Below are 264,455 nucleotides of genomic sequence, written 5' to 3' on the forward strand. Positions count from 1 at the left end.
TCTTTCTGCCATGGGGAGTGCGGTTTCATTACGCACACACAAAAAATGTCTAGGGGGGCTGATTTTAATTTAAACCTTTAAAGAAATGCTGTCACACAACATTTAAAGGTGGGGGGTCATTTTCGGTTTTGGCTAAGTGAACTGTGACTGTTTTGGTCCAGAATTTTCATTTTGGTGGATCCCTCGAATAAATAGAACTATTTCATTTTTAATTATCCTGAATCCTGTATTTGTAATCACAAAACTTTCTAGGCCCAGAAATCAGTGAGAGGAAAAGTAAAGGTTTTGTGTTATTTACTTTATTTTAATCTGCATATTTTATTAAAGGCCGTATTTTCTCACAGTGAAAAATGAGTGCGGCCCGCGCACGTATACAATTCTGATAAAGTGGCCCACTGCCGAAAAAACGTGGACGCCCCTGCCCTAGATGGCTGGGGACATAAGTACACAACAGGGTGATTAGGACAATCTATACACAAAGGGGAGGGGGGGTAATACACATGGGTATGGGGGGCATTACAATTAACCAGTACAAAAGGGGGGGTCAAAACACAAGGGTGGGGGGCTGGCTGGGGTCATCAAATAAATCAATAGACAGGGGTGTGTTGGGGCAAAATGCACAAAGGGGCCTGGCTGGGGGCACAGATACACAAAGGTGGCAAACACACAACAAGCAGCAATGTGGAAAGCATTTTTTTATGCTCTTAGTAGCTTATCCCATCCTGATGTGGCTGATCCTGTCCTGGTGTGTGTGTTTGGGGGTCGGTGTGGAAGAGCCTGTCCTGGTGTGTGTGTGTGTGGGTGTCAGTATGGCAGAGTCTGTCCTAGTGTGTGTGTTTGGGTGTCAGTGTGGCAGAGCCTGTCCTGGTGTGTTTGTCTGGGTGTCAGTGTGGCAGAGCCTGTCCTGGTGTGTGTTTGGCTGTCGGTGAGGCAGAGCCTGTCCTGGTGTGTGTTTGGGTGTCAGTGTGGCAGAGCATGTCCTGGTTTGTGTGTTTGGGTGTCGGTGTGGCTGAGCCTGTCCTGGTGTGTGTTTGGTTATCTGTTTCCTGGCACTTTACTTACTGTAGGGATAAATAGAACTTTGTAATTTTTATTTATCCAGAGATAAAACGCCTTGCTGAATTTCTAGTCACTTCAAAGGACAAAACTCCAGAAATCAGTGTGAGGGAAAGTGAAGGTATCGTGTTATTTACTCTATTTCAATCTGAATATATTATGAAAAAGGAAACTTAAATTGGTTCTTCAGAGTTTGTGAAACACAATTGCTGATTTCATTATAGAGGGGGCTGTACACCACACATACAGGGGGGGGGGCTATAAAGGGGACTATACACCACACATACGGGGGGGGGGGCAGCACTTCACACTTCGCCCCAGGCAGCACAATGTCTTGGGCCGGCCCTGCTGACAAGGGCCAAATTGTGATTTCTAGACAACTGGGTCAGAGCATCTCCAAAACTGCAGCTCTTGTGGGGTGCTCCCGGTCTGCAGTGGTCAGTGTCACACCAACTTGTGTAGTGCATACATGGACTTGCTACCTGGTAGAGATGGTATGGCCAATTTCAGTATGAGAGGGGTTAATTTGATTGTACAGTCATGTGGTGCTAAAAGGTCTTGTGAGATAAATTTGTCCTTTGAAGCTCGGACTCCAACCGGGGCCTTCTACGGGGTGTTAGGTCCTGCAGTGGAGCTGCTGTTTTGTCTAGGTTCAAATGTAGACGACCATATGCCTGTATCCCCTCATAGATACTGGATTCTTTGATATGCTAAGTGACCATTATCATACCTCCTTGTGTGCATACCTAGAACGGGGAAAGAGCACCCTACAAAAAGAGTACAAACATGGCGGCGCAACGTAAACGGTTTGGAAGGAATTGTGAAGTCTATGATGTTCAGTCATATGTAGCAAGTGTGACATATCTATGGACTTCACAATTTACAAGAAATTCATAAGCGCATAAATTATTACTGTGGCGAGCACAGGAGGAACGATAAAATGAAAATAAGTTATTTGGACTGATATGTTTCCACCACACAAGGGGGAGGTCACTTATGGTACACCTTCCCTCCCCTTTTACCACCTCTGGGCCGGCTTGGAAACTCGAGATGAACTGGGGAAAGAGTATAAAGTTAATGAGAAAAGATTGGTCAGTGTGCTTACTAGGGGCCAAGATCTAATTTTGAGCAAGTCGCCATCTTTCCTTGCCGGAGCCCTACGGACAGAAAAACTGTTACTTTACCATTCAAGTGAGTAGTTAGGCTTTCTGTAATTTTCTCCTTTTTATTTTATCTGTTTGGTGTAAATCTGTTTATCATCTTTTTTGTATGCACTGTGATTTTTTTTGTTCATAATAAATATTCCTTTATTAAGTTCTGCCTTTGTCTGGTAAAGACTCACGTTACCTGATTAGACCATTTTATCAGTAATTTGAAATCACATAATTTTTGTGTTAAAATATATTGTGTGGGGGTTTTTTTGTCTGATTCGTTTGGGGTACCAAGGTACCCCATTTCTAAATTGTCTTGGTGGTGGCAGCGTTATTTTGATATTTGTTATATCATTATAGTTAATTGCGGGTGGTATTAAGAGTGGATATTTATATTTTTATCACTATTTTCGGTCTAGTGCAGACAGATAGTGAATTTTAACCCTTTTACCACCAGAACCAAGTCACGCGCACGCTTGGAGTAGAGTGCGTTCGTGACAGTCAGCACCAAATATGAGTACCAGTATCAAAAGTGGTCCAAAGAAGGAAAACTGGTGAACCGGCGACAGGATCATGGGCGGCAAGGGCTCATTTATGCACATGGTGACAGAAGGCTGGCCCATGTGGTCAAATGCAACAGTTGAGCTACTGTACCTGAATTTGCTGAAAAAGTTAATGCTGGTTCTGATAGAACGTTGTCAGAACACATTGTGCATCGCAGTTTGTTGCGTATGGAAATGCCGTTTAATATAAACAATCACTTTTACAATGAATCTACCAGTGAGGCACTGCTATGATAGCTTGTACTGACAGAGGAGAGACCACGCTGTCACCAGACAGGCTTCTCTGTGTTGTTGTGTATAGTAAACACAACTTTAGCTTTACCATCACTGAGCTTTAGCATCACTGAGCTTTAGCATCACTGGACCAACTGAAGTGATCCTCTAGCACCTGTCTAGGACCAGATCTGCTAAGAGCAGGGATGAAAGACAAAAAAAAGTATCATTCAAATGGGTTTAGTCATCTTTATTATGCTGAATTACAGCAGCACTGGATATAGCATACACAAATAATAAAAATATTTTTGCTTCCACTGCCAGGTTCCCTGGGTTTCTGAAACAGTCCTGTGGTAAACCCTGGCCCACCTTGTTATCAATCCAACCATTTCTCTTGCACTCACTGGATGCTGCTGGGTTCCTGCTTGTAACCTGGTGCACTCCAAACCTGCCTTTCTTGGACTTGCTGGGTTCTGCATTTGATGGGATCCTTCCTTCTGCTCCAACTTTTGCAGCAGTTTCTTTATAACTGTCACTGCATGTGTTTGCTACTACAGCAGATAAAGGCTTTAACACCTGATATGCCAAACCATATAAAATAATGTAAATGGTTATTTCATACACTCATGGGTACACACCAGAGGTTGACAAAAACCAGCGTATATCATTATTGGCTGTGGCTTACCTGTTATGCTCCCGTGGTAATGTATGGCACATGGCAGGCTGGTGGTCAGAATCCTAACACAGCAGCCAAATGTCAGTTGACCCATCAGCTCTGCGCCCTTTACAGCCAACTGGCAACAATGTTACATTAACGTAAAGAAGTGGTTACAGAACCTCCTGCATCTGGTAAGTGTAATTAAAAATAACAATTCCAACAGAACTACAGTAAAGGTACCTTTTGAAAATTGTCCACAGCCACCAGTGTGAGTCTGTGCAGCTGCATGAACCTAACCAGTGACTGTTACAGGGTCACCGTACCCAAGGCTGGGTACCCCTGTTGGAGGACTGAGGAATCAGCAGTCAATACCCTCATACGGATAGCTCCTGCTATCCACGGATTAGTCAGACCACAATTTGTGCAGTGAAACAAGAACCACAGAACATTCAACATTCCTCTACCAGACGTTGTCAATGTACACAGAACGCAACCCCAAATCCCATCAGCTCGGGGAGTACACAGGCAATGGATAAAGTGAGGGGATTAAGGGATACAATGGTTTTTCCCCCGCCTGTGTTATCCCCCCTGTAGTGAGGGTGCCGTCTGGGAAAACAGGACTGTGCTGGCCGATTAAGAGCTCCAGACAGGTTACATGATTGTCCCTTTAAAGGGCTGGCGCTGCAGCCACATTCAGTCCGGCTATAACTTAAAAACATCCTATAAAATATTACCGGCCATGGGATCAGAGACAGGACACAGACGTGCTAAACCACACACGAATCCCCAACAAAGACCTCCAAAACACCCTCACACAATGAAACACTGTGCAAACTGCCCCCAGACAAACTGGCCCAGAGTTCCACGAAAATGTTCGTGTCTGCCCAGGGACAGGAGGTCCGGGGCAACTCCAGTTTACCTGGCCCTGTCTCACTGACACAGGGAGATCTTTAGGGAGAGGATATTCACTGTTCTTATAGAAGTGGTAGTGAGGAAACCTTCTACAAGGATTACCATGGGGTCTACTTAAGATCAGAGCACCGCACACATATTTTACACTCATTTGATCCAACTTTTTCCTTCCAAAGTGTGATATTACCATTATTATGGAAATTTACGACTTTACTTAAATTCTCAACAATATTTCAAAGTCCTGACAGCTCTGGGATCTACCCACTGAAGATTAGAGTGAGTTGCATGAGAGAGCATCTCAATATTCACTAAGGTTAACCTAACTGCCAACCCTCAGTTGCAGCTGAGATGCTGTAGAGGGTCTAATGCAGGTTGGAACATTGTTCCAGTTTTTTGGGTTTTTTTGTTTTTTTTTTATTATTATTTTTCTCTCTCTCTCTCTGGTATTATGAGGTTTAATATTTTGATATTTTTGATTTTTGTCCCAAACAGCTTTTGTGACATCATTTACATCAGGGGTAGGCACCAACATTGCTCATGTTGGACATTTACTGGGGTCTTTGGTGGACAATTTAATGATGTTCTATGGACCTTCACAAACTTTGCCACAGACACCGGTGTTGCCTATCCGTGATTTTTTTCTATGTTGGCCTAATGAATTGTATCACATTTGACTAAAGGCTATTTTTTAGAAAGGGTATTTTTTAAAATTAAAAATACCCTAAACATGCCCCTACCCAGTTTAAGGCCTGCCACCAAATATACCTCGTCTTTGTGTGCAGTACAGCAGGCAACTCAACAGTACTTTATCCCAGTCAGGGCAAACCTAAAAACAAGGGACAAATTCTCTCAATGAAGCTTATATTTAACCTCTGGCAATGACCTAAGAGGCTTGACTAACAATGCCTGCTTCATACTAAACCTAATGAAAAGGACATCTTCAAAACAAATGTATTAAAGAATGACGAGGGCAACCTACATCTATAGCCAGGCCCACGTACAATGTATTGCAGAGAAACTTTTTGTTGGGGCCATTTTGTGACCAGCTGTAGTATTGTACACATGGATCCATATTTCCTCAACTTAACACGGTGTCACCCAACCATGCCTGCTTGGCTTCCAAATCCTTTTTTCACCATTTTTTTTTTTTTACAAATTAAAAATTTTAGTTTTCCAATTAAAGATTTTACCACTCTATACCAAAACCATTAACCACTAGCTCACTCAAAGTAGTGCAATGATACAATTCAAATGGTCTTCTAAATCATATGTGTGAAGGCGCGACCTCTGTAAACTTTGCTTATGGTTGATATGGGTATAAGTTAATTTATATGCACTACTTCTCCAGGAAGGTTTTGAATAATTCTAATTTCAAGCTTTCGGTCTCAGCAGTACTCTTAACCCTTTGTGTGACATGAGCCTACACGACAACCACAGTACAAAATTAACCCCCTACAATATGCACGTGTATCCAGTTCGTCTCCATGCAGATACATAAAAGAGTATATTTGCAAGACTCGCCCGAACGTTGTCTCATATACATTACTTCTGAGTCTATACGGAACAGCTGAATACACCAATACTATAGGAAAACTATGGACGGGTAGGTTTAATCAGTGGTTTACGGTAAAAAAAAAAAAAGTTTCCGGACCAATGAAAGGGTTCGCAGCGGCCCACGTGACAGCTATTTAAATACCTCTTATGGCGAGGTGAGGGAAAAGTTTTCTTCCCGTGATCAGGATTTTATTGTGTGTCCACCATTAAAGGTAAGCAAACGACCCCCGTCCTCGTAATTCCATATATGGGTAGAATGTATAAAGGAACACGGGTTTGCCGATATCATGTGGTTCTGATCAGGAATGGGTTGCTTATGGCTTTGCCGGTATCACGTGGTTCTGACCAGGAATGGGTTCCTTATGGCTGATGTGACTTCAAGTGGAAGTTTTGCTGTGTGTGAAGGATACACTGTTACGAAGCGGCCCAGTCCTGGGATCCGCAGTGTTACTATAGCCTACGAACCTTCATCCAGAACGTGTCTGTCCCGGCCGAGGGTTCTGAGCTTTACCTTATGCCTTAACGCGCTTAATGTAGCCCGATGTTCTGGCCGTGCCCACCAAACCGGAGCGCGGACCTCCTGCTTAGACGGGCAGCGTGTTTTGGTCACGTCTGGGAAGATATAAGAACGTCGGTATTAAGATCCGCTGGTGTTACTCCTTTAGGGCAGAAAAAGAACTGCTATCATTAAAAAGATCTAACGGAAATGTATTGCTGATGCTTTTATTTATGAAACTTAATGTTTAACTTCTTGGTCCCGCTATATTCCCATAAAACAAATCCTGTCCCTGATACAGAGTAATCATTTGGTGGGCATCGTATAGATAGCCCGGCTTTTTTTTATTTTTATTTTTATACCTATACCGTAATTACTTCACTCTGGGATGCTTTTTAATCATTTACATTTTATTTATTAAGGAAATGTATACTGCTTTTGCATCCAGCAAACCCCCAGATCGGTGTAAGTGGTGTATGGGAAGCAGGATCTTGCTCAAAACATATTGTCCTGAGTGTTGACTCATTAATTAGGGATGAATAACGCCACTGAGGAGATCTTATTCAGATGGGTTACATGTTAAACTTATATATTCACGTGAAAGTAGACTTTATTTTCCATGAATTTTGTCTGTTGTATGCATTTGTACTAATTTCTGATAAGGAGTGCCCCAATAAAACAAAACATCAAACTTTTTGTAAGGATTTCTGGGAATGCTTGCCGGTTAATTAGAAGATATGTTTTCTTGGAGCTTAACAAAATGTGACTGGCCTTTTGGCAATGTTACCAGAAAATGCTAAAGTGGATACAGGTACTGCGTTTTAACCATAACCAAATTTTTGCTTACAAATCTGACCGTTGAAGCCGGTCAATGCAATTTACCCCATCAAACTATTTTCTCTGCAGCTGCACACATTGACTTGCTCCCCCCTTCCATCCAGTCAGTACATTTTCTAAGGTCTCCTCTGCAGCTCCACAGACATAGCAGGCTATAGAAGGGGGGGGGGGGGTGTTTTTTTTTTTTGTTTTTTTTTTTAAATTTTATTTATTACAACTGGTAGATAGGCCGGGGGGGGGGGTTAAGGACAGGTTGCACAAAGACCTAGGGGGAGAGTGCAGGGGGCACTGAAAACTGACGTGCAAAAGTGTACATGAAACTATCCATACATATCACTGTAAATCTGTTTGTCGCAGTTTCTATGGATTCAGAAGGCCTTCTCCAGTGTCCTTATGACAAGAATCACATGATTCGGCCGTGCAGGTTCCCTTATCACCTTGTGAAATGCAGAGAGGTGAGTGCATTTTTTTTCATTTGCAACTTTGAGTGTTTTTAGATTTGTTAAAATAGCTTTATCCAATGGCTCCAGGAACACACACTTTGGGGGCAATATATCAAGGCAAAGTTACAAGTGTCTTGCCAAGTTACAGAATATGGGCTACCAGAACACTAAGATAATGATAGCCAAATTTTAAGGCTCTGATAATGAGAAAATACCATGCTGTTCAGCCAGGCATAGGCACAGCCTAATGCCGTTGGGATGCTGGGTAAGCATTTCATAAATTCTTTGCCCACCATTCATAACCTCACTCAAACGCCATATACCAACCCTTACCCTACCACCTGAGGCACCCTCAAACATCACACACTCTCATTGTGCAGAGCCTGCTCACTGTGTGAGCTGCTGTTCTACTACCATGGGACCCAGCTTGGCACCTATTTTACAAGAGTGCCTTGGTGCAGTGCAGCCATCTCATTGGGTCCCTAGTAAGTATCATTGATTTTGTAGCTCAACTGGAGTGGTATCTGCTGGCTTAATTTGCTCTAAAATGTTAGTTCTACACTATTTTTTTTTTTTTTTTTTTTTTGTCTTCTCCAAACCCTTTAGAATAATCCTTCAGCGGCCAAGGTGACTGCAACCTGCCCATACAATGCCCGTCACAGAGTACCTAAAAAGGAGCTTCAGCTGCATATGTCAACTTGTGAAAACAGAGTTTCCCTGGACAATCTTCCTGGTACAGTATCTAACAATCATGGGTTACAATACAACATCATCTCCAAAGTAAGCTGAAGGCAGCTGCTGCTTCTGGGCATGGTGTGTAAACCTCTATTAGTAAATCACTCGTGCCTATTTCCTTCCGGTCTCCATTTTCTGGCACTCTAGCAGGTTGGTACAAACTAGGCACCAGTGTGTGATACATGTGAGTTACCATTCTTTATATACACCCCAGATATATAAACTTCTCAAAGCATGGAGAATGCGCACGGGTTCAGTACAGTTGAGTGGCTTCTTTTAAAGCGACTCTGCCCCACGGCAATCCTACAAAGAAAGTATTTGGATTAAAATAAGCAATATATCGTACCATTTCTGCACTAATTTTATCTTTGTGCTATCAGTATCTGAGGGGTATTCCTCCCAAATAAAGTCCTCATAAAAATTGGTTGCTTGCTTCAGGCCTTATGGAGAGGGAATTTAAGCAGATGTTTAGGTGGTGGTGGTTCCCTTCTATTTTGATATTTGAAGTATATTTTGGATGTGGTTCTAGAGACCTTGTTACTCTAAGGAACATCCGGTTGCTTCAACAGCCCCCCTCCTTTCTGGATCAACATTAGATATGTTTGCACAATTATACTGATCAACAAACAAAGCTAAGGGTATGTGTGGGTGTGTACCCCCCCCCCTTGCTTCTCCCAATACATCAATAGTGAGAGTGAAAATGCTACTGGATTATCATGCTTTTGTAGCTGCTAATACCCTTTAGCATTGACTGAACCTATCACAGAGGATTGCCAAATGAGGGGTTCATTTATCTTTCTCTCCCCATTAGCAATGATGCAGCCTGAGGATGCACGCTCGGCATGGCAGAGTCCTCCCTGTGAGGAAAACTGGGAAGAAGGTAATTGTTACAGTAATTGAAACTAAGTTCTGTAATTGAAACTTAGATCTGACATGGCTTATTGGTGGTGGATGCATATTCTAGTAAGGTAAACAAATTCATGTGTTGTCTCTGCCCTTTACAGAGGAGTCTTCTGAATCTAAAACACCTTTTGTCTTAAATGGGTTTGGGAATGTCCAGCCTTATGACAAGTCTGAAAATAACAGGTAAGATTTCTTTTAGAAAGGTTCAGATTGTGGTTTCCACTCTTCTGACTGAAAGGTCATTGTTAATATCTTGGCCTATAGTGGCGAGCCTTGTTTTGTCCTCTGCCAGTTTCAGTTAATGGTAGGCTGTAAGTTTATGTACAGTCTATGTACTAAGTGCATTTTAAGAGCTGGGAGAAGGTGTTCTTGGAAAGTATAGTGTTGCAGATGTGTCTTTGGGGGGGGGGGGGGCTCTGGGGATCTACACACTTGTGAAGGTAAGCAACAGTACTATGTTGTAAGTTGTATTGTATTTTTGCAGTAGACCTGAAGGTGTCCGGTCTTACAAGCCTCAATGACGTTTCAAGTGAACATGCGGTGAGTGTGAATGAGGGAGAATGCTGTGTGGTTGATAAGTTGGCTATGGGGCAAGACTTTGATATAATCATGCTATTAATATACTTTCGACGAGTGCAATAAACTCTGCCAGTTTCAGTTATGGTAGGCTGTAAGTTTATGTACAGCATCTCTGGAACAAAAATGTTGCAGTTGCTAAGCAATATACCGGAATGTTTCAGTTTTTAAAATCAATAACCACTTTCTTTGTTCCTAGGCTGTTGAAGCTCATCTGGAGCCTTATGTGGTGGACACAAACTGTTTAATATTTTAACCTAAGTTTTGAAAAACTTTTTATAATTGATCCACTTCACCTGGAAGGTTTTAAAGTGTGGTGTTTTTTGTTTTTTTTATATATATATATATATGTATATATATGTGTGTGTGTGTGTGTGAAATTATTAAATTTAGCATTTAAGACTTGATTTTGTTTGTGGTTTTTTTATATAAGCTATTAAAATTGGTGTGTGTCCCCTCAATCAAGGGAACCATTCTACTGATGTAGATTCTTTGTCACCTTTAGGATTAGAATTGCTTTTTTAAATATCCCCCTTTGTATCCACCTCACTGGTTCAGACTACACCAATTTACTTATTTGAGCTGGAGCAATGGTAGTGACAAACCAATGCTTGCTAATTCTCAGAGCCTTTTATAAATGGCATGAAAATACCATAATGGCACAGATGACTAGGTGATCCTGGCCAGTGGATGCCAAATGCAAATGTGGCTGTTACAGATTATATAGGTTTAAAGGCAAAGTTGTGAGTAACTGGTTAAAACAGGCCATCAGGTATACATAGTGTTAATCTACCATTAAGGGGAAGGATTTTAAGAGGGAGCGCTGAAAGCATTGGGGGTGGGTCACCAAGAGAGCACCCTTAATTGCTGTTGAATGCCATGTTATGTTTTATGTACTGGGTGGGGATTGGGCAGGTAGAAGAAAGCCTTGGCCCTGTTTAGTAAGTTCTCCAAACAGGAGATAGAGCTTGTCTCCGTTTGTGGAATACAGGCTTTTTAACCCAGCACAAAATTAACAAACCTAACATATGTCTGAAACCTGTATGGGAATAAATACGGCACACAGCCTAAAGAACGCCCATTATGCTTACTATTAATCCAGTAAATTACCGCACCAAACATCACAGGCTGTCAGCTGGGTACATGTGGGCATATGGTACATTTTCAAAGTTTACGTACATACACAATGCCTCAATAGAAGAAAAACTTAGTCCATGATGGTAACAGTTCCCCTTTCACCCATTAAGGACCAGGCTTTTTTTGTTTTAAAATCTTTGTACCCTTCTTGACTGAGGCTGTTAACATTTTTATGGTGGTTGTATTTAGTTATAAATTTTCTTCTCTCATTTACTGTACCCTGAAAGATGCAGTGCCAATTTTAGGACTTGCTTTTTTTATTTTTACATTTTCTTGTAACTAGAAGATTCCTTGCTATGGTGACATGGTTGGCTCCAGTACCTGGACAGACCCTCTGCAAACTCAAAGGGAAAGATCGCACTGGGCTCCTTGTTTTTTGTATTGCTGAATGCTAAATATTGAGGCATTTCAGCAACACTGACTGTGCTTAGGAGACAATCCTTGATTGCTTCTTAAACTTTTTTTGGGAGTGATCACCATACCTGGGAACTATCAAGACATCCATCCCTGGTCTTTATGCTTTCATCTATCCTCTAGCAATCACTAATGTCCGCCATATCTCCTTATCTTACAGGTAAGAATATCCCATATTTAATTTAAACCCCTCATCTCCTGCTGTTATCCCTGTTTTCCACCCGGTATGTCTGTATCCTGCCTGTCTCCATACCCTGCTGTTATCAAGGGGTTAAACAGGGTGCCCTCTAGTCTAGCTTAATTGCATTTGTTAGCCAAGGCGTGAAACATCTGCCTCCTGTATGCAATCACCTTATCTGACCACTTGTGAGGCAGCCCTATAAATTCCCAGGCCTCACTTGGAAATGTAGCTGCTGTGGCCTCTTCCCCAGTGGCCTCCTCATAAGTGGCTATTTAAGAGTTACACTGGAGTTAAATGGGAGGGGAACATACCAGGTACCACTGCAGAAAGCGGCTACAACACCATCCAAGCAGTCCTCTCCTATTGTCTCACTTCCCCTCAACCACCAACTAGATTGTAAGCTCGCAGGCAATGTTCTCTGGTGCAAAAATTTTCCCAGAGCCAATATTTTGTGCGCACAATATGCTTCTGCAAATGTTAAATTTAAATTGTTGTTCTATATTTTTGGTACAGCTCGCTCATGGTTAATGACACTACATTATCACACTATACTGCAGTATTAGTTACACAACAGTATTACTTACTGTAATGTTTTTTTTAAAGGTGAAATTCTCACTGCATAAGTAAACTATGAGCGAATCACGAGCGGAGGCTCCAGGCCGCATAAAGGATAAAAAAAAAAATTGGGAAAAACTGTTGTGCGGAGGGGCGTACCTAGAGTATTTGGCACCTGGGGCGGATCCTGTACGTGGGACCCCCACACACTTTAAAACTGCATAGCTTCTATAATAATAATATAATACAATAATGCACTATATACTAACCCAAACATTGATGTGGTGTAGGCCTACCACTTTAGTGTCTGGCCTAGTATCTCTCTATATATATATATATATATATATATATATATACACACTATATATATCTATATAGGGATGCACTGAAATGAAAGTTCTGGACCTGAAAATTTAGCATTCACTTGACTGAAACGGAAAACGACCCCTCACACCTTTAAAAACAGTCGGTGGCAAAACAGCCGCTGAGCGGCTGCGAGTGGTATTGAAAGCTGCACCGAGGCCGCCTCCTCCCGGCGTCTAATGAAGTTAAAGGGGCCAGTGTGCACACACTGCGCCGCCCAATGGCAGTGCCTCAGCTCTTCGTCCCACCCCTTTTAAGACGTGGGACGAAGAGCTGAGGCATGACCATTGGGCTGCCCTCACCAGACACCAGAAGCAGTGGTAAGTCGGGGGGTTATATGGGGGCTTAAGGCTTTTCTGGAGGCAGAGTGCCCCATTATATGCCTGATATGCCTTTTAACCCACTATATGCCACTCTGCCTCCAGAAATGCCTTTTAACCCCCTATATGCCACTCTGTCCCATGATATGGCTTTTAACCCCTATATGCCAGAGTGGCATATAGGGGTATAAGGCATATCATGGGGCAGAGTGGCATAAAGGGGAGTTAAAAGGCATATCACAGGGCACAGTGCCATATAGGAGGGTATAAGGCATATCAGGGACAGGGAGGCAGAGTGGCATATAGGGGGGTATAAGGCATTTCTGGGGGCAGAGTGGCAAGCCTGGGGACAGATTGGCAAATAAAAACAAAGAAATATTTTTCTCAATCATAGCTTTTATTAAATATGAAAAAATAGTTTACATGAATTAACAAAGAAATAAAAGTTTCTTACACGAATATCGTTAAGAATAATGCGATCACTGTTTTGTTCCACTTAATAAAATTGAACTTTTTCATCTAAAAATGTTTACAGTAGCAAATGTTTTGATTCCATTATGTCTAATGTATTTCATTTATTAGGGCCTTTTAACACTTTTGCTTTCTGGCATTTTAATACAAATAATGTGATTAAAAAGAATGTTTTATAGTTATTTGTATGGCAAATAGTGTCACTCGGTTATGTATTAGGGGTCCGTGCGGGTACAAGAGCTCGACTGCAAGAGACCATATCTGGGGCTGGTCTCCAAATGTTTCCAGGGCTGCTTTTCCTTCCCAGTCCGGCCCTGGCGGAATGCCTCAATATTGAGGTACTGCAGCGAAGAAAGCCATAATTGGTCCTTAAATGTGTATTTTTCTGTGATGTGCCTGGCAAATCATTGGTTGTTAAGGGGTTAAAAATACAGTCCATGGGACCCGATGGCATACACCCAAAGTTACTAAAAGAGCTTCGGAGTGTGTTTGCAAAACCATCGCAGACTTATATAACCAGTCACTATAGGCAGGTGTGGTACCACTTCACAAAAAAGTAGCAGGGAAGATCAGCCACCTACAAACTAGTAAACCTTATGCTGGTTGTTGGAAAATTAGTGGAAACCATGCTAGTTGTAGTTAATGGTGTATATTCAGAAGGAGGACTTGTCACTAATGGGGCTCCTCAACGATCTGTATTGGGACCCATACTTTTTAAATAAATATACTAGCGATATTACAAATGGTCTTAATGGTAAGGTATGTATTGTTGCAAAGGTCTACAACAGGGTAGACATTCCCGGTGAAACAAGCCAAATGGCATGTGATTTAAGCAAATTAGAAGAATGGTTGAGAGTGGCAGCTGTAGTTTAATGTTGATAAATGTAAAATAATGCAGCACAAGAGATTAGCGCACACCCAGCAAATGCTATATAAAAGCACCTGAGGCATAAATATTGGGGATTCCATCAAATATTGCTTACGTCAAAGTACCCCAATTTTGGTGAGTCCTATCAAATTTTTTTTGGCTCTATTGCTTATCAAGGAGCTGTAGAAGTATTATTAAACACTTATCTAAGACACCAGACAAGCCAGAAGGCTTGTTTTTCCCAAAACCACAAGGGATTCTGGGTAGGCGCATGCAAATAAGGTTAACAATTATCACCTTTGCCTCTATATCCATTTTATACATGGATCCCTTGAAAGTAATTGCCCGCTGTACAAGACAGCTTTTAGACAAAACTCGGGAAGAGGTACAATAGCCAGATCACCACTGAGACTCATGGGATGATGTGCTTCCCTTTCTGTATTTTTTTTATACTTTCAGGTTCTGATCAAACCTTAGAGTTAAGCACCCCATCTGCCCCAAACATGCTTCGTTAATGGTGTCCAGAGAACACTTTAAATTGTATGAGAGTCTCAGGCTTTTGCAAATGACCCCATTAGATATCGCCATACGTATAAGGCCATAAGAGGCTTCAGGATAGGCCGTTGGATGCCATTTGCGGCTGCCATACTTGTGCAATGACATGACTTGCTATGCTGTGTTCACATTATCGCTGCGGTTTTCTGAACTAATGGTTTGTGCATAATAGGCACCCACGTACATCACACGCGTCTAGTGTATAGCGCTACAGAATATGATGGTACTATATAAAACAATAATAATCTACATTTAGGACCTTTTGTAGGCTCAGGAGGAGGCTCTTCCCTTGCGATCCAGCAGCTGGTGACCGGCTCGTTATGCTCCCTCGCAGTCTTCGCACGCTAGGTCTCGGTATATAGCAGGCAAAGAGGGCAGACCGCACCAACAACGAAGGCTCCTTATTGCATGAGCAGCACTCCGCCAAATCCCCACAAACGGTTAAAAAAAATTCAGTAGACGCTCAGCAATAGAATAAATGAGTGCAGTTTAATTCCAAACGTTAGGTCTCTGTATATGACATAATTTCCCAGCACTCAGGCTCAATGAGTGTGCTGGGACTGAGGGAACGCTCACGGAAGGGGCTTTGCTGGCGGCTGTGCTCCCCAAGTTTTTCCCCTCGGAATGAGGTATAATATGCACCCCTTTTTTCAGGACACATGGTAAATTGTGTGTCTTATACCCAGAATTGATTCCAAATTGTAATATTATTATATGCATTATAGATAACCCATGTGTTGGGAAATGTTCTGTGAAGATGCAATAAGATTTCTATCCATAACTTTACTTCTGACCCAAACATTTACCACGTATGCGTTTGAACAAGAAGTGAATCTAGTGCAGTTTAAGACGTGGTGTTATCACAAGTAGCTGGTTGCTATGGTGATAATACTCTATTTCAAACGTTGCATAGAGTGTATATCCATACACAACTTCTGCATATTACCCGACAAACCGCGGGCCTACAGCCAAACCACAGCGCACATAGCAGTAAAAGCGGGGCTACGGTGGCTAAATGTTTAAAACCAGTGAAAATTTATATTTTATAAGCCAATAATGCTAAATGAATATATTAGTTTAATGTTTTGTTGGGTAATAAAACAACCCCATGTCTCCCACTGTCCATTTGCAGTGGTATGTCCCAGGGGACTGCCTTATCCTGAAGCCCCGCCTCCTTACAGTTTAGTTAGTCACAGCGAGGAGCAGTCTGCAGAGGAGCGGCGACGCGGGACTTTGGCGGGGCCATTAATAGTTTATGGTGGAAACAGGCGGGTATGTGGGGGCCGATTGGCTCGTGTCTACGGATAGGTGCCCTTACATAGGGAAGCATTACTGTGAGAGAGAAAGCCATTTGTTTTGGCTCGGTGTTCCATTTTAACGTGTCATGTATACGGGTGAAAAGTACGTGACGCCCGCATCTGACAGCGTGTCGTAGAGGCCTCGTAATCCCACGTTTAAGTGTGTGTTTGTGTGTGTGTGTGTGGGGCTATAAACCATGTATTTGTATGACGTAGGAAAGGCCCAGTCGGTGGTTCATTAGAAGGATAGGAAGCCGCGTGAAACGAAGTGTTCAGGTTTGGCGGGAGACATGAAGGTAGTGACACAGGGCCCTTTAATTAGGGGCCCACCATATAAAACGATGTATTAGGAACTCGGTTTATAAACCGTATATACAGTGGGCTTTCTCCACATTTTTCTTGTATGAGATTAAAAGTATTAGAAATACATTAAAAAAGTTTTTTCCCCAGGCGTTATGCCCCAGTCTACAAAACAAACCTCCCTGACTCCTTGTCATACTGCATTTTAAATGGTTCCATATTAAATTATCCTCCCAGACGCAGACTAATTAAAGTATATGTAAGAAGGGGCATAATTAGCAAACTTTTATGTGATTCACAAATAATGGATTTTTGTGGGGGATAGAAAGAAATAAATCCACCGCTAGTACCCAATGGGTTACCCCACACCCGCTTTCTTTAATGGATTAGGGCCGGGTTCCTTAACTTGTGGAGTACGAGGCGCTCTCCTGAGGACTGACTCCAGGGGAGGTGTGCATAGATTCAACTATAAACTGTTTTGTGCGAACTCATCCTGTCTAAGCCTAAACTTTGGGTGCCACCAAAAAGTTAGAACTGCCGGAGTCGGGTACCACATTTTCTATCTGCCTTTTTGATTCCTTGCTGTGTAATATAGATGGAAAAAGATAATTCTATAACGTTTACTTTTCAGATTTAGCTATGGATCACGTCATTTGCCCGTTTAATGCCGAGCACAAGATTCGAGGCACTGAATTGAGAATGCACATTATGATGTGCCAGGTACTGTTCTGCTTAACCCATTTGTACAAGTTTGTGTGTGTATATATATTGTATTTGTTTTGCGTTAGAGGCCACATACAGTTATGCTGTAGTTTTCTGTAATGTATTGCAAAATGTATTTTCCGTCAGTTATGCGTAAGGAAGAGTCATTTGACTGTGGCCAATATGTTATACAAATATTTTGTAATTAAATTGGAGCCTTATTTCTAATTTTATTTTTATATAATTCAGCACCAATAATCTTACCTGTATGAAATATATATATATATCTTTTATTTGTTGGTACATATCCATATACTTGTACGAGTTAGAGGAACAATTTGTGTTTTAAACTAGGACAAATGCTTCAAGGATATGCAGAAGCAAGTTGATCTGCCCCTCAGAAAGAAGACAAATTGGAAGCATTTTCCCATCTGTGCAAAGCGGGAAGAGCCAGACATTAAAGTTTTTGGTATGGAATTTTTTCTGTACTAGTGGAAATATTAACAGTGTGTATATACAGTACAGTAGGCAATAGCATAGATGAATGTATAATTTAGAAAATTACTTATGCTGAATAAAGACATACAAGTGCCCGTTTTATAAGTAAAAAAAAAACATCGGCATTTTGTTTCACTCTAGTACATTTCTGTTTCTGCTGTTGGAGTTGGGATAACGTTTTTCTGTCTTGCTTTGCTCACCTGCCTTGTCTACTCAAAGCGGGGAAGCATATATGTGTCTGTAGCACTCCCATTGCAGTTAATGTTGGTAGTTCTTTTTTTGCTTTTTCTTCGTCTTTCTCCCCCTGCAGATCCGCAAGATCCAGAAAGGCCTCTACAGTGCCCATATGATTCCAACCACCAGATAAGGGCTTGTCGCTTTCCTTATCACTTGATAAAGTGTAGGAAGGTTAGTTTTTGTGTGTAAGAAGTGCATTAGTGTGTTTTACTAATGGGATTCAGTAATTTTGTGGGCAGTCCAGTCTGCACATTCTTTAAGTACCAAATATTCGGGTGATGTGGAATATTTCCTGCAATAGGAAAAATGATGTGAGCTTAGGTGAAACTGAACTTTTGAAAACTACAGATTAAAATAGGATATTTGGGATGCTTGACAGTGACCAGTAACCAGTGTACAATGATGCCAAAAACTCTGCGATGCAGTCTGCAGCTTCATGCGCATAAATATAATCTTAACTGTATTACATTTATTTTATATTAGATCTGACTATTCATTATGAATTTGCTTTGTAAAAAAGGTAGATTCAGCTCTTATTACAGTCATGTTTCTATTGTCTTGTACATTAGAAGGTTCCATTACAGAGAATAGCTAGCTTTAGATCCAAGGGTGTTTGAATCTGTTTGTACTTGTGTTGCAGAGTCACCCTGATGTTGCCATGCAGCTTGCCACCTGCCCTTTCAACGCTCGCCACATGGTACCGCGAGCAGAGCTTGGCCACCATATCTCAAATTGCGATGACAAGAGCTGCATTGAACAGGATATTGGTAGGATATCTAAAGAAGGGACAGCAACAGTTCCTTTAATTTGCTGTGTTCCATGAAATGGCAATCAGTGAAGCAACGTGTTCTCTACTGGTTGTTGCGAACTGATGCTGTAGCAGCTGAGTTGAAGAATTATCACGGCCATGATCTGCCCATGCCATTGGGTGATGCTGACACCCAACACGCCACTATGTCAAAGTCACTTACTGAGTGAGATTTGGTGCTGAACCTAGTCATGAGAGAGGTGATTTATTCCATGATCACGTGTGTGTTAGTGCATGCTCTTCCAGTGCCTTTCCTAGTGGATGTGCTGATGTCCTGTACTGCTGCAGTTAGTGCTTTCTGATAGTAATGTGTAATTATCTTTCACACTTGAACAGTGAAATACTGGAGTCAAGCTATCAGACACTTTCAAATCAGTGGTCATGCCATCAGACGCTTTTTCTTTAGATTAGCAAAAGGTGCATTAGACCTGGAAATGTGATAATAATCATATAATGTTACAATTTTTAGTGGATTTTGCGGAGTTCTCACACAAATATATCTCCCTGCAAAATTAGATACGTTTATTAAACAAATTAAAGGTAAATATCCGCTCATATCTAGCAAATTACCTTTTATAACATTTCTGCATATATTACAAAATTCCACCATTGGACCAACACATTTACACTGCACATATCTCACACACACCCCTATATAATATCTTACAATATGGTGCATTTTTACTGTTGAAATTTAAAGATATAGCACCCCAAATAGCAGCGCAGTACTTGATAAATGTCATTTTTCAACATTCTACAGGGGGTTAAAAAAAATTTCCCCATTGGACCAATACAGTTACGCTGCAGATATCTCAAACACATAACCCTCTATTTCTGAGAATATGGTGCATTTTTACTGTGGAAATTTAAAGCTATAGGGCCCCAAATATCAGCCCAGTACACAGCAACCGTCATTTTTCAACATTCTACATGGGGTTAAAAAAAATTCCCCCATTGGACCAATACAGTTACACTGCAGATATCTCAAACACATGCCCCTCTATTATTTCTGAGCTTTAAATTTCCACAGTAAAAATGCACCATATTCTCAGAAATAATAGAGGGGCATGTGTTTGAGATATCTGCAGTGTAACTGTATTGGTCCAATGGGGAAATTTTTTTTTAACCCCATGTAGAATGTTGAAAAATGACGGTTGCTGTCTACTGGGCTGATATTTGGGGCCCTATAGCTTTAAACTTCCACAGTAAAAATGCACCATATTCTCAGAAATAATAGAGGGGCATGTGTTTGAGATATCTGCAGTGTAACTGTATTGGTCCAATGGGGGAATTTTTTTTAAACCCATGTAGAATGTTGAAATATGACATTGATCAAGTACTGCACTGGTAATTGGGGTGCTATATCTTTACATTTCCACAGTAAAAATGTACCATATTGTAAGATATTATATAGGGGTGTGTGTGTGTGTGAGATATGTGCAGTGTAAATGTGTTGGTCCAATGGTGGAATTTTGTAATATATGCAGAAATGTTATAAAAGGTAATTTGCTAAATATGAGCGGGTATTTACCTTTAATTTGTTTAATAAACGTATCTAATTTTGCAGGGAGATATATTTGTGTGAGAACTCTGCAAAATCCAATAAAAATTGTAACATTATATGATGATTATCACATTTCCAGGTCTAATGCACCTTTTGCTAATGTAATGAAAAAGCGTCTGATGGCATGACCACTGATTTGAAAGTGTCTGATAGCTTGACTCCAGTCAGTGAATTATGGGTGGTTTGTAACCCTGATCTAGTGAAAAACAGTTGATTTAAAGTAACATTCGTTCATTTTACTATTCAAATTCAAAGCCCTCCACAACTGCACCCCCCTATATCTCTAATAAATGCATGCAAAAACTCCCTCTTGGTTCCTTCAATGACATGCGTCTGTTTGACCATTGCTTCTTCCCTCTTCTGTGAAATTCCCCATCATGTTCCATAATTTTTTCCTTATTTTAACTTTTGTAGTTCATTTAAAACAAAAAACACCCATTCCAAGAAGCACACAACCTTCCCTCTAACACTTTCAACCAGCATGCCAAACAGTTCTCTGGATAGCCCTTGCTACAGTTAACTCCTCGCTCGAGCCGTCCTGTCTCTATTCCCCCTAAATCACCAAGTAGATTGTAAGCTTGCTAGAGCAAGGCCCTCTTCGCCTTCTGTACCAGTGTGTTCAATGTCTGTCAGTGATATTTAAATTGACCTTCTTACCTTCACTGTTCTCTATTATAATAGCCCTGCGGAATCTGCTGGCACTATATAAAGAAATGCAATGTCATATGTGATTTTGGTTTAATTTTCCCTTAACTATATCCCTACCTGGGTTTTGTCACAAAAAGTAGGCTGCTTTATTTTGTTTGCTGTAATTTTAAAGCCTTTAAAAATAATAATGAAGTAGGTAAATTAGTAAGTAGGGCTTTTGGAAATCTCAGTAAAGGAAAGTGGGCACGCTGTGTAGGCTAAATGTTTTCAATTGGGAAATATTGCTTCTTAGGTCATTGTGTATAATGTGGAATCTTCTGCCACAACTCGGTACAAGGAAGAAAATGTAAGTTCTTGGGTAGTTAGTGTGAAGATGCCTGCACTTGGTTTTTGATCCTTGTAGAGGTATTGACTTCTATAGTGGGAGAAAATTTGTTGTGTTCATTCTGCATACCCAATATGTATAAAGACTTATATAACATTTGTAGTAGTAAGAGCAGCTGTGTAGCTTTTGAAGGGAAAAATTGATTTTCTGAAAGGTTCAGGAAAATCTTGGGTTGTAAAGTTTTGAATTCAAACAAACTGTGACAGTAATGCATGGAGGGAGTAAAGCAAATGCAATGTGAATGAAGGCAAATGGCCAATATTATGCTTTCCAGTCACTTGTCTTCATTCTGAGTGCTTAAAAATTAATTCAGGCTCATTTGTTAATCTAACCATGCCTATGCTTTTTTTAAGTTGATGAGAAAACCATTTACAAAAAAGATGTGACCCCCAGTTTGTGGCATTCACCACCATGTAATGAGGATTGGGACAATGGTAAGTGCCTTAACTTATGCTTTTAAACATTGCTTTTTTAAATCTACACAAAAGTAGTTTTGTGAAGTACTTACAATCAATTACTATCTTTAATATTATCTGCAAACATATCGGTCATTTTACCCACTATATTAAATCGTGCAATCATAAACTGTATATGTCAATAACAGCTGTTGTGTCATGAAGAGCGTTCCTAACAGCCATCATTTTAAAGTTAAGCATGTTCATTTCACACAAAACACCTGTATGTGTATCAGTCTGAAACTAGAATTTATATTGTCATACTTGCTCTATGCTTGAAGCTGCAGCTGAGGTTTGATCTGAAGTTAGATCCTTCACTCTCTCATATGTAGCAAATTATTCCGATCAATCTGCGTTACTTTGTAGAATTCTTTTTCTTACAGATTTGCAGACAGATGCATCAACATTTATGTGGGGAATTCCTTCATATCCTGTCCCTAGGTAAATGCAAAGTTAACTAAATGGATAGCAATTTGTTTTTTTTCTCTAAACTCCTTTTGAAATATTGTTTTTAAATTTGTTTACTGCCTTTTGTGGTAAGAGATCCCTTAGCCTTGTAATAGTGCTTTCAGGCAAAATCAACCCATTTCCATCCAAAATGATAGCTCAATGTTTTTGGGATAATCGGTGGTGATGTGGAAAGTCCATGCCTTTTTAACGCCTTGAGGACCAGGATGTTTTTACCCTTTTGTGATCAAGGCTGTTTTAACATTTTTGCTGTGCTCGTGTTTAGCTGTGATTCCCTTCTCATCTAATGCACCCACATACATTGTTTTGTTCTCAGGACAAGCATGGCTTTCTTCAGATTACCATTGTGTTTAATCATCTAATTTACTAGAACAAATAGGAAAATTGATGAACTTTCTCACTTTTGTTCCAAAAATCATTTGCTTATAGTATAGTAGGTTGAGAAAAGACCCACTTCTAAAGTTGATCCAAAAGAAGGCAAAAAATCCCTACTTGGGACAATTACCAATTATGCCACAACAGGGAAAAAAATTCCTTCTTGCATTGCGGCAATCAGGTTACTCCCTGGATCTAATACTACTGTCCTTTTAACAGTTGTAGCCCTTTGTTAGATAATACAACATCCTTAGGCAGAGAATTCCATATTCTTATTGTTCTTACTGTGAAGAACCCTTTCCTATGCTAATGCTGAAATCTCCTTTCCTCATGTCTCAACTGATGACCCCGTGTCTTGTAGACACCTCTTGGTGAATAGATCACTAGAGAGCGGTTTATACCGACCTTGTATGGATTAGTATAATGTGATCAGATCCCCTCTTATACATCTTTTAAAGTGAAAACACGTTCAGCTTTTCTTCATAACTTACCTTTGCACTCTGGAATGCACATTCTGTCTGTAATAAACGCTAACAGCCTTACATGACCACTTGTCATGTCTCTAGTTCCTAACATCTTCTTGCTCTAAGTGAAACCTGGTTATCCCCTTCTAACCCTGCCTCTCCCGCTGCTCTCTCCTATGGTGGCCTCCACCTCACGCTCCCAGACTTAATGACAGGAAGGATGGTGGAGTAGGCTTCCTACTCTCCCCTTTTAATTTTCACCCTATTCCCTCTGCCCTCATTTGAAGTCAATGCTATCCGACTATTTCATCCCATCTCCATACTCATTGCTGTTATATATCGCCCCCTGGCCCGGCTTAACATCTTTCATGGCTTCCTCTCCTATGATGTACTACCCCTTCCACTAACCTTAACGCATCTGACTTTGCCACATTCTTCAATAACATCAGAGATGACATATCTGCACAGTCACCACCCTGCCCTCACCCTCCTTCTGACTATGCGCCCCCTTACCCACTGACCTTTTCTCCCTTCACTACATTAACTTATTTCTCTGCTGTCACTGAAGAGGATGTACATGCTCTTCTTCTTTCCTCTTGTCCAACCACATGCCCCCTTGACTCCATCTCACCCAGTCTTTCATCTAGCCTTGTCCCTACTCTAACTCATATCTTCAACCTCTCCCTCCCTACTGGATCTGCCCCATCCTCCTTCAAGCATGCTACCATTACGCCTATCTTGAAAAAGTCTTCCCTCGACCCTACTGATCTCTCCAATTACCGTCCCATCTCTCTGCTTCCTTTCACCTCCAAACTTGAAGGAATTGTTTAATTACAACTAAGTTTCTAGATTCCAACTTCCTGCTTGACCCTCTTTAATCTGGGTTTGCCTTCAACACTACTGAAACCGCCCTTACTAAAGTTACTAATAACTTACTCACTGCTAAATCTAAGGGCCACTACTCCGTGCTAATCCTACTGGACCTTTCTGCTGCTTTTGACACTGTGGACCACCCTCTTCTCCTTCAAATACTTCATGATCTTGGTCTCCATGATACTGCTCTCTCCTGGCTCACTTCCTACCTCTCTGATCGTACCTTCAGCGTCTCCCTTGGCAAACTGATCTCATCCTTTGGCTTTCAATACCACCTGTACGCTGATGACACCCAGATCTATATATCCTCCCCTGATCTCTCTCCCTGTCTTAGCTCATGTAACTAACTGGCTTGCATCTGTCTCTACCTGGATGTCTGAACGTTTCTTGAAACTCAACCTCTCCAAAACTGAACTCCTCATCTTCCCTCCCTCCAATGCTAAGATCCTCCCATCAATCTCCCTCAATGTTAATGGTGCCATCATTTCCCCATCTACTCATGCACGCTGTCTTGGTGTCACCCTTGACTCTGACCTTTCGTTCACACCCCATATTCAGTCTGTCTCTAAAAAGTGTCGTCTCCAACTTAAAAACATTGCCCGCATCCGTCCCTTCCTAACACAGCATTCCACTAAGGCTCTTGTTCATGCCCTGATTATCTCCCGTCTTGATTACTGTAACTCTGTCTTAGCCAGTCTCCCTCTTAACCGTCTCACCCCTCTACAATCCACCATGAATGCTAACGTCTCTCCCCTCTGTCAGTCTCTTCACTGGCTGCCTGTGCGCTTCAGGATTCGTCTCAAAATCCTCACTTACTTTCAAAGCCCTTCACAGCGGTTCCCCTCCCTACATCTCCTCACTCATCTCTAAATACACTCCTAACCGGTCTCTCCGCTCATCCAATGATCTCCTTCTATCCTCTCCTCTGATTTCTAGCTCTCATGCACGCTTACAAGATTTCTCAAGGGCGGCCTATCCGTCTTTCTCCGTGCCTTTATTCCTTACACTGGCACTTTTACCCTTTACCTATTGTGTAATACACCCTAAATCCCTTTTAGATTGTAAACTCGTTTGAGCAGAGCCCTCCTCACCTGTTGTCTCTGTTAGTCAACTTGTTATATTACATGCTACTTGTTATGTCCTGTCTACCCATTGTACAGCGCTATGGAATTTGATGGCGCTATATAAAACAATAAATAACTAAAATTATCCATTCCTTTACTTGACTTTGTAGCCCACCTTTGTACTTTCTCCAGCTCTTTAACATCCTTCTTAAAAATGGGTGCCCAAAATTTCACGGCATATTCTAGGTGAGGCCTCACCATTGCTTTATAAAGAGGTAAAATTATATTTTCATATCTTAATTTAATACTCCTCGTTATGCATGCCAATACCTTACTGGCTTTTGCAGCTGCTGGCTGGCACTGCACTTTGTTGCTAAGTCTATGGTCTACAATTATACCCAAGTCCTTCTCATTTTTTGCTTTTCCCAATGCCCTTAAGAGTGTAAGGTACATACTTATTTTTCCTTACACTTATCTATATTGAATCTCATCTGCCACTTACTTGCCCAGTCCCCTAGTTTATCCAAATCATTCTGAAGAGACTACATCCTGGTGAGACTTTTATAACCTTACCTAATTTTGTGTCTTCAGCAAACACAGATAAGTGACTGTCAATACCTATTTCAAGATAATAAATAAGTTAGAGAAAACTGGACCCAAGACAGAACCCTGAGGCACCCCATTTACCACATTGGTCCAGCTTGAGAATTTACCATTAACAACTCTTTGCACCCTGTCACTAAGCCAATTTCTAAGCCGAACACAGGCATTTTCTCCGACCGATTTGTCCTAGCTTATACAATAACCGCTGGTGTAGAACAGTGTCAAATGCTTTTGCAAAATCTAAATAGACAACATCTACAGCAACACCCTAATCTATACATTTACTCACAACATCATAAAATGCAAGTAAAAGCTAATGGGGAAAAAAAACTGTTTTTCCTGACTTTAGAGATACCAGATGCTTTTTCCTATTACAAAACTTTTTTTTTTCTTTCCCCAAATCTGGTAACCCTGTCCCCATTTCCATTTGGGAGATCTTTGATGCCGGATAATTAAATTTACCCTGATCAAGCCATACATTTTTGAAAATAGGTATTTCAAATGGTGGTATATAACTTTCCATGCGTTACGTCTACCACCTGCCTTTGTCAAAGTTTGTGGTAATCGTATTTTTTGTTTTGTTTTTTTCCTTTATACACATTGTACTTTAGACATGAATTTACAGTCCTTGTTAAATGTTACCGGCAAACACCCCAATATGTGTTCAGAAACATCTGAGTACAGTGATACCAACCATGCATAGGTTTGTTGGGTTGTTTGGGGGCTAAAAGGCCACAATTGGCAGGTGCACATTCAGCCCCCCCCCTTCGGTTTGCGCTAATGTCCTGTTTGGGACATCAATTTACCCCATCAAACCATGAGACACCTCGTGGGTAGTATTTTAACTTTCCATGCAAGGATTTTTTGGAAGATACAGCGCTAATTTTAGCACTTGTTCTCTTGGCAACTTTTTTTTTTTAAAAACAAAACAAAGATGCTGCCATTTTGCAAGAGGCAAAATCTCTGGAGCCGTCAGTGTGTCCTGGGGAGGGTTTTCAGTGTAGCTGAGTGCCTCGCTATCGATTGATCGTGTCCTATGCTCTAAATCAGTATATGGTGGATGTTGATGCCCTGGGGAGAGGCCACATGGGGCTCCTGCTGCAGGTTTTGGTGTTGCTGAATGCCTCAACATCAAGGCACAGTTTAAGCAAAGAAAACAATCTTCGAAAGCTTTCTAAGCTTATACGGTGACATCCCAGGCACGTCATTGGTCGTTGACTGTTTTCAATGATGTCGCTGGTACGTCATTGGTTGTTACTGGGTTAAGTAAGCAACACAACTCTGCTCACACCTCCAAAGGCTTGTTTCCAGTGCGTATGTAGAGCCATGCAAACCGCTGCCCCTTGTTACTTGACTGCTTTTATATAATAGATGTGTCTATCTTTGTCAGGGGATTGAAAAAAAAGTTTCCAGAATTTGTTTGAATAAAGTTCTTAATTTTTTTTTATCTTGCAGTTCTGGGACTTTAATGGATCCAAAATCTAGCCTGGGGTGTAATTTGCGAGCCCCCAAGTCTCTGCCATATGTGTTGCCTTGGAAAACGAGTAAGTAACAGCTACTAAATACAGTGCAATGTGATAAGTGCGCTGTAGAGGGCGCCCTCAGCATATAAACATCCTGTAACTCCTATACAGTTACAGGTTTCTGTTTTGTAACTCAAAAAACATTACATGGCAGATTTTAAAAACTTAGATATATGCTTATGTGAACAATAGGCAGGCTGTTTTGCTTTGTGCATATATATTTTCTAATGATTGCTTACGCTTGGCCTTGGCAGATTAAAACAGACTTATTTTGTCACGTGAGTAAGTATTTCTAATAGTGTTTCCTAACGTTTTGTCACTGCATGATTGATTGTGGGAACTTTTTTCTTTTTTCACCCCTTTCAAGCACCTACAGATGTAATGCATCACTGTTTGGGTCTATGACTCTCGGACAACCTATTACCTTATGGGAGAATGGTGTGTCAGGTCTTCATTCACTTGGTTAAATGACTGTAGCCACGTTTGAAACTCACTTGTACACTCTGGTAGTGTTTCATTGAAGTGCACGTGGTGATGTCATTTTTAATGTGAGCTTTTGTGCTCATATGATTGCATCTGCCTCACACAAGCCATCATTGAGTTCTCATAGCTTACTGGGGCTGTTGCCACTCTTCTGGATAAAAAGAAAAATAAGGAGGAAATGAACACACACACACACACAATTGTCATGATTATGGAAATGTTTGGATGCCCCTATAGTGTGAGATTCCTCCCATCATACTTAACAAATGCCTTGTTATGGCAGCAATGGCTTTGTCAGGTAACGGCATTATTCCCTAACAGTAGCCAACGACACTTGGTATAATGTTGAATCCACTGGAAGCTGCTGCGTAGGTCCATCTTAAGCATATTTTCGGCATTAATCTTTGTGTAAAGTGTTTAAAATGAATTGCAAAGCTAATTTGACAAAACAGATGTGTGGCTAAAAGTCTGACATCAACCAACTTTGTGATGTAGTATGTGGTTCGCTTTACCAAGTTGAAAAGCGGGGTTGAGTGCTTAATAGTAACTGATGCCATACCTTTTTATATCAATTGGTTATTGTCCAATGGTTGTAAGAAATGTGTATGTAATGGTCACAACTTCATTTATTTCTGTCATTTAAATTCACCCTTGAATGTAGTGCAATTTTGCAACAAGGAAATAGGCCACATTTTGAGTTGTGCAAGCCACGTATTGTCACAAAAATGGCCAAATGCACCTCCTTAAATACAGCACCTCTGAGGTCAGCCCAGACTAGGGTGGGCTTATATATATTATTCAATGTGGGCATTCAACTGTAGTGAGTGCTGGATCTCCTGCCTGTAAATCGCAGTGCAAATAACGTGTGCTGTGGTTCCAAATGACTCAAAACATGCCACACACAAAAAGTGGTAGTTGCCCCCACAAGAAATGATTTCTCTGTGTAAAACTTATTCGTAACAATCCACTAATGTAGGGCTGAAACAACTAATCGATAAAATCGATAATGAAAATCGTTGTCAACGATTTTCATTATCGATTAGTCAAATCGATTTTTATCGATTTTATCCTTATACAATCCGACCTCAAACAGAGATCGGATTATAACACTAGAATCCAGATCCCCCGCAACGCTGCAGGAGACCTGGATTCCCCTCACTGTCGGCCGGTCTCTCACTTCCGTCTCTCTCCCCCCTCCCATACACCCCTCTGACTCCTCCCCCTCCCATACACTGCTCTGCCTCTCTCCCGACTCCCTGGTGTTTTGTGAACCTCCGTTGCTGACAGGCACTTACGCTGAGGCTTCTATGAAGCTGCAGTGAAGGTGAGTAACGGAGGCTGTCTGTGCGATGCAGACCCCCACCGGCTGACAGAGAGGATGATCCTCTGCAGGAGACCTCGATTCTCTGTCAGCTGGTGGGGGTCTGCATCGCACAGACAGCCTCCGTTACTGTCCTTCACTTATGCTGAGGCTTCTATGAAGCTGCAGTGTAAGTGCCTGTCAGCAACGGAGGTTCACAAAATCCAGGGAGTCGGGAGAGAGGCAGAGCGGTGTATGGGAGGGGGGAGGAGTCAGATGGGTGTATGGGAGCCACCCTCCCATACACCACTCTGGCTCCTCCCCCTCCCATACGCCACTCTTGTCTTGTGAATCTCCGTTGCTGACAGGAGGCAGTGGAGTATGGGAGGGGGGAGGAGCCAGAGTGGAGTATGGGAGGGGGAGGGGGCAGAGTGGAGGGTGGGAGGGGGCAGAGTGGAGGGTGGGAGGAGGCAGAGTGGAGTATGGGAGGGTGGGAGGAGGCAGAGTGGCGTGTGGGAGGAGGCAGAGTGGAGTGTGGGAGGAGGCAGAGTGGAGTATGGGAGGGTGGGAGGAGGCAGAGTGGAGTATGGGGGGGAGGAGGCAGAGTGGAGTATGGGAGGGGGGGAGGAGGCAGAGTGGAGTATGGGTGAGTTAGGCTAGGTTTCCACTTGGGTTTTTGTCCTGCGTTTTTTTCTTGATGAAAAACGCCAAGAAAACTGCCACTGCATTTTCCTGCGTTTGGGCGTTTTTTTCTGGAGTTTTTTCTGGCGTTTCAGCCTTCCTGTGGAAATTGCTTTTTTTGACCTTAGGCAGTTTTTCCAGCCTTTACACGTTGGAATTGTCACCCAGCTAAAAGGGGTTAGCATAAATGGCAAGTATATGCCCCCTCCTGATGTCATTTCCATGGTAGAGTTCTACTTAAACGCCCCGGCGGACCCTTTTGTCACTTTTCTGTGGTTTGTAAGGCCTGCTTTATTCCGAATGTCTGCTCCTCTAGGAAGATTGGCCCCAAATGATGGTGCAAATGGTTTGCTGTTGCTTTTGGCACGCAGGATCCAGTTGATGCGTCGCGTATGTTTGTTTGTAATGGCATGTTTGTTCCAAATGGTGTAAAATTCAATATGAACTTTGTTTTGTGTGAATACTGTTTGTTTCCAGCCTATTTCTCGTAGGACACACAGATACTGGGTCCATCCTCTGCATTGTAACTGTGGAAAAAAAAACACCAAGGCAAAACCCACATGGCTTTTTAATGGCGTTTTTTCACTCCCATAGACTTCTATTGGAGAAAAACGCCAAGATTTCCTTGCAAAAAACGCCAGTGTCAACATGCTGCGATTTTTGAAAAACGCCAAAGAGGACTGAAAAAACGCCAAGTGGATATGGCATTGTGCGATTTCCTATTGAAGAACAGCTAACATCTGGCTGCAGCGTTTTTTCACAAAAAAAAAAACGCCGTGTGGCTGAATTGGTGTTTTTAGCAAAAAAAAAACCAAGTGGAAACCTAGCCTTATAGTGGTGTATGGGGGGGTATACTGAATTTCAGGGAAGCAGAATGGCATATCTGGGGGAGGCAGAGTGGTGTATGGGGGGTATAATGAATTTCAGAGTGGCATATCTGGGGGAGGCAGAGTGGTGTATGGGGGGTATAATGAATTTCAGAGTGGCATATCTGGGGGAGGCAGAGTGGTGAATCAGGGAGAATTTCAGGGTGGTGCAGGGCATTTATGGGGAGCGGAGTGGCATATAGGGAGGTATAAGGCATAAATGGGGGCGAGTGGCATATTGGAAGTTATAAGGCATATCGGGGGCATAAGATATCACTGGTGTATAAGGCATATCGGGCACAGTGGAATCTCTGGCATATAAGAAGTATAAGGCATATATGGGGCAGAGTGGCAAGCTGGGAGCAGTTTGGTAAATAAAAAAATATAAACAAGGCTTTTTTCTGTTTTTATTAAAAATGAAAAATAGTTAACATATGAATTAATATTTACTAATAACTTTGTATTAAAACCTAGTTTGAGAAACACTGTGTTTGGGTTCTTGTAAGCTACAAGCTTATGTCAGTAAAATAAGAAGGTGAATAGCGAGAGGCCATTGCAATAAAGAGATGAAAGTGTAAATTGTACGTTTTTTATTACATTATTTTAAATTAAAAAAAAATTGAATTTTTTATTCGATTAATCGGCCAACTAATCAATTATTAAAATAATTGTTAGTTGCAGCCCTAATCTAATGTTTTTTGTTTTTTTTCTTCCTTCAGAGAAAAGCACTTCGTAAGAGCATGGAGCTGTTCGTGGAGGATATCTGCTCATTCTTAAACTTTTATTTGGGTTTCTCAAGTTCGGACCGCCTGTTTTTGTTATGCATCTTGTTAACAGCCACAAGTTTGTGTTGACCCCCCTTCCTTATCTCGGAAGAATCTGTTGAGTTTCAGACATAGGACATTGCGGTGTTATTGCGTTTAAAGAAACGTGAGATGATTGGGCTACTGTATGAGCTGGACATCAGCATGGTCGCATAGCTTAGTTTAAATTCCCTTTTTCTTTATTTGGTACAATATTGATTGCGACGTGCACAGCCAGATATCAGTCTGCCACAGTTGGCTTGAATAATTGTCATTACTTTTAGTGAACTTCTTTGATTTGTGCAGCATTAAAGATACAGCAATTTAAGACAAGGTTTCCGTTTTACATCACAGTAATCGAATATTAAGGTGTTGACATTTTTCAATCTAAAACCATATTTTTAAGACATGACCCCCCCCCAAAAGCCGTCGTGGTTTAACCATTTAATTAGCTATGTTAAATTATCCTGCTTTTGTATCATATATTTAATCCTTACCGCCCTTCCATATTTTACCACAATCTTGAAAACTATGCCTGAAAATGAAAGGTAATTAAAATCCCATATCTTTGATTGCGTTCGTCAGATCACTGCAAGACACTGATCCAATAGGGAACATTTTTTTTTGTCAGTTCACATAAAAATTGAAACAAGCTCATGAATAATTTCATTTAATACCTTTGCAAGCTAAACCTTATTTTGAATAGCAAACGTCTAATATGAGGACAGTGCAGTTCATGTCATCAGTAAGTGACTTACTATCAATTCTAGGTTCACAAATGTTTTGTTTGGGGTAGCAGCATGTAACGCTGTATGTTCCATTTTGGTGTGTAGTCAAACAAAAAATAATGGCTATGTAGCATAGCAAAATTCATAGTTTCAGACAAATTTCCTCTGCAGTTGTCACAGGCCGATGACTTTACATTTTTCTTCAGTCACAGCAGAGAGAGGTTGTAGGCATTAACCCTTGTCCTAGCTTTTACTTTTTAAGACCAAGCCGGAGGCTTCGCTCTCTTATCCTACTGTTGTGCGAGTACTCAAGGCTGTAGAATGAACGATTTAGTTCAATAAATACTTTGTCCTTGCAAATCTGTTGAAATGTTATTGTGATAATGTTTGCAGTTAATAAAAAAAAATTTTGTGTGTTGATTGTGACATTTCTGCTGTAAAGTCTTCAAAAAGTAGAGCATAAGAGTGTCACGTGAGGTGTCTGTGTCTGATTAAATGTGAATATTGCTTAAGTGATTCTAGAGACCTTTTCAGATGTTCTGCCTATTCATCAAATGCTTGTTTTAATTTGCTGGGAAAGCTTGTTTACTTAGTAAAGCATGATTTTGTAGGAGTTCTGTGGTTTTAGCTGCCTGAGCTTGTGCAGCATTAAGAAGCCAACCCTAGTGAACATCCCTGTGGAAGAAACGTGTTTTGTTTCACCTATTAACCCCTTCGCGCCCGGTGAAGTACCAGGTAGGTCATGGCCAAGGAGCAATTTCACAGGCACAACACATTCAACACGATACAGGCAGCTTCAGGGCAGGAGACTTGCTTGCTACAACATTTCCCTGATGCCTAATTGCTCCATAGTTAACCCCTTCAATGGCATTTTAGGGATTAATACCTTTTTTCTACAGAGTCTGCATGGAAGAACAACAAAAAAAAGCTCCCAGCAGCCCTTTGATCACTCCTGTAGGAATGATCAGAGGCTTCTCCCCGGAGTCGCCAGTTTGGCAATTGTCCCAGCTGCTGGAGGCAGCTTCAGGGACGGGGTTAAGGTTTCTTTGCCCCAGATCGTTGATAGTAATTGCACGTACCCAGGAAAAGAAATGTACTGAAATACTGTTTGGATAGAATGGGTTTGTTAAAAATAAAAAAAATTACTGCAGTGTTTAGGACAGACTGGCACTGAAATGGTTAAATCAGGTGTTAAAACACCTCTAGTAAAATACTTTAGGATGTCAACTCACAAATATATACTTTTGTTTAGCAGCTTTTAAAAAATCTCTCGTTTGGAAGCAGCAATGCACATCCATATTTAACTCTAAGTGCCAAAATAAATGAAAATGCCAGACAGATGAGGGGTTTCCAAAAACAGGACAAATACCTAAACACACTTGGAGGTTTTTTCCAATTTCCACTGGTTATACATAGTTTTTATAGGTGAAACTGAAAATATTTTTAGATGGGTTTCATACTAAATGATGGTGTATATATTTCACAAGAAGGTCCTACTTGTGCTGAAAAAAACAATATATAATGTGTGCGAGTGCACTAAATGATTTAGTGGGCAGTCACAGCAAAAACTGCTCAGGTCGTTGAGTGCAAACATTGTAAAACAAAAAAAACCTGTTCCTGTAGGGTTTAAACTATGCATTATAAAATGCCAACTTGACCCTTTTTTGAAAGAAAATCCTAACCCTTTACACGGCTTTATAGTTTTACCGTATGGATTTTGCCGCGTGTGGTTTTTATTTTGAAACCTTACAAACATGAGAAAACAACACGTGAGTGTATCAGGTTTCTTGTATCTGGTGTAGTTGATAACAAATTAAGATCTTGTTCAGTTTAAACCCGCCTTAATCTCTGCTCAATAACCCTCTTGATTAATTGCAGGAACCTCTCTTGGTAATAAACCCTTTCCTGATTAAAACAGCCACTTAAGTGCTCCTTCTGTCCCCGAGTGATCGTTGCTTCAGGGTAGGTCTCCTAGGGTTGGTAGATGTTGAGAAATGAATGCCCCCCTTCGGACAGGCGCTCATGATATCGCTGAAACACTATCTGCAACAAAGCTATCCACCGAATCAGAGTAAAATGATCAGCGCAGCAGACTGGCTGGAAACATTTATTAATGTGTCAATGCATGTGTTAGAATATGTTCTTAAGCTACTTTAAGGAGGGATACCTTTTTTATTTATTTTTTCTTTTATCAAATAAGTTGGACTGTACAATAATACAGTAATAGTAGTTGTAATGGTTTCAAGGATGATGCTGAACGACCCTGTCCGTTGGGGCTTCGTAATAATTGGACATTGTTTGAATATATCCATATAAAAGGTAGGCCTTCTGTTATTAAAGGAAGATAACATCTACACGTGTGCTCACTGTCTATATGTGTGAATTCCAGTTCTGTCGTGATTGATAATATAGAAGGGCCCTCTGTATCTAATGTATTGGTTTGTCTTAGTCTGTCCATTCCAGTCTTGTCAGACCCCTTGAATATATGTATTGTATTAAGCGCTACGTAAACTGTTGATGCCATATAAATAAAAGATAATATAGAATGACAGCTAGGTTGAAAGTGTCAAAAAAAAATAAAAAAAAATCAAACTTATCAGGACCTGGAAGTCTATGTAGTGCTGCAGGAAATCTTCATATACATGTATGTGTATCACAAGGAGGTAATTTACAGTAATAAGAAATCCAGTTGCATAGTTACTCAAATAATGATTGCAATTATACATTCACTGGGTAAGAAGTCTGAGGTACAACAACCAGGTTTATCAGGGAAAATAAAGTGATTAACTTTCTCAAATGGAAGAACATTATTTAGCCAGACTTTTTGGGAAGAGGTTATTTGTATTATTGTTATATGCAGGCGCACACACAGGCAAGTTTCTGGTCTGTGTTTATTTTCCACTGATCTCAGTAAGAAGCCTCCTTTTCGACTCATTGTATGAACGTGGCTGAGCTTTGTAGTGCTTCTAAACAAAATACTGGGTTTGTGGGCGTCAATTCCCTTGGGTTTACAATGATTTGCACACGTATATAAATTATATATGATAGGGGTTTTTCTATGACCAGTTTTTTATTTGTATAATCTATCATTTAGTATGAAAAATATATAATAAAGAAAAAAAAATCTCACAGATTAGATGCTGGGGGGAAAACCCAATGTGTTCTGCATGAAGATGATTGGAGAGCCAAAATTCTCCTTTGCATGTCTTTTATTTTAACATTTGTGTTTGGGGCAGCAAAGGGTTTCCCTATTTTCATTTTGTATTGGGAGGGATGGGAGGTGACTGGGCCCTCTGTATGGACGAGAAGTTTCGGTGAGGATTACAGCCAAGGTTGAGTGGCGTTTGCACCAAGTGCAGTTCTGCTGGATGAGTAAATAGAAAGCCGGCAATGCTGGAGACTGCTGAGGGGGAGACTGCTGGTTGTCGCTAGACCTTTCTTCAATGCAAAGGCATCAAGATGTAATAGTATGCCCTAGTGGTTGTCTTGGCCGCTTCGTTCAGGACGGATGGTTAGGTAGACGAGTTGAACTTGATGGACTTAGTTCTTTTTTCAACCTTATGTACTACATAAGGTTACAATGCCAGGGTTAATCTTAGTTTAATAGAATAACGTAAAATGTGGTGCCACCTGTGATACGGTATAAACAAGAGAAATGCCTAGGTTGATATTTTCACAATACAAATCTAACAGGTTAGTCGGACTTCTTACTATTTTTTTTACACAAAGTTTAACTATGCACGGAAATAGCAGCGGTTAACTAGTAATGCAAATTAAAATAAGCATAATGAGAGTGCAGTCAAAAGGACTTGTGGGATGTGGCCCAGCTATGGAACTACTACACTAGATCTTTATGACACTAAACTGCAAGATCTGTTTTCTGGAAGTCCTATTTGACCGGCTGCACGCTGGTTTGCCCACTTACAATGGAATTTCCTAAATATCCCATTATGTTTCAGTGTTTCCTCTACAAAATCTACTTAATGGTGAAAAATTATGCCTTTCACAACATTAGGCTTCTAATTTATTTTTAAATGCATGTGATTGTGGTTAGTCTGTAACTAATGACCCCGTATGTGAATTATAATGCTTCTATTTTGACCCCTAAATCAAATTAGCGCTGTCGGTGCATGTGATCGTGTCCCTGAACGGGCAGCGTAACCCACATACGGTCATCGTCTGTTTCTCTGAACCCGTGTGTGGTTTTAAACCCAAATATTTTCCCTTTTCTTTTTCATAAATGGGTAATAGATATGGCATATCCCTTAGACAATTATCGATATGAAGGGGTTGGTGAAGAGTTAAGGATTTCAGTCTTATTTGTATGGAGCACACCGAGCATTCAGCTCTGAATGTATCAACAGTACGGTCGCCAAGTGAAAATAATTTTATGTAGTGGAATCAAAACAATCCTAGCTGGAATAGTAAAGGAGTATAGGGTGAGATAAGAGAAGGCAGAAGCAAAAGGAGTTTAAAATATAATAAAGGGGACGTACAAACAGAATCTAAAACATGTCAAATGTCTCTTGGACCAATATTTCCAAAAAAACCTTAAGACCAGATCTTAGGGCCACTCACAAGACATTAACCATTTGTTCTTGAGTCACTCCATTTTTGCTGTGCTTGCAGCATTCTCCTATATTTTGCTCTTCTTTTCTTGTTTTAGGTTTAAGATGCCCATGGCCTGCTGATGAGATTTATTCTTACAGCATGATGCTACGACCCCTATACTTTACTGTAGGGATGCTATGTTTTGAGGCATGGGTAGTGTTGGCTTTGTACAACACGTAATGCTGTGAGTTTGGGCCGAAAAGTTTAGTCTTTTATTTGCCTGCCTTACAAACACAACTTTGTGGCCAACTTGTTCTTACTATTGGTGAATACATCCATACATCCATACATCGTCCCCACTATTACTTACTGAAATCCAGAAGCACAATCTTCCTGAAATTTTAAACTGAAAGATTTCTCCAATATAAACAAGTTAAAGTTTTCTAATACATGCCAACATATTAGAATAACATTAATATTTTAGAGCTTCTTGATCCAAGGAGAAATCCGATTGGAGTCAAGAAGGATTTTTCCCCCTGATGGCAGAATTGGAAGTAGCTTAATTAGGGTTTTTTTGCCTTCTTTTGGATCAAGAATAGGAAGGTTAGGTAGAAGGGTTGAAATTGATGGACTTAGGTCTTTTTTGAACCTTATGAACTATATATATGGTCACTAATCATGCCAATTTGAGTTAATCGGTGCCATACACACAAAGAGTCCACTGTTGCACTAAAATCAACTGTGACTGGCCCCACTAACCAGTTGTCTTAAAATGAATTTAGGGGAATGAGTCTATTAGGAGATTCTACATAGAGAAGAAGCAGTTTGTAATTGGCATAATGTACTGCGTATTAATGGAAACATTCATCACAAATAAAAGATCTGCAGAACTTATTCCACCTATTGGTATAAAATGTCAAAGTTAACATAGTATATGGTAGACTTGGGCACCAGGGGGCTCTTCGTGTTCGTCTTCGTGCTCGCCTTCGGGGGGAAAAAAAATCTTCGGATTCCGCGAAAAAAAATCTTCGGATTCTGCGAATATTCGCCTGTTCCTGTCTTCTGTTCGGTTTTTCTTCGCTTTTTCCGGTTAAGGGGTTAATACGGGGTTAATGCGTACCACAGCAGCTCTGGCGCCGGGAGTTTAAATGTCCGTATGAGCAACTCTATTGGTCGTCAGCCCACTGCTGGCGACCAATAGGGTCGCTCGTACAGACTGTTAAACTCCTGTTGCCGTAACTTGTCTGGCAGATGCCATTGGTCTCCCTGTTCTATCCGTTAAATTTTTCTAAAGTCTATACGAGCGACTCTGTTGGTCGCTCGTACAGACTTTTAGGCTCCTGGTGGACTTGTTGGACCTTAAGGGGTTAAGGGGCCGTGCGAGTGAGCCTATTGGTCGCTTGCACGGCCCTTTAACCTACGGATTTCCGCTCCCGTTATCTAACGCAACATCGAAGGTGTTAACGGGAGCGGAAATCCATAGGTTCGCTGTCAGGGGTTACAAAGGCCGTGCGAGTGAACCTATTGGTCACCTGCAGGGTCTTCCTTTGGCATCAACCAATTGGTTGATGCCAGAGGAGGTCCCTGTAGGCGACCAATAGGCTCATTCGCACTGCTCTGTAACCCGTGACGGCGAACCTGCGGATTTCCACTTCCGTGAACTGCCGCGATGCCAAGGTAAGTTAGAAGGGGGGGAGAATGGTAGACGAAGACGATCACGAAGATCTTCGTGGTGTGTGTCTTCGTCTTCGCCTACGTTTTACCGCCGCTGTCTTCTCTTCAGCGTGTCTTCGGAACGAACACGAAAACACTCTTCGTATTCGTTTTCATGTTCGCCCGAAGAGGAATGCACAAGTCTAGTATATGAAGAGCTGGTGTTTGTTGAGAAAATAAACATACCAATGCTAAACTACACCACATGTAGACCCTGGAAACTTTTATTGGACAAGAGGTCGTAGGATACAGTTTGGTCTCCGCAGCTTCCCTACCACAGATCTTTCCATAAAAGTATAATTGGGGTTGAAGGTCAATAAGGTCCCCACCAAGGAGAGAGAGAGAGAGATGGTATGATTGAGCATCATATTTCTTCCTATGCAATGTGGCTGTAAAATGGGTTCTCTCAAAAGGGTTACACAGTTCTTGAAAATCATATCTTTGGGTTTTGGTACCTGTACAGACATGTTAATGTTTTCCCCTTCCTATAGTGCAGACCTGGGCAAAGCACGGCCCGCGGGCCACATCCGGCCCGCTGAATAGCTCGGACCGGCCCGCAAGGAGTGTCCTGGTGACTCACCAATGAGTCCGGTGTCCCCCCCCCCGCCCCGGTCACTTACCTTAAACTCCTGTGTTGGAAGCGTTTGTCTCGGGTGCCGGCGCTTTACGCTGGGCGCCGGCATATGACGTCAGACGCCGGCGATCAGCAGTGAAGCGCCGGCACCCGAGACAAACGCCTCACGCTTCCAACACAGGAGTTTAAGGTAAGTGACCGGGGCGGGGGGGGAGATCCTGAGAAGGGGGGGTTAGGGAGTTAGAGGGGAGATACTGAGAAGGGGGGGTTAGGGAGTTAGAGGGGAGATACTGAGAAGGGGGGTTAGGGAGGGAGGTCTTACTGTGTGTGTGTGTCTTACTGTGTTTGTGTGTGTGTGTCTTACTGTGTGTGTGTGTGTATCTTACTGTGTCTGTGTGTGTCTTACTGTGTCTGTGTGTGTCTTACTGTGTCTGTGTGTGTCTCACTGTGTCTGTGTGTGTCTTACTGTGTCTGTGTGTGTCTTACTGTGTCTGTGTGTGTCTCACTGTGTCTGTGTGTGTCTTACTGTGTCTGTGTGTGTCTCACTGTGTCTGTGTGTGTCTTACTGTGTCTGTGTGTGTCTTACTGTGTCTGTGTGTGTCTCACTGTGTCTGTGTGTATCTTACTGTGTCTGTGTGTGTCTTACTGTGTCTGTGTGTGTCTTACTGTGTCTGTGTGTGTCTTACTGTGTCTGTGTGTGTCTTACTGCGTGTGTCTTACTGTGTTCATAGCTTATTCAGTTATTGTAATAAATATTTTAGCCCATTTTTTAGCTCAAAATATTTTTTCCTTTTTTTTCTCCTCTAAAATCTAGGTGCGTCTTATCAGCAGGTGCGTCTTATAGAGCGAAAAATACGGTATGCACTCCGAAGCCTTGTTCATTTTGTTCACTTCTGTGCTGTGCTAATAGTTATTCAGGCCTTACTTATTCAAGCACCTCTACCAATGACGTAGGCTTGAATAACTTTATTAAACAGCACATAAGTTAACAAAATGGACAAGGCTTCGGAGTTTGTAGTTTGTAGAGGTCTGGCCCTCTAAAACCATTCCAATTTCTCATGTGGCCCCATGGGAAAATTAATTGCCCACCCCTGCTATAGTGTGATAGGAAATGTGGGACTGCAGTCAGACTTGAAGGGTCTGTCATGAAACTAAAATCAGATATAATTTTAGGCTGAGACAAGACACTTTTGCTGAAATTCTAAGCTCTGTATTATCTTTGTTTAATGGCAGTTTTCTTACATACAGAACACATTGAAGATGCGTCTCGATAAATTCCAATGAATCACATTACTGGTCTGTGGAAGAACTACTAAGGTTAGAATTATTACAGCTCCAATCAGCAGCTAATAGAACTGAACCTGAAAGGGTAAAACGACAAGGAAGAAAAATAAAAACAGAATTTACCCTAAAATTTCTCTTAATCCAAAACAGCCTCTGCTGTTACTAGCTGGGTCAGGCCAGAGCACGTGTCAGGGATTGACAAATGTTTGTAGAATTTAGGAGCCAGACAGAGATACTTAAGAACCTGATCTGATTTTTAAGCACTTTCATGAGTTACACACTCATAAAAGTTACCAGCAGTCATCTTTTTAGGAGCTGTAATTCCATGGTGATGCCCTAGTCTGTGGGCTTTATTCACTAAGCGATGAGTTTGCAAACATAATTAACTCTCCGACTTTACAATGAATTAGCAAGGGGAACCGTGGAGAGATCCTCCGGCAAGAAGGGCTGATATGTCACTGAATGCATATGCTTAACAGGCAAGACATTTTGAATGTCATCATTTTAACTACACGTTATGAAGAACCATCTCAGCCAGCCAACTAGAACTGTTTTTTTTTTTTTAAGAAATATATAAGAATTTTAAAAAACCTATTTTTTTAATATGATACTAGTAATAACAAAATGTTTTGCATTTTAGGATAAGATGCTAATTAGTACCCCCACAATGTCTTACAAAACAATCTGCTGTTAATATGTTACGTGAAACAAGGTGAAAAAAAAAACATAACATGCCCAATTAAAAATTCTTTATAAAAAAAAATTATTTGTACCACCTCTGCACCTTTAGCAGACTGCCTGTCCAATTTCTGCCCCTAAACACTCACCCATTCACTCTCCCGCACTCCCTTGCCTCTCTTGCAGATTTTACTGGTCTGGTCTGTATATACGCTTGCTTCTTCAAACTGCATAGTAAATGCGGCTAAATCACATGTGCCCACCTCGGCAATGTATTCTGGAGTAGGCCTAGGGCAGTAGGTCCTGTAGGGTGGCAAAAATCTCTTGGGCAATAAGACCCCATGTGGTGCTGCAATTGGACAGTTACAAGGACAACCTGCCCAACCAAGTTGGCACACCCTGCGTAGGATGCATTAAAAGGCACTGCATGCCAAGACACAGAGCACATGGATACTTTTTAATTAAATACTATTATTTCTCTGGTAATGCCAAAAACACAGAAAAGTAGGCATAACCAGACATAGTTTGTGTTGTACTTAAAAGATGGCAATTTTCTAGGCATGACTGAATGGGAATATTTACATGGGGAATGAGAAACAAAACATTGTGAAAGAAGCTAAGACTTTAAATATGATACTGGATACAAAACAGAGAGGATGGGATAGAAGTGACGGCATGCCAAACAAATACAGTAATAGTTGGAAGTAATCATCAAAAGTAGTAAAACACAGGATACATTCAAACCGGAAACATTAAAACTGCCAAAATGTCCATTACCTGGCTGAATAGTGGAGACATAGCATTTGAGGACAGATAACAACTGTTTTGCCTCTTTTTTATGTTAAAACCTTCAAAGTCTGTATCTGGTCCTTGCTCCTGTCTTATATACAGTCTTATGCCTATCCCATAAAATGTTTTAATTCCCTCACTATATTCACCTCTAATACTTCTGCTGGAAGGCTGTTCCACTTATCTACCACCCTCTCAAAATTCTTTACGTAACATCTAAGCCTCAAACTCGGTAGATTATAAAAAAAAGACTATAAAAATACAATTTAAGTGACTTTTCTGATAAAAAATTAATATCAAAAACTGAATGTTGCAATCAATGACCTAATCGAAGCAAGACAAATTATGTCTGTCTATCAGCTTCTGCATTGATTCAATGCTGGAGACTTGGATTGGATTGTTTCTTTTTGTCAAAGCTGTCAACGTGGAATGAACTCTATTCCTTGACCTCGGTTATGCAATACTTCCTGAATAAGAAAGAAAACAAAAGAAAAGGCATAGCACGCATACAGTGTATGGCCCTTTTTTATATGAAGTCCTAGTTAAATTGCCATGCATAGCTATCATTGTTTACCCCCACCCCTTACCCTACTGATATCCCTTTACTAATGGGGAAGGCGTAGGGGTACGGGTAGATGGCATTGAGGGAAGGTGGTGTCTAAATCACAAGGGCTCATCTGGCCGAAGACCAGCACCATCAGTATGTTAGATGAAAATCTTTCTGCAACAAATCTCTGGACAAATGACCTTGATCCTGAATGAGTACACTACATAATTGACAAGGAACATTCCTCAAATTCATGGGGGTATAATAAAAACCAGAGATGTCAAGCTTCAGTAGAACACAAACAATGACCATGAATGGTTAGTTCCACCAGGGGTAGTGTGTCCTTGGCAAGTCTAGACAGCCACATTATGACAGGACAATGTAGAAGTTCAGACTCAATGGTGGGTATAGCGCCACCCTATCAATATACGATCATCATTGGTCATAAAAATACATGAAGGCAAGTATTTTCACCGTATGTCTGTTTTATCATAATTTTCCATTAAAGGGAACTGTATGAGGCTCATGTGACAGTAGGCAAAATTAGAATTCAGTACTAAATGGAGTGTTGGAAACATAGCTTATCCGCCCTGTTCCCTGGCACGACATTATTCTTAGGGTGAGTCAGCATGGTGGAAACTTGTAAAGAACAAATTGTACAATATCTTTCAACAGCTGTTTGTGATCAACACTATAATCTTATATAAAAGAATGTATATTCAAAAATGTTTTTCTATTTATCACATGGGCCAGGGTTGATCATATGATAGCTGCTTCATTTCTGGACATACTATAATCATATGACTAGTATGTTGCAAATAACAAAAAGAATGCTGTCCTGTAATGTGTGATTCGTCCTAAAAGCCAATACATTCTATATCACTAATTCTGTTTATCATGACATCCAGTTATTTGTTTAATCATAATTGATTGCAAGCAATCTGCTGATGGGAGGGTATGGTGGTGTAGTAACAGCAGGAGGCTTGTGTTCGTTTTGTTCCACGCAGTACTGTCCATTAGACACGATAGCTCCATAAGGAAAACCCTTTGGGATTAGAGCAGGGAGGACATGTTGCTTAAAAGAAATCAGCATTTTTCTCCATAAGCTCACATGTAGCCAAATGTGAAAATGGATAGTGGGAAAAAACAGGTGCTATTGACCCAAATAATTAAAATCGGGGAGCTATTACCCCAAAACTACTCCTGTCAGTCTATTTCAGAATTTTGTGTATACATGGCGTCGAGTGCTAATGACCGTTTGAATGACATTCAGGGGTAACCTTTACTTTGTTGTTTTACACAAGGAGAAGCCAGGAATTCCATCAAATCTAGACTGTTTCTAGGTTTGGGCCTCACTTGTTAACCTCACCTTTTCTATAAAGTAGTTACATGACTTGGAAAACATGATTTCATTCTCTCTCCCTTGGCCCAGATTTTGTAGCTTATTTTTTTTGGCCCTCGCACAAAGTGCACCTCTGCAATGGATATTTTTTTTCCTATATTATTTATTGTGTTGTTGCGATCCCATTCCTATTTGTTCATAACCTGCACAGCATAAAAATGGTAAACAATTAGTTTTAGCTATTTAGCAGAACATACGTTTTACACAAAATGCAGGAGGCTTCCCTTCATATGTTTACGCTATTGAGAGAATGTAGGATGGCCACCGTCTGGAATGGAAAAAAGAAATGGGAAGATAAAGATGGAAAAATGTGAGAGGTCAGAGAGAAGAATCAGAATGAAAATGAGAGGGGCGGTCAGAAACAAAACGGGAATATATAAGCGAGGGCACGTATGTGTAAGAATGAGTAGGCTGCGTTTCTTTGTGCAAACATTTATCTATATGTGTGGAGAAGCGGAGTTCCTTGGACTGTCCAATTTCAAGCAACCATACCTGGGTTCCCTGGGCAAGCTATCTGGGCTAATGGCACATAGGGGTTAGCTAGCCCAGATAATATTGTGTAGGAGGGAGAGTGGGCAGGTAGTGGACACAGCTAAATGCTGCTCCCCTGTGCAGAGAGGCGAGAAGTGACCTGGAGACCCAGGGAAGCAGTGCTTTATCCAAAGACTTCAGGTCAAACCCAGAGAGTTTCTAAGCATGCAAACAATAAGTCTCTGGTGCCTTAGAAAAAGGGTGAATGCCGAATAGAAATGTTTCTAAACATTTGCTAAACAGAGGTAGTATGACAAGGGTGTGTTAAAAAAAAAGCAGGGACAACATCTGTATTCCAGTATTGGAGAAGCTGAATAAATCTTCCTCTTCTACTGCTTCCACAATGCTCTCTTAAACTTCTACCTGGTGCAATTGGCTAAAATTCACAGCCTCTGGGAAGATTAAGGTCCTTCTGCGGTGGAACACTCGTTCCAGAGTCTGGTGCTATCCTCTCACTTTCCTTTTTCTACTCTTATTACCAGCCCACAAAACCTATTAATTTTTCTGTGCTTGCGGACAGCACTAACACTTGCTGGATGTGAACACCATATTAGTTGGCTCTGAGGCATGTCTTCTGCCCCTCCACACGCATGTTCTTGGTGGACTAAGCAACAACTTACTAGGTTAGGGCAGGGGCGTACCTAGAGTATTTGGCACCTGGGGCGGATCCTGTATGTGGCACCCCCCCACACACACACACACTTTAAAACTGCATAGCGTCTATCTTTATACTGGCGCAGACACTGAAAGTGGTACAGCATTACTGTTATCACTATATACTGAGGCAGACATTGACGGTGGTACAGCAACTGTGCCGGGAAGGGCCAGCTCCCCAGTAAATCAAAATAGAAAAAGGCTCCAGGCACTCAAGGGTTCCATCAGACAGATTTATTGAAGGAAACGGACAACAACGTTTCGACCTCACAATGAGGTCTTTATCAAGTGTGTGGTCAACTTGATAAAGACCTCATTGTGAGGTCGAAACGTTGTTGTCCGTTTCCTTCAATAAATCTGTCTGATGGAAACCTTGAGTGCCTGGAGCCTTTTTCTATTTTTATATACTGAGGCAGACATTGACGGTGGTACAGCATAACACCTACCACTATATACTGAGGCAGACATTGACGGTGGTACAGCGTAATCCCTATCACTATACATTGAGCCAGACATTAACAATAGTGCAGCATAACTCCTATCACTATATACTAAGCCAAACATTGATGTGGTGTAGGCCTACCACTTCACTGTCTAGCTTAGTAGTAGGGATGCACCAAAACGAATTCTGGACCGAAACTGAAAATGCAGCATTTACCTGTCCGAAACAAAAAAGTTAAATAACAATATTAATATATATATATATATATATATATATATATACATGATTGTTAACAGCAATCACACTCCTATCATGCAAAGGCATACCCAGATTCCAGCATGTACTAGCTGACTTGGCATGATAGGAATATGATTGCTAACATTAATGCATTCTCACAAACTCATTAATTATATCCCTCATTCAGACAATTCATCCATTCTCTCACTCATTTTCACATTAATTTATTCTCTCACTCATTCTCACAATGCATTCACACATTCATTTATTCTCTCACTCATTCTCACTGTTTATTTATTCCAATATACTTTCTACCCCCCCGTCTCACTATCTACCCCCCTCCCTTCTCACTTTAACTGAATGCTTTCCTACCTTTCTTTTCTCCTTTCAGCAGTCAGCTCCTTTTCCTCTTCTTCGCTCTTCTTCTTGTTCTTCTGTTTTCTTCCGTCTTCTTCCGGTTCAGAGGGCACGGAGGGCGGTGGGCGCGGCTTCAGTGTTGTGCGCCGGGATCTGACAACAAACCCCGGCGCACAGCAGCAGTTGCCGCACACGTCGCAAGGGAGCGTTATCGGAGGGGTGCCCGGTGCCGGCAAGTTGGCACCCCCATGATGAGCGGCACCCGGTGCGGACCGCCCCCCCTGCCCTCCGCTAGGTACGCTACTGGGTTAGGGTTCATGATCCGTTGACTGGTACCTCCCCAACTATGTCAGCCATCCCCACTACGAGAAATGAAATGTGGTCTTCCAACCCCTTCCCTAATAAATCAAAAGACTGTAAGCTTGCAAGCAGGGCCCTCTCCACCTAATGTATTGGTTTGTCTTAGTCTGTCAATCCTTGTCTTGTCATACCCCTTGAATATATGTATTGTATTAAGTGCTGTGTATATAAGTAAAAGATAATAATAATAATAATAATAATAAAAGAAACTCCTCAGGGCCCACCACACTGCAAGAACCTGTGTTAGTGTTAACCCCCTGCATTAACTATTAATTCCGTTATTATCCTTCTAATGAGCTGAGATTCCGGCACCTTTTATGTCCGTGTGTGTCGCAAGAGCAGAGTTTCTATTTGAACTAACTAAAATATAGTAATATAAATGTTTTGAACCCACAAGCAGTCAATTCGGAAAAGGAAGAGGGAATCAAAACTTTGGGCTGTAATATGGACAATTTATAGGTTTGGACAAGTGCTTCTCCCCGTGGGAAGAATTGCCTTCCAATTCTGGTTTGCGATGTCTATTACATTTTTTTTAATGATTAACTAGGAATGATAGAAACATCCCCAGCATTGCCAAGATAGTTTGCAATCTGTAAGATTGTTTTTCGTTTATCCTTGTTTGGTTCAGGGGATTACTAAGTGTGGAAGTTACCAGTCATGGTGCCAAATTTGTCTTGAGATTGCTAGGATATGTACAAACACAGCAGATAATTTCCTGGATCAGTGATTTAAAAACAAACCCGTAGGTAGATGATCAGATAAAGAGCCATAGTCCTTCCATCTCATATATGGTATAAAAAGGAATTTCCTGTTTCCATGAGATCCATCGTAAACATCACAAACAACATACCAACCTGCTGGTTCCATGGAGTCAAATATAAACTCCCCAGCCGGTGGATCTGTTATGTAGACAAGTTACAGGCTTTCATGATGCCTGCATTCATAGAGACGTACTGGGTTTGCTTTCATTGACGTCTGGATGCTGCAGTACTATTTTTCATGGAAATAGGACATATAAAAACTGTTATGGTTGTGTAAATCATCATCTTTTCTACTGTTCCCTAAATAAACATAGTGGTTTAACTAACTTTTGGAACAAGTAGTTGACAATAATCTCCTAGAAAATCTGTATTGGTAATAAAGTGGAAACAATACAGCTTATTCTGGAAATTGTTTGCATTGCTGTTTGTATTCAATGCTTTCTTATCAGGAAAACAGCAGTAGAAACAGCTTTATCTCGACCATTATCTCAGTAAAAACAATTTTTGTAAATAATGACCCTGAATCCCCCCCCACACTAAATTCAAAAAGCTCCGATAGGACCTTGCCTGTCTCTATGCCTCTACAAAACCTTCCATCAAGGACATTTATCAAGGTTTCAGAAAAAAACCATTCTATACTGTCAGTCTTCAAACAATTGTAATCCAAGCCAAGTACGCCAATAATATTTGATGTATATATGTGGTCTGGGGAGGTCTGGGTTCTGTGTTTCATCTCACAGACATGCTGTTCTTTGGTCGGGGACGCTGTCTATTTAAGGACAGATAATACTACAGTTTGGCTGGTTTCATTGCTGGAATGCTGAGTAAAACATTACATCATGATTCCCACATAAACAGAAGAGGTGACAAAGGAGGCCTATAATTCTAAGATCACTTCATCACAGGCCTTAATGCTAAAATGATGTCTATCTTCTCAGCAGGATAAAGTTAATGTATGTGACATTGTACGGAACTGTCCCAACCAGGAGGTCGTGACATGATGTTTTGCAGGTCTCTACCATTTCAGGACAATATCTCTGTGCTTTTTGTAGTCAGAAGGCAAATCAGTACATTGTGTTGCAATTAGGGTCACCAGGGTGTTCCTTTTAACACAGTTAAAATGAAAACTTATATGGAAATGCATTTTTGGGGTATTTTTTGTTTTATATTAGGTGTTGTTTAAATCGGGTTAGGAATCAAAAACATAGAAAAGCAATGCACTGTTCAATTATGAGTGAGTTATTAGGACTCGGCACAATGTAATATTAGTGGGACTTTTTGCACCTGACAAATCGTTTTTTTAACAGATGTCATCTCAGGGATTTGCCAAGTGGCTGGAATTTGATCAACTTAACCCATTATTTTAAAGGTTAAGTTGATAGTAGTTGACACTCTGGCTGGCTTTAATGGGAGGTCTCCAGCATTGCTGTCTCCTCATGCAGAGTCACAACGTACCAGTGCTGGTACATTGAAAAGAATACAGGGAGCAGACAGCCTCTGTTCTGCCAGCAGACAGATACAGTGTAACTGGCAAAATAGCTTTGTAACAATTTACCTCCAACAACGTCCCACTGCGCTGCGCCCCAGGGTCCTTGCAACGCTCTTGCTACCCCATGCAGCATACAGCGATCTGCCACATGCAGGAAACTCTCCAGGATCCTCATATACCCCAGAATGACCCCGTGTGACCTGGAATTGCCTTGTTTTCAGGCTTAAGGCCTATATTAACTCAAGACCTGCACTATACCCATGGTTGGTGTAGCATCACTACATTGTTCCTGAGTGACAAAGCTTGCCTTCATTTCTGATCTACGGATTTGATTACCCCTGGTCTTGAACTGGCTACATTTGACACCACTTTATCTTCTGGCCACCTCCACCAGACTGTTACAAGCTTGCAGCACAGTATGAAAATACTAACACAGGGCATCGGGGAAGCAGCTCTTTCCCTGGAGACATCTGATGATACCTAGCAAGGTCCCAGGTATGAAGACAAGGTCGTGGATCAAATAAGGTTTGATGTCTTTTAGCAGGGAGAAAAAACAGCCTATGCAATAAACAGACCAAATGACTGGGAATCAAGACTTTTCATTAGCACATACTGCAGTACTGATATATGAAAAAGTAATGGCTTGATGTGACTTTATTTTCTTATTTATTGGACTTCTAACATAAGGTGCAGATTTTTCACAGCTCAAGATAACATTTGAAGTAGGCGGGTCACAAAATACTATCAATATTTCACCTGCAAGCCCAAGTTATTAGAGATTTCGAAAGTTCTGCAGACTCAACGGCAATAATTTGCAGTTCTGTTCACATCTGATGGTTTTGTTAACGTGCCTGGTGTTTGATCTGCTGGAGCCTGCATGCTGTCCTATATAACAGTGCTCTCCATATTAGGAGGAATGTTCTGTGCTGCCCCGACACCTTATATGGTTCTTGTAAGGAAGACTCCTAAACCATCAGTCGTCCCGTGGCTGACTCATAGCAATAATGCTTTGCCAAAACCTAGGCAAGTTCTGTACGCTGGATGACAAGACTTCTATTAAATCGTAATATAAACATTTCATATATCTTCGTCTTCTTTCTACAGTTTATAAACCAATGCATATTCTGATTTTGTTGACATATGCCGGAGATCACTTGCACTTAAAATAGATTGGGCAAATGGAATAAGTTCCCTTACATAGCACTATACAGGGGACCTTACAGATAACCCTGTTGGCAATCAATGCGCCAGATTGCAAAAAGACCTTAAATATTCTCATTATGATGTGCACCTGAACTATTACCTATTAGAAACGTGGTGAGGTTTTCTCCGGCCATTCTAGGCTTTGTTTCTTTTGTTTTCTTACATTTCCAGCAGACAGGACTGGTGTATAATAACATGTAAAAAAACTGAATATAAGTTTGAGTTTATTACCATGAGTAAGCACAGTATGTGATGTCTTTTTTTAAATCTGACTGAATTCTATAATAATCTGCTCATATTTTCATTTTATATGTAAATTATGGAATAGCCTTTTATTTAATTCTGGCACATCCAACTATAAACGCAAACTCTTTTGAAGTTAAGAAAACCTGATTAGATAACCCACCTCGATTACACTAGGCATTGCACCATTATGAGTAGGTACTGTACTGTTTTCTCACTTGCAGGGACTAATCTTGATATCCTGCACATATTATTATTATGATTATTATGTTGTCAGCAAAATATTTGCTTATTTATTCCCATTTTGTTTTATTTGTTGTGTACCATTTTTGTAATTCATATACTCTTTGTTATTACTGTAAAAACATAAAAATGCATTTTCCTGCTTTGTTTTGTTTAGGGACAATTATTTAAATCCAGTTGCGAGAATCTTTAAACCATTTATAACAATAAAAAGTTACCCGTGTAATGACTCAATGTAGTGAGTTTCACCTCACTATATGTTATGAAGGACTAGTGAGCTGTAAGAAGCGGGCCCTGACTAATGCATATTTAAATTAATGAGATAACATGAGTATTAATTCTTCATTATACACCAACTCAGGCCTTCTTACAGGATAAGCTCATAATCGCCTCCATAACTCTCAGTGAAGTCAAGGAGTTGAAATGTTTATCTCTCCTGCAATCTTCTCGCTACCATCAATTTCTAGTAGTCATCTGCTTCCTACCTCATCAAAAAGTGTGGTTTAACACATGATTCATGTCCTTTTTCATCAAAACCCCCTTTTGACCTAATTCACCTTTTTTTAGCCAGTCCAATCAGATTTAACAGGTTTGTGCAATATTTTTATTTACTGAAATAAATATTTAGCTGAAATATGTGAGTTTCAAAGCAACTTATATACAGTATATAAGCAATAGTAATTCACTGAGAATGCAGAACTATTCAATTGCAAGGTCATTTGAGGTTTTACTCAGTCAACCCTGGTGTAAAATGTTCCATTACTTTACCTTGGGTAATTAGACCATGATTATACACGTCCCTTTGCTAAATGAACCCCAGCCGTTATCTTCTAGACAGTACATAACTACATAGTTTGTATATTCAATCCTGCCTGTGATTTGGGTCTCTAGACTGCTTGGCATAATGACAAGAACATGATGTAATGACGTCAGGCTGAGTAATATATATAGCATTACATAGGAAACACCTAATGTGCCAAAAATCTAAATGCGCATTGCTCTGTAAACTTCATCTGAAGTTGTGGGTTCAAAATATATTTTAGACTAGAAGCACTACACTGATGTGCCAACAACTCTACACGTGTGTTGCTCTATGAACTCCATCTGGATTGTGAGTTCACATCACTCATAATTTACAATCCTAAAATGACACACCAAAACAAATGTTTGCCAGACAAGGAGATACGATCCCAGTATATGCAGGCATACCCCACATTAACGTACACAATGGGGTACAGAACACGTATCTAAAACAAAAAATGCCATTCCACCCACAAAATGGTCAAAAAGACGCTTGAAAGATGAACTGCTGTCATGTCTGTTCTTGTGAATGAGGGCTATGGTTGTGCTGCAACTATGTTCTTAGTTTACTCATGAGTGTCCTTAACAGGAATGTCCTTAAATCGAGGTATGCCTGTATGTTTAAATGTTTATGGTGCACTATAATTGATCGAGGTGGTTCAGTAAAAAGTATGCTTGTGTAAGGCACGTACCGCCCGGCGTACGGTACGTGCCATTCAAGGTCCGGGACTTACCTCCCGTGGCAGACCGCGTCTGCTCGTGACAGGCTCCCGGTCCCTGTCGCCGGCTCGGGCAGTCTGTTCTTCACTCCCCGCGTCCACGCGGGGAGCTGGGGAACACGCCGGCGACGCGGCTCTGGTCCCCACGGAGGGGGCGGCGCTCCAGCACGCCGCTCTAAGTTCCTCTCCTCCTGCTAACAGTATGCAGGGGGGAGGGGGAGGAGTGGAGAGAGAGGCTTCCCCTGGAGGGGCGGCACCTCTGGTGCCGTCTCACAGGAGAGAGAGGGTTGGGGGCGGAACCGAGGGCGGAGATCCAGACGTGATGTCAGATGCCACGTCTGGGATCTCAATAAAACCCTCAAGCTCCCTTATGTCGGCGCTCAGATATTCTGAGACGCTCTGTGCCCTACACAGCGTCTCCTGTACTGTGCTCCTTTACCCATTTGTCTCCTGATTTGATCTGTGACCTGACCCTTGCCTGTGACCTGTTTACGCTACTTTGCTGCCTAGACCTGACCCTGGCCTGTTACCTGTCTATGCTATTTTGAGTACTGCCTCTACCTGAGTTTTCTACTGCGTCCTATCTCTACTACTCTGGACTATTCCGGTTACCTCCAGTAGTCCTGCATTCTGGGCTCCTTCTACCCTGCTAACACAGACACTTGCTGGTGTCTGACATAATATCTGAGCCATACATGGAGTCCGCGGGGCTAGCTGAGGCCATGACGTCTATGTCTCACCAGATAACCTCCCTTAACCGCTCTGTGGGGGAACTTCAAGCGGAAGTAGCTGATCTCCGGTCTCAGCTACAGGAATTTCGATCCGGACGCCTAGCTCCTGGAGGGGTTTTGGACCCGGAACCTCAGATAGCTATGCCTGATAAATTTTCCGGAGAGAGGTCCCAATTCCGGACTTTTCTTACAGCTTGCCAGGTGATGTTTACACTGAAACCCCGCACCTTTGCCTCAGACCGTGCGAGGGTACACACAGTAATTTCATTACTAGCAGGCGAACCACAGCAGTGGGCCCATCACCTCCTCCGCACTAATGACTCGGTCACTGACTCCTGGTCCACATTCCAGTCAGCTTTAATCAAGGTCTATGATGATCCACTAGGAGCAGCTACTGCCCAGAAAACACTGCGCCACCTCAGGCAAGGTAGGCGACCAGTGGAAGAGTATGTTACCGACTTCCGTCAAGCTGCGGTTGATTCTATGTGGAATGAGGCAGCCCTCCTTGATCAATTCCGTTTAGGTCTTTCGGACCCTTTGAAAGATGAACTGGCACGCGTTGGGATACCTACCTCCCTGGAGGTACTTATAGACTTGGTGATTCAGATTGATCGCCGATTACGTGAACGTAGACAGGAGCGTACCTTGGAATCCAGCCCTCCGAGGGGTCGGCTCTATCAGGCTCCTGCTCCAGCTCCAGCCCCTACTCCTGCGGTTGTCCGATCTCCTCAGATCTTTTCTCCCTCCATGGAGGAACCAATGCAGATAGGCCTCTTTCGGGGACCACTTTCAGCCGTGGAGCATTCCAGAAGAAGGACATTGAATCTCTGCCTTTACTGCGGCAAGGCTGGCCATATGCTCCGCGAGTGCCCTGTAAGACCCTCTAAGTTGGGAGGTAAGCTGTTTACGATGCATTCCACAGAAAGACCCACCGTGTTTCGTTCTGCTCCTCACTTATCCGTCTCTCTCATTCTACAGTGGACTGAGGGTTCCGTCACCACGTCGGCCATGGTGGACTCCGGTGCCAGCGGGAACTTCATGGATTCAGCATTTGCTTCCGTGCATCGTATACCTCGTCTCACCAAGTCCAAAGCTCTGCATATTCACCTGGTCGATGGTAATCCTCTAGCCTCTGGTCCTGTTACTCAAGAGACCACTCACCTTACTCTTTGCCTGGGAACCCGTCATCATGAACTTCTTCAATTTGATTTAGTCCAGTCCCCCTTGTTTCCTGTTATCCTCGGTTTACCTTGGTTAAGACGGCATAACCCCTGTATAAATTGGGAGAAGGGAACACTCTCCTTCTCCTCCATCCATTGCAGAACTACTTGTTTATGTCAACGCACTCCTCCACATGGAAAGTTGCTTTCTCTGGAGTCACAACCTGTCAACAAGATAACGCCGGGTATCCCTTCCAACTACTATACCTTTGCCGATGTTTTTGAAAAGAAGGGTGCAGACAAACTCCCGCCTCATCGCAGTTATGACTGTCCTATTGACTTGCTTCCTGGTGCTCCCATTCCGTACGGACGTATTTATCATCTCTCGGGTCCTGAACTCAAGATTTTAAAAGACTATATTGATAATGCTCTTAATAAAGGGTTTATAAGACCTTCTACTTCTCCGGCCGGTGCAGGCATGTTCTTCGTGGGAAAGAAAGATGGGGGACTGCGTCCTTGTATAGACTATCGTGCTCTTAATGACATTACACTTAAAAACCGTTATCCGTTGCCCTTGATACCCGAACTTTTAGATCGTCTTAGCTCGGCCCATATTTATACCAAGCTTGATCTACGTGGGGCATACAATTTGGTACGAATAAGAAAAGGAGACGAGTGGAAGACGGCCTTTCGGACACGGTACGGACATTTTGAGTACACTGTGATGCCGTTTGGTTTATGCAACGCCCCAGCAACCTTTCAACATTTCTTGAATAATGTATTCCGGGACTATTTGGATGTCTTCGTTGTAATTTATTTGGATGACATATTGATATATTCAGTAACCCTGAAAGAGCATCGAGAACATGTACGCAAGGTTCTCGTCCGTCTACGTGAAAATAATCTTTATGCTAAATTGGAGAAATGCGCATTTGAGACTGACACAGTGGAGTTCCTCGGGTACCTTGTAACCCCCCAAGGGATTCAGATGGATAACAAGAAAGTTCAAGCCATCACCTCCTGGTCTTGCCCTACCAATAAAAGAGAGGTCCAACGTTTTATAGGCTTCGCTAATTTCTATCGAAGATTCATTCGTGATTTCTCTAAAGTAATACAGCCTCTTACACTTTTGACCAAGAAGGAGGGTAGGTTCGCCTGGACTCCTCCCGCTCAAGTGGCCTTTGATCGTCTCAAGGGCCTCTTTACCTCAGCCCCTATCCTTGCTTTCCCTGATCCCTCCAAACCTTATATTTTGGAAGTAGACGCTTCTGACTCTGCGATAGGGGCTATACTGTCTCAAAGAGATGGCCCTCAGAACATGGTACACCCAGTTGCTTTTTTCTCTAAGAGACTGACTCCTCCCGAGAGGAATTATGATGTCGGTGACCGCGAATTACTTGCCCTAAAATCTGCCCTTGACGAATGGAGACATCATTTAGAAGGTGCTACTCATCCTGTACTGGTGTACACTGACCATCGTAACCTGGAGTATCTCCGCACAGCTAAAAGGCTAAAACCTCGCCAGGCTCGTTGGGCCTTGTTTTTTAGTCGATTTGATCTTAACATTACATACCGTCCGGGATCCAAGAATGGCAAAGCGGATGCCCTGTCACGTATGACTGAAAGATTTGAGAGTACTCCAGACATTGATGAGACCATCTTACACAAGGGTCATTTTCTAGCATCCTTCCCGTCTATGTGGGATATACTTCGTTACCATAGCACCTCTAAGAGATTTACTGCCCCTCGTTTCTGTACTCGTAAGGAGGGGTTGCTGTACTTCCGCGACAAGATTTTCGTTCCACCTCCTGTATGACAGGAGGTAATCCGTCTTCACCACTCTACATTGGCTGCAGGACACGGAGGTTCACGTAAAACGATGGAGTTAATCCAACGTCTCTTTTGGTGGCCGGCTATGCGCAAAGAGATCCTCGCCTACGTTTCAGTGTGCCAAGTGTGTGCTACTTCTAAGACCTCACGCCAACGACCTGCCGGATTTCTTCAACCACTACCAGTACCTGAACAACCATGGACTGATATTTCAATGGATTTTATTGTAGACTTACCTGATTCACATGGTTACACAACTATCTTGGTAGTGGTGGATCGGTTCACCAAGATGGCCCACTTCTTACCAGCCAAAGGTCTACCCAATTCCTCTGAAACAGCCACTTTATTTCTCAAAGAGATCTTCCGTCTTCATGGCTTACCCCGCTCAATCACCACTGACCGTGGAACACAGTTCACCTCTCGTTTCTGGCGTGCCTTCTGCAAGGGACTACAGATACAGCCCAACTATTTCATCCTCAGAGCAACGGGCAGACTGAACGAGTTAATCAGATACTCGAACAATACCTACGTTGCTACATAACTTACCTTCAAGATGACTGGATCCAATTATTGCCAACAGCCGAATATGCCTATAATAACCAAACACAAAGAACTATTGGCTGTTCCCCTTTTTTCGCCAACTTTGGGTATCACCCTGCTTCCCTGCCAGCTGTGCCTATATCCGATTCTGTGCCTGAAGCTGCAACGAGACTTCAGCATCTCATCCAGTCCTTTAATACCATACGAACCAACATCCTTAAAGCCCAAGAGTCCTACAAGAACTATGCCGATCGCCTTCGTTCTCCAACCCCGTGTTACCAAAGAGGAGACAAAGTATGGCTCTCCACTACACATCTCCGTCTATCCTGTCCCTCGAAGAAACTTGGCCCTCGCTTTATTGGTCCGTTTTCCGTCATTGAGATGGTTGGTGTCGCTGCAGTCCGTCTCCAGTTACCCAACAAATATCGTATCCACCCTGTTTTTCACGTTTCCCTTGTGAAACCCTGGAGACCCTCGTCAGATCCTCCTCCTCCACCTCCTGTGCAGATTGCAGGAGAGAATGAATACGAGGTTCAGCACATTCTTGATTCCCGCATAAAGAACGGCCGGTTAGAATATTTCATACATTGGAAGGGTTATGGGGTGACGGATCGTTCCTGGGAACCCATTAGTAATATTCATGCGCCTGTTAAACTCCGTGCATTTCACCGTAACCACCCTGATCGCCCCAAACTTGAACGCCCCCGGAGGGGTCGTCTAGGGGGGGGGGGTTCTGTAAGGCACGTACCGCCCGGCGTACGGTACGTGCCATTCAAGGTCCGGGACTTACCTCCCGTGGCAGACCGCGTCTGCTCGTGACAGGCTCCCGGTCCCTGTCGCCGGCTCGGGCAGTCTGTTCTTCACTCCCCGCGTCCACGCGGGGAGCTGGGGAACACGCCGGCGACGCGGCTCTGGTCCCCACGGAGGGGGCGGCGCTCCAGCACGCCGCTCTAAGTTCCTCTCCTCCTGCTAACAGTATGCAGGGGGGAGGGGGAGGAGTGGAGAGAGAGGCTTCCCCTGGAGGGGCGGCACCTCCACAGGAGAGAGAGGGTTGGGGGCGGAACCGAGGGCGGAGATCCAGACGTGACGTCAGACGCCACGTCTGGGATCTCAATAAAACCCTCAAGCTCCCTTATGTCGGCGCTCAGATATTCTGAGACGCTCTGTGCCCTACACAGCGTCTCCTGTACTGTGCTCCTTTACCCATTTGTCTCCTGATTTGATCTGTGACCTGACCCTTGCCTGTGACCTGTTTACGCTACTTTGCCGCCTGGACCTGACCCTTGCCTGTGACCTGTTTACGCTACTTTGCTGCCTAGACCTGACCCTGGCCTGTTACCTGTCTATGCTATTTTGAGTACTGCCTCTACCTGAGTTTTCTACTGCGTCCTATCTCTACTACTCTGGACTATTCCGGTTACCTCCAGTAGTCCTGCATTCTGGGCTCCTTCTACCCTGCTAACACAGACACTTGCTGGTGTCTGACAGCTTGTTCTGGGCCATATCCAGGCATAAAGTTGAATTTTTCACATGGGGTGGTTCTTTGGCCTACTACTTGCCCTACTTGTCGTATTCTTTCTATTTGGGACAGTAAATGACAGTGTTCCCACACTGTATTCCAATGGGGAGGTTCACTCATAAACCAAAACAAAGTTTATTTATGCACTAAGCTTTGGGTGCCAGGGTCATTTTGTAACATAAAAAAATAGTATGAGGACAGAAAATATAATTAAATCATAATTCATAATTCTCTTTAAAGAAACCCATTGAATGTAAGATAAGTGTTATGGCGCCTGCTTTGCATGTAAGCAGCATAGGTATTACGCTTTATGATTAAATGGATTTGGCTTTTACCTGGCTATGGTGGCTGTGTTCAGAACTGCTCTTCCTGGTGTCATCATTACTTTTATGTACCCATGAAGAGTTCTGCAACTGAAATCAAATATGGTTCAGCACTCCAGAAAGAGCCATAAATTATTGTCCTCTGCTGGTGCTCCTCTGACATTTTTACTAGATCATCGAAGGTTTTAATGTCAAAATCTTATCTGGATCTTGTAAATTTCTTATCAACCAATAAACTGACAATTTGCTTTACCCTAATGTATATCTTGTTTGAAAGTATTATTGTTCTGTCATCAGTGAGTTTTATGGAGTCCAGCCAGATACCAGTCTATGTTTTAATTAGTTGTCAACATTACTGATTTGAGTCATTATGTCTGACTTTCCAACAATTAAAAGTCACTATCCCTGCGATCAGAATGGAGCTGCAGTTGAAAAAGGTTCTTACCTGTATGGATGTGGATACCAGACACTCTCATCATATCTGTTTATGTTCCAAGACTGAAGCGAATAAAAGTAGCTTCAGGGAACTACGTATATCACAGACAAGGAAGCATATGTCTCCAGCCTAAAGCACATATATATATGTACATAAAAACTTTGTACTAAAATATCATTAACTGCATTAACTGGTACAGCTCAATAAATGGTTTTTCTTTCTTTTTTTTTCATAACAAAATTCTTAAATTCCGGGTATTAGAATTATCTGTGCATCCAAAAAGCAGAATTTATAGAAACCAAGGTGTGAGTACAGGGTTGTACATTAGAAGAATGTGTCTCCCCTTCCAAACACTCTTGGGGGGCCATAAAACCAAAGAGAGACCTGCTATTTATATGCTAGCGGCATCTCTGCAGTGGTAGAGGGGGTGAGATGACTGGATAGGATACTACTGGGGTCAGGAGTCATAATGAGGTTCTTAAGCAGGGGCGGACTGGGCCGGGGGGCAGGGGGGCAATTGCCCCCCAGGCCGCCCTAAATCCGGGCCGGTGGGCCGGACGGACGAGCATTCAATGCGGCTGCGGCCGCAAAGTTAAAAACTAAGCGGCCGCGAGCAGGATTGAATGCGGCCGTCATGCGTACCTGGCGTGGGGGGGAGGGGGGCGGTCCGCCCCGGCTGCCGCTCATCTGAGGGGTGCCACCATGCCGGCACGCCTTCAGAAACGATGCGCGCGGCACAACATTGAAGCCACGCCCACCGTCTTCCGCGCTCAGTGCACCGGAAGGACAGGAAGAAGAAGAAGAGGAGTAGGAGGAAAAGTGAGAGTGAAAGAAGAAAAGGTAGGAAAGAGTGGATTAGTAAGTGTGTGAGAGTGATGGGTGTTATGCTGAATGTAAGTGTGTGAGAGTGATGGGTGTTATGCTGAATGTAAGTGTGTGAGAGTTATGGGTGTTATGCTGAATGTAAGTGTGTGAGAGTGATGGGTGTTATGCTGAATGTAAGTGTGTGAGAGTGATGGGTGTTATGCTGAATGTAAGTGTGTGAGAGTGATGGGTGTTATGCTGAATGTTTGTGAATGAGGGTTTCAGATAGCATGGATGTGTAAGTGTTGGGGGATAGCTTGGCATAGGGAGTCCGTAATCACATTCCTTTCATGCCCAGATTCCAGCATGTAGTGGCTGCCTAGGCATGATAGGAGTGTGATTGCTGTTATAAATTCTTTTTTGGTCCAACTTCGGTGTGTTAACACTTTTATTGGACAGAATAATTCAATGACAGTATTAATATATATATATATAATTGCAAACAGCAATCACACTCCTATCATGCTAAGTCAGCCAGCACATGCTAGAACCTGGGCATGATAGGATTGTGATTGTTGTTATATATATGTGTGTTTGTGTGTATATATATGTTAATATTGTTGTTGATTTTTTTGTCTAATTTTGGTGTTACTTTTAATAAAGTATTTTAAAGTTTTTTTTTGGTTTTTTTTTCAGTTTTGGCCAAGTGAATGCTGAATTTTTAGTTTCAGTCCAGAATTTTCATTTCGTTGCATCCCTACTATATACTATGCCAGTCACTAAAGTGGTAAGCCTACACCACATCAATGTTTGGCTTAGTATATAGTGATAGGGGTTGTCAGTGTCTGGCTCAATGTATAGGCACACATTGACGGTGGTACCGCATAATCCCTAAGTATATAATGATAACAAATATGCTGTACCCCTGTCAATGTTTGCCTAACCATAGAAACTATGCAGTTTTAAAGTGTGTGTGTGTGTGGGGGGGGTGCCACATACAGGGTCTGCCACAGGTGCCAAATACTCTCGGTACCCCCCTGCTTCATGCGGCTGTCAGACCCAATGGCCATGCCTCAGCTCCTCTTCCCACGTCTTAAAAGTGGTGGGATGAAGAGCTGAGGCATGCGGTGCGTGCACGCCGGCCACTTTAATTTCATTAGGCGCTGGTGGAGCCGCTTTGATGGTGCAACGGGCCAGTTGACTAGACTTGCCCCCCAGGCCTTAGGCTGCCAGCCCTCCCCTGTTCTTAAGTGCTTCAAGTTGCCTTCCAAACAAGGGCTACTTCACTGGGCTAATCTGATTTGTGCAACTCAGGGGGTTAATAGGACTTGTAGGGTGTGACTCCCTAAAGCTTTGTAAACCACTATGTCAAGTATAACACACATGGGGTTCTGTATAAAGAGCAGTGGCTTAGTTTATTATAGTACTAATGACTTTTTAGCATATCACAGGCAAATCATAAGGCAAGATTCTGTATTTTATATTTTTAGTAACCAAGCCATCAGAAGAACATATGCAACTTTGTTTCTTCATAGACCTCTACCAATACAAATATTAACCCCTTAAGGACAATTGAAAACAATACATTTTGAGCCCGTACATGTACAGGCTTTGTCATTAAGGGGTTAAAAGTCTTGTCTATTTTGTGGAAAACACTATAGGATAATTTAAGGGTATCAGGGGTATATGGGGAAAATAAGCAGCTGTTAAAGGCCACTGTGGTGCTTTGGGGGGATTCTATACTGTATGTCTGTTACCCCAGACATTAAATAAACCATAAAGAATTGATTATTTGGCCAGGTAATGTGCTTCTTTAAACATCCACCTGAGAAACTAGACAAACACACAGATCATGGTTGCTTTAAATAAATTTTGGCCTTCTAGAGCAGACAGCAGCCCGGAACAGGTCTGTTTATCTAGAATGTCTTGTATATAAACGGATCTACATCTGTTCTGGCTCTGTGTGTGCGGGTCTCTTTGGCCCTGTTCAAACTGACATCTGTTACACTACATTAACAGAGTTACAACATTCCTTGAAAGCCGTGACCACCTGCAAGTTAGGCATCAACTGGGTTCCTTTTATTTCCTGCCTGCCTGCATAAGGGAACTTAAAAGCAGCTTTTAAATTAAAGTTCTTTATTAAGGCACTAGAAATTCTGTTGAAATCTTTGATCAATGTATGCTAGGTACAAATACTGGAAAAAATGGCTACCAAAGATAATATTTAGTTCAATGCTCCTGTATTTATTTTTCCACCAGTTTTAAAGTCTTTATCTTCTGTATTAGATTGACTCTGGTCATCTGGGTTTTTATACATAAGAATAAGAACCTCCGGGTCCCCTAGTTAGGCAAGGTGCCCATCTTCCGGCTATGGTAGTCTACATAGTGCAGCTACTGCTATTCGATCAGCGATAGTGACAAAAATTAGTTGATAAACGTATACCAAAACCAGCATTAGAATACATTTATATGCTCTATAATATTTTAATCTTGGAAAATATAGTATTCAAATGTTTTTGGCCAAATGTAGCAAGGTACCCACTTTCAGCAAATGCAAGTTTGTGAACATATTTTTACTTTTGGGGTGCACAATTTTGTTTTGCATAACATTGTTTTAGAAATGGGGAGATTAATTTAAAATAACTTAATTTTATCTGAAAAGTACCTGTGCACATATTTTCTGCAATCTGATTGCATGCATGCTAAATATTACAGGAATTATACAGTGATGTATTTAACCCCTTAAGGACAATGGGCGGTCCCTAAACCCATTAAAAACAATGCATTTTGAGCCTGTACATGTACGGGCTTTGTCATTAAGGGGTTAATACATGTGGCTAATACACAGTATAAATTGAGATGGTAGGACTCATTACGCTAGCAAAAAAAAAACACTCCTGGGAATATTTAATACACAGGAATTAGCATCATACTCACATCCTCTGTAAAAGGCACATTGTTGTAGGAAACCTTTTCAGTGCTATGTTTTGTACAAGCAGTTTAATTTCTAGGGATTATGTCCATTTTCATTTGTTTACACATGACTAAAAAATTACATTATACTGACAAAAAATCTTTATTTCATTTCTTGGCCCATATGACATTAGATAAGCTTGATCAAGCTCAAAAAAGATATAGAGCTTCACCATGTTAGCCTTAGAAAGAGAGAGAGCAAACTTGGTAAAGACGAGACCTTTATTATCGAACTGACATATACAGGTAATATTATATAGGTATAATATGTCTGATTAAGAGACCAAATAGTCTCAAAATCTTGTAATCCATTATATGTCAGCCAATAAAGTTATCATCTTTACCAAATGTGATTTTTCTATTGAGCTAGATTTCTTTAACATCGATCGTCAAAGTTATTTAATTTCCATCTTTGGAAGTTGATATGTCGGCAGGGCCGGCCGAAGACTTAACGCCGCCTGGGGCGAAGTTTAAAATGCCGCCCCACGCCGACGCCGGGGGGGGGGGCGGCATTATCTACCCCCCCCGGTACTTACTCTTAAACAGTCCTGCGGCGAGTCTCCCTGTGCTGCCACGGTGCCGGCTTGTAATACTGAGCGCCGGAAATTCGCGTCACTTACGGCGCTCTGCATTACAAGCCGGCACCGAGACCGAACAGGTAAACTCGCCGCAGAGGAGAGAGGGGCGCCGAGCGGGTAAGCGAAAACCACTCGGTGCCCCTCTCTCTCTCCTCCGCTTCAAAAAAAACAAAAAAAAAACGCCCTTCTGAAGTGCCGCCTGGGGCAATTGCCCCAGTCGGCCCCATTGTAGGGCCGGCCCTGTATGTCGGCTCCCAGTATTCCTGACTCGCTCTCCCACTTATTCCCTGTTTTTTGTTCATGACAGACAGTACCTTGTAAACAGCCAAGGAACATTTTACCATAACACAGTGTTTCTTGGCTCAAGGGAATTACCTATTATGTACAAGAGTCTCTAGAGCTCCAGCAGTAGGTTACTTATGAAGTATCGAGGTAGCCTTTATTCGAAGCTTGGCAGATGGGCCTTCTCCATATTAATCATGCCAGTGTTTGTGCAGATGACTATCGCTTTGATGATGTATTAACTAGAGTCTCTGTGTAATCCAGCTTACTTTATCATTGAAGTATTCTTTCACCCTCCTCTGCAAACTTCTCTCTTAGAAACATAGAAACATAAACTTGACAGCAGATAAGAGCCATTCTGCCTCTTTAATCTGCCTATTTTTTCTGATGTAAAGACTCAAATTTTAATCAGTCTGTGGCCTTGTCTTACATGTTTAGATTCCATCACTGAACCCTATTCCACTTCTGTTGGGAGGCTGTTCCATTTATCTACAACCCTCTAAGTGAAGTAAAACGGCCATACATAAACTGACAACCTGGTCTTCAAGAAATAGTTTCAAAAGGTTATCCAGTTCTTAGCCTTGTGACTGAAAGGAGCAGGTGGGTGGGTAGATATACAAAAGATAAAGTAAATATTGATATTTTTCAATCTTTTAAAATGTAGCACATCAGTTTTTTTTTCTTATTGCCTATTCGGGATTCTTATTTAGAAGATATTTAAAGTTTCAGCATCACTTCAGGGGAAATTTAATGAATAATATTTGTGTTTTGTACCTACTAATGACCGCGTATTTTAATAGAATAAACATACTTCCCCGAAGTCAGTAGCGTACCTAGCGGGGGGTGGGGGGGCGGTCCGCACCGGGTGCCGCTCATCAGGGGGGTGCCAACTTGCCGGCACCCGGCACCCCTCCAGAGACGGACAGTAATGTCCGCCGCTGGAGGAGCAGGCTCGCAAGGGAGCGGTATCGGAGGTCTTTAGCAGACCTCCGGCTCCCTTGAGTGATTTTAAGCCGGGTTCAACCCTTGAACGTCAGATCCCGGCGCACAACACTGAAGCCGCGCCCACTGCCGTCCGTGCCCTCTGACCCGGAAGAAGACAGAAGAACTGAAGAAGAGGAGCGAAGAGGAGGAAAAGAAGCTGTAAGGAGAAAAGAGGAAAGGTAGGAAAGCATTCAGTGAGTGAGAGTTGATTGGTATGTGTGTGGATTGGTATATGTGTGGATTGGTATATATGTGTATTGGTGTATATGTGTGGATTGGTGTATATGTGTGGATTGGTATATGTGTGGATTGGTATATGTGTGGATTGGTATATGTGTGGATTGGTATGTGTGGATTAGTATATGTCTGGATTGGTATATGTCTGGATTGGTATGTGTGTGGATTGGTATGCGTGTGGGTTGGTATGCGTGTGGATTGGTATATGTGTGGATTGGTATGTGTGGATTGGTGTGTGTGTGTGTGCATTGGTGTGTGTGTGTGGATTGGTATATGTGCGGATTGGTAAATGTGCGGATTGGTAAGTGTGTGAGAGTGATGGGTGTTATGCTGTACCATTTCCAATGTTTTTTTCATTATATAATTATGCTCTAGTACATCATAACTCCCATCACTCTATACTGTTCCATACAGTGGCAGAGCTGGGAGACAGAGGCCTTGCACCCCCACCGCAGGACTCCTGAAAGGTAAGTGAACTTCAAAGTGGGAGAGGGTAGATAGTTAGGAGGGGGTAGATAGGGAGAAGGGAGTGAGACGGGGGGATAGGGGGTAGATAGGGAGAAGGGGTAGGTAGGACAAAAGGGAGTGAGAAGGGGTAGATAGGGCAATCATACTCCTATCATGCCAAGTCTGCGAGTACATCCTGGAATCTGGGTATGCCTGGGCATGATAGAAATGTGATTGCTGTTAACAATCATATATATATCTATATATATATATATATAAAACACTTTCAAAAAGATGGTCAGCACTCCAGGTCTTTAAATTGACAATTTCATTTTATTCAAAGTCAAGTCGACGTTTCAGTCATTACTGACTTTCATCAGTAATGAAAGTCAGTAATGACTGAAACGTCGACTTGACTTTGAATAAAATGAAATTGTCAATTTAAAGACCTGGAGTGCTGACCATCTTTTTGAAAGTGTTTTGTATGGAAACTGCTGGTTACTAGCACCGGGCTTGGAATATTTGGAATGGTGTGCAATGGACTCTGTGAGTAAATGGATATATATATATATATATATATATATATATATATATTGTTATTTAATTGTCTTGTCCTATTTTGGTGTGTTACTTACTTGAAATAAAAGTGTTAGATTTTTTTTATGGTGTGGGGGGGCCCATATTCGGTTTCGGCCAGGTAAATGCTGCATTTTCGGTTTCAGTCCAGAATTCGTTTCGGTGCATCCCTACTACTAATGATGTGGTAGGCCTACACCACATCAATGTTTGGCTTAGTATATAGTGATAGGAGTTATGCTGCACTATTGTCAATGTCTGGCTCAATGTATAGTGATAGGGATTACACTGTACCACCGTCAATGTGTGCCTCAGTATATAGTGATAGGTGTTATGTTGTACCACCGTCATTGTCTGCCTCAGTATATAGTGGTAGGTGTTATGCTGTACAACCGTCAATGTCTGCCTCAGTATATAGTGATAGGTGTTATGCTGTACCACCGTCAATTTCTGCCTCAGTATATAGTGATAAGTCTTATGCTGTACCACCGTCAATGTCTGCCTCAGTATATAATGATAACAGTAAGTGTTATGCTGTACCACCTTCAGTGTCTGCGCCGGTATATAACGGTAGAAGCTATGCAGTTTTAAAGTGTGTGGGGGGGGTGCCACATACAGGATCCGCCCCAGGTGCCAAATACTCTAGGTACGCCCCTGCCCGAAGTTCCCCTAAAAGCACATAATTCTGAGAATGTTAATGCCAAAAAATGTTGTATTCAATTACTTTTCTGAATATTTTTAGAATTAATATGAAAACACATTGTTATTCCATACACAACTTTAACCAAACTGGAAACCAATGCTTTACTATAAGCAACTTTAAGCAAAATGTTGCTGGGAAGCTGGGGGTTCATTTCTAACACAAGAGTTTTATGTAAAGAGAATTCGACACATTTATTCCTACTAATTTCTATAATGATGTTTACATCTTACAATGTGCAATGTACATGTATGAGAAATATGCCTTGCGTGTATGGCAGCAGCCGTCTTAACTCAGCGCTCATAGGATTATGCCACTTACTTGGAGCTGAGCCGTAGAAATAGGTTTGAGTAAAGAAAAGGGAATTCAGGATAATGGAAGAAAATCGATATATAGCCATTTGCTATTGATTGTTATCTACCTGGGCATTCTAAATATGTTTTATTTGTGTACCTGGGAACCTGCCAGGTTTCACCTGGAATCTCTGGATGAAGTACTGCTTCCCCAGAGTTTATATTCCTGGGTAGCAATGTTTAGTGGTGCCCACTCCTGTCGACTGTCTGCCCACTACCCACTCCCTAACTGGGCTAGACCCACCTCCAACCCTGCATCCTTATCAATGCCACACTTCCATGGTGGGCAACACTGGGGAGCTCCAAGTCACACCAAGACTTGCCATCTGGCACACTGGGCAAATGTCAGACGGGCTGCTAGCCAACAGAGCCACAGATTTGCGTGAGGATAAAAACGTAGTGTAAGAACATGCATATCCAGCCGTCGGCCGCACCTACGTCATCAGGTGTGTAACAACTGAATAGGTCTTCCTTCCCAATTATATGTTATCAGCTATCAGTGTGGCCCTTATAATCTGCTCAGGCTGCCTATAAGATAGCAGAACCTCTGAACTGTTACATCAATACCTGTTTTTACAAAGTTACGTGTCTGTTTTCTTTGGATCTCTACTTTTGTTCTTAATCCTGACCTCTGAGTAACATCTATTAATCTCTCATGATGACCCCTGAACTCATTCCTAATAAACCTGTGCTATGTATAACCCATTTCCTGGACACCGCAGAGCAGTTCTCCATGTTATTTCCTGTTCCTCTAATCCTGCCTGTATTCATTTATACCTACACACTAATTGCATTTTAACGCAAAGAAACTTCACTTCCTGTTTTGGGAACTACTGCCTTCTCTCGTGTCACATCAACCTTTTTGTTTCATTAGTTCTGTTAATTCTTCTAAAGCGATGCCATTTAAACATCAAATTGCCTTTTTAATACTTTTAGACAGACTGTAACATCTAATATGTAATAATTAATTAAGCAGACTTCTGCATACATACAAAATAATACTTTCATGTAATATTACTGACTTAAATATTACATTTATCCCATTGTGTCATTATGAATTAGATTGTATCTTGTATATATTATTTTGGTTACTTAATCTCAAAGGATATACCATAATCAATTGTTGCTTTATGAAACATGATTTTACCTTACACATAGCTCTTCACCCGATGAAGCCTAAACTATGATGAGGAAACATACGTCAGGTCATTTTAATGTAGCCTGGCTCTTTCCTGTGGATCGACAAAGAGATTGCCAAGTATCAATGAAGTATTAGGGTAGTAGGACAGCAGCTTCTCAGATACCTCTGTGAGGAAAGTTTGAGTTTAGGTCCTTTCCTTACCAATCTCTCCGCCATCTAACAAGCTGCCGATACATATGAGTTTCAAATATATGAGTTTTCCAAGTATCAACTTCTAGGACTTCCCAGTAGATATATTGTTTTTTAGAAAACAAGAATAAAGGTTATGTTTTCAAATATATGTTCATTTAGGTGTTTTTTTCAGATATTAGATCCCTCTCTGTGTTAGTCTTGCTAGTGATCAGGCTTAGGCATAATGTTGTTTGCATTGCTACCTCTTACAAAGATAGAGTTTAACTTCAGATAAGAACTATTTGGCCCCTCTGGTCAGTCATTGGTCTTGTCTTAGATTCAGGATAGTTTTATGCCTATCCCATATTGTTTAAATTCCTTTGCTGCTTTAGCCTCTACTACTTCTGATAGGAGGCATTTACCTACCACCATTGCAGTAAAGTAAAACTACTTTATCCCCATGTCATGTTAAATGGATAGATTTAAAAAGTTATTTTCTTGTACATTTACAAGCGTCCGCAGGCTTAAATGTATTTAATAAATCTTATACAAATTTCAACGGCCGAGATGCCGTGAGACAGCAGTGTGCATTCCTATGATTAAGCACCTGGGGATTCTCTCCTTTGAATTTAGGGCTGATATTCATACATCCCAGACAGTACTATAAAAGGCAGCGAGTGGGGCCGGCGGTGGGTGCAGACTTCTTCCTATGACGCAGAAAGAATCAACTATATCTCGTAGAATTTTGTGCACCATAATTAGAATTCAAACGGTTTTAAATGATAATACTTTTGGAGTAGCTGGCACATCAACGAATGGGGAACAGATATTTCAAACCGTTACCCTTGGCTTGCTGCCTATGAGGTGAAAACAGCAGGGGGGGCTGCACCACTTTAAAATACAGTTTATCTCCTAGGGAGATGAAGAATGTTTTGTTCTTTTCATCTGTTCTTCAAATGCGCACCTCTGAAAGGCCTTAAAACAATATATTATGTAATATGGTTAGATCATTTGGACATGGCACTAGTAAAAAAAATCTGTTTAAGAATGTTCCATCAACTGAAATAATTTTACTGCTATATTAACTGCTTTTTGAGAGTAGCTTTTAGACATGTGCAAATGGGCCAAAAAGAATTTGGACAGATTTTTCAGTTTGTCCTTGGCCCATTTGTTTTCGAGCAAAGATTTTCGTTCCCTGCCCATTCAATTTGGGTACAAAATTTGCCCACATTCACTCTCACATGCTCTGTAAATGTTTCCCTACCCTCTCTGCCGTCCACTTCTTCAATCTTCTATATTCTCCCTTCACTTCTCGTTCAATCCTTAATATTCTTTCTTTGGTCGCATCTCCGCAGACATAACCCAGCAACTTCCGCTAAAATGGTGAGCTGAGCACAATATGGCGGCTCTTGCAGTGACGTCCTCTGCCCAATTGGAGGATCAGGAGAGGGAGTCACCTCAAGCGCCACCAATATGGCAGCGCTGCAATGATCTCACCGAAATTCTTAAAGAGGCCGGTCTGATTTGGACCAATCCAAGAAGGCAGCAGGGGTCATGTAACAGGACGTTATGTGACCCATAGTAGAAGTAAGGCCGCATGCAGAGTGTGTGTACGAGCAGCTAGAAAGAAGGCTCTGAGAAAGTAAGGGAGTTAGGGAAGGAGTATGTATGTGTGTGTATGTATGTTACTATGTATGTGTGTAAGTGTGTGTGTTAGCATGAGTGTGTATATGTGTTAGATGAAGTATGTGTGTGTGTTATAGTGTGCATTAGAGTGAGAGTGAGTATATGTAAGTGTAAGAATGTGTGTAAATACGTGTTCCAGTGTTTATGTTAATTACTGGAGGAACAAGGGGGCCATTTGGCTTTGCCCGCCCAACCAGGCACCCTCCACCCAGGATTGGAAGGTGCCAAAGCTCCTCTGGTAGTAACTCTTCAATGTGTTAACAAACTTACTCTGTTCTAATGGAAACCTTGACTTATCATTATCTAAAGATACACTTAATTGAGTCACCTGTATTCAACCAGGGACGTCAACCATGAGATTCTGCCCATTCACCCTGAAGATGGGGCAAAATCCCCGGGTGAGGAAACTCAGGGTTAAACCTATAGAGTTCCAATGTACAGACATAACAATTTGGATTTACAGAGATGGATGTGGTATAGACGTGCGCCGATATGGAAAAAATTAGAGAGAGAGAGAGAAAAAAGGCATAAAAAGCAGCTATGATCACCAGAGGGAGTTGTTCCCATTACACTCAAGAGAAATGCAGGAATGGAGTACTACTGGTAAAAGCACTTAAAAGGGAAAGAAGGTGATACTGCTATACAATGGAGTTAGGTAGGTGCAATATAAGGGCGATTTAATCTAATAATAAATATACAAGACAGTGTTAAAATCTAGGGAGCCCTAGTGCGACCCAGGAACCCTGATGCGTTTCACCATCAGGCTTCCTCAGAGGGTCCCAGCTCGCAGAGTACAATATTGGTGTGTGAAGGTTAGTAATGGTAAAGAGAGAGCATATGTGCCAAAAAAACAATGTATGTGCTGGATTTTGTTATAATGGACGGGCTTCCTGTATAGGACTGAGCGTGTCTGGATGCCAACGCAAATATGCCAAACTTGGGGAGAGCAGTGTAGACAGCTGTATTGAACAGAGCTTGTTCAGTGGATTTACAGAAACAACGAGTAAGAAGGTCTCTGTTCAAAGGCACAAAACTACTTTAAATTATTAAGTTTCTTATAAAGTGTAAAAACCTCTAGTTTACCAGACAATCACAAATAAGAGCTCTTTAGGATACTTAATAAATTACTAATACCCACCTCAGCATGTATGACATAATGTAATTTTTAAAGTTGATGCCATTAGTGACTTGATATACCCCCTCTTGTCCTGGCAATTGTCACCAACGCACCCTTCGCTATGGGTGGAACCATTCTGTAAATTATTGTATGCCCAGTCACTTGAACTCGTAGAAATACATTGAGAGCGTGTGTATCGGTGTCAGTGCAAAGGCCAGCTGGCATGAACCTGTTAAAGGGTTTTGAAACCTGAGAAAAAAAATCGACAAGAATTCAGAGAAGCCAAGGGTACAAGCACAACTATTACAAGACTTGTACTTCTTTGGAGCTAAAGATGTAAATAGATAAGCTATACCTATCCTGTTGTGCCAACAGTAAATATATATATATATATATATATAGCAGGATGATCTATGGAGGAGGCAACATGACAAAGGCCCTCCCTCTTCCAAGACTCCACCAAGCAGAACGATTGGGCCTGCAACGCACAATTGTCCTCCCAACATGGCCTGTTGTCTTCATGCATACATAAAATGACACAGGGCTGTTTGGCTAAGGGTAATGGGTTCTAGCTACCTATCAGCTACGCCTAGAGATTTCTACTGCAAAACTAATTCTGTCCCTTTAAAAGTAAACCAGACAGTCTCTTGGAACCTGCAGCTCATTAGAGCCTTGAGTCGCCCCATATTTCTCTTAACTGTATATTCTGTGTAGAATCATCAAAGTAAAGAATATCTCTCAGAACTATCTCCTGGTTTGGCACAATCTGTGTTCTACGGTAAGCTTGTTATTACATGCTTGTTAAATGCGTGCTATAAATCTAAATGCTTGTTGATATATCTATGTGGATGACCTTAGTTCCAACATCTCTTTGGTATATCTCAACAGAATGAGTACAAGGTCACACACCTCTCTCTCACTTAAATATTAGCTTACATATAGTTTTTATGTCTATGCCGTAACCAGGCCCGGACTGGCCATCGGGCACACCGGGCGTTTGCCCGGTGGGCCGGGCCACGGCAGGGCCGCATTGACTTAGGGGCTGTCAAAAACATCGGGGTTTTTTTAACTTTATTTAACATCCTCCATGTTAAATAAAGTTTTTTTTAACTTTATTTTACATGGAGGATGTTAAATAAAGTTGAAAAAAACCCCCGATGTTTTAATTTAAACCCTGTGCGGCCGCAAACCCCTAAGGCCCGCCCTGGTGGGGGCTTCCCGGCCCCTTAGAGCAGGACCGGCCTTTGGGGTGTGCGACCGCACAGGGCGTCACACTCTAGGGGGCGGTCCGCACCGGGTGCCGCTCATCAGGGGGTGCCGACTTGCGGCACCCGGCACCCCTCCAGAGACGGACAGTAATGTCCGCCGCTGGAGGAGCAGGCTCGCAAGGGAGCGGTATCGGAGGTCTTTAACAGACCTCCGGTTCCCTTGAGTGATTTTAAGCCGGGTTCAACCCGGCTTAAAATCACTCAAGGGAGCCGGAGGTCTGCTAAAGACCTCCGATACCGCTCCCTTGTGATCCGCGCGGCAACAGCTGCTGTGCGCCGGGGTTTGTTGTTAGATCCCGGCGCACAACACTGAAGCCGCGCCCACCACTGTCCGTGCCCTCTGAACCGGAAGAAGACAGAGAAGACAGAAGAACTGGCGAAGAGGAGGAAAAGGAGCTGTAAGGAGAAAAGAGGAAAGGTAGGAAAATATTCAGTGAGAGTGGATTAGTATATATGTGTGGATTGGTATATATGTGTGGATTGGTATATACATGTGGATTGGTATATACGTGTGGATTGGTATATACGTGTGGATTGGTATATACGTGTGGATTGGTGTATACGTGTGGATTGGTATATAGGTGTGGATTGGTAAGTGTGTGAGAGTGATGGGTGTTATGCTGTACCATTTCCAATGTCTTTTTCATGATCTAATTATGCTCTAAAAGTACATCATAACTCCCATCACTCTATACTGTTCCATACAGTGGCAGAGCTGGGAGGCAGAGGCCTTGCACCCTCACCGCAGGACTCCTGAAAGGTAAGTGAACTTCAAAGAGGGAGAGGGTAGATAGTTAGGAGGGGGTAGATAGGGAGAAGGGCGTGAGACGGGGGAAAGGGGGTAGATAGGGGGAAAGGGGGTAGATAGGGGAGAAGGGAGTGAGAAGGGGTAGATGGGGCAGAAGGGAGTGAGAAGGGGTAGATAGGGCAATCATACTCCTATCATGCCAAGTCTGCGAGTACATCCTGGAATCTGGGTATGCCTGGGCATGATAGGAATGTGATTGCTGTTAACAATCATATATATACATATAATATTGTTTTTTAATTGTTTTGTCCTATTTTGGTGTGTTACTTACTTAAAATAAAAGGGTTTTTTTTATGGTGTGGGGAGGTCATATTCGGTTTCGGACAGGTAAATGCTGCATTTTCGGTTTCAGTCCAGAATTCGTTTCGGTGCATCCCTACTACTAAGCCAGACAATGAAGTGGTAGGCCTACACCACAGCAATGTTTGGCGTAGTATATAGTGATTGGGGTTATGCTGCACTATTGTCAATGTCTGGCTCAATGTATAGTGATAGGGATTACGCTGTACCACTGTCAATGTGTGCCTCAGTATATAGTGATAGGTGTTATGCTGTACCACCGTCATTGTCTGCCTCAGTATATAGTGGTAGGTGTTATGCTGTACCACCGTCAATTTCTGCCTCAGTATATAGTGATAAGTATTATGCTGTACCACCGTCAATGTCTGCCTCAGTATATAATGATAACAGTGAGAAGAGGCAGAGGTGGTAGATAGTGATACAGGGGGATAGATAGTGAGAAAGGGGAGTTTTGTTACAAGTTTTTATTCCTTTCTTTTTTTGGGATGGGGGGGCACCAGAGGAGTAGTCCGCACAGGGCGCCAGAACACCTAAGGCCGGCTCTGCCTTAGAGTGGCGGACCCGGTTGCAGTTGCGGCGGGCTTAAGGGGCTCTGCCTTAATGCGGCCATATAGGCCCAGTCAGTCCGGTCCTGACTGGGCCTATTTTAAGGTAGGAGCCTGGAGCTGCAGCTCCATCAGCCCCTAAGTCAATCCTGCCCTGCCACAGGCGCGGTCGCAGTTGCTGCTTGCTCTGGCAACAAGGTAAATAGGGTGAGGGAAGGGGCTGCAGTGAGAAGGGGCAGAGGGGGGTTAGGTAGTGAGAAAGGGGGAGAGGGGATAGATAGAGGCGGTACATATTGAGAAGTGGGGAAGGGGGTTACATAGTGAAAAGGGGGAACATAGTGAGAAGGGGCAGATAAGATGATGAGAGGGGGTAGTGTGAATGCGTATGAGAATGAATAAATGTGTGGATGCATTGTGTGAATGCGTATGACAATTAATGAATTCATGTGTGGATGAATTGCTTGAATGATTTGTGAGACTGCATTAATGAATGTGTTAATGATTTGTGTGAATGATTAAATGCAAAGATGGTACATGAAGGGTGGGCTTTAACAATAAATAAATAAATAAATATGGGCTGCTCAGGCTTAAATGCCCGGGCCTATTTTTTGTCCCAGTCCGGGCCTGGCCGTAACATGGTGCTGCTAACAATTGTACCTAAGTCGGTGTCAATGTTTATCTTTGTTATGTTAGTAGGCAGAATTCCTGCTCCAGAAGCCCTGCTGATACGCTTAAATTTCCAGATGACCTGCACAGTGACCTGATTTACCTCCTTCATAAACAGAGTTTTTAAAAAAGTGAGCAAATCAAACTTTTGCTATGTTTCCAGAAACAATACATTTTACTGATTCTATATATTTTCCCTGCTTTTTCCTAGAGGGTATTTTTAATAACATAAAATATCAATGACCTATAAAGTATTTATTACAAAATGTCTGCTAGTTATGAACAACCCAACAGTTCTAGACAACTGTTTTAGAAATATTAAAGTTACACTCCTACCATCGTATGCATTTTATTTGCCCCCCCTCACCAGCTTTTTCATGTGATACACTTATTGCCAATCAGCTTCATGGCTCGTGCCATGCAGAAGGTGCCCCGTTGATTTCATTGAGAGTGCTTTCCTGCCATTGACTGGCTGGTTTAAGCACCTATGGATTTACAATTAGAAAAATAAAATCTCATATTTACAGAATAAGTTTATGAATACATTTCCTGCTGTTTCTATACATATTACTGTGACTTTTAGGGCTGTAGAACACTAATTCCCAGCAAAAATTCTGAGCTCCTAGAAAACAATAGGCACCAGGGGAGGAAAGAGTGACAGTGGGATTGAGATCCCAAAGAGGGACTGTCTATCCTATATATAAATTTGCATCACAGGAGTCCAATGTGTTTTGCTCAATCCTCACTGTGAACTGATTGGGTGGGCAATCAACTGAGACTGATTTTTGGAAGATAGCAGCATTGTTTCGTCTGAGTATTAGCTATGCTAAACACTAAGGTTAGACCGCAAAGGTTATATAAATGGGAAGGGCATCTTCATACTATACTCTTTGGTAAAACATAGTAACACTACTGTCAATTAAGAATTTAATGGGAATGTATATAAAACCTCAGAAAAATCTACAAATAGATAGCAAAACTGAGCATACACATAGGAGAGCTGATTGGATGACTGAGTTCACAGATAACAGAAATAACTCCTTGGAATGTCTTCCTGTTTTATGTAATATAATCTATTGTGATGGTTTTCGGGGGATGGGTCATGAGTAAATGTGATAAAAATGAATGTATACAATTTCTCATTCTTAGGTGGCAAAAACTCACATAAAAGACATCAATAAATATTTATAGTGCAAGGCATTGCAACGGAAAACACAAAAAATAGTAAAACCTGCATTTTTGAAATTATGTATTCTAGCACAGGGTGTTATTCACGTTGCGTGAACTGTGGTGAGCTACGAGATTTCATCTTACTAACTTACCTATACATTATGAGCATATCTAGGAACTTCTCAGGTTAGGTGAGTGGCTTCACAAGGGAGCAGATCTAGCCATGTGTGTACGTGGGCCTGCTGGATGTAGCCTCAGACAGATCTTAAGTGGACAGGGAATGGAATGGGAAGTGGTCAGGGATGTGCCTGGCCAAACACTGCTCCCCTTTATGAAGAAAAAGGAAACTGGGCCAGATAACTAGGAGAGCATTGATTATTATGAAGGTGCAAACTCAATCAGTGGCATATTCATTTTGGACACTGTCCTAGACCTTACTCAGGGCAGAGCCTCCAGCCCCACAGCCTGTAGGCCTTCACCTTTACTGCTGAGCATCAGAATAGCCAGCTGCACCCAAGGAGTTCCCAGCTATGCCCATGATGTCACTAGATTGGTGTCCTTTCCCCTTTGCATTTTGTGCAGGCAGTCCAATTAGTTTCATACTCTGAGATAGAAAATTCTGTAGAAAGAATTTGTGTTTTGTAAAAACCCAAGTTCCAGCAGCAGTCACACTTATAGAAACATTGGCACCTGGTGTTTGTATGGGACATATAAACCACTACAATCATAGCTGGGCTTAAAATGAAATACATATGAACAATGCACATTGGACATAAAACTGGTGCAAACTATTATCAGAACGCAGTAGATCGGTTTTATCTTAATACAACACATTTTATATATTCTAACAACATTTGGGGCTATGCTATATTATATATCTTCTGTCATTTATTAAAAGAAAGGTACTAAGGGCCCAGGTGAGTAATAGAACCAAAACCTGCTCTCTCTTCTAAGAAAAAAGCAATGTTCTTTGATATTCAACAGAACATCAATATGATCCTAATTGCTTTACACCACATCTGAGAACCCATCATGTAAGACCTCATGTTTCAAACTCATTACATTAAGGTGGTTCACATAGGAAGGTAATTACAGGATGAAAGCAATGCTTTATGTTCATTACATCCCACTATAATTATAGGCTGCATGTACAAAGGTACTGTTTACCACGTGTATGCCAGTTATCCACTGTTAAAAAGGATTATTGAGTGCCCTCTTTATCATCAGCAATTAAAGAGTATCTAAAGGGTGGATGGCCTCAATCTACCCTCTCCTCTGTAATTATTAGTACATTATAATTTCAATGTCCTTGCGTGTGGCTTTTCCCCCTGTGATCCAAATCAGTGGCCATTCAGGAGGTAATTACCATGTTAGTCATAGGTTAAACGTTCCTTAGCTTTAATACATCTACAGTACCTTAATATTTCTATCCAGTCCAGCATAGGCAGAGCCAAGAGAGTGCTACATTTTATCATGGGCTTTCATTTTATTTAATGAAGTTATAAGGCTTAAAGGGACAGTTTACTCTGTAGTAGAAGCTGGAGCTGTACTCCTCCTGTGTAGTTCAAAAACCTGAAATAAATTGGATGGCTTCTCCACGCGAGCAAAGACCCCCATCCATAGAGTACATCAAGCCAGGGCTGGAGCTGGCTGGCAGTAAGAATATCAAGTTCAGGGATAGGCAAAGTGTTTGTACAAAGACACCAGAGTCCATGGCAAGGTTTGTGAAGGTCCATAGAACATCATTAAGTTATCCATCACAGATCAATGTTGTAGCCTTTCCCTGATCATATGTGTTCGCCCAGTGGTGGGTAAAGGGCCCAATACATATGAAAGTTAAAGGGGCATGTAATGTTACATTACATACAGTATTACATTACCATAGCATGACCTAACACAAGGTGACTGTCAAAGATACAGAAGTACATAAAATATAAAATCAAGTAATATCAAAATTAATAAGAAGTGTGGTATGTATTTTTGTTCAAGTGTATAGACAGAACTTTGTAGGCTTTAGAAAGTATATATTTGTTATATATATATGGTTTTGCCTGAGAATCATTTAATGTCAAATGTTAAGGAGAAGTGTGTTATTGTAGATTTTCCTTTTTGACTCAACTCTTGGGTGACACAACTATGATTCATGCAAATGATGCTTCATTTCAAGAAGACATATTTTCCAGAAGTTCCCTGTATAAGCGGATTGGTTGAAATCAAGAGGTGCTAACCAAGTGTTAATGGGATTTCCAATGATCTATTTCTGGAATCTGCTACAGAACTAAAGTGTCAAGTTCCTCTGTTTTGAATATATTAACTGATTTTTGACAGTAGCGGTTGTGTATATAATTGATGTGTATATTAAATAATCTGAGAAATGACCAAATGTATCGGTTTGTCTTAGTCTGTCAATTCTTGTCTTGTCATATCCCTTGAATTTATGTATTGTATTAAGCGCTGCGTAAACTGTTGGCGCTATATAAATAAAAGATAATAATAATAATAATAATAATAATAATATATAAAATATGACTCTTTGAAATAATACAGCTTTGTTCGAGATCATTAGGTCAACCAAAACGTAATTTCAAAATGCCATACTCAATGTCCTCCTTAGTTGTAGCAAAAATATGCTTAAATGAATATCCCCATAATTATAGTTGACTATATAAGAACATTTACCAGTAGAATTAACAGTTCTACTTCTTTAAAGTTACCATAGCATGTTTCTTACTAGAATTTTTGTCATTTTTCCACACCCGCAGGAAATTAAAACCAACAAAGCCTCCACACTGTCTGGTTTTACATAAACGTACATACCCCTGCTTATAACTGCCGAGTGCCTTAAAAAAAGAAACACGATTCATAAAGTAAAGGAAATAATACGGTTAAGGAATGGAATTGGGGAGAAAGGTGAGAGAAATTGAGGGAACACTTGAACTGAATCAGTAAAAAAGGTGGGAAGAGACAAATACGCTTCCAGCACATGAAAAAAGTTGGGGGGAGTGGAGTGGCTGGGAGAAAGATCAAATTACTTTACACATCCAGTCATCTTGAGACATATGTATTATTATTATTTATTGTTTTATATAGCGCTATCAAATTCCGTAGCGCTGTACAATGGGTAGACAGGAAATAACAAGTAGTATGTAACATAACAAATTGACTTACAGAGACAACAGGTGAGGAGGGCCCTGCTCAAACGAGCTTAAGTACATACATTGAATTACATTATATTGATGCCCACTGCTTCAATGCAAGATAGCCACATCATGATTTGAGTTCTGTACTCCAAAAACACAGCTCAGGATTGAATATTTTGCTTAGTGGGTGTCATTGGGAGATCATCTAACTGGTCCATGGTGACCACTTCCTTCAAAAGGACAGCTATTCATAATTCTTGCCCAGGGTAACAGTGAGGCATCTTTACAGGGCAGTGCCCAAAAATAGGGACCGTCCTGCTTAAAACTGGATACCTGGAAGTTAAAGGCATGAGAAATAGAGAGAAATGGGGCAGGGAGAAAAATATGGGAATTCGGCACTCCAAGCAAGTATTGTGAATAGCTTGCCTTTAACCAGAAGGTTTTCTGCTGTACCCCTAACAATATGCCCCTTCACCTACCTGGAGCTACTGCCCCATGAATACCTGAGTAGGGCCATGCAGTCCCAAAGTTACCACATTAATACCTGGCTCATTGCTGGGTAGCTTCTAAATTTCCATTCTAAATAATAAAAAACACCCAGTCAGTTACCCTGGCTATACCAAACCACAATGCATTTAAAAGCTAGCTCTTTTCTGCCAGAGACCAAGCATGCATGGTGTATTAGGGGGCCTGGGGTAATATCCAGAGCTAGCGGGACAGAGAGTGTAGAGATCATATGATCAGATGATCACTCACACTCTCTTCCTGCATGCTATGTCTGACTGATCCAGAATGCAGGAAGTGACATCACATCCACTTCCCACATGCTGGATGTGTCTACACACAGCACAGAGGAAGAGAGACACACCACTGCAGGTGAGTGATGTGGGCAAGGGCACAGGTAGGCTGTCTGGGGGGTGAAGATGGCACAGGCAGGCTGTTTGGTGCCACTGACGAGCATTTTGGTGGCAAAGGTTAAAACAAAGCCTTTCCAATAGATTATTGCTCTGAGCTGTGCCTTTGCCGCTTTTGCCTAAGGTTCCAGAGCAGAGCCCCGTCCTACCTCTATTCTTTTTATCTTAATTACTTGATGTCCTAACCTACATCACATTTGATCTGACTTCTCTTTCTACACATGTAAACGTGTAGATGTCCATGCTTAAATTGTACTGCTGATAACACAACTTTGAGATACATGTATATGTCTATTGTACTGTGCTTGTACTGTTCAGACTGGTAGCCCGGGTGAAATTCCAATGACAGGCGTCTATTCAAAATGTATAAAGGTCTGGAAGATAGTGTTCAGATGAATTTATATGATGGAATGTTCCATTTCAGAAATGTGTTGCCAAGTAATTGTGATTTGCTATAATTAAACCTAAAAAAGAACATTTGTGGGAATTTAGAAAAAAAGGATTATTTGGAAAAATGCAGTAGAAAAACCAAGCAAGCAGATGGCTTCTTCATTAAAAAAATATTTATATGTTCAGTGATTATGAAGGCATTCGTGGGACCCTTGTTATACTGTTACAAATACAGGGGACAAATACAGTGTTTAACAAACAATTTTTAACCCCTTAAGGACAATGGGCGGTCCCTAAACCCATTGAAAACAATGCATTTTGAGCCCGTACATGCACGGGCTTTGTCATTAAGGGGTTAAATAACATTAGCACATGTTAAAACATACTGGTACAGAAGGGGAAGAGGGCTTGATGGTCATAAGACGTTGCAGTGATGATAGTTTATTAGCTACTACTGATGATCTGGATATGAGCTGAACATCATTTTTAATTTGAACATAAAAGGTCTCATAAACTAGAAGGCCCACAGACTAAATGTAAAGCATTGCTAAATGTATCCCGAGTAATAGAAGACAGTCCCAATATGTGTCAGAGGCTTAGTGATTCATCAGCTCCTTCTGCATCATTGTTGTGCAATGTCTCCTCAGCTGTAGAAGAGTTAAATAGGTAACACTGATTCGTTCAGTCAGCTGTCTGCTTCCCCGGCCACACTTTCTCTCCCTAACCTTTACCCCTTCGCTTTGGAATGTCATATTTGGTTTCTGAGGGATTATTTCCAAATACGGGGAGAAGTAAAACACTATAAGCTTGAGAAACTTGTTTAGATTTCGGTTGAACCGAATATACGAGCGCAAATGAGTCGCTGAAAGCCCATTACGCTCAAATTGTGCATGCAAGACGTCAAGCAGAAACCCGGGCAATTAGAGAAAGACATATTATAAGATTTTTGTTAAATTATGTTTTTTTTCCCCTAAGAATAATAAATCCAGTATTAGATGGCTGAGGTGGCTTTAGTCGATATTATTAAATAATGATAATGATAATTTCGATTTATTTGCTTAACATGCAGGGGGAATTAAAGAATTTTCAAAACAGCCGCATTGCATGTCAGAAAGGAGTTACAGCTTTATTTCACTATCCAGCAGGGTATTCTGGGGAAATGTCCCACACTCCAGCTGTGTGGGTTGGATCCAGCAGCTGGCCCTAAATCTTCGCTTTCTGTTCCAACCTGATGGATGGAGAAAGGATGCATATTTTTCCCATTAGGCCAAAGGTCTCTCTGGTTTGAGACAATAACCTCACTCATTTTTGAGTTTCAGTGAAATGGGATAGTGACAAAAATCCATAATGTCACTTCATTTTATGGCTTTGGTGGACTTTAGGAATTTGACCTTTAGAGATAAAGTCACTCTAGGGGTTACACCTGGGGCACACAACTACTAAAAACAAACAAAATGCATTTATTTTCATTGGGAACATGCGTCATGGGAAACAGAGAGCTTCAAAAGCATATATGTATGTGTTACAAAGCATTTGTCCAATAAAGCAGGACTATTTAGGTGCACAAATATAACGTACACAATATACAAATATATACTGGAACAGATAAAGCTTTTAACAGCAGCAAAAATAATAAAAAATAATGTTAGTATAATAAACTCGCTAAGAATATCTCTCACTTAAACTTATGTTTACCCGTGTATATAGGCAACTCTAAAAGTCTAGACTGTCATTTCATGTCCGCAGCAGCTTGACTCCTATAGATAAGCAGCTCAGCATGTTTGCCAAAACCACATACGCAATTTACAATCCACACGATATTTATTTTGTGAGAATCCTTTTGGTATTTGTGTAATCTGAATTTCCTAACATTTGTAATTGTAATCCACCCTTTACTTCAAAACAGCATCAATTCTTCTAGGCCCACTTGCACAAAGTCAGGGATTTTGCAGGCATAAAGTTAGGTGTATGATTTAACAATTATACCAAACAGGTGCTAATGATCATCAATTTAATAAGTAGGTTTAAACAAAATTACCTTAAACAGTAACAGGTATGTAGAAGGAATAAAACTGGGCGAGGAACAGCCAAACTCTCTAACAAGGTAAGGTTGTTTAACACAGTTTAATGTCAAAAGTCATCCACCTTGGCAAGACTGAGCGCAGCAACAAGACACAAGGTAGTTATACTGCATCAACACGGTCTCTCCCAGTCAGATATTTCAAGGCAGACAGGGGTTTCCAGATGTTCTGTCCAAGGTCTTCTGAAGAAGCACAAAGAAATGAGCAATAACGAGGACCATAGACACAGTGGTCGGCCAAGGAAAGTTGAAAGATATATCATGCTTACTTCCATTTGCCATGTACCCTGTATTCTAAAACAGCTGTCCTGATTGGCAATACCCACTTCTCTTAACTATTGAGAAATGATTTAGGTAAAAAGAGATGAGACAGTGTGAATAAAATGAATGATCATTTGCAAAACCACTAGACAATCACAGAAGCAAGCAGGGTGTTGGGGCAAATGGCATCACATCCCAACACTTAGCTGAAAGGACAGCAGTCTATAGGGGATAGAGTGGTGGCTAGAGACGCAGGTCTTTGGCAGCACGGAAGGTAAATACGTCATTGAAGTGATTGATAACAAGAAGCAGGAAAGTTTTCCCCTCAAAAATGTTTGCATGCATCTGTAATGATTAATCTTGAGTAAACATGTAGCGAAGCTGCTTGTTTCAATACTCTCTGGTGTGTAATGCAAGTGCTTTATAGCACAGGGGCATGGTCAGCGGCAGTTTGTTAATGGTAAAAGTAGCAGATGCCCTAGGGTGCCTCCATGAGGCTCCATATGACTGTCACACAATACTCATAAGTGGAGGCTGGAAGTGGCTTTTTTTTGTTGAAAAGCAGCCAATCTAGGCTGTGCTGTCAAGAGACCCAACAAACCGAAATAAAAATAAAACAGACATTTATTAGTAATTATGTCATGTTAATATTCCATTTATTTTGTCAATGTAGTTTAATTAATCTTAGATTCCCAGTAAATATTCAGTGAACACAAAAACAAACACAGAAGCTTAGACATAATTATATAAATAGTCTCCTTCTATATCCTCTGCATGCTTATTACCAGTCCCCTGTAACCATCTGTTTTCATTCCCACATAACCAGCACTGGTTCTAGGGACACTATCTCCCTTATCACTGATCTGCAGGCCACACTAAGTGATTTTCTTATTGTTTCTGTTAGCAGTTGTTGAACAAACTGTTTGTTGTTTCTGAAGGGCATTTGTATACAATAGTTTGTCATGTAGAGTTGTCACAAACCTTACCTTTTGCCATTAAGTATATAAGATAAACCTATAAAAATAGCCATAGATTGACCATTGAGAACACGGGGTAAATGTCCAGTGGGCTGATGTGCCACGGCACCTCGCACCTACTTTTATTGTATGTAACCACGCTGTACAAGTGTAGGGTGCACCAACACACACTTGTGATTGATAATTTTACTGCTCCAGTCTGGTATTGCATACAAACCTATAATGGCGTTTACAAATTAAAGTAGCAGTATCTTATCTACTTGTCTCAGAGGTACGCACCAACATTGGTCATGGTGGATGTTTACTGTGGTCTGTGATGGACAACTTAATGATGTTCAATGCACCTTCAAAGAACTTGCCACAGACCCCGGTGTCTTTTTACAAACACTTTGCCTATCTATGACTTGTCCATCTGCAAGGTGTAAGCTTATCACAGTGTTCTACCGCCCTACATAATAGTGTAAAATAAACAATAGTCCTGGATGAAGAAATTCAGTCATCTTGGAAAGAAAAAATTCTCAAGAGAAAACCATGTTCCCGTGTCTGAATTTTTCACCAATGATAATTCCAGGTACATGGCATTTACACACACATAACATTGTGTGCTGTATGACATCGGTGTGGAAGCTGCCTTATTGCTTTCACATCGACCCTTGCCAATACTTAATGGGAGTAACTATGGAAACATTCAAAAAAGCGTGGTTTTCAAGTTAACTCCTCCAAAGGAACTTTTGTATTATTTCCCCATGTTCTAATAAACAACAGAAATGTATAAACTTATGTAAATAAATAAAACACATTATTCTTCTCCTAAATACCTTAGTTACATAAGTCAATAGGTGACACAGTCACATCAAAGTCCCCCTCCCTAGCCATATCTTGAACATTACCCCCTAAAATAAATTTGACTTTTTGGGAAGTATGGAGCTATAAATGCCAGATCGCCTTTATAGCAAACTATAGCTGAGTTGTGGTCTATTATTTCAATTTATTATTAAAACAATAATTTTTTTATAGGATTCTATTGTTTGTACATGCAACATTATGATAAACACTGTGTCTTTCCAGTTGGCTGCTTTCGGCTTTTCTTGTAACACAATTCAGTGGATTGGCAAATATATTTCAAAAGGATTTTATCCCTGCTTTGGAAAACATTGTAGTGGTTAATAAATATTTGTAAAGGCAATTAAACCCCATCACTCAAAGTTATATCGTATCTTTAAGGAACCAGCTCCTGCATTACTGAATTCCTGTTATTTCGCATCTGTACCCAAGTGATGACTGGAGATATGTAAAGTAGAAGATAGTAGGGACACAGATATATATATAGAGGTAATATGAGTAAATCTGTCACAGACTTCCAGCTGGCAGATTCATGGCAAGGACGCACTTCTGGGCGCGTGGCTTTTATATTAGAGCTCCAGATGCAATCATTAACACGTCTTGACATATTTATTGATATCTTTTAGTAAATTTAAATATTGGTTCAGTCTTCTGCTTGAGGTTAAAGGTTTTATAATCAAAAGACAACTCTTACAGTTTCCTGGCACTTTTGAGCTTAAGGTAATAATTTTCAGCCTTTGAGAGCTATTTTGACATAAGAACTTTTTGTCCTGTATTTCAAAGCATTGGTGACACCCAAATATGATTTACTGACATCTTTAAGTGGCGCTGTCACAAAAAAAAAACATTAAATGATTGCACATAAACTGTCTATGCTGGGCTAATGTGCTGTGGAAAGTTTTTAATATTTCCATTCACCATACACACCATCTACCAATATTACCATATTACCAATATGCATTGGCTTCATTCTCCTGGTCCCTTTGCATGTGTTAAGCTCATGGCCCTATGTTCCTTCTGTAACAATATGTCTTATGTTTCTTTATGCAAGTCTTAATATGAATGTACAATCAGGACCCTCCAGACAAAACAGCTGCCCCTTGAATGGTCTCCTTATATTTTCAGAAGCATACACAATAGGTTGGATACGGAATCCAAAATATACAGTCAGCAGACTGAATTCTTATCATTTGAAATGTTTACGACCTTTTTTATTTTCTGAGAAGTAGAATACAGAGGAACATAAAAGGCAAGCCCTAGGAACTATGTTTCACTATGTCATCAAGGAAGAGGATGTTTGACACCCTCTGTGACTAAGCTATGACCCAGACATACAACCTTTGGCACTTTTTATTCTTTGAAACACTTTTAACTTTTTGGTTTACTATCAGTAGTTATATGTCCTCTAAAGCCTTTGCAAATTTAAGCATCAGCTTTGAGTGTGGAATTTTATTATCTGCAATATATTTTATTTACACTAATTATTAGCGCTGATATTGCTGATACACTGTGTATTGTATGAATACATCCCACTTAATGTAGGGAATGAGTGAAGTGGCGCATCCCAACCGTATCTGTGTCTAATCACAATCAAAAATTGTTTACATTGATTTATTAATCTTCTTTCAACAATGGATATCCAGATTTCCTGCTGTGTAGTCATCTGTCTCACTGCCCCCCCCCCCCCAGTTGCGTTGGACTTTATTTCATAACCTTGAACATTTCAGATGTCCACATCGGAACACTTGTGTTGGGTTGTGTGTCTAGAGTCGGGCAAGTGGGCACAAGCTGAGAGTGAGCCGGTCCACCTTCCCATCTTACCTCAATATCCATCTCAAGGTACTTAGCTGCAGGGTGTCACAGGGGGGGCCACGTGGATGCTGCAATGCAAAAGTACAGACCACCGCTGATTTTACAGCTCCCTGTTCGCCACAGCCTGCAAAACAAGACAAAACAAGACAAACCAAGACACTTTGGAGGTATGATGTTCTATCATATCTGGAAATCTTGGTGTGTTTATAGCCCTCAAGGTTTTTCTGTTATTTTATATACAGTAACTAGACTCACTTAGACAAAACCTTAATGGTACAGGGCCGTCTTTGAGCAGTGTCTATATGGCAGTCATTATCACATTTAGTGATGATGCATTGTCTCGACAGAAGTGCAACTTTGGAATTCTGTGGCCTGTTTCCATTTATAATGATCATTGCACATCTGCAATAAGGGGATGTAAGATAATATATACACTCGCATTACTCATTTTGTTTCCTATGTGTGTATAGGAAGAAAATGGTTGAGTAATGTATGATTATCGTTTTCCATTGTAAAATGATTTCATTTGTGTGCGTTAAGCAGGGTTCAGAATTCTGACTTTTATAAGTCCTCCTTTGGAACAGTAGGTGGGGATTGGCCCATCTGGACAAACACTAGACTCCTATGCTCAGAGCCGGCCTTAGGCGTTGTGGCGCCCTGTGCGGACTACTCCTCTGGCGCCCCCCTCTCTGCCCCTTCAAACTACCCGCCCTCTCTGCCCCTTCAAACTAACCCCCCTCTCTGCCCCTTCAAACTACCCCTCCCCTCTACCCCTTCAAACTACCTCTCCCCTCTGCCCCTTCAAACTACCCCCCCTGCCCATTCAAACTACCCCCCCTCTGCCCCTTCAAACTACCCCCCCTCTGCCCCTTCAAACTACACCCCCCCTCTGCCCCTTAAAACGACACCCCCCCTGCCCCTTCAAACTACACCCCCCCTCTGCCCCTTCAAACTACACCCCCCATCTGCCCCTTCAAACTACACCCCCCCCTCTGCCCCTTCAAACTACACCCCCCCTCTGCCCCTTCAAACTACACCCCCCCTCTTCAAACTACACCCCCCCCCCCACTTACCTTGTTGCCGGAGTCCTGCGGTGAGAGCGGGAGGCATCCGTCTTCTCGCTCTGCCGGCATTTTATGTTGAGCGCCGGAATAGTCCGGCGCTCAACATGAGATGCCGGCACCGCGATGGAGTCACGGAGAGTAAGGGGCGCCGAGCGGTTGCTGAGAACTTCACGAGCAACCGCTCGGCGCCCCTGACCGGGACTTAGATTAAAGCATCGTTTTGTTTTTTTTTAAACTTTATTTAACATGAATGATGTTAAATAAAGTTTAACAAAAAACAAAACGATGCTTTAATCTAAGTCCCGGTCAGGCGCCCCTAAGGCCGGCCCTGCCTATGCAAGAGCCAGGATAGTGGATTGCTGTGTGAAATTCACTAGTGTGTATGGTGTGGTAAAGTTTCTTTGCTCCTGAGGATATAGATCTGGGAATTTTATAGTGTTAAAAAGATTGTGCTTCTCCACTTCCTCAAGTGAACATTGCACTGAACCGCATGACCTGCTGTCATTCTGTTCTCTTTCCACTTCAAGATCAGTCCAACTTGGAGTCCCCAACATATTGTACTAATATGACATTAAACACTGAAAGTGGGTGCGTTGTACAAATATACCTTCCCAGCACAAGTGTCCAATGGAACTAATAGATAATGCAGAGTACTAGAATTCTTTAGTTTATCGTAAATAATGTATGAATCCTCTCTAAAAATGACGTGACTTTTGAATCCTGAAAAATGAGCCCTTGGGCAAAAGGTGTACTATACGTGAAAGAGCTGTTTATCTGTGGGCAGCAGAGGATTCCTCCGTGTCGGTCACGAATTGGGGGGAATGAGGTCTTCTCTAAAATATGCTATGTATATTGCTGCTAGATTAACCTTCCTTCCACATCAATGCTTGTAGCACTGGCTTCTTCTCTCAGACGCAAATGCCCTAGACCTTTGAATACATCATTGGCAAAGCACCTGTTTAGAAAATTGTATCAGACACTTCCATGACCTTCCTCAGCCCATTTCTATTAGAAATAATATCCTACAGCCATGACCTCATCCTTCTCAAACCAGATCTCCTTAGTTGTCTGGCTCAGCTTTACTTTCCTTCCTTTCTACCTTGTAACTTGGCAAAAAATGCTGTATTTCCTTCAACATGATGCCAAAGTATGTTGCTCATCCTATCTCTATATTTTTATTCCAAAAATGTTCTTTGCTATATTTTATCTCAGTTTAGTGGGTCACCCAAGAAATTGCCAATATATGTGTGAGTGTAGAGGTGTCATTTAAGTGTATGACCTTCATGGGTAGCTACACTAACTACAAAGTGCTCCCTAATCTATCGTGTACATCATGCTGTTCATTTACTTGTGCATGTCTTGTAATGTTCTAATGTCTACTGAAACAATTACAAATGCTGATACTTGGCAATCACATTGTTGCACTAACCCCCCACTTCCTTGTTGTATCATTGCATTTAAGCTAGTATTCCACCAGTTACATGTATATTGTGCATCACAGAATTTCATCCACAAATATATTATTGAGATTAGTCAGTATGGACATATCATAAAGACAGCAAACATTCACTTTGGTAGGACATGCTCAGGGTTTACCCAAGTTATGTAGACATTAAACAACTGGTCAAAAGGAAGCACGAGAGACATTTGTAAATAAATTACACAGGATGCTCAGTGCAATCATAGGATGAAGGGGCAGAGCTGCGAGTATTTACAGGGGATGGGATAAAGGCATGTTCAATTGAGGAATAAAAGCTACTGGTTTGTAGACATGATAAAGGTAGACAAGTATAAAAGTTATGTGCCAGATAATGCTGAATTACCATACATGGAGTAGAGGAGTAGAGACAATCGAGACACCTAAGGTCCCAAAAGCTTTACATCTTTCTCTACATTGCCCAAAAAAGTATCAACTTCAACTAAAGACTCTATCCATAAAATATCCATCACAATATTATAGCCAATATAACAGAGAAAGAAGGAACAAAAAGTAGACAGTTGTACGTTAAGATTTACAAGTACGGCTGAGATTAGATTATTATTCCACGAAAAATCGGAAATATTAGTGGTATTTCTGCTACGAGTTTTGTCTAGAGCCTATCAATGTGTCCAAGCATGAGGGATATTATTAGTATTCCTTGCGTTGCCAATGGCAGAGAATTAGGGAACATATTTAATCATTCACTTAACTGTGCATAATTCTTATTATAATTAAAATATGCTTTAAAACTGAAATGAAATTAAATCTACAAAATGTTCTTGTGTTTACATTCTCTCTCTCTCTCTCTCTCTATGTTTTTTCCAACATTTACCTGAACTCAATGTTCCAGCAGATTATGCAGCACTATTACAGAAGTGAGTGAAAAGTAACAATAATATTGGAATTTGGAAATAACATTAACAAAAAGAAGGGCCTGCTCTTGTGAGCTTACAATCGATTAACGCCTGTTTACATGGTGCTGTACAGTAGCAAGGAAATCCTTCAGTAGGATCTATCTATCTCCACACCTAGATTTCAACATCTGAACAATGCAAGAACACAAAACGCGTCAGGTGTTTTATTCTTGATGGCTTTGTACTGTTTTTTTGCATTCAATGTTTGCAGCTATTGAGTCTGCACAGACATGGGGTTACTAGAGGAAGGGGTACGTTTTTTATCATGCATGTTCATAAGTATCTAGAGGTTCCTTTTAATTTACAATTGGTAAGTCATTAGAACAGACTGCAAGAGGCAAAACCTTTTCAAACTATGTGGGTCACTCATGCCCTAAACAGCTTGCTATGTGTTTAGCAGGGTAAATCTTTCATTGGGTATATTTAATATATTATTCTACCTCAATGTCCTTCAAATGTACTCCTGATCCAAGGGTACCATGCGTGTTTCTGCTAGATCTTCCTTTCATCAGTACCCAAATATCTGTAGCTTCATCTTCTATATTCCATCCTCTTTCAACATCACAAACCCCTACTTCACACATAATTCTTCCTATCTGTTTTCTGATATAGTTTTATCCCCTGTGACTCCCTGTATGACACAGGTCCCTTAAACTGCATGGAAAAACATAAATTAAAATGTCCCATTTTTATAACCAGATGTATATGTGAAATGAGGAGACACGTATGGTACTAGGTAAGGAGACCAAAGGTCTTACTCTCTTGGATGCTATACACATGACTCAGAATGGAAGCTCTGGGTGGCAGCACTAGGATAATATGTGCAGAACAGGTGACATAAAAGCAGTTCTCAGAACCTGAAATAACAGCAGCAAAGAAACACAATTTATTTAGGGTGTCCACACTGTTATTCGCCGTGTCCAAGGTGCCCATTTACTGGGTATACACATAAGGAGTTAACTTAGCTTGAGACGTGCGCAGTAGGTCAACTAGAGAACATTGAAGAGCAGAGGGAAGGGGTGTGTTGTGTGTTAGGGGTTTAAATAATTCCCCACCCTATGACTGTGTCTGGAAACTATTGCTAAATATGAGGCTTTAAAACAGAACATGACTCCCCTGGAGAGAACGCCAGAACAGCACTCACGCAGGATGTGTTGCGTTCTTAACTATTTTACAGCAGTGCGCTTAAGATTCCTACCTACATTTGTATGGTTAAATGGTTAACAATTGGACAATAGCAATGCAATAGAGGATTCAACTAAAACAAATACTTTTTATGTTTATGGCGAATTATCAAGTGCTGTTTTTTTTAGAGGCTTAGCTTCATGGACATTCACAAGGGAGCTTCTCAACTGTTTTGGTGATCGGTGTGTTCTTTGGGATCCTCTGTATTTTTCTGGCTCTGTTGGCTAAGACTTGTGCAAATACAATACTACAAAAGTCAATGTGGTCCTTGGTCCTCCAGGTGGACAATAATGTCATAGTTTAGCAGATTTTTTTTTAATCAAAATCCTGGAACTTGTTTATGCAAATATATGAGTAACATCAGGGCACAATGTGCACACATGGATATGATATGCTCTTATGTCACAGTGACATTGCTTAATGTAATGGAAACAGTGGGCAACTATTTAAATATGTATTTTTTCTCAAATTCCATCACATCTATGTATTTTTAAATATACAATTTTGGTGGAGATTTTCATAGTGTAATTGATTATGGTAGATACAATTTATGTTATTTAGCCCTTAGATTGCCAGCTACTCTATATACAGTGTATGGTAGCTGGCAAGCTGGGCTGACAGATGACGTAGAGTTGTTAAAGGGAATATCTCATGTCCCTGACACCCCATCTAAAGCAGAATGCATATTAAAGTGAAGGTTCAACGTGCAAGTTACCATTTAAGAAGTCACAATATGGGGAATCATGGTTATGCAGAAGTAAACCACCCCGGTTAAAGAATCTATGGAAAAATGAGTCCACATTGAGTTGATTTAAGTACTTATTTTTTCCTTGCATTTATGATTTCTAGGTCCTTCAAGGGGAATCCAGCCCATACTTTTATATTCTTTAGTTATTGTCCTATGATTGTAATAAATATATATGAAATATAAAAGTTTCACAAATAGTATTTATTTCTACATTTCATAGGATTACTCAATTTATGACCCTTTGCTTATTTGTGAAGCGTATCCTTGTGATTAGAACACAGTACCAATTATGTCACACATGATGAAGCCTGCAATGTAATCTCATACATATTTGTGCCACAAATGACGCCATGTATTGTGAACAAGAAGCATTTGTAAGTTACATTGTGTTTTGAATTTCTGTGATTATCAAAGCAAATAAAGACTGTTTTACTGATTCCTTAAACAAAATAATTTAGGCAATACTGTGAAAAGTGTACATTATTATCATCATCATCATCATCATCATCATTATACTTTATTCATATAGCACCAACAATTTACGCAGCCTTTCTTACAATACATATATTCTAGGTGCATGGCAAAGCTAGAATTGACTAAGGCATATCAATACATTAGTTCTGAGGCTTACTATCTAGAGAATACTTTGTATACTTAAATGCTTAAGGACGGATCTCCTACAATATACACTCTGCCTTTAAGAAACAAGCAGGCCGTTTTTCTTTGACAGAGAAAATGATGCAGTAGCCTTAAGAATGTAAGGGCGGAATTACTACACAATTTATAGGAAATCACCATTAGATTCCAACGTCTCATTTTCTTCCGGCCAGGAACTAAATTTCCCAATTACGTACAAGAAAAAAAACGCTTGAAAATGAGTATACTCATATAATGTTATCTACACTAAACATAAAAGTGATGCTTCAGTCATCATATGCACAGCTCTAAATGAATGTCCCCACCAGTGGAAATGCATGGAGGGAGTTTCCTCTCCCAAGGTCCTTGGTTCTTAAGAGATGCATTTAGTTGAATGTATCTCCTGCTTACCTGTGCGCATGCACGGTATATTCACCCCCAGCCAGTTCCAGTGCCCGCTGTCGTAAGTGGGCAGACCTGCTGATGTTGGTAGGCGGTCCCACTGATGACGGTGGGCGGTCCCACCGACATCAATGACCGCCCCCGCTCCTGTGACCCAGTGGATTCGGGTGTTGACACAGAGTGTCACAAATTGTTACCATTAATGCATACCTCCCAGCTGCCTGTAGTAAACAGAACAGTCATGTTTTTCATTGAAAGGAACCAATTACTGGTTATAATATACACCCCACACACGGTAGGGTACCTGTTTATACGTGCTGGTCAGCAATATGTAATAAATTATATGTGTCCCGGAAAAGATGGTTATCATGACTCTATTGTGGGTTGGTTTTTGCGGCGACTAATATACCCAATAGTGAAGAACTGAGTTGGAATTCCCATCTCCCTCTTGCCGCAGGTCTGCACATGTTGAATCTTAGTGCACCAGGTTATGACTTCATAATTTAGTACCCTAAAGTTTAGGTACAGTTAAGCAAACAAAAATGGCCACATTCTTGTTCATACTCTTTAAAACCATTTAACTTACCCTTCTCTGTAAAACATTCAATCAAAAATTTAACCTACTGAGTTTTGGAACAAAAACTCATCCCTTTTCAACCTCCATTTATATGGGAAAACACATTTACTCTTATATCACACATCGTCATACCTCTACCAATCAACACTAAACTTTGTATACACAACACAAAGTCAGGCTGATTGCTTTCCAAGTTGAGACATATTCCATTGGCTGGACATGAAAGCGCATCATTAATGGTAAAACCTCTGACATCACAACAATCCCTCTGTTGTGGCAAACTACACATGTGAGATTATTTCTCAATCCGCTGTTTATGCTCTGTACCTGGCAAGCAGTGTGAGATTATAAAGGCTTCCTTGCTGGCTTGACAAGCATTAGTGTAAAACATCTTCAGTAACAGATAGTTCTGCAATGCACTGCTCATTAAAAGGACACTTATCTACAGATATATAAGAGACTTGTTGCCGCTCTGTGTCTGTAATGCTGATGTCACAGCCTTACGAATACAGAACAGGGATCAGTACAGCGATTGCAGACCTGGATCTCACTGTGTGCTTCCTCCTCTTGGGCTCTTCCAGCAACACTTAACGTATCACCCCATTTAACTTTAACCATAGCTGGAGACTATAGAGCACAAAGCTTATATTTGTTTTGTGTTGAGGTCGTGGGTCAAGGTCCTTCATTCAGAAATATATGGTGACTCAAACAAGATCATATTGCTATATAAAATTATATATATATATATATATATATATATATATATAACAAACAGGGTTGGGGGGGGAGAGTATTCCCATCTGACGTGCCATTTGGTCCAGGGTCAACCCCTGTAACTCCAGAAAACTCCTTGGCCATTAAGGAATTTATCAACTAAAGCAGCAGGGAAATATTTTAGTAAATCTGCATAAATTCTCTGCATGTATTCTGCTTAATAGTTGAGCTACTATAACTACCTCTTGTCTACGGGGTAGTTCATTAGTGAGCCCTTGAAGTTCATTAGGTCTCCTGGCAGGGAAGCTTGCAGTGTGTCGAGTACAAGCAGGTCTTTGTATGTGATGGGTATTGAGCTAGCGATTAAACAGCTTGAAATAATGGGATGATCAGCTTAGCTTTGAAGCCTCTCTTTATGTATAATTAACTCGCAGCACCTTTTGTCACTTTGTCATCTTTTCATTAACATTCTTCATGTAAACCGCATTGGTAGCCATGATTTCCCTGCAATCCATGAATGAAGGGTCACCCCTGTAGTCACTTTGTGCTTAATTCATCACAGAGTCTAAGTGGCACACTGACGATTGATTCATTAAACAGTGCATTAGCACAGATAAAAGTAGTCTAAAATGTGCGGTGCCAGCACATTAACCTGGCTTAAACCTGCTGGCTGACCAAATCAGCCATTATTTCCAGGACACACATTTAAGATGTTGCTGACCAGCACATTTATAGTGAAACTCAGTTACTAAGTTATGTGCAGCTCAGCAACACGAGAAATGTTTATGTGACCTGGAAATAATGGCTGATGTGGTCACCCTAACGTCTCCTGTTCAAAACCATTTCCTTTGGTGAAGTGCCTTTGATATCACATACTCTTAGGTGTCCTGCAAAAGGGATAACCAACACTTGGTAAGTACCATATTTGCTCAATTATAAGATGACCCTGATTATAAGATGACCCCCCAAAATTTGAATATTAATTTAGGAACAAAAAGAAAAAGCCTGAATATAAGACTACCCTATAGGAAAAAAGTTTCCCTAGTAAATATTAATTCTTATATGCCACTCTGCCTCTAGAAAATCATTATATCCCCCCCGGCCACTGTTACTTACCCCCCGACTTACCGATGCACCCCTAGACTTGTCCACTGTGCTTCAGACTTCCTTGTGTCTAGTGGGGTAGCCGGTTGAGGTCTGTGCATGCACACCGGGGTCTGAACAGACCTGTGGTCAAAGTCTGTATATCAAATATGCAGGTCAGTGGCTAGTCAGAGGAGATCTCCCTAATAGCTCCATGATGCCAACTACCCACAAAAGTGGGGGCAGCTAAGCAGGATAGAGCTAAAAACAGGACACGTTATTGGATTTAGGAAGATTGTTCTTAAATAATAATTCTCTAAAAAATAAATTCTCTAAATATCTGTTTGCTAAATAACGCATACAATCCTCTATACCAGCTTGTCATCAATACTAGTAAAATACTAGTAAAGAATTCCTGGGAGAGACGCTAAAACAAACGCGTGGGTTTTTTATAACCTAAGTACCAAAGTATTTTTGTCATTTTCTGTCAAATCAAGGATTCCCCTTTTCCTTATTTGATGAACATGCACAAATTATACATCATTTTGCAGGAGGGCCTGCTATTAAAACTATATAAACATATTTCTATTTTTAAAATAGTGGAAGGGCTAAAGGGCACTTTAAAATATTTTTATTATATATATTTTATTATTTTTTTTTTTTTTTGCACTGCAGCATGGCTTTAGATCCCTTTAGGAATGAAAGGATTAAAAAGCTACCGTCATTCTTGATTCCTTTTTTTTTTTTTTTTTTTTGTAAATAATATTTTCCAGAATTTTTTTCTGTACACAGATGCAGTACACCATATACAGTGGTGAACATTCGTTACACTAATAGTTCTTTCTGCAAATTCTTAAATACACAAATGAAACCAGAATTCTGGAATACGTCGTGCCCATCTTACAGTACAGTTTCTGGGGCTCATAAGTTTATAAATAAGCAGATATAAACTGTGTTCTACTTACATAAATTCCATGGCAAGCGCCGATGCACAGTCTAAAACATTCAAGGCATTCTAAATATTTAATGTGGCATAAAAAACAAAACCATCTAAAATTCCATTTGAAGGGGAACAAACCCAATTTTTTGGTACAATTTCATAAACAATATTACATATTTTTCATTTTTTTTCTTTAAAGCTGAGTTTTCATTAAATATGGGACCTCCGGCTACTGTACATATGCTTTAACTCTTTGATCTGCCACAGCGTGCTTGACTTCAGACCACAGACTACTGGTGAAAATTACTCAATGAACATATGGAGTATTTTGAGTATTTGGACCAGCCCTAAAGAAGAGCGGTTCTCTAGTAACGTTCTGTCGAATGCCACTGGCTTATCAGAACCCCAACGCAGTGGCTCTGGTCCACTCTTTATTACATTTCTACATCTAACACCTAGGGATCCTTTCTCTAGTATTCAACTGATTAACAATTCTGCCTCAGATGGAGGCTACATCCCTGAAAAACAGCATCCCTACTTGCAGCCTCGCCGGATGAATAATCACAATTAACAAACGTTATGCATGCCGGGGTAGGGTGGAGAGGGGGTTTGCATATGTCTAAATCCAGAAAAAAAGTAGCACCAGTTCTCTCTGTCTGTGTATATTTTCACCTCCTTCCATTCATACATACTATAAATACACAAATTGTAATAATATATAGAGTGACTTGCCAACTGATGAGTGACCAGATGGGGAGACTTCGGACATATGTGCCCAATGGTGTAACACAAATAGGTCACGTTTGGTGCCATCAGACACACAGCCTGATGGCTCCAAAGCATACCTGGGAACTCTCAGGGTGAAGTGCCGCTTCTGTGGGTCTCTGTGTCAGTACAGGGAAACTCCGCGTCACATCTTGCAGTATTCAGCTTCAGAATGTCTCAAGGACGCTATGAAGGTCAGAGCTGCAACAGTCAAGCTCTCGCTACACTGACATTAAATTTGCCCCCCAAAAAACCCTAACATCCCATTGTCATAGTGTTTACTACCAAACCCATTAAGCTATAACAATTAAAATACTACCCTATAAGGTACTATGTAAAGGGATGGATGTGGCCCTCTGAGAAACATATAAAATATATGTATGTGGGGTATGTCTGTAACCAAGGGAATTTGCGGAACATAAATTCCGTTGTTGTTTAGCAGGGGCACCTAAAGTGAAAAAATCCCCAGCAATGTGTTTATATTGTCCCTAAAATACTTGTATTTGGTAATCATATGCCCAATTTGAAGCCTGGCTCTTCCATTCTTTGAATTAGTTTTGTTACTTGTCTCGGAACCATTTCCAGTTCCATGATGTCTTTATGGTGACCAAAATTGTATTGTATACTCAATGTGTGGTCCAACCAAAGATATTTAAAGTATCCCGTTCTCATCCGGTTCTCATTCCCCTTTTTATATGGGACAGCAACTTAGTTTTGCAACAACTGCCTGAGGTCTCACACTGCTGAAAAGTCTGTTATTGCATTACCCTATATCATATATCTATATGCATACTAATGCATTCAGTGCCATTCATTTTTTGTCCAACTGAATGTTTTCTTCATAGCAACCCTGTGCATTATAACTTTCAACCAATTCTCTGAACAAGTACAAATCCTTTCCCCCAATCCTTTGTGTCTTAATGTACCGTATTTGCTCGATTATAAGACGAGGTTTTTTTCAGAGCAAATGCTCTGAAAAATACCCCTCGTCTTCTAATCGGGGTCGTCTTCTAATCAGACCTCAAATAGAGTCTGATTAGGAGACTAAGATCCAGATCCCCCGCACCGCTGCAGGGGACCTGGATCCTCCTGTCTCACCCCCCCCCCATCATACACACTTACCGGTGCTTCCTGCTGTATTGCCGGGGCAGCGGGTTGACGTCTACGCGATCCGCGTAGACAACGTCCGCTGCAGCCGGAAGGAGGTGTGGCTAGCAGCGGGGGTTGTCTGCGTCCGTCGCGTAGACCTTCCCCGACTGTCAGAGATCTCTGATCTCTGACAGCCGGGGAAAGTATACGCGACGGACGCATACAAACCCCCGCTGCCAACTCCACCTCCTTCCGGCTGCAGCAGAAGGCGACGTCAACCCGCTGCCCCGGCTGGAAGCACCGGTAAGAGAGGGCTGAGAGGGGAGAGAGGGGAGAGAGGAGAGAGGAGAGGGGAGGGGAGGGGGGGTAGAGAGAGTGTGTGTGTGTGTGTTAGTTAAATGGGGGCATAGGGCATTTCTGGAGTGGCGTTAAGGGGGCATTTAATAGAGCACTCTGCCTCCTGAAATGCCTTATACCTCCCTATATGCCACTCTGCCCCATAATATGCCTTTTAACCCCCTAAATGCCAGAGTGGCATATAGGGGTATAAGGCATTTCTGGAGGCAGAGTGCTCTATACAATGCCTTCTAACTCCCTTAATGCCACTCTGCCTCCTGAAATGCCTTATACCTCCCTATATGCCACTCTGCCCCATAATATGCATTTTAACCCCCTAAATGCCAGAATGGGATATAGGGGTATAAGGCATTTCTGGAGGCAGAGTGGCACATAGGGGGTCAAAAGGCATACCATGGGGCACAGTGGCATATAGAGGGTTAAAAGGCATATCATGGGCCACAGTGCCATATTGGTGTGGCAAGCCTGGGGGCAGATGTGCGTAACTGGGGGACAGGCTGGAAAATACAAGAAATAAAAACAAAAAAAATATTTTTCTCAATCATAGCTTTTATTAAAAAAAATAGTTTACATGAATTAACATTTACTGGTAAAACTTTTTTCCTTTAGGGTCGTCTTATATTCAGGCTTTTTCTTTTTTCCTAAGTTAATATTCAGATTTTGGGGGGTCGTCTTATAATCAGGGTCGTCTTATAATCGAGCAAATACGGTATATTGTGATCTATTGTGTAGCATTGTGTCAAAAGCCTTTGCCAATTCCAAGTAGATCACAAGGTGCATCTCCTCAGTACACATTGCGGTTTACATTTTCACAAAATGCAGGTTAGTTTGACATGACCTGTCTTTTAGTCTTAAAACCATGTTGACTCCTACTTTTGTTGCATAGAACACTCCCAACATTTCAGATGGGTGGTATGATAAGAGATATGGAGGGTCAGTGAGGTACCAGCCTGCTGTATGGGAAAGGAACGATGACGTAATCTCATCCGGTGCTCCATTTTTATGCCGATTTTCTTCTGAATAAGCCATGACCTGATTCGGAGAAACGTATTAAGAGGCTGTGAATGTACTTATCTATTCTTTTATCTGCTGCTTTCTATTACCATATGCTGGATTCTATTACTTTGGATATTGCCATCAATGCACTTCTTATTTGACTAAGGGTGCAATAACATCTTGTGACTCCAACATTGATACGTTTCCATGTATAGTTGATCCTACACTATATGTGCACTTATACATATATATATATATATATATATATATATAAGCCAAAATGATTCTTTTGCACATATATATATATATATATATATGCAAAAGAATCCTTTTGGCTTAGAGAACAGGGTTTATTCGCTAAAGTGGGCATTGACGGGAGAATTTGCTGGAAAATTGTGGTTTCAGCTGCCTAAATTCACCAAGAATTATAAAGGATCATTCTTGGAAAATGCCTCTATAAGTAGTTAAGACTGGTGTACAGTTCAATTAAGTGGGGTGACTTTCAAGAATTCTCACTGAAGTCAGTGAGATGGAACTGCAGCTCTCCTGCCAACTCCATTTTTAGCGAATAAACCCCAGATCTTCTGAGGGCAACAGGATAATGTGGGAGAAGTGAAAACACTCGAAAATGAAACCACCCATTTAGTTTATAGTGCAGCATTTTACGATTTAAAATCAATTCAGCACACCCAGAATAACGTATACCATTATACTGTATAATTGTACAATTTAGATGCAATGCCGCTGGTATACCTACGCAGTGAATCACTTCCTTTGGCAGACAAATCTAGGAACTCGCCAAAGTGGTCTATAGGAACATGCCAAGCAGCACGGAGACATGCAATTATTATCAAACCTTTCCAAATTAGAATCTTTCATCTAACTTCCATACAATGGCAGACTGGGGGCAGGGAAATGCAAGAATCAAACATGCAGAGACTAATTGTCGCCTGCAGACATAATGATTAATGAAGTCCCTTCCTCAACTACTGAGGTCAGTAAGGCATTAAAACTCTGTAATCTAACTCCACTGCAAGCAGTGGGTAGCAAGACACGTCTGATCTCACTGGCTAGATCCCTATGAGCTGTGGCTTCAGTCCCTATTTAGTGGATACAGTGACCAAGCCTATTTAGTGGATACAGGGACAAAATATAAATAATATGGAGGTTAGGCTGTTTGGGGAGCCTCCTTAAAGGAAAGCTGAAGCCATTGCTTGTGCTTCTTAAATTGAATTACATTTCAATGTAATGTAGCAGATTAATAACGTTAACATTGACAATATACAAAAAATATAGTAACATTATCACATGTTAAGGTATAATGGTGAAGGAGAAGAAAAGGACTTTGTCTTGCCAGCTTACAGTTTTTAAGGAGGTTAAAGGGAAATGTGAAGATTTTATGTCAATCAGTACAATTGTTTTGAGCTATTTAGTATAAACGTTCACCTAATGCTAACATCATCAACAGGCTAAGGCAAAGCCAACATTATCTAATCAATTTCCTTTGCTGAAGTTTTCTCCCATCTCCTTAACACCCTTCCACTCTTAAAAAGATACCTGAACCAATCGACGACAATCAGAAACTTAACAAAGGGATAAAATAATAGGGAGGAATAGTCCTGAAGATCCTGTGAAAAGGAATTTAACCCTTTCCATCGTATAAACATACAAGCCCTAGGGCTCACCCAGGGTTACTGTCCTAACATTTATCTCAGTAAGTGTCTCTCCTGTGTTAAATGATGGGACATGACATCATATGACTTTTCTCTGGTTCACAAAACCTCTGTTGTAAATGGGCTGGAAAGGACCAACTGGCCTATTGAACAGGAGCCCAAATGCTCAATATGGCACTCTATAGAAAGACAGCAAAAGGTACTTCAAGTAATGTAACAGTTTGTGACATGTGCAGTATCAATATGTTCATTAAAATACAGAGAGACAGAGGAATGGATGTTTGTTGAACACAATGACAATTTATTTTAAGAGCAAATAACTATATGAATCAAACTTGCTAACTGATGATATGTTGAAGACTGGATGGGACACAGGTGTAGCCACCAGCATCACATCCCTTGCACTGTGGACACGCTGTTTGCCTCTCACAAGAGCAAGAGTTACTTGTGTAAATGCCACCCAAAATAGCCAAACCTCAGACAGCTAAGTTACAAACCTCATTGACCCATAACAATGCTGATCACCTTAACCAGGGGAAGGCCAGTGTAGATTGTTCTCACTGCACTGATGCATTGAACTTATCTGGAAATGTATTAAGATATAGTGGGGCAGCTCTTTCCTAATGCTAATTTTTGGTCTGCTCTAACATTTCCTGCCCAGCCTCTCTTACCTTATACAGAAGTTTATTACTGGCTACTTAGAATGCTAAAGACCAGTCCATGTACCACCATTCAGCCCTTATTTTAATACTTAATTCCAAGAGCTGTTCTTCAATTTCTCTCACTTTCCTTATACCCAATGTGACCCATTAGTAAACCACCTTCATTATAGTTCCTGTCATTTGAATTGGTCCAAAGGGGGACTCTTGTTTTAGAATGTTGTTATAGAGAAAAGTTCTAAAAGTTCGATGTTCTAATGCAACGTTTTGACATAGATGTTTATATAACTCAATGAGACATTAAGAAGAAGAATACTACACTATACTACAGAACTTCCTGATGCAGTCATACACACTAAACTCTGAGCTCCTAGGAAAGAAGAGCATAAGAAGGAGAATGGGATGGGAGTCTCAAAGACTGGCTGCCTTATCAAAGATGGACAACCAAGAGGAATGCCACTTTTATTATTACTATGAAGTCTATTAGGTTTGCGGTTATTTACTAACCCCCTTGTTTTTATCCTTCCCACCCTTCCTGTCTGTAACCTATCATTACCCCTCCTATCGACCCTGTGTTATTATCCCTACCTTATTCTCAATGCCATAATCCCTCCAATACACCCTGTTTTACATCCAAACCTTATTATGTCCTTAAGTTTCCCAGGCTCTCCATGTTGTCATCCCGTACATTTTTCTTGTGCTATTATCCATCCAATTTTGCAAGTTCCGTTCTCCACCTGTCATCCATTCCAAAAAGAATCCCTTGCATGCATTATGGGAAATTTGGCCATGAATATTGCTATCCTACCTATTCATATATTATGTTCACCCTCACTCCCTGTCATTATCCGTGTATTACCCATTTAAACATGACATCACACACCCTGTTAGATAGATATACAAGCTATTCCTTGGCACTCACAATGTCAGTCCCATGCCAGGAGAATCTCACATACCCCACTGGAAGTATCCCAGTGAGTATCCATGCCTGCTCTCAGATGAACTCAAACATATCGTAAAAGGAAGTGGTTCATTTCACGGTGAATCACTATCCCTTTTGACTTGCACTGCGGATGTTTATGTGATATGTGGGGACTAACACAATAACAAGAATTTACAGATGCTTTGGATAGACTTCTAAGGCAGTTATGAGGATTAAAGTGAGGTACATAACAAATGGGTAGTTTAGGTGGATCAAGTAATGCTAATTTGTAAGCGTTGTATGAAAATTGATGGTAATGCACAACTGTATACATCAATCATGATGATGAATGATAGGAATTGTAGTACCTGAGGGCTCATGTGAAATCTCACCATGTTTTACATATATTTTTTCAGGTCAAGTAAGGATGCAGAATAAAGTAAATCTGTATGACCAGCGCATCGGCTATCATAAACCTACCAGTAAAATGTATCCAGTAAATATACAAAGAAAAATGTAAACAAAATTATATGGTTTTATCAATATTAGAAGCTTTCTAGGAAATATTATTTAATATAATACAAATATACCTATGTAAATACATTGTTTTATAAGTATGTGATGTATGACTATGTTTCTGTGCTTTTGCTACTGTTCCAGCAATATAAACAATTGCCTGTTTCAAAACCCACCTATCAGCAGCCGCATTAACGCCTGCCATCAGAAACATCTTGATTAGGAAGTTTGGAATATGATCCGTCTCCAAGCAGAATGTCTGTGAGCTGGGAGCCCTGCAGCTGTCTGTCTCCCTGCAGCTTCCCATCTAAAACCATCCCCAAAATATCCTTTATTGCTTCAGCTGGTCTATGAGGAGAGGAGGGAGGTATATCAGAACACAAATGAAACTTTTACTACCTCATAGTAAATTACTCTATGCTCCTGGACCTTGTTTCTCTCGCTCATGGCCCACTGACACTATGAGGCTATTCACTAAGATGTCGAGTGGTCAGCCAAGGACCAACGTAAACTGACGAGATTCAACTTTAGTTTCATGCCTTCACATTAAACCATCTCAAAAACAACTAGCACATTTTCTAATATACACAGTGCTTGCTAGTGCATGCAAATGTACTTTGTGCAAGCAAGGGCATGCAAGCTGAGTTTAAACATAAATAAATAAGAATATGGTTCAGTCAAATCAAACCAGTTGGGGCCACTGGTGCATGCTCCTCCATAACCAAGGGATATTATCTCTTTTTTGTATCAGTTTTTTTTGTCAACTAAAGTGTTTTTTAATTTTAACCCCTTAATGACAAAGCCCGTACATGTACGGGCTCAAAATGCATTGTTAAAGTGAGACTCTAGTGTCCAGGAACAGGCTGCGGGTTCATGTAATACAATGTTATATGACCCCACATTTAAAGCAAGGGAGGAAGACAGTAAGATGTATAATTGTGTGTAGAGAATAAAAAATATATACAAAAGAGAGGAACGCACAACCCAAAAATCATACAAGGTATACACATTCAGACTGCTGCTAGAATAATAATGACCAATAAGTATACAAAGCAAAAATGTTTTATATATATATATATATATATATATATATATATATATATACTTCAGAGCGAAGATAGAGCCAAGTATTTTTAGCTTGACAAGTATTTCGCATGGCCAAACACATCTCCGCATGGCAATCAATGGGGTGGGAGACACCACTGTTTGTTTCTTTTTCTTTTGTATTTATTGTATTTTATGTATTTATTTATTTTCAAAGATTAAATAATACTGATGGGGAGGGATGAGGATTGCATTTGCAACTTGTAGGTTAATGAATCCAAGAGTTTCTTTTTTTTCAACTTGAATATCCTCCAGTCACATGTAAGTTGAGTGCGAACTATTGTAAGTATGATGCGACTTGGCTATAGAAAATCTGTGATGTGGACTAAAAGTGTCTATGACAAAACATAACAATCCAAGTTCCAGGGCCTGAATAACGTTCTTCTCTGGGCATATAGCAGAGGGTAAAATTATATTATCATTTTACATAAGAAAATAAACTTGGATAGAAAATGGTATGTCCTTATCTTGCATTTTAGTACTTTATATAGTTACCATGAATTCAAAGAAATCTTACCCCACCCTTTGTAACATCCTGTTTTGATTTTTGTGAGTTGCCAGGAAGCGTCACCAACAATTCCAACTACAAGAAAAACAGGGTTAAGCAGCGGTGAAAAACAGTGATGACATGTTGGATGTTACCAAGTCGGATCTTAGATATCAATTTGGAACAGACAACATGCTTTGCCTCAAGTGTTTGAGATGTTGCAGACACAATCACACATACAGTATATGGTAACGGTGGATCATACAACACACTTCTTTTGCTTCTTTATGTTTTGCAAAAATATTATATATTTTACATATTATTTTCTTTATTCTCATGGAAAAATGAACAATGCAGCAGAGTGACAAGGTGAAAAAAGATGACCACAAAATGTGCAAATCTGGGTTTGCTGTCTAATACATACAAATTGTGTTTTTTTGGGTTTGGCAATGAAAGAGTCTTCAGACTCCAGAAGCCCTTGTAGGAGTTGGCACTGATCCTAAGAAAGAAGATCAATCACATGGGAGATCCTATTCCTCTTCCACCAGTGGTGTCACACGGCAGGAATGTTATGATGTCACTGCATTACTTTACTTTCTAATAATGCAGGGGCTGCTTTTAGCCTGTTTGAATTTTTGGGGATTCCATTAACTATGTTACTACTGGAGCAGTTTCTACTGTGGTATTAAATATAATTTATTATTAATGTTATTTTTTCATCAAAATATTATATCACTGTTAAATGTATATTTATAGGTTTATGTTACGAGTAAAAGTTTAAAAAGTTTGAAAATGTATTGTAAGCCGTAAATATGCATTTGACGATGATGTAGGAAAATCAGACAACATTAAAAACATTAGAGAAAAAAGCTGTGTCAAGACCTAACAACTTGGTCTGTTTGCCAACATATCTCAAAAGAATCAGAGGTGTTTTAAGCATTTTTAACCTTATCTTCCATTTTATTCAAACCATTTATAGACAACAGTGATACAAATCACAATGAAACATATAAAACATAGAATTTAACATAGCAGATAAGAACCATTTGGCTCATCTAGTCTGCCCATGTAAAGACTCAAAAATGATTCAGTCCTTGGTCTTGTCTTAGTTTATGATAGCCTTTTGCCTCTCCCATGCATGTTTAAATTCCATTACTCTATTAGCCTCTACCACTTCTGATGGGAGGCTCTTCAATTTGTCTACCACCCCCACAGTAAAATAAGTGTACAATGAGGCCACCTTTGGACATGTTATCGGGTGGTCACCTACAACTCTACTTTGTCCTATTGGTAAGTTGCTGATTGTTGTTGATTGGTTCAAGCTGCTTTTGTAAGAGGAGAATTGAGAGAACATCAGAATAGGGAATTGATTAGATGATGCTTGTTTCATGCTACAAATCCCAACTTTACTAGGGTAAATGTTTTGAGTTAGATACATCCAAAACAATTACACTTCAAGTCAAAGACTGCAGTTCTCTTGTAAAAAGTAATACGGCAGCTGCCATTGCATCTTTCCTTGGTAGTTTAGTACTGAAGTGTGAGTCAGTTGTAGCACCTTTTTGACAGCTGTTTTGTTTTTTTGTTCTAAAGTGCATGTGTGGTCCTGCCTATAACAGCACCACAAGTAACCCCCTCCTCTTACCACTACCACCTCCTCCATAACATCTCTGGGGAGAGAAAGCCATTGAGGGGGAGTGAGAACATTCGCATTGGACAGTTAGTCAGCATTTGTCCAGACACGTGGGAATGGGACGTCTGAGACGGCTGACTCACCATGGGAATTCCTCATCCTTGATGTTAAAACAAGGAGTGTGTGATGTCATACAATAGCCATGTATATAAATATATAGAACAGTAACATTCCGTTATTACATATGGAATTCATCATTCTGCATTGCGGCAGACTATGGTAGTGCTTTGCTCTTAAATTATTACATGGAAAAAATGATATTTAAATATTTCATTTTAACCCAGTTAATTCCTGCACTCATGCAGGCATGATTATACTCTAATTCTAAGGTTTCTCTTGTAAGAAGTCACCAAATATTAAATTATTTCAAATTCTTAGGTACTTAGGTTTCTTTAAAAATGGATATTCAATGTGACATGTGATTTAAGGTAATAGGCTCCAGGTGTTAGAGAAACTGAGGGATATCACCCATTTTATCATACAGTTAGAGTGATTTTCCACTTTATTATATTTTATCTTTATCAAAGAAACATGTCTGCGGTGTCTAGGGAGGTGATAAACCTCTGGCTGTGCCTTTATCTGCAATTCTAGTTAGCTATTCCATTCTCCAGTCTGAATGGGTCAAAGTTGACGTGCTGTTAAAACTGGCAATTACATGGCCACCCGTCACTGAACAAATAGCTCTCTGGTGATTCATGAAATAACAAGATATAGAAAAGATGTGTGCCGCATGTTCTTCTTTCTGACTAAGAGCATGACTGTCTGAGCTCTACTCAGACGCGTACCTAGAACCCTCACCAAGTAACATAGGGAACATGTGCCACAGTGCTACCTTTGCCCTAAACAACTTGTGACTGCCACCTTTTCCCCAAACAGCTTAAGTGCCTTTGCCCCAAAGCAAATTATCAGTGCCATCCTAACCCCCAAACAGCATATCTGTGTAATTTTTGCCCCAAACAGCTGGTATGTGGCCTCAGCTTGTATGTGCTATAATTCCCCCTAAACAACTTGTCTGTGCCTTCTTTGCCCCTTGCCTCCCATTCCAACACATGTAAACACATGCTCACACACACACACACACACACACAATTATAGGTCCATGCTCACACACAAAATTACACATCCATGCTCTCACACACAATTACACATCCATGCTCTCACACACAATTGCACATCCATGCTCACATACATACATACATACATACATACATATATACAAACATACATACATGCCCCACGCCCGCCTTCCCTTACCTCTCCAGCAGCTTTCTCTCTGGTGGCTCACACACTGTGCACACTGCCTTGGTTTCACCACGGGGTGACGTGACATAACGTTACCCCCATACGTTCCTGTCTCCTTGTGCTGATTCAAAATAGTTTTGAAAGGGAGTGGTCCAGATCTGAAGGGCCCTTGCTAAACAATTTTGAACCAGTATGAGGACATAGGAACAAGGGGTTGTAGGGGTTGCTCCGGGCCCTCTAAAGAGATGGGCCCCATCGCAGCTGTAGTTAATCCGCTGGCTCTAATTATCTCATCTAATTCTGCAGAATTCCATCATATGCATTTGGTTATCTTCAGACCTTCAGCTATTTTCTGCGCAGGTCATGTGTTTGGCACATCTGATGCCATATATACAGTGGCGTCGCTACAGGGGGGCAAGGGGGGGCAATTGCCCCCCCTAGGTTATTCCTTGCCCCCCCTGTTGCCCCCCCGCCGAATTTGTAACCACCCAGGACAGTCCTTGACTGCTAACGACGGCATGGTGCCGTCGCTAGCAGTCCCAGTCAGGTGCTAACGACGGCACCATGCCGTCACTAGCACTATCTTACCTTGATGGAGGTCTGTGGAACTCCATCACCACCTACCCTGGCGATCTGCCCCTCACACTGAAGGGCATCACCGGGGCCACCCGATCTGCCCAGTGACGCCTCGCGCAATGACGCGATGACGTCACCGCGCAACTTTATTAACAACTGACAATTGTCAGTTAAAGAGGTATGGGGGCATGCTGCTTAGATGCCTGTATATCAGGCATCTAAGCAGCTACATACCCCCAACATATACCATTGGAAAGGTAAAAAAAAATAAAAAATATTAAGTTAAAAAAAATAAAAATGTAAAAAAAATGATTTGGGGGTCTCTAAAGGCAATTAAAAAAAAGATCAAAATTGCCTAGAGACCCCCAAATTAAATTATTTAAACATAAAGTAGTTTAACTTTAAAAAAAAAAAAAGTTTAAGTATTCTAGCTAAATGATCACTGTGGTAGCCAATGTTACCACAGCGATCATATAGCTATAAAAAGTCAAATTCCCTTTTTAAAAATGGCCGATACTAATTTTTAATCCTATGATCCCTTTGATCATGGGGTTAAATTTAGCCAACGGTAGAGGGAGGCAATTTTTGAAATCCTGATGAACTGCAAATATTATTAAAATCAGCCATTTAGCCTGTGCGGTACGTGAGTAACCATCTCATCCCTGGAGCGCCTTGCATTTTTACTGCAAAACTTATTTTTGCTGTAAAAGTGATTTTTTCTTCTCCCTTTACCATCATTTCCTTGGGATTGTAAGGGGAAAGAATGGTGTGTGCTACTTTGAGTAAATGTATGGAAAGAATGGCGTGTGCTTCTGTGAGTGAATGGAGATATGAAAGGCGTGTGAATGATCAGTAATTAGGGTTGAAGCCTTGACGTGGCATTACTGCTCACGTAGGAAGTTAAATTATGGCACAAAAAGTACACATTTGCAAAAACGACATCCCCTGGCGCATCAAATGAGGGGCTGCATGTGTTTCTAGTACAAACCTGGAGTGCGCAAGACACAAATGAACATGTCGTTATGGTTAGAAAAAACATATTTTAAAGCCAAAGCGACATATTCCATCATTATTTGTGCACTCAACTTTTGTCCTAGATATACATGTAGTCCCTCATTTGAAGCTCCAAGGGGTGTAGTTTCTTAAAATGGATGAATTGTCTGAATGAGGGAGAGCATGAGTTAATGTGATTGTGTGTATCATAGATGTATAATTGTGGAAGGGCAAAGATGGCACTAGCAGGATGTTTGAGCCTTGTGGAACAGGATGGCACAGGCCGGGTGTATATGGGACAAAGATGGCAAATCTTATGTGTGTTATCTGGGTGCTGGCCAGGTTCTATGTGGGCAGCGTGGTTGGGGGTGCAACCTGTGATCTATCCCTGTAATTTAGGGGGTTTTAAATATACCTTTAATGCCGTGTTTTTATGTGAATTCCAATTGATCTGTACTTGCAAAGCTTGGTTTGTGTGTTCTTCTGTAGATCCATATCTGCTATGTTTCCATACATTATTTATGTATACCTGCAAATACAGGGTTTGTATGTCTTGTTCAGTTGATTAATACCTGCAATGCTGTTTCCATGTATTGATTTGATTTTATACCTGCAATGCTACATTTCATATATTATTATTGTATACCTGCAAATACAGGATTTGTATGTCTGATTCTGTTTATTTGATATATACCTTCAGTGCTGAGATCACAAGTGAATTTCAATTGATCTATACATGCAAAGCTGGGTTTGTGTGTTAATGTGTTGATCTATACCTGCTATCGGCAGCAGGGTCTAATATTGATATATATATTTATATATATATATATCGGCAGCAGGGACTAATATTAGGCCTTGAAATCATTTAGTGGAAAAGTTAAGGTATTGTGTTTAAAGGATTTCAAGGATTAGTCGTACTAAATTGTGGCTTCAGGCTTCCCATGTTGAATGATCAAGTATTGTATTGTCCAATAACAAAAGTATCATTCCATAGCACATTACTTTTGGCAATATATATATATATATATATATATATATATATGTGTGTGTGTGTGTGTGTTTTTTCAGTGGTATGATTTAATGGTGGAAATTATTAATGCCCCCCCAGTTTGACTGTGGTATCTTGTGTGCCCCCCCTATATATTGTTTCTAGAGTCGCCACTGCATATATATATATATATATATATATATATATATATAATTACTGCCAGTCAGCAGCAGTGATGGCTCACCAAGCATTCCAGAGGGTGACCCCAATGATTTTAATAGTAGACTGATTCAAAATGTTGGACCATGGAGGAGGTGTTCTACTGCTGCTCTGGAACTGAAGGTTCTGCTTTAAGTAAGTGCTTATTTTTGTCTAGGTTTCATTATCAGGAAGTCTATATTTATATATATATATTTATATATTGTGACCTGAGACTATAAAACTACACAGTCTTAAGATTCAAAACACTACACAAGGTTGTATTTCTTATGAAACCGCAGTCCTCAGGTCTGGCAAACAAAACTATTTTAATAAAGAGAACAAAAGAAAAGTCTTGCTCTTTTGAGCACTAACTAACATTAACAGCCGACTATAGCCAACAAAAACAAAAGATACAAAAGCATAGACTTTTTCAGCTCAGCAGCACTTTTGGTAAACTATATACACCATCAATAACAATGCCCTGCTTTCTGTCTATATATATATATATATATATATATATATATATATATATATATATATATATATATTCTCTTAATCTATAAATACAATTGCTTAGGTTTATTTAGTGTTTAGAAGTAGGCAGTTACTTCATAACTACTGTAAGTCTAAATGTGAGTTATTTTTCAAAGTCAATTTTTTTAGTTGTATTTTAGTTGTATTTAAAAATAAATAATAATTCTGAAGACGTTTCACTTATTACGGATGAATATCTTTTTTATTGTAACAAATATAGTATGTAATCTCTGCCGATTTCCTGTAACTTGTTGGAATCATTTAAAGAAAGCATTAAAATATCCCCATATTTAATTTGAAAAACCTGCTCCGCTTACCCAAAATAAAGCAGTAACAAATATATGATAATAACTAAACTTGTAATGGACATGTGATACTACTTAAGGAAACATTGTACACGAGAGCTACATGTGTTCTAATTCTCAAACTGTAGTACATCTGAGGTAGGGCTTAATGAGATCTTAAAATAACATTTATGGATAGGGTCCATTTCATCCATTAAAAGGCACTGGAATTGCCAAGAATCTAAGCAATGTATGTATGCAAGTAAAGTGCAACTTAAAACAACAACATTTTATAAGAAATGAGGATTCTCAGACCTAGCGTTAAACGTCAATGTTGAAGGCCAAACATTGCTGAATTAATAATAGTATAATGCTGAGGAACTTATATTACCCAGTGGGGTAGGTTTTCAGTAAAAAACTGGGCACAGTGAGCCCTTCCTCAACCTAACCAGCATTTCATTATTTGCAGTGTAGTGGAGTCACCTGGGATGCACTTCTTAGAGGTCTAGTGGAGTAGCTGGGAGCTACTGTATTAGGTACTGTGGGATATTACATCTTATTATTATTATTACATTTAATATGAGTGCTAGTACAATATGGGGACATTCTCTTAAGAGGTTGAGGGGAAATGAGACAAGAGGACAAGGACTAACATTTCTTGCATGACTTGCTGTGTTGACTAGGCATCGACTTCCATTGTGTAAATGGCCTGGTTACAAGGGAAATCACTGATACGCTCAACCAGCCCATTAAGTTAACCTAAGAGCGTGATTTCTCAATAGCGATATGCCGCTGGTTATGCATCAATGGGCTATGGTCTCCCAGATCTGCCTAGATTGACTAGCCCAGAATATGCCATTGCCAATGGCTACTGTACCCATCAGCCACTACTGCCAGGGCTATTTATGATAGGTGAGGGGTGACCATAGCTATTCCACCATCTGAGAGCATGCAATTTGCCCATAAGTTTGTGATACAGCCTATCCTGCCAATAAGTGACAACAAGATGAAAAGCTTTGGCAGTTTTGTAATTCATGAAGTAACTGGTTCATTTGTGAGTTCATACTAATGTACTTCTTAAAACTTTTACAGCAGCAGTAGCTATTGGCTCAGCAAAGATGGACAGCCATGAGCCAGTACAGCGTGATGGGAACTTTGCTGCAAGTGAAATATACAAGGTTGCCGACTTTTATTAATGAGGACATGGATTGTTCTGCACTGAGGGAACCGTTATTCAAGGCACAGGTCAAACAACTCACTTGTTTAAAGGCTTCTGTGACTGTATAAATACCCATAGACATTACAAATGTACAACTATATATTGCTTATGGTGAAGATTGAAGGCCTTTTGGTCTTAATTCTAAATCACCTGTTGAAAACAGGTAGCATCATGACTGCATATAAGGACTACACTACAGCAGAGAATGAGTTTCACAATTGCTTTTTTTCTGGCTTAATTTAATAGCAAGCCGCCGCTCGTCTTTCCGGACATTACTGTAGATGTCAGGCCATAAAACATTGGCAGCTTCTGCTTCCAGCAGGTCAGAAAGAGGTGACGGCTGGGTTTTCATGCAACAAAACCCATACCTTAAAACACAAATACTCACATTTTACAGGTTTTTCTGTAGTGTCACACTAAAGTTAAGAACATTAATAACACTAACCAAGGTACAAGTTAAAGTATTTGCACTCTTATCTTTGTTTTTCTTAATGGGATTGGTAATATCTGGTACTTTTAAAAATTTCCTAGCAGGGCCCGTATTTGGATATCTTATTGTTTGGATATTAAGGAACCGGGATCACAATGACTTCTACATATCTGCCCTTGGGAATACAACTGTTGCAAATCTTTTTGATAATGAATTCAAAGTTGAAAGCATCACGTAATCTGAAGCATTACGGGGAGCCAAGTGGGTGTGGTCAAGTCATAGCTCCACCCACTCCTGTGGTTGTGGTAGTAGAAGTAGTAGTAGCAATCACAAAAAATAGATTGTGAGCATTCTAGGGGATACATAGGGAACCGGATTTATTTTACAGCCAACAATCTATTCCAAAGACAATGCAATCTGTGTGAAGAACCAATTCATGAGGTTTTCTCACTTCACCTTTAGAAGAAAAGAATACTCTGGCAAAGAAAACGTGAACAAAAAGTGCTGCAATTTTAATGCGTGTTAAGAGATGCAGCCAGTACATTACTTCAATCTCAATTTGTGGTGGGAAGGCAAGTTTGCTGTCTTTGGGAAAAATCTTTTCACAGTGCAACCTATCCGACAGCACAGGCATTCAGTTGGTTAACGTGCAGCTGAAATGATTGTCCTAAACATTTAATGCAGATCATTTTAGTTACTTTTACCATTTGGTTTGGAATTTATTGAGAAATAATGAGCTGATTTGTTAACCACTATATTATTATGATTTGATCTAAATTAGGCGTGTTTAGATGGAATCATTACATGATACAGTATAGCGGTTAAATAAAATACTCTCATTATTTTTCTATAAATTCCAAACCTTTCCTAGAAGCTTCCATATACTGTTTGTACTGTGTTTGGATTGCACACGCAGCCTATGCAGGTGATAGTATACAACATATCGCAGAATAGGCACAAGGGGTTGAATTAAATTATCATACAAGCTAAACAACCTCTAGGTAAAATATAACCTGTACTCTTATGGCATCGCTATTCTTGCTGAGTGTAATGGGAGTTCTAGTTCACAAACATTCGGCATCTTTTTTTTTTAAATACACCTACATTTGTCAGAACACCCACTCTGAGGAAGCCACATTGGGCGAAACGCGTTAGTGGACTAGTACACTATGATTATTTCTGTGTTTTCTTTCTTGCACCCTGAGAAAAGTAAGCTGACACTTGGATCCAAACAGTTGCATGAGATTACAAGGAGCCATTTCTGACCATTTATTTGTGAGTGCAACCACAAAACATAGTTTAGGACACACTCTTCAACACAGTATACACTATGATTTTTTTCTTTTTTACATATTTGAAAACCCCCATCTAAAAAATCGGATTATTATAAACTTGCTATTTACTTTTAACACTTACCGTATTTTCTTGTTCTTTTTCCAATGTTTCATACTGGGGGGGCACCTGTGACATTATAATCCATTGAGGTCCGTTGTAGCAGTGATCAGGCTTGATCTGACACTATCACTTTAACTTTTCTTGCAGCAACACTGATTGTTACAGTAGCAAACAGACATTATTGGCTTCAGATCGATCACCAGGCAAAGCTTTAGAGTTTAAGTGTAAATGCAAGGTATCGGTCTATAACAGAAGTCTTGAGTAAACTTCTACAAGGGAAGGCAGAAGAAGGGAGCAGACGGGCAGCCCCACCATGCTACAGGTTGATTTATTTAACTTGGGGACACAAAGTGCCACTACATAGGAGACATGTAAATGGTTGTCTATGTATAACGTTGGCACTCAAGTGGTTAACAGACTATATTTGCTGGGCCTATATTAGTAAAACGGATTATATGTTGGAAGATTTAGTCAGAAATATTATATCGTTATTATACTATTAGTAGTAGGAGAGTTTAACATAAAGGGTAGTTTATCAAAGGACACATATTATGGGCAACAAATAAAACTTTGTTCCATTACAACATGCTGTAGACCTTCCTCATTTTTCTACGTTGGGAGCAAAAACAATGAGTGAAACATTTCCTTTCTCTTGTTTGTGTTGGAATATCAGAGCGATTACTACAATCATACATGTTTATTTATAAGGATTAACCCTTTACCCCAAAAAGGGAGCAAAGAAATGTATAACCCAATTCTGCAGGTGATCAAGCAGCCCTTTCGGTTGGGGAATAAACTACGGACCCAACGTTCAGGTTGTATAATGGGGTGACCACACATTTTTTTCATGTTCTGACCAAATATTTCATATGTTTCTGACAGTCACATGTAAAGTGTTACCACAGTATTTGTGAAGTATAAACTCACATAAATTAATTAGCCATTCACATATGGCTGGAGTTTTCCTAATAAAAGGAATAATAATACGGTAATTATAATCTATACATTAAAGAATTAGACGCACTCTGGAATATAACATCCTTCTGTTATACAATTTATGCTTAATGCTTCATTTTTTCGGTTAGGATATAGTGAATAATATTTTATATATTATTATTATTTATTGTTTTATATAGCGCCATCAAATTCCGTAGCGCTGTACAATGGGTAGACAGGACATAACAAGTAGTATGTAACATAACAAATTGACTAACAGGACAACAGGTGAGGAGGGCCCTGCTCAAACGTGCTTACAGTACTTATATCACTCAAACCTAGTACACAGTCATTTTTTTATTTGAGGACTGTGCAGTTACACACTCTTGTCATAGTCAGTGGGCTCATGATGCTAATGTTGTGCCAAGTTCACAGCTGGTATGGTTATGAGACAATCAAGTGTGACCAGCTTTTGGTTACCAAGTACTGTTCTAGCTGACAGAGGACTCTGTGCTTGTTTGCATGTAAGTTGGCATATCATCTGCTCCGCTATTTCATGGCTATGAGGTATGTCCTGAACGCTTGTAATATAGTTGTGCCAGATATCTCCCTGTACTGTGTAAATTCACACGCAAATAACACTTTTTATTACATAGAATCGTTTGAAAAAAGGTTTTGATGCAACATCAAAACAATATGCCAATTTTAAAGGAGCACCTCAGCATTATTTTAATCTAAAATGCATATTAGAGTCAGTAGTAGACTTCATTCTCATTGAACACCTTCCAACTGCCTCTACTAATAGCATTTGTCTGTACACTTCTTCCACAAGGTTAGTAGAACTAGAACAGTGATGGCGAACATTTTTGGGCCTTAGTATCCAATTTTCATCTTTTGATTTACCTCTTTATTTTGTTACTATCCCTCATCTTTGTCATTATCGACCTCACCTCTTTCTCCCCATCTCTTACCTCAGATGAATCAATAGCACCCTTCGCGAGGCCACACTCCCTTTTTTTGGGTTGATTTAAAAAATGAACCGGTCAAATGAGCATATGCATATTATAAAAGTTGCGTTAACATGATCAGAATGATACATCATTATAAAGTGACACAAATTGCAGAAAGGCATGAGCTGATGGTAAAACTGTTGCCTTGCCAAAAGGCAAAGACTGTGAGCCAAAGCCAAACTGCCACAAACTCCCCCACTTGCATCTACACAGACTTCAAGTATCCTGCAGACAAGTCCAGCTCTGTTTGTACAGCCCAACAAGCTGAGCTCAGGGTTTGGCGCAGCTTCAGTTTAGCTCATTCCATACCAACTCTTCCATCTGTAGTTGTAGGAAGTTTTCACATGTCAGATCTCCAACTATGCATTACGAAGGGTCAACTCTGGTGAGTGTCTCCTGAATAAAGTACAGAATTGTTTCTCTATGATGCATAATTAATGAGGTGAGATGGCATTTCATATATTTTTCCCATCTAATTTTGCAACACCAGCTTGGCCCTTCTGGCTGCATGAGCTCATTGGAGTTCCCCCCTATAATGCACAGTTGCATCAGTGAGCTAAATGTCTCAGCTTCCCTCAACCTTAAATGGTTTAATGAAATATTTAATACATTTTATGTAGCAAAATCTTGGCATCATGGTAGCTTTTAGGACCTGGAATTACCAACCATAACTGAGGTTTGTGGGTCACAGCAGAAGTGTCTTAACTATTCACTGTAAATATCATCCATTATATAAATCCTGGGAAGGCCACGGCCCTCTGGTGTCTGTGACCCCGCATCCCACAGAGAATGCCAAAAGACTCAGGCCGGCTAAATTGCTAAATGTTCAGCATTAATTGCAAAAAACTCAATGGGTTATAATCAGAGACTCTTGTGCTCGGAGAATCTAATTGAGTATTCATTGCGTCATGCTCAGAGATTCTTGCTGGCAAGTTGCCAGCTTATACTTTGAAATGTCTCCTGGATATACACTGAATTCTGCTCAGAGCCTCTATCTAGGACCTCACTAGATACTAAATGGTACCTCACCAGATTAAGACTCTAGCTGGGGATTTGTCTGGTTGAACTTGAATAGTAAATCTGGAAAGTAACTAGGTTGTACTTGGAGCATTTAGCAGAGAATGTGACTGGTTGTATTTAAAGATTTTAACTTCGAAATGCTTCATGGTACTTAGAGACTCTAGATCGGAACTCGCTAGATTATACAGAGAGACTCTAGCTGGGAACCCACCTGGTTGTATTCAGAAAGCTTAGCTAGGATTTTTTTGTGTCGATCACAAATAATGTTTCTGGAAATCTATCAACAATGGGGGCTTTGCATACCTTTGATTTTTTTTAATACACCACAAAGGTACCTGCGTTAACTTTCTATTTTAACCCTCCTGATCCTTTTGTTGCCTTAACCAAGGCCATCTTTAAATCAGGACCAGACCGTTTGAGTGACTTTCTCAACCACCTCTGCATTTCTTACTCAGCCTTCCAAATAAAGCCGTTAGGTCCATGATATGGCTGCCCTCACTTCCAGGGGCTGGCATAAAAACAAGAGAAGGGGGATAATGTTCAGAATTACAAATAATTTACAAGCAAGTATTCCAAGAGCCTTATTAAAAGTACCTTTCAAAGACTCTGCGTGCCTGTACACCCTATTCTTATACTTGTATTTCTGACCACTTTGCCTTGTAAAAAAAATCTAAAATATTTTACTTCTTTCTTTTTGCTACATTTCTCTGCCTGGACATATCTATTACCGCTCTCTAAACGCATAAACCATTTCAAATCAATTAACAGGTTTAGCGAGAACTTTCTGTATTATATATATATACATGTATATATATATGTGACCCATGGCCAGCTGCTGTAGGTCCAAAATCTGCAACTATGTATTATTTTCACTACGGATGTGGCTGCCGCTGTTGAAATACAGTAACAGCTGCATTGAGAATGGTTACATATGTTAATAACAGCATTTCATTTGTGGATTGAAGACTAATTGCTCTGAGCCCTGGATCTGAAAAGAAATCAAAAACATATCTTTTTTTATCAATTAAGATGGAGTATTTATTTCTTCGTTATGCCTTTTCTCTGTAATTGTGAATGAAAAGTCACAGGCATCCAGGCTGCTCTCCACCAGTTATTTCTCTTTTCCTTTCCAGATACATTAAATATCCAGTAAACCTTAAAAATAACCTATACATTGTTTATTGAAGAAAGCGTTTTTAAGATGTCTCAAGGGTAAAAAGGTTAAATTATTTTAGCTGTCTCGCTAACACTCGGTGCTTTTAGTATAAAAATATCAGTGAACAGAATCACATCAGAGCATTTTTCTCCCTGATTTGTTGAAAGTTGATCAGATGATGACTAGAAGCTCCAATGTGATCTTAAAAGCAAGTTTTTTTTTGTTTTATAAGTAATTAAAACATATTCCATTATAAGGACGCCTGGACTGACCATAAAATGCAGCTTGCGGCAACACACATTCAGCCCTCTGCCACACCTGCGTCATCAGGTGGCTACTGGCCTTAAAGTGCCAGGGCTGCCTTACGATCACCAGTCTGACCTTGAATAGGCAGTAAAAGACGGCATATAACATTGACGAAGAACAGTTCAATGACACAAAATTTATAATTAATTTGATATTTCTGAGAGTTTGGAAGGGAAATATACTTTATAGGTAAAAATAATAAATCTCAAAAATGTTTAGTTATATATTTGTGATGAACACAGGACCATGATTTCCACAATGCCAACACATTACATACAATGCAAAGGTATTAAAACAGCTAAGAAATGTGTGCCAAGGCCTATTACTATGTACGGTTAAACCCTTAGTAAACAAACTGCCATGTTCTTAAAATTGGCATTCCCACAAAGCACAGTTACATTAGCAGTCATGGTTATAGTATATTATTATTATAGTATGGTATAGACTCAGTGAGTGTCATGTCTGCTATTAGCTGCATTATTTTATTTCGCACACTTCAACATTTTAATTGTGACTATATATCATAATTTTTTTTAAATTGTTACAAAATGCACGAATGGTTAATATGAAGCTTGCTAAACAAGATTGGTCTCATTAGCTGTAAGAGGGGCACAACATCTGTGCTTCAGATGTATGCAGACTCTTATTACCCCTTTATTATATCACTTTACAGCCAAGAAAAACAAAATGTCAGTCACCAGTGTACATGAACCTGATAGACATAACATTATACCTCCCAACATTTCAAACAGCCAAAGAGGGGACGGTCAGGAATTTACCAAGGCTTTCTTTACTTATTAATAGCTGGTAAGAAAAACAATAAAGGATGCTTCACACAACAACTCTGGTTGTTGAATTTGGCTTCTAAAGAAGGACATATCACAGAATGTATTAAATATATAACACTTGAAATCAAAACAGTGCTTAAAATTCCGTAACATTTCATGAAATATCTTGCATGCCCAAAAGGGCTATTCTGTTGATCTTGACTGTGATTGCTATATATTAAAACTTTGCCCTGTTTATAATTTTGGCCTAAAGGGGTTAATGTAGGATGAACAATTTTAGTGCAAAAGTGATGGAAATAGAGCAATTCCTGTCTTTTGCCCCTTAGCATCAGAATTGTTGTTTAAATGTTATACCCATGGTTGGCACAGTTTGGGGATTCCCATCTTAAGCACAATTGATGAAAAAATTTACTCGTAAACACAAGGAACATAATACTTATGATCACAGGTTTGTTAATGAAGAAGGAGATACATTAAAGTGTTAGAAGCTTAAGGGTAATCTGTGCCTCAACACTTCCATGCGCTCCGAGGGGGCCCCTTATACCAATGGTGGCCCTAAAAAACTGCTTAATATCTATAGTACAGTCTTAATGAAGAGCAACCTTTATGGAGTGATCAGCAAGAACATTCCAATGGTGTTAGTTCCACATCTAGCAACTAGCCCAAAAATGTTATTAATAACTATAAGCACAATGTAAATTGTTACTATTACTGGGCAGAACATTATACTGAGATTATAGTCTTTGAAGGTTAGGAAACTATTGAAATACATGATATAATACAAGTAAATAATCTTCATCAGGAATCTGTATATTGCAAAGTGTGAGTGAAGCCACATCCAAGCGGAGTGAAGCTTAGGCTGCTGCGGAATGATAATTATGAGTTTGTCTCTGATGGGTCTAAAATTGTTGTGGCCTCCTGCTGTCCAAATCTCCTCCAAATCTATTGGATCTGCCACATGAGCATCAATAAAGGGAAGCGAGTGGATGAAAGCCAATATTTTTAATTGAGTATGTAAGTAATTAATGCTTAATGATGTATCTTAAATCTGCGTGATTATTACACTTCACCTACCTTAAGTACATTAGTACTCACCTACCCATAAACTTGTCCTGAAGGCCTGGAAGAACATTATACCTATTACACCATATGCAACATAGTAATGTAAGCATGTAAATATGGATGCTGCAAGTGAAGTCCAGGGTCCCATAAGCAAGCCAAGGATTGCCATAAATCCAGCAAATGGGGCTTTTTTCGGTAGTACAGTATGCAGCTTTGCGTATAGGGTGTCTGGTGTCTACGCACGCCCGAGTGCGTTTGGGGAAAGGCAACAAAATTATTGGCCCTTTGGTAAGAGGAGGCCAAGCACCAGACAGGTAATGTTAGCACAAATCAGTTATTGATAAATATATAGGCTGTTTATATGCAAAGTTTGTTAATGTAAAGATCTTATAGGTGACAGGGATATAACTAGGTTTGATTTCATCTCCTCTTTCCTGTGTGTTATCGAAGCATATAAAGATTGAAAAGGCCATAAACATTTTTTATTCCAAAGCTCAATTTTACCATTTCAAAGATTACATGAATTTCTGCTTAGGTCAAACCAAGGCCAGGGTTTAATAAGTGGAAATGCAAAACTGAATCATCTCAACAGAACATATTTAATCCAGACTGCAAAGTGCAATTCATGGAGTTCATTTGACTCTGGCGCATGTTTAAAAGGAAATTATCCCTGTAAACAAATTATACCGGTCTTAGATTCCTTATGTATTGAGGCTAAACCATGATGCTCGCTAAGCAGTAGAAAATACATTAGCTCACAACATTAAAATGTTTTAACAAGAACTTTTATGGGGAATCACTCAAGGTGCCCTCTATTCTTATGTTGTGACTATTTTGTTGACTATTTTATATTGTACCCAGATATTATTTTGTAACTTAATTTAGGTCTGTGAATTGTTCCTTATAGCCCTAAATTGCTTCCTGTAGCTTGTCTGCCCCCATCCACATTACCCCAGGCTATGTGTGGTAGGCTTAGTTGCTCTCTTTGTGGCCATACATCACAACCAAGCCAACGGGGGTAGAAAATTAACAGAGAACAATGGCACTTTTGCCTTCTTATTCCTTTGTGTCCCGGATAATTGTGTCTTCTTTAAAAGTTGCAAAGAAGAAACAAGTGATCACCACTATTGCCGTTACACTACTATGATCTGGCAGATTGATTTGGTCCATAGTGGTCATACAATAACACTAAATAAAACAAAGGGTAATAACCATCCCAACAGTCTGGCTCTAAGAAAAAGATATTGTATGCTAATTCTTGAGCTTTGCTCTATCCCAAGAGAGGATGATTGTTTTGTAGGTCAGATAATAATGCCGGTTAGGAAACCAGGAAAGGTTTTCATGTACAAAACAGCAGTTAGAAGTTGGACCAGAGTTCCAGTTTTGGGAACATGGTAAATGTCAGCATTCTTTTAGAAACCTTCAGAGAAGGTAATGTGACAGCTCATTTGGGCATATGAGAAGATGTTTATTTTCAGTGTGTAAAGACATACACGGTACTGTATTTCGTCATGTTTAATCATGGAACGATGAGTACTGTAAGTTACAAAGCTTAATTGATTAAAATAATTAATTTATTAAAATATGTAGTGTTTGCAATTGTTTTGGTGATGTTTGACTAGACAATAAAGGTCTTGCTACGTGGTAGCTCGACAAATGTAATCAAACTAATTAATTACCTGTCCTGAATTCCCTTCCTTCACCCAGCACAGACTGAGTACCATGCAGGAGCCTGACTTAAAGCCCTGTCAGGCCTAGGGTCGGCCCAGGACTGTCTCTAAGACAGTCCAGAATTTAAAAAAAGCATGTATAGATACTGGCATGTTTAAAACACACATGGGCTGCTGTTACATGCTATGTGACTAACTGTAATTGTAACATTGGTGTAATGTTATGTTGATATTCTTAATTATATTAATTAATAACAAGCCATATTAGAAGCAAGTCTTGTATTTGCCGCCTCAGTCCTTGTAAATATAAAAAGAAGATGCTGAAATTTACATTCCAAGAACAGACATGAGTTTAGATATGCAAATTGTTAAATAAACAAAACAGTGTTAAGTATTAAACAAATGGTGGCAAAGGAGTCTCATAAGCAGTTCAAAGAGTTCATGAAAGCATCGGTATATGTCAAGCAAGCAATGAACGGGTCAATGATCCCGTCATGACATTAAAACACACTCTTACAACCTATAAATGAATAAATGACCACCAGGAGATTGTTATAATACTTCCTAAGAATTGGAAATCAGCTTGGACGTTTCCCTCTTGAAACATGAGAGATCACGCTGTCTAGTAACAGCCTGGACTCTCCCCTGTCAGCAGGAGCCAGCATTGTTGACTCCGAGTGAACAGATTAACTGTAACAGGGTCAGTTACGCTTAAAATGCCACTAAAATAACTTCACATTTTCTTGTTTTCTTACTTTTTTGCAAACTATTTTTGGAAATTTCAAAAAGTGAGGTGTATCTTCTGAGATTCACCTCATTTTCTATAGTGAACAGACAGCTGATGGAAAGCATACATCATCAATACATGTCTCAGCCACGGCTGATTGAGATATCTCTTGCAGTGAGGATTGCTCATTTTGATCTCATTTGAATCGCCTTTAGCAATGTAGGTAAAAATTGTATCACAGATGCAGACAGTGCCAGTTGCCCCGCCAAAACAGTTGCTTATATATAAAACTTTGGCCTTCTTTTTAACTGTGTTTGAATGTCCAGGCTCCACTTCAGCTATTTCCGGCCAGCACAGAGCCCTGACCTGAACCCCAATCAAGCAACTTTGGGATGAACTGGAACGGAGATTGCTATCCAGGCCTTCTCATCCAACATCAGTGCCTGACCTCACAAATGCTCTACTAGATGAATGGGCAAAAATTCCCGCAGAAACTCTCCAAAATCCTGTGGAAAGCCTTCCCAGAAGAGTGGAAGCTGCCATAGTTGCAAAAGGGGGACCAACTACATATTAATGTCTATATATTTATAGTGTGATGTCATAAAAGTCTCTGTTGGTGTAATGGTCAGGTGTCCAAATACTTTTGTCCATATAGTGTACATTGTGAGATAAAGGTTAATAACCATTAAACACATCTAAGCCTACAAAAAGTCCCAATGAATCATAACAATTAAGTAAACTATAACCTTGAAAAAAAGTGAAATCATCATAACCTTGCTGGGAACTTTAAATAAGTTTACCCTAATGTTGAAAATGTTAATACATTTGTACTAGAGAATACAAACCTAATTTTCTACCCTCTAAATCTAAACTCAGTCTACAAGAATCTAACAATAAACCCAGATTTAAAGTTTAGGTATCAATCCATTTTTACAATTATAGCTATCACCTAAGAAAACGGACAATGCTGGAAAAATGGAAAATTATTTTCAGCCAAGATTGGGGCTAATTCCTAGATTAAGATTTTCTTCGGGAAATATACCCTTTAATCTCATTGTTTAGAAACATTTGAGAAACTGATGCTTATTGAGTGACAGAAAAAGTAAAGGATGCCCCAGCAAGTTAGTTCTAAACTCTACAATTAACAATACTACTAATTGGGTATATTATATTATTCTAGCTTCTTCATGTGAAAGCATGCCAAGTAAAGCATGTCGAGGGTAGATTGTGTGTCACTTTGGTCTTTACAATGACAGATGGTCCCTGATAACCGGAAAACGCTGGGTTGTACTATGTACTAGCTGGCGCCTGGTTGTGTATTACATGAGTGCAGATGAAAAGCAGCTAGAATGAGTTAAGGCTTTATCAGTACACACAGCATCACAGTGTGATTCAATAATCAAGGGCGTAACGTAGCCTTCTGTCGTGGCTGCTCTTATGTCCCTGATTTTAGAAGCCCCCTAAAATTTATTGGTTCATAAATAGGCCCATTTAATCTGACACTTATGACTTCTGATGCTAATCGAATTTTTTTATGAGAGTTGTATACAATGAGTTTCCTACCATATTATCAATGCCTTATTATCCGTAATATCATCAAATAACCAACGTTAAACCTTGATTACAGCAAAACATGAAATCATATATCACAATACACCATTAATCTTCTTCTTAAATATAATTGAGTTTCTCTTCAATTTTTATATATATTCTTTAAGAATTTATGGTAAAATTTTCAGAAAATGTTATGCGTTACAGGAACTGCAGTAACATCAAAATGCTTATATCTCACCAGAGATCCCCTTGGCCTTCAAGGTGATCATACTTCTCCCTATCCTTCACGTTATCAATTATTAAACACAACACTTATTCTGGATTACATTATAGAAATACGAGCCCTTTGTTCCAATTTTTGATATAAAGGCGTTAAGCCGAGTCTGCTGCTGATTTCTCAGTGCCTTGTATATTTCGTAGCTTGTGGTGATGGCTAATTATATGGGCCCTTTACACGACTTGTGACATATTTAGTTGTAGGACACAGCCTTTTGGGCAGTACACAGATATGCGTAATTTTAGCTTGTCTATACAGCTAAAGTAGTGCTTTGGGAAGGACATTTGGGACCCAGTCACATTAAGGACCTTTCAAAAGAAGACTATGAATCACTGTGGGGTTTAATAAACTAACCACAGTTACTGTTTAACCCAGGCCACTGAGTGTCCTGTCAGTAACACAGAGACAGCCTGGCACCGACTGATGTATATCCAGCTAGTGAGTGGACAGTGACTGACCAGTTTATGTCATTCCTCTTTTTGTTCCTGGATTCTGATAAGAGGTGCATCTTGTTGGTTCTTTGATTGATGTGGTTAAAATAAAGTCCCACTTAGTTAATATTCCCTCTCTATGTATAGTGTATACATACATTATTCTATATTTCCAAAAGTACGAGTCTTTCCTGAAAAGGAAATCCCAGAAATCCTATATTTTACATCTCAATATATGTAGATGTTATTAGTTAAAATAAGCAATATAAATGTAGGTATTATTATTATATATATTATTATATTAATATTTTTATATATATTATTATTATATATATTTGATATATATTATATATATTAATAATTATATTATATTTTATGTGTCGACCAATAGCAGCGCTAACCTAAAAGTGAACCTTTTTCAAAATGTACAGTTCAGTAGACTAAATAAACCTATAAAATAGGGTTTGAGTACTAAAAAGCCATATCTATGTTTTAGAAACCAATTTGATGTATATTATCGGGAGCAGCCATGTTGATTGGCTGTTGTAAGGGTTTACATGTGTACTTATCATTATTGTTATTCCTACACTTTTTACACACTTTAGTTCACAGCAAACTTAAAATTATTCATCCACATTCTTCTTCGCTTCTTTTTTACAGGACAGTCGAGATTTTCAGGAATTGCCCCACTGTTTAGCAGAGCAGATCCTCTGAATAACCCTGACTACTCACTGAGCTGTGAAATCATCCCAGAATGTTGAGGATATGCTCTGATTACAGAACAAAACTCATACACTTTAGGTAGTTTTGATAAATGAATTTAATTTAGGTAATTTATTCTATGATGATGACACTTACGTATTTCACTTTTGGTTCTGCATTTCAATTATTATTGCACCTTTTTGTTTTAAAGAAGAGGAGTAAGGAAAGGGTGTTGCAAAGGGTCAAGACAGAAAATTAATTAGTTATGGTGGTTTGCTGACCTCACTGATGCAAAACAGTCCCTAATGTCAAATTAACTTGAAAAATTATTACTGTGTTGTTGGTGGTCTTTCTTTAATGTAAATTATTTCAGAGACGCATTTATGTTGGTTGCTACCCTAGACCTTAATCAAGGCAGTGCCCCAGAATCAACACAGAGAGCAAACAATGCTTTCTACTGAGCATAGACATTATGTTCCAGTGCTCTGTTCAGAAGAACTGGGGATATGAGGCAATTCACTCCATAGTGTGTATGAGCCACAGAGATATCGACTGTTTCCAACAGCATACCTAGGAGCCTGATGGCCCAGTAGGCATGCCTGGGAACTTTGTGTTTCACTCAGAGACTCTGGGTGAGGTGCCGCTTCTCCAGGTCTCCGGGTCACGGCCTGAAATCTCTGGGTTGCGGAAGCAGCGTTCAGGAACCCTTTGTATGGGGCTAGCCCTATCCCTGTGTCATTGACCCCACCAACGTCATACCAGGCCCCCCCGAGAGGGAGGGCTACAGGTAGCTGGATCCTGGAAGTTCCCAGGTATGTCAATAGGCCAATCCACCTCTCTATAACTAGAGTATGCTACTGCATGGTTTATTGCAATTCAAGGAAGAAAAAAAGTGTCTTCTTGAAGAAACTTTAATGTAGGTTAGCCTGGAAAAAAATGGCCATGTCCCAGGAATACTGGGACCCAAGTCTAAAACAGGTCATAACCATGGGCTAGAATTAGGAGTAGGTGACTGTATATTCTCTTAAAGAGAAACTGTCATAGTCCATATTGCCACTTACTCTAATTCTAACACCTATATACAAAATATTAATCAACATTTGCAGAGTACAAATGGTGTAATGCACACAGTGAAAAGTGACAGAGCCATGCTTGGGAACTTTTGTGGTCTTTAGCCTATAGCCATGAATTGAGCATTATGCGATTTAATAGTGTTATCTACAGAACTCATCAGATCAACAGGTGTACCAGGACACTGGGTGTAAAAACCTACATTTGATGGGTTAGGTAAGAGCCATTTTCAGTTTTAGTGATGACAGAAAATAACTTTCCTAAAGGGAGTGGTGAGAATGTAAGGGACACTGTACTTTGAATGTGACTTATAACTTCCAATATATAATGTACATTCAGTACAACTGTAGTAATTTGCTGGTGCAGAATGTCTAGTCTCTAACATACCCTCTTCCCTGGGCAGGCAAACACTCAAACTGTTAAAATAAAACAACGTGAAAAAGCATGTCACAGGGGTCATTGATCTACTGCAAGCCTCAATAATCAATGTTTAAAGCATTTCTTCTACCTAGCTGAGGAGGGGGCAGATTAGCTGTAGCATTAGAACTATAGATCCAAAACTGCCACTGCATGATACTGGACTTTTTAGTGATGACTAATCTAATGACTAGTGAATAAATGAACCTTTAGTATGATGAATGAATCTAAGTAAATGAATCTTTGAACCTAGCCTACAGAGAAAATATTTCTTAAAGGTGCACAAGAAAAGCCCATTTTACAATTTGACAGTTAAATATAAATAAATAATAATAGTAAAATGGCGCACCCTACCTCCAATGGGAATTCTAGCACACCCTCACTCAAAAATGCATCATTTCTTTTATTTAGAATAAAAAGCTAAATAATTTTCCATTTATAAAAAAGGCGGATACACATAAAACAAAGCATTCTATGAATATGTATTCTTCATTCTGCAGTATTTGAAGGTTATTTAGAAGGCAATATTTGTGCCTAGTCAACACTTTTGGCCACACGAGTGTTTTACACTTATCTTATTCTGCACAAAGGACTTTGCTTTGCAGAATCCCATTTCTCTTATGAAGATAGTATTTCACAGTTTCCATCAGAACATCATTTGACCTATACAATCCCACACTATTAATCTTTTATAAAGTGTCTTCAGAAATCAATGGACAGTTGGAAACATCACCAAGTACTTGACACAATACTGTGATATCATACACTACCCCATTCAATACGCAACATACTTAGCATAAATGTTGCACAGCATGATAAGCCTGTGTTGCAACCTTGGATACATTGATGATAACTCATGTTAGATAACACGCTAGTTGTTTGTATAGAGTTTCTGGTTGTATGACGAGAAACATCAAAGGCTTGTCACTGTTTTATCATAAATATTGCTAAAAGAAATAATAACAGATTTAAACGAAGCAATCAATTAGCTGCTTAGCGGGAAATTCTTCCTTTACTGTAGATGTATAAATGTTTTACAGTGGTTCTGTGTTTATATGGCTATTTTCCAAGAGGCGTGTTTTTAACCATGAGTAATTTTCCTGGGTCAGCAGGGGTTAAGCCAGCATCATCTTCGCTTCTCAGTTTTAGCCTTGTAATGGACCCTGGGGAGCACGCTGCTGTTACTTGGATAAACACAGCGCAGCGAGGTGGGCGTATGCATTGCGACACAATGCACTTTAGTTCAATGCCACTGTCACACAATGTTAAGTACATGCGATTACAAAGGCTCAACCAGTTCTGTGTGATTGGTGGATTTAAGCCATGAAAAACTAGTATATTAATATTTAAGTGGTTTATTCTAAGAAAAAAAACAACAACAAAAAAAGTTCCTTCTCCCGCATAATGGAAAAAAAAGAGCATTATAAAGACCATCAGATTTTCCCCAAAGGCTTAGATGTGCTCCAGGGTCTGACTATTGTCTTGGATGAGGTCACCTGGGGTCATTATAAATGATCAGCCCTGATACTCTTCAAATAGCCCTTTAAAAGTCACATATATACTATGCTAGTGGCATACTAATTGTGGCAACCAAGTGATTCTAATAGATATCCTGAATATAATGAAAAATCATGAAAAATCTTTACTTATCAGGAGGTAAATGTATTCTGAATTAATTATATTCCAGCAGGCATTTTAACTACACTATATGGACAAAAGTATTTGGACACCTGACCATTATACCAACAGAGACTTTTCATTCTACACACATAGACATTAATATGTGGCGGTCCCCTCTTTGCAACTGCAATAGCTTCCACTCTTCTGGGAAGGCTTTCCACAAGATTCTGATTTTGTCCCGATATATCCACTTCAGCATATCAAGACATTTTAGGTAATGCTATGCTTCCAACTTGTGGGAACAATTTAGCTTGACAGGACCGCACAGAGCCCTAAACCTCAATCCCACCTTTGGGATGAACTGGAACAAAGATTGCGAGCCAGGCCTTCTCCAAGATCACTACCTAACCTCAGAAATGCTCTACTGGATGAATCCAAAATCTTGTGGAAAGCCTTCCCAGAAGAGTGGAAGCTGCTATAACTTTAAAGGGGGACCAACTACATATTAATGTCCATGTATTTAGAATGCAATGTCATAAAAGTCCCTGTTGGTGTAATGGTCAGGTGTCCCAATACTTTTTTCCATATAGTCTATATTAGTCAGAAAATTGCAGACAGAGGTGCTTAGACACCAATAAAATAGAGTAGTATAGACATGAGTCGGCTTCAGGCATTGTGATTATGAGATACTGTGAGTTCCTGGATATGAATAGCATTTGAGTAGTCATAGACTTTTTAAATCCTTTTCAATGTAACTGAAAATATCACACATGTACACAAAGGGCAAATTTGTTGAATTTGTGCCCTGAAAGTCAGAGATTAAGATTAAGGAAAACCAGTTTTGTAACATTTGATGACAGTGAAAGTCAAGATGTGTCAAGCTTACAATGCATGTTGAGTTTTAAAGGATTTGCGAACCCATCTTTACTTTGATTTTATGAAATTTTTAAATATTTTCAAATGTAAGAACACATGAAAATAGCATGTAAACCCATGAATCCTCGCTCAGACAAAAGACCGAAGCTTGTCTTAACCATAGAACACAGAAAATTAAGCAATATCCTTTTGTTTCTAGTGAATAGAACTAAATGTCAAGCTGTAGCCATTCTGTCCTTCTGAGAAGAAAAAATAGGAAAATGTAAAATTCAGGGCATGTGAAGAATAAGCATGTTGACTTCTAACGAAAACACATTGAATGTAGATGGAACTGGGATGAACAGTTTGTGTCCCATACAAGGGTGGGGTCTACAGGAAAGCCTGTGTTCCTCAAAACTGCTATGTAAGTTAGACGGTAGGGCTGATTCATCAAAGTAGTTACAGAGGAAACAGTACTTTGTGTGAGTATTGAGTACAGTTTTATGAATATACCCAGAATTTACAGTGTGTACCCGTAACTATGATTAAACTGCCTGCCGTATAAATATTACCTACAGTGGCTGTAATCCCCCATATCTTGCCCTGAAGGTAGATGGAAGATTGATATAGAACATTTTCCTTTGAGTTTTGCAGTGTATTCTTTATCAGCAGATCTAGGGCTGCCATTGTAGATTATCTAGTGATATTTTGGTTAAATTCCGAACTTAAACTCAAAGGTCACACTTAACTGTTTTTTCTTTTATTCTAATGCTAATGAAATGAAATTCTAAAGCTAATGAATGCCTTTACCTGTAGACTTTAGTCTGAGGGTCCCTCAGGATAATCAAGACTGAGACATTCTATTGTTTACTGCAAAGGAACTATGATAACCATAGACAGGTGATCACAAGGCAGCTCTAGCACTTTAAGGCCAGCTGTCACCTGATGACATAGGTGCTGCCAATGGCTAGATATGCTTTACTGCACACTACGTTTTTATGATCGCATAACATGCGGCCGGGCACCCGATCTGCCGCTGGAGGGGCAGATTGGGTAAGTGCAGGATGCTAATGACCTGTGACCTTACAGGCATTTCCCGGTGTGTCACAGACAGGTCCTTATAACAACTTGTGAGTTGGTATAGCACATATGGCCAGTATAAGTGACCTGAGCAAAGAAAAACATTATGCAGAACCATTGTATTTTTGTGAAAACTGATTGTTCGAACAGAAAATTACACTGTTTTTAAGTGATTCAAGTATTAAAAAAGGGACAAAACCATGGTGGGAGCTCCTGGTACAGATTGACTCAGTTTATTTTCTAGCAAATGTATTGGTGAAAAGTGATGTTACCATTAGAAGGGGCATGAAAACTGAACTTACAAGTGCAACGTGTAATACAGTCACGGCACGCACGTTGCTGGGGGTTTTCCACAAGTTGCGCAACTTGTGGAGATACAGCCTGCAGTAAAGCAGGACTGTCCAGGGACCAAGTTGGCTCTACAGACTTTTTCATGTATTCCTGGAGATGATCTATTTTAACTTGGGTATGTCATCAGGCAAAAACAACACTTAGTAGATCCTCCCTTAGTTCCATGGATATATAGGTTTAAGCCCACAATTGTATATGATCTTCTGCAAGGTGTGGTATCAGTGGGTTAATTCGCTGAAGCACTCATAGTAATCTAATTTTGAAATAGCCCATGTAAGGACATAGTGCAGGCTAGTAGCAATGTGTTTATTCAGTGTTTACAGTGCGGATTAGTTATGTGTTATCTGTGGTCACTTCCAAAAGACTTTACTATCTGAGACATCTGCAATCCGTTTTATCATGCGAAAGGCCATCATTATAATAATCTCAGTCACGCATGGGTCCGAACTGACATAAGAGTGATAAGTGACTTGGCTTTCCCTTCTTCCACATGGTGACACTCCCGGGCAGTTAGGATCCATTCATGATTTTTTCACTCAAGTACAATGACCTATTCTGTGCGGGGGAACTGAAGGATGCATTGAAATCTGGTTTTATTCTGGAGACAGTGCTATTCTGTGTGACTAACGGCACTGGGTCGTTCTGGCAAAATGAGTGCTTGTGGTAGTACGGCAGAAGTGAGTCAAGAATAAAGGGAGGGTTTGTTTTATTGTAATCTAATTTATGGAATATTCCTGGTGGCTCCAGGGTCCCCTAACAAAAAAATTCATTGGATCATCAACCATAAAAATAATAATTGTGCATAGGGTAAAAAGAACAATATATTTGAGTGCCGGTTTTTGATAGTAATATACATTTTGAGGAATGTGTGTAAATAAGCGAAATTCATTTTTGTTTTACTGAAACGTGAAACGTAAAATAAGACTTGCAAAGGGACTTCGCTATTGTATACATTAAATGGCACAGGATAGCTGGAGTGTCCTTTTAACAAAATTACATTAACCTTCTTGCTAGGACAACAAAGCCTGCTCTGGGTTAATCTGTAAACTAGCTTTTTGGGGCATGGGCAGTATTCCCATCCACTGTATTCCCTTTCCATATGTGTAGTAACAGCCACAATCATATAACCCGATTATATGTTTGCACTAAATATATTATATCTATCTATCTATACATTCACTATAATGTAACCCACTATACATTATAGTGGATGTATATATAAATAGATAGATGGATACAAACATGATAGAACACCGTTTTGTAAACTAATTAGTGTGTTTGCACTTACATCTTTATAAAATGCGTAGCAGGTAGACAATTTAATAATTCTGGTGCAAAATTCTAATAGCACAAGCAACAGGCCCATTACATTGGTTGCTATGGTAATAAGACAAATGTCCCACTGTGCACACAATTGTCATTTGAAAAAACCCCATTGTAGCAGCGATATTTACTTTTCACGTGTCCTCTTTTAAAAAGAAACCCTGCTGTCCATTTTTGTAAGCACCTTTGAGCAGGACCCTAACCTTTTGTCTCCATATTATGTGATGCACTGCTTGTTATGTCCTGTGTACCCATTGTACAGCACTGCTTAATATGATGGCGCTATATAAATCAGTCAATAAATCAATGTTCATCCCGAGCAGTCGGTTACTCAATTAATTAATTTTTATTCTGTTAGGGTTGTTAGGCTTAATATTTATTCTACCACTTAGCATAGTTTTAATCCCCCCCCTCTTCCCTCAGTGCCCCTGGGCCTTTGATGTTTAAATCAGTTTAGCTTCCACTCATACAAGATTCAATTAACAGTTTACCTACACTAACAAAAGAGGTTTCAAATAATTGCATTAAGCCTCCTAAATGAGTGAAAAGTAGAGGGGGGGGGGGAGTCTGGCTCCATGGATGCAAAATAAGAGAGTGCAAGAAACACAGCCTAGAACAGAGCTAATTAAAGCCATACAGCGCTGCTCTGTTCATTGAACAAAAACGTGGGCGGGGCCGCAGCCTGCTGGGACCACGCCCCTTTGCAGGGAACACCCTGTAGCTAATTTTAGGAGGGACCTCTTCTCCACTGGAGTAGTGTTCGGTTCTTGAAAGTCAGTTGGCACATTAGCAGAGCCCCCTTCACATGGTCCCAACTTCTGCTGTAGGAAAGCGAATCACTCCAGAGCAGATATCATGCAGTCCTCCAAAGAGCGCTGCTCCGTGCTGGTGGCTTGCGCTGTGCTCATCAGCCTGAGCCCGGTGCGTGGATTTAATTTGGCTGTGGAGCAGCCCGCGGAGTACTCTGGACCGGACGGCAGCTTGTTTGGCTTCTCAGTGGATTTCTACCTCCCGGATTCGCAGAGGTGAGTGCCCGGGGAGCAGTGCGGGGGCATGTCCTGTATATACCCCAGGCGGAGGCAGTTCAGGAGCCGCTTCTCGCCCTCTTCCATATGATGGCTGTGTGTTCGCATCATCCCGCCCCCCCCTTTGGATGATGACTGTGAAAAGTAGTGGAATTGGGAATCTGGAACTCCTTGTTACTATTAACCCTTTCCTGGAGAGCCTATACATTTCCTGTCTGTGTGTATTTGGTGGAGCTGACACAGTGTTGGGTAAATGGCCGGTCTGTTTATTGTTATTAATGCAACGTTTATTATTTTTGTTGCTTATTTATGAAACTGTTCCCTGTTCCGTTATATTCACTCCCTTCCCGTCCTATATCTCTGCCTCCAGTTTTCTTCCTCCCCATTGCCTGCATTCTGATACTCCTAGCCCTGGATCCCACCTTTCCATTATAGTCATTGGGCTTAACCCCCCCATGTGCCGTTAACTCTTCACACACCAAAGCCTTGTTCTCCTGCATTGTCTTCTATTTAACCAAGTTCACGCTGTCTGTTCTTTTGTCTCTTTGGGAAGTCACCCCCTCCTAGATCCCCTCTTTTTACAGTTTGGCAGCCTGACACTCACACACTCACACACTCACACACTCACACACATACACACACTCTCACATCTTTTGTGTCTGGAAGGGAATCCTGTGCTCCATCTGGATGATATTACCAGGTGATGACCTAACTCCTGCTGCATTTAGGTGTAGCCACGTTAAAGGCTTGAATCTGGAGTATTTCCTCCCTTTAACTCTAGGGGATTGGGGCTGCCTTTGTGTGCTTTCAATCTGGAACTGCTGGGAATTCCAGGATCCCCCCCCAAAAAAAAACAACTCTGTTTAATGGAGTGATTTCTGTTCACTTAAAGCTACATGCATTAATAAGGAACCCCCAGGCTGTAAATAAATGAATGTATAAGTCTTGTTTAGCTTCCTTCCTAGTCCTTTTCAATTAAGAACAATCATATCAGATGCAAATATCTTCAGCTGGTAACCTAATTCTTGCCCCTGCAACAATTAACTCTACATGTCCCAGAATGCTGCGCTCCATCAGTCCCCTCTGATGGGTTTATTCACTAAAGGGAGTGTTGTGGCTTCAGTTCCTTCATTATACATTATGAAGGGCCAATCCCAGTGAGCTTCTGATGCAGGAATGCTTGGTAGGCCCTGTGTAATGTATAGCTATTTAAGTGAGCTTTTCTGCCTCCTTAACCATTGAACGATCTGTCATGCCCTCTTTGCTGGAGAAACTTGGCAGTGCTCCTTTGTAATGTATAGGAAAGTGAGGGCGTTAAAAGCACAGCTCTCCTGCAAACTCTCCTTTTAGTGAACAAGCCCCTCTGCGTAAGAGCACGACCGCTGAGGATGTGAGTACATCTTCCTAGCAGCTCAGAGCTCACATGAGGGAAGTGAGTAATATAATGTTCAACAGGACAGAGTTTCCTGAAATCGGACACGCAGCAGTTCTGAGGATTGCGTCCAACTCCTTTCATTGCAAGTGAACTGCAAAACTTTTCTGCTTTATAACCGGGACAAACAGCTTCTATCGTTTGCTCATACATGATAACTATCATCAGATTGGCTCAGCATGGAGAGTTGTAGTCCCTAGCAGCTTAAATGCAAGATTAGTTATTTATTAACTTGTATAGCACCATCATACTCTGTAGCGCTGTACACAAAGTTAACAAATTATCATAGAATACACTTTTTGGTGGGAATTTTATATATATTAATTTTATACAATAAACACATTGTGTGACCCCTGTAAATGATCAGGCATATGGCTTATTGACGTACGCCTGCCAGCGTTTGCAGAATGGTTTGCTGCTGGCGTGTCGTACTAAGCTATGTCATTAAATTTCCGATATGTGCCTATAAAGTGATCCGGCTTATAAGGCTACTGTAATAGTTTTGTGATGTGACGGCCTGGAGTGACACACAAAGACCTTCGCTGGACTTTTTTTTTTTTTTTTTATTTTTTTTTTTTTTTAAGCTTTCTAGGAATGCATTTAAATAGATGTCCTGAGATGGGGTGGGGGCACAAGAAAATACAATAAAGTAGACTTGTCAATAAAATCTGATATTCCGCCACAATAACTATTTCTGGTTACTGTTAAATACATCTTGAGCTATAATGACTTGTAGCTGCTTGTTCCTGCTGTTTTGTGCCTAGGACTTGATCCAAAGGCGTTCTGCAGCAGCTTCATCCTTCTCTAATCTCTTGTTCACATATGGATAGCTGGAGTGTTGGACAATGTGGTTCATATAACAATAGTAACTTTTTTTTTTTTTCTTTCTTCTCATTGCAAAGGAAACTCCCGCTGTCCCCAGAAACCCTTGTTTTAAGAATGTTGTTCGTTTATTTCCTACTTATTTATGTCATTCTTAGCAGGGAGATTTTTTAGGGCTTCATGACCGCCCCCCACCTAATTAGATTAGACAAAAGTATGCGGTAAGAAAAGACTATTGGCCGCTTCCCATATTTGTGTGTGTCTGTCAACTTTGGATTTTATCTCTATTTTATCTATTTGTTATGTTGAAGCTGTAATATTTGGTATTGTCTAGCTTACACTCACAAAAATGCATGGGACATGTGATAATTTGAATTAATTTAGACAAAGTTTTTTTAAATGGGGATTTGGCAGACTAAGTGGGGTGAGTGGTTTCTGTCTCTTGTCAAACTGTGTATAGCTACAGCTGTTTATACATCAGAGTTACCAAAGCCATGCCCATAACATAGTTACTGGAAGCCGTATTGGAATTATCTTCATTCTGAGCCTCTGTCTTTGGTCTCACCTGGAATGATGATCTTGGGGTCCCAAATGCAGAATATAGAGCCCAAAAGAGCTCTCATTTCTGCTCTATAGACAGGCCTACCTAGCCACCCGGGCCCCATGGTGATTACTCATAACATTTGTCCTCGATTTTCTCTTCTAGTAGAGGTGGAATGGCAGTTCAAAGATGAAACTATAAAAACTGCTCAAAAGAAGAAAAAATGGCAACCGTCATAAAGGTCCACATTTATTAGATTTGTAGAGCGTGATAAAACATTTTAGTTACTGTGTTAGTTCAATCCTTGGTCTGATCTGCTCATAGCAGTCCTGTGTTGACCCAAACTCGGTACTTAACTAAGGACTTGAGTCTACAGCTTAGCTTCACCATATAGCTCTCCAGATACAACCCAGTACCCTGCTCAGTTTTTCCAACTCTTTTTATTTCATTGTCTGCTTACCTTTTAAATCATCAGAAAGAATTACTCCTAATCCTCCCTCTTCCTTTGTCACTGGCTGAACAGTGTGCCCAATACTATATTCTGCTGTGGGGCATTTCAAGTGCCCTATTTTACATTTATCAACGTTAAACTGCAGGTACCACACTCGCGACCATTCTTCTAATTTACTTAAATCATTTGCCATTTGACTTGTTGCACTCGAATGTCTGTTGCAAACCTTTGGATCGTCTGCAAAATGACATGCCTTACCGGTAAGACCGTTCGTTGTATTAAACAGTACAGGTCCCAATACTGATCCCTGAAGTAGCCCACTAGTAACAGATCCTTTCTCTGAATATACACAATTAAGTACAACTGTCTGCCACCTCTCACTCAACCATTGCCTTATCCATTTGCCAACTACTGATGTAAGACTTGCTGGCCTGTAGTTGGCTGAACCTTTCCTGTTCCTTGCTTTGTGAAGTGCTAATACAGTTCCCAACTTCCAGTCTTCTGTATTAAGTAAGTCCGCCAATGGGTGTTTGGGTGAATCCCACTGGGTTCCATCCAATTGTCTGTTTTTATGATGGAAGGTTCAAGTAGAACTTTTTTTTTTTTTTTTTTTTTTTTACACACCTGTTTTACATGTCGCCCCATTTCTCTTCCTACCGTTATGGTCGCAGAGAGCTGGTGAAACTTTTAGGCCTTACCAAATTGCTATAGGAAGGCTGGGAATTCTTAGACTCCAACCTCAGAAAGGTGAGGTATGCTGTAATAGTGGATGTGTCTTCACAAAACCAGCTTTACATTTCCCTTTAAATGTAATTCCTAGTAGCTGGATACACCATGTACATTGTCAAATGAAAATCTACCCTTTGCGGATTAAAAGAATGTAGGTTCAAAACCACAGAACCACTGTGTATAATTATACACGTGTGGGTTATACCTTGTCATGTAGTTGGGATCTTGCTAATCCAACCCATGAAGCTTCCTGTCCCATCACCTGAAACGTAACGACAGGTGAGCAGTATCAGCAGTTTGGAGCCGTCCACCCCAACCCTTCCTGGCTCTTGGCAGCTGTCGGCTCTCTGCTAGGGAAGCATTTTGGAGCAGGTGCTTCATCCCGATTCATCTCTGTGACCATGGCAGTGCTCTAGAAACTGGTGGACGTTGAGTAATGTGAATTATTTTCCTCAGGCACATGGGAATTTTGGCTCCGTGCACGGCTGGAAGCGCTCTGATTAGCTATGCAATTAGTTACACTTTTTAGTTCTGGAATGCTTATCATAGCTGAGGCCAGGTTACAGTCCATGTCTGGCATTAAGCCGTGGGAACTTTGATTAGTTTATCAGTTAGCGGTGACGCAGAAGCCGCCATGTTGATTTGTGTATACATGCTATGGATGGCATTTTATTACATTTGTTGCTTGGTGAAAGAATTCTGTTCTGCTTTATTGAGCTCCATTGACTCTTAATGTCTAGGCACGCTGTAACATTTCTTAAAAATGTTTTTACGGGGGTGAAATAAGTTAATGTTTAGTGGTCTGTTTCCATCCCAAGAATAGCTTGGCTATAATTTTGATTTAGGGAGCTATTCCAGTGCAAAGAATTGCCTTATCAGAACCGGGGTATATTAGGTTAACTAATTTCCCTCTACAAAGAGCTGCCTCCGTGGCGGATTATTCCTGCGGTCCGTTAGCTCGGTATTCTGTTTCTATAAGCCACTGTTGCCATAACTAATGAAACGCAGCGAGCCTTGGCATTTGGACAATATTTTTACAACCAACAATAATACACTCAATCCCGTAGTTCACAGAATAATGGTCAAAACAAAAGACCGTCACTGGTATAAAGATCTGGAATCTTGTTCCAGAGTCAGACAATTCCTAGAACTCTTTTCCTTGTGTAAAAGCTGCCGGTTCTGGGCTTGTATGAATAGTTTCTGGAATCTATCACGGAGGACTTGAAAGGAGCTCATTACATCCACACATCCACAAAAGCTTTTTTTGGTCTTTGAGATGGTTCTGTTTTGTGGTGCCCTGTGTGTGTGTATACCCGACAACACTAAAAAATATACATTTATATTTTTACCGAAGGTTTTTGGTTGAAGTAACAGGTTCAGGATACTTTAGGAGGACATTCTAACAGTAATTTGTTGTATAGGAAACTTATATCCGAATGAAGCCGTATGTGAATATTATATCTCTGTTTCTGGCTAACATTTGTGATTCAGGTCTGTGCCAAAGATCTATACACCGGATAACGAGTGTCGGGTGATGACTTTTTCAGTAGTGTTAATCCCTTTAACTATCATTCCTTAACATGCTAATTGAATTTGTAGCTAGCAAATTTCAATTTATATGGAATTCTGTATTGTACAATGCAATTCAAAGCATACTCTCCCCCCCCTTTTTTTATTGGAATATGTCATGTTTGGTGTTCAAAATGTTGTAAAGTTTCAGTTTAATGGATATTTATTTAATTCAAGCTACAGGTAAATATAGTATGGCAAAAAGCATGCCAATCTGTTGTGTTCAGCAGGGTAGAGTAAATAGTCGTTCCTCTAGTAGGGTGTGACCTACCCGCCTGGATGATGTTTGCTTTCATACAGCTGTGTGGTACCAGGTTGGCCACCCTTGCTGTGATCCCTCTTACTGTGGCCTTTCTGGTTGTGTATGAACGTGCAGTTAAACATGTTGTACATGTGAAGAACGTTCATGAACCAAATCTTCATACCGTTTGAAGGCTAGGGAAATTTTCTGTGGATTATTACTCACACTTTCATGTCATCAGCCAGAAAACTGGGAACAAAAACCCCACAACTGCAACTAATTACTAATCATGTCTCTTGCAAACCTTTGGTGTTTTAAGGAGAAGAAAAGAACTCCCACTTGTTGATCCTTGTGGTTCCTTTATAATATAGTCATTAAATAAACAGTATGCTAACCTTTTAATTACCAAGAGTGGCAAATCATAACTTTTTTTTGGTTTCCCTATGACTTGTGTTCCTTCCTTGTATGTTACAGACGATGGTTATTGAAACATTGAGATGCACAATGTATCTTATAATAATTAAAAAAAATCAACTACTGCAGCTTCCAAATAGAAAAAGGTCTGTGTTGAAACTAATATAAGGACAATACTTTAGAACATGCTATTGACATGCAGTAGTAGGTATTCTATACATAGGCCATCCAAGCAATGACCATGGGTTTATTGACCAAAAAATTCCACCATTTAAGATGGTATAGGACAGAGGTTTACAAATGCAATGATCCCTTGGCAAAAAGCTTAATTATGATTAACAAATTCTTCACTTGACACAGGTTAGCTCCTCTAATAGGGTTTAAGGTTGTAGCAGACATATAAGGCAGACTCTCTGTCCCCACCATTTCAATTGTTTGCTGAGAAAGATAATGGAATGATGGGAACAAATAAACACTTCCTTCTATAATGATGCCTTCACAAATGTGTTTATAATGTACAACAAAGAATTTGACACAAACATAATTTAAAAAAAAATAATTTAATCCAAAAATCAGCCTCGCCCCGTTTTAGAAAAAGCACTCATCAAAATCTATTCTTAGCTGGTATGTGCTTAATATCTCAAAGAAACAGAGGGGAAAAGAATCAATTGTACATTTTTATTCATAACAAAATTTGGGCAATAAACACAATGTTCAGAAACGCTGGTTTCTTTTATTTGGAATATCTGCCATAAAATATAGCAGTCTTGCCTCCATATTGATGCAGCATGGACATTAAAAGAGAATAGTGGATAAAGTGGTTTAAATACCATACCCCCCCCCTTTTTATTTTATTTATTTGTTTTAACCCTCTTTTGCTGGAAGGAAGGCTTAAGTTGAGAACACATCTTGTGCTTCCTAAGGTGGCCTACATTTGGACTAAGTCCCGGTATAAAATGTTGTGGTTCTCGTGGATGTGCTTCAACATCCTGAAACAAATGCTGGGTTGCTTGATCACGAGACACTACAGTTTGGCAAAGCTTAAAAATACCCAACATATGCATCTGGTTTAATAAGACAGTATTATCACCTTAAAGCTTGGCAACTCTTGCCAAAAAAAAATAAAAATGTAGAACTATGGAATCTCTGGAGTGCCATAATTCGAAGCATACAACCAAAAATAGTCTTCATTCATCCCTACCTAAAATTGTATTGGCGAGACAAGCTCAATTTGATCCTGGTCTGTCCACAGAGCTAATTGGCTTCTTTTGTGGTTAGATGGTAAGGTGTCCAAGTGCAATTGACTTATTGTCTTACTGTAACCCTTTCATTGTTTGCCTACATTATTCACTGTACAATGTGTAAATCTGTTTTTAATTTAATGCATCCCGCGGGGATCTATTTTTGCTTACGGATAGTTTTAATCAAGCAGGGCAACTCAAAGGTCTCTAACCAGGTTACAACAAAGGCATGTAAAATGAATTGCGTATCTACCTGCCAAGAGTGGAAAAGGTTTTAATTTCACTTTTTAAAAGACTGGTCACTAATGGTGCTGTCAATCAAGATGAGAGAACCCGTCCAGCTGACAAGGAAACAATGCTCCCATGATATTGGCAGGTGGTATCTTTCCAAATGACTTATTGGCTTTAGGGGTTTGTGACTGCTTTCCGTTTGGTTCAGTATGTCATTAAACACTTAACCTTGCTGAAGTAAAGTACAGGGACAAATATATTTTTTTTAAATAACAAATGTCTTTAGAAAAAGCTCATTTAGGTTTGTTGACTGAAGTGGGTGTTTGTAGAGTTATTAGGAAAGTTGTGGTGTGAACTCAATTCACTTTTGGTTATGGAGACCAGATATCTGTGATCGTCTGCCGTCTGATGTGTTATGCAGTGCCAGCTCAGGTGCTTTCCCTTAAAAATTGTCATGAGGCTAAACTGCTACCATTATACCCATATCTGAAAACCTTCTAAATGAACTGACCCGACCCTGATACTCTTTAGATATTAACCTTTAAACAGTCAGGTTCTAAGTACCAACTCATCAAATGTGTTAACGCCAGTACCTGTTCTCATGGTAACATTGACTTCTCATTATTTAAAGATACATTTAATTGAGTAACATGCATTCAAAGAGATATATCAATCATGACATGCTATTGCTAAAACGTCAATTAGGAATCTTCATTGTCATCAGGTCAATTTATAGTATGGATGAATCTGATCCAGACTGTGACCCTGAGAGTTCCCAGGTATGATTATACCAACTGGGTATACATAGCATCCAGCTAAACATAGAGGGGGGAAGATACCGGTAGGTCTTCCTAAAAGGCAGACCTTTGGCTGTTTGAAGCACAACTCCCATGATTCTCTGGAACAGCTGGGAATCATGGAGAATTTATACTTTTAAACACTTGCTTCTTTGGTCTACAGGATCAATGAAGATCTATATGAGGCCACAAAGTATAAAATGCCCTAGGCAGCTCCTTATGTGAGTACTCGTTTTTGTCTGTTTACCTGTCTTTAGCCCCTTAATGACAAAGCCCGTACATGTACAGGCTCAAAATGCATTGTTTTCAATGGGTTTAGGGACCGCCCATTGTCCTTAAGGGGTTAAATACAACTGTAAATGCGTATTATTCGACATGCTGGGATTTTCTCCAACTTTTGAGGAACCTTCTCACAATATTGCAAAAGGTCGCTGATTTTTCAATGGGCGAACTCCGTTATTGAAACATGTAGCTTGTGCTTTGTCAAGCATATAATGGTTTTGGAGATGTTTTATGGTTCTAGTGTCCCAGGCAGCTTCCTGAGCAGTGCATTTATGTTAAAGCACTTTACAATAACCTTAATATACATACATTAAACCAGCAAAAATAAAGTACCTGTGAAACTGTTTACAGCTTAATTTCACTTTCTAACCATAAAATAGCCAAGGACCAAGACTATCCTGAATGGTTTGGAAAAGGTTGCCATAGAACAGTCCCAACACAGCAAAGTATTTAATTCTTTATTGGTGGTATTTTGGAAACCTTGATGTTCTAAATAAAGTATGACTTTATGACATGTACTCACACTTGTTTTCCTCCTGTAAAATCTAATATATGTGCACATGATGGCCAAGATGTGACTGTTAGTACCTTAATAGACCTTAAGATTTTAGAAATGGTGTCCACCGCTGCTACTGTACAGCACAATTACTGCACATCTATGAGTATAACATGTCGGGCATGAGCATGGTCATCCTTATGTTTTTGACTAGAGAAGACCAGGCCTCATGGACAGGGTCACTGCCCCCCTGCTATTGGGTAGGGAAGCGGCAGAAGGGCTGCTTACATAAAAAGGAAACATTGGACCATAATAAGTGTTAGTTTTTCCAATAAAAGTAACCGGCATGGCGGTGAGAGCCGCGGCTCTTCCTGTTCATGTTTTTCTCAGCTCCGGCATTGAGGACTTCCTGTGAGATAATGACAGGATGTAATGTGGGGACAAAATTCCAGCCAGCACTCTACCTGATTAACAAGTTTGGGTAACTTTCCCTTCACCGGTAGATCTCCCTGGGTAGAAAACAGTTTTGTTTTTTTTTCGTTTGTTTTTTTTTTCTTCAAAGCTGTTTTATTTTTATTTTATACAATAGATTAAAACCAGGTGTTTTTTTTCTATGCTTAGAAAAAGCTTTAAACATGCACTATTAAGAATCTTGCTTATAAACGTGCCAACATATTCTGCGTAGCTGTTTGGTAATTATGTACAGAGTGGTTGTTTGATGTACAGATGTACTAAAAGCACTATATAGTTAGACTTTCTTGTAGACCAACAAACGACCCAAGAAGCTTTTAAAATCCCATTGCCTACAGAGCGGCATAAAATGGATGACCTTCAATTTCTTTCTAACAGTGAGCCCTTTACCATGGAGTGGCTTGCAGACCGTTCCTCACAATGCTGTAGGTCTGCATCTGTCACACCTGTTGCTTTGTTTGTACTTTCAGGAATTAGGAGTCTTTTTTTGGTGTCCTATTTCTGAATTTGAGCTGGAGACAGCACTGGTTAATAATTCCCGTAATAATTAGATTCCATTCTAAAGTTTTACCTCCTTATTCTGTACAAGGAAATTCCTTTGTGTGGTGTTTTTCCATTAAATGATTGCATTATGGTTCTAGGCTCCCTGTACATGATGTTCAATTGTGTGTTTGTTTTTTTGACAGTCTTTTAACCTGTATGCATTAGGGTCTGGCCACACTTGCGTCCATTGCTTCGTAAACGTCTGATATGATGGTGCAAATAAAATCCTAATTGTGGATTTTCTCAATGGGTGGATGGACACTACAGATGAAATGTAGAGGTTAATCCTTTTTTGCTGTTGGAGTACATCTGTCACTTAGTGTCTTGACTTGCCCTTGATCTAAAATTAGTATCTCAATGACATTTCTAATAGGTTAAAAAATAATGATGCCAACTGGTATTCATGAGGCTATGGTCTGACAAACTTCCACAGTCTTTAAACGCATTCTGGCTCTCCTACGTATTATAATAATGTCCCCGCTGGCACTTAAAATGTCTCTCAGTTGAAACAAGCATGATATTGCGTTTGTATTTTATTTTTTTTGTTTGTTTTTTTATTTTTTTGTTGAAGCATTATCAAAAATTATTTCTGAACCAGCACTGCCCGTCATCTAAGATTCCTTAACTATGTTTGTGTTGTCCTTTTTTATCACATTAAATTTCCTTTCTGTTGTGCCACATGGAAGTCTTTCTCTTAACTGCTGTCGACACTAAGATATCCCTATGTCACGTGGAACTTGTGTCCACTAAGCAGTCAAAAAATGTGGTTTGTACATAATTGTTTAATATAGCGCTTGTTCGGTGGTGTTACTCGATGCATGAAATGGCCAGCTGGACTGGCTCCAAAATTTGGCCAATGTGAAGCACCAGAGATTGGAGTTCCGCATTCCAGTTAGGCTCTGTTGAGTTAGATAATTCTTGCTGGAAAAATGATGTGTACAATATAACTTGGCATTTCAAAATGGCCAATAAGTATAGCAGCTTGCTATAACTAGAAATGACTGTCTGTCTGAATATGAAGTTAATCTGTGTAGAAAATGTAACATTCTGTTATAGTTAAGTCTGATGAGTTATGCTTAGAGTTGGCCCAAAGTGTTGTGACCTTCTTGGAGCCAGATTCATTGAGTTTTTAGAATGTTTCACAAACACTTTTTTTGTTCAGGAGCCGATTACAAAAGATATTGTAAGCCTGAAATTAGTTTATAAAGACTCTAATATTGTTGCAGCTTTTTGGTGTTTATGAAAGGGTTAAGCTCTGTTCTAGCTAGACATTTTATTGTTTCACTGTAAAGTGATACTTTATAAAATGTTAATTGAATCTATTAGTTAACTTGTAGACCTATAGTTGCCCTCTTGGTTTGCAGCCAGCGTGATTACAGCTTTTAGCAGTTCCAACAGGTAACTGTTTTCTAGTTAAAAGCAAATATGCCCCAGGGTAGAATATAATCCAGTAACATGGATGGGAATATAAAATGTCCTCAGAACCTGTTCAATTACTTTCTTGAATAGCAAGATCACCATGCCCTGTGTGTAAGCGTAGACTCACTAAAAATGGGTGGGTTAATGTTGTGACCGGATGTGATGGATGAGCACTTAAATAAAATACTCTAACAGGCAGTCTGCACTTAACTTGAAGTATGAAGTCCGCCCCCCCCTCTATCTATTGTAATAGTTACCATTTGCCTTCTTATCCTTTATCATATGTTACGAGCTATGCCTAAAAACCATTGTGTCTTTGTCTCTTCTTCACTAGAGATGTTGCTTAAAAAAAAAAAAAAAAACCTTCCAGTTGCTGTTCCCATTACGTTCTGGATGAACGTACGTCTTAACCACTGCTGCCAGCCTTATCGTTCTGCTTTCCCCTTTGCTCTGCCTACTGCAATGGCAACAACATGATGGGACTTGTAGTCCAGGGTTGCTAATACCTGCACAACATTGTGTAGCGCAGCCACCACGTGTTTCCTGCAATGCTAGGGGTTCTGCAATGAGCGCAGTGCCACCCACCCCCACTTCACACCCTGTAGGCCAGCTGTGCACACGTGACCTGTGCTGCCTGTTTTCTTTGGAATCTGGGTAGGGAACCAATTAAAGAACAATTTTTATGTTCTGGCTGCCATGGTAACAAGGAAAATAGTTGGATGAAAGGGGCACATTGTGTGCACAGGGAAGGGTGTTGAAAGGATTGGGGGTAAAAATTGTCCCATGACTAAGTGGGGCAGAAATAAGTTATGACATGTACATGCGCAGATTCACCCATTACGCATAGTTGTGTAATGGGTGAATCTATGTTTAGATTAAAACATATGTAAAACTCTGTTTTCATGTTTAGAAAAAAACCACCAAATATAACTTATTTTGACAGTTTGGTCATCTTGGAGCGCCCACTCGAGTATCTCTTTGGTCAGGGAACAGCTGTAGGAAGCCCCGGCAGAATTAGTGGTTTGGCCCAGAGCTGCTTGTTTGTGGCTATGACACGAAGGGCTGATAACGTGTTCATGTTGGCTGGAGTGCAGCTTTATAGGGATGGGTGCCGAGAAATGTGAACAAGCCAACGAGGTTCTCCTCTGTAATCCCTCCTTTTAACAGGGTCCAAATTCCTTTCTTTTGCTCCTGCAATGCTGTCTGTCCCCAGGTGACCTATGGACGGGAATGTTTGCTGCGAAAAGGAAAGAGAAAAAACAAGCAAACATTAATAGAACTGTCACTTTACATTAGTTGGTGAGCAGAAAGTCCTCTGATACTGATCACTCAAAGTGTAAGGATGGATAAAACAAAATGTATCTATTATCTCACATCTGATATTCAGCTCATAATGTGCAGCACTTGATTCTAGCGCGCACTCATAACACAAAAAACTGCTTTGTGCAAGGCTCTAGAAACATAGAAAGTGACGGCAGATTAGAACAATTTGGCCCATCTAGTCTTCCCAGACTATTTTCCTTGGTCCCTGGCCTTTTCTTACATCTAGCTTAGCATTATACCTACACCATGCTCGCTTAAATGCCTTCACTGTATTAATATTGACCACTTCTGCTTAATGGCCATTCCATGCAGCCACTACCCTTTCAGTAAAGTAATATTTCCTTTTAGTAGCCCTTCTCTGAACTTTCTCCAACATTTCTATATCCTTCTGGAGATACGGTCTCCAGTACTGTACACAATACTCCAAGTGAGGTCTCACCAGTGCTCTGTACAACGGCATGAGCTCTTCCCTCTTTCTACTGCTAATACCTCTCGCTATACAACCAAGCATTCTGCTAGCATTACCTGCTGCTCTACTGCATTGTCTGCCTGCCTTTAAATCCTCTGAAATAATCACCCCTAAATCCCTTTCCTCAAATGTAGAGGTTCTGACTGTATTAAATATACTACACTCTGCCCTTGGGTGTTTTATGCCCCAGGTGCATTATCTTGTATTTATCTACATTAAACATCAGTTCCCACAGCTCTGACCATGTTTCCAGTTTACCTAAATCATTTGCCATTTGGCTTATCCCTCTAAGAACATTAAATATTTTTCAGCAAAAAGACATGCCTTACCGTCAAGTCCTTCTGCAATATCACTAATAAAAATTTGAGGATGGGTCAGAGTACAGATCTCTGAGGTATCCCACTGGTAACAAGACCTTGCTCCAAATATACTCCATTGACTACAACCCTCTGGTGTCTGTCACTCAGCCACTCCCTAATCCATTCAGTAACACTGGGATCTAAACTCGGAGATTGCGTCTTCTATGTGGGGCGGAGTCAAAAGCCGTACTGAAATCCAGATACGCAATGTCTACTGCATCTCCTTGATTGTTTTGATCGATTTACTTTAGTCGCCCAATCAATAAGATTAGTTTGGCATGATCTTCCTGTAGTAAACCCATGTTTTTGATCTTGAGATGTTCAACAGTCCTGTTGTTTAACATAGTTTCCATTACTAATGTAAGAACTGATTCAAACGGGGTGAAATATTTAGTTGCTGGCATAAGGTTAATCTAAGGGTTTTTTCATTATGTTTTAGGCACAGTGACTGATTTTTATTTAGACTTTGTGTTCTTTGTGTGACAGTTAAACTTGATAAGTAAAAGATGATAGAAGCCTTTGACCTACGTGCCATATTTAATATAGTTGATTAACCCACATCTTTGACCTGATTTAAAGAAGCTTTAACATTTTTTGATATATTTTCCATGGGAACATGGGTCGAAGTTTTTGTTTGTAGGATGTATTTGAAATTTTAACTGGGACTAGCGTGCGAAGTCCTCTTAGCACACACCTTATTTTATGCGGCATGAGCCGTAACATCTTAGTATGTGTGTTGGCATGAGCAGCTATAATAATGAAAACAAGGACCCCAACGTGGTTGTGCCAGGAAGGTACAATATCATGGGTGTCTAGCTCTGGTTAGCACCTTGCACCTCAACTTTCATGAACATTCTCAGTGAGAGGTGCTTAGAGTTCCGACGTGGGTTTTTGTTTTGCCTGTGTTGCGGGCCTGAGCACCCCTGACAGGGATCTCTCTATTCTATGTAGATTGGCCATGTGCCGTGCTTTTGGCAGCATTCCCAGCCAAATATATTTTTATTACTAAGACTTTAACTCGGTCACTGCGAAAGTATCCTGCAGCATAGTGCTCAGCTCGGCGTTCATAATGCCGCTAGCTATGAGAGGATCTTAATATTAACCTGCCTTTTTTATTTTCAGACTAACATTTTGCCAGCTTTTTGCATTGCGTGTGTTTCACTATATGTGATAGAGGATCTACCCTGATACGTTTCTCTTGCAAGAGTCTAGTGGGTGACATTTTTTCTGTATGGAATCAAGAAACCAAGCAGGAGCCAGTGAAGTAGTGGTATATCCATAGACCCTCTTCCCTCTTTTTAGAAGTCAAAGCCTGGGTTAAGTTGAGGCTTTTCTTACTGTCTTTAGACCTAGTTGGTTCTTAATGAGTTAAATAAACTTCATTGTAAGAAGCATTATGCTCTCTTTTATGAAAGCAATTCTAGTTGTTGAACGTGAGACAATCAGAAGACTGGATTGAATGCTGTGGTGGTTGTATGCCTTTAACCTATATTGCTTGGGGGGGGTGCTTCTTAAAAATACATATTCAAGGTGTGTGTAATATACACACAGTATGTGTGTAAACTCACCAAAGATATTTACTTATTACATATTTGCTAATAATTGAAGCCCATAATAGATAATTATTAGTTGTAGCTAAGATTTTGACATCTAAAAGTATTAAAGAGTTTCTTTTATGCCATTAAATTTGTGGTAAGACCACAAGTGCCATGTTCTTAAGGCTTTTTTTTTTTTTTTTTCTCAACGTCAAATTGCATGGTATAAACCCAATGTCTCCACTGCCTTGGAATGCCTTAAAGATCTGAACGTTTAGTAATTTTTAAAGATATAATTTACCCATACTTGCAAGTGATTGGCTTAATGTTTTACTATACCTTCTCATAGGTTGCTTTCTATTTGTTTTATTGGTAACTTGGAAACTCTCTTGCCAATACCACAATTGTCTATCTTAGGGTCTGTTGCACACATTAAGGTGTACCTGTGTTGCTATTTTTTTATTGTCCACATGCATGCCAAGGGTCTAAGTGAAGACCTTTTCTGGTGCCTCATGTCTGTTTTGGAAGGCTTTTTCTATAGATCTTTCAGTACACCTTATGGTTAGACTGCACTAATCGAATGTAAGCTAGTGATGCATTAATGATGGGTCTCTCTGACCCCAGAGGACGGCCTCTTCAAAAACCTGAAGATGTGAGACTTACTGACGGTTATATGAAAGAGGCAGGCGGGTTGCACATGTTGTAGAGGAATGCAGGAAGTGAAGGTATGTATGGAAAAGCAGTAAAACACACAAACAAGACACAGCTGGGTACCATGGATCTTCTGCATGGTCATTGTCTCGTTTTCATGTTTCCTGATTTATTAGGGAGGGTTATTTAATACAGATATAAATACTCGACAGAGGTACATGAAATGAGATTTGAATTCAGATTGTAAAGTTATTAATCTTTGTTTTTTACGGCACCAACAATTCACGCAGCGCTTCGTACAATACATATATTCAAGGGGTGTGACCAAACAGGACGGAGACTAAGACAAAGGAATCCATTAGGAGAAGATCCAGCCCGGAAGCTTACAATCATGAGAGTTCATCCAATGGGCAAGGGTCTAATAACTACAAAGTGAAATAAATGTTGGAATGCTAGAGAATAGTATTTGTGAATACTGGTAACGGTACAAAAGCATAATGCAATTTTTACAAGGATGCCCATATAGCACATTGGGACCTGTTGGGTCAACTTACCTAGCATCAGTATATGTACAATTTAATAGTAGTTTATACAATCGGTACAATTAGCAAGGATTATTGCTAACATAATTAAGCAATTATATCTCCTTGGTACATGCTATAATAGCAGAAAAAAAATCTGGGCATCTGAAAACCCACAAGTCTTTCAAACATAGTAGAGGATCCTCAATACGGTGTAGTGTGTGTGTGTGTGTATTTAGTTATGCAGAGAAAGTAGTTGACCCTGTAACTTTTTATTTTTTTATTTTTGTCCCTTACTATTTTTCTCCTTCCGGCTACAATAGCTTTACTGCTACTACACTATTTTTGGAGGAAAAAAAAAAGTAAAATGCTAAACCCACCATCTTAATTTTATTTAAGCAGATACATGTGTCTGACAGAACTTACAGTTCTTTCCTTTCAACTACTCGGGGAATAGCCAGGGGTTTGGCAAGAAGACGGATTCCAATGTGAGCAAGCATTCTGCTTGCAGTTTCCAGGTTTATGAAGGCATCAGATATATATGGTTAGCTTGGATGTGACAGTTTTTGTTCTCTAGCCATTGCATGAATTCTATGCATTGGTATGTTTGGGTGGAGGATTGTCCCCTCCCGCACCTCCTTCCGGAGACCAGGGTTACAAGCCAGGCACCCGCCATAGGATAATGCCGCTATTTCCTGCTTTTCAGCTGGAACTGCTGTTTGGGCCCATAGGAGAACAATGCATTACTAACTTCTATCCCGTTAGTAAGCTGTCGTCTTTCAAAATACAATGTGTTGCCTTCCAGACATCACCATGGTGAAGAGCCTGAAAACAGAGCAAGGGAAGGATGTCCATGTTGCTATGCTGATGCAATTGCTTAAAAATGCCCCTAGACTACAGGGGAAACAGGAAGTTTTGGCCATTTCCCACAGAGCGGGGTGGCCTAGAATGATATCTCCTTCCACAAGTTGATTGATATATGTCCTGATTTTTAAAGAATTCATGTCGATGAATACTTGGTCTTAAAGGCATTTTTTGCATGCAAACTTGGCGGAAACTGCTATAGAACGCTGATGTATACTAAAACATGGCTTCATGGGGTCATTCCCTGTTAGAGGCCTGATTCACTAAGCTACATGCTAATGACTTCCCAGTTGGTTAACTAGCATTAGGAGTATACACATCTATATTTAAATTGGCATTGAATATGTTCTACAGCTGGTCATAACTCTAATTCTTCCTCTATGTAAGATGTATCCAGCCATAATTGAAGTTGTAGTACGCACATATGCTGTGATGCTTGGTGCACCTGTGGCTGCTTTCTTTCTAAGCCATAATAGACTTGTGTTTTATCTGCCATGCAGTGTGGGAGGTGGTATGCATGCTGACTTGAACACCTGGGTTCTCATCAAACAAACCTTGTTGCGTAATAAACTGTGTAACAAAGAGGCAATTAGCTTGCGGGAGTGCTTTTTATTGCCAATAAGCTCCTAGATTTCTCATCTGTTCTGTTCTCCCCACCTTTGCTGGCTGTCCTGCGCCACACATTACCTGTTGCTTATGATAGACTGAAATTTGGGTTCTGGGTAGGAACGTGAGGAATGTGGCAAATGCAGAAAGTGTGTGTAATATAAAAACAAAACAAAAACCCACTAAAGTCAGTTTCTTTCTATACCTTATACCGCAAGGCTGTACTAAGCTATAGGACAACTTTCTACCCTACCTGCTAGCTCATTGCTATATATTACTCTATTTTCTTCCTACTCATATTATACCCGGGAAGATGTTGGTCTGGGTTCACTTTTTCCTTCCAGCTGTGTGATATTATGTAAGTTGGGTTTGGTTTTTGTTGTTGGTCAACATCCTAAATTGTAATACAATTTATTCCTGGGCATGAAACGTAGGGGTATGTATTTCTAGGATAAAGTAATTGTATATAGGTTTTATTTATTTTTCGGTACATGGATGCCTTATGGTTCCTAGCAGTAGACTGTACTATAGGTTTACGGAGTACTGTAATTCATTACTCCTACCTCAGTGTCTCTAAATTATTATTTATTTTTTTTGTTCACAGCGTCAGTATCTTGGTTGGGGCACCCAAGTCAAACACCAGTCAACCTGATGTGCTAGAAGGAGGGGCTGTGTACTATTGCCCCTGGCAGAATGATGACCGCAACTGCTCAATCATAGAGTTTGACTCACAAGGTATGTGTACTATAAAGTGCTGGTGGATGACCATTAGGGTTATGGCACTCCTAAGGACACCTGTCATTGAACACTTTTTATGTCACCTTGAGGGCAAGGAAATATTGTAGGGACATCAGCTGAGCAATTCCACAGTTGGTATTGTGAAGCTTGTTTGCTGTTCTAACTATCTTTACATGAAGTGATGGTTGTGCATTATTGTCCTGCTAGCAGACTTGTTGGAAACTGTTAGAAGGTGACCTGAACAAACGACACTTTGAAGTGTGGAAAAAATAAATAAAAAAAACTTTTCTCGGAATCATTTTATCGCCTGTAGACAAGGTTTGCGGCTACGTAATGTTATCTGATCTGTGTTGCCAGTTGTTACATTTGACGATACAGCTGCAGTTCAGCTTGTCAGAATGTTGATGTGTTGATCTCAGTGAATTATAGGTTCTATTTGCTGTCAAAGCTGTTTGGAAAAGTGTAAATCTTGTAAATATGACTCGTTATACTTTTTATTTTTTTTGTTTTTTTGTATTTGACAAGCACCCTTTGTAGTTATGGCTGCTAGTGTTGCTGGCAATGCTAAACCTATTTAAGGTTCACATAGCTTAATAATTTACTTAATATTTGGCATATATTGCTTTATTTGCTGAACAATTTTGTTTGAACAAACATATGACATTATACAAGCACAGTTTTACAATCACAATTACAACAGGCAGACTAATTGATTTATATGAAAAATGTGAACAAATAAGGTCCTTGTAGGCTCCAAGCAAAAATATTTAATTGTACAATATGGTATGTTAAGCAATTAAAACATATTGGGGTCTTACATATTCTATTCTCTATCTGAAGGTTTAATCTCATTAAAAAAAAAACCCCAAAAAAAACCCCACAAGGTTATTGGGGTTTTCCCCCAGTACGCCCCTGTCTGCAAAAACATTTGATTAAAGAATCAATGGGAAAAGTTCAAGCAGTCAACAGTACTAGGAATAGTGTCTAAAATACTGCATTTAGATATAAGTTAAATTCAGCAGAATAGGTGGAACAAAAATTCTAAGCGTGTGAATGTAATGGTACGTGCAGGTCTTAAGTACTGTAGCTGTCATCAAAGACACAATTTTTTTCCCTTATCCATATAGCAAAACTAACAATTTCTTTTAACTTAGTTGTAAAGTCATCAAAAGATTAGAGGCTGAATCATCCTGATAATTGTGGGGATGACAGGACATTGGCCTTAGGCTGTCGAAGTGAACGGTTTCCTGCTTCACTTGAATCAGACAAAAAATGGAAAAATCCAAGTAGGCCCATCAAACAATACCAAGAAGGTCCCATCACATTTTAATGCTTTTGATTGTGTTGTGCCAATTCAAAAATGTCATCTTCTCAGAAAGTTACAAGGTTTTTTTTTTTTTTTGTTTTTGTTTTTTTTGACCAAATGAAGCTGCCATAAAAATGTAACCAAGATTGAAACGTATCTTCCCTGGATGTTGCAGGCAACTGTGAGTCCTTGGAGAAATATGCTGTTGCTAGGTGTAGATAACTAGAGATCCATTTAGGTGTTCATAAGAGGAGGTACACAGATTAGACTGCGCAACTCCAACTCTTCAGATTGATACTAGGTCTTGGACTACATACGTGTGTATAGCATGTGAGGTCTGTGTAAACACAAGTAGCTGATCCAGTGTGCAGTCAGACATTGAAACTAAAGAAACTTTGGGTACAATTAAGAATGCCTCAGCATTTGCCAGTTTCTCTATTCTCCTCTGTTAACCAAATAAACTGCTTACCAACATATTTTAAGCAATCTATTCCACATGCTAGCCTGGTACTGTCAGAAACCTCAAAACCTCATTTTATATACACATCAAACACTGAAATATGTAAGTCATTTATCATCTTGAGCAGAATATGTATACCAGTGGCGGAACTGCGTTTATTCAAACTGAGCCAGGTGTTGGAAGCAAAAGGCAGGGTCCATGGTTGACCAGGCTGTGACGGCAATTTACTTCACCGATGTTCAAGAACCAGAGTTCTAATAAAGCCTCCGTGTTTGTTACAGACTGAGATGACCAATACTAAAAATATTGAGGCATATAATAATTAATTAACGCATAGTAAATGCCAAATTGCTCAGAAGTTTGTGTGTCTACATAAAATATTATATTCTCATAGTTCTCTGTAGTTATTGCTCCTAGGAGAAATAGTGTTAGGTTGCTGCATGCCTCTCAGGTGTCAAGGTTTTTTGTCAGCTTATCAATACATAACCCTGTTTAATGTGTGTTTGTTTACATACCTTATTTAATAAATATAATTCATCTTACAAATAATTACATGCAGTATACACATGCTGTACAGTACTTGCATACAGTAACATACTGATGCATACATACGCGCCTCTGAAAATGGGAAGTTCCGCCCTCGTCAGGGACTGAGTAAGCCCGGCCTGTTGGTGACTGGCTTAGCGCTGATGTCTGGACGGTGGGGGGTCTTCGTTACATTGACAGCTTTAGCCGGTGAGGGACTTGTATTCCTGGAGTCACTGCAAACGCGCTGAAAGCATTACGTGAGTTTGTAAATATGGAATCTGCAAACGAGGCTTTCATAAATACATTGTTTGGCTAGGCGCCTCATGTGCTAGGGGAAGATAATCTGATGTGCTCCTTTTTATACATGTTCACGTGAACCTGAGTAACCTGACTTCAGATTTGGCGTTCCTTGCACAGGCGATCGGCTGCAAGACTTCAAAGATGCCGCTGACACTGGGCCACGGGAGCCGGTGGAGTTCAAGTCTAAGCAGTGGTTTGGAGCCACTGTTCGGTCCCATGATAAATCAATACTGGTAAGGAATGAGTTGAATGGGCGCCAACAATAGAGAGAAGCTTCACACGATTTCTGTACAATCGATTGAACAGCCATATTAAACGTAACACATTTTAGTTTAGTACCTTGGATCCCCTGCTGGTATTGCTTTCAGTTTCCAAAACCTGTTCCCCCATCACCTATGATGAATTGGATGCCCTATTGAGTTTAACTCTGTTCATGCAGCTGAGTGAGAGCTTACTGGATCTTTTCTGTTTTTTATGATACTATTTACAATGCAAACCTAATACAATGCCATAGAGGAGTAGATTCTGCTGTATGTATGCAGTAGAAGCAAAAGGCTTGTATTCTCTCGGGTAATCGAGAAATTGCGTGGAAATGTGGGTAATGGAAAGATATTTCTCTAAAACTTCATTTTGTTCTCATATTTTGGCTTTTTCTTCCCGGTTAAGCATCTACTCACAGGAAGAAAATCTTGTTTCTTGCCATTTTAGGCTTGTGCCCCCCGATACAGCTGGCTACCAGGGCAAGATGATAACCACCAGAAACCTGTAGGGACTTGTTACCTTTCAGTGGACAACTTCACAAGCTTTATGGAGTATTCGCCGTGCCGGACAGGTACGCTGTGAATGCTCTTTGGGTTGCAGGGTCCTTATTGAAGGCTAAGTTTTAACTTTTTTTTATTTTTTATTTTTTTATTTTTATTATATAATCTTTACAGATGTTGGTAAACCTGAAGGCCAAGGATATTGCCAGGGTGGCTTCAGTGCAGCGTTTACAAAGGTAACCAAGTGTTCTCATGCTTTTTGTGTGTGTGGACTGCCGTTTGTATTTGAGGGGATGTGCTAAGGCATTTTGCTTGTTAATGGAAAAGATTGGATGTAGATAAAAGAAGCAATACTGCTATCTCAAGTCTTAAAATAAAAACTGGAAAAGTTATTTTTATTTTTTTACTGTTTCTTGCAGAATGGAAGAATACTACTAGGGGGCCCAGGCAGCTATTACTGGCAAGGTAATTTACCAACAATTTTTTTTTTTTTTTTTTTTTTTTTTTTTTTTTAATAATGCTAGGCTCTGTAAACTCTTAACTGCTATAAATGGCTGATGTTCTTGAATGAAAAAAAAATACGTGTTCCCCTCTTACTTTACTCTTGCAAAGCCCACGAGTTTCTTTGAGTAATACATTTCATCTCAGTAGAAACTTTTTTTTTTTTCCCCCCCATTTCCCCCTCTTTAGGTCAAGTGATTACAGCAACACAAGAAGAGATCAAGGACTCTTTCTACCCAGAATATTTTGTTCTTGAGATCAAGGGGCAAATGCAAACTCGACAAGCCCACAGCACTCACGATGACAGTTACATGGGTAAGACAAATAATAGCGCTCTACAAATGTTAGTTACGTGTATGTATCAGCTGCAGGGCCGGCCCTACAATGGAGCCGACTGGGGCAATTGCCCCAGGCGGCACTTCAGAAGGGGCGGCACTTTGCCGCCCCAAGCGTTTTTTTTTTTGTTTTTTTTTGAAGCGGAGGAGAGAGAGAGGGGCACCGAGTGGTTTTCGCTTACCCACTCGGCGCCCCTCTCTCTCTCTCTCCTCTGCGGCGAGTTTCCCTGTTCGGTCTCTGTGCCGGCTTGTAATGCAGTGCGCCGGAAGTGACGTGAATTTCCGGCGCTCAGCATTACAACCCGGCACCGTGGCAGCACAGGGAGACTCGCCGCAGGACTGTTTAAGGGTAAGTACCGGTGTGGGGGGGTAGATAATGCCGCCCCCCCCCCGGCGTCGGCGGGGGGCGGCATTTTAAACTTCGCCCCAGGCGGCGTTAAGTCTTCGGCCGGCCCTGATCAGCTGCTGTGTGGTTGTGCTGATAATTTGCTGGTCTTTTTAATGTTTCTTTCCAACAATCAGTTTTTTTGCATGTGCACATATTATATATGCGTTTACACGTGCTGGGTACATGCATCCTGGGATTTGTGGATCTGTCCCATATCTTGGACTGGCTTGTTTAAGAGTTAATAAAAAAGTACAATTAAATCATTGCAAGATAATAACTTTAAAACTCCAAGAGCAGCCTGGAATGTAAATGTGGCTGATTCAGGTCAGACTGGATTTTTTTGCACATTAAATTTAAGTAGTTTTGATTCTCAGACACTCGGTACTATCGTAACCTGAGCTGCACTGAACAACCGGCACAAAAGACCCCCTTTTTTAATTTAAAAAGCCTGGTGTTGAGTGATTGTTTTTGCCTTCACAGTCCATTTGCTTGCGCTAGGCTTTTTCTTTAGGAAGTCTTTTATTAACAGTTGTACTTGGAGTGCTGGCCACTTGCACATTTATAGTGCAGAGCAAACAGTCCACGGAGATGAAAAGGCTGAAAGCGTTGGCTATTCTGGCTGCATGAGGTTCTTTGTCCTCGCTCTGCATGGTCATAATACACAAGCAGGATCCCCGACTGCTCTCTGCTCACTCGCTATTGTAACCCACGCAGAAGACTGGCCTTTTTATGCCCGATCATGACAGCAAACGCTGCACGTGTTGGTTTGTTCTGTTTCAGGCAAATCTGCTGTTCTCCTTTTGTCGAGTAAAATAAAGCTTTTCCAGTGCATTGCTGGAAATGTGTCTTGCTGTATTTGAGTACTTTTATTATTTTTTTTAAAATAGGATGGGTACATATATATTTAGTGCTAACTATTTATAGTGGTATGTATTTGGGGGGTTCTCATCATAAAACTCCCTTGCATTTTAAGTGAATTTCTAGCAGTAAAAATATTTGGAGCAGGAATGAGACAATTCCAGGTGGATGCATAAATCATTCGCTTAAATTGGTTCTAGTAACAGAGGACTCCAAAGTGCTAATCGTGGTGCAGTCAGTAGGGTCATTGCATTGCAAGTTTTTGCCCACAGAGTTTCTTGAGAAACATAATAAATATACTAATCTAATATATATGAATAACACCATAATGCGTTCTCCATATCTGTGCAATTTTAAATAGTTTGAGTATTTTCAGAATTGCATGTAAATGCGTTTTAATTGTATTAACAGGTTACTCTGTTGCTGTTGGGGAATTCAGTGGCGATTTTACCGAAGGTGAGGAATTTTTTGTTAAACTCTCTACAGCCGTTGGCATGTAACTGGGTGTGTGGGGCAGCCTAGGTACAAGATTGCCTTCGTTTTGATAATGTTTGTCTGACAAGGCCAGCATTGTTCTCACTTGGTTCTTAAAGATCTAATGCAAACATATGTATTCTGGATGATTGACTTTTTCTGTGTACACTTCCATTCTAGATTTTGTGGCTGGAGTCCCCAAGGGAAACATGACTTATGGCTATGTAGGTACCACCTGGTCTGATATAGCTGTTGCTTACGCAGCAATTATAAATTTCTATATTTTTATCAATGTTTAAAGAGCCATGTCTTCTTTACAAATTCTTACCTTACTGAGCTCATCTATCTTGACATGATTCACATGATCGTTCCTTATCATAAATTGGTTCTTTCCCTTTGCTCGGGCCTGAGAAGTAGGCAGTTTCTAAAGGTACAGTTTAATGATTTTAGTGTAAAATTGATGTTTTTATTTTTGAAGGTAACTATTTTGAATGGGACAGACCTGAAGTCTCTCTTTAACTTCTCGGGAATCCAGGTGAGGTTTTTGCGTGCGACTATTTCTATGCCTTGCGTGTTGTACGGTGATTAAATTGTTGGCGAAACGCGCAGTACTTTGCAACACAAGCCATTTGTCAGCAGGATTTTTTATTTTTTTTTATTTTTTTTGGAATCTTATATCTACATATTATCTATGATCTCTGTAGATGGCGTCATATTTTGGTTATTCTGTGGCAGCCAGCGACGTAAACGGTGATGGGTAAGCATGCACTATATTTGAGCCTTCGAAATGCATTTGTGTAAATCTATTATAAAGTAAAGTCTTTCACAAGGCTACAGGACCAGCCGTACAATTCTTGTAACGCCGGGCAATCTGCCTGAGCCAATACCCAGAGGAAATAAACGATGACTACTCTTATAATGCTTATTCTGCTCATTTTAATTTAATAAAAAAAAAATTGGTTAAAATGAGACCAAATTGGTTGTCCCCCTCTGTCCTGTAGCGATATTGATATTCCTATGGCTTGCCTAAATTTACCTAATATCCATTGCAGATTGGATGATCTCTTGATTGGAGCTCCGTTATTCATGGAGAGGACCCATGATGGAAGAGTTCAGGAAGTTGGCCAAGTCTATGTGTACATGCAGGGAGAAAGTATGTCCAGTGACCCAGACTTAATACTCACTGGAACTGAGCCATATGGTCGCTTTGGAAGTTCAATTGCTGCCTTAGGAGATCTTGATCAAGATGGATACAATGGTATGCAAATTTATCTTGTTGGTTTTCTACACCAAATTGAAGTTGTGTGCTGCATTGGCTCGGTTTACAGGTTGATTTGAATGCCAAAATCGGCTTCTCATGCTCACTGCTGTCTTGCACTGGTTTCACTAAATGAATGTGAAACGACTAACTTGGCCAAGATTCCTATTATCATAAGAGGTACTTGTACCATTCTTCAGGGGCGTAACTAGACGCCTCAGTGCCCGGGTGCGAGAATCTGTTAAGGGCCCCCTCACCCCCTCCAAAAAAACATGATTTTTACCCAACAATTTTTTTTCAACTAATTCAACAAATTCAATTTACATATTGAATCATAATCAAAGAAAAAGGGGCGCATGTACAAAGGGCATAATCCAGGGGTGTCCAAGTTTTTTCTGCAGTGGGCCACTTCATCAGAATTGTATACGTGCGCGGGCCGCACTCATTTTTCACTGTGACAAAAAATATGGCCTTTAATAAAATATGCAGATTAAAATAAAGTAAAATGACACAAAACCTTTACTCTTCCTCTCACTGATTTCTGGGCCTTGAAAGTTTTGCGACTACAAATTCAGGATTCCCTAGATTTATTCTAGGGATGAACTAAAATGAAAATTCTGGACCAAAACATTCAGGGTTCACTTTGCCAAAACCGAAAATGACCCCCACCTTTAAAAATATTAATAAAAACTCACATGTTTAATAAAAGTAGGTAACACACAATTGGACAAAATTAGCAATATGACTTGGCATGATAGGAGTGTGATTGCTGTTAGCCTAGGCAACCAGTAAATGCTGGTACCTAGGCATGATGGGACTGTGCTCGCTGTGATTGCTGTTAGCAATCACACTCCTATCATGCCAAGTCAGCCAGTACATGCTGGTACAGGGTGGCTGTAAGTGATGTGCAGACCCCATACTGCTGGCAGCATCACTACACAAGGGGGGCAGCTAGCTAGGTTTCAGCATGTACTGGCTGACTTGGTGTGATTGCTAACAGTAGTCACAGTCCCATCATGCCTAGGTTCCAGCACTTACACATCCATCCAGTAAATGCTGGAACCTAGGCATTATGGGACTGTGATTGCTGTTAGCAATCACACTCCTATCATGCCAAGTCAGCCAGTACATGCTGGTACAGGGTGGCTGTAAGTGCAGACCCCATACTGCTGGCATTATCACTACACAAGGGGGGCAGCTGGCCAGGTTTCAGCATGTACTGGCTGACTTGGCATGATAGGAGTGTGATTGCTAACAGCAATCACAGTCCCATCATGCCTAGGTTCCAGCACTTACACATCCATGCTATCACACACACACACACACACACACTCATTTATTCATATAATCATTAATTCACAGATTCATTCCCTCAATCACACACACTCATTCAAACACCCTCCCCCACCCCCTTACCTGTACTGCAGCTCCCTCGATGCCGCTCACAGACTTCAGCAGGGGGCGCGGCCTCCCTCTGCCTTCTCTGCTAAAGCACAGAGGAAGTAGGAAGTCACGTGAACTCCGCTTCCTCTGTGCTGCCCAGAAGACCCTCCCACAAGTAAGTAGCAGGGCTTGAGGTGCGGCTCGTGTAAGATCGGTTGCCGATCTTACGCGGGCCGCACCTCGAGGTCTCGCGGGCCGCATTTGGCCCGCGGGCCGCATGTTGGACGCCCCTGCCTTATTTAAAAAAAAAAAAACTTAAAAAAGATTTCGGGCGGCCCCTTGGCTTGGGCCCCCCTGCCGCCGGGGCCCGGTCGCAGTCGCGACCCCTGCGACCCCGGTAGATCCGCCACTGCCATTCTTCAACCTTTTGTTGATCTACAGCACCAATCTCTTCTTCATCAGGTACGCTACAATTTAAATGTAGCATTCTAGCAGACCATCTTATCCGCAGTGTTTGTATAAGTAATATAGTTTAGCTAAGCTATGTTAGGAGGACTTTGTGGGCCTAATGGGAGGTGAAGTGATAAATCTTCATAGGGACTTGCTTGTATCTCGACAAGCAATAGATTATTTGAACTCTCGTAACACATCTCTCGTTAATGTATGCCAGTGCAAAACTATTTTTTGTTAATGAACCTAGAAGTCTGATGACGTTGTGAGTGGCTTATTACGCAAAACATTTTCACATAATTTCATAGGCTGGTCATAGCATTCAATGATAACCATCCTTTACCCTTACAGATATTGCAGTTGGAGTCCCATTTGGAGGGAAAGATGGCAAAGGAGCGGTGTTTATCTATAATGGTCATTCTAGAGGCCTGAGTCCAAATCCTTCACAGGTGCTGCAAGCAGAATGGGGCTCCTCTCTAGCCCCATCATTTTTTGGTTTCTCTACCAGAGGTGGAAAAGATCTTGATGGAAATGGCTACCCAGGTACTGTATCCCCTATGCTTACCCTGTGTGTTTTGAGACCACTACAAAGCATAACTATTTCAAAATATGAGCAATATTTAAAACACTTTTGTTATTATACACACACACACACACACACATTGTGACATCTATAAGATATGGTAAAACATCAGTTAGGGCAGGCCTTAGGGGCATCAGCCATCCCCAGTGACCTGCTGCAGATCAGTCTCCTCACACATTGAATTGTGCATTAGTCCTGGGGATACCTGCTAGTGGAGTTAAAACCCCAAATACTCTGCCAACAGGTATACTTTATTACCCTTTAGAATTGTTAGTCACATTATAAAGGCTATGTATGTATATAATACATGACCCAAAACTAAATGTTCTACTCGGTGCACTCCTGAAATGCGTACCAATTATGTTTGTGTGAGATTGTTTTGGCATAAATCTTAAGAATCTGCCTTCTGTGTTTCAGATCTCATCGTAGGTGCCTTTGGTGTTGATAAGGCTCTGGTGTACAGGTACGTGCTGTAGCCACACATTGCTAGTTAATGTTTACTTTCATGTCTGTACACTGAGGCATGATTCAGGTTTTATTGCAAAATTACTTGGTAAGATGTACTTATATTTCTGTCTTCTCCTGTAGGGGGCGCCCCATTGTCCATGCTAGTGCTTCTCTTCACATTTCTCCTACTATGTTCAACCCGGAGGAGAAGACTTGTTTGATTGAAGGCACAGACACTCAGGTTTCCTGGTGAGTATTTTAAAATGTTTTATTCAAATGTCTCAGGCGGATTCAACAGCTCTATCATTATCCTCCTGTTTGGTTGCTGGTTTCAGACTTTCATTCATTCTGTAGCACTGCCGTTTTCTGCCAGCTGTATGACCCCTCCCCATCTATTTTCTGCACCCCCTTAACACTTGAAGAGCATGTGTCCTTCATGGTATTTAGGTTGTGTCAGCCCACTGGAAGCCTTGATATTTTAATGTGTCACAGAAGCCCTGAAGGCAACATAGGCCCTTCTCCTCATGTGGCAGTTGGTGGCTCTTTAATTAGTAGAAGTTCGAAAGAAACCTGGGCTCCTCTGAGGGACTTGTAAATGTGTCTGCTATTGAGAGCCTGAGGATGGAGGGTGAGAGTCTTCTCTACATCACTTAAGATGGGCTTGTGTTAAACTGTCTAAGTAATTCTGATCCAGGGCTTACGAGTATGGAGCAATTATTATTCAAAGGGGGTTTCTACTTTAACCGAGCTTTTATACAATCTTCATGTAGCCATTAATCATGACGAAGTTCAGCGAGTGACTTAGATTAATCTCCTTTGGCTCTCAAGGGGTTAAAATAACAAACATAAATGTGTGATAGTCAGGGTCTTTGAATGAATTGGTGTTTTTCTTCAGCACATTATTTGTTCTGCACATCTGATAAGTCACAGGGTTAGTCATATCTCGGTATGGTTTAAGGGCCCCTAAGTGAAGTCATTTGATTATGTTCTATAATCTATATTTTTAGAATGCTGCAGTTTGGCTGTTGCTAAACTACCATGTAAAGCCTGGCAGGATGCCTCGGCCGGATGAATGAGCAATTGTGAGGCTGCTGGAAAACAGCTGCTTAACCTTTCTGCTGCTGGAGATGTTTATTGTAGATATTTCTCTGTGTTTGCCTTTGTTGGAGTAGGGTGGTATAACCCATGGCTCTGTGATTCCGTGCTCTCCTCGCTGGTGGGTTTATTACAGGCTTCTCCATCATCACTGGCCCGATAAAGCCTTCACCAGAGATCTGATATTTATTAATTCAAAGATCAGAACCATAAACTTCAGCACTCTGTGTACACAAACTCCACCATTGCCAATTCCCTTAATTGACTCTGTCTTTAGAAGTTGATCGTCTCAAGTGTTGCAAATGAATTGATGTTCACGTGGTCGCTACTGTTATTTCCTATACAAATGGCATTCCATAAAGTGAAGTGTTCTCACATCTGGACTTCTTTATGTATCGCCTCCCTTTACAGCATAAACCTCAGTTTCTGCCTAAACGCTTCAGGGAAACACGTGCCTAGTTCTATTGGTGAGTATAAATCTCATTTGCGCTCAGCCTTTCAGGGGCTATGATATGCTGATTTGTCGGCTGAGTAATGGTTAACACCTTTTGGTTTTACATACCCTTTTAATTTGTACAGAACCCTTTCAAGCACCACTTGCCTTCATACATGAGGATGAGAAATTTGTTTGCACAAGAGTAATCCTTTTGTATGGATCTAGAGAAACATCATTTTAGGCCATAAAGGAGCCAGCAATTAAACACCCTTATTGTATAAATATCTTCATTTCTGCTAGAACACGTTTTTAACGTTGATCCAATAGTTGAAGTGTATTGTCTTGTTAAATGAACATTTTGGCATTGCATGCTGTCCACCTGTTTAAATTGCGTGCTGTACGTGTTACAGGGATTAACGTGGAACTGCAGCTGGACAGACTGAAACAAAAAGGTGCTGTGAAGCGAGCGCTTTTCCTGAAAAGCCGCCAGCCCAACCTCATCCAAACCATTCACTTGCGCAATGGAGGTCAGGAGGAGTGCCGCGATATGAAGATCTACCTCAGGGTAATTCATATAGTGTATAGTTACCAGTACTTTGTTTGTCCCACTTGTTCAGAAACTACTGAAATCTCAGTTATTCAAAATATTTACACACTATATTACTTTCACCTTAGGAAGAGTCAGAATTTCGGGATAAGCTCTCTCCAATTTACATTGCTCTTAATTTCTCTCTGGATCCCAATGCGCCAGCAGATGCCCATGGGCTGCTGCCAATCTTCAACTACCGAACCAAGAACTACATTGAGCAGAAGGTAAGAAGGCAAAAATATATAATCCTGCTGTCAGGATTGAGATCATGATACAGATATATCAAACTTTTCAGGGGGTGACTATATTGAATTGCTGGCACCATCCTATTGGACAACTTAGATGGCTCTCATAAGTAACCCAATTCCCCACTATTCTGAAAACCATGTAATAACACTAGTGGTGGTTCCATGCTTTGGGCTTCACTGGTGCTGACTTTCCAAGATGAGCTTGAACATCTTGAGCAAGAGTAATTGATCATGTCATGTGTTTTTAGCACGGAGTATGTCTCTGTAGAGTAGCAGTTACTTTGCAAACCGTAGATATCGGAACATGAAAAGCGTATCCCTTCACAGCCTGGCACTATCTTGTTGTGGTTTGCACAAGGCTTGTCTTAAATGCATTCCAAACGTTGGACCTCTCTGATTTCTTTTTCTAAATTACTAGATTCCCCCTGCTCTCCAGTTTCTTGCAGAACTGGTTAACTTATTATCCTTCTATTAAATACCAAACCCTTTACACTTCGGTTTTATTACTAAATGTTGCTCACTCCATTAACCCACTACACATTAAAAATAACTTTACCTAAGTTTTTTTTTTGTTTGGTTTTTTTTTTAAATAAAATCGTGCAAAACTTTTTTTTTTTTATTGCTCTGGGGATTTTATATCGAGCCTGGAGAAAGGCCAGTTTTATCAGTATGTTCCGTGATCCCTTGGTAATCACATGTCCTTCCTATCTGTCTGCCCCGATCAGGCTCAGATCCAGCTGGACTGTGGTGAGGATAACATCTGCGTGCCAGACCTGAAGCTCAATGTCTCCGCGTAAGTCTGTCAGCAGAGGCCCAGTGATGCTTTACTACACCGTCTCTGCGTGTGCTGCCTGCCTGGCCACAGCTGGACTTGTTTACAATGTAGCTATAGTGACACAAAATCACACCGCTGCGTCCCTACTGCTTCCAAAATCCACGGAATAGTTATGTAGCGGCTCTGAACTCAAAACTTAAGGGCTGCAGCAGAAATGGTTATTTTAGGTGCTTGGCCGCCAGTGTTAGCAAATGTGTCCTTTCTCCCTCCCATCACAAGCCCAAAGTACAGAGTGTTTGGCTCTGTGTGTAAATCTTAAGCGATTTGTAGAAAATTAATAAATCTGTATAAGAACTGGAAAATATCAGTGATGCAAAATGTTTAATATTGGGTTTGTTCATGTGTGCTATACCTTTTTTACTTTTTTAATGAGCAAAACAACCCACAATATATCTAAAACATAGCATATGGCTATAGTAAACGTATCGTGTTTTGATAAATGTGTGGAGCCCCAGGCTCTGAAAGGCTGAGAATTTTCTTTTTGTAAGGCTTCGGATGCCTTGCTTTGTTATACACTATGTACCTATGAAAATGAAATGTTACAGTGGAGGTGCTTGGCCCATGTATCTCCTGTGGATAGCCCAGAAAGCAGGCTTATTTACATTCAATGAAAATGGTTAGGAAATATTCTAACGAGGTTAAATCATTGATGAGCAGGTTGTGATGGTATTTATAGTTGTCGCTAAATTGGGAGATGGCAGGAGAGTTGAACACATCACTGACCTGATGCATCATGACGTAGTAAGAGTCTCCTGCTAATTAAGCTTTTATGCATAGCTGGTTTGAGATTTCTTGCAGGTTACTTCTCTCACTGAATTATGGGTTACAGGACTAGCCCAACAATTTGCAGAAGCATCATGGTTGACCATCATACTTGCCAAAGTTGTGATTTTTAACCCTCTTTACTACGAACTCCAGTGTGTTCTCTGCATATCAGTGTCTAAATAATCCTGTTGATTTTATAGTGACCGGCAATCCGTGTACCTTGGTGATACAAATGCGCTGACCTTGTTGTTCAATGCCTGGAATGAGGGTGAGGGAGGCGCTTACGAAGCCGAGCTGTATGTCACGTTGCCTCAAGAAGCGGAGTACAGTGGTGTTTTGCGATCTAATGAGGTAAAAAGTAGCATTTTTAAATGTTTAGCAGCAGACCATTAGTTTGTTGCAGATAACCATTGTGCCATTTGTAAATCAAACCCGACAATCCAATTTGTGTTTCTTTTGTTCTTTGCATGTATTTAACGCTGGGGCACTTATACACCCACAGCACATTGCATACAGAACTCATCCCTGGCACACTGTATCAAATGTAGATATATAGATGGAATTTCTTCAAGATTCAATGTTTGGTAGTCTATAAATTGGGTGATATCTGTCTGCATTTCCAATATGTTTTTACCCTGCAGCCTTGTAAAATGTTAGCAGAAAATAATGCTAGTCTTCTCTACCATGGCTAAAATCTGTGGGTTGTGCATAGTGTTTGAACTGCCTGTTCAATAGATAAGACTTGATTTATCCCAGTTCACTTTTGAGTAGGTGTGTGTGTGTGTGTGTGTGTGTGTGTATATATATATATATATATTAGTTTTCGTCTGGCTACAGTACACTGGCAGTATCAGAAATTGCTGTGTTGTGTTTAAGGGAGCTAGCAGTAAAATTACTTATTACTCAACATGCTTATAGGGTGATTTGGTGGCACTATGGCTTCAGTTGTTTTAGGAGTAGTCTGATAATGCTGCGCTGTCCTGTCTGATGCCTTACCAGTAAATCTTTCCCTCTTCAGAACCTTTCCATCTTGCCTTGTGAATATTATTCAGAAAATCAAACACGTCACGTGATCTGTGACCTTGGAAACCCAATGAAGTCTGGAACAAATGTGAGTGGGATCATTATCGCCTGTTTCCTGTTTTGAGCAGGGCATTTGACTGAAGATTTTAGGGTTTTCATAGGGCTTTCAAGAAACCATTGGGTTTTTTGTTTTTTTTATTTACCTATGTTTAGCCATTTATGGTCTCTTTGCATTCCAGCTGAGGGGAGGACTACGATTCACTGTGCCCCATCTTCAGGATTCCAGCAAGAAGGTGCAATTTGACTTCCAGATTCGCAGGTACCTTGTTTTTTCTGTTATATGGATTATGTATTAATATAATTATAAAAGTCACAGATGGGCCCCTCAGTTTGCTTGCGAATATAGTCTTATAAATGTCCATGTTCAAAAAAAAAAAAAAATTCTTATCTAAGCTTAAAGCATGCTTTTTCTCACATAAATCCTATAATTCAAGGTATATGCAAATTAGTTTTTGCCACTAAATCCACTTTATATATGAATCCCTAAAAGCTTATTTTTGCTGTGCTAGACAGCTTTTTAACCAAGCCCGAGAGAGCGGTGCAGAAGTCAGGCCACCACTCCTGGACAACTGTTCTGTCCTTTAAGGGGGCACGTCAGCATGAGGTTGGCTACTGGCTTATTGCTTGAGGCTTGTGTTGGTATGTGGGTCACACTCAAAATATGTTATAGTGGGGACAAGAAATATGGATACATACCATAGCTTGTGATAAATTGTAATTGATCAACATTCATAAAAATAAGATCCAGAACTACGTAAGTTTCTGGACCTCAGAGGTCTCTTTTTGATGTCTGGAATCTGACTGCTTGAAATTTCATGTAATGCTGTGTTTTTACTCTGTGAATGTTGGCCTGCTCCAAGATATTATAAGATTGTTTGGACTACACAAGCAAACTGATTGTTTTTATTGCCATAGATCTGAATGATTCTCAGTGGCCTACACCACTAGTCCACACTAGCAATTAGTTGTAAAATGGCATAATTTTATGGCTTTTTTTCTTTTTTTTTTTTTTTCTTTCTGTGCAGCAAAAATGCAAATAACTCTCACAGTGAGCTGGTACCGTTTGCTCTGAAAGTGGAAGCCTACACAGAAGTTTCATTTTTTAGGTAAGTTGTCAAAATATTTCATTTCAGAGTAATTTCCCTGAAAACTACAGGATGAGACTCCCCCCCCCCCCCCCCCCCCCTCTGGCTTTACACCCCATTTATTCTGCTGTCAGAAAACATAATTTGTTGGAATTAAACCCCAAACTCATGTGCCTTGTCAGTATTTGTTGTAGATAATAATAGCTCGCACTCCTGTGAGTCATTGGTCTGTCAGATGTTCTAAGTGAAGTCATACACTGAGTGGCTTTGTAGAGACAGGATTGTGAAGATAACATTGTTTGATGAATTCACCCTTTTGATACATGGTCTTTATATGTAGTGATTTTTTTTGGCGCTTTTGCCACCTCCTTGACTCATTTGTTGTTCTTTGCTTTCAAAATGTAACTATTTTCTTTATCTTTATTAGGAGGGACTGTGCAACACTCATACATCTTTTAGATGCAGACCTTTTAATAATTAAATAGTCCTCCTGGGTGCTTAATGTTTCACAAAGCTATATAATTATGTTCATCTACCAGGCTGAGGTATAATACTAGAGCGTCTGTAATGGTGTATTGATTGATAAGGAAACCTTCCATTGGTGCTGCTTATGTTTTATGTTCAGTGGTTCAGTTTCATAACTGATTTGCCGTAACGAATAAATGGCTTTCTATATAACCTGTTAAAGTCTGGTTTGTGAGAATGATTTGTTGCCTTCACAATGCTGCAGGGGTCTTGTAGTGACCTCTCTGCTCACACTTCATCTTGTCAACACTTTACTGTGTTGCATTGTGCTTTATCAGCCACTTAAGAGATTTTTTTTTTTTGGCCTGGTTTGACTTAATCCTTGGCCTAGGGCAGGTCAACTTTCTGCCCCTCTCTCAAGAACACCCTTTTAGCAGCTAATTGTCAAAACTACTCCCCCACCAACCGATCTGTATCATTTGTAAATGTCTTGAACAAAGGGCCAAAGGTGGGTGCACTTCCCTCCTGCATTAAAAGGCTTAATTAATGGTATTAACACAGCTGCAGGATATGTTTTATGTCACCTCCACTGAGCATCTAAATAGTGTGTGGGGGAGGTTATGTAGAAGCTACAACTATGGGCCCTGAAAAAAAGCTCCAGGAATACTATTTGTTATTTAGAGTCTTCTTTGCTAAAAGCCAAGTGGAGCAGCGTATTCTTTTGCAGAGTTCCTACAATCTACACTACAATCCAATGTCTCTTCCCTTACAGTGGCTCAAAACCAGAGAGTGTCATCTTCCCCGTTTCAGACTTGGAGCCTGGCATGATGCCCACCCGAGAAGACAAGGCTGGTCCTGAGGTTAAACATGTGTATGAGGTAAGACAAACTTTTGGACTGTGTCCCAGTGAGGACAGGTGATTGAGAGCTGACTGTTACAACATCCATCTGCATTGATTCCCAAGGTGATATAAACTAAAAGGGCTAAATTGTTCTGCTGTTACATTTTTATATTAATGTTATGGTCACAATCTGTTTTTTTTAAACAAGGTCTTTATGTGATGCTTCTCTGTTGAACCAACAGCTAGTAAATCTTGGACCAAGCTCGATCAGTCATGGTGTCCTGGAAATGAGCTGCCCTATGAAGATCAATAAAGATTACGTGATGTACGTTATGAATTATTCTGCTCAAGGCCTGGTAAACTGCACCTCCAGTGAGCCTGTCAACCCACTCCGCCTACAGGTAAGAACCAGCAAAGCTGTATACCACAATTTACCAATATTACATGTGCCGGTGTCTCTAATGCAGCCCACAGTAAGGTTTGCGTGTTTGCTTATTTTGACCAAGTGGCCACTGTGTCTCTGGCGCTTTTTGTTCCCCTTGCGTTTTCTTTGGCATAATCGATTTCAATGCAAATTTGGATATTCACAGCGTTCCACAGCAGAGGATAATCCAACGTCGATCCCAAACACTGTCCATCATGTTGAACGACGAGACACATCCCGAGTTGCACCAGGAGGGTCTAATATCCTGGTGAGATGTCCTTAACTTTCAGTGTTGGATGTTAATGTAAACCAGGGTGTGGCTGGCTTGTGACACTCCAGTTGGTAGTCTACTGTTGGTGGTGTAATAATGGTGTCAGAATAATTTAAAACACTAGGGAAATACTGGCCACCACGGAAATAGGATCTGTAATGTGTCACAAGGAACATTCATGGGTTGCTGCTTCTTTCTAGGTCTGATGGCAATGTATTACCCAAACTTAACATTTGTTTTTCCCTCTGCCTGAGAAGAAATGCAATCAGCATCACACAGACTGTTTCCATCTGCGCTGTGACATTGGACCTCTTGAAAAAGAGCAACGCGCTATTCTAGGAGTTAGCTTCCGCATATGGGCTAAAAGCTTCCTACAAGGAAACTACTTGTACAACACCTTGTCAACGGTAAAACAACCTTTTACAAAATTTTAACTTGTGCATACATGTATCAATCATTGGATAGAGTCTTTGAATCGTTTGTGGCACGGCATGGTTGCCTTGTTAGAAGTTCAGGTCGGTTTGGGACAATGACCCACTATGAGGTAATCGGCAAAAAATTTTCCATTTACTCTGGGACTGTGGTGCCACCTGCTGGTCAGTCAAGTTAACAGAAGTTTTCCATATAATTTCTTGCCAGCACTGGTATAAAATATCTAAGAGTTAAAACCATACAGTATATGAAGAATATCCTTGTGTAATTTACCTGTATAAAACTTTTTTTTTAATAAAAAGTATAAAGTGAAAAATCATCAGTTGGAAGCTAATAATGGCTCTTCAGTAGTAGTCGACTAGACTGATATGCTCTCATAAATTACTATTGCCTTTACTATGCTGTAGTTTCAGTAACCAGCCATCGGGTGTGTTTCAGATGTTGAGGGGTGTGTATTTGTGATATGTAGCCATTGAGATGGCTATTAACTGGTTGTCTTTCAGAAGGAAAACCAGGGATTTGCTCTGCAGTGTGAAGCAATGTACCATATTCACCGGCTTCCGTACAAGATTCAGCCCTCTGTATACCCACAAGGGAGTCATCAGGTAAATGCCATTATCTTAATACATCTTAGATAGTAAACTTGCAAGAGTGACTGCACTATTCTAGTAATGTGGAACAAAATATACTTCAGTTGTTTGGTATCTGATGCATTTTAATGTCTTGTTGTTTTTTTTGTTTTGTTTTTTTCTATAGGTCAACACAAGTGTATACTGGGCCAAGCCAGAGAGTAGCCATTATGTCCCACTGTGGATAATAATCCTGGCCATTTTAATTGGCCTATTGCTGCTTGCCCTGCTTATATGCGTTCTATACAAGGTATGTTTCATTCTGGGTTTTTTTCTTTATGGGTAGAGGTAACAGCAACGTGTGGGGGGGGGGGGGGGCAGCAGCTGATATGTCAATTCCAAAATAGATTTAAGATAAAAAAAAAAAAATTGTTGGTTTTGTTTTTTTTTGTATTTTTTTTTTATTTTGCTTACGTGGGTTTTCAATTTTGTTTCCATACAGCTTGGCTTCTTTAAACGCTCCCTACCTTATGGAACAGCTATGGAGAAAGCTGAACTCAAGCCTCATGCTGCATCTGAGGCCTAAGCGGTTTCTCCAGCATAGTTCCTTGCACTGCCAAAGAATTTCTGAAAGGGAAAGTGGTATAAAGAACAGATCGCTTTGACACTACATTTTGTGGGAGGGAGGGAATCCACAATTTTTTTTAATTTTTTTTTCTTCACAAATTCCCCTTTTGGAGTATGAAAGTACCAATTTTTAGGATGAAGACTAAATCATTCTGGATTCCTACGACAATGAATTTTCTGGGGGAACTTTTAAGGACAATGCTTTTATTTAAAAATTAAAGACTTTCCCTCAGGCTGTCCAAACAAGGAAGTCAAAGGACCTGTGGTCCAAACAAGAAGAAACCGCTTGAGTACAGGTGTACGTTTGGTCCTTCTTGAATAATTTATACCCATGGGTTCTGCCACCATGTGAACCAGACATTGGGTTTTTGTTTAAAACGTGCCGTTGCGTCTGTAAAGCCATGATTCTTCGCACTGTCAGGTTTTACCAGGACTTCTGGGGGGCGGGGGTCTGGCGTCAATATCAGCAGTCGGTGAATGTACTTCATCATTGGAAGATTTTTATTATTTTGTGCCATTATGAGAGTCAACTCACTATTTCTGAGAGGGAGAGGTTAAATTATTGTGCTTTTAGCACATCTGAAGTGTGCTTTTCTATGCAAAATATGTAGGAGCTCTTTGAAGCTAAGAGCTGACAGTCAGGAGAGTGGTGCACAGAATTCCATATCATAGAAATAAGTTTGGTTCCTAGCATTGCATTCTGAGGAACCTTTCTCTGTGTATTTCACACGAGACAAGACTACAAACTGTCTGAGTAACAAAATAGGCTGCACTGTGTTACTGTGGACTCGGATATACAGGCTTTAAGATTTAGTGGCATTAGTGGTTTGGATTAAAGATGAAGTGCTATTCTTAGTATAGAAACCAATTTATCCTCAATTGTGAGAGTTGCCACTAATTGCTTTGGGGTATTTTTGTAAGCCTGGTGCAAACTGCCTATTGCTTGTAGAAACTGGGAACGGAAGACTTGAGCATGGGTGCTGCCTGTTGCCTCTAGGACTCCAGCCATCTAAGTTGGGGCTTGACTCTGACATTAAAAACCTAGAGCCTGTCAGATATTAAAAATGTATGTAGAAGGCACCAGAAAGAATTCTGTAACGGGTCAGAATTGTGAACCAAAGACTGAAACCACTTATGGCATATAGAAAAAACAAAACCCCCAAAAAAACTCCACTGCAAAGCTACAACCACCACTTCAAAGCTTGGGGACAATCATTAAACTGTGGTGCTTTTCATGTTGCTTGGTTCCCTACCATGAAGTGTTTAAAACACGTGGACACAGGAACTTGGCCAGATCTACCAGATATTTAAAAAATTGTGTTGCAAGTGCAATAAGTGTGTTTTTAGCTGTTTATACTAAATATTTTTATTACTATGTATTTGATATGAAGTGAAACACGGGGCTGGGTATTTTTTTATTTTAATTTGTATTGTAATTCTCTGAACCACTTTTAGTGGCAGGTTTTGCACATTATCTGTGATGGCAATTCATTCCCCCCCCCCTAACCATTTTCGAGGCACTGGAAGAGTTGAGTTGCCCCTTGACAGCTGGGGCAGTTTTGTGATGGTAATTCAAACCCTTAGGTGCATTAGTTGGCAGCATCCGTAACCTTTACACTCAAACTGAGTTCTCTTGGTTTAAAGTGATGACAGCCATCTTAATGAATAAAATCTTATGTTAAAGATGGTGCCGGTGGATAGTTGGAATTAACTTTAAAGTCTACCTGCTATCAAAGTAGAAACATGACATGCTGTCTGGACGAAGTGCATTGTGCACAGTGATGGATCAGAAGGTATTTATAGAGGCACTCAATCCATACATTATGTTAAGTCAATGAACATCTGACCAATCTCACCAATTTTAACAATGATTTTACTAGGGCCAACTCGTCCCTCGTTTCAGGGAGCTTGCCCCTTTTATAGTACATAAACTGGGCAAGTTCGATTTCTAGCCCACTGCATCTACCCTGCCAACCCAGAATTTGGTGTTGAAAAATTTCACATCTGGCTGATAATGTTAATATTTTTAGATTAATGCAAATTTAACATGCACACATTAGGATTGCATTTAAGATGGGGTTTGAAGTCTGTTAGTGTGGCTTGGAACACAATCTCCTACAAGCAAGATCTATGCACGGATTTACAAAGTATGTCTCTTGGTATGGTGGCTTAACAGTTAAACGGCTAGTGTCTATACTTGCGAGATATATTATATATATTTTTAGTGTGTTGGATTCTAAAACACACATTTTACATGCAGTCACAATGTGGACAGCGCTGTATCTGTCTTGAATGGAAAAAAAAAATAATTATGAAGATCTCCATGTATGGTTAATCCCAGAGCAGAAATAACTTTAAAATGCAATATTTGGATGTACAAATGTTTTAAATATCTCAGTTTGTGCTGTTTAAAATCAATATTTGTTTTGTTTTCCTGTTTTCTCCCATATTGGGTGATATTTCTGCCCACATCCTGGGATGTCATGTGTTTATCATTTTTTGGATCAGACTGGTTTCATATAAGCTTCAGAAGCAGATGTCACTCGTCAGATCAAAAACTGAATAGCCCTGTGTGGGGGGAGGGAAGTTTAAATGTCTTTCTCAGGGGTCTCTTACTGTAATAAAATGTATAAAACCAATAGTGTGTGTTTTTTGGATTACTTTGTCCCATGCTTCGTGTCGCTGTCTGTTCATTTTATGGTCTCTTTCCAAACTTCTGTCATGGTATCTCCTGCAGAGTCTAAGCTGACCTGACCCTTTTACATCTATCTTTGTTACCATTTGTGATTCCAGCTGTCACTGAATCCAGGTTTTGCCTGCGGTAGACTATTTCCATGTTCAGATTCAGCAGATTCCTAATTTTATACTTTTCTTATAAAGATTCCACCTTCCATTTTTAGAATCTTCTCTGGTATTTTTTTAAATGTAAAGCAATTTAAGTCTTTAGATTGTTTAGTGCAAGGTTTTGTGTGTGGGTGTGTATCAAAAAATAAATTCAACGGTTTGTGTAATGCCCATACCTGGGAACTTCTGGGCTCCAGCTACCTGGAGCCTTCCCTTGCGGGACACGTCCAGGACTGCCCACTGACGTCGGGGGGGCGGTCCCGCTAACGGCAGCAGGAACCACCCCCACTTAAAGGAAAATGGGCGTGGAGCGTGGCTTGTCAAGACCCTGCTCCCGCGACCCGGAGGATTCGGGTCAAACCCGGAGAGTTCCCAGGTATGGTAATGCCTTTGGGAATGTAAATGGAAAAGACATCTGTATCAGACAGAGTCTCTAATACCACAGCCAAGGCAGATATTTGCCCTTTAATCAAGCTGCATGGTTTATAGGTGTGTGTATGCTTATAGAGTGACTGCTGCTCCTGAAAAAAGACAGCTTAGAGGTATAAGTGCACCCGACTTGCAGAGAAAAGAAATGCTGGCCATGTTTCCTCTAGTATAGCATTATTATTGATCATTGGCTAAATGTATATCAGGGTGGCAGTAAACTTCCTGGAAAGATACCCTTACTATGAGGGGTATCATTCACAATGTGCTTTATAGGATGCAGCTGTATTAGAGGAACTGTACCAATGTATGTCATTTGAGAATTTAAAGCTTGCTGCAATTTTAATAAAGATCCAACAATGATGCTCATACCGTATTTGCTCGATTATAAGACGAGGTTTTTTTCAGAGCAAATGCTCTGAAAAATACCCCTCGTCTTCTAATCGGGGTCGTCTTCTAATCAGACCTCAAATAGAGGTCTGATTAGGAGACTAAGATCCAGATCCCCCGCACCGCTGCAGGGGACCTGGATCCTCCTGTCCCCCCACACACACACACACTTACCGGTGCTTCCTGCTGTATTGCCGGGGCAGCTGGTTGACGTCTACGCGATTCGCATAGACAACGTCCGCTGCAGCCGGAAGGAGGTGGAGTTGGCAGCGGGGGTTGTCTGCGTCCGTCGCGTAGACCTTCCCCGACTGTCAGAGATCAGAGTTCCCCGCACCGGTGCCGCACCGGTGCGGGGAACTCTGATCTCTGACAGCCGGGGAAAGTATACGCGACGGACGCATACAAACCCCCGCTGCCAACTCCACCTCCTTCCGGCTGCAGCGGAAGGCGACGTCAACCCGCTGCCCCGGCTGGAAGCACCGGTAAGAGAGGGGAGAGAGGGGTGAGAGGGCAGAGAGGGGTGAGAGGGTGGGGGGAGTGTGTGTGTGTGTGTGTGTTAGTTAAATGGGGGTATAGGGTGTGTGTGTGTGTGTGTTAAATGGGGGTATAGGGCATTTCTGGAGTGGTGTTAAGGGGGCATTTAATAGAGCACTCTGCCTCCTGAAATGCCTTATACCTCCCTATATGCCACTCTGCCCCATAATATGCCTTTTAACCCCTTAAATGCCATAGTGGCATATAGGGGTATAAGGCATTTCTGGAGGCAGAGTGCTCTATACAATGCCTTTTAACTCCCTTAATGCCACTCTGCCTCCTGAAATGTCTTATACCTCCCTATATGCCACTCGGCCCCATAATATGCATTTTAACCCCCTAAATGCCAGAATGGGATACAGGGGTATAAGGCATTTCTGGAGGCAGAGTGGCACATAGGGGGTCAAAAGGCATACCATGGGCCACAGTGCCATATTGGAGTGGCAAGCCTGGGGGCAGATGTGCGTAACTGGGGGCAGGTTGGAAAATACAAGAAATAAAAACAAAAAAAATATTTTTCTTAATCATAGCTTTTATTAAAAAAAATAGTTTACATGAATTAACATTTACTGGTAAAACTTTTTTCCTTTGGGGTCGTCTTATATTCAGGCTTTTTCTTTTTTTCCTAAGTTAATATTCAGATTTTGGGGGGTCGTCTTATATTCAGGGTCGTCTTATAATCGAGCAAATACGGTAATTGTCCTGGCAATCTTAATAGGCTGATAGGTTATTTTCGGTGTGGATATTAGACTGTTGGAAGACTCTTTGCTCATATGCACCTATTTCAGAATACAGTTGGAGAGCTCCTTCAAGGACTGTAGAACACTCATACCTGGCGAAGTATCTGTTTTTATTTCATCATAAATTGTTTTGCATATCTTACTAGCATCCGGATTAGTTCCAAGCATACCACAGAATAGATGCTCTTGCCACCTTCTATCAGCTTATTTCTAACCTCAGCTTCAAAGTCTGGGAATCATTTTGTATAAGATCCAAAAGCAAGTCCACTTAATTGCTGCTGATTGAGAAAATAGTGAGATGGTAAAACTTCCCCCCAGTAGACTGAGGGTGGTGGCAGCTGCGACACTTTAGGGGTCCAAATGTTCTAATATCTTCTTTAAAAGGTCCATTTTGTTGAGGCTTGGGTATTATGTACAACTTTTACTTTACTCATGAGGTAGTAGATAAGTGGAAGAAATTTCAGAAAAGCGGTAAAGGGAAATACAGCGAGGTAGTCATTTGGTCTTGTTTTAGACTCTGCATGGCTGTATGATTAAGGTTCTTGTTTTTACAGTAGGGCAAGACGGGAAGAGTAGATGAGCCGAATAGCTCTTTTCTGGCTTCAAAATGTTTAACTATGTGTAACGACTCTATTTTCAAAACCATTAAACAGATTCACTGACAAGATATAGGTGGTTTCAATTAATGATGTTAGGCTAAAAGCTGTGATGCTGATCATCTCCCTTTAAGGGTCACTTTATTTCCCATTTTCCATACCTCCTAGATGAACTCTCACAGCTGACATTATTTCCCTGACCTATTTATTTTGTTCCCTTGGTTCTTCCCACTTCATCCTTTTACACCCTCCGGAGTGTTCCATTTTTCCTCCCTTCTTTTCTGGATGTAAAATGAATGCCAATGTTTAAGTCATTTTGTTATTCTTCCAGAAGATGCATACTTTTTATAAATACCTCTTAATAGCGCCCCAGTGTTCATTATTTTTAACTCCCGAAGGATTCATCAAGAATATTACCTGTTCCCTTATAATCTAACGTCTATTTTTTTTTTTCTCCTCCACAAGTTGTTCTTGTTAAACATTTCCGTCTTCTCAGCCAGTAGTGATTTTGTGTTTTTGCTTCCATATTTAAATATGCTTTCAAGAAACCTGTGCAAATATGAGCTTCTGTTCCATGTCAAAAATGCATGGCTCCCCTTTTTGTCTTACTTGATTAAATGCAATTTAGTGATTAATTCCCAAGAGAAAGCAAATCCAGTTTGGAATGAGAATACACACTAAAATAACTATATATTTACTTATACCCCAAATGGAATGCACATAAACCAAAAAGTGTAATGCTTTCTTTTGTGTCATTAAGCATCTAGTGTAGTGTCGCGGAAAACATGGAAAAAACATGCATCCCTTGTCCTTCCCCTTTTTGCAAGTCCTGCTAAGTGTCCAGTTTGGTAGGGACTGTTCTCTGAGGATTGTAGCTTTGTACTATACACACAATTTACCCCTTTTTATTTTGGTCTCCGCGTGAGTGTAGGGAGCAGCCCTGGCCTTCCCTTGCTGAACTATCACTCCATGAGAGTGATCATGCAGCATTAACTCATTAATTGCTGCAATTGCACAAAGCTGCATTATGCATCTTCCGTGGCATAATCGTAGATGTCTTTGGTTCCCCGCAGGATTGTGTGGGCCACGTGTCAATGCTGTGGTCCTATATAGTTAAAAAAAAAAAAAAAAAAAAAGAAATCCAATGGCACTGACCTGAACCAATCAGGAATGGTGGGATGATCCCACGGGTTAGTGCAGGTATTATGCCCAAGATTTACGATGGGAAAAATCAGCATTTGACGAGGGTGGCTCTTATGCATTTATTTGCATTATGGACATCAAACGTATCCTCCCACACTATATTCTTCATTAGTAACAGCTTCATGAGCGTTTATAGCGCTTTCTCCCAATAAGTACAAAAGAAGGCTAAGATGTAACTGTAGCCAGACCATGCATGCTTTTTCTAAAAGGGCCACTCATCCTACAGCTTTTAAACATTTTCAGAGAGGGCTCTGATCTGGGCGTGTGTTAAATGTATCAGAAAGTGTGAGCATATTTCCTTTGTGTTTTTAAAACGTTAAAAAAACACAACATTCACTTTACACCTAGAGGACAATCGGTCAATGTCTTAATTCTGCATCGGCAGCCATGCTTTTGAAAGTTACATAAAAGGAACAAAATACAAAGTGCCACTGCGGAATTGAAAGGTTAAATGGAGGACACTGTAAGTAGTGTGATTTAAAAAAAAACAACAAAAAAAACCAAAACAGATGTTGCTATATATATATATATATATATATATATATATATAGATCAACAGAAGGGGTGCATGAACATGTGGAAAAAATAAATACAATTGTGTAGTGAATAATATATTGCACTCACAAAGGTAACTTGAAAAAAAGCTTTTCTTCATACAGTCTGCAATGCAAATGAGAAAGCCACAAATGGTGCAGTATTGTCAAACAAATATTTAATAAGAAGAAAATCAACTCACAAATAAGTCGGCATAACGGTAATGTTATGCAAAAGCGCAATATAAGGATAAAAGTCCAACGGGTAAAGAATGTCCGTGTAGCACAAACTCTATCTCTCGATCTCAACGTGTTTCGCCAAACTCCGTTGGCTTCTTCAGGAGAAAAGATATTAACCCCTTAAGGACCGGGCTCATTTTTCGTTTTGTACCCTGTGGGACCGAGGCTGTTTTGACACTTTTGTGGTGCTTGTGTTCAGCTGTAATTTTCTCCTCACCCATTTAGTGTACCCACATAAGTTATATATTGTTTTTTTCAGGACAAGATGGGCTTTCTTCAGATACCATTATTTTGATCGTATCATCTTATTTACTATAAAAAAAATAAAAAAAACATGGTGAAAAATTGAAAAAAAAACACATTTTATGACTTTTATTTGAAAAATCTTTTACTCACCTAAAAAAGCAAGTAAAAAAACTAGCTAAATAGATTCTACTACTTGTCCTGAGTTTAGAAATACCCAATGTTTTTATGTTTTTTTGCTGTTTTTTGTAAGTTATAGGGCAATAAGTACAAGCAGCGTTTTATGATTTCCAAATCTTTTTTAACAAATCTGGTCAGTCTGCCTCCATCTCCTCTTTGGAACATCTTTGAAGCCGGTTAACTCAATTTAACCCATTCAAACCATATATTTTTGAAAACTAGACACCCCAGGGTATTCCAAATGCTGTTATTTTAACCCTTTCCATGCACCAATTATACAACTACACTTTGTCAAACTTTGTAATAGTAATTTTTTTTATTTTTTTTTCCACACAAATTGTACTTTAGTTATAGATATACAGGTGCTGGTATATGTCACTGTCAAACAACACCCCAATGTGTGTTCAGCAACATCTCCTGAGTACAGCGATACCCCACATGCATGGGTTTGTCAGATTGTTTGGCTGGTAAAAGGCTACTTTTGGGGCATGCGTAATTCAGGTGGTCATTTGGTCATTGTGCCTCCCTCTCCTCTTTGGAATATCTTTGAAGCCGGTTAACTCAATTTAACCCATTCAAACCATATATTTTTGAAAACTAGACACCCCAGGGTATTCCAAATGCTGTTATTTTAACCCTTTCCATGCACCAATTATAGAACTACACTTTGTCAAACTTTGTAATAGTATTTTTTTTATTTTTTTTTCACACAAATTGTACTTTAGTTATAGATATACAGGTCCTGGTATATGCCACTGTCAAACAACACGCCAATGTGTGTTCAGGAACATCTCCTGAGTGCAGTGATACCCGACATGCATGGGTTTGTCGGGTTGTTTCAGATTTAAAATGCCACATTTGGGAAGTGCGCTTTTTTTCTCCATTTTGGTCAGTCTGTACCTATGCCCTATATTTGAGCTAGGCCACTCCAATTTACCCCATCAGCCATTTTTTTTATATATTAGACACCCCTTGGGTATTTGAAGTGCTTTTATTTTAACTCTTTGTTGAGATTTTTGAGAATTTTTAGCACTTGCTCAAAATAATAAACTTTATTTTTTAATTTTATTTTATTTTTTTAATACTTTTTTTATATTTTTTTTTACACATTTTGCTGGTACTGGATGGTTCATCTAGTGACATCACTGCATAATTATTTTTAAATGTTAGCACATTTTTTTTAAATTTTTTTTTCCATTTTTTATTTTTTTTTATTTTTTTTTAATATTTTACTAATCACATAGTGATTAGAAAGCTGGGCTCCATTGACTTGCATGGTTGAATGCAGTACCTGTATTCAACCAGCAAGTGGAGCCAGTTCTCTAGAGGGTCTGGAGACCCTCTAGCGAACTTTTTCGTCTTTATTGTTTTATTTCCCGGGCCGCCGCCATCTTGCTTGATGGCGAAGATCACCGGCAGCGGCGGCTGTGACCGCTCTCCGGAGCGGTCACAGCCCACCCAGAGGTAAGTGTTTGGTGTCGCTGGATGCCTCCTGATCGAGGCATTCCAGCGACACCATTTAAGTTTAGGAGGCGATCGTTGATCGCCTCCTAAACGCTTTTAAAACGGGCGTCCGCCGCCATACAATGTATGGCGGCTGTTGACGCCCCGGGGAGGGGCCAGACATGGCCCCCGATGCCGATCTCGGCCTTGCTGAATGCCTCGACATCGAGGCATTGCAGCAAGGCCGTTTAAGCGAAGAAAGTGATCCTTGATCACTTTCTAAGCTTATTTAATTTTTTGACGGTTCAGGACCGTCAAAGGTCATTTAGTGACCTTCTTGTTATGACGGTCCTGAACCGGCAAAGGTCGCGAAGGGGTTAAAATACAAATGTATATAATAAAGCTGCAGTCTGTATTGTATTTTAATATCTTTTCTCCTGAAGAAGCCAACGGAGTTTGGCGAAACGCATTGAGATCGAGAGATAGTTTGCTACACGCCCCTTCTGTTGATATACCGTTATGATACACTTGTGAGGAGTGTTGTTTTGGGAGCTGCGGAACTTGTAGGGGTATATATATATATATATATTTCTTTATTTTTATACATTTATATTCACATGAAGGTGTTTTTTCTTGCTTTATTATCGTTATATATTAGATTGTAAGCTCACGAGCGAGGCCCTCATAAGCCCACCATTCCTTCCTGGAATTTTGCATAAAAGTAATATAAGGCTAAAGGGCAAGGTCACGGGCAGAGTTCTCACCTCCTGATGTCTGTAGGTATTAAAGTATATTTGTTATGTATATGTTAACTGCCCCAATTAAGTTGTATAGCACGGCGTAGTTTTTACATAATACAAGATTTCACTATTTAGAAATATAGACTTGGACAGCAGATGATTACTAGTCTGCTCATTTTTCCCTGTAAACCTTACAATTTCATATATACAATTCAAAATCCCAATTAATTGCACTCCCAATTTGTCTTTTATATTAGGGTGTGTATTAAGACCCAACATTACATCAACATTAATCCTTGATTTACACCAGAGAGTTTAAAATAGTTTAGTTCTGTTATTTTAGCCCAATTTACCATACAAAACCTTATATTATTTTATGATGAAAGGTCCTGACTTAACAAGGAATACATTAGCTTTGCTTTCAGCTAACTAGATTATAAATATTGGATGCGACTCAAACAGGCCTGCCAGTACACAGTTACAGCCTAGGGTTGCCACCTTTCTTGCAAAAATATACTGGCCATATAATTTTCATAATTAATTATATATGCATGACATCACAGAAAAATAATGTGCACCTACCCCCCCAAATTTCCTGTCACATAAACATAATGTGTATCTACTTCCCCCCCCAAAATATTTCCTGTCACAGAAACATAATGTGCACCTACCTTAGTTTACTTTTATCAGTGCAGGCAGGAGTAGGGACATAAGGCTTTTTCCTCCGAGTCCACAGGCAGCGAGCTTGCACCGGCCGTTCCGAGGATGCTGCCAGACTCCAGAGCACTGGGGGAAGTGAAGTCATGAAATTAAACATCACTTCCCCCCAGCGCTCAGCCTCCACCAATCACGACGTTGCGGCACAGAGGGGGAGCGCTCTATTACAGCCCCCGGGGCTCATCTGATCTAAAGATTTTGGGTCACTACATGAGGTTTTTTTCTGAGTATTTTGTAGCAAGTCCAGAGTTACCAGGAGGATGTCTCGCAAAAGAGGGGCTAGAATGTCGCTAGCCCTCTCCTGACAGTCCCACGCTGGTATAATCCACCAACATACCAACACTAAGTACTGATAAAACTAAACAAACATTTTTGTCAGTGCTACAATAGTGTATATATATATATATATATATATATATATATATATATATATATGGGATATGTGTGTATGTTATTGAAAATGTCTATGTATAAGTGTGTGTCATCATAAATGTCTATATGAAACAGTAGCGTACCTATCGTGGGGTGTGGGGGGAGGGCGGTCCGCCCCAGGTGTCGCTCATCAGGGGGGTGCCACGGGCTAGGGTGACCACATGTCCCTGATTGCCCGAATCCCCGGCAGCATCCGCTCGGCGCCCCTCAGTCTCCTTCGCGAGGCTTTTACTCTGTCACGGTGCCGGTATCTCATGCTGAGCGCCGAAATATGACGTCATATTTCGGCGTGAAGCAGTGAAGCAGCGCAGCGGCAGAGCAGGAAGCAGCGGCAGAGAAGGAAGACTGAAGCGTCGTGCTCCAACCGCAGGACTTCTGAATGGTAAGTCCAAAACCTTTAACTACAAAGGGGGAAGGGTAGATAGTGGGGAGGGAGGGAGAGGAGCGTAGATAGTGGGGAGAGGGGGGTAGATAGTGAGAAGGGGGTAGAAAAGGGGGAAAGGTAGATAGTGAAAATAAGTGTGGATGAATTGTCTGAATGAGGGAGATAATGAGTTTGTGAGAATGCATTAATGAATGTGTAAATTTGTGTGAATGGGTGAGAGAATAAATGATTGTGTGAATTAATTATGTGAATGAAAGTGTGAATTAGTGAGTGACTATTAAAGTGTTTGTGTATATGATAGATGTATATAGATGCTAACAGCAATCATACTCCTATCATGCCAAGTCAGCTAGTACATGCTGGAATCTGGGCATGCCTTGGCATGATAGGAGTGTGATTGCTGTTAAGAATCATATATATATATTAATATTGTTAATGAATTTTTTTGTCCTATTTTGCTGTGTTACTTACTTTAAATAAAAGTGTGAGATTTTTTTTATGGTGGGGAGTCATATTCGGTTTCGGACAGGTAAATGCTGTATTTTCCGTTTCAGTCCATAAGTTTCGGTGCATCCCTAAGCCAGACAATGAAGTGGTAGGCCTACACCACATCAATGTCTGGCTTAGTATATAGTGATAGGAGTTATGCTGCACTATTATCAATGTCTGGCTCAATGTATAGTGATAGGGATTACGCTGTACCACCGTCAATGTCTGCCACAATATATAATGATAACAGTAATGCTGTACCACCTTCAATGTCTACGCCAGTATATAACGATAGAAGCTATGCAGTTTTAAAGTGTTTGTGGGGGGGGGGTGCCACATACAGGATCCGCCCCAGGTGCCAAATACTCTAGGTACGCCCCTGATATGAAAGTTTTTGTATGTTAACCGTGTCAAACTGGGATATGTGAGATTACGGTGCAGGAAGGGCCTTTTTTGAACCATATTTTATCGGTACAAGGAGACAGGAACAATCTCCAAAACATATCCATGTATAAAGTGTGTGGGGACAGTAATATCCAGAACCATTGGCCGTGGCTATAAATGTTTTAAGAAAATATGTGAAAAAAAATTGTGTTTTTTTTGTTCCCATATTCCATGTGCTTGCCTATACATTTGTTATGTTTTAGTTCTGGCATTCCTTTGATATATTTGAATATGTATATGCAGTATTTGAGTTTGGTGGGTAAAACAATTATTCTTTGCGCTTACATTTTCAAGCACTTGCTGAACTAGGAGTTCTAGTTAGAGTGGAAGGCATAATTATCTCCCCCTGATTACCACAAAAAAGCACATGGGATTTTACATCTCTTCCAATCTAATGAGGTATGTGTGTCGAATACTTTATCAGCCCACATGTCCTCACAGAAATTTGGCATACTTTACTTTGCAGATCCTAAGCCGCTTTAGTGAAATAGTTCAAGGCGCCTTCTATGGTTTGTGTACTTTGTCTCACTTAATGGTATGATGATCATGACACATAGACACTCATAAGTTGCTCCTTGCTCTCATCATTTTTATTTTTAGATATTCTTTTGCCTTTCCCATGCATGTTTCCATTTTCTTCTACCACTTTTCCTTGAAGGCTGTTCTACTCTATTCTACCACACTTGCAGTGAAGTAAAACTTTCTTATGCTACACATAAGCCTATAGTTTTACACTATAGATGATAGTTTGTCTGCAGATAAGAACCACTTGGCCCATTTTGATGGGTGCAACGTTAATATTAAATTATATTAAAATATAGGCACAGACAGGCATGGTGGCAGTTTTATTCCCCACTATGATTTTTTTTTAAGGCCAACTGTAATAAAATATATGATTGAACTGATCAAACATGTTTGTTTAAACAGGGCTGGTGCAAGGAATTTTGTCACCCTAGTTAAAAAAAAAAAAATTATATTTTGCCTTGGCCCCGCCCTCTGTAAAATAGCATTTGGGGCGGAGTCATATGAGCGCATCATACACATGATACTTTGACAGCATATACATTCGATCACTACATAGATCACAGATTGCGCACCCCAAAGGCCAAGCCTAGGGCTTGGTCCAGCACCCAGGTTGCACACACAGTACTTGCCCCAGCACCCGGATCTCCTCTCATCTCTCTTTAGCTCTCCATTTTCTTCCTCTCTCCTCTTTATTTCTCCCCTTTCTCTTTGATCCCATCTAATTTTCTCTCCTCTTTATCTCTTCTTGCTATCTATCCCCTTTCACTTTATCTCTCGTTTTTCTCTTTATTTCTCTTCCTGTTACTCTTTACTTCACTCTTTTCTCTATCTCTCACCTTTTTTTTGTTTATCTCTCCTTTTTCTGTTTATCACTCCTGATCATTCTCTTTATTTCTCCTCCTTTTTCTCTATTTTCTCCCTACCTCACCTTTCTCTTTTATCTCTCCATCATTTCTTTTATCTCCTCTTTCTCATTAGCTCTTTTATTTTTCTTTATCTCTCCTTTTTCTCATTAACACCATCTCTCATGATCTCATCTCCCTTTTTCTCTTCATCTCTCCTCTCTTGCGCTCCTCTATCTCCTTTCACTTTATCTCTCCCCTTGTTTTTTCAGCAACATTTCCCTATCTCTAATTTTCATTCTCTTATCGCTCTTCTGTTCATCTCTCTCCTTTCTTTCTCCTCATTATCGTTCTCGTTATCTCTCCATTTCTTTACTATCTTTCCCCTCTCTCACTATATATATCTCACTCCTATCTCCTCATTACTTACCTTGCTGAGATCCTGTGGTTGAAGCGCAAGGCCTCTGTTTCACTGCTATGTTGCGGTAAGCACGGCTTCACTGCTGAGCCAGGGGTGAATCCAGAGCCTAACCCCAGGAGACGCCTTACAAAAAATTATTGCAGTTTTTTTCTGAAGTAATACTGCAGTTTGTTTGTAGAACTATGCTGTTTTTTGGACATGAAAAAACTGCAAAACTGCACTTTTACTGCAGTATTACTGCAGCTATTGCATCAATTCTTAATTCAATGGCTGTTCACTTTTGCAGTTGCAGGTAGTCAACAGCAGAGTGTGTTGGGCAGTCTATAAACATCAATAAAGTCTATAACCCTGATGTGCCTTTTATGGACATTTTATCTATCTGACCTCATTACACCCCAACCTTTTTAACATCTCTTATTCTAATTAAACAAGTAAAAAACATGCATTAAATGCATTTGGCCAAACACATCTCCTCCATGGAAAATAGCAAGGGGGGTTGGAGAAGGTATAAATGCATATGAAATGGTATGGGGGCAATACATACATTTTAAATGAGCCTCCCAACTATCATTTGCATTAAAGCCCATGATTTTGAAATGGGATGTTTGTAGATCAGGCGTCCACATGGGGCCGTGTAGTGTATAGAACGTGTGTTTTCTTTACCTTAGACACTCAATGAACTTTATGAGCAATTTCTCAATACATCAAAGAACATAAAAGGGGCTATTCTATTGATTTTGACCTCATTATTATGTTGGAAGGTCCATACATATAAAATGAATTGATCTGTACTTAGCATAATTGAATTGTTCCTCATGAGATTCAGGCAACAGAAATATTACATTTTTCTTTGTATTTATATAGACCTTGGATGACATTCTCTTCTTTTAATTCATTAATGGATTTTTCTACGTCTTTTAAAAGTGACTTTATTGTTGATACCAATGTTGCGTGGGGGGTTGTAATGTTCAGCATTATTACCTGTTATTAATGATTTATCCCCATTTCAGAGTGGTTACTGTTTTAATTTGTATAATTTTTTTTACAGATTTGTATGAATGGTTTACAGGTATACAGTGTCCTTTCTCTTTTAACCTCTTAAGTGCTGGGAGTTCAGACACATTTTTACTCTTGTAATTACATTTAAGAAATGGCAAGTTTTGTCATACTCCATATCTTAATGTGACATTGTAGCATAATGATAAGCATTTATGTAACTAAATAACTTTTAATTGAACATATTTCTGGCTGTTTGTATACACATTATTGTGACCTTTTAGAGCTGTAGAACATTGAAATGAACTCATACCCAGCAAACTTTCTGATCTCCTAAAAAAGGACATCACAGAAAAATCAGTACGTTGGCATTTCCATATAAGCATAAGGCTTCTTGTATCTACCTTTAAACACTCAATACTTTGTCAAGTAATAACATGGCAGCCCTACTTCTCCCCAGGAACTCCAAGGGGGAGGAAAGAGTGCCACCATCTCCAGGGACCACTTGGCTAACCACGTATGTTGTACATGGTTGATATTCAAACACTTGAAGGTGTTGTTTGATTATGGACCAAGGCATTACTTCAGATGCTAAATAAACTTTAGCAGCACTAAATCATTTTTTCCTGATGCTTCAACCATGCATGTAACATGTTTGGCAAGTGGAGCCAACAACTTTATCTGATGTGTTGTGGTACTGCATGCAAACATCTGTAGTTTAGTGAGACATTGTAGCCAATTGGCAACATTCTCTTACCTCCCCTCAACCAGGACGTCTGTTGTGGGTGTGCATGCAAGATCTCCTTTATTATTATTGTTATTATTATTATTTTTTTACGCAGCGCTTCTTACAATACATATATTCAAGGTTTTGACGAAACTAGAATTGACAGACTAAGACAAACCGATACATTAGGTGGAGAGTCCTTTAAGGAGTGATGGGCAGAATAGATATTAAAGTTCTCGTATTTTCCCTCATGTACGTATAATGACACGAGCCCTATGAGGGGAGCTACATATATTTTTCAGCTTATCAAAAAAGTAAATTGGTATTTACTGTGATGGTAGTCACAAACCGTCAATAGAGAAACAGCATATTAAAAGTAGGACATTGTTATCATCTGGCTATGTAAATCTAATACATTGTTTCTATGCAGCGTATTATGTTGGCCAACACAAAAAGAATAATTGCCAACATTCTATGCTGGTCCAATGAGCAGACAGAACAGAATATGCCAGTGACAGAACTCCTGCTGTCTGGACTGCCCTGAGAAAATCTGGAGAGTTGGCTGATGATGATATGCGTTGCCCAGCTCTATTGCAATCATTCGAGAAAATCGTTCTATTTTTGGTACTTCTCATGAGATTTCCCATATGAATATTTAATACATTGCCTTAAGAATGCTCCATGCTACACTTTTTTTTAACAGAGTCAACAACATAAAAAATCTATATGCCTGCAGAACAAATTGTCCCAAGTGACAACCATAGTAGGAATAAATTACATTATGTTTTGCTGATAAAAAGTGTGGTGCTAATGAATACATAAGTTAAGGGTCTTTAACAAAAAATATGGTGGGTTACGTTTAAAAAAAAAAAATATTCTGGTTCAAAGTTTGTTGACCCTCACAGAAGAAAATGTGTCCAGCCCTTGGCATTCAAAAGGTTAAATATGATTTCTAGAGATGCCATAGACCCCAATTGTTTTTCCCCTCATATTAACACGGTGCTGTGTTATAGGGAAGAGAAATATGTAAAATACTTATATAGCCTTAAATAGCCTTATTTTGGGCACGCAGTTTAGTGCGTTTCCCATAAGTGTTTTATTGAGATAGGAAGCCACTTTTTCCCAATAACCCAATTAAAACCCGACGTTTGTAGTGATCATAAAAGAAATGGACATAGAAGGGGGTGCTGGAGGTCTGTGAGTGTATATATATATATATATATATATATATATATATATATACCGTATTTGCTCGATTATAAGACGAGGTTTTTTTCAGAGCAAATGCTCTGAAAAATACCCCTCGTCTTCTAATCGGGGTCGTCTTCTAATCAGACCTCAAATAGAGTCTGATTAGGAGACTAAGATCCAGATCCCCCGCACCGCTGCAGGGGACCTGGATCCTCCTGTCTCACCCCCCCCCCCATCATACACACTTACCGGTGCTTCCTGCTGTATTGCCGGGGCAGCGGGTTGACGTCTACGCGATCCGCGTAGACAACGTCCGCTGCAGCCGGAAGGAGGTGTGGCTAGCAGCGGGGGTTGTCTGCGTCCGTCGCGTAGACCTTCCCCGACTGTCAGAGATCTCTGATCTCTGACAGCCGGGGAAAGTATACGCGACGGACGCATACAAACCCCCGCTGCCAACTCCACCTCCTTCCGGCTGCAGCAGAAGGCGACGTCAACCCGCTGCCCCGGCTGGAAGCACCGGTAAGAGAGGGCTGAGAGGGGAGAGAGGGGAGAGAGGAGAGAGGAGAGGAGAGGAGAGGGGAGGGGAGGGGGGGGAGAGAGTGTGTGTGTGTGTGTTAGTTAAATGGGGGCATAGGGCATTTCTGGAGTGGCGTTAAGGGGGCATTTAATAGAGCACTCTGCCTCCTGAAATGCCTTATACCTCCCTATATGCCACTCTGCCCCATAATATGCCTTTTAACCCCCTAAATGCCAGAGTGGCATATAGGGGTATAAGGCATTTCTGGAGGCAGAGTGCTCTATACAATGCCTTTTAACTCCCTTAATGCCACTCTGCCTCCTGAAATGCCTTATACCTCCCTATATGCCACTCTGCCCCATAATATGCATTTTAACCCCCTAAATGCCAGAATGGGATATAGGGGTATAAGGCATTTCTGGAGGCAGAGTGGCATATAGGGGGTCAAAAGGCATACCATGGGGCACAGTGGCATATAGAGGGTTAAAAGGCATATCATGGGCCACAGTGCCATATTGGTGTGGCAAGCCTGGGGGCAGATGTGCGTAACTGGGGGACAGGCTGGAAAATACAAGAAATAAAAACAAAAAAAATATTTTTCTCAATCATAGCTTTTATTAAAAAAAATAGTTTACATGAATTAACATTTACTGGTAAAACTTTTTTCCTTTAGGGTCGTCTTATATTCAGGCTTTTTCTTTTTTCCTAAGTTAATATTCAGATTTTGGGGGGTCGTCTTATAATCAGGGTCGTCTTATAATCGAGCAAATACGGTATATATACGTGTGTATGTTTTGGTAGAGGAGACAGAAAACACATCCAGAAAATCCTTGAGCCATTGAAATATAAGTGTAGTGAATGAGACAAATCATTCAAAAGTCCCGCTTGACCATACCCCTCTCCCTCCAGTCTCTGCAGAGGCCTGTGTTTGCAAAACATGTGCTACAGGGATAGATTTACCAGTGTCAGCGAAAGTCATCCTGGAATATGCTTAAACAGCCAAAGGGGAGTCTCTACCCCAGCAGCACACAGCTCCTTCTGTGACATCTCTGCCCTCACAACTGCCATGTCAGCTGGGATCAAAAATTCCCAACACAGCCTCTGACCCCCTGGGATATCCAATACGTCTTCTGTACTGAAAAGGGAACACCGCACGGGCAAGATCATGGGAAATTCATAGCGCTTGTGACACAGAACCTGACTTGCTGATCCTGGACTATGCCCAACATCGAAATCATAAGACACTGAGACGTGGACACCCCAACACACATCGCATTAACACACTGGAGCTGAAGTCCTGTACTCTGACTGCGAGCTGGCTCCACACATGGTGGTTTAGAAGTTCAAGAATGGTTCTATCCTCAGTATATTAGCACATTGAAAGGCTTTGATTACGAGAGAGTGTAGCCACCTACAGGTAACATTCTTCTGATTCACATGTGCATGCAAGCCTTATATCCTTCTTTCATATTTATGCATCTGACATTCTAATTTCAATTTTCAATTTATACCTCAATTGTTATTTGCAATTGTGATTTAAATCCTTCCCTTTTCATATATGTTTAGTTTTTTGTCAGTTTTTTGCATGGTTACTTCTGCTTTTTTGGACATTTAGACAAATATAGAGAAGAATGGTCCATTGTGCCATCCTGGTGCATTGTGGTATATTGTAGTGCACTGTGTTGAGTGTAATCTCACGGTTTTATACAGGTGTGCCATTGCCAACACAATTTTTGTTACAGATGGTGTATACTTTAGGAAACAAAAAACATGTTAAGCTAATCTTTGTTATGGAACAAACTATTTACAGACAATAATGTTAAGACAGACCTTAGCATATTTCATTATTTCCTCCAAATGATATTGTTCCACAGTAGTGTTGGGACATTATTGATCTCTGCTTGGGGCAATTTAAAATTGGAGACTGACACAATATTGTATGTGTATATATATATATATATATATATATATATATATGTGTGTGTGTGTCTATGGATTTACAGTACAGTTGCACGTAACAGATGTTAAGTTCGGCACCACTAGAGGTCAGTAAAGCATTTTAAGTTTTTTAACATCTGTTTCAGAGAAAAGTTAAACCCCATATCAGAGCAGCAGCTTGTTAATAGGCTATTCACGTGAAAGTACAGGGGCTACCATAGCCCTGTGTCTCTGTACAAATTACAGGGATGATGTTCCTTCAGAGGTTCTCTTGAAGGATCGTACTACCTGTGCAATTCCACATCTGCAGCTCTTCAAGGGGTATAATTTACTTAAACCTATGTAGACACATTCAAAACTCTGAATGTAATGAGCTGCAAATAATGATCTGAAATTGTTGGATTTTCTCGTTTTCAATTCTGCCTTTTACTAAATTGACAATGAATGGCTGTTGCCCATTTCTCCTCTTACTTGAAATCCCCTTCACCACTAGATTACAGATGATATGCCATTGCCCTGTGAGCGTGGTAGGCTGATGAATCCAGCAATTGTTAGCATGTAGCAAAAAGCAATCATTATTCCAACAAGAAATACATTTTAAGAACTAGTTATCAACCAGACAAGCCAGGGAATGTAACACATCCCTTACCAGTTACATTTAAATATTTAGGTTTGCATAAGGCCTGTTGCCTTACCCCCACCGCCTGTCCTGAAAGCTCAAGAACAACCTGTCCAACTTAGATTTACATTAAAGATCTATAGACAGGGCTAATCAGAGGAGCCGATTAGGCACAGCTCCTAAAACCCAATATTTTTGAGCCATTTGTATAATGAGGTTAAACATACAAACTCATATTTGAATGCAGACAGAGCGGAGGGGTTTGCTCGTAGTATAGTCTAAGTCTATATAGATAACCTACGTTTCTTTTGTGTGTAATTTCAAAATTCTATGTTGCATTGTCCACACCTGTCAGAAGAGTCCCAGCAGGTACAGTAGCGTCCCATAAAATTCCTGTGAGCTGTTGAAGGGCACTTCAACCTCATCTTGTGCAGGTCTTTGGATTTAAATTCCTCAGAACATATCATTGCACATTTAGAAATGTCCATCTTTAATACAGGACAATAGGGGCAACTGTCACTAGGCCACCTCAACAGCCACCACTGTCCTGACGTGGAGGTCTGTGTACCTGCTGGTACCGACCTCTCCGAACACCATCTGCTGCTGGAGAACACTGGAATATAATGCCATTTCCCAGCGCCCAGGAACAGGCAGACAAAGTGCTAGAGGAGAGCTCTGTCCCAGCAGCTGTACAGACCTCCACACTTTTCTGTGTTGGTGCACAGGGGGCACTTGTAATGAATGGTTACAGAACACTTTAATAGAAGATGTCATTAGTGGCAGTTTCACAGGACATACTTGGGTCCAAGAACCTTTGTGGCCCCTAAGTTCTGAGGGCCCCCCCTGTGCTGCAGGAGGTTACACTCTGCATATGCCTGGGAATATTATAAATGAGCATTTCAGCATCAAAATGAACTGATGGTTTGACACTTTATTTTTTCAAATTGTCTATGAGTAACTTACTGTGAAACTTTAATGCATATGATAGCTGCGTGATGACATGTGGCATACCTCCTGCATTGCATTTAGCGGGTGGGCTTTGGAAATTGCCAAATGCACATGGGGGGGGGGGGGGTTCTGCATGCATTTGCAAAACAGACCACCTGGCAGTTTAAAGGGACCATGCAGATATTATATACATTAAAGTACATATGATGGCATGTAAAGTGTCCCTTTACAAGTGACACATTAAACATATTATCCAATAAATTACTCCCATGGGGATAGAAACTGTCATGGCCCTCTTCTATGCTTGCTGCTTTTTTTATAAGATTAATTAATGAAATTCATTACATTGGAAAGTATTTTGGAATGATCATGTACTTAGTTTGGGGTTTGTAGAGTCACAAAACTTTGAAGACCTTAGAGGTCCCTTCTTCATGTGTCACATATAATGTCCCTCCAAGTGTGGACCAAATTCTGGCAACTATGCAGTTTGCGTGCAGCTGGGAATTTGTTACTTCGCCATCTGCTGTGTTATAACTGATAGAAACCTGTGTTAGCGCGTCCTTTCCACGTAACCTGATGTATTGCTAATACCGCCTCTAACTAAATATAATAGCATTTACATTTATCAATAGATTTCTAAATGTTTTGCCATTATTAGCACACTGTTCTGTCCATTTAACTTGCTTTGTGTCTGACACAGCTCACTTGATCCCACTTAAGCCTGCCTCATGAGACTCACTTTGTGATGTATGACTCCACTGTTAATGGCAGCTTAGTGGGGCGATAACATAAACAAATTAGATCATTTGGATTTGAACCTTTTCAAGTGTCAGATTAGTGCACAATATAAAATATTAACTGCATTTTAATGCACTATATGTGTATAGCAGTATGTATAAACTATTATACAACGAACAATATATACATTTGGTAAAAATAAGGTGTGCTTGGCAGTCATTGTTCATTGAATAATAATTTATACACATTGCATATATATATATATATATATATCTCCTTTTTTAGCACTGAGCATGACACAAAGTATGTTAAAATGAATTATTTGTGATGTCGTATAATAATAATAATATTTTTTTTATGCTTACTTTTTCTCTGTCTGAGAATTATGTCAAGCTGAATTAATTCCACTGAGACCGTTTGCAACCATATGGGGACAAAACCTTAAATTTTGATTTTGTTTCTCTCTTCCCCTCTCATATTATACTGCGGGTTAAGGTGCAAGATAACATGGTGAAATTCATGTTTGATCTAACTTGCTTTTGAAAATGTGTTTAATTCAGTTCTTTCTAATGGTAATAAAGTATGGTTCAGCCTACTTCACTTACCTGTTAGAGAGGGGTCATCAGGGCTGTAGGAAGGGGGGGCGAGGGGGCGCACAGCCGCCTGATCAGTAGCTGCAGCCTGCAGGGCTGTGATGAGGGAGCACGGAAGCCGTAGTCTGAAGTGACGGACCTCGCACTCCCAAAATTTGATGGAGGATAGAAGATGAGAAAGGTAAGCGATAGAGAGAAAGGGGTTTAAGGGCATTGTATGTGTATATATGTGTGTGTTTATGGGCAGGTGTGTGTAAGAGCAGTGTAGGTATGTGTAAAGGCAGTGTGTAAGGGCAGTGTATGTGTATATGCATGTTTATGGGGAGATGTGTGCAAAGCCAATGTATGTGTATATGTGTGTTAATGGGCTGGTGTGTGTAAAGGCAGTGTATATGGGCAGATGGATGAAGATGGAGGATGAAAGATGAGAAAGGTAAGAGATAGGGAGAAAGGGGTGTAAGGGCAGTGTATGTGTATATATCTGTGTGTGTAAGAGCAGTGTAGATTTTTGTGTGTTTGTAAGTTAGTGTGTGTTAATGTGTATGTGCATATGTGTGTGTGTAAAGGCAGTGTGTAACGCAGTATATGTGTATATGCATGTTTATGGGCTGGTCGTGTGTAAAGGCAGTGTATGTGTATATACTTGTTAATGGGCAGGTGTGTGTAAGGGCAGTGTATATGTATATACGTGTTAATGGGCAGGTGTGTGTAAGGGCTGTGTATGTGTATATGGATGTTTATGGGCAGGTGTGTGTAAAGGCAGCACGTATGGGTAGATGTGTGTGAGGACAGCGTATGTGTGTTAATGGGCAGGTTTAAGGACAGTGTACGTGTATATGCGTGTTTATGGGAAGGTGTGTGTAAGGGCAGTGTATGTGTATATGTGTTTATGGGCAGGTATGTATAAGGGCAGTGTATGTGTATATGTGTGTAAAGGCAGTGTGTAAGGGCAGTGTAAAAAAATAGCGGGGGACACAATTTTTCTTGACTTGGGTGCAAATGGAGCCAGCTACTGCTCTTGGGGTCATGTAGGATTAATTCTGTTATATGCAGAATGTTGGGTATTTTTAGGACCCATTCAGTCCTTTAAGTGGTGTTGTCATCAAATATATTAATCAGCAGGGCATTAAAAACTTGGATGGTGACATTCTAACAAGCCATACAGCAGATTTAAAGATAATGTGATAAAAGATAGGCACACATCTGCAGTGTCTTCTGCCAACATGATATATCCCAGAGTGGAGTTGAGCTCCCGTTTCTTTTTTGATATTTTATAACCGGTACAGAAAATATTAAAACAGGAGGAGGTTTAGCTGGGTACCATACTTAAGCTAGGGAGAAATATTTTACTGCAAATAAAGGGTGGTTCATTATTAGTGCATCATTCTCCCATTAATCATACCCCAAATTAATATTTTATTGTGAAAAATATTTTATGACTTTGTTATGATAAAGAACCTATAGTTAGTTCCATAGATCTACCTTACTTTGCTAAGATACAACTATAAATTGTTGGCTCTATATAGATAAATGGGAACACAGTTACTGGTTCTTATTGTCTTCCCATTCACATCATCGGAACCAGATCAATTCATCCCCATCCAAGCAGTCCTCTCTTATTGTCTCACTTCCCCCTCAACCACCGATTAGAATGTAAGCTCGCAAGAGCAGGGCCCTCTTTGTTATTGTATGTTTTATAGTATGTGTTTCTAAATTGTTCTTCTGACTGTAACAGCGCTGCGGAATCTGCCAGCGCTTTATAAATAAATGTAATGTAATGTTCTCTAAATGTTACCCTGACCGCACATGCAATGCCTCGTTTATGGCTTCTCAATCAGTGGTGAGCAGTGGTGTTAAGTGAAGCAGGGAAGCCCGTGTCTCCGCCACTAGTCTCATGTTGCCTTACACGATGGATATATTTTTATAATATCTTGAGTCTAGGGTATGCCTTGCTTCTGACTGAGATGCTCCTGCTGATGGTGGGTAAGTAAGATATTTGCTTTAGTTTTTCCTTTTAATTTGCTTTATTATTATTTATTGTTTTATATAGCACCATCATATTCCTTAGCGCTGTACAAAGGGTATACAGGACATAACAATATGACTTACAGAAACAACAGGTGAGGAGAGCCCTCCTCAAACCAGCTTACACAAGTGGGTCCTGTTTGAGTAGGGGCATCATGGCAATGAAACATCTGCCAATGAAAAAGTGGTAGACTAGATGGGCAGATGATTCCTATCTGACATCAAAATTCTATGTTTCTATAACAAAACAACCACCACTGTAAGTTATATATATGGAATGATCACAAAACTTTACAGTTGACAGTTCCTTTTTAACACCAAGTTTTTATACTGACAGTGCAAGTGTCATTGGAAGCTGAGACAATAAAAGAAAAAGTAGTATCATTATTATTATTATTATTTATTGTTTATATAGCACCATCAAATTCCATAGCACTATGCAATGAGTAGACAGGAAATAACAAGTAGTATGTAACATAACAAATTGACTAACAGAGACAACAGATGAGGAGGGCCCTGCTCAAACGAGCTTACAGTCTAGAGGTTAGAACACTGTTAGGACATCTGGTTTTCCATTGCCATATACTGTATCTCTTTCATTTGGTCCAGTATGACAGTGTTCTATTTACCTTCCACATTGCCATAGCCAAGACTGTGCCCACAGATGCCCTCTTCGTGGATGATGACATCACTGGAGAATACGAGGATGTGATGTCACATTGTTGCGTTCCATATCTTAAATGTGCACATCGCCTTTTACTGCATCCTTTGGTGACTTTGCCTCAGAGATCCCCCTTGTAACTAGCCCATTGATCACTGCCCCACCAGGGGGCCTGATGGCCCAAGAGGAGATTGTGCCCATGTGGACCTTCTGCCCTAGTCAGCCCAGGCCAGAATAGATCACTAGTTTAAAGGGTAAGCACCTGGCCCACCTGGCCCTCCTGGAACGCAAATCATGGCTGTAACTAAATGTAATGCCATTTGCCATATGGTGTGATGCATCAGGAGTTCTAAGCAAATGTATAAAAAAAATACCCAGTGCTAAACGGGTTAACCCTGCTCTAATTTTAGTAGACAGATTACTTTTAATCAGTTGAAACAGAAACCTGACATTTCAATGATATTTTTCAAACTGCACCTTTTCCACTTGGATTAAATTGTGAGCATAATTAATGTGATTGCCAAATTGTTCTATGCTCAGGGGATAGGAGCTATGGTGGTGCTCTTTAAATATTATAGAGTTACAAAACTGGCAGCCATGGGATTTATAAACAAATCAGGATTTTGAGTTTTACTTCCTATGATTTTGTACTTACCATGTTATTTTACATCATACAAACCTCAGGTGTTGGCAAGAGGGCCCATCTAAACTATAGCTGGTAATACACGCAGGAAGGGAAATTGGGATTCTAGAGTACTAGCTGTTACCTCTCTTTATAGAGATAAAGACTTGATAACATTATATTTTTTTACATAGCACCAACAGATTTTGTAGCGCTGTTACAATACAGTGAAAGTATTTAAGTGACAACTAAAACAATATACAGCAATTATAATGACATTAACACATGTTAACTGCCTTCATTCTTTGTGGCATACTTTCTATAAGGTGCTGGAAACATTCCTCAGATAGTTTGGTCCATATGGACTTGATGGCATCATGCAGTTAATGCAGATTTGTCTGCTGCACATGCACATCCATGATGCGAATCTCCCGTTCTACCACATCCCAGAGGCCAGAGATGATGTGAGCTTTGTTACATGGTGCATTATCCTCCTGGAAGTAGCCATCAGAAGATGGGTACACTGTGGTTAGAAAGGGATATACATGGTCAGCAACAATACTCCCCTACACCATTACACCACCAGCTTGAACCATTGATACAAGTCAGGATGGACCCATGCTTTCATGTTGTTTAAGCCAAAGTCTGACCCGGTCATCTGAATGTCACAGCTGGAATTGAGACTCGTCAATCCTCTCTGCTAGTGTCTGACAGCCCCTTACATTAATCCAGAGCTCGCAGGCGGCACAGGTTACTAAACATTAAGTAGGTTTATTACAGGATGGGACCCAGGGTCCTACCACTTAAGGGAGTTCTCCCTTTTCATTATTTTTTAGAGAAACATGAACAAAAAAAATGAACACTGGGTTATTTCTAAAGTCTCCTTCCTACAGGCTAATAAAACTGTCACATGGATTTGTGAGATATAACACTGACAAAACATGATGCATTCATGGTGGCCAGTAGGCAACACCTGTCTATGAGTGATTTAAATAAACGTACAACAGCTGATAAGACTGCGTGTTCTATGAAGCTATATTAGGGATCCACCTCTTTATCACCTTGCGTCTTACTTAGTGTTAGCGTGTATTGGAAGGCGATTTCGGTTATTCTTCTTCTTGTGCTTTTCCACATTCAGTCTTTTCGTATCCTTTTTTTTTAAAAGGTACACATAAACTGTATGATTCATTTTATGGGTTAATGTCACATTTAATAACCTATAATCTTCATGGGAATGGATACCCCAGATATTATTGGTTATATGTAGCAGACATCACTGTGGGATGCCATATCAGTCATCAGTATGTTAATGTAAGTACAAAGCTCTTCATTAGAGCTTTCATTATAAGAGGCAGCTTAGTTGTTGAGTCGTGTGTGGGTCAGGAGAAAAATGTCCTCTTACATAGCGACAATCAGCACAATGAAGGCCATAAATATACACTAATCATGCTAGATTTCCACTGTATATATTTGGAGTATCACTTATTGCTGAATTTTCCAGCTCGGACTCTGATTTCCATGTAGTGTCACGTGGCAATGGAACTTCAGAATTATACAGTACTACATTTGCTTGCTGGAATTCACTAGAACAATGTGCAGATTATTGTTATTGCTATATAAATTATATAGTAAGTAATTTATAAGTAAATAGTTCACATTTAAATTAGGAACAAGTATAATTAAGCTAGCCTTAGGGATAAAGGGATACTCATGTGTTTAACGCAGCCCCAACATCAAGCTCACTGCCCCTGCTATCGTCTTGCTTTTTGCTTTTGCACCACTGTTGGCTGCCTTAAGCAACTAATCCTCATCAGGAAATATTTCTGTTAAGGTTGGTGGAATGGTTTCTACATACATTGAGCATGCGCTTTGGTGAGCAGGAGGTACATTCGGCCAAACACATCTCCTGCAAGCTTGGGAGCTGGGGGGCAGAGAACTAGGCAAATGAACGTATAAGGATTCTGCATAATCCTTAAATATATTTGGGGTGACCAAACACAAATGTAAAGGTACTACTCAGCTATCATATGCATAATTACGATCTTTTATTTATATTGTGCCAACAATGTATATACTCCTTAAACTACATACAAATATGTATGAAAAAATTGACAGAATAAGACAAATCAATATGTTAGATAAAGAGGTTCCTGCTCAGCATTGCTTATGACTGCCCTGGTGTAAGTGGGAACTATGTGTGTTGGTTTTAAACCATGGCTAACAAAAATAGCCATCTATAACAGTGTTGCGTGAAGAAAATGGAGGTTCAGAAGTTGCCTTCCAAAGTGACATTTTTTATTGGTGAGTGAGCTCCAGAGAAGCACCTTTCCAAGTTTAATTCCATAATCTTGTACCAATGACAACAACCAAGAAGACAGAGCAGATGCAGCTAAATGCACACACAGGTATCAAAAAGCATGGGATTCAGGACCTGGAACTGTGGAAACATCACCGATATCAACAAAAAAACCCTAGTCTCATTTCTGTAGGATATCCGTGTTACAGGCAAGTCTCCCACTCCGCAGACAGATATAGTGCAATATGTGATTTTGTTTAGTTTTAAGATCCAAACAACGTAACAGTCCACTACTGGTTGTACATTTACTTGTTTCCACAAATAGAATCAACACCTAGCCTTAACTTTTACTGAAGGTTCATCGGACCTGGGAGAATTTATGATTTGTTTTGAAGTAGTTTATCCAAGCAGTAGGAGTGATATGCACGTTCACACAGTTCCCCTTCCAAACATTCTTCAATTTTCCTTTTACTCACTCTTCACCCAAATGCTGTCCTGAAGTTTTGGTCCGTCCCTGAATATAATGCAATAACAACTCAGTGGGAATAGGAATCCTTCTGACCCCTGATCTATTAAGTCCAGAGTGTGAAAAGTATCCCCTCCTAGAACTAATCAACTATTAAATAAATTGGTGTTCTTGAATAATGAAGAACAGATGTACTTTATTAAAAGATTATTGCAACTGTTAACGTTTTACTAATCATATGTAAAAATGAATAGTGACAAATTATAAAAAATCACACCTTTACATCTGTTACCAGTTCCATTAAATAATATTAACGTTCTTTCAATTAATTTGTATTGATGACCAAATGTTTATATTGACATCTACTCGATGATCAGAGGTTCTTGAGATGAAAGGGAATAGACGACCTATTAATATTTCTTTTAACATTTCTATTGATATTTCTTTATATAGTAACATACCACACGGCATATAGAATATCAGCACTTAAAGGCTTGCAGAAAGTGCTGTGTGTTGAGGTCTATGGGAGCTTGACTTCTTTTCCAGATCTCTAGATGTTGGTTTCCCCTAGGAATTATGGTACAGTTGGTTCAACAAAGCATCGAAATCCTATCTTAAGGTCTTTGCTTTAAAATCATAATTTGATGGGTGGGGTGGATGCTTGCAATGTTGAACCACTTTGCAGGGAACAAATGGTATGCAGTGTGTGCAAATAAAAATAGTTGTGATATTCAGTGCGGTCCGTAAAATATCACACATCAGCCTCTGCACACGCTGTTCTGCCTCTCACGGTTTCCCTAGGAAGCCCTGACACTGATGCTGATTTCATTACATGAGCAGCTGTAGTATTGTAAACTCATTAACAGTTTTGTAAATAGGTGGTTTCAGAGGCTTTAAATAGAATGGAGTTATTTGCGGTGCAGAGGAGAGCGACACGTGCCTTTGGCTCCAACTGTCAACCACAAATTTGTGAAGGTCCCTAGGAGAGCATCTCTGGACCCTCAATCTCAGTATAAATCCACATTAAAATAAAAAGTGTCCTCGTTATGTAATGCAGGATGTATGCGTAAGTGAAGGCCCAGGATCCTTTAGTTTACACTGTAAGGGGTTGTAGGTTGTTACAGTGTGGTTCACTATGATTTACGGCAGTCAGGGGTTTAAGGCCAAACCAAACTTGTCTTGTCAGTTAACCCAGTGTCGTGGAATGTGCGTTAGCGTTGTACATAAGTAATAGCAGCGTTCGGTGTGGCCTAAAATGCCTTTTTTCTGAAGATGTGCAGCTAAAGCCCTCCTAAGATTCTGGCTGGCATGCGGAGGAACAAGAAGTGAAGGTGTGAGGGGTCGATCATTTCCCCCGGGTCACACCGCCAATTGGCCTGGAGTCCTGCTTATAGGATCACCATAGGCCTGGACCATATACTTGGGACAGGAAATCCCCCCGAAAAGTGGCGCCCGACACCACTGAGCGAGGCTGCTGGCAGTGCGTACACAGTGTCCGTCGGGGAGCGTTTGAGACGCAGGATGACGCAGGGGGATGTAAACAGCCTAGTGAGGCCTGCAGCAGGCCCTACAGAGAGTTCTATATCATTGATAGCAGTTGTCTACACTAGAAGTATTACCGGATTTGCTCAATTATAATTTGCTTATTATAAGACGACCCACCAAAATTAGAATATTAATTTAGGAAAAAAAGAAAGCCTGAATATAAGACTACCCTATAGGAAAAATGTTTTACTAGTAAATATTAATTCACATGTAAGCTATTTTTCATATTTAATAAAAACTATGATTGAGAAAAATGATTTTTTTGTTTTTATTTGCCTACCTGCCCCCCAGTTTTGCACATCTGCCCCACGGCTTGCTACTCTGCCCTCAGATATGCCATATACACCCCTATATGCCACTCTGCCCCCCCAGAAATGCCTTTTAACCCCCTATATGCCACTCTGCCTACAGGAATGCCTTACATCTCCCCATATGCCACTCTGCCTCCCCAGGCTTGTTCCTCGTACTTCAGACTCCCTGGTGTCTACCGGGGGCAGCGCAATGCATATAGATAACCTCTGCTACCTGTTAGTTCCGCCGGGGCTTCTATGAGGAAGCACCAGCATGACCTTCCGGTGCTCAGTCATAGAAGCCCCAGCGGAAGCGAGGAGAGGAGGTCTCCTGCAGAGCTGCGGGGGATCTGGATCTTATAGTCAGACCTCTATTTTTCTGAAAAAAAACTTGTTTTATAATCCAGCAAATACGGTATTTTATTTTAATACTTCTAGTTTTTTTCTCTTTGAACTGCATGTTACCTGAATGTTATTCAATTCTACAAACCCAATTGGATTGCTGCAGCCTGCAATAATTAGGTTATACCCCTTTATTTTTGTTGACGCATGGCACTTCTGTCTCTAAAGTGAAATTATGACCAACTAAAACCAGTGTTATACAGGAGCAACAGCACTCCGGCTAAACACTGATTTGAACTTTCTGGGATTCCTCTGACAGAAAAATATTCCTTTACTGAAAGTGTAGTGGATACATGGAATAGCCTTCCAGCAGAAGGGGTAGATGTTAATTCAGTGAAGGTGTTTAAGCCAGCATGGGATAGGCATAAGGCTAAGCTAGATATAAGATAAGGCCAGGTACTAAGGAGAGTATTAAGAGGTTGGGCAGACTGGATGGGGCCGAATGGTTCTTATCTGCCGTCACATTCTGCATTTTATGTTTCTATATCACAGAGGAAGTTCTTCCAGTGCACATCCACTAAACAACTAAACCAAAGAACGCCTCCAAGCATTCTGAGGGGTCACCTCCTAGATTGCGACATGTTGACAAGCCCAGTAATGCCACCCCCAAACACCTTCTTAGATAGCAAAGAAAAAGTAATCAGGGCTATGTGGCCAACTACAGATTATCCGTGGATAATGCTAGCCAGCAAATATTGTACAGGCTAACTCGGCTAGAATTACCGCATTGAAAAGCAGACACAGCGACCAGGAGGAAGAGATAGAAAAACTCAGGCAGTCATCTGGAACGGAGAACACCACCACCCAGACCCTGCTAGACTAAATTGACAAAATAACGTAAGGTTCATACGCTTGCCAGAACAATGATTAAATCCATGGTTGCTATACTATATGCAAAGCAGGTGCCATTAAATCAATAAATACTTTTACAGCCTCCAGCAGTACCAGATTTGTGTTTTTAATCCATGTGTTTAATCGTTTTTTTTTGTATAAATGATGCACTTGAAAAAAACCCTGAACAACAACAACAACAAAAGCTTACACTACACTACTGATTGTGTGCCCTCTGAAATGCACCACGGTGATGGTGGAAAATTTGATTGCTGTTTATGGTGCTTCAGTTTTTAGTTTATATAAGTGGATTTATTGTTCGTGAACTCCATTGCACTTTATAAACGAGGATAATTTACTTGAATGATTCTTTTGGCCAGATAAGCAGGACTGTCTTGTTCATTAAAGGTTTGGGGGAAGGGATGTGTTTTCCATCCTCGATGACGACGTTGAAGAAGATAATATGCCTGAAGGTCAGCGTGTGCGGTTCTGGCGTTACGGATCTGAGCAGAGAAAATCAATCACGTTATTGAGTAGAACTGAGAAGAGAGGATATGGGTAATGTTAGATGAGAGACAGGTCCATTCTATATCAGCCATTACTTCCTGCGCTCACACACCCGACTGCCAAGCACATTGACAAAATAAGGTATTTTATTACCAGAATTGACTTCTTTCAAAGAAAGAATTGCCCACGTGCCATGTGTTCAAAATAAAGTGGTTATTCCTTTTCCTATAGGCCTGCCACGTTTAAATAGGTCTAACTTGTATATTTCAGAGATAATCACGTTTTCATGGTTACTTTCAACTTGCGTCAGTGTATCTTACGTATTTAGTATGCTTATGGTGAACAAAAAATGGGAAACGTTCTCCACGATAGAGGATAATGTAAGCAAAATCAAATATGCTTATGTCCATATGGGCGAAAACAGAGCCGGCCTTAGGCGTTGTGGCGCCCTGTGCGGACTACTCCTCTGGCGCCCCCCCTCACTACCCCCCCCTCTCTGCCCCTTCAAACTACCCCCCATGCCCCTTCAAACTACCGCCCCTCAAACTACCCCTCCCCTCTCAAACTACACCCCCCCCCCCTCTGCCCCTTCAAACTACACCCCCCCCCACTTACCTTGTTGCCGGAGTCCTGCGGTGAGAGCGGGAGGCATCCGTCTTCTCGCTCTGCCGCGGTGCCGGCATTTCATGTTGAGAGCCGGAATAGTCCGGCGCTCAACATGAGATGCCGGCACAGCGACGGAGTCACGGAGAGTAAGGGGCGCCGAGCGGTTGCCGAGAACTTCACGAGCAACCGCTCGGCGCCCCTGACCGGGACTTAGATTTAAGCATCGTTTTTTTTTAAAAACTTTATTTAACATGAATGATGTTAAATAAAGTTTTTAAAAAAAACACAAAAAAAAAAAACCGATGCTTTAATCTAAGTCCCGGTCAGGCGCCCCTGCAACCATGGCGCCCTGTGCGGTCGCACAGGTCGCACACCCCTAAGGCCGGCCCTGGGCGAAAACAATCCGGCTCTGACCTTTTGACATGTGTATTTTATTTGACATGTAGTGAATGCCCATATTGCAATGTGTATTTTATTTTACATACATGAAGCACAAAACAAACCACTAAATAAAAGATGACTGTACGTCCAAAAAAACTAGATTCCAATAGATTAATTATTCAATGTTTTGTTTTTTCTGTAGGAGAATGATTCTGGGGAAAACTTCCTGGAAAAATACTTTGTTTTCCCTCTTTTTAATGTGGGACAGGGGGCATTAAATATTAGGCTGCTGTTTGCCAGAGGAAAGGTGAAGAGGCCTCCTACTAGCTCACAAAGTTCTTGTTGCTTGCGATGCAAGCACTAGAAGTGGCGGGTCACGTGGTGGTGCACTGTGTGACTTTTCTGAGTGATTTCCTTGATGTTGCTCAGCCAACACTAGCTGTCTGACTGCCCTCTAAAGAGAATGAAGCATTTTCAACCCTGCCTACAAAAATACTAGCAGGCCTTTGCCCCAACCCCGCCCCCCCCCCCCAAACACCCCTATGGTTGAATTTAGCTTATCCTGAGCTAGGATTACCTTGTATGTATATTTGTGGAAACCCAGCTTTTAAGAGTGGGAGTACTAATTTTTGATTGACTATCCTGTCTCATTTATTAGGTTAAGATGGCTGACTGCTCTAATTCAAGCTAGGATATGCCTTTATGGGTGTCTCTATCGTTCTGTTTCAGACCCTCAGGGGCAGCTTGGGAGCTACCTAGAGCAGCCAAGCTACCTACTGCTGCTAAACTTCATATAGCCAATTATCTTATAGTTTCTACATCTTTGTTTTTTTGTTTCCGTTGAGTTTTCTGAATTTACAGTGATGTCCCGTTTTCTACTTTTTTTCCCGATAACCGTCTGCTAGAGGGCGCTAATGCTTGTCTCAAACATTATCCACCGAAATTTGGACTCCAATCCTACAATGTAATCTTAGATACAGCTCTTTGTCCTTCATCATTATCTTGCTTGCTTATCAACATGAGAGTAATTCAGTGTTTTGTGATTTCAGTCATATCTTAACATCATCCATTCTGCCCTGTGGTAACATTACTAAATCTGATAACCACCCTGAAAATACCACTGGCTCTCACAATCACTCTGTCCTATTACCACTAAGTAATTTGAAGTAAAGTGGTAATTATCACACTTGTTTTGAGAACCACACAAGGGGAGTTATAGTTAAAAACATTTGATGTCTTACCATTATCACCTCTTCCAACATGCATATCCAGGATTTTACCCATACCCTACCGCATAATTTACTCTAACTTTAAGTGGTCACTAAAAACCCACCTATACCCTTAGCCTGCTTACCTATTTGTTGGCTGTTGGCCTTAAAGTGCCACGGCCCATCCCCAGTGTGGCCCTGTATACTAATGTAGAATTTATACCACTTAGATCCCTAGTTATTGAGTTATATATTTACCCTTCTTGTTTTTCTGATTTCTGATTAATTTTACTTTTATCTGTATAAGAGAAACTTATTTTTGCCACAAATGTGATTTTCAGTACCAGGAAATATATTTAAAAAAATTATACATAAACAAAAAAATGTAGTTCTGATGAATAACTGGGTTTCACACCCATTGGTCGTTGTGTGAGAATGACAGGTGAAAATTGTTTATACAGATCAGATCTATTTTAACAAATCTATATATTAATATAAAAGGAATATAACATGGTTTCAGTTTTACTCTTAAGTATCTGGTGTGTAAGCAACTCATTACAAACAATGGAGGGCAGCTCATAAAGATTTGTAAAGAAAAGAAAAATATCAAGTTGCCAAACGTTAAAGGATTCCATTACATCTCAGAAATAAAACATCACGAGACAGCTAAGTTGTCTCTCTACCTTAGTTGCAGAATAAGTGCTTCCCAGCTCGTTTTAAAGATCTACCAAAAAGCAGAACTTTTATTTTATATCCAGAGTAACACGGCATTAAATGTTACAGATGAATTTGTTGTATATAAGTTGATGACAATAAAGTGTGATAGTCTGCAGTGACTTAGGGTGCTTGATTATCCATTATGGAAGATAGACTGTACATTTTCAAAAACCAGCTATTTACAATATACATTGGAAAAATATCTAGTGTTATTACAGACATTTGGCGAGTGACTACATAGAATCTTCATGATAGGCTTTTAAAGTATCCATGTTACAAGGAGTCCCAGGGTCAGAAAGGTTTCCAGGTATGTAGCATAAGGGAACAGAACATGGTATTGTCATTGAGTAGTAGGTTTTAACCAGAGGCATTTTGAGTAAGGTGATGGGAACTGAGACAAGTAAAAAGAGAGGAGAACTTGGAGATGTGAACGCAGGCCTTGTGGAGGAGGGGAAATTCCATAAAATAAATTTTAGCTGCCTCTTTGGCACAAAAACTACTTGCAAATAAAAATGAATGAGTAGGAAGGCAGATGGGCTCACCGACCATGAGCAAGATATATGATTGTATAAAGAGAAAACCAGTGATAACACTGAATTAAAGATAAACCTGTGATGTTCATTAAACCAATTCTTTATATTTCAATCGCCATCGGAAGCTACAAATAAATACTCATTAATATGATGCAAATGCATACAATACGCTCAGATTATTAACATAAAGTAATGTAAACATTCACCACTGCTGCTTATGGTTCCCGGTGACCTCTGGTGCCTCATCAGATGATGGAGAAGGAACGCAGATTTATCATATTATGCTTTTGCATTCCCTTGTTTGTGTGAAACCGAACGCATAAGTTATGTTTGTCAAGGGCCCCGTTCCAATGTTCACTTGGGACCCAATCATCTATAGCCACTCATCTATATAGATAGTACTCAGCGGGCATTAAATGCATTGTTATTTTGACTATACTGCAAGAATAAACTGATGTGCTCCATTGTTGCATCCTTTAAAGGTGCTGTTCCATCAACTCTGATGAATTTAACACTTCCATAAGCAAATGCAGAATTTGAAACATGATTCCTAGTACTGATACATGCCCAACTCTTCCCAGAAATAATTCTTTAATCATATATTTTCCTCATTTATTTGTTATCTGACACAAAAGCTGATGCCAATAGATTGGTGCCATCTATGTGATTTTTCCGAGAAAAGAATAAAATGCCAGATCTGCTAAGTTTTAATTGCATACCATACTAGAGTGTGCAATTATCTATTTCTTTTTTAAGTGCAGCATAATATTTATGTCTGAAAATAAAATGTTTTGGCATGAGTTTTAAATCTGTTCACGGAATTTTTTGTATACGACAGATACCCACCTTTCCAGTTTAAAACAGGAATAAATCGTATAATAAATTGTATGATTTACAGCAGCTAAATAAAAGACGTTTCCATTCAAACGTGTTATTATTCTTTCAATCTCCCTTACATTATACTGCACACTTATTGCTTAACTGCTTCATTAAAAATCAACTGTGCCTGTCACGAAGAAACAACTTTACGTTAATCAGTCATAAAATTTATGAAGTAGAGTTTTGTTATTTTTTTTTACGGATCAGCAATTTTAAAGATTTATTGTAATAATATAATGAAGCCACCCTTCCTTGCCATTGCAAACAGTAGCTTGTAAGTGTGCATACATGCTTATCATCACCTTCCCACGCTGCAAGAGTTTATCTTGTCCAGAATCAGTTATAAAACGAGTAGAAATGTGCATGCTGGCAAAGCAAAATCAACTTCTATATCTACATTTAGAAGATTATACCATGGCGAAGCATCATAATGGATCAGATACGACCAGTCTCTCTTATTATGTTTATTAAGGATCCAATTGATTCTGATCCTAATGTTTAAGTGTTGATGCTAAACAAAATCACTAAATATTAAGGCAATGGGATCTATGTTGACTGCTAGTATCTATGACTATGTTACTGAAACCTGCTCCTGTAATATGACAGGGTACAGATCTAAATGAAACCATCATAGCTGTAAACCTGATGCACCATTTGGTTCCACGTGAAAGGTCACATAATAAGAAATGGCATCCTTTTAATTACCCCAATGATAGCATATGAGCCCTTATAGGTTTGACTACTTACCTGTCGTCTACAATTCTAGATAACAGTTGACAACAGTAGCATACCTAAAGGGGGGTGAGGGGGGATGGTCCGCCGGACCAGTAAAATCTGTGAGAGAGGTAAGGGGTGCACAAGATTGAATGGGCCAGTGGGTGAATGAAAGTTAGTGGGTGATTGAATGAATGAAGTTAGTAATGAGTAAGTTAGTGTTTAAGGGTGAGAATGGCACAGGTAGGCTGATTAGAGGCAGAGGTTTCACAGGCAGGCTGATTGGAGGGGCAGAGGTGGCACAGGCAGGGTGATTAGGGGGGCAGAAGTGGCACAGACAGACTGATTGGGGGCAGAAGTGGTGCAGGCAGTCTGTTTCAAGGGCAGAGGTGGCATAGGCAAGCTGTTTTAGGGGCAGAGGCCTACCACATCAATGTCTGGCTCAGTGGATAGTGGTGGGAATTACGCTACACCATAACTGTTCAGTAAATGTTATTTATTTAAATTAATAATTTAATAATTCATTTTTTCCAGATTTCTATCTTTTCCAGTTGACATACAATAAAAAATTTATGAAATAAGTATTCCTGCCAACATACATTGTTGGTGTCTGTGTGTTTGGAGGGGGGGGGCTTCCACATACAGGATCCGCCCCGGGGGCCCAATACTCAAGGTACGCCCCTGGTTGACAATTAAAGATGTTTTGTGCTTCGTACATTTCTTTAGATACAATTTAAGTTCTAGAGACCAAAGAGTAGGCATAGATGGGTCCTATTTATGAATTACTACATGAATTGCAAAATAATAGCACTTTCATTCTTAAAGCGTCAGTTTGCTGTCCCTGACAGCAGCACTAAAGAGTATTGAAATAAATTACGACTACATTAATATGCATTCTTTGAAAACATGAAAAAATGAAAAACACACTTCACAATGAGCGACAGATAAAGTCTAAGGTAGAAGCTTCCTGCTTTCTTTGTGGTTCAATGCAATGGAACCCTTTAGCTATCATAAGCATTATAGTCTGTATGAAAGCCAGAGTGTTGCTTTAATGCTTTTTCCTCCTTGAACAAATTCTAACCTGTCTGCATTAGCAAAAGACCTGGCGTAATTCACTCCTATGGAATGACAATCAAGTAGTTATATTATGTTCCCAGATAATTCTAGTAACATTGCCCATAAACATTGTCCCTTTATGATGTTTGGTTTAGGTTCCTCGGGAACATGAAAAAAAAAATGATATGTATCACAAGGAATGTTCACACTGGGAACCCAGCTGTGGCTATTTGTGTCATTAATCCACACTCTTAGTCTTCTTTACCTGTCCCTTAAGCTTCATAAAAATAGCGAAAGGATGTTGCATTGGATAGAGATGTATACATCAGCGTCATATTGAATTATTTGGCCGTGGCAGGGAAAGAGTGTCACATCAGTTTGTGTCCTCTCCCCAGTCCTGCCAGCTGGCGACTGTGGTTAGTAACCAGGATCTGGAAACCTTCTACTGTTACACTCTTTCTCCTCTTTACATCCATTAAAGTCAGTACTGGTGATGCTGACAATAAGGTAGGACAGCAAATTAGTAGAAAAGCTATTGAACACAACACTGACTCCTGTAAATTATTAATGGCCACTGCAGCCTAATCAGTAAGATGAGAAGCTGGGCAGCAAGGTGATAGCCCAACAAGGTCACTGGACCCGATTTGAAAGCCAGCACAGATACATCTTATAGAGATATGGTATGTATTCATACATTGAATGCCGAGAATTAGCCCCAATTAGCAGCTCATTCCTTCACCTATTCAGTCCAGGTGGTGACAAGGAACTACTCTGTGTGTAGGGTGAGCTTGGGGGCCCCAACATCTCACAGTGGGGCCCGCGGCATTTTTTGTTATGCCACTGCCTAGAATATTGTATATAATATGATATAGATATTCCGGAGAGTGTCCAAACTAGGGCTACTAAACATGCCTTACAGGCTAAAATTCCCCTAGAAGACTCAACGGTTTCAACATGTTTAATTTGCTGGAGAAACTGAAAGGGGATCTGATATAAACATCAAAACAGAACAAGGTAGTTATTACAGAGCTAGAAAGACGTCACAGTCTAAATGGTCAAAAAGCTAGATGTAAAGCCAAGAAGTGTTAATTCACTGCGTGTGATGAGTAAATGGAACAGCATTCCAGCAGAAGTAGTACATAGTAATCCAGCAAATGAATACACAGTAGGGATAATACTGTGCTAAACACAACTTAAGGTCCAAGTAAAATGTGGTTTTACAGCAGGTAGAAAATGGGTAAGATAAACTGGCCGAACAGATCTTGTCTAAAATAAAAGCATATGCTTCTACTCATTAAAAACAAACATGTATATATATGATTTATATTTAATGTATATATCAAATGTTAACAAGAATATACGAGTATACAAGAATATATATATATATATATATATATCCGTTTTCTATCTCCCTGTTGATTAATCATATACATATCGCCCTGTCCCATGTTAAATCTACTCTTTTATTTTTTTTCTGGTATCTGCTAATATCATTGATCAAGGCATAAACTCTAACATTATTTCAGTTTTTTTGTTTGATTTAGTATTAAGACTTTTTGTTTCTCTTAGACAGGGCATGTGCTGATTATGTTCATTTCAGCAAGCACCAGTTCCAAAAAATTTGGAAAGATTTCATATAAATAAAATTAGAAGGAGAGCCAGAATGAGCATCAATCTGCAATGCTATCAAACACATTTTGGGTATAATCCACCTGTATCACATTCGCTGACATAAAAGAGGCTTGTGGGATTTTGTAGGTAGCATTGATCTCGGGTGTCCAAATGGGAGAATTTGAGCCTTCACTATTTCTGTTCTTCAAGGTAAATAAACTGTATCTCACTCTCCGGCTTACAGAGATATGAGTTGGAAATTGGGAAAATAGCCTTCAAGGATCACAACACCTGAAGATAAGTGAATGATACTAGATTAGACTTTTTTGCCTAGAGATAAAAGAACTGAAAATGTTTTTCTTATCTACACAAAGGCATTTTTTGAAAAACACCCTTGAGATGTGACGTCTAACCCTCCTTGAGAAGAAACCAAGCTTCTGGCTGGGAAAAGGCAGCATGTTTGGTGTAGTTATTGCTTACAAGTTGAATTTGTTCTGTGTATAAATTGTGGTTTTGGCACTAATTCTGGAATCGGCACTGCACTGTCTCTACAAATTAATTATGGTATTAAATACACAGTTTGGAACAGACTGCAGTCTGCATGGTAATATCTTCTTCATAAAGGAAGGGTTAGAGTGGAGCGGAGAATAAGTCTATTTTGCATTTGCATTGGTGCTGCAAGTTGAAAATATTTTATTTTTTTATTTGCTTGATAAAAATTTTTGAATTTAAGGAAAAAAACAAGGTGGATATTGTCCAGAAGTATGGAAGTTTTGGACGGTATTTTGTTCACCAGCCATCCATAAGCCTGTGTGTGTTGAGCCAGAGCACATTAGGTCCTAAGTCCTCAGGTCTATGTAGTGAAGAGTATACTGTCCTAATCAGCACCAGATATTCCAGCAATTAACCTAGGAACGCATTGTTCCCACAAACCCATAACTTCATGAAATATATTCTTCATTTGTTTCAGAGATGTTGCTACATTATTAAAGAAAGATGGAGATGCCAGCAGAAACAAACGTTTCCTCTGTTGTACCAGTAGTTTAGAGATTTGGTCCTACAGCAGGACAAGGCTGGGAAACAAGTTGTCCCCAGCTCGGCCATGTGATTCTGGTGTCACATAATAACGGCTACTTCCATGTCATCACTGTGTGGCTAACATGGAAATGTACCTTTATTCTATATTGACTGCTTCGTAGACTTTGTCTTAAGTAGTTATACAGAACTTCTCCATGTATATATAACATACATTTCACACAAAACTTATCGGACGATTTTGGGCCAATCCTATGTTCCTTAAACTGTCCCACTTTGAGTGTGATGATGAGTGTGGTGTTTAATTACTTACCGCTGTTGTTTTCTTTCATTGAATGCAGTCAATGCATTATTCCTAAGGACATTTAAATAAACGTAGCTAGCTGTTAAATGGCTCTTAATCGCTATCATCTATCACATGTTCTGGAATGACCCCCTCAGGTTATTATTGTTTCATTGGCATTAACTGAATGGATGTCCTTGCCTGCCTTTCCACATCTAGCACAGTTATATCATCAAGCCCCTTAATCCATCCCTGCATCTTCCTGCCATTAGAGGAAGTCCCTTGGGGCAATTGTAACAGCAGATAATATGATATATCTTCCCTGATATTAACTTGCGTTAACACTAAACCCAGCCTTCATTAACCTCTGGCTTACCTGTGTGAATCCGGGGTCCCTTCCTGTTACTTTGTGTTAATTATTATTATTACGGACTCACTATGGCGTTGATCCATAAAGGAGAGAATAAACCTGAAAGCTTTCAAGAGACTAAAGATTCATCTTTACAATAATATTTAATAGGAGTGGTAACGATACAGCTCACTCTGCGCCGGAGTAAGAAGGCGGAAGGAAATAGAAATGTTTGGTCCTCTTAAAAAAATCTTTTGGAAAACAAGGGGCCGAGGGGCACTCGTAAGACGCAACTGAAAATGCGAAATCAAAGGAAAATAAATTCAAAGTTAATGAGGTTCACTTATGAAGATACGGCGTGAACACCTGCTAGGAACAGAGAGGGAAAAAAGAAAACTTGGCATTGAAGTGAGACAATAAACAGTTCAGAAGATAACAGGTCCATGTAACTTGACTACAGATGTTTTCGGCAAGGGGGAGGACTACACAAAACATACAGTATATCTATATTAATATATACATTGCATATGCATGTTGATGTACATATTTGGGCTGTAGAACACTGAGATACACTCTTTCCTGGCAGACATTCTGAGCTCCTACAGAATAGGGATATCAGGGGCGGAAGGAAGAACGTGGGTTGGGTCCTGAAGAAGGACACTTGAAAGTTTAACAGTAACCGCCTTATAGCTACCAACCTATATTTTTACATGCGTTCATGGCACAGAGTTTCATAAAAACCAGTTCTGCTGCCAAACAAACTACCACTCCGCTGTGAAAGACATGTCACAGCAGGCTCCGTAATATGTCGCGTTTAATTAACATAACCTTTAATTGCGTGATGATTTTTCCCTTAAAATTCTTTACAGCGCACACCCAAAAATAACCAAATGAGGAGGATGGATGTGTTCTGACAAGAATATTAATTACAGGAAAGTTATCAAGGTTTATCCAATGTCGAGCGAATAGCCCATGTCTGCCTCCGCTCCGGCAAATACCTTTTTGCCTCATTGCTTCTTTCTAGGGTCCTGGTATGTGGCTCCCTCAGAAGTGAAAGGATTAATAATACTGCAGCGGTGGGGTCACCTTGACTGATGCAGACACAGCAAAACCACAGCCTCTATAGAAGAAATACTGCAGACTTAACCCTTGCTCTGCTGGGACTAGAGAGTCACAACCCACTGCTAGCATAGAATGTTTCTTTAAGCCTACAGAGCAACACGGATTATTAGATCAAAAGCAGCTGTAAGCTGCACGGTATATACTCTTTTCAATACATCAACTCATGGAGCAGTTATTGACTGAGAAACATATATAAATTAAATAATGCATTCGGTAATGTCTATATATTATACAGCCCCAATGTACCCTATACTAGTATAAAAATGCTATATGAACACACTTATCTCGCCGGTCCATTTTCTACTTCGAAAGGATCATAAGGTGTGCTAATAAATCACTATTTTAATTGTTTCAGTGTAACCCATATATTATGGATTAAATGAATGTGTATTTTAATATAAATGCTCTACATAAATAGATATAAAGGGGATATATGTACTTTAAATGAAAATATCAATATAACACCGCTGTTCCTTTACAGATACATTAGCGGGTTTACTGCAATATCGTGGTGTTACAAATATTCTTGGCTCTTGTCTCTTAGAGGAGAGACTCCGCAGTATTATCTCCTGTGTTTTAAGCTTCTGTACGTGCTTCAGATTTCAGTATCAGATAACCCTGGAAAATCACATCATCCTCCTGTGCCCGAGGTTTTTGTTATTGCGTCTGACAAATTATTCTCATAGAATGCTTAGCCTGTGAGTGGTATAAAGTTGACACATTTCATAAACAATGCCTGATCCAATGTGCAGTACTGTCTGAGGCGTATGTTGGCTGGACGCTGCCCTAGGTGTGACCCAAGACTCCACAATTGCCGTCTACTAATGCTGAACGTCAAGATATAACATCCCAGTGCAATGCATGTGTGTCCATGGAGTAAGGTCACTATGGAGGGTGTGCCTGCCACCCTAGGCAATAATGTGCCACTGAGTACTGCACTCCGGATTTACCAATAAATTGTAGGATTTAGAGCTGAATATTCATATGAAGAGAACTCTAATTGAAAGAGTTTGTTCCTTTTGTAAGGCACATTACATGGGGACATGGTCGGAAGCTGCTACCAGACTGCTATCCCCTGGTGCACATTGGAGATCTCTTACACCATCTCACTTGTCTAACATGGACATTAGTGTAACGTGCAGAATCAAGCCATTGTTCATGGCCACATCTCCCCCTAAAAGGGCATATAAAAGATGTCACTGACACAAGTGGTCAATGTTAGCTGCACCCTTTTGTTTCTCGTTAGCAGTGAGAAATGAAACACGGTGGCTTGTCAGTAATCTGCATTGTCTGATGGATGATATGCATTGCAGTGAAATATTTTGGAGTAAAATTTTTGCCCGGACCGGATGAAAGGAAAAGCTTGGATAAGTAAAAAAAAACACCTAAATGCTACGGCAAGTATGGCCCAGTCTTGGAGGCGACATCCTAGTTCCTGTATTATTTCTCCTTCTTCAGTGCATGTGATTAAAGTATGTACTTTGCTGGGGGTTTGCATCTTTGATGTCTAGCCATGCAGTATGAATGTTGTAGAATAAGGAATGCTGATTCGGAGAGCTTCCACTCGCACCAGAAACAAAGCCAACCACTGCAATCTATAAACATACCCAAGTGACTAGCAGTCTCTATAGATTGACAAGAATAAAGAAGAAGCACAGATGGAAATGTGGTTAACGTCACCATAGCAAACAGCATTTATCTGAACAAGAATAGCTATCAGGTAGCTGTTGAATTAGAACTCTTATGACCCTCAGACTGTGTGTCACTAGTGACAGAACCCCTGCATTTCATGAGTTTTAGTATATAGATATTTGAAGCTTGAAATGCCAATCTGGGTAAACCAGACACAAGAATAAATGTTTCCTCCCTAAACAATCACAAATAGGCTTATCAAGCCATTGGTTTCTAGATTCAGGTAATGCAAACAAAAGTGTTTGGAAACACCTACGCAAGGTCACACAATACTGCATGCTTTGTGATTACCTGTTCATAGTCTAGTGAAATTTCAGCTTTCGGTGTCATGTTTTAACCGTTTATTGTTATTTGAGTACAAAGCTATGTATTAAGAGTTCTTGTGGGAGTTATGGCAGAAAGTGTCTTCCATAGCTGGGCGAAGGAACCTGAACAAAAAACCCCGAGCAAACCCTGCCACAAAGAAAGCCCTGAAACGCTTCCGTTATAGCTTTTTCTAGAGCTGTCTGAATGGTTGTGAATGTTACTAGAATCGTATTCCCAGCAACCACATGACCCTCAGCAAAGATTCATTCAAATGCTAAAACCTGGGTGGGAGCTCCTGAGAGCAGCGCATGGAGTCAGTGTTCTAGATCCCTCAATGGATGGGGTGGCACCATGGGAGAGGTGGAACATGTTCTGTGTGACGGATAGAATCTGTATGCATTTTGTTGATACCACTATATCAACCGCCTGTCATAGTGTCAGAGTTATGAAGTGTTGTGTTTCTGACCACCATACGAGTCCTTGCCTTACTAGTGGTACATATGAGAAGTCCTCTGTTTTAATCTAAATAGAGAGCGATAAAGGTCTATGTGAGACGACTTAGTAAGGATCTACTAATCTCTGCTGCAGAGAGGAGACATGATCTGGTTATTATTTACAACAAAAAAATGTATTACCATTTAGGTTACAATGTTGAATTGTCACATTAACAATCCAAATCTTCAGCAATTGTAATACTGATATACTGTGTGACGGTTGCTGTGAAAAAGATCATTATATCTATATTTGCATATTCATATTTGTACAAATATCACTTTTTATTAGTAAATAAGCAAGGCAGCACCACCAAACCTTTGTATGAAACTATTCGTGCTTATTATAAACTCTTGAAACTAAAGCCCTCTTGTTCCAGCTACTGACATCACCCTTTAGTGCAATGAAATATGTGAGCCCTTAATAGTAATAGCACTTAACGAATAGTAGATTCATGGAAAAGACACCCTGCAGTGGTGGTGGGAGCTGAAATCTGAGGTATGTGTGGGATGTATTGAGAAGAAGAAGTGAAGTATGGTTTGAGTGCTGAAAGCTATCAAAAGTTGACTTTAAGTTGACCTGGATTTCCTTATAGCCTATGTGTGTTTCAAGTGTTAAGCAGATCGTTTGATGTCAGTAAGAAAAAAAAAAGTGAAGTGGTTTGAATTTTAAGACGTTTCCTTTGTAGCGTGACTCCAGTGGATTATTTAATCTGCACTCCAATGCAGGCGGCGTCTGGGCATGTAAAAACACACAGCTTTCTGGGTACTTGCGGTAAAGCATTACAATAGAGTTCTAATTAATGGAAAGAGGTCTCGTGTAATTGGAAGGAGCAGCATTCTCCAGCTATTTAGCAGACAGTTACAGTCACTCTGCTGTTATTAAGTGTTTTTAACAATATTCAGCAGTTTCCCAGAGTCTGTGCTATAATCTGAAGAGAGAAAACTGTGATCCCCCATTTGGCTATTATCCAACGTCTCGATTGGTACCCCCCCCCTCACAAGAAGGATGGGCGAGGGTTTTCGTGAACTAGAGGAGGGCTCATGTTTCTCTAACCTGGTTCTGTAAATATCAGTGAAGGTTTATAAACATAATGTGGCATTCCTTTATCTTCTAGAATGCAGTTTTTGCAGCACCAGTAAAATGTTTTCCAGGGCCTTCTTATATTGATTGGAACCCCCTACCCGCATTCCCTAGTAGCATGGGCGGACTCTGCTTGTTTGCTTGCTAGTGGTGGGTGAAAAAATATATATGTGGCTAGGGGGTCACTCAATGCAGGGGTCACATATACTTGCTGCATTGGCTTTGCGGATTAGGAGGGGACTGCCAGAGTCTGTGCCGTCTTCTGACCCTAGCGTAACTCCGCATTATTCCACACATAATATGTAAATCGCATAGTTTATGAATTGTGCGGGTCACTCAAATGTTGTCAAAGGTAGTGGCTTTGGGCTGGGGGCCGACTGAAGATATTGTGCTGTCTGGGTCCAAGGATGAAACGCGGCCCCTCCCCCAACATACATTTAAAAAATAAATACAAGTAAATATGTCAGCATCACAGTCATGCAAATAAATTAAATCAAACAGTATTTTTTAATTCATCTCTCCATTTTCTTCCTATGTCTCCCTTTTTTCATTATCCCCCTTTTCCTTTGCCCTTCTCTTGCCCTTTCTTCCCTTATCTCTCCTCATCTCTCATTATATCTCTCTTTTCTTTATCTCATCTCCCCCTTTTTCTTATTTTAGCTCTTCTTTATTCCTCCTTCTCTTTCTCATTATCTCTCCCTTTTCTCCCGATCTCTCCATTTTCTCATTATCACTCAACCTTCTAATTATCTCTCCCCTTTTCCCCTCATCTCTCTCCTTTCTTCTCATCTCTCATTATACCTCTCCTTTCTGTTTATCTCATTGCTCTGTTTTCTCTATCTCTCCCCTTTGTCCTATCTCCCCCCCCTATTCTCGTTATCTCTCCTTTTTCTCATTATCTCTCCATTTTTTCCCCTCTCATAACTTCCTCAAGTCCTGTGGTGGGACCGTGTGGTCTGTTCATACAGACCTCTCTTTCAGTGTGCGCAGCTTCAGTACTCAGCGCTGGGTTATGACATCACTTCCCGACGCCTGGCATCAATAGCGAGAGAGCAGTGAAACAGACCTCGCACTCCCTTTATTTTGGGCCGGTTACAGGGAGATCAATGATCTCCCCAACGGGCCCTGGTCCTCTAGCGGCGTGCAGTCCAGTCCTCCTCTGGAGAGAGCTGGCAGGGTGTTAGACACCACAAATTGTGGGGATGGACACCAAATCCCCCCCACCCAGGAATGATTGGACCAGGGGAAGCTGCTCCTTTTGCCTTGTGTTAAAGATAGCCCTGGTTTTCCACATGGAGATGAGGAGAATTTTTTGTTTTGTTTTTGCATATACGGCATTTGTAAAAACTATTAGGTACATCAATGTGTTAAGGTTGTTGTAGAAGTTGTTGCAGAGAGAATTACCCATACTCAAAAATGTGAGTGTCCTGCCAGCAAACCTACATTTTACAATACAGCAGAATAAGAGAGAACACATTAGCAGCATAATCGGTTTCTGGGCAGCCCTAGGTATTTTGCCCCAGCCCAAAAAAATTTAGAGGGTCTCTTCTCTAATACAAGTGATGAAAATTATAATTATTTATAAACAAAGGCACATAATACTCTTGACCGCTATATTTTATAGTGTAATAACTTCTTTGTCTCACCGTCATCCATTGGAGAGCCCCCATAGACCAGCTACATGCTTGTATGATAGCACCACCTCTGTTAAAGGGGGACTCTGTGATTACTGATTTTAGGAATTTAATAGGACAGAGATAATCATGTCGATACCTGGAAAAATGAAGATAGGTTTCAACACTTACCTTAAAAAGTTGAGTTTCAATTATTAAAATAGGTTCATTTATGTTACCAAACTGTTAAATGTAAGGTTTTTTAGAATATAAGGTTTTTCAGGGTAAAGAGTACAGAAGTTATTCTCACTAGTGAGATTCAGACTTGTTTCGAAAAGTATTTTAAGACAAGTCTCGAAAAGTCTTTTTTTTAAGACAATATCAGCTCTACTTTTGGATCTGTGTTTTGTATTAAAGGCAGAGATTTAAGGGTCAGCCAAGATGCGGAGGCTATGCCAGGATTGGAGTTTCCGTTTCATTCTTGGTGCGATTGTAAGCCAGTAGATTGGTTGGCACAGTGGTGCAGGAGATGAAAAATGGTGTGTGAGGAAAATAAGCCTCGAAGCAGTTCTTCAGATCAGCGTTTATCTTCTCCAACTGTCTCCAACGCAAAAGGTTGGAGTAGACAAAAGCTGATTTGGAGAAGGTTGTATAGAATATGAGATGGTCAATATTCAGTTTTTTTCTGTATCCTTGGGATATGGCTCATTTCTGCACTTTGTTTTTTATGCAGTATTTACAGGGCAGGGTGAGAGTTATGAGAAGTGAAAGAGCTGGAGTTATATAATTCAGTGATAAATAATTTGGGCTTTACATGTAAACTAGCAGTTGATAACTGCGTGGTAAAAAATGATCATCATGAATATATGTGATGCAATGTTTATTCTGCATCACAGCCCCTTTTTTATACCTAACCCAACTGCTGTTGAATTCTGTATTAACTCTATAGTTCACCCTACCTATATAGGAACATGACTGTACCCAACTTGCTACTGCGATCCTAAGCAGTTGAACTGAAAACCCAAATCCCCATTAAAGTTAATGGAAAATCAGGTTTACATAAACTTGTGCTCTTTAAAGAAGAGTGAAATAGCCAAATCCTGTCGGCTGCATAGTCTTTAGTAGTCCTACTGGCCCAGTGATTTTCACACTGAGGGCATTTTATAGAGGGGATTATCCCAAACCATCAATCAGATATGATTTGTCAATAATTGACAAGTTGCATGGCCCTAGTCTGGAAAATCTGATTTAGATTAAAACTTTAGAAAAGTATTGTGTAAAAAAGAGAGGTTGATCTAATGATTTATGATAAAGCAAACAGGGCATCTGCAAATAAAAAAATGTTACAGCATGAATAAGAGAATGGAACACTGAAAGGTGTGTCAGTGAGACAGAGGTTAGATAAAACTGGAAACGAGTAAGCGAAAGGCTAAAAAAGGTAGTCGGATGTAAATCCCTAATCAATAACTCGGTTAAAAAAAAAGGGAAGAAAGTGAAAGTCAACAAAGCTATGGGATTTCTGGGCAGCACCTCCTCCAGATCCTGCTGCATTTCTCCATTCATGGTCCAGAGCTGAGAGACGATCCAGTTCAGCATCTCGAACGTTTAGTATTCCGGGCACTTGTCACTGACTCACTGGGGGAGGGGGTTTGGTGCACTGGCTGAATGGGAGGCTGAATGGGAGGCTGAGATATACAGAGAGCACGCTGGAAATCGGTATGAATTGAGCCATGGCCATGATGAGAACATCGGAGTGGGACATACAGGGTGGCATAGTAGACGCAATGCACACAAGTCTTTGCAGAAATAGTTCTAGGGATAGGTCTTATATAGAGTTGGCCAGATGAGAGAAGGGTGAAGGCGGAGTGCTCTTAATGGACATGGAAAGAGGGAACACTTTTATGTTTCATGGGGGGTAACGAGATACAAATAGAAGAAAGCTAAAGACCAGGCTAACTAAACGGGCATTGGTGAGTGAATGCAAGCAGCAGGAGAAACAGGGGAGAGGTAATAAAGAGGTAGATGCACATGGCTAAAAAGAGGTAGATGTAATTAAAGTAAGTCAGAATAAAGTAAGGGGGCACCATCTGATTGCAGGGCTGTGACGTACAATGCATGCATTATTTCATGCTTCAAAGTAAAAAATTATAAATAAAATAACATGAAACTGCATGGGGAATGAGCCCAGGGAAAGCAGAGGGAAGTTTAGATAAAGGAATGTGTTGGGGGGGGGGGCGGCGATTATCCAGCAATAAGTTAGGAACAATGAGAGAGAAAAAAAAAAAAGAGTATGAATTAACCATTTGGTTGCTGGAAGAAGCCATAATATCGTGCTGTTCAGCTGCCATCCCTAAGAATCCGCAAACCAAATCAGCTAATTAAAACAAAGGTAACTTTCTTTTTAAACGACAACTCTGGTGACTTTGAACGGCAATATATTTGGCTAGGGTTAATAGGAGTAGTTATCTTAGAGCTGGAGAACTGCAGATTTGATGGGTTTGCATGGAGACAGAAAAGTAAAATTGTAAATGCTTGAGTAATGGGTTAGCAATGCCATTGAGCAATGCACTCAAGAAAACATTTAGATGAGATATATATATTTCCTCTATACCCTTCTAATATTAGTTTTTGTTTTTTTAAACAAGTTTGATTATAGGGCTGTTTTTACGTATTACATCCTTTGACAGGTTGACAAGAGAGAGGTCTTAGTTCAGACCGTCAGCTCAGTTTATCCCAGGGCTATACGGATAAGGTGCTGGCTGCATTCTCCTGTTACATTTCCTGCCAGGAAGAATTTTAGGTGGATAAGGTTAGCAGATTCCAATGCTAAAGGAAGGAGAAGGCAAAAGAGTTAAATCTATAGCATTACCAGTCCCCTCCTTTACACCCCCCCTTGGAAGAATAAGTTAGCCAATGGGAGGGAAGCACAGGTGAGACAGCCCTTCCCCTTACCTGGCACAGAGGAGAACAGAGAGATAGGAGAGGTACAGGGCGTCCGTCCGTCCCTCCCAGACTCTCTCCCTCTCCTTTTGGGAGTTTTCAGTTTTGTCCTGGCTCTAGGGTGGGGTACTGGGGTGAACCCTGCTCGGAATTCTGCCCAGCGCATCCCCGGCACACAGGAAGGAATGAAGAGCCGGATTGTGAAAGTGTCCAAAAAGTCTCTAGCTTGCCTTACTTCTGCAGCTGCCTTTGTGCTGGTATAGTGCAGCCATTCGTTAGTAAGAAATAGGGAAAAATACAGGATTTATAATCCCCTGCATGATTATTCCATCCCCGCTCCTGGACACTGGCCTGGCTTGTCAGGATTATTTTTAGGACACTTGTGCTTTAGAAATACACAAATCTTTCTCTCTTTTTTTTTTAATCCTGCACTCCCCCCCACCTTCCAGCCCGGGGCTTTCTGCTGCACAATCTGTCAGAACCCTAACACTTCCTCTCCTTTTCTGTGCTGGCGAAGGGCTTTTTCCACCGCTGCCCGAAGAACAGATCAGATAGTTCAGAACTGACGGAGAGAAAAAAAAGGGACTGAAAAGAGAATTACCCCTCCTTACAAGATCCAAGGAAACCTTTTCTGCCCTGTGCCTATCATACCCTGTGAGCTGAAGTCATGATTTTAGGTAAGTGAAAATATTTTGAAAACATTTTCAATATTTACCTTTTTAAATAAATATATATACATTTGTCACATTTTGCCGTTTTGTAACTAGTAATGACCTATATTTTTGCCAATGTCCTACTTCGCTTGACAAGCCTCTCATCTGTAACAGAACCTTTTTTTGTAACAACTCACTGATCTTATGCGCTTTCCTGCTACTCTGCCCGTGTCGGTCATTATTCCTCTGCCGTTTTCATTTCTTCTGCTCTATTTCCATTTCACAGTCCGTTCTCTTCTCCCTTTTCTCCAACGGTGTGTTCAGGATAGTGTATTCAGAATGAACCAGTGGTTCCCACTGCATCTCTTTAAGCACTTGAGGAATCACTTTTATTAGTCTTGGAACCGGGCGATGGAATTTTACTCCTCTGAATAGAACCGAAGCTTTTTATAGCGTAAATGTAATATCCAGGACAGATGCTTCACTTATCCTTTACTTCCATAAACATAACACCCCCACATCTTCTGTAAGCCTTCTTCCTCATTTACCTCTTTGGTTCAGGATGCCATGCTGCTGGCTTTCCAAGCAATGCCATTTGTAAAGCACTCTTGTATTGTTTAAAGGATATTATTCTGCACAGTAACAGCTCTAACCATTTCTCGCTTGCAACTCAGGCAGAAAACGTCCCCCCCCCCGCTTACCCTCTATTACGGCAATGTGTTACGGAGGCATAGCCCTAGACGATACATACGGAGAATACATACACTGTGTTTTATCAGCTGCCGTAAGCTTTGTGCTGGCTGGAAGTGTATTCCGACAGTCCGATAGAAGCGGATGAGACCCCCGCTTGTAGAGGCAGCACCTACTGTGCATGGGGGTTGTGCGTTCCTTGGTAGCAGATGGATAGACACTATGTCCTGGTGTTACGTAATAACACTTTTAGAAATAAATTAACAAAGTCGTTCAAGACTTCCACCCCCTGTTAAATATACTAAAAAAAAAACCCTGCAGTGTCCCCTGCAGTCTAGCAGTGGATGTGTAGGTGCTGCAGTTTTTGGCCAACTGCACATTTCACCAGGGAACCGAGAAATGTCCTGTAACGGACACAGCCCCACGTGTCCGTCCTCACCTTGGCCAGCGACCAGGGGGATGATTTTTATGAAGACGCTCGTTTTAAGCAGCTGTGCCTAACTAAGCTGCGTCGGCTTTGAAGGAAAGAGGCAAAGCTTCACCACAAATAAGGAAGGCACTAGATCTCAGACGCAGGTTGGATTTCTCACTGGCAGAATACATGCAAACTGACCGACATCAATGTCGTGGTTATTATTTATTGTGTTATATAGCTTTTACCTTTTTCATTATCTTATCTAAAAATATTTCAGTAATATTACATAATATACTGGATTTACATTTACTCATGCACTCTGCTTTGGTAAAAGAAGCTTCACTAAGCCTACGCACGCTTCTTTGTTACATAAAAGGTTAATGGGTTTACTGGTTGCATAGAATAATTTTTCCATATAGAAATCGATATGTAATAGAATAAAATCCGATTGTAGCCTATAATGTGAGCCAATGTGGGCATGAGACGGGACATTGTCTGGCTTGTGAAAAGTCCATGTAACCATCTTCATAGATGTAGCAAAAGCTGCTATTGTCCCAATCTAAGTTGTCCTGCTACGATTTGTTATTGGAAAAGACTAATCCAGATGATTCATCAAATAATAATAGACAGAACTGAGGAACAGGGGACAGAAAAACTCAAAATTCAATAAATATATGCATTCTATACATGTAAAGTTACTATGTATTCATTTATGCAGGGTGGGAGTTGGTAATTTCTAAATTTATTATATTACGGCAATACACAGCAGTGATTACTATAATTATTGGACATGCAAGAGAGAGAAAACATACCCTGTCATTCACATTTCCTAATGGGTTCACATTGTCCCTTGGCGTGTGTCATTGACATGTTGAAATATAGACACAGGGACAACATACTAACCTTAACTCCTAAATGCTCAACGCCACAATAACGCATTTAACCGATGATCGTATTCAAAGGTTACACTACTATGTAAGTAGAAGCTAAGAGATCCTTCATCCAAGGAGCCAGGTAAAAGAATCACTGGAGGAACTTATTCAATAACATTATAACAGTAATGAGGATTTGCTACATATTTAAAGATGCTGTCCCACTTAGACAAACACACAAACCCATCAACACCTAATTTTGTGTCACATACCAATCAGATTGTTTCTACAAAGGTTTCAGTGCCTTTAACAGGACTAGGAATGATGTTATTAAAGCTGCATTTAGTGATACGAATGTTAAGTTTCACAGAGTAGGTGGAAAGGCATCTTGTGTGGTTAGGGGTCCAAAAATCCCTACATAACCTGTAACACCAAACTTTTAATATTATTGTGCTGATTTTGTTTGTTTCTCTCTCTCTTTCTCGTTTTTAACAATCACAAAGAAAATGTCTCTAAAACTAGATGTCTAACAGACCAGGGAAATATAAACTACCAACTAATGATTGAAACCAAAACTCCCTATAAAGCTCGTTATCAAAAACTAAATAAATCTTAAAAAATATGCAGATTTTTGTGGCTGGCGAATACAAAAACTGCCCAACGTGCGTTTCTCCTGTATCGGTACCAGCTTTGTCAGCCGGAATGATCAGCGAATCAGCAGCCATATTAAGCACAAATAAAGTATTATTTAGAAAACCCGTTTATGTGTTGTGACAGGTACAGCGACTGCTGGCATCTCTTTTCCTTTGGTAGGAACGTATTGACAAATGACTAAAGGAAAGAACTGCTCTGAATTGGATATTGTTGAAATAATTTAAAACAAAGGGTCCACTTTGATTTCAACAGAAATGATTTAAAATAGTTAAAATAACCCCTCAAAAAATTATGGCTAATCACAATTAGCGCCCCCCCCTGTGAGTTTGCGTGTAACTGTTGATCATGTTAGGGTTTTTCTTTATATAACGCCCAGGATTGCAAATAAGCCTCCCCAAGCAGGGTCATGTCCTGTCTGTGACATGAGACTGGATGAATTGCGTATAGCCAATATGGATATAACATATCTTCATTTAGAGCTCAGTTGAACATAGTGATGTCATGAAGAACAGGGGGTTCTCACACATCAGACGTGATGAGTGGTTCTACATCTCAATACGATGGTGTCTTCAACCACCGAGAGGAAGCGGGCTGTATTTTAGTTGGTTGTAAATCAAATATTGTTCCTGAGCAGCTGCTGTTGGTCAATCATTTGTAAGATATCCAGGTACAGCCAGGTGCATTTCAACTACCAGGGAAAATCTTTTAAACATGAGCTATATAATATACTATTGTTTATGATCATAAATGATTGATGAGCTTTGCAGTTTTCAAAGTTTAACTTTTGGCTACGCTTCCTTGTGGGATGCGGGTAGGAGGTCCTGCTGACGTTGGTGAGCAGTCCCGCTCACACATGTAATTGTTAGAGGGAAAGTGGGCGAGGGGCAGGCCACGGCGCATGACCCAGAGGAACGGCGCTTCAACCGGAGTCTCCGGGCAAAGCCTAAGGAGTTTCCAGGTATGCCGATTACTTTATGTTCAAAATTTGTTAGTGGCAGCCATCAGCTGTAAGTAACCAGTAAAAGCTAAATGTCAAAAATATTTGCTTTATTTTCATGGATGCCCCCACAGTATGGCAGCAATGAAACACAGCTGAGACAGTGACGTATCCTGGCCCAGGCCGACTAGGGTAATCAAGCTCCCCTGGTTTCCCACTGCATAATGGGGCAGTTACAACTCATCAACCGGCCTATTTATGCTATGGAGGCTGTGCTTGCATTAAAAGGCGCTGGGTGTCTTAAAGGCGATGTGTGCCTCTCATTGGATATTTTATGCCAACCGTGGAGGGGGACAACCCCAAAGGTAAATACACCACTGCTGAGACCAGCACATAAATGATACTTCTCCTTAAAGCGAAAGAATGTTAATGCAGAGTCAGTTGCTATAAAACATGCAAAATTCAATGTGTGACACCTTTTGGGTATTGTATTGAACGTTAATGAAGTCTATATTATGCTGGCTGGTGCCCATCCTTGAGATTACTTGGAGAGTAAAAACGATTTATCCTGGGCTAAAGATAAGAATAACATTGCATTCGGCTCATCATATACCAGACCCTGTTCATGTGGCTGTGCCCTACGATTGCCAGCTCATAATGTTAAAGAAACTGTCACCTCCTGCTTTGAGGATTATTAAATTGTAATCTGTGCGTTTTTTGTGGGAATATGAAATATGTATTTGGAAAACCTACAGGTCAATATTAATTAGTTTTTGCATACTTCTTAATAATCTGGCAGTGTGTTCTGTGCCCAGAAAGTACAGATGAAGAGAACAGAGTGTGTAACACACGTTGGTATTGTGATATTACTACGTTTTTCCCATCTTTCTGCACTATATTGTTTCATAGCCGTGGTGATCATTCTACTTTAAGAAAAAATGTGTGAGAGGTGATCTAAAACTCTCTTGAAAATGTTGACATACCTTATTAAATGAAGGAGAGGTTAGAACACAGGTGGACGTCAACAGCCCTGCGGTAACTAAAACTAAACATTTCCAAAAACAGGTATAAAGCAAGGGCACGTCTTCTGCCAAGTGGAGGAAATGAGAGCGCGCTGCGGCACATAACTGTGGGCTCTTGGATTCCTAAGGGAAAACATCCTAAACCACACCTTAGAAGAAGATTGAAAGGCCCTTTCCTGTAATCCAAGAATCTATGTAGTTCTCTCAGGAGTGACTCTTCCAAGGTCATAACCTTGGCTGATGATGGCGTGGATTTTATTGGGACGCAGAATAAAATGCTAAATAAAAAGAAACAATGTATCTGCCTTTATGTGTATTGTATGAATCGAGGGGACCTTCCGGGTAAAACTCAGTCTTCGAGATCAAAGAAATTTCTCTGATTACCATATAATTGAGCAAAAAGAGAGAGTATTGGGCTTGATTCAATGACCTGTCTAAAATCCAGATGTAAAGATAAAGATTGCTTCTTTTAATGGTAATCGATGTGTTGTAGTCAAGGGCTGAAGTGACGCTGGTATAGTTTGCCTACGTGTGCGCAGAGTTTATGTCTGCTTTCTACCGTGTGCTAAACTTCTTTAAAGGTGCCTTGTGGATTCTAGACAAAGTTTTTTTAGGAATATGCAAAAATGTAGCCATTTATGTTGCGCAAACTCTCTCAAATTGCTGAGTAGTAGAAGTTGTTTAGTGATGATCATTGTTTTGGGTTTAATTGGAGAGTTGCAGACCATGTATTTTTTAGCCGTTACCACCAATAACGTGTTAACAAGAAACTGATTCAAGTCTATTAAGTAAAAACAACTTTACTGTTCATATTTTAATTGTAAAATATCTTATCTTAAGTAATTATTTGCAAAACAGATATTTGCTAGAATTTGAAGTACTGAAATGTATCTGCATCATAAAAATAATTGTCTAGCTATGTTTTTGGTTTAGTTTGGCATCAATATTGACAGAGGAGTAAATGTAAAGGTATATATCTTAGTGTTGCAATGTTAATTAGAGGTCTGTAATGGGAATTGCATCATCAGTGGTGAAATGAAATCATAGCGAGTGCCATCATACTCCGGGAATTTTTCCTATCCTCTATCCTAGAGGCAGACCTGCAGACTTATGACGTTAAATGTTTGGGTTGGCCCTGATATTGCTCTACTTATATTTCGTTACCTCTCTGATAGAAGTTGTGAGACTTGTATATCGTGTACCCTTGGGAGAAATGACTCTTAGCGTTGACCGCGTATTTTGTCACTTTTCTCAAATCCCACATTTAAATAAACACTATACATGTATTCATACTGCGGATGAAGACGTTATAACTTCCAGTATGATTATCCTCGGTTTACTAAGTTGCTGATGGTTGTTGATTGGTTGAGGCAGTTTTTCTTAGGGTAGATGAAGAGAAGGGAGAGCACTTCAGGACAAGAAATTGCTTAAACATTGCTTAAATGCCACATTAAGAGACAGATCTCTTCTTCACTGACATAAAATAGTCCTTAACATTTAAACTTAATTATTGCAAACCAATACAGTAATAGGTAGTCTTGATATATGAACTTAGGTATGTTCTAAACGCATAAAAAATTTATACTGGGTTGGTAAATTAAACATAAATTCCATTGTCTGTAGTTAGCGGTACTGCTCCTATTGGTGCCATACAATACAATACCTTTAATGTATGGTGATATATATATATATATATATATATATATATATATATATATATATATATAGCTTCCCTGCGGAAGTGTACAGGACACTTGTCTTTATTGGATCTGATTAACTAAACAGAGTTAAAATGAAATTCATGTCACCTCATTAACTATATATATCAAATAGCCTGCAAGAACGTACGTAAAGTAAATAAAATGCATATTTACATATTGAAATTTACTGAACTTGCTTTTGTTCATGGCGCACAATTATTAATTGCTTGGAGCCGTATACCCAGTAAAGGTCATACAGTATTTTGGTTTGCGACATTTGTACATAGGCAGATGTGTCCCTACGGGAAATGCGGTGACCGCAGTAATATCTCTTTTCCTTGTACTACGCTGGACTTGAAACACAGAAGTGGGTTGTTTTCCATGTGAACAGAATGGTTTTTTTTTTGCAGTTTCTTTCCCTATACAGCTCCGGAAAGAAACCTGTAATTGAGATCTGATTTAGCTGAAGAAGGCCCTTACTGAATATTACTCGAAAATGAATGGAATTCAGAATTTCATGGATAATGAATAAAAAAGCAACCTTTACCGGTGACATCCAAAACCTCCAGTGTCCACCATAACATTTCTACAATAAAGAGCTACTACAATATAAAAGCAATTCCAATGTAAAGGAGCGTCTGTGCATAAAACTGAAATATCTACAGTACAGAAACATTAGGTGTTCTAGCATACCAAGCAAGAACAAAAAAAAACATATTTTAGGTGTTTTCTCTCCACGTGACCAAAAACATTATCAAACATGAGCTAAAATATAACGTAGGGCAGAACAAGAAAAAAAACTGATGATGTTTTAGTGCTTTGAAAGTTAATAGGAATAATGTTTAAGATGCTCTTTAGTTATAAGTGGATCCTGTAAGGTTAGATGAAGAAAAAACATGCTTTCTTATTAAATGATAATTTGCCAAACACTGAGAAAAACAGCCTACAGCATACAGAGTAGAGAATTACCAGCTTACATGTTTTTTTTTAACAAAAAAATTCAAGAAAGTTGGGAAAAATGCATTTTCATTCAGTCCGTCTTCTAGGAATTGTGGAAATTGCATCATGGTTCATACAGGGCGGAATTTATATCCCAGGTACAAAGATTACCGATGACGCCATTCTTTAAACATTTTAAATAATTGTGTAAAATGTGTTTTAGGCAGGTCATGGCAGGAAAATGTGGATAACAAACAAGCCTGGGTGGAAGGTGGCTGACTGCTGGTGGGATATAGGCAGGAGTGTAAAATAATTGTTACTGTTATATGAAGTCTTTTTAGAGTGGGATCATATAGCATGACTTTATTTGACCCACCTATGGGAATTCCAGGACATCCTTCTTACCTGAGGATGGTCTTCCCTTTTGAATTTGTGGTCACTATTCATTGCAGGCACTCACATTACAATCGCAGTGTTGATTATGTTTCGTGATCCTTTGGTTGGTGGGCATGGGAAGCATTTCGAAGCAATAGTAACAAAATAAATAGTAACAAAATAAAAGTTATTTCAGGGATCATTTTAACCCCTTAATGACAAAGCCTGTACACGTACGGGCTCAAAATGCATTGTTTTCAATGGGTTTAGGGACCTTAAGGGGTTAACCTCTAAATATACCATCTTGACAAAGATGTTTCTTTAAGTGCTTTATATATTATACACGCATAAAAAATACAATAGTATACTATATAAAAAAACCTCTGCATAATAAAACTAAAAAAATAGCAGAATATAGGATATCCCATTTTCAGCTGGTTTCAATGATCCCTGTTGTGTCTTATAGCCTCAAGAAATAGGAATAAGCCTGTTTTTCTTGTTATATGGAATTGTAGACAATAGCTAGTTGTAAATAATATAATATCCATATTAGCATCAATATAGATTCAGTACCATCATTAGACTAACTGTGACCTCATCATGGAGTGAAATCAGTGATATCTTTAACTTTAACATTTTGGAGAATAAATCTATTAAGGCAGTGAAGTTTTTTTTCGCTGTTTGCACAGGGAACACACTCGTTAATTTGTTTACACCAGCGGTAGGGGTAAGAGGATGCAGAATGCTTAGTATGGCTTATTTGTGCCCTGCAGACAGTCACAGACATATGGATGTGCACAGAAGTCTCACTGGAACCAGTTTCGCCTGATTAAATTTCCCCCCCAACTCCAGTCTAACATTTAATTAAAGAACACAATGAACAGACTACATTCCAGCACTGATAAAATGAAAAATAAAGCAGCTCAGACAAAGAAAAGAAAGGAATGGATGAGGCTCCTCGTTTAACCCCTTTTCTGTCTGCTTCAGTGACAATGCAGACCTCACCTCAATGTACTATTGATACATACCCTAAGTTAGTAAGAGGCAGCAACTTCAGAATAGAAGGTACATCTCAACTCTTTATGCATCTCAAAGAACGTACCACAGCAAGTCAGTAATGGTGGAAGAACTGAGTTGGCCCTTGTAAAGGTGTAGCATATGGTTGTGTACATCTCCTATCTTTACTGGATACAGAAGTGCAGTGTGTGGTAGTGTGTATCCAGCAAGTAGCTGCATGGTACCTTATTATGGAAGTATTCAAAGTGGACTCTATGGCATTTATGGTGGTGGAACAATGTTTAGCCACTGGATCTAGACCGTTGGATCTTGGCTTTGTCACCTCCATAACAACGCATTAAGCATGGCCAACTCATCTTCCTGGAGAAATATTTTTAAGTTCGTCCTCCATTAAGCACATTTGTTTTACTGCTAGAAATGCTTACCTATCCTTCAGCCCTTGCTGGCTGATAACCTTTTAACTAAAGGTTCTTTGTATTTTATATGCAACATTTAACAAGTACATCATCAGAAATAACAAGGAAATAAATGAAGAAAACAAACTTTTGTTTGAAACCTGTTTGGCCAAAATGATATTTGAATGGACTTATGTCTTTAGTTGAACTGCTTTCAGGTAATGCCATGTTAAGCAGCCCTGGGAGTGGAATGATTATGGGAAATCACTGCCATTCATTATAGAATTCTCTTGCATTACAGACAAATGCGTACAGTATTGATGGTACAATAAGGCTGACACATTCAAAGGAATTATTTAAACATTTACTTAGTGGGTAGGACACTGGTGAACCTTGATCACCTTTTACATTCTGCATTCATGGTTTGTTAGGGAATTTAAACTGACCTAAAGAGTACTAAGGATATGTTGTTTTTAAACGTCTTTTTCAAGAATTGAATGATAAAGTATTAATGCTAAATAATTTGTAAAAAACTAAGCAAAACCACGTCATATATTTACATAAATGACTACCATATTCAATTTCTGGCTTTCAGTATATATATCCACCGGGATTCATACTCAAGTACTGTATCTTTGTCTATTAGACAGGATAAAGACCACAGTTTGTGTTTAGTGACCTAGATAAATATTCTTACATTGCAAGCGGTTAATAAATCTGCAGCTCACAGCGAGTGCATCAGAACATGCGAATCGCACTGCCAAAATAGGGTTGCCAAATCAGCCATATTTTCAGGCAATGCTGGCTGCCTTTTTGTATGCGTTAGGTAACAAATGACCACGGTGGTATTACAGATTTGCTCTCAAAAGTAGCTACCAGATGCTGAGTACATCCGTCGAGAGGTTCCCATCACAGCCCCAGAAACCAGTGCTTTCTATAAATCTATGCAAATATCTACTACCGGAACACAAAATATTTCCTTGCAACCTTGAGCTGATTTTTATTATTTACTTATTTAAAAAAATATATATTTTTTTCGAAATATTAATTTTGAAAATAGAAAACGTACTTATATCCATTTTTCAAATATATTTTCCCAAGGTTATAGTTTATATGCAGTTAAGATGGCAGGGAAAAGTATATAAGTTGGTGATGTTTTATTTCAACCTGTATTGACTCTTGTTGCCATTGCATAGTTCTGGAAAAGTTAGGGACCATTATAACACGTAATAGAATAGTCCAATCTGCAGGGAGATCCATATGTTTTGGAGATATGACCACTTTCAGGTGGGCTTATTTTACATATAATCCCCGTTGTTTCGGTGCAAGAAAGACTAGCAGAATTCTATTAAATTTGAAGTGACGGTTACGTTGCTCAGCCCTGGTAAGGTGTCTTTAGCAGGTAACTTGGTGCTCTAAACGTTGCTTTCTCATCATTAGTCATGTTGGGTTGGCGGTTTGGTAGCTTGTGAGTAGCACAAGATCATAGTTATTACAGCTATATATACAGTTATAATAGCTGAAGAGCTCCTAGTTAGCTACCATTAAGATACACAATATGGTGGAACTCATGTCACGTAGCATGGTGTGAGTGTTTAGAAAGGTCTTCTATTCAATCTCACAGGATGGACCTGCTTCTTCAGCCGCTGGATACCCCACAGGATGGCTGGCTCATGGGAAATATTAAACACCCATTTGTTTATCTTCCCCTATCCGAGCCTCATGCTGAATTCATTCAGTGTTTGCGAAGCATTGACCTAAATCTCTTCAGACCTAAACAGAAAGAGACACAAGATGAAAAACGCTCGTATCGAGAGATACCGCTAGAGGCTGGGGTTCTGTAGGGGAACTGAGATAAGGATAATACTTCTTTGGCACTCTTTCTATGTGTAATCTGTTATCAATGGAAGGTGCTTTTCAAGCCATACCTGTGCAATCTATCATAGCCATTGTGTCTAGAAATGTAATTTCACAATATTTATTTATAAGAAAGAACCTATGTATGCTAATTCTTGAGGGCATCTTATGGACTGGAAGGACCACTCATGAAAGCATTATAGGCCATGTCACTGCTTTACATAAATGAGTGTACTTCAAAACAACCTCAAAGAAGCTTTCATTTGTTGTTTGGAAGCTTGCAAATTTGAGAACAACTAAAGCAAGGTCTCTTCCTATCACATAAATTATTTTAACACACTTGTATATTGCTATGAAAGGCTAGACACTTGACAAATGGGACCAGATATTTTTACAGGTCAACTTATAAAGCTGAAACTCAATGACACATGGAACACCTGTGTAGGAGCCTCATGTATATATATATATATATATATATATATATATATATATATATATATATATATAGTGTGTGTGTGTGTGATTTCTTTGCTGAAGTGTTTCTCAATCTTTATCCAAACTATACCCAACTGTTTCAGAAGTACTCCAAGGATTACACCTACCGCAGGTTCTCTCGCTGCAGATCCACCCATTATATTTCATGACCCTAATAAAACCCAGCCCTGAAAAAAAAGATATAATTACATATCACCGCATTATACTGTTGGATGTCTGGGAAAGTTTTCTTTCTGCTTATGCTTGATCTTCATTAATTGTTGGTATGTACTCTATTAGTATTCAGTCGCGCCACTGGATTTTCATATGTTGATCACGTCAATAAAAGCCCATTGGGGATTACACTTGGGGCATGTAACAAAAAGCTGTTTATACAGCGGGGGTATTATTTAAATAGTGATAAGTGAGAGGGTTATTTTGTTTTGACTGGCATCAAATCTTTGGTACTGTTCTAACACACCTATTGTATATGGTACCCTAAGATCACAGAAGCAAATTGATGAATTAATGGAAAAACAACTCTACATATTTTAAAGTCGATAAAACGTAAAATGGTTTCTACGATCTCAATTCATGGACCATCTTCTAGTTTTACATTAACATTAGTGACAGTTGTCTTCTTAAATCTGCTGATTGATAAGTAGGTCACTTTAGGAGTGAATTGCTGTTTTTCATTTATTCATACAGGATATATTTTGGGGGTTATTGTTTGGATTTTAATGAAACCTTTAATAAGATTTTTTAGGCAGTCTCTGTGATTTAACTTGATGTATTGTGAAGTACAGAATGAATGGGCGAGGACATAATGCAGTGGAAGAAAAAGACGCCTAGGTGTGTCCTGAAAGTCAGGGATTAATTATTAGTAATTATTATTCCTACTTGTAGGTCACACAATGCCAGCCTGTCCTCTTTGAAAAAGAAAATGTGTAGACCTTATACAAACAATCATTGCAGGCAACTATGTTAAGATGAATTGTTACATATCCTTTTATCAGCTTTGTATTGCATGCATGTCTGTATACAGTATGGCCATACATATCCTACAATAAAAGGGGTTGTATCTGGACTGGATCCTTTCTGTGTTCACATAGTGGCTTCCAGACCTGGGTATGGCTGTCTGTCTTCGGCTCGGCTTGAGCTTGTGGGTAAAAGAAGTACGCCAGTTTCTTCTTATGTTGATGTTTATACTTGGAACTGGTGTGACTTGTGCCTCCAGATCCAACTAAACCTTAAGTACAGACACATGCCCAGTGCAATGCATTTCTTCATACAACCCTCTTTTTAGAGAACTTAGGCACATGCCTAAGACATGAATTTGCAAAGAGTTGATGATTTATAAGTGGCTTCATGAAGCTGCTTGTTATGTATAAATGCAACAAACGTTAATCTCTACCACATCTGCCGGGAGGCGGTTACACTCATCCACGACTATCCTCTAAGTGCAGTAAAACTTTCCAACTTTATACTTCTTTCTTACAGTTTTACATTTGTCCTCTTCGGATAATGAAGAGAACTTAAATAAGTGCTTCAATATAAAAGTGAATGGAAGAGTGAAATCACCACCTTCAATGTCCATTAGTTGGTGTTTAACACAGCCAGTTACATGTTAATTTGGTAAAATATAAAAGTCAGATTGACCCTTTAACGATTTGTTTGGGTATCTGCATTTTATTGGGTTAAATAACTGGATATAGCCGAACCAGTGTGTAAAGAACAATGCCCTGATATAAGTATTGCTGTAATGACTAGAACAGTCGTGGGGCAGTAAGATATGTGCATATTGCCATGGCTGGGTAGGAGGTTGTCTTCCCAGCTATGGGGTTAAAGGAATGCTCTGGCTAAAAACAAATTTCCTTTTTTATACTGAAAGAATAATCAGAGTATTATAATATCTGCATGATTGAACAAACATCATTTCGGGTTGACAGAACATTTCATTAAAATCTGGATTTTCACACGCTTCCAGCTCTAGATGCACATTTTGGATTGAACCCAAAATCATGTTATAAAAAGTATGTTCTTTTTCCTCTCCGGAGAAAAACTGTTTGTTTTAAAAAAACGTTGAAACAAGATTGTATCCACTAAGTACAAATAGAAAAAATACATTGATAAGTATTAAAACATATCCCACTCTAACTTGAAGGTCAGTTTTATAAAATATTGAGATTCTGCGTCACTGGTGGGGCTAACGTTTGATGTATCAGATATAAAGTATTGGGTATGTACTAAAATTAACTTGACCAAAGCTCTTCTAAACTTATAATACCTCCATAAGAACCCAGAACTTACAGGCTGCAGACTATAAAGGTCCTATAGATTTAATAAATAATAATATGTTTATTCCTAAATCTATGCAGACCTAAAGAGTTCAGATGAGTTTAGTAAGAACCTCTTACAGTCATTTTCAGACATGGTGACAATAAAATTACACTAAAAGTCTGTGTTGAAAAGTGTGCAATATACTGAATTTATTAATTTGTAGTTTCCTCTACCTGCAAAACCAAAGCCCATATAGATCATTATAAGGACCATTTTGTTTTGTTTCATTAGACACAAAAAATGTTCAATTATATATAACAGGGGTCTCCAGCTTGAAGCCCTCCAGTTGTTGCGGGACTACATCTCCCGTAATGCTTTTTCAGCACAGAGGCTGACAGTAGTATGGGAGATGTAGTCCCACAATTCAGAATTCAGAAAAGCAAGGGAAGCACTTACTTTAAAAATGGTATTCCTAAATGTTTAAAAATGCATTGCGAAAGTGAGCAGTGATATCCCTACACATATTGAATGCATAATAATTCTGACGATAGAGTTATTGAATAACATGGAATCATGGGTCTGTATAGATGGTAACCCTAACCATATAAAAGGTTTTACGGTGTTGCTGAAATTGCAGTAGAAGACAAACTCTGTGAAAGTAGATGAACTGTCATGGTTGACATCACAGCTATCGCTCCATCACTTTCCTGAGCTCCAGCAGAGCAGCTACAAGCAGGCATGTCTGCAATCATACCTGTCCTAGCCTGCCCAGTCTACCTCTTTAACTATTCCTCTCTTTGTGTATGTGTCTGCTTATACATGTTGCTTTCTTAGTCTTTTTTATTGTCTACAGCCAAAAGGCTTTTTTTGTTTTTTGTTAGCTTAGTAACCTTGGCCCCCTTGTAAGGATTAAGATCTCCAGTAAAGACATGCAAGCCGGAGCACCTGAGCCAGGTGGTGGGGAGACGTATACAAAAATATATACATGCACACAGCCCCCAGGCAGTGCTTTCTTTGTTCTGGAGTAGACTAAAGCATTTGTATAGAGCAAATGGTAGCCCCTGAGGGAGCAAGTGACTGAATTTTAACACTAAATAGAAAACACTGGATTATTTTTTTTTACTGTTTTCACTGGCATTTTGTAATGTTCCAAGGCCGCAGATCCTGCATTTAATGGTAGACTGTGTGTCCACAGCCCATGACTGCCGTAATGCTGGTAAAATATAACTATTCATGTTTTTAAAAATGCCAGACACACAGTAATATAAATCCCTCAACTATCCGGTTAAAAAACAATTAGGGGGTACAACTAAGCCCTACATCCTAGGGGTGATTTACAAAGGCTGTCCCCAAAATATCAAATTTATAGAGAATGAATAATTTAATAACTCTTCGCGACAGTGATGTTTTTATGAGGGGTGCTGCACTCGGCTATCAACACCCAGTAACAGGGAATAAGAGCTGCAGCCCCCTGGACTTAGGTCTTAATACTCTGCTGGTGTGCACGATGCTGGTATACATGCATGAGTGTGAGTATAGATCATGGGAAATTATCACCAAACAACCCTAAACATGACCCGTTTTATTAGCGGTATGTCATTATATCGCAGAGAGACACAGAACTGATTAGAGTTATAGAGAATGATAATACTGAACACAATTTTTGTTCTGGTAGAAAGCATTTGTGTGACCAAGCAGCAGATGAACTATGAGTTATGTGCAGCAGCAGCTAGACTACGGGTTTGCTGAAAAGACAGTATATATATAAAGCAGCACGGAAACTGTACTATCCATCTAACACCCTCGATAGCTTTAGATTGTAAGGTCTAACAACCAGGGTTCTTTTTTTCTCTGCTTAAATCTGTCTTTGGGGTGTGTTCACTAAATGGAGAGTTGAAAGGAGAGTTGAGTAGTAGTTTCTATACATTATGAAGGCAGTGAGCTTTTGCTACAACAAGAGCTTGGTTGTTAGACCTTGCAACCTAAGGCTATCCAAGGGATAAATATAATAAATAATAAAAATATAATAATAATAGGATTATTATCGAGCCTAGGATACATTTGTTAAAGCCTGTTGATGCCCATTTTAAAATTAGAAATTGTGACCGTGTGGTCCTCACGTTAAGCACCTGGCACAGACATCCAGTGCTGGCTTAGCCTTTCTCATGCTCTTTGGACACACTCCAACATTTGGACATCTGGAAAATCAATTTCATAAAATGGTGAGCATGTATTACACGTACTTATAGCAGAAGTGTAATTCTGAGTAATATAAATTGAACACTAACTTACGGGTTTCATTACTGTTGAGTAAACATTATTCATTGCACAATTGTTCTTGTCAACATACATTTATAATACATGTACCATTTGATGTACTGCTACATATAATATGTTTGTATAGTAGGTAGCTGAATCTTCTTTTTCATACAGATGTCACTTTAATAATGGCAAATGTAATTAGTGTCAAGGAAATTTATTTGATCCATGCATTGTTCTGGGCAGAATAATTGCAGATCTCTAAGCCATAATATATCTGATAATGCTTTGCTTTGGTACGTTTGTAATAAACACATTAATCCCCACAACCAGAAATTATATGTTCTTCAAGCCACTGAAATCCAGTTGGCCCTCAATTTAATGAATGTACAAAAATCCCTGGGAATGTCCTACGCAGTACAAAATTAAAATATGGTTACTCTCATTATATAATTAACTGGCTTCTTAAAGGCATCATTTCACCATATATCTGTAGCTTTAACAGAAGAAATTGAATTTGTGTTGATTGTTCTTCTATGGTCTATGGTTAGCCATTAAAAATAAATGAACTAGGTTCTGGAGAACAGGCAGTGGTGATGGTACGTTGGGTATTAGCTACAGCTCAAAACAGTGACATTTAACCCAATTTTATTGAATAAAGGGTGCAGATTGGACTTTATGGGTCATAAACGTGGCAAAGTTTTAGCATTTCCCTTATTGACATTTAATTAAACATTGTGAGAAATTTTACCCTGCAAAACACACAACAATCTGCATCAAGACAAATGTGTTCCAATACTTCTCAAACAGTTTTTATGAGAACAGAAGAAACGTGCAGTCTGAGAAGCACAATTTAAGCATACATATTATGACAATTTAATCTCTGGCTAGCCGAGAAATTGCAGGCTATGATGAACATTTTAAGGTAGAAAGAGAGTCAGAGGAAATTGTCAGATCATTAAACATAATTGACCTTCAGAAGCTTCATAAAACATCATACTGAGCAATATATTTTATACAAAAAAATAATAATAGTGCACAATTAGTAAGGATATAGAAAATGGATCACCCATTTAATGGGAACAGGTAAAAATTATCAGAATAAACTATTTTATGGGTCTGCTCAGTAAACACAAAGTTTTACACTAAATGGAGAGTTCGCAGGAGAGTTGAAATTCAACCCCTGATTTCAACATACGTTATGAAGAGTCCACAATGGGTAATGTGTATTGAAATCACTGAGATTTCTTAAAAGTGTCATTGAATAATGCATTATACAGGACCAGCTTGGCACTTTCAGCTTGGCTTGGCCCTTCGTAAACAAAGAATGAAGTAAGAAAATTAAAAAACACAACTCTTCTGCAGACTCTCCTTCCAATGGTCCTCAGCAGCCCCAACATCAACACAGAGCAGACAACTGGGGGTAGGCAGCCTTAGGCTTGTGGCAAATGGCCCATAGAAACCAACAACATTAATTATGTATTGTCAATGGTACTGGAGTCCTTGTGAAAATGTTCGGGGTCCTGTAGATAACCAGACAGACCTATAACTGTCAGGAAAGTCCCCCTGTCCTGCTGCCTAGCTGTCACATCTATGATACCATTAACTGGGGGGGGGGGGGGGGCAATTGTCTAATAGGTTACAATCAACTAGTCCCCTTTCTGTGCTCTTTTTATGGATTTCTATGCAGTCTCTTTTTGTAACAGAACATTACCTGTTTCTGGTGCTTAGAATAGAATTTTTTTTTAACAAGGCTTGCTGCTCATTTTGTATCTTTCTTGAGTCAATGTGAGTTTGAAAACTCTAAAGGAAAAGGATTAGGTGATAGTTATACCAAAAAATGAAAATGTGACTAGTGAAGACTCACGTTTTAGAGAATATCACTGTAATTATTGGTGGGGAAATCTAGGAGAAAATGAGTAGTTCTGACAGATGCAGAGTCAGGATCTACATCATTATAGGTCCCACGCTCCATTTGCCTACATAATTTGATGGCTTCTTGAGTCAGGGCCAAATTGAAGCAACATATTATTATTTTTATGGTGCTTGATCTATAGGGGCAAACAGATACAAATGGTATCTTATTTGCCTATCACCTCAAATGATGAAGGAAGAGTTAATTGGCTTTCACAGGCGCTTGGTTTAACCTTGTCTGGAATGCACTATGAGGGGGCCGATTCCCTACTGAATAGGTTCCTTTATACCTCCTTTCCTGGCAGCAGCCTGGCCTCAGGGGAATGGCTCATTTAACATTATTGAGAATGATGGGTTCCCACAGTAGCGTTTTGTCACGGAATAAAAGAACATGCATTTTTGTGGATACAAAATTAGACTGGAGGTATAATGCTTAAATGTTTACTTTCCATCAAAAATAGAGATGCTATACCCATAAAGCATTACACATATGGCATATGGACTGTTACTTGAAACAAGATCTCTGCCAAGACACTTATCAAATCTAAGGACACTAGAGGAGACATAAATCCAGTTGTTGGGACTGTTGGCAGCTATGACACACATAGCTGTATAAGTATCATGCTAACTCAGCGTGTAAAAGTAGTTGCATTGTGATTTATTTGTAAAGCTCTGACACATTCCACCTCGCATACCTAGACACGCAGTGATTGGAATATCCAATTGTATGTGGTGGTTTTACGGTTACTATAATGAAGAGGCCTGGTTGATCAATTAACCCCTGTGGTACCAAATAGCACCTTAATGTGCTAATGACATCATCGGCCATACCGCTGACATTTCAGGTGTCCAACCTGGTGTGACTAGAGCCGGGGAGGGGTCAGACCCGGGACTAGGCTGGGCCAGAGCTGGGGGTCAGAGGAGTAACCACCTGCCCACCTTACCCACAGAGCCACATCGCAGAACGTTGGCTACAGACCGTCTCAAGGAGGCTACGTGGAAGCTGCAAATGAGGCATTTGCTGTCACATCACAGGCCTCCATAAATTATACAGCTCCTTGAGCAGGTGTGTGGGGGGGTCAGAATCTCTTCAACTGGGCCATGAGCTAGTAGGGATCATGCGACAGCTATGTGGGCGAGCAGGGCAGTAAAAATCATGACCCTCCACTCACCTGGTGTAATGTGGCCGTGACTTTTCCTGTCACTGCTTTATATATATATATATACACACAATACAATGAGAGAGTCATTAGTGTTACATGTCACTTCCTCCCACACATAGCAGTGAGACAGTCTGCCTCTCTCAAAGCATGGCGTGCCTCATTAAGAGATGACTTATTTTTGGAAATAAATAATAGATGACATATTAAGAGGAGTATTATTCGAATTAGCTCTACATTTAACTGCCATAAACTCTTGCTGAGTAAGGCATTTTAAACAAACACTTAGTTTTATATATATATATATATATATATATATATATATATATACGTATACACAGCATGTCAGTGCTTCTATCACAATATAAAAGGTAATTTTAGCTACAGGGAATATTTCCCTAATCGTGACAGCTCCAGACAACCTGTGCTTCGTGGTGACTTGAAATGACGTGTATTAGTGGTCTAAGACATACGCTAATCTACTCTAGCTGTTCACTATAGGTTTAAATCATCTAAATCATACCGCCGGTCACTTGCTGGTAGATTCCCAATGTTAAGCTTTAATATTAGTTAATACTACATATCAAAGTCTGTTAAAGTCAAGCAGACACTTCATGAGTCACTGACTTTGTTCGGAAAAATATATACAGCAGGAATATTTTTATCTAATCTTAAATAGGATCCAAAAAATGTGTTGACTTAATTATCACATGGGCTCAGCACAGACATACATTTACGTAGCGCTTTACACGAAATGTTCACTCGAAATAAGTGGCCTATTTTTAAATAATTTAAAGGCACTCAAGAAACCTGAGCTGCTCTTCCAGAAAAGCAAAGTAACTGCTCCCTTCGACCTTATAATCTTATTTACAAAGACAAGCAATACCTAAAAAGACATTAGCCTTTCCGTCTGTCTATCTTTGTAAAGGGTTATGCAGCCCTGGACGTGTCTCTTCTCGTGCAGGTGCTACCTGTCCATAACTAGATCACAGGGGTGCCAAGCTCACATCTGTGAGACCACCCATGCCACAAAGAAGGCACTTAAATAAACCCTGTCCCATGCGTTCTTTAGATGCCATTTCACCTTGTGCACAATAAGATCGATGTTTTCTATCCCAGCTGTTACACAGCTTCTGTTCTAACTTAATAAAACGCCTTTAAAAACTTTAAAGTAAGGAGATATTACACATCATATATAAGTAGGCATCAGCGTGGGACCATATGGCTATAGTATAAGTACTCAAAATAGTTATGTGTGATTAAATCTAAAGCAGATAATTGCTTTGAGATTAGATGCCTTTCTATACATAGTCTTCTAGTCGACTGTTAATTGTTGCAAATATTGCTCTGATGATGTGTAATAAGACTTCAAGTGAAAGCAGAGGTCATCATATAAGTGGAGTTAGTGATATCACTACTGCTTGCTGGGTCACTGTCCATCATATGTCTATAGCTTTGATTGATGGAGATTTATAAGGGTGTTTAGCTCATAAACGGTCCACTCGTACATAAACGGTAAACCAAGGAAGATGCGTGGTGTGCAGCTGCAAGTTTAGAGGACGCCTGCCTGTGATGGGATGGGCAGTCCATTTCTAGGATAGTCTTTAATACACGCTGAAATATATTATCTGTGTCGGAGGTTTATTAATGAGCTAAGGGAGCAATCAAATATGAGCAGATGCAAATTATATCAACACGACTCAGGAGTAGGCAACATCTGTCACGCCAACTGCTGCGGTGTATAACTCCCACACTGCTCAGCCAGCCAAGCTGGTCGTCCATAGCTCCTTGTGCCTGGAAACGGTTTCAGCACAACTAGGGCTGCAACCATCTCAATGCTATTTCCCAGACCTTTTATCATGTAAGTACTAACAGTCTGTATATTTTGATTAATATAAACACCAACACCTATTGCAAGGAGAGCACATAAGGAAAAAAAGTATATACAAAGTAAATTTTTATTAAACACTATGATTTAAATACATATAAAAAAATATATAATATAAAAGCATCTCGGCACCAAGACACATATAGGAAGGTACCTATGAACAGGGGCACAGGACTACAGGAACTAGGATGGAAATACGTATGTATATGAAGGCACAAATAAGAAACACAAGGATGACCACAGCGATAAAGTGAAAAGGAACAAATTAAATAACATACAGCAACGGTACATCGGTGCTCAAAAGTTACTAACCAAACCTAGAAGAAAGGCTGCTAATGAATGGTGCCAAGTCCAAACGTACCAGGGGTTGGTATGTTTGGACTTGGCACCATTCAACAGTAAAATGGCACCATTCAGCAGTAAAATGCATATGCATTATGCAATACAATGTATATACTAAAGTTATTCACGTATAGAGCAATGTAGAACTATGTATCATTTCTTCTGATCTGTAGATACACATTGGAATAGAAGCATTGCTTAAATACTGTTGAGGGTTTCCCCAAACTGATATTAAACATGCCACATGTGTCTTTTTTCTTTTTCAGGAAGCTGTAAATTATTTTGACATTGTACAGCACTGTGGAATCTATCGGTGCTATGTAAATATGTGATATTAAAATAAAAAAATTCTTAAATTTCCCTTTCCTGGTATCTTAAAGAAACCATCTGACCTATATGCTATCCATGTCTGTTGAGTTCTTTATTCTTTATGTCTATTCCACATACACATTCATACTCTTTATACAATGTTAATGTTGACCCTCGCTCTACAGAATTTCCCTATTCTTCGCACCCCCTTTTCCTGCTCACTGCTACCCTTTGACTCCCCTACTTCCCTGCTATATGTTCTCCTTTCACATTCTTTTCTGCATTGCTGAAGAAGTGTCCTAGTTTGTCAGAAATGATTAAAATAACTTCCACCTCATTACGCCAGGCAGCAGGATCCCAGAGTGAGGGGGTTAGAAGCATCGGATGAGAGATCCATGCAATGCCTCTTTCTGCAGGTTGATGCGAATGCATCTGTGTATCAGAGTGTTTACTTGCAGCTCTGCATCGTTTGCTTCATTTGTACCCGCTGATTGCTGCGTCCATTGTAAAGCTGTCATGTTACTTATGGATAGTAATGAGTAATGTGTCTCTCTAGTTAAAGCCAGCAGCGAAACAATAGGACAAGAGAAAAGGACAACATATTTAGGTGTTCCTGCTCCCTTGTGTCCTATTGACATCAGGTGTACTTTGTGTTACTTGGGTCTTCTGTTGAGTGTGATTAGAGGTGGACCAACCACAAATTGTGCACACTGATCATGTGGGCATTGTGCAAATTGTGTGTCGCACAAGGAAATCCTGTGTCTTGTGTGGTCTGGCTTTCTCCTCCAGTGATATGGCTACCTGAACAGACCGTGTAATGGCTTGGGTCAGTGCTGGTGAGATATAATGATATTACCGTGTCTAAAATGGAGTACAGGTCAAACCAGTATCATCTCACTAAGGACACTAATATTTAGCTGCTGATTTTGTGTGACGGAGCAGGAAAGAAAGCATCCCTTACAACTGTTTTCAAGAACACTGTTATATTTGTTCATCTTAGTTTTATAAAGGGAAATATACTACCCCTTAGCTACCTTTATATTAGTGTCAGTTAGTAATATTAAGGACCATCAACTGTTGCCCCTGTGGACTGTGATGGGCATTCTGGCTATTAACACAATTAGGATTAGTTAGGTGGGATACATAGCCCCAGATTGCCACCAAAATGTCCACAAGACAGAAGGTGAGGGTATTTTAAATGGGATCTCCATTTAGAGTAGCTGTCCAGCCATAAAAAGGTTCTTGCATTCAAAGCTGCTCTGATCCAATTGCGTATTATCACACAAGCACTACATTTTTTGAAATCTGTACATCAAAGGATTATATGATGTGTTTTATAACAGATGTACTGATGTTTATGTAAATCTAATGAGAAAGCAGTACGGTGAGTACTAGAAGTAACATAGGTGTCAGCTCACATGATCTGCAATCTGGATCACCAATGCAGGAGTTGACTCTTCTTGCTCACCACTAAAGTAAATAAAGTGGCAAAACCAGAAGCATTGTGGTCAGTAGTCCAATACTTAGTACCAAATGGCGAAACAGTCAGATCAGACGCTTCGAATGTCAGGGCAGGCACCTTCTCACTTACAAATGGTAGACAGGCATGGGTCAAGACAGGCAGCAAGAATCATCCAGGGGCATTCTAAAGATCAAAATCATGGGCTAGTTTAATAAAGTAGAGGCAATGATAACGTGAAGGGATCAAGAATGCAGTGGTGTTATATACTTAAACTGAGACACTGGAATAACCGAGCGCTGGAGGGCTAATGATTGATATATTTGTGCATCCTACATTGAATGGATGTGTATAACCGACACTAGGCTCGCGGCCCATTCATTGAGAGCGTGCAGGATTGACGAAGGTGGGGACTTGCCTTGCGATCTGAACGCCTTTGGAAGCTGGGTAAGATGTGGTTATGACGCAACAATGGACTGCACTCATATTTTACGTATTGGGACTTTGTGTCAGAAGGGATTTTCAGGGCTGGTTTTGGGGTGTGTGATCCTATAGGTGGAAATGAAAGCACAACGTGTGTAAATATATTTTTTATATTAAAGATGCTCGAGATCTTTCATATGTCATATGTCATAGGATAATTATGGTCTTCTAACTAGACATCCTTGATAATGTTATGGCCCCCCCTGGCCACATTTAGTTGTCTATTTCTGTGTTAAATGGTTTCTTAGTGCAGGAAGAATCTGTGACATGTTCATCCTATCATTGGATAGAACACATAATAGCCAACTGAGATATCTCTCGGAATTACAGGACATGTGCCCACAATTGAAGTCTTTGTTGCAAAGTAACATATAACCTCTTCTCTGAAAAGACGGAGGATTCATGAAGCACTCTCCAATCACAGGTGCTGACAGCTAATGCAGTAATGGAATTCAAAATTACCTGCACCGCACAGAGCCTAATCCATCAGCGTTCAGAAATATGGAACTGGAGATTAAAACGGAGACTTACATTTCAGGCTGTGCTGGGGGACAGCGCAGATTACGTGGGTGAACCAGTCAAATTAGATCAGTTTCTGTTTCTCTATGTAAATTAATAAGTAATTTCAGGTTGGGTGACAGCTGTGGACGTGATTTGCCTCACTTTTTTTTTACTGCACCTGGTCGTAGCTTTTTAAGAACAAAAGACAAGGGGCATAAAAAGAGGAACCGGGAAACGAAAGATTGCATAGGAATAGCAATAGACATTTTGATGGTAACAGATTCAGTGCCAGAAAGAAGTATGCACTTTAATACAAAGGTTGTACCGTATTTGCTCGATTATAAGACGAGGTTTTTTTCAGAGCAAATGCTCTGAAAAATACCCCTCGTCTTCTAATCGGGGTCGTCTTCTAATCAGACCTCAAATAGAGTCTGATTAGGAGACTAAGATCCAGATCCCCCGCACCGCTGCAGGGGACCTGGATCCTCCTGTCTCACCCCCCCCCCCCCCATCATACACACTTACCGGTGCTTCCTGCTGTATTGCCGGGGCAGCGGGTTGACGTCTACGCGATCCGCGTAGACAACGTCCGCTGCAGCCGGAAGGAGGTGTGGCTAGCAGCGGGGGTTGTCTGCGTCCGTCGCGTAGACCTTCCCCGACTGTCAGAGATCTCTGATCTCTGACAGCCGGGGAAAGTATACGCGACGGACGCATACAAACCCCCGCTGCCAACTCCACCTCCTTCCGGCTGCAGCAGAAGGCGACGTCAACCCGCTGCCCCGGCTGGAAGCACCGGTAAGAGAGGGGAGAGAGGAGAGAGGAGAGGGGAGGGGAGGGGGGGGAGAGAGTGTGTGTGTGTGTGTTAGTTAAATGGGGGCATAGGGCATTTCTGGAGGAGGCGTTAAGGGGGCATTTAATAGAGCACTCTGCCTCCTGAAATGCCTTATACCTCCCTATATGCCACTCTGCCCCATAATATGCCTTTTAACCCCCTAAATGCCAGAGTGGCATATAGGGGTATAAGGCATTTCTGGAGGCAGAGTGCTCTATACAATGCCTTTTAACTCCCTTAATGCCACTCTGCCTCCTGAAATGCCTTATACCTCCCTATATGCCACTCTGCCCCATAATATGCATTTTAACCCCCTAAATGCCAGAATGGGATATAGGGGTATAAGGCATTTCTGGAGGCAGAGTGGCATATAGGGGGTCAAAAGGCATACCATGGGGCACAGTGGCATATAGAGGGTTAAAAGGCATATCATGGGCCACAGTGCCATATTGGTGTGGCAAGCCTGGGGGCAGATGTGCGTAACTGGGGGACAGGCTGGAAAATACAAGAAATAAAAACAAAAAAAATATTTTTCTCAATCATAGCTTTTATTAAAAAAAATAGTTTACATGAATTAACATTTACTGGTAAAACTTTTTTCCTTTAGGGTCGTCTTATATTCAGGCTTTTTCTTTTTTCCTAAGTTAATATTCAGATTTTGGGGGGTCGTCTTATAATCAGGGTCGTCTTATAATCGAGCAAATACGGTAATTTGTCTAATGATGTCACTGTGGTTGAAGAGTACCCCTGCCATGAGCTTCACAAAGTAGGGTAAGGGTTGATTGTTGCTCAAGTGTCTTCAAGAGGGTGATTTATTTTCCAAGAGCTACTGCCCTAGGGATGATAGGGCCAAATCAGTCTTACTCAGCCTGATAGATCTGCTTGTGCTATAGAAAGAATCACCCATCCATATTCAGAGTAATTCATGACCAATATCTAGAATCTCCGACTACTTAATAAGAGTAACAGTGCGTAGCTATCCATTCATATTTAGACTGCGTTTCCTATCACCTAAAGCCACACAAAAGCCCAAAAGGCTTCCCAACTGTCATGGGAAAAACCATCCAAATGGCCACATGGCATAAAAAGATTATAGGTTATAGATGAAGCACAGAAAGAATTCAACCAGGTTACTGCGTGCCTCGAGACTGGGCTGCGTCCTAATCCAAATGCTGATTGTGAAAGTATTAGTACAAAAATTAAGCCATAGATTGTTTTCTTCCACATAAGCAAGACCTTTCATTTGGCCATCCTATCTTCTTAGCTTATTTAGAATGTTGAAGAATACCTTGGCGATATCCTGCAGTTACAAATTAATAAAATTACCATTGAAGCTACCAACTCAATTACCCTTATCAACTACAGTGGGCCATAAAGAAACATCAGGTTTGTAGACATTGTGATTCTATACACTTTTCTATCCGAGGTCAGAGCTTACATAGCCCAGCAACATTTACTGCTGTGTGGTGATTAAATTAGGTCTCTACTAATATTGTGATTTGTACTAAACACAGACCACATTCCTGAGGATTATCTGAATTTGTAACAGATTCAGTTCTCATTTGTCCCCAGGCTCAACAGCTGTCTTCCTAAGACGTGTCCCAGATCCTGTAGGTCCAAGACAAAGATTCAGGGTCACTGAGAGACACAATGTGCTGATGTGCAGCATTTCTCTCGTTACAGCGCCGGCCATGCTCCTGGAACGACTAATCTGCTATGAGTTACAGGAGACGTGATGTTTAAAATTAAAATGTATCCAAAATATAAACTGCTTGTTCTATTATAACAGAATGTTAAATATATATATATATATATATGTACAGTATATATATATATATATATATATATATAAAATCAGCAAAGGCAAGGCGCTTACAGGACTTGACTTTCATAAACAGTCTTTTATTTCAAATACCAACTGATCGATGTTTCAGAAGTCCAACTAGCAGAGCTTCTAGTCAAGCAGCACAGAGGCAAATGATATTTGCAAGACACATCAATATATATATTTATACATGATTGGGTATATGTGTGTGTTCGTGTAGAGCTATAAGTAATTGGTTGTACATGCATTTCTTCATTCATGGTAGGATTGCTTGCATGCCTGGGAGCTTTCTTATAGAGCTGACATTGAGACATTAACCATTTAAGAGTCATGACGGTATTCTAGTGACTGATTAATGTTGGGAGGAAAATTGTTCTAGTAACAATCCATATGAAACTCAAGACTCATCAGGAGGCAAAGATATTTTAAATCAGATCACCTAAAAGTGAGTACCCATGAGGATTAGTGGATGAGTGTGAACAATTAATCTGTTTGCACCCATCCTGGCTTCACCGATCCCGTGACTTCAACTATTTCATGGGTCCGCACTTTCTGTTATCACCTTCATGCGTATCTCAACTGCTCTCTTTTTATGTATGTTGTGTGTATTTAAGATTACCTGCGCCTTACTTAGTATGCCATTTAATCTGAAGAAGACCTTTATATACCTGTCATACTTGTATGTGGTCTATAAAGTAATTAAAAATCCTGAATCACTACGTTCTTGTTCTAAGATCAAGTGTGACTATTGTTTAACAAGACTGATACGGGAAAATGAAGCCTCACTAAAGTACAAAACTGAGTAAGAAAAGTATTAAAAGCTTTGTGTTAATATTTTCAGCTCCGTAGGAGTTAAAGCTAAAAGCAATGAGCAAGCAACTAAGGACTTAGTAAAGTTTAATGATGTACAGAACACTTCTCCAGGTCTCCTGTGACCTTACATAACCATTGGGTTTTTGTTAAGCCTTCATCTCCCTTAGCAGTCTGATAGAATGATTAGCCAATAATGTGTATTTTCTTGGCATTTTGCCTACCATAGTGACAAATGTCTAGTTAGATACAGGCAGTCCCAGACTGGGACAAAAAACAGGCCCGGGCATTCAAGCCTGAGCAGCCCATTTTTATTTATTTATTTATTGTTAAAGCCCACCCTTCATGTACCATCTTTGCATTTACTCACTCATTCACACAAATCATTAACACATTCATTAATTCAGTCTCACAAATCATTCAAGTAATTCATCCACACATGAATTCATTAATTGTCATACGCATTCACACAATTCATCCACACATTTATTCATTCATTCTCATACGCATTCACACTACCCCCTCTAGCCATCCTATCTGCCCCTTTTCACCATGTTCCCCCTTTTCACTATGTACCCCCTTCCCCACTTCTCAATATGTACCCCCTCTCACTATCTAACCCCCCTCTGCCCCTTCTCACTACACCCCCCTCCCTCACCCTACTTACCTTGTTGCCGGAGCAAGCAGCAACTGCGACCGGGCCCGCGGCAGGGCCGGATTGACTTAGGGGCTGATGGAGCTGCAGCTCCAGGCCCCTACCTTAAAATAGGTCCAGTCAGGACCAGACTGACTGGGCCTATGCGGCCTCTACGGCCGCATTAACGCAGGGCCCCTTAAGCCCGCCGCAACTGTGACCGGGTCCGCCACTCTAAGTTAAATAAAGTTTAAAAAAAACTTTATTTAACATGGAGGATGTTAAATAAAGTAAAAAAAAAACAACAAAACCCCCCCGATGTTTTAATTTAAACCCTGTGCGGCCGCACACCCGTAAGGCCGGCCCTGGTGGGGGCTTCCCGGACCCTTAGAGTGGCGGTCGCAGTTGCGGCGGGCTTAAGGGGAAAGTGCCCCTTATGCCCTGCGTTAATGCGGCCGTAGAGGCCGCATAGGCCCAGTCAGTCCGGTCCTGACTGGGCCTATTTTAAAGTAGGGGCCTGGAACTGAAGCTCCATCAGCCCCTAAATCAATCCGGCCCTGCCTCGGCCCAGTGTGCCCAGTCCGGTCCTGGATACAGGTGAGAAACATCACTAGAAAACTAACACATTAGGGATATAAGCTTGCAAAACGTAGGGCTCTCTCCTTCTGTGCTAATATACGTATCTTAATGTGCGTTCATGTTATTGTTATTTTTTTATATTGTCAGTTTTAATGTTATTGGTAAGTTTGGGTTTCACTCTTTTGTTATAGTGTGATTAAATCTGCCAGAACTCTATAAGAAAAGTTCCCATTATAGCAGCATTAAAGGCTGGGTGATGAGTCTAGAGAGGTCACAGTGATCCCGTAAATTTACTATTCATTCTTTCAGAGGTGTGCCAACTAAATTTTAATTTCCGTCTTAGTAAATCTTGTGAGGCACCACCAAATCAAAAAAGGTGTTTGCAAAATGGCATCAGAGTTTGGGTATTTTCCAAAGCACCCAAGTTTTTTTTAAAGTTAAGGTCTGTAAGATGGCATCCCAGGGGAAGTCTTCTAATCCAAAATTGTCCCAAAAAAGACTTTTTGTTTGTCAAATGTAATTACATGTATTATGTCAAAGTCTATATGCCAGTTCCATTGCTAGTTTTATATTGTATATGACCCTAACAAAAATATAAAGAAACCTCCTAATTACTAAGAAAATTCCCAAAAAGTGTTGATAGCATTGATTCAATGGCATGTAAAACCATCTCACTAACCCCCTCAATGACTAAATAGACTGTAAGAGCAGGACCCTCTTCTCCTTCTGTGCCAGTGTGTTTTATCGTGTGCTAATGATGTCATTTTAAATTGTCTTTGTTCATTATGTTTTCTGTCCCCTATTGTAACAGCATTACAGAATATATACCGTATTGGCTCGGTTATAGGCCGCACCCGAATATAGGCCGCACCCTAAAAGTTAGGTGCTTTTCTAAGGAAACATTTTTCGTAGTTAAAAAAAAACGTAGCATAGATCTGCTGCCACTCTGCCCCCCCGAGATATGCTGCCACTCTGCCCTCCACCCGATATATACTGCGGGGGGATCTGTATCCTAACCCTGCTGCCTGCCCGGCGCCCGGAACTGCATGTCCCGGGCGTCGGGCGCTAGACCCCGAATATAGGCCGCATATATTTAAAGTGGGGGAAAAAAGTGCGGCCTATATTCGGGCCAATACGGTAAATAAATGTAATTTAATGTAATGAACTGATCAAGGCACCTAAAAATGAGTGGCGTAAGCTGTAAAGTTGGACATTGACGACATAGATGGGGTGGTTGGAGATACTCTTAAACCCACCTCTTCTTTCCTGTTGTGTTACCTATAAAAACCGAGTGGTCTAAGAACATACCTTATCTACTTTATGAAGAATTAGTTGTATATGTACTCACAGACGAGATTAGCATTGCGATCGGTGATAAAGCACCCTCCTGACATCAGTAATCCTGCCCCAACAATGGCAGCAAGAGCTGCCTTGGTAGAATGAACTGTCTGGCAATGGTTAATCTGTAGCCCAAACCACAAATTGCATTCTGTTTAAAATTAATAATCCCAAGAGCTCCATTCTGCAACAGTTATTACCAGCTGATGACAAAATGCTGCTTGCAAAGGTTTGTTATTTTCAGCGAGAAGACAAATATCCAGCCTGTAATTACTTAGCCCTGGAATTAGTAAAAAAATAGGTTATCTAAACGGATCCATACATCCAGAAAACGCAGGCTTTTCAAATTAAAGTGCTTTATAAGGAGGCACGATCGCTATACAAACTCCTACGGCCGATCCAATGCTTTAGTGTGTGGCTACTTGCTACAATAGTCTAGCTGGGCAATGTACGACTCTAGCGCGCGGGTGTTTCTATCCAGAGGGTGGCCATATGTGAATAAACAGTCTCTAGCCTTAAAATGCTCGGGTCGATTTTCATCTCTAGTCCGACCCAGCCTATAAAAAATACGCAGCACAGCTAAAGATGGCTAATAATTAAAAATGTAAAATTAAAATAACAAGAATAATAATGAAAATAAAATGTAAAATAACTGCAAGCAGTGTTTCTGACTAGTAAAGGCATCTATTCAAAATATAAAAAACACAAGGAGGATCATAAATGTTTTTACTTGTTTGAAGTCACGGTTTATGTATTCTGCTGGTGTATTAACGCTGGTCACCTGCAACATGCCAGGTGCTGCTGACAGATGCACAGCGTGACATTCTGCAAATCAAAACTAGGAGAAGAAGGTGTCTTTGGTATTATTATCTCCTGAACTCAAGGACTCCTAAAATCTTTTTTTTTTCTTTTTCATGACAAAAAGAAAGATGAAGAACCAGTACATATAAAGTGCATTCCAGTCTCCCTGAACACAAAGACTGCTGATGCTATAAATGTAAATAACAGAATGAATAAAAGTGTTTTGCCTCTTACAGCTTTGTCCAGGACACAGTAACAAGGCATTTGCCTGCTTTCCGTATATTCATACCTGGGAACCAAGAAAAGGCTAGCCTGGGGGGCATGTAAAGTCAAGTTCCCCCACATTTTTAAACCCTAACACCCAAACTTACCCACAGACCAACAAACACACACGCTAACAACACACAGACATTCACATTAACCCGCACACTGGCTCACTTAGCACACAGTTTGTATATTATGTAAGCTACAACTGCAGGATGACATAACGTTGCGTTACATAACCCCACTAAGCCCCGTCATGAGCAGCCTGGCACTATTTCCAGGACAAGGACTGGCCTAGGGGCAATTGCCCCTTGCCAGCTGGATCCTGATTGCAGCTGATTGCTGGGCCTCTTCGGCAGTTCATTGATCTCCAGATCGGAAAGTGCTGTTTGGTCTGACGCTCTCCAACTAGGATCTCCTTATATTTCATCTGTTTCCCCTCCTACTGAGACATAGCCACACCTTCTTAGCCTGGCTCCGCCCCTTTCCATCTCCAAAATATATAGAGAGAGAGAAAGACCTCTGTGCCATTTGCCAATCGCGGTTATAGGGAGTACAAGCCTAGACTAACACAAGTTTCAGGGACCCAGAAAGACTGAAAAATAGATTTTCTCCTTTCCTGATGCTTCCAACAATATTTAGGTCATGCTTTGTGAATGTGATTTTCCAACATTAGCGGCATTAACATAATAGCCTTAAATAGGATCTGTTGGTGTTTCGTATGAATATATCAGTGGTGATATATTCCGCCAATAAGTATTGTTCCAAATCCCTAGTCCACTTCTCAGTGACCCCAAGAAATCCATTCCCATCAAGAGAAAGAGTACTAAAAAATTCATACATCTTTTTTCACCTGTGTATATACCGCAATACACAAAAGGCACCTTTTATTACATCTTCATTGCTTGTAGTTAAGTGTTAAATTTTGTATGATCTGTGAAGTACAAGCATAAACCATTAGCAACCATCTCGTTGTTTTAAAGAAGTAAATCTTAATCCAATTGGCTGCAGTCATTGGAAATGAGAAGTGGTTCTCTGCGCTCGCGCGTTCAGACGTATCAGCATGTGAGCAGTCAGGGGTCTCTGTGTAATAAATCACGCCGCATTGCATTCCATCTTACCTTTTTCTTACCTCTGTATCTTTTACTGCTATATTATTTACTGTCAAGCCATCAAATGTAAAGGACAGGACAGGTCTGCAAATGGGCTAATGCCGCCTGCAATGTTCTCATCAAGATGAAACCACATCTGTGGGCTGATGTTACACCATGTCTGGAGCTATGTTGTGCTCCTTCTGTGCACTTTTTGGTCAGTGTTTTAAGCTTGTTAGAACTATAAAACATACATTAAGGGACATTCCCATCGTTTGCTCTATGGATCTAGAAGCAATGATCTGTTTTTTTATTATTTTATTTGTTTACTTTACATATAATTTACATTCAAATTCATATTCTACTGGATTCCATTTATTTTTAGATAAGATATGTGTCAGACTTCCATAGATAGAATATCAGGTTAATATTGATTACCCTTCCATCGAGTGACAGATAATGCGTTTGCTCTTCCTAGTTCTCAAGGTGAGATAACAATTTCATACACAAGCCAATACTAAATCTATTTAACCCTTAAATGTATTTCAATGTATCCAGGGATATCATTTTTAAATTATGGAGAAACAGCTTCTTGATCCAGGGAGAGATCTGACTGCCATCCTGGGGTCAAGAAGGAATTTTTTGTTGCAAAATTAGAAAGAGCTGCAAACTGGATTTTTTTTGCCTTCTTTTGGATCAACAGCAATTAACAGATATGTGAAAGGGTGAACTTGATGGACGCGTGTCTTTTTTCAGCCTATGTAACTATGAGGCTTCAATAAAATATTCTTAAAAACCCAGCAATAATTTGCTTTCAAAGATAATTCTTGAAACAATCCAGAGTAGAGGACGATAGGCGTCTGCTATAACTTGAATCGATAAGACCCCAATAATTTCCGTTTAAGCGTATTATATTGACGCAGTCATTGTTGAAAAGTCATTTATACAATACATGACCCGGATCGGCTTGGAAGCTTCTGAAGGGGAGAAAGGCGGAATAGTTTATTGTGTCTGTGCATCTGGATCAACAAAAGCCCAAATGAATTTGAATACTTGGCTTTATGGGAAAGCAAGGCGTAAAATACATTTGTTTTTCGTTTGGCATGCCTGCATGGTGATATAGGCAGCACAGTGCCACGGCCCATCAATCCTGTCCATCGCACAATAGGATTACAAAGTGACTTTGTGAGCTGAAATCTATGGTCCACGAAGCCTGTCCCTTTTTTTTGGCAGTGATATTTCTACAGCTTATTGCAGTGACAGCTTCTAGCATTTGATGGTTCAAAAGACAAATACATACATCACGGGCTTTTTAGAGGGACAAATAGTATGTGACATGCGGCTTCTATAGATAGATGCGATTTGTGGAATTAAGTGGAATGATGAGAGCTTTCTGAATATAGTAGCCGATGAATAAACATTTAATAAACAGGAAATCTGTTTCTGTAAGGTTGTTTGTAAATGAATATTAGTTTAGAGGGTTTTGTATCGGAATCCGGTAAAGCGTATTTTAACAGAGCTTCTCTTTTCCTATCTTCGCCATTCAAGGGCTGCTCTTCAGGCTGTAGTTAATCCATGCTCCAGAGTTTTTAATTGTGCAGAAGGTATTTGATGATTGAAGTTAGCATTAAAAAACAAAAAGTAACACAAATACGGTAAGTAACGTGATTAGGATATTTCAAGCCTATCATTTACTGCTCTACCACTTCCCTGTAGTCCTTAGGTGATTCTTGCACGGGAAGAAGGACAAAGGTGTTAAAAGTTATTTTGTCACTGTAAATAGGGTACCAGACTATGTGCAGATGTATCAAGTTGGCACTTTTGTGCTAAAAAATAAACTAGTACTATGCTGACAAACATGTCCCGCATGCATAAAAAAAACCTGATAAACCCTCAAAGAGATGAGTGATGCTACACGGTATTATAATTCCCTCAGGTGGCAGATGAGCAATAAATATTACGCCTGATAATCATAGGATAAGGTCACATCCTGCCATAGACTTAGAAAAAAATAGGGCTCGATGGCGTACATAACAATTATTTTATTCGCTGATATTATTTTACCCTTGATGGAAGAAGCAAACAGTGTACTTGAGTCAGAGAAAAGCTTATGTAATAGACTGAGAAGTGTGAGTGATCATGTTTATGGTGTTCTGGCGCCCCCTATTGTCAAAAACACATCACAAATTAAAATAAACATGGAAGCCACATGTGATTACATAGCATGTGCATGAATATCGCTGGATTGTAGTCTCCACAAAAATCCGATATTTATGTCCAAAAATTTTATTATTCTTAGTAAAATAAAAAATAAGCATTCTATAATGAATAACATCACCTATTTTTGCCGCTATGGAAAAGTATAAACATTGTGAATTATTTATAGTATATATAATCACAGTTTCTTTTAAGAATCCATATATCACACCTTGTCTAAAAGAGTAAGTGTTTAATAATTTGAAGTTGATGTAGTCTTTGGAGATATAAATTCATTATTAGTGGCCAACACTGAAGCATGAAGGCTTGTGTGAAAAGTCTTCCCCAGGGCATTTGTACAAAACCAGTTTAGAAATCATTATGGTGATTTACACATTAAAAGAGCAAAGTAGTTCTGAGGTGTAAATGCTGACATGGAAGCAAAAGCTTTTTATTTTCACAGTACGTCAGGGAACCTTTTCTTGCTTCTCACAAAGTGTTTAGGAAGAGTTTCATAAAATAACATGTTCAATTTATTTTATATTGCACCATATGAACTGGCACACCTGAGGATGTTGAGAGCCAGGACAAAGCACTGATAAAGTGTTAAAAACTTTGATATATATATATATATGTATGTGTGTGTGTGTGTGTGTGTGTGTGTGTGTGTGTGTATATATATATATGTATATATACAACATTGTATACAGGTATACAGCACTTCTTACAATACATATGTTTAAAGGATATGGCAAAGCTAGAATTTACTGATAAATAGATACAGTAGGTAAAGAGAGCCCTATTAGGAAGCTTACAATCTAGAGATTGGCGTAACCATCATCTAGAGTGCACAGCAAACTAAAAATGCTAAATATGCATACCCATACTGAAATGCACATTACTGATACGTGGAGCTGCATGCTGTTATCATTTATCACAAAACAAATATTGCGCAATGTATATAGATCAAAAGTTTTCTCTTTCAAAGGGAGCTTTTTTGCATTTCTTGCAGTTAGCTATAAAATACTATATATATATATATATAATGTGTTGTTTCAGCATAAAAATTATTTAGTTTCTTCATAAATTAATTGTTTCTTGATAAAGAAGTGCATGCATCAAGTTTGTATTTCATTGTAATTGCTGCTGATCCAGATCCAGACTAAATGTTAATGTATTATAACCCTACAGATGCCCTTTCTGTAGCGACACCTGCTGGCGAGTAGTAAGTACTACAACAACACAAGAATACACTAAAAAGTGATACCATTTATAGAATAGATTAATTAAAAGAGTTGTGTTTAACAATATGGAACCTACATGTAGGCGCAGTAAGCTCATTATAAAAAGGAAAAACATGTATGCTTCCTTGAAATAATGACTGGGGGCTTTAGACATCATTTTTAAAAGATAAATCATGTTTGTTCATTGTTCTCTCTATCCCCATATCTGACTGTAAAATGTGATCAAATCTTTGTCAGATCCCACGCCTGGCAGCTACGCAGCTAATTCCCATAATCCCATAGAAGACATTAAGAAATGATTTTATCGGGTTCTTTCAGCTCTGTGAGGTCTACTGCTGTCATAAATTCAGATGCATTAAAAAAACAACAAGAAGGCTTCTTATAATGATGGGTTGGTGCATACCTAGAAACATCTTGTGAAGTTTCTAACCCTCTCGCATGCTTCTTACATCAAAAACAGGTCTTTTTACTGGGTCATTATACAGAAACCCAGTGATCAATTTCACTGTGATATCATTCCTTTCAAATATCTGAAACACAGCGAGCGAGCTTAGAAACCTTTCTGCTTTGTAAGAGCTGTTTTGATGTCCATTCTACAAACATGAATAGGATTTACTATCGCCAGAAGGAAAATGTCAATATTCTGCAAAGATTTTGTAGCCCGTGCTTGAATATGCGACAACAGAAATAAAATCGGAAATGCCGTTTTCCCTAATGCTTATGTCCAATATGTACCATGTTTATCTACTGTATGTACCATGTTTATCTACTATATGTACTATGTTTATCTACTATAGGTACCATGTTTATCTACTATATGTACCATGTTTATCTACTGTATGTACCATGTTTATCTACTATATGTACTATGTTTATCTACTATATGTACTGTTTATCTACTATATGTACCATATTTATTTACTATAGGTACCATGTTTATCTACTATATGTACCATATTTATTTACTATAGGTACCATGTTTATCTACTATATGTACCATATTTATTTACTATAGGTACCATGTTTATCTACTATATGTATTGCATTGTAGAAAATTGTGTTTTCGGATCCAATGTGAATTTGCTTTGTTTTTTTGTGCGTTTTGGTTATTTTTTCGTGCGATGATGTGTATATTTTTGCCTGCGTGCATATAGTTCAGGTTTTTAAGGCTGGGGACAGGTGCACGCTGTGCTTCGGACACACATTTAATTACCTGTAATTCATGGAAATCTGAGACCTCCGGCCTGCGGGGCTCTTGTTTTCTCTTATCAGAACAGAACTTCTTTTATTCCCTCGTTCCAGCATCAATGCCTAACGTAATCATTCTGCGTGATGAACAATTCCTCCATGATTTCTACTCCTTAACCCGATTCTTACAGTAAACAAAATATCCATTTGCTACCTCTCTGCTAATAGAAGCCCCCTTGTTCCCATGTACACCTCCAGTTTATTTTTCTAGGCTTATCCTCAGGTGTGTTTTTCAGTAACATGTTTGTGATTCCTGTTCCTTTCAGACACAAAGGTTGGAGCAAAGGGTCACACACTCTCATCCGCATGTATAAGATCTTAGTGAGCCAGGGACATAGTAATCAATGAACGTCCTGCAATGTTATATACGCGTATCTATTGATTATATATATATATATATATATATTGACTTTATAGCACTTCTATAAACTATCCCAGCCCTTATCCATGTCCAACTTGAAACCCAGGGCTTTTTAACACATTTCGATGGCGAGTCCATATTATTATTGTTATTTATTGATTTCTATAATGCCGTCATTTTCTGCATCACTGTACAACGCGGTCAGTACTCTCATGATACCCGTTACAATTATGTACCCAGCGCCAGACTGACGGAGACTTTAAGGCCAGAGGCCGTCTGATGACATGAATGCTGCTAACCGCTGGATGTTATGTTTTATGCCTACATATCTTGCCGATCTGCCGCTAGAGTATACTAGAGTATATTCACGTTGCATGTTTGTATATAGTACACCCCGGGACACTAAACCCGTGTTCTCTTTGCAGGAAGCATTAACAGAGGTGGCCCATTACCGACCCTGTTCCGGCCGCCTGCCGCCATGGTTCAGCGCCATTTGGATATAAAACCTCTCTTCTCTTTTCCTGTGGAACCACAGCCTGCAATTGGCCTTTTTCCTCGATTCAGCAGGGTAGGTGATGCCTCTTACGGAATTCCGCTTTCTAAAGTCTCATGCTATTACCATTTTTAAATATCTGTAGCTAAAGGATCCCTACAGACCGACTAGATCTATAGCAGCTTTGATGAATTTAGCCCTTCTCTTCCATGATCCATTATCTATTACAATGACCGGTTACAGCCATCAGCCAACTGTATGAATGCCTGCCTCGCTCTATAAGAAAAGAGTGACCCGTGAGCATTTGGTTTCTCAGACTAGGGTGGGTTGGCAAATGGGTGGGCTCTCTGCTCGCTCCCAGATTTAGGGCTGCTTCACATTTTTCCTCCAATTTTTTTAATAGTTGTTTCCAGTTCATCTATTCACAATGCAGCTATTACATTTTTATTTATTTATTTGGGGGGGTGGGTGGCAAAAAAAGACATTTTATCAGCTGGCTCGATGGGGTTACGTTGCTAGCAATGTTCCCTACTGTATTGTCAATCAAATTAAACAGAACCACCACCAATTTGACAAGTTTCTGCTCCAGTTGGTTGGAGCTGTATACTGAACAGCTAAACGAGTACCCCCCCCTTACAAATTGAACTATGCATTATGCAGGGCCAGCTCATCCCTTCTTGTAGAATGCCCTTGCCAGAGAGCCCTTCATCATGTATAATGCTATAAATGCATAACTACCCTGCGAGCTGCAGATTTAGTGAATTAACCCCTTTGTTTCCATTTAGCATTCAGATTCTGAGCCTTCTGGTGTCGGATGGAATCACTTTTCATATATAACTCTCGATGCACATCTGTAGATACAAGACATTTCCCCGAAAACACTAGAGCCTCTTAAAAATAGCTTTGATAAAACGCAAAGTCATTTTTAAAATGTTATATCTCTTTCATTTTGAATTGTACTAAATACTTGGAACTGTTGGGTACACTGACTGCATGAATTTTTCAAAAAAAACAAACAGAAAAAGGATGACAAAAACCTAGGAAAATTGTAACACAAAAATAACTCTTTTTTTATCAGTTTAACTTAAAATGGGGATTGAAAATGCTTATTTTATTTTCTATGGAATGTATTGATCTATTTGAAAAGGATGCCCATTATAATGTTATCACTCCAGCCTCCAGCATGGCAAACAGTCACGCTTACACCCAAAAGTGTAAATAGTCAAATTCCATCAGTTACACAAATAACATTGGATAAACATTCCTCTGTGACCACGTTCATGTATATCACATGCAAATATCCGATTATCCGGCAAACATCAGACAGCCATGAAAATACTTGGCGTGTATCCACTTCCCTATTTTTATATTTCAATTAGGAAATCAAAATATTTCATCAACTGCAGATTGTTAGTCAATCAAATAGAAACGTGTCTGACGTGAGCAATTGAACTATGGAAATAACGCTGATTTCTCCAAAGATTAAAACAGAAACATTGTTTGGCAGAACCCAGCAGGAAGGATACAAGAATCCCATCCAGCAGAATATTTGACGGAGGATAAATCCAGAGAGAGAAGAGGGGTTGTGATCTTTGGGCTGTTGTTATAAAGGCTTTTCCAGCTGCCTACTGGCTCTGTCTCTCCCAGACCCCTAATGAGAATGAAGAATTGGGGACAGTTCAATTCGTTATAAATGGGGGCTGTCACACGAACGATTATACCTCATCCTATTACTTACACTTATATTAATTATATATATATTATACCTTTTTACTGAAGCATTATTCTAAACATTAATTATTTTTTCATGTTTTTTATTTGCGCTTTGCCATAAGATATTAGTAATAATAGCATGGTAGGGACATCTGTTTCTAGAATTATATGTCATGACTGCTAAAACAAAGTAAGTAAAGTTCTTGAATGCCTTTGTTTTGGGCCCATAGACTGTTGGCCTGTTATATAGATGCATGCTCAGTACCTCCTTTTTTAATGAATGAATTTATACTTTAATATCAGTAATTAGAATTAATACATTTTTATTGATAACACTGAGGGAAAGCTTAGAGGGATGTAGTACAAGACAACCTAAGGTTGGATGTGAGAGGCTCATGTACCGTGCAGCCGGGCATATCGAGCCGCACACTGCAGCACCTGATCTGCCGCAGCGATGTCGGCCAGTGGCCCACAGGCATTTGCCCATTGTGCTAGATGATCAGTCCAGGCCTGGGAGTATACTGCTGTGTTACGACGGGCAACACCATACCATGCTGTGAATTTAGAGGTACCTTTTCCATCTAAGGTAGTAAAAATACTTTAGCCATCTATGATACACCGGAGGACTGAAGCGTGTCAGACAGGTTGCAGATTAGAAGTCTACAATGGGAGTTTAATATCCTACCTGCCAACAGTCCCAAATTTCCCAAGACAGCCCCATTTTGTTGGGGTCCTGTCCCGTTAAATTCAGATATGTCCCAGCATACAAATACTGCCTATACACAGTGCATAATACTGTACATCCCGCAATGTGGATAAACTGTGTGTGTCTAAAACACACACAGCCGAAAAGCTTATCAATTCGCTGCAAGCTACCCAGTATCTGTACAGAGCTCAATGCTGCAGGGTCACACATAGCGCATGCAGCCTCCCAGCAGAAGTGGCAGAGGCTAACACAGTGAGGGAATTTAAAGATTTGGCTATCTTGAATATAAGACAAGATCAAAGCCTGATTAAGGTCCGAGTCTTTACAGCAGGGAAAAATGGGCAGATTAGATGGGCTGACTGGTTCTTATCCACCATCATATTCCATGTAATTAAAATCCAGCCATATAATTGTACTTTAGGTTTAAGGAGTCTTCAGGGGAGACATCAATGGGCTTGGAGTAACCGGTGGGAATCTCAGGGGAGATATGGTCACCCAAAACCTGAATAATCCCAAACAAAATGCACTGAGTTCCATCCGAAGTGATGAGTTTATATTATACAAACAGAACATTCTGTCGATTCCTCTCAGTTTCCGTTAATAAGCTGTGAAGTCGCTCGCTGCAGGCTTCCGATCTACCGGCGGCAGCGTTCTGTCATTGGAAGCGTTAAATTTATCGGCGTGCTTCATTGAGCCACGCCCACTGACGGCAAGCTGATACTTCACTGGCCGAAGCTGCAAGCTTACGCCCCCGGAGTGGCTGGATGAACCCCCTGAGTAACCCTTTCCTTCCAGTGCCCTGGGCTCGCCGTGTCACCTGGGATTAAAGGGCCATTTGCTGATCGTGCAGTTGATGGGTTAGGGAGCTTGTCTGTGGCTGAGTACACTCCGCTTTAGTGTAAGGCATGCTTTTGTTTTTGCCTGTGTAAATCTTTGCTTTAGTGCAGTTTATCAGTCATCTAGTGCAACAATACGTATATTAATAGAAAGGACAGAGTTGAGGTCATGGATTAAATGGTACTTAGTGGGATTTGAATTACATGTACAGCTGCAGTTACATATTAATTATTAGGTTTCTCATTAATACCAAGTTTATTATGAGATGTATCAATGATATGGTAAATAGGGTGGTTGCTCTGTTAACAGAGTTCACTTAAAGGGTTAATGAGATCCTACCCTGATACTGCACGCATTTTAATAGGCATAACCAGTAAGGGTATCAGTGATATTTTGTCCAGGGAGTGAGGAGGTTAATCATAATGGGTTCTTTGCTTTGGCTTTTGTCCTAGCAGTGAAAGGGTTAAAGGGGTTCTACAGTGACACCTAATGCAGTAATGAACGAGGGGTGTGCGGCAGGCAGTGCACTGCTCTCCGGCAGTGAAAGGGTGAGGGCTGCTGTGGGGATGCTCTGAGCTCTGCGCACAGACTGCGGGATGCAGAAATCCATCCATAGAGGGTAAGAACACACTGCTGCCCCAAACTACCCCCCATCTCCCCCCTGCCCCTCAATCACCTCTCTTCCTCTTCCCTGATTTCTCTCCTCTCCTCTCCTCTATTCCCTCTTCTTTCTCTCCCCATCTGTTCATTACGCCTCTCCCCTTCTATTTTCACCT

The 264,455-nt window shown here is 40.1% G+C and overlaps 1 protein-coding gene across 1 annotated transcript; it reads left to right on the forward strand.

Moving 5' to 3' along the window:
• Positions 1–55,435: 55,435 nt before the first annotated feature.
• Positions 55,436–171,172, forward strand: LOC149285284 (integrin alpha-5-like). The gene is made up of 32 exons (XM_089495628.1): positions 55,436–55,874; positions 55,967–56,495; positions 132,474–132,671; positions 151,283–151,413; positions 154,128–154,243; positions 154,719–154,842; positions 154,946–155,007; positions 155,191–155,236; positions 155,462–155,587; positions 157,265–157,309; positions 157,508–157,551; positions 157,806–157,862; positions 158,032–158,084; positions 158,380–158,585; positions 160,770–160,961; positions 161,419–161,464; positions 161,590–161,697; positions 162,955–163,010; positions 163,390–163,544; positions 163,655–163,792; positions 164,542–164,609; positions 165,617–165,767; positions 166,435–166,527; positions 166,679–166,758; positions 167,525–167,605; positions 168,822–168,927; positions 169,133–169,291; positions 169,481–169,582; positions 169,843–169,957; positions 170,516–170,622; positions 170,774–170,896; positions 171,089–171,172. The coding sequence occupies exons 1-32, from the start codon at positions 55,436–55,438 to the stop codon at positions 171,170–171,172; spliced, it is 4,140 nt and encodes a 1,379-aa protein (XP_089351754.1).
• The last annotated feature ends 93,283 nt before the right edge of the window (positions 171,173–264,455 follow it).

Source organism: Sceloporus occidentalis, unplaced genomic scaffold (assembly GCF_023333645.1).
Source record: "Sceloporus occidentalis isolate IW3139 unplaced genomic scaffold, rSceOcc1.0.p SCAF_82, whole genome shotgun sequence".
Taxonomy (NCBI): domain Eukaryota; kingdom Metazoa; phylum Chordata; class Lepidosauria; order Squamata; family Phrynosomatidae; genus Sceloporus; species Sceloporus occidentalis.

What these genes read in the sequence shown, in the direction of transcription:
- LOC149285284 (XM_089495628.1), top strand. Translation starts at nt 55,436, where the DNA reads ATGGAGTTAATCCAACGTCTCTTTTGGTGGCCGGCTATGCGCAAAGAG. An exon ending in TCACGATGACAGTTACATGG is followed by an intron (nt 155,588 to 157,264) that starts GTAAGACAAATA and finishes TTGTATTAACAG; the next exon opens with GTTACTCTGTTGCTGTTGGG. An exon ending in CAATGAAGTCTGGAACAAAT is followed by an intron (nt 166,528 to 166,678) that starts GTGAGTGGGATC and finishes TTTGCATTCCAG; the next exon opens with CTGAGGGGAGGACTACGATT.